This window comes from Aythya ferina (genome assembly GCF_964211825.1).
Source record: "Aythya ferina genome assembly, chromosome: 3".
Classification (NCBI taxonomy): domain Eukaryota; kingdom Metazoa; phylum Chordata; class Aves; order Anseriformes; family Anatidae; genus Aythya; species Aythya ferina.
The window spans coordinates 63817098-64105455 of NC_140298.1; the positions used below are offsets into that span (position 1 = coordinate 63817098).

The 288358-nt window shown below is 35.8% G+C and overlaps 1 protein-coding gene across 9 annotated transcripts; it reads right to left on the reverse strand.

Moving 5' to 3' along the window:
• Nucleotides 1-6122: 6122 nt before the first annotated feature.
• Nucleotides 6123-194995, reverse strand: EPHA7 (EPH receptor A7). Of its 9 annotated transcripts, none has more exons than XM_084513160.1 (17): nt 194651-194995; nt 190486-190550; nt 185575-186244; nt 139392-139547; nt 138174-138509; nt 75491-75615; nt 71673-71841; nt 65705-65813; nt 64952-65007; nt 60818-60931; nt 56449-56634; nt 55819-55880; nt 54624-54833; nt 53434-53583; nt 48664-48857; nt 47374-47529; nt 30217-33992 (listed from the first exon to the last, which is right to left on the reverse strand). In XM_084513160.1, the coding sequence occupies exons 1-17, from the start codon at nt 194745-194747 to the stop codon at nt 33779-33781; spliced, it is 3069 nt and encodes a 1022-aa protein (XP_084369286.1). In that variant the 5' UTR covers nt 194748-194995; the 3' UTR covers nt 30217-33778. The 9 variants fall into 9 exon arrangements, with proteins under 9 accessions (XP_084369291.1, XP_084369286.1, XP_084369285.1 ...); XM_084513159.1 differs by having other exon boundaries at nt 60818-60943; XM_084513162.1 differs by lacking the exon at nt 30217-33992 and adding an exon at nt 41970-46211.
• Nucleotides 194996-288358: the final 93363 nt, after the last annotated feature.

A 288358-nucleotide genomic window follows, 5' to 3' on the forward strand; every position in this document is an offset into this window, starting at 1 on the left:
ACTGGCTTCATTGGGCATTGTATTTATAAATACAATAATTTACTGATGAAAATAATGATTTATTCTGTAAAGATCTATTTAGGCTGTGAAGGAAACAAAGACTTCTTGAAAGTGTTATGGCTTGTGAACTGATAAATATTTGTGATAACCTGCTTGGCTTTTTAACTATATTTGTAAGACATTGACTTAGATTAGGAAGAAATATAATGTACTGATAAGAACCCAAATATGTATGTATATAAGTAAAGTTCACAGCTTTCTTTTGCAAAAATATTTCTCTGTATGTTCCTAATCAGATAATGAAAAATAGATCAAATTCACATGAGTATTGCTCTCACTTACAGGTTCACTTTACTGCTTTTGTAAAAATTGTAACTTTTTTTTTTTTTTAATTAGCTACAAAGTAGCTAATATTACTTAATAACAAGTATCTAATAGTACTTAATTCTTTTTTCTTCAAACTGATCATCAAATTAGGACTTACTAGGTCTAGACCTCAGGAAATAAAAGTAGTCACACAACTGATCTTTTTGTCATTGAAATATTGGTAAATGTGCTAACATTGCTTGCCTGTGTCTGTTATTTCTTTTATTTCCTACTTCTGTTAACATGTTATTAATAAAAAAATATTAACTCTGATGATGATCGGACTGCATTGAAAATTCTAGTTTCTGACCTCCCAGCTTGCTATCCCTAGAAATGCATCACATATTGATGTACACATCCATATGCTAGTTATAATGCATATTGTGGTTGTTCAAAAATAGGGCATAAAGACAGTTATAAAATATTCTTATTTATTTATTTATTTATTTATTTATTCTTTATTTCTTCCTTTCTTTCTTTCTTTTCTTTCTTTCTTTCTTTCTTTCTTTCTTTCTTTCTTTCTTTCTTTCTTTCTTTCTTTCTTTCTCTCTCTCTCTCTCTCTTTCTCTCTTTCTTTCTCTCTTTCTTTCTTTCTTTCTTTTAGAATAGTAGGAATACTTGAAAACTATCTGATTTTATATTAAACTCGTCTTGCAAAGGTTGTCATCTTGCAAAACAGCTTCAGGTTATCATTTTTGTATAACATTCGCAGACTTTCACCTGTAAAAACATTGTTAGAATTTGTGCATTTCAATTGTGTTTGATAGATGGGCAATACTTGACAATACGTATCAATGTCTTTTATTCTTCTGGTGGCAAAAATGTATGTGGCATGAAAATTATCTTACATTGTCAAAACAGAATTTCCTCTGAAAGAGCTTTGCCCTTCAGTCTTTTCAATTGCACAGCAGATCCCATCCAAAACTTCAGTAGGTTTTAACTGGTTCCTAATGTTCCCAGTTTTCTGGTTTTGAATCTTATTTAAAAATAATAATAATAATAATAAATATTGCATATTAGAAATATTTCAACCCAAATAAATAAATAATTATTGGCAAATGCAAATTTATTAATCTGGAAATTTAGTTAAACTATACCTTATTCTTCATTCATCAGCATTGCCAACCCAGAATAAGCACATGACTTCTACTACCTACATACCTTCTTTTCAGCAATGATTGAAGAGTTGTGTATATACAATTTCTGCTATGTTCTTTGAAATATGACATTAATGTTTTTAGGTTTATGAGAAAATTATAACCTTCCTCACTTTGTAGAGCAAGGAATATTATGCAATTCTTCATGAAATGTCCAAAAATACGGATGTTTGTATGATGATAGAAAAATAAGGTTTGCATTTAGCCATGTATGCATTTTTATTGGGTCTGGTTAACATAATTGGCCTTTTATGAACAAGATGAAGATCAGAATAACAAAGTGTGAATTAAAAAGTTTGAATGACATCTTGCTGGAAGATTTTGGGAGTAGAGATTGAGTGAATGAAGATTTGAGGAAAGAGGCAGCGGGGAATCTAGTTGGAACGGTATTTCCGATTACTGTTATTAGTGCAGTTGTGTAATGAATTGTTTCTATCCATTTCAACAGGTTGCCTGGAGACAACTTAACCCATCCTAAAGACCTATATATTATCTATGTCCAAACAAAAAAGCCTCAAGCTCATTTTGAACTCTCCAGGAATACTGGCAGATAGTACTTATTTGTTAATCAAGCCATATGCAGGTAAAAAGTTGCCAAGTGTCAAGACCAAACCAGAAATATCTCTCAGTCTCAGTCTCTCAGTATGCTTGCATACCACTCATTTTTAGAAGCCATACTTTAATAAACAAATAGTTTTGCCATTTGCCCTCATCGACTTAGAGCTTGCATTGTTAAGACTGAAATGTTTTTCCTAAAACTTTTCTCTTTGGATGTCTCCAAGCCTCTGACAAGTAATAGCAACTCATTATTCATTCTTGTTTCATTGGCAAGTACATCTGCTGACAGCAGCCAGGGAAAACTGGAGCTTCCTGTACTCATAAACTTTCCAAGTGCTTGCTAGAGAGACAGCATACTCTCCCATATCTAGATATTACCAATCATCTCCAAGAATATAAAACAAAAAATAGTGAGTGTAACAACAAATAGGAGAGAATTTTGTATCCTATAAGACCTTATTTAAAAAGTTATTCTGACTTTTTGAAGTGGTTACAAAAGGTCATGTAATTATATAGGCTTGAGAATATTTTGCCACTTCATAGTGGGGGAAAATCTGACATACTAGGTTAGGTGTATCCCTTTGCATTTAACTAGACACAAAATTGTTCTGATCAAAAAAAAAAACAAAAACACCTACCCTTTGGCCAGTAAGATACATAGTGTGAACACAAAATTAGTGCACTTGAAACCTGAAAAGCTTGAAAACTTTATCGGCTATCTATATAGATACAACCAGTGCTTCTAGGAATTGTCACCAGGACACTGTTTATATGTATTTTTATCTAGCTTTTATCTGCTATTTATAATGTCTTTATCTTTGTATATACATGCACGTGTGTGGTATGTGTGTAGAGAGGAAGAGAGAAAGAACATGCCCTAAGTTTGCACAGTGACAGTAAAGTGTCATAATCTTTTGTTAATATCTCTTCATATACATTTTTCCTAAATGTAGATTTAAAACAAACAAACAAACAAACAAACAAAAAAAAACAAACTCTGTCTTCCATAAAAACGAAATAATAATTCAGTAGAAAATACATCCCTGTTCACACTTAACATTTCCAGGGAAATATTTACTGTATAGTCTCTGTTAAACAGAGACAAAATCTTCATTTGTATATTCATTTGCTGTGTCATAAGAGTCAGGTGTAGCCTACTATAGAAAGGAAATATTTTCTAGCCATTTATTTAGATTGTACTATACCTCCTTTGCATGCCATCCATGTATTCTACAGTTAAGGTATTGCCAATGAAATACAAGAATAAATTTTGTAACCTCTAATGAAGATAGCAATCTTTTAGATGCAGATATTCAGATATTCTTCTAAGAATGGGGCTGGATCAGGGCCAAGATGATACTGCTTCTGAACTTCATCACCACATACTCATGGGTGCAGTGTGTGTAGTTATTGACAGGTTAAACCAGATTTTTCTTCATTATTCTTTCCATTTTTTCTTATGTAGGATGAAAGCGTTTTACAGGTTTGTAGAGGTTTACATTTTTAAATATGAGGAAGACTGCAGATTTTCACTGCTATCTCAGTATAAATTTATCTTCTTTCATTAATTGTTCATCTGATTAGAGAAGTATTTAATTGCTTTAGGAACAGAACAGAAAGGAAGTATTTCCCTAATTATATATTATTTTTCATTGCTGTCTGAAGCAAAATAAAATAATAATAATAATAAAGACATTTAAAGGTGTCTAAAAAATATTATGTAGTGCGATAAAAACATTAAAAAATGTATGTATGTATCATACATGTTGATAATTAGACTACCTAATTCCATCTAACCTGATATTCAGATAGAATTTTAGGCATTTATGTTTAAGACTGGTCTGGTCTGTTACATCTGTACACCTTCGTTTGGAAGATATAGTTCATTATATGCTTAAACCTACATTCTAACATATGTTTGAAAGTGGCACCTGGTTCCCACCTAACCTCCTTTGTGATTCACAGATGGGCTGAGAAGAAGCTACTCATTTAAAATTCCCAATCTGTAAGATATAATCTTAGGAAGACAATAAACTCAGACAGTCTAGAGTTTTAATTAAAAGCTACAGACAGATGAAGAATCTCATTGCAATTAGTTCTGATAATTCATATTCTTATGTGGAAAGATATGGATGTGGATTCTAGAGCTTTGGTACCACTAGAGACATCAGATCTACAATGCCGACAACCAGGAGAGTGACTTATGCCTCAAAGTGAGGGAGGAACAACCTTGTCTGCATTCCCCTGTTGGACCTGAGATACTCCAGTGTATAGACTGTAAGAATTAATGATTCAGAGAGCGAGATAAAGATTGTGGTCTGCAGTCTAATCCTTAAGGCTTCAGGTTAGGGATACCTGGAATCCAATACATTTACAAAGAAGCATTATATACTTTAAAGAATGGCTATGTAATATAAGAAGCTAACGATTTCCTAAATAGAAGCTAAAGTACCTGCTTTCAGTTTGTATCTTGCCTAGGTGGACTCTCTAACATTTTGCCAGTCATGTCCAGGTCTAGGGACCTCAGCACAAAAAGGATGTTGGTCTGATATAATGGGTCCAGAGGAGGGCCATGAAGATCATCAGAGGGCTAGAACATCCCTCATATGAAGAAAGGCTGAGAAAAATGGAGCTGTTCAGCCTAATGAAGAAAAGGTTCCAGAGTGACCTCATTGCAGCTTTTCAGTACTTAAAGGGTTAAAGTACTTAAAGGGCTTATAAAAAAGATGGAGAACAACTTTTTAAATAAATAGTGATAGTGTAAGGGAGAATGTTTTTAAACTAAAAGAGGGGAGATTTAAGTTAGATAAGGGGAGATTTAAGTTAGGGGGAAATTCTTCACTCAGAGGGTAGTGAGGCATTGGAACAGGTTGCCCCAGGAAGCTGTGAATGCCCCATCCCTGGAATTGTTCAAGGTCAGGTTGGACAGGGCCCTTGACAACATTATCTAGCAGGTGGCATCCCTGCCCATGGCCAGGGTGTTGGAACTAGTTGACCTTTAAGGTCTCTTCCAACCTGAGCCATTCTATGATTCTATGATGTTCAGATGTATGTCCTGGCTACTCTGCAGAAGGCTACTGTAATAAGGTTGCCCCACAGGTTTTCACCTTTCACAGCTAGGTTTTAAAAGAAAATGACAGCAACTTCTGCATTCTCTGAAGTATACAGTTCTGTTGATCAGTCTTGAATGAGGTATCAGTGATTTCTCAATATAGCCGTACAGTGGATTCAAGCAGGGAAAGAAAATATTTTTTATTTTTTGATCAGGTTTAAAATATAAAGCTATTCAAGCACACAAATATAACCTACACTGGGAATGAAGAGACACTTAAGGAATGTTTAAGTGCTAATGTGCTAACATGTCTGTATTCTTTGACATTCTGACAGTTAGATATCAGCTAGATGGCAATTTTCAGGATCATAAATTTGGACCTAGATACACTATTTCCACTTTACAGCCTTTTGGATATCTTACTTATGAAACTGTTGCCAACAGCTGGAAAAACAAACAAGCAAACAGACAAAAACATGCATTCTCTATCGTCTCTATCACTGTATTATTTGGAATGTTGATTGAAGTGATTCTCTATTTTGAATTTTGAACTCTTTAATTAATTAAACACATTTACCCTTTTTGATTCAAATCACATAATATTTCTATCTTAGATAATTATCAAGTCACTTTATACACACGTTTACAGAAAGATATTGCTGACCATCTCTAGCTTTGTTTGGAAGTAGTCATTGAAGACAAATATGACAATAGTCAAATTATTTGAAACAAACCCTCTGATTTAATGTTTAATAAACTGCCATGCAACTTCTTTGATGAAAAGTGCTTTGCTTTCTCAGAAAGAGAAATTCATAATGCCAGATGCAGTCACTGAAAATTACTGCAACTCTACTTAATATGCGTACATTCAAAGCTGAAAAAAAAAAATAAAATATGGAGAGATTCCTTTGGTGAGGTTGTATTCTAAGTTAAAAGACTTATTCCAACTCAGAAAAATAAAAAATAAAAAATCTTTCCCTCAGAAAGAAAGGAAGATCTGAGAAAAAGCCTAACATATCATGCTGTAATGCCCCAGTCTTAATACCAGCATAATAGCAGCAGAATCTACTCGAGGATTCTCTGCTGGGCTGCAAAGGCTTGTTCACCAATCACTAGACATTCAAATGGAAGAAAGCAATCTCCTGTAAGATCAGCTAAAAGGCTGTGAATTATTCCATCTGATAAACCTTTCTTGGATATAGAATGCAGAAATGGATCTGAAAAATAACAGACAACTGTACCTTTATCCTTGAAGGCATTACATATATATATTGAAGTCAGGTGTTGTCCCTCTACCTGTTTCACCCTAGCTATTGAACTAGATTTTGGTGAACTCCAGTATTGCAATATGTTTTCTTGAAGGTCACAAAGTTTCCTTTTTGGAACAAAGCTTGATCTTCACAGTCAGCCTAGTGGTGTGGTGTCAAAGCCTATGTTTCAAGCAAATCAGTCATCGGTATATAATAACTGGTCCATAGTTTCTTCATCTTGCCTCCCTTTCCCTAAAAAAAAAAAAAAAAAAAAAAAAAAAAAAAAAAAAAAAAAGAGAGAGAGAGAGAGAGAAAGCAAAAACACTTAAAAGTGAGTGTCTTGCTTGTATGTCTTCATAGTGAGTCAGATCATCCAGCCTATCTACATAGTCAGTAAGGGAACACTGTTGTGGAGTACAGCTCTGAGCATCCACAATGCTTTCATTACACAAAGTTTTCATTATGTCTTAACCATCTGTCTTGAAAAGGAGCAAAGTTGAGGGAGCGCGCCTTGAGAAGGCAGGGCAGTGTCTCTCTCAACCTTCTTCCCCATTTCACCATGTCAGCAAACTATGCTGGCTGACTGTGCCTGTGCCCAAAATAAGTGGGTAATGGGTAGGGGCAAAAAAATATCATTGACACTGGAACTACCCTAGACTCATTTATCAAAAATTCCCTGATATGAAACACACATGCCAGGGAAAAGGGTTGCATAGGACTGCTGAACCAGTCCAAAGAAGCACGGACTAACCTTTAAAAACCCTGACACTAGAGCGTCTGGGTGTGCATCCACCACTCAAGAGCCTGAAGAGGACAAAACGACACATGATTCACAGGTGGTGATATATCTATCTTTATCTCCATTTATCTCTCCCTTTATTTTATTTTATTTTATTTTATTTTATTTTATTTTATTTTATTTTATTTTATTTTATTTTATTTTATTTTATTTTATTTTATTTTATTTTATTTTATTATTTTGAATAAATGTGCTTTTGCTAAGCCTCTAATAATTCCTCAGTAAATTATCAGTCAAAGTTTATCCTTGTTAAAATCCTGAAAGACTTATTTTGTCTTGCCCTCCAATTGAGAGATTCAAACCTATCTCCTGCCTGGCTAAGCAGGACAAGACAGCAGACCAATGTCATAGGAATTTTGTGAATGTCTACTGGAACTATTCTGAATCATGCTAAACTTCTATTGATCAAATAAGCAACAAGCAAGCCTAGGTTCCCCATATAAGCATAATGAAATCTTTAAGATAGGTAGCTAATGCAAATACCCCTGATTTAGAGTTTAATTCCAATGCATAACTACAAATGATTAGTAATATAGGAGACGTACCTGCTCCCAAGTGCAACTCCAGTAGAACATTGGGCACTCATAACTGTATGTTATATCTGCCAGTCCTCAGCTGAGCTACACTCTATCCATAGAGCATACCTCAAATAGTCTCAAATGGCCTTAGAAACCTATGTTTCTAAGATATGTTTCTAGTTTTTATAGTTGAGTCCTTGATGTCTATTTTGTCTCTTTACATGGCTGTAGAATTACATTTCCCCACAGGCTGCTGTTAGTTTTTCTGTCCTTCCCAGTGTTGGCTCATCCATGCATCAGCCATCAACCTATGTGTAATTATTCTGCTCTTGGTTTTGCTAGCTTTTTCACTACAGACTGTCAGTAAGACAAGTTCTAGATGCAGCTTCTGCTTTCCAGCTTGGGAAACAGTCAATCATAGGAACGCCTGTGGAGAAAAGGACTCTAATCTCATATTTCACTGCAAGTCATGACACAGCTACGCACTTTGGACTTTAAATGATCATCAATGCAAGTCTCTCATCAATGCAAGCATGCCTTCATAGCTCACTGGAGAAGTTAAAAGCTGATTGATACTTGTATATGCACTTCTTTCATTATTTGTACCATTTGTCTTAATCCCATTCCCTGCTGTTAACTTTATATTCCCTTCTTGAATGTTGGGAAGATGATTTCAGATAATGTGTTCTGTTGGCATACTTACCCTTGTAGTTCAGTTTAATTTTGAGCTTAAGAATTCTGGACCATATACGAAGTTAGGAGTGTGATAAGGAGATAAAAAGAGCACAGAACAGAGGAATACTCATTCCCACAATGCTACCTACTCATTTTGGTGTTATGAATTTGCATTTTTCATATTTTTTGCCAAATACTTCTGTGGTGAAATTATAATAGAATAATAATCGTAAACATTTCTGGAGCTTGAAATAGATGTTTTGGTTTCTTTTTGTGTGTGTGTTTTAAATGAAAAGTAACCAGTATAAAAGTCTATGTTTTTCTTTTCTTTTCTTTTCTTTTCTTTTCTTTTCTTTTCTTTTCTTTTCTTTTCTTTTCTTTTCTTTTCTTTTCTTTTCTTTTCTTTTCTTTTCTTTTCTTTCCTTTCCTTTCCTTTCCTTTCCTTTCCTTTCCTTTCCTTTCCTTTCCTTTCCTTTCCTTTCCTTTCCTTTCCTTTCCTTTCCTTTCCTTTCCTTTCCTTTCCTTTCCTTTCCTTTCCTTTCCTTTCCTTTCCTTTCCTTTCCTTTCCTTTCCTTTCCTTTCCTTTCATTCTATCTTTCTTTATTTATTTATTTTCAGTCACAGGTTTATCAGTAAGACTTAAGAACTGTGACACAGAAAGCTTTCTTTTTTTGTTTTTGTTTTTCATTTTTTAATTTCTTTTTTTTTAATGAGAAAGAGAAGAAAATGAATTGAATGAATTACCTTTGCTAACATATCTCTGATTACAGTTGATGCTTTGGGAATGCTACTAGCATTACAACCAATAAACAATTCACTAATATTAAGCCTAGTTCTAACTCTCCAGCTGCTAATTTTACATAGAAAATTTGTTTTCATTCTTAATGTGTTGTTTTTTTTTTTCTTTCACTTATGTGTTTTTGATATCCTTTGCTGAGTAAAAAGGTAAAAATGTTTCCAGCCAAGCCTAAGTAGATAATTGTACTGTATTTTTTCTATCTTTGCTCAGTACTTATTGCCTAATTTTCACTTTAATTATCTTTTTTTTTTTTTTTTTTTCATATAAATGAATTCCAATATTAACATTAGACTTATCTTATGCGATCCTAAAGGAAAATGTGGTTTTTAGATCTCACATTTTTTAACACTGTGTTTCTTTGGAGCTAGGTTTGGTGTTTTTTTTGTTTGTTTGTTTGTTTTTGTTGGTCGTTTTGTTTTGTTGTTTTTATTTATTTATTTATTTATTTCATCCCAGTTGGCTAGATTTGTAGTGTGGGGAAAAAATACTAAAAGAAACACACGAACAACTGTCTTCAAATTTGAATTCTTCAAATTTTCAGTGCCTCTAATGAGATCTAAATTATTTTTCAGACATGCTGAGCTTCAAATAAATTAATGACTGGTAATTTGTGAATGCACACATACACACAAACAACAACAACAACAAAAATTTCCCTCCCTAACCCTGAATAAATTTTGAATGATGTGTTCCCACTAACAAAGAAACTAGTTTTATATCTCTGTGTTTTAAAAACTTCTGTCTTCACCTTTAAAGTAGGAATAAAGAAATAAAACATACAATTGAAAATTAAATATTTACTTGCACTAACTAGAAGATGCTGCTTGTGTTTAGAATAAAAAACTCTTTAAAAACTGTTTAGCTCTTGTACCTAAGCTGTAGACTTTTTAATTATATCTGAACAGGGGTGTCAGGATCATAGTTAGCTGATGTTTGTAAATTTCTCTACAAGTGTTAAATATTATCTAATTATTTCTATATGCATAAAGCCTGACAAAAGGCTTTAAAATAATGTGTAAAAATATATTAATGAGAAAGTTAGAAGAGAGACTGGATGGCAGACCTGGAGGAGAATGGTTTTCTGATATATTTTTAATGGACTGGAAAGGACTGCATAACTCTAAAACTGAATGCATAGCCTAGGAAGACATTGTGGTGAAAACACAAAAGAATATAATCATAGAGCAGTTCCTGAGAATAAAGATGTGCATAGACATTGCTATCCCTTCACTTCACTCCTGACATTGGTGGTGGCAATGACACTGTTTGGCAAAACAAGCAAGTGCAATGAAAGCTGACTGGAAGGGCATGGAGCAGTTGCCAGCACAAAAGCATTCAGAACAATTTGAGAAGACATTCTCTTGCTCCTGCCCAGCCTCCAGCTGCTACTGCAGGAGAGCATGTGTTATGGATCCTGTGTTAGATCTGCTAGTGCATGTAACTGTCTCAGCTATAAAAGAATAATGTACTATGTGTACTATTTGTACAGGCTAGCAGATGTGACACAAGATGTGACACATTGTCTTCCTCCTTGACCAGTTAGATGCTAGTTTTTCCAGTGCTACTAAAGTGCTTCCAGACACCTGTGTTTCTGCAACACCTAGGAATCTAATCTAAAGTTGTCTAAATAATTCAGCTTCACTAAGTGTATTGACAAGATTTCCATTACATGCAGTAGGATCTCATGGTCTACAGTTGATGCAGAGATCTTAATGTAGACACCTACATTTAGGTGTCTTAGTCTGAAAATGAATACTACCTAAAGAATTTCTTCATTGTCTCCATCAAGGCACTGGATATAGAGTACACAGATACTCACACAGGTATATATTGTTCTCTTTTTGCTGTTGAATCATGTTAAAAGTGTGTTATTAATAGAAATCTCCTACGCAGCTTTTTCCTGCTGATTGCTGGCAGAATTGTACCGCACAGCATTTTCTGTTTAGCTGACCACCTGAGGTTTTTTGTGTAATCTCCAAATCTGTTGGGTAATATTGTTCTTGGCTATCCCTATGTAAATATCTTCCTGGTTGAACACCAGGACACTCATGAAGTCAAAGAATCACACAAGAGGTTCCTGGGCACCAGCCATGCCTCAGTATCTGCTCAGTATTTTATTTATTTTATTTTGTTTTGTTTTGTTGGGGGAGGGGAGAGAATCCTTTGTGGGAAAATATCAGCTGTAGTAACCTTCAGTAAGAACGAAATTGCTCACTAAAATTTTATCATATTCTTGAAACATTCTTATAGGTATTAAAAATATTTCCAGAGGTTTTGTTTTCTACTTTTTGTCCACTGTTATTTCATCTTCTTCTGACCTTTGGCTTGCCTCTTGGGACTGTTTCCAACATGCCTTTATGCTTTATCTCTTCAGACAATGTTTTATAGAAACCTAGCTTCTAAACGATTTTTTTTTTTTTTTTCTCAAGACATGCCTGAACATGATGGCAATATTTGGCTAATTATAAGGCTATATATCTACAACTATTTAGGAGGATGTTACTGCCAGAATGGGTAAGTCCAGTAAAATGCACTCATCTCTTTTATTATAAAGGACTCTCCTGGCTGTCATCCAACATTTGACAAAATATCACCTGGACATAAAACTTGCTGCGTAAAAGAACACTGAAAGTTAAATAGGCTAAAACAGACATAAAGTGCAAAAGAAGGAAGAGATTGGAGATAAGACACTATACTTAAGATTATATTTACACATACTTTAAGATTATATTTTCACATACTTCAAAATACACAATGGCCTCCTAAGATGACCAGTATATAAACTCTTAAATAAAAAAAAAAGTTGTCACAGCAAGTCAGCCACTAACTAAAGGAGATCAATACATCTGTAATCATCCTATTAGTCTTCATACAAGGTTTTTCATTTGTTATTAAGTGTATGTGTGAACAAGAAAGAAGTAAAAACTATTTTTGAAAACAGACTGTGAGTAATCATCTTTTGCTTGCTGTAGAAGATGGGGAAGATGTACTGGTGAGGGAGAGAAAGCTTACAGTAGTAGAGCTTTTTACAGCTAAAGAATGATGTGCAGAGAAGTAATATAAAAATGTTGAGAAAATGAAAGTATGGAGGAAAATAGATTTTCTTCTTTTTAGCTAAGTGAGGAAAAAAAAAAAAAACACAAACAATCAAACAAACAAACAAACAAAAACAGCAATAAAACTCTAGTTAATTAGAAGAGGGGCACAATAGCTAATAGCCCAAAACTCCCAAGTTCCAAACCTCCATCTGAAAGTGCCTGTGCTGTAGCAGAGGGTTCACTTAACCTCTCCATGTTTTCCCATCTGTAATTTGGAGATAAGTATTTATTTGCCTCATAAGAATTGTGTGATGAAAATTAATAAATATATATGTGTAGCTTGATGTTGAGAAGTATTTTGATTTTTTTTTTTTTTTTAAACAGGATTTGTTTATCCTATCTTACATGTCTTCAGTAATTTTACTGCAGTTGTTGAAACAGAGTTGTGGTGTCAGACATTTTGATCCAAAGTCCTCCCACAGGAACTTTTAAATGCAATTTAAATTAACCAAAGGGGATCAAACATTGTTCTTTAAATGTAATAATCTCTGCCTTTTAGAATTTCGGAAAAGTAATTAAAATCTGAATATAAGGATTCCAAGTCATGTTTCCCAGTTCATTCTTGCATGTAACTTTTCATGTAAATCAGATTATGCTGTTTAACTTAAAAATCACTGGGCCAGATTCTCAGCTGAACTGAAACCAGTGAAGTGAAGCTGATTTACCCAAGTTGTGGGTCCGGTCCATGATATTTATTTAACTTATTCAGAAAAGAAAAAAAGAAAAAAGAAAAAAAAAAGAAAAAAAAAATGAAAGAAAAAAGAAGAAAAAAAAGAAGGAAGGAAGGAAGGAAGGAAGGAAGGAAGGAAGGAAGGAAGGAAGGAAGGAAGGAAGGAAGGAAGGAAGGAAGGAAGGAAGGAAGGAAGGAAGGAAGGAAGGAAGGAAGGAAGGAAGGAAGGAAGGAAGGAAGGAAGGAAGGAAGGGACAGAGGGAGGAATGTAATGGTATTTTCTTCAGCTTCATCATACTCTCATCATATATCACTACTTGAGAACCAGGCCTGGGAAAGATGTATAAAAAACAGTTGGAAAAGAGAATTTTATCCAGACCTTTCTTCAGCTTTGTTTTTTCCTGTAATTTCCAGGTTCTAATGAAGAGTGATTGTCATAGAGATTTCTGAGTGAAATAGCAAATCAGAGTCAGGTTCCCTAGATGACTGCCCCCTGTCCCCCGTCTCTGTCGCCATCCCACCCCCACCTCCACTTACTCCCCCCACCCTTCTCTCCATTAATCTATGTTTTGACAACTAACAGCTAGAGACAAATTCAACAGCTGGTTTGAGCAAATTTTATTCTATGGAACATGTGCAAGTGTTGCCCTTGTGTTGCTTCTGCATAAAAGTTGCAAGACAATATCTCCTTTATTTTTTCCCATGCATTTTCATTCATAAATGGTAAAGAAAAGCAAAAGGGACCCCCAAATCTATTAACTAAAGAACTGAATGTATGAGAATTATTCAGAATCTCCTTAGTGGTGTTTGGAACAATTAAAAAAGCATGCCTGCAGAAGCAGATACTGCTATATAGGAACAGTGAAATCTAATGAAACAAGCATCAGACGCAGAGACAGGAGTTCCTAAATTTTATTCCACATTTTCTTGAGACAAATTGAAAATTGGAAAGGTATCTGGATTCATTTGAAAAATATATTTTTGAAGATTCTGGATCTCCTTGTGTGTTCCACCTACTCTGCTTTATTTGGATTAAGAAAATGAAATATCTGTTGATCCAAATTAGTCAATATGTCCACATGATTCTCCCCAAAATCTTAGAATTTCTTTATTTTATAATTGTGAGAAATCTTTGATGAAAAGTAGTTCTTATTAGCTTTATCCTAAAAAGGGAGATTGCACTGGGCAAGGAAATCAGTGATATGGGTATGAACCTTCACAAAAATCTGTTTGAAAACAATTTTAATGTTTTTGTTTTCACATGGAGAGCTATGGAGTTCAAACAACTAAATTGAATACTTCTGGAATATACTTGTTAAAAAAAAAAAAAAAAAAGATAAATTTCTTACAAATTGTATGTCAAGTAATGGTTTGAATGTAATTATACTGTGTGCTATCTAGCATGTTTCATGTCCCTGAAATACTTTTGCAAGAAAGAACTCTGTATATATAAGGCTTTAGTATATTCTAAGTCCTTGTGGAGACAGCCAGCCTGATCTATCAGGAAAGTTTCCATGATTGTTCCTGTAATTTGGAGGTGAATGAAAATCCCAAATCCTTTGGAATGGAACAAAGAATATTTAAATCTGATTGCTGCCTACAATATATTTCTTCCTGTGTAAGGACTTTTTGACTTTTGTTTAAACTTATTTCTTAATAATCTTGGTATGGCATGGCATTTTAGCTGGCATACTGATAGATGCCTAGTTCCTGAAATTTGATCTTCCAGACAATTCACTGGTATACAGGGAATTAACTGTACAAATGTTTTCTTACTTACTGTAAAATAATAATTTTATTCAATACAGGTGCAATGCAAATTATACATTCACAGCAAATGATTTGCATTTAACTAAAAATATTTTAAAATATGTAAATGGAACTGCCATCTCTCTTTGTAATTTTGATATTAAAGTCTTGTCTTTAGGAGAATTGCATAAATCTTTTGTGCCTGTTTTTGTAGAGTACAGAATATTGTTTGCTACTAAAAAAGAAAAGCTGGGTTGCTGATCCAGCTGTTAAATCATGTCTACAATGTATCGTAAACATCCAAAAGATATAAAGCAAGAAACTAATTGACCAGTATTTGGATAGTGTGTGACATTGTGTAGCTGGCTTTGTAACATCACAGAAATCTATACTTCATACTTCATGAGTCACAATCAATAAACCTGCCATTACAGGCTCCAAAATCAATCTTGCCTATGTGCTCCCACCTAACACACACACTTTAATTCATCCCCTTTTCCTTCTACTTCCCAGCAGAACAAAATTAACTGCAGTGAGAATTTGTAATCTTTTGAGGAAGTAAGACAAATGAATTAGGAAAGTCAGTCTTATGGGCAGAATCACTTACCACCCTCTTCAGGCCTGAGTGTTGAAATGAACACTTCAGAGTTAGCACCTACACCCATACTGGTATTTCACTGTAGCCATATGGCCTCATTCTTTTTCTTTTTTTTTTTTTTTCATTTTTTTTTTTTCTTTTTTTTTTTCTTTTTCTTCTTCCTCTTTTTCTTTTTCTTTTTCATTTTCATTTTCATTTTCGTTTTCGTTTTCGTTTTCGTTTGTTTGTTTTAAGGTTGCTATATCTTAACACTTATTACCAATGTTAGGCAAATGAAGATTTCGAGTAAAATTTAGAAGTCCAGTTCAGTTTAGTGACTGAAATTCCTCTGTTCCAGTTTCTGAGAACCCATTTTACAATTCTTATCTCCAGTATTGAGGTATTGAGATCTATATGTTTGCCATCCTACTTTTTACCACACCAGCTCAGGACTCCAACCTTGTAGGTGCTACATGTCACCTACATGTCACCTACTTAACTCTTTAACAATATAAACATCATTGATATCCCCAGTAATTTCATAAGATCAGTAATTGAAAAAGCAATATATGGCACCGCTGTCATTCAAAAATGTTACTACAGCAGTTATGTCATAAGAATAACTTGTATAATGTCTCTGACCTTGTAACACATTCTAGATAATTTGAAATCCTTACCCTTTCAGGAAGGAAGAATAAGCTTCTTCAGATATCCTATAGAAAAAGAGCACATTAATAAGAGCATCTCTGAATCTTTGGAAATCCAAGCAATCACTTACCTCCATATTCTTAAGGGTGTCCTAGCTACCAGAGAAAAGGGGAAAGAAAAAATGTGAATATTCTCAACTTTTGAATGACCGAAATGGCTGTTAAGACTGCTCCTACTTAAGGGATTTTGTTGTTCACTCAGTGCAAATGTAATTATTTTGTTGACAATGGCTTGGTTTACTATCAAAGTGTCTGAAGTGATTTCATGAATACATGAAAATAGTTTTAATTGGTAGAAGTGTAGTAAAAAGAATTACCTGTTTTAATAGGATAGGGCAAAATTTCAAAAGCAGACATGAATAGTAATATGATCTTTGATTGGTTTATTGATAAAATATTCCAGTATTATTCACCAAGGCAATTCTGCTGATAGATCTAAGAAGTTATCTTGAAAAATTAATATACAAATAGTATCTTTTGTACATCATATAACTCCTGGGACTTACTGAACTTCAGCAATCTGAATACTAATCTCTTTTGAACACAGATTTCCTATATTTTCCTCATTATTTATTTATATTTCCAAATAGCCGAGATACTGCTTAGGATATAGTTTAATAATCTTGGCTCATACTGTCAAGCTATTATTGCTCTTGTAGATAGTGTTTTTTGGCATTTATTTTGCTGTGTCAGCCCACTGGAGCACTTAACAGAGGTTGGTAAATTAGAAGTATGAGATGGGAAGGAGAACAGTTAGCAGGTGTCATGCATTTGCAAAGCTGCACTTGCTACACTTATGTCTAAACATGCAATCCAAGAATGATATCTGCCTGAAAATGGCATAGAGGAATGAAAAGACAATGTATGGCAAAATTATTCTTTCTTGACATTTTTTCACAGGTTCCGACATCATTTTTGCCTGTTCATAGAACAGGCAGAACTGTTCCTCCACAGAAGATTCCATGTCATCCTTAATTGGCTTCTCTGATCTTTCTGAAAAGGAGATGTCAGTATTCCAGTCAAATTAAATAGGTAATCTCTAATTGATTGCAACAAAACTTGGAAGACAGCTTGTACCAAACAGCCCTCAGGAGACCAAAAGCAGGTTTACATTTAGTTTATGTAGCAGCTCTCCAGATTATAGAGTATTTTTAGTACAAATAGCATTTGCTCTATTTTCTGTTGTACTATCAAATACTGCTAATCCAAGCATAGAAAAGAAGAAGCAATGTAAGAGTATACATTTTGACAAGAATGTATGCAACAATATTTACTTTAAAAAACTGTCCTGAAGGTATATTCTCTTGTATATGATACTACAGTCTCTATACAGACAAGTGTAAGTATAAGCAGATAAAGTTACCTCCAGTCAGTGCAAGTGAAACAGTGTACAGGTATAATCATAGAATCATTAATATTGGAAAAGACCTCCAAGATCATCTGGTTCAACCATCCCCCTACCACCAATATCACCCACTAAATGTTCCTTATCAGTTATTTTTGGACAGGAAACAGTGTAAACAGTGACCCAGATGAACATGCTATGTCACTAAAAGTGACTTATCTGCCTGTAGGAAACAAGTATTATTCTGCAGAGTTGAAGAACAGTCTAGCCAGCATTCTGAAACTTATTACAAATTAAATAATAGTATTAAGCTAGAGATGTCTGTCAAATGTGAAAATGGTAAACCCACTGATGACACCAATAAGAAAAGAGACAATAACTAAATAGCTAATAACTATTTTTCCCCCAGTAACACACAGTGAAGCTTTTCAGTAAAGATTGATCTTTATCTCCTTTTAATAACATGAAGATTTTTTATTTTTTATGCCAGTGTTTCTGATACCTTGTACCAAGGTTTGATAAAGGCTTAACTACTCCATGCATTGTTTTTTTGACCCTTGCTTTTAGCTTACAACCACAGTTTTCAGAGCAGTGTATCTGTTTTCTTGTGTTTGGGGAGAATCTTGATGAGAGAAAAGTTTCATCACTTCTCCCTGATGATCTGTCTTTTTTCAAAATGTAAGTTATAATGCTTCACACATTGTCCCTGGCAGGACATTTTCTGAGCAAAATGTCAAGATTTGCAATATGAAAACAGTTTCCCACCTATTGAAATTGCAGTGGTGAAGACATGAAAAATATTTCACTTGTCACAGAAATCATATGAGAGATACTCTCTGACAGTGGTGGGTTTGGATTTGTAAGCATGTGAATAAGTGTTTCTGACCATGGATACCTTACTCAGGGACTTAAAGGTCAACATGGGTTTATGAGCTACATGGAGTAGATGATTCCTACCAACTTAACTATAATGACTTACTTCTTAGTGACTTATTTCTTAGTGTATACTTACAATTTGAATTCTTCATTTATATTCTTAATTTTTTTCACAGCTTTATCACTGCCCATCTTTATGGAAATGGAAGCAGTGTGTCTCTCTGATTCTCATTTAGGAGTAATTAATAATTTTGTTCTTCCCCATGTCATTTTGTCAAATGAGCCATTTAAAACAACGTGCAGAATCTTGAAGTTAGAAGTGCTCTAAATTATGTATTTTCAGTGATACTGCTCTGCACAGCTGTGTGAGATTTCACTTCCCAATCTCATATTTCCGCCCATTTAAACAGAAAAACCCATGAATAGTAACTAGCAATTAATAATCCTCTCTAACTTGTTGTTGCCATCAATCCCTGTGAAAGAGATTGCTCCCCTCATCAACACAATAGAAATTTTAAAGAACTAACAATACAGTTGTAGACAGTATTATCTTTTCTATGGTATTCCTTAATAGCAAGTTATTACTTGAAGTCTAAGAAACATTTCTGACCATTACACAAGGTAATGTGTCCTTGTTGACACCTCCCACCCCCACCCATTGTTAGAACCATTGAGTCTGATGAGTCTGATCACTATTATAATGCTACTTTTTTATTAATATTATTTTTTATTTTCCCAAGAAAATAGATTTTCTGGGCCATTTATAAGAATATAATGAGATGTAGCTCTGTCTCATTGATTAGTCCATTTTTAAGTTCTTATTTTCTTAAGTATTAGATATCAGTCCTCAGCATCAGTGGCAGTTGTCAACTAGGTCATCATGGGAGAAGTATTATTCCAGAATATAAAGTAGACTCAAAATAGAGTCAACTTCTCTCCCTCTGGAATAATAAGATCAAACCTGCAAATACGTCACTGTCTTCCCTATTTTTCTGATGACCACCAAATCCAAAAGAAAGTTTGCATCTGCATTGCTACTTCACTATGAAATTGATTGTGAAATTGAATGATTTCAATGAATTCTTCATAAATAGATGTAAATACATTTGAATATTGTAAGGCTGTTATATTTTTAAAGAAAAAATAAAACCTGTTTTGCATAACTAGAGTGCTGTATGTTGCTTTTATATATATAAATATGTATTCATGTATATACAAACCATAGCATGCAGGTTTGTATTATCATCAGACTCGCTCTTATTACATTGCCTGCTCCAAAACTGATTTTTCAATAGATATCTCTGATGAACATTTTGAGCCATTTACTAGTAGGATTCTGCACTTGTACAGAAAGCTCCCAATGCACAGTGAATGTACTTGTAAGTTTTTCAAGTTTCACAATTTAATAAAAGCATCATGAAACTGCAGAAAATATTTCATTCATGAAAAAGATTCATTTTCAAGAACTGTATCATGCCCACAATATCTTACCTTTTTGTGCAAATGGTGATTTGAATATGAAAATGCATTGTGCTATATTATTTTGAAAAATTCTGATTCTGAAGTGTGTGAGTTGATATATAATCCTAATTTTAGCAATAATATATAGTCTTGGTGCAAAAACTGGCTAAAAAAAAAAAAAAAAAAAAAAAGTCCCTCTAAGAATATTTATCACTTCTTCTGTCTTGTTTTTCATTACAAAGTCTGAAAATGCTTTGTAAACATTGATTAAAATGTAAACTGAAGATTAGAGGGTTTCTCTATAATAAAATAGTATTTCTGTGGAAGATCTGAAAGTAGAATTCAGGATGAGAAAACAATATGCAAAATTTTCATAATGAAATAAAAAATGTCTTAAAAACATGGAGATTGTTATAGATTCATAAGTAGATCCACACTAGTGATAAGAACATTTATATATTAGTGAGAACAAAATTTATTCTTCTGATGGAAGTATTCAAATAACAATTAGGACTCTTTTCCAGTAATAATACCTACTTGTGGGTGAACATAGAACTTTGAAATTTGTTTACACGTATAAGGACAAGTGAAAATTTATGATTTTATGTACCTGTGTATGTGTATACAAGCATTTATATTTATATATGTATACAACCAATAAAGTCATGTTATTAAAGTTAAATGTTGAAAGTGGGACTGAAAGACAATGACAGCTTTCAAACGAAACTACACAAAATCAAAACAGCTAATTTAATTCAGTCCTGAACAGTGACAGAAAAGACTAAGGTGCAGTATTTAATCTGAAAATTTATTTCAGTTTTCAGATATGTGAGCAGTTGTAATATCTATAATTTCTTTTTAGAAACAGCATTTGATCATCAAGTAATGGACAAAATTAAAACAATGAGATATATTTAGAATATTTATTGATTTTGTTAGTTTTTTTTTTTCTTCTTAATATATGTATATATACTGAAAGCAACTATTACATTGAAAACTCTCATAAACTTAAAACTAAAGTAGAAACAGCATTTCACAAGCTTCATGACTTTTATTTATTTTTTTTTTCCTGAAGATTTATTTGGCTGTATTATATCTGGCACCAGCTGGTGAACGACTAACAGCATAGCACAGTGGTGACCACATTATGCTGTCTCTGTTCTCACTGTGTGCAGGACAAAGATTCCTATTTTAGGTACCCCTAAAAATTTGTTTTAGTGGTAGAAAAAATCTACTAAACTTGTCACACTGATGAGAACAAAAATAATGTACATTGAGAAATGTTTCTGTTATGTTAGTTTTGGAAAATTATCTGTGAAGTAAAATGTGCAAAGCAGACGTCTCGGTGATTGTATGAGCTTATCTCATCAAGGCCTCCCAGAGTCAGCTCAACACCCAAGTGTCAATGGCCTTGGCTGCAGATATTAGACAAGGATTTCAGTGTGTTACATTGCAAGTTCCCTTACACCTTGTCATTTCTATCTTTCACACATTTTGCTTATTTCATATCTGAGTAAAATTTCAGCTTCCCAGGCAACTGCATGCTGCCGCTGGTAGCTTAACTCTGATCCCACCAAGGTCAATGAAAGTATTCCCATGAAATCCAGATCCAGATCTCATCAGGATCTGGATGAAAGTTTTTGTGTGGAACAAAGCTCATTCTGTAATGATTCCAGTATTTATGATTTATCTGGCATACTTTTGGCTATGAAACGAGCTCAAAATCAAATTCCTACTTGCCAGACCCAAACAGCTCAACATAAGCCATTTCTGACCTAAATGTAGAATTCAGAAAAAGCCAGTAACAGTACTTGAATGAGAGAATTAACAGATTTTTTTTTTTTTTCTTCTTTGCTGCTGTCTGCAAGTCTTTGTCTATTTAATCATCCACTTATTGAGGTTATTTGATAATATCCAGAAGGCATGACTGGTTTCAAGGGTCTCAGGTGAGTTTTGCTCTACAAATGTCAGGAAAAATATGCATATATATACACATATATATTTATACACATATATAAATATCTTTTGTGACAGCCCTTCCAATTTCCAAGAACAAGGAAGTAACTTAATAAGAAGTTATTGCTCATTCTATAATTCACAATTTCTTGCATTTGTGTGTGGAATTAATCTCATCTAAGTTTTAGCCAACTTAACCATGTCACCTGGTGTTTCTCCATAGCCATAAGAATAGTTTTAAATGGTTTTAAAATAGGTAGGTGGAATGAATTACCTTCTAATGGCCCTCGTCCTTCTACATTATTTATACTGTCTAAATAATTAATTTAGACTAGACATATAGATTCTCTGTACCACCATTTTTTTTCTTAAAACCAGAAGACCTAAACTAAAGACAAACTTCAATAAGTCTGTGATTGCATAAAGTTGTGTCAATGACTAAAAGCAAACTTATACATATAATATATAATGCTTAAATGCACATGGATAGGCACATATGCATAAATACATATAGACATAGTTTTGAACACATATACATGTATAAACACATACTACACCAATGCCTCCTGTGTCTGAATATGTGTTTGATCATGTTTTTCTGAAGAGTTTTCTATAGCCAGTAATTCTGTTTCTCTAAATCTCAGCAACTATTCTATACACCTCTTTGTGGCCTCCTAAGAATCCCAGAAACTTACAAGAATAATTAAGAAATTAACGTGGTCAATCTGAACATGTTTTCTTTTCTAGTTTGTTTTCCTCTTAAAAGGAAACAAAAACAACGAAAAAAAAAAAAAAAAAGAAAAAAAAAAGAAAAAAGAAAAAAAAAGATTTAACTCGCTTCATCCAGTTGTTTATTTGAGTAAAAGGAATTGGAAAATTTTCCTTTCAAAATTATAATATTCTGTACATTTAACAAATATAATTTACTTCTTTTTCCAGTTATGTTAACAGAAAAAAAAAAAAAAAAAAAAATGACAGTATATTAACTTTGATGACACCCGTGTTCTTATACAGCCATAATAAGATCTTAAAGTTCATCTCTTGTTAAGGAAATTTTCATGACAGTGGAAGAAACAGCTCATTAGTAAGATGATAAAGAGGGACACTAAGTGCTCTGTAAAATAGCAGTCATGCTTACTTTCAAATTGGTGTTAATTTTGTACCAGAGAAAATGAGTCTATTAAAAGTGATTTTATGCAGTGGTTTTTCATTTTCAGTTTTATATTTGAGTTAGATTGGAATCTGAGTTGCCAAAGGGTTGCTGAGACACTACAGCTTAAAATTTCCTGTAAATGTATTTAAACTCAAAAAACATTGAAACTTTATTTTTATTTATTATTATTATTATTATTATTATTATTATTGGCTTTCATTTTTCCTCCAGATAAATAGAAACCTTAAACAAGATTGTTATCATTACCAGTAATTGTTAACAATAACACTGTTAATACTAATTAGAAAAATGCTTCTACACCAAGGAAAAAATAGGCATAGCTAAAAATACAGGCGAGGTACTTGTTAGGAACCTGATCAAACAAGCTTAATTATGACCCCCAGATAAAGGGACTGCCATTAAGCCATTAAATTATCACAGATAAGAGAGACTCTCAGTCACTGTCTGATAATAAATCACAGCTAACAACAGCAAGGAAATCAGAGCTTGAACTGCTAATCCTTTTGAGGTTTGTGATGAGCACCAGTCCCCCTACTGTTTTGCATCTATTTATATTGCACTCAGAACCCCCAAATGGCCTCTGCTTATCAGCAGCTCTCAATAAGGTATGCCTATTGGTGTGTCACCTCACAGCAGAGGCTGTTATCAGGAAAGAGGAGTTTTAGGAAATCTGATCCCTTGAAAAACCTAATCCTCTAGAGATTATTGCACATGAACAAGTTTTCTGCTATGATTTACCTTTGTTTATTGGTAGCAGAGATTAGCACTTCATGATTGCCATTTCAAACAACTATTTAGTTTAGGAGTAAAAGTAATGACTGAACGTGCAGGATTTTCACATTTGAAGCTATCATAAGTCTAGTAGTCAAAAGGCAAGATAGTCATTTTTATTTATATGTTGTCTCTTAAAAAAAGACTGGTGAATATTTCTACTGCCATGACAGGCTGATCTGAAATGCCCATTGCCCATACAGAAAAGAACCTACCCTTCTGTATAGTTTTAGTCATGTGAATGATCCCTGTACCTTTGATGGTATATTCTTGTTCTTATAGGTGGACTTAAGTGGTCTTGCATTGGCCCCTGCATTGACATGCTCTTGGTTTCATTTGACATGGTCTCCCACAGAATTCTCCAGGAGAAGCTGGCAGCCCATGGTTTGTACAGGTACACTCTGCTGGGTTAAAAAATTGCTAAGAGAGTAGAGGTGAATGGAATGAAATCCAGCTGGCGATGGGTCATGAGTGGTGTTCCCCAGGGGTTGGTGTTGGGGTCCATCCTCTTTAATATCTTCATGGATGATTTGGATGAGGGAATTGGGTGCACCCTCCATAAGTTTGCAGATGACACCAAGCTGGGGGGAAGTGTTGGTCTGCCGGAGAATAGTAAGGCCCTGCAGAGGGACCTGGACAGCGTGGGTAGATGGGCAGAGGCCCTTGGGATGAAGTTGTACATGACTAAGTGCTGGGTCCTGCACTTTGGCCACAACAATCCTATGCAGTGCTACAAGCCTGGGGGAGAGGGTCTGGAAAGCTGTGCAAAGGAAAATGATCTGGGGGTGTTGGTCAATGCTTGCCTGAACATGAACTGTCAGTTTGCCTAGGTGGCAAAAGAAGGCCAACAAAATCCTGTTTTTTATCAGGAATAATGTAGCCAGCAGGACAAAGGAAGTGATTGTTCCCCTGTACTTGGCCCTGGTGAGGCCGCACCTCGAGTACTGTGTTCTGCTTTGGGCCCGTCGCTACAAGGACGAGGCCATGGAGCATGTCCAGAGAAGGGCTACAAAGGTTGAAGCTGGTGAAGGATCTGCAACACAGGTCTTATGAGGAGCAGCTGAGGGAACTGGGGTTGTTTAATCTGCATAAGAGGAGGCTCAGGGGAGACCTTATTGCTCTCTACAACTACTTAAAAAGAAGTAGGGCAAAGCTGGGCTTTGGCCTCTTCTCACTGATAACTGTTGATAGGACCAAAGGGGATGACCTCAATTTGCAGCAGGGGTTGTTTAAGTTGGAAATTTTGAGAAATTTTTTCTCAGAGAGAGTGGTTAGGCATTGGAACAGGTTGCCCAGGGAGGTGGTGGAGGCACTGTCCCTGGGGATGTTTAAGGAAAGGTTGGACACGGTGCTTAGGGACATGTTTCAGTGGGTGATATTGGTGATAATCTTGAACGTCTTAATGAACCTTAATGATTCTATGATTCAGCCATGATGGGTACTTTCTATGTTGAACCGGTTACTGCTAAGAAGGGATGTGTGCTCTGGAATTTTATTAACAAAGTTCTTTCCTAACTTAATGCCATTGAACTGCTAAGAAATCTTATCTTTTAGAATTTGTTAGGATTATTTTTTTGGTAGTTAAAGGTCTTGCTTCTTAGTGCTACCATATATTCCTAAATGAATAACTACTAAAACCATCAAATTCAGTTATACCTATTAGTGTAGCATAATAATAAGCATAATAATCTTGAACTGTAGGAACATAATGCTGCTGAAAATAGGTGGACTAAACAAAATTGCTAAGAGTTTCAAATTTCCTTTTTCTTGTTGTACTCAGGTTCAATAGTCAGGCTGGATGAGATGACATTAAGTGACATGACTGATTACTAATTAGCCAAGATTTCTGGTGGTAGCTGTTGGTGGCAGCTATTGAGATGCAGTACTGTGAGTCAGAGAGATAAGAAGAGGTAAAAAATTAAGCTGACCTCTAGATTTCATTACATTTGATGTCACCTAATAAAATTTGATATGTTTAATCCTGCCTACATTCTTCTTCCCAAATCTTTTCCCACTGACAATCATGATAAAAATAAAATAAAATAAAATAATAATAACAAAATTTAAAAAATATGAGTTTCAGAACTTTTTTTCTCCCTTGGGAATGCTACAGTATAAAAATGTGCAGGAGGACAGCTTTAGTGCGGAAGGACGTAAATGAAGTAGTGTCACCTATTTTCAAAAGTAAGAGAGGGATGATTTTATTACATTAAAGCATGTGTTAATATATAACTCTCTATATATACTTAAACTATAAGTTTTCAGTAGAAATTAGAAAACACTACATGATGATTTTTTTTTTTTTTTTTTTTGCAGAAAGAAATATGCCTCATACATTTTTTACAGATTAGTTGGATTATTCTTGGCAATGTAAATAATTTACAGTAAGAAAATTATTGCTATTAAACTGTCTAAAGAAACTTCTGCTGGATCTGTTTACTAGGATACAATTTTGAAACACTTATTTTTCTGGAAAAAGGTATATAAACAGTGGACTACAGCAGTGTTTGCCAACACTGCATCATCTTTTAAAGATTCACACAACATGTAACCAACTTTTGTATTCATTAGAAAAACTGCCTCGGACTAGTCCATCTCAATTTCACAGAATCACAGAATCACAGAATTGTCTAGGTTGGAAGAGACCTCAAGATCATCGAGTCCAACCTCTGACCTAACACTAACAGTCCTCCACTATAGCGTATCTCTAAACTCTACATCTAAACGTCTTTTAAAGACCTCCAGGGATGGTGACTCCACCACTTCCCTGGGCAGCCCGTTCCAATGTCTAACAACCCTTTCAGTAAAGAAGTTCTTCATAACATCCAACCTAAAACTCCCCTGGCACAACTTAAGCCCATTCCCCCTCGTCCTGTTACCAGGAATGTGGGAGAACAAACCAACCCCCACCTCACTACAGCCTCCTTTAAGGTACCTGTAGAGAGCAATAAGGTCGCCCCTGAGCCTCCTTTTCTCCAGGCTGAACAAGCCCAGCTCCCTCAGCTGCTCCTCGTAGGACTTGTTCTCCAGGCCCCTCACCAGCTTCGTCGCCCTTCTCTGCACCCGCTCAAGCACCTCCATGTCCTTCTTGTAGCGAGGGGCACAAAACTGAACACAGTACTCGAGGTGCAGCCTCGAGTACAGAGGGACTATCACTTCCCTAGACCTGCTGGCCACACTGTTTCTGATACAAGCCAGGATGCCGTTGGCCTTCTTGGCCACCTGAGCACACTGCTGGCTCATATTCAGCTGACTATCCACCATCACTCCTGGGTCCTTCTCTGCCTGGCAGCTCTCCAACCACTCATCTCCCTGCCTGTAGCACTGTTTGGGGTTGTTGTGCCCCAAGTGCAGCACTTGGCCTTGTTGAACTTCATGCAGTTGACCTCAGCCCATTGGTGCAGCCTATCCAGATCCTCCTGCAGAGCCTTCCTATCCTCGAACAGATTGACACACTCACCTAACTTGGTGTCTTCTGCGAACTTACTGAGGGTGCACTCAATGCCCTCATCGAGATCATCAATGAAGATATTAAAGAGGACAGGCCCCAGTACCGAGCCCTGGAGAACGCCACTAGTGACTGGCCTCCAACTGGACTTGACTCCATTTACCACGACTCTTTGGGCCCGGCTATCCAGCCAGTTTCTAACCCAACGAAGCATGCGCCAGTCCAAGCCAAGAGCAGCCAGTTTCTTGAGGAGAATGCTGTGGGAAACAGTGTCAATAGCCTTACTGAAGTCAAGGTAGACCACATCCACAGCTTTTCCCTCATCCACCCAGCGCATCACTTTGTCATAGAAGATGATCAGGTTTGTCAAGCAGGACCTGCCTTTCATAAACCCATGCTGACTGGGCCTGATCGCCTGCTTGCCCTGTAAGTGCTGCGTGATGACTCTCAAGAGAACCTGCTCCATGAGCTTCCCTGGCACTGAGGTCAAACTGACAGGCCTGTAGTTTCCCGGGTCTGCCCTCCGGCCCTTCTTGTAGATGGGCGTCACGTTTGCTAGCCACAAGTCAACTGGGACCTCCCCCCATAGCCAGAACTGTTGATAAATGATGGTAAGCGGCTTGGCCAGCTCCTCTGCCAGTTCTCTCAGTACCCTTGGGTGGATCCCATCTGGCCCCATCGGCTTGTGCACATTCAAGTGCCGTACCAGGTCACCAACCATTTCTTCATGGATAGTGAGGGCCACATCCTGCTCCCCATCCCCTTCCTTGTCATTTGTTTTCCTTGATATTCCATCTTTGAAGAGAATTTCTGTCCACTGGTTAAAAGTTCATTTCCATTTATTTATTTAATTATTATTTTTCTTTAAAGAATCAATAAATTCTTACTTCCTGTACTGTAGGGTACTGTAGGATTAGAACAAAAGATTGAACAAAGACCATCTTTCAATAATGTAAGTATTGTTTATATTTAAATTGAAAGTAAATCGATACAAAAATCTTAAATAAACCAAGGAAGAAATGCAAGAACAAGTCCAAGTGAAGGCAAAAGAAGGGTTAGAATCTTTAGCAAAAAAGACTTTGGATGACCAGTATTTGAAACCAGACTACAGGAAAAGGAAAGAGCTGGAATGGGCAGGTGAGATGTTCTGGGAATGAGAAATAAACTTTCCTAAATGGCAGGGTGCAAACACACAATGACAAAAATGGTAAAAAGTAAATAATAATAATAATAAACAATAATAATTTTTATTATTTTGATTTTTTTTGTCCAAGTTTAAAATAGCAGCTAGTCTATGAGTTCCTTCCTTTGTGTCACTGAACATATCTTCTAGGAATATCTATTGTATCGTTGTTTGGCATCAGTGCATAACAATTCACTTTCCTTGATATTTTGGCATTTTATGTAACAAAGGCTATACCTGTCCAGTACATACCAGGAAAGATTAGTTGACCTGGGATTTGTTATGAATTTTCCTTTAATCCCAGATTTCTACTCCTTTATTTTATTACTTCCTGCCATTGTTACTCAATTAATATCTGTCAATTAAACAGCAGAATCCTCTAAATTTAACATCAGCTATGCAGCAAACAATGCTGAAGCAGTGGAGACTGGTCCAACATATATGACTAATAAATTCAAACAGTAAGGACTTAATTACATGTGTAGGAACTGGCCTGTGTCAGTATAGATACGTAGATACAGATATAGAAGTCATTCAGCTATTGTTCATTTTTAAAATGCTATATGTCAGTTTGATTTGCTAGTTTTTGGAGTCTCTTAATTTTTGGCTTATTAGTTCCCAAAGTTCTACTCCTTCAGACAGAGGAAGATTTATAAGCATCTACACTATAACAGACATAAATTTATAACACGTTCCCTCAGAACATCAAATAAATCCTCTGGCAGCTTGTTCTCTTTTGTCACCATCCTCTCAAATATATCTATAGCATTTGAAATAATTACTTTTGTAACTACAAAAAATTAAACCCAGTACTACATATTTCTGGATTATTTAAGGTAGAAAAAAAGGAGAGGTCTCTAAAAACAAACAAATAAATAAAATATTCATTTATTCTCTCAAACATACAAGATATAACTCAGCTTGAGAAATGCTAAATGTCAGTCACCACCCTCTTATTTCCCCCACTTCATAAGATTTCTAATATGGTATGAATACTAATACCATAACTACTAGTAACTCATGCAGTCTATTCACCTGCCTAGAGCTACATACTTTCAGTATTCATATAAGATTAAACATAATTGTGATGTAGACACAGAATTGGTTTTGGAGAATTATGATGACATTTCAGTGAAGTTAGGATGTGGGACAAAAAAGTGACAAACAGGTTTAACCTGTTTACTAAGTTAGGGTTCAAATAATTCTCACTGTTTCACTGGTGTTGTAACACAGACCCCAGTTTCTGCAATGAAACAGAAGTGGCTAAATGCAGTTTTGGGTCCTTACCCTGACAGGGTAGTTCACCAAAGTCTACTCAGTTGTTGCCTAATCCTCAAAGTTCAATATTTACTGGGATAGAGAGGAAGAGAGGGACTGATGTCTCAGTGCAGTAAATTGGATATATGCATCAGATGCTAGAATTCACTGCAGGGAATAATGCCAAAAACAAGAGGAACAGCTGCAGTGGGAGAGATGCTGAGTCTCACCTTGCAAAATCATATAGTCTCAGAAGTAAGGCAATGCTGTAAAATATATTAGGGAATCATCCACTTGTTTTGTTTCCCCTTTCTGGCTGTTTCTCTATTTCGCTTAGACTGTTTCCTGCTTAGTATGCTATGGTTGGAGGATGTTTTTTGCTAAACATCCAGCTGTCCTCTTTAAATGTAGAGGGAGAGATGCCCAACATGGGTTTAGAGCTTCTGAGAAGAGGCAGGATATCTAAAAGACTAAAGACTGTTCTTAAATGTATTTCATGTATCTAGCCCTTAGTAATTTTTCTCTGAATGTTGTATAACCACTCTGTCATAACCAGTGTGCAACGAGAAGGTTTAAATTCTACTTTTAAGGTTTCCAATTAATAAAACATAAAGGAAAATAGCTTGAAGGTCTCTTTCCCCCTTCCTGAAAAATACAATCATAAATTATAGCATTTAAATGTATGCAAAGCTTCTTGGATTCTGAAGCATGAATTAAAACAAAGAATTTAAACAAAAGTACTTTTATTAGTAGTAAAGGGAAATACGATATCTAAGAACTGTCAGATGAGAAAGTTTGATACAAAATGATTTTAAAAAGTTAAACCAAAAGCTGCCTGTAAAGAACTGCAAAGCGATTTAACAAATTTAAATGCTATTGGCAATAAAGTGGTGATTAGATTTGATAAAGCACAAAGAAATACACAAGGGAAAAAGTAAGTCTACCTATACATTCACAGACAGGGACTCCAAATTCACTATTGCTTAAGAAGAAAAAAATACATGAACTGATATTAGCTCTCTGAAAACACCAAGCCAAGCACTCAGCATCAAGTAAAATTGTGAAACAGGATATCTGGATGATTAAGAAAGAAGTAAACAAAATAGAAACATATATATATATATATATATCACTGTATAAATACACTGTATCACTATATCATTGTATAAATACATCATACACACTTATGTTGAATAATTCATGCAGCCCTGGTCATTCTATTTCAGAAGAAAGAAGGGCAAAACAGAGAGGGAAAGAGAGACAGAAGGAGAAAGTAAATTCACCAGATCTAGGACAAATTCAGACTATTAAACATAGGGCACCTCCTGATTTAGGAAGCATTTGAACTATACATACTGGATAAAAGAGCCCTGAAGGTGCTTTGAAGTTGACTGTTGATGGTGTCCCTAATCTTTAGGGGACAGTAGAGGTCTTTCGACAACAGGTCTGGACCTCTACACCTGCCAGGCACACTGGGCTATAAGGACTTTGGGGTTGAGTTAGTGCAGCTATTCTTACTTTATGCATAACCAAGTATCTTGGAAGAGCTGATAGATAACAATAGGAAAGGATTTGCAGGAAAAAAACTTAGGCTAAGTTAAGGAAAAAAAAAAAAAAAGGAAAAAAAAAGAAAAATAGTGATGTTTTCCTTTACTTTCAGTATACATTATAATGGTTTTTGTTTGTTTGTTTGTTCGTTTGTTTGTTTCAGCCTTTTTCCTGTAAGATCATGTAGCTACTGAAATAGCTGGTACTAAATCCCTTCCCAAGCTTTGTGTCCAGATCAGTGTCTGAATTCAGAAGGCATGTCAAACTGCAGTTTTCCAGAGGTTATGTCACCTTTCCCAATTGAAATAATAGGGAATGAAAGGGTAGTGATTTTTTGTTTATTATTATTATTATTATTTTTTTTTTTTTTGTAGCAGAAGGAGGGAAGATGTCAAACAGCGGAATCTTCTCTCAGTGCCAGTGCACAGGTACATATAACTTCTACCTGATCTGCTACCATGCCAGAATCAGGGGGAAAACTAAGCAAAATCCAGAGCTTGGATGAATATTATTAATAGAAATAATAACTACGTTCTGATATTGCTTTATGCTGAATGTATTATTGCAAAAGTTATATGTAACTGGTATGAAAATATGTAAAAATGGTATGTAAAAAATAAGTTATTACTTTATTACAGAGAGATACTATGACTTATGACACTTGCTTTTTTTGTTTTTGTTTGTTTGTTTGTTTTTATTCATACAAGGAATTATAAACCTTAGAGCTACTTTTGATTGAAGGAGAGAGGAACTTATGTTGGGTAGATTTTGTAAGCTTACCCAATGGATTTAAATCCAATATTACTTCAATAATGGAGGAGAGACATAACTGATGCGGGCCTGATTCTTCAAGCACTGCTATGCATTAACTCTCTGTACCTGTTGTATTCTTTAATAGCTGAAATCCCTACATTAACAGAATAGGTCCTGTTAAACTCAGTGTTAAAATGATACCCTAAGGTGACAATAGTTTAATTAACTTAAGCAAAGTTCAAATTGCAGGCAATTAAAAAAAAAAAAAAAAAAAAAAAAAAAAGTGCTTGGCAATTGCTGCTATCTAAGAATTCAGTAAGTTACCAGTTACCAAAATCTTCAAGCAAATGATGGGCAAACCCAACCAGTTAAGGATTACTACTAACATTTCAGGTATGATTTTCAGCAGTTGTCTCCTGCTCACCTAGATGAATTATTTTAATTCTATCTAGAGTTGCCAAGATGGACTTAAACGAGGCCACTGTCTCCAATAAATAATGTTAGTATCATTCCATTGCTAGAAGAGACTAAATCCATGTATCATGTTGATAAGGTGTTGCAATAACCAAAATATCCATTACTGTCTTCTAAAACTTATAAGAAAAAATACAAATTGCAAGTATTTATAGTACCCTAAACATCAAAGTTTTGAAGTCAGAAGTACAAAGCAAAGTGTCTATATATGCCAAAGTAGTAGAGTATTCCATTACAAGGAGTAATCTCTCAGCTATCATCCCAGTATATCTACTACACTATAACTATGACTAAAAACAGTTTCATTGGTTACAGAAACATCTGAGGCTTTCCAGCATGCTTTCTGACAAACTTTCCCAGGCAAAATGGAAAAGCTGTGATGAGGATTTAAATGGAGACATACTCTATAACAAAAAAAAAAAAAAAAAGGTATTTCCCATAAGCAGATCTAATTAATAATTTAATAATTCTTCAAGAAGTTGGCAATATGCCTTTTTTCAGGGAGACATAGAAACTGGTTTTGCTCTTTGCAGCCTGATCAGTAGAAATGCCTGATATCGCAGCAGCAGAGGAGAAGGAGGTGAGGAAGAGATTAGACTGGCCATTTTGCAGCTTTCTTATTCCTAAATAACTGTTAACTTGGAAATCAGGGTAGTTTAAAACATCAGACATTCTGAAAATGCCAATTTTCCAGTTTACTTTGAAAAAGTGTTAATACTTTTTTGGAGACAAAAAGAGCCAATTCAGCATAATTAAAATTATTTCCAATGTTATATTTTTTCAATGAAAGTTATAATTTATTTATTTTTATTATTTTCAATGAGCATTTCCCTTCCTTTCTTTCTTTCTTTTTTTTTTTTTTTTATACTGAAACAATTATTTTCAACTCTAAGAAAAATGTCTCTGATATTTTTCTTCTATGTTCCTATTTCACTGTAAATGTTATGATTTCTGCTTCTTTGTGATCTAGAATGAAGGACATTTCAAAATGTCCTGGACTGGTTAAATTATTAAAATCTGCTTCTTAGCAAGACCTATTTGTAAGTAGTGGCAAAGATTCACATTGATTTATGTTAATGAAAAAGACTAACTCTGCCACTTGCATCATCAGTAAATCTATACCATCCTGATTTAAACTTCTTCCTCAGCAGTACTTTTGCAAATGTTTGATTTAGCTGCTTCTCCTTCTCCTTTGCTCTTCTATATGGCTATTTGGTGTATAAGAGGGGAGCTAAAAAGATGGGGAAGCAGGGTTATATTAGTGTGAGGAGCTTCCAGGGCAGGCTTCCAGGGCAGCTTTGCCGGCTCTTCTCTCCCTGGCAGCATCGCCTTGTCCTGCTTCGCCATCCTGAAATCATCATGCTCTTCAGATGTAGTCTTTCATTCTTGGCATTAGTCATAATCATCAGTTTGTCAGGTGTGTGTTCTGGCCTCTCCCATACACCTCTGTTTACTCTTCCTCCTGTTGCCAGTCTGTTCCTCCCTTCTTCTCCATTCCTTTCCATGCTTCTTTTCTACATTTCCATCCTCTAATCCCAACTATAGTCCTTATGTGCTTTAAAAAAATGCCTCATAGCGTTCACTGTGCCTCCAAACCAATCTCATGATTTTATGGTTATAACTCTTGTTTTTGTTATAACTCTTGTTTTGCTTCCCCTTTCTGCTTCCTTTGTCTCCTGCCATTATGTCATTTCTATTCAGGCTGTCATCTCTTCTGGAAAGGGATTTTTCTTGTTCTCTGTTTTGCAAAGCACCTGGCATGTTTTTGATTCTGTCAAACAAACAATAACAACAGATATAAAATTGGCAGTGCAGCAGAATCCTGATATCAGGAAGTAATAGAGGCAAATTATACTATCATTGTCATCTCCATGTATACACCATTACTTGACAAAAAATATTGTTGATTCACTAGGTAAACATCAATAAACCCAAAGACTCCCAAGCAAACAACTCTACCATGAAGGAAATGTAGTTGTGTTTCACATTTTTCTTAATGAGCCAGGTTATAATTGACAATTGTATTTAAAATAAAGGAGGTAAATTAATGAGGTGCCGTGTTTTTTGTTTGTTTGTTTGTTTGTTTGGATGGGTGTTTGGGTATTAGGGACAGGGAGAAGATGTTGATAATTCTTTAATACAGAGAAGCAAGAAAAGGGTGGAATGGCTGTGTTAATTCAGTTTAAACTATACTTAATTAAAAAAAAAAAAAAGATACATATGAACTATAAACTAATATAAACATATAAACTAATCAGGTAGAATCTTCTTTAGCCTGATATTATCAGTATTATTGAAGAATCTTACAAAATACTTTGACTTTTCTTAGTCATTACATGATATTAGGCACCCCAAGGCAATGTTAAGCAAAAGCCTAAAAAAAATAATAAAAAAAAAAAATAAGTTTTTAAAAAAACTTTTAATGGCAGATTGGCCATATGGAATCTCTAAAGAAATATAGTTTTAGAACTACTAGATTTAGGCCAGGATTTTAAAAATATATGTATATATTATAAATATGGTTAGCAACCTCTTGGCTAAATTATTTGAAAATTCCTGAGAGAAAAGCAATCTATTACAGACTTTGAGACAAGTCAATGTAGTACTAATACTAAAGAAAAATAAACCAGCAGAGGAATGTCCCCCTACCATACCAACCAGTATTCTTACAGTTGATTCCAAAGCAGTGTATGTTATTCTGGCACACAGATTAGATTATTTAACAGTGTGAATCAAAGGGGAGATACTTATTCAGAAAAAGAACACTATTAATACTTTATAGCATGCCATACATCTCTGTCACCAGACTGGACAAAATGGCAGCAGATGTTTTATGATAAGCTGAGAAGAGGATCTGACAATATTAATAGCCATAATACTTGAGTTTTAGGGAAAAAAAATGGGTAGAGGAAGCAATCTGATGGAGTGACATAACGTTTCTTCATCTCTAGTGTAGTGTAATTTTGCATGAGGGAAGGAATCAACTAAGCTACGCCTCACTTCTATTAGTTTTTATTTGCACCTGCCCTTTGAAACCTTAGTAATTCATGGAATGCATGAGAAAAGAAAGCAGCAAGAGAGAACTCTGAGAATAAATTCCTTCCAAAAAGAATACTTTTTTTTTGACTCATTTTTTTTTATTATTTAGAAGGCAAGTATGTCTTTGAATTAGTAAAAATGATTGACATGTGAATTTATGCAAAGCTAAAGGCAACTGTTAGTCAGAGATACCTCTTAGATATATAGGTATTTAAAACCTCAGGGTATATTTTATTTGCAATGCCTCTACTGACTTTTTTTGGTCAGCACCAAGATGAAGGCCTTTTGATCAAGAGATTCATGGTATAGTGTGTGTATACCCTGGACACTGGCATGGCTTTACTTTGGGCTGCATGTATCTTGTTGTCACTGCCAATTACTGCCTTTTATAGAGCAGAGACCAAGTGCAAGCTAACAGGTATGAAACATCAACAAATGGGACAAGAGTGTCCCTGTGTGACACATGATAAATCAATTTGATTATTTCTTTGCATCTGTATGACCTAGCTATTCATTATCAATGCTTCATGTCAGGCTGCCCTGATGCTCAATGTCATTCCAGGCCTATATCTTTGGGAAGAAATAGAAACCTGAAATGGACATTCAAGAAACTGAAGGACAAAGAGAGTGGCTAAGCTGTCTATACAAGATATGCTGAAATGAGGACAGGGCTTCACTTCCTGTTTCGGTCAGCTGTGTGGTCAAAAGTAATACTCATTTATCCAGGTTCTGCATACCAAGGCCATACATGTATTCAATAATGGAACAAAAAGAGCACATGCATAAGCTACCAGCCACACCCTAACTCCACAGAAAGGAAAGTCAGTGTGAACTAGTACTCAGCACACTTAAGGGGGTCCTGGGTATGCCAGCATGCATCCCAGCAGTAAATCTGTTTGTGCTCTGATGAACATTTTTCAGGGATTCATAACCTCAAACCTTCTCTAAAAGTAGATGTCTAAATTCATCCTTTCAACAGAAAACACATTACAAAATATCAAAGAGATAATAAATATTTTATCTAATAATTGAGAAATGGCAGAATGATGTGGGAAAGCCCAGATTCACTGCAGTACCTACAAACCAAGATATTAGCTCTTCTGGAGCATGGCAGGCCACTCAACCTCTTGCATGAAAAAAGTCGAATTTACTTAAAACATAAGGCTCCTTGTTCCCAGAGAAGTGGCCTAAACACCAATTTCAGAATAAGAGGGAAGGTATTTATGTGGTTAATGAAGGGAAGAAAGTGCAGGAAAGAACTGTGGAGATAAAGCCTGCCTGTGGAGCATCTTGCTAAGCCTGATAAACCTTTTTCCAGGCAGCAGATGCAGCTCAAAGTGCTTGGCTGTATGTGCATATCTACAGACACTCACCCTTCCCACATGTTGCCTTTCTCTTATCTTCCCAAAGCCCAATGCTATAGGGTCAGTCTTAGACTTACTTTGCCTTTCTGTGTAAAACAACTGTGTAAAATTTCTCTGTGTCCTCAGAAAAGGAGTAGGCCGTTTCTCAAATCACAAAAAATAATGAGTCTTCCTGAAAACAGAGGTAAAAGGATGCCAGATAAGAGTTACATTTATATCGGCTATGTATCCTGAACTGTGTGTAGTTACAATTCATCTGTTAATAAGCATGAAGGGAGTCAGTCTGTCCTGTTGGTTTGGCTGTTGTGGTAAACAAGGATAGAAAGTGAATTTAATAAACGCCAGACATCACCTCTCTGAGATATCTCCATACTTTTAAGAAATGGCTTTTACCAATTTACATCATATTCACGTGCTCACCAGTACTCACTGACCTTAGCTAACAAGGACTTCAATCACCTAATGTCATTAAATAGGAAAACAACAACAATACAATAAACTTGTGGTCTAATCTCTACCAAACACAATATTCTGCTCTGCAAATGTATGCCATAAGAGCTCTGTGACAAACATGCAGATGTTTGCTAAGATACATGCTTTCTGTTTTGATATCTAAAGTGAAGCACCATCAATCAAGCACATCAAGTCTGTCTTCATAAGCTTTTTTTTTTTTTTTCCCCAAAAAAATATTAAGCAAATTTCCCATGCTGAAAATGGGTAGTATTTCTAGGAAATACTTCCAAGTTAGAAACGTAATTATAGTGTAAACCGTATTTTTTCTTTAGCAAATAATTCAAAAGCAGGTAACACAGGTAAAATATTAATTTCCATTTGACTTTCTGTATGAGTTTCATTAATTCATAAAGAAGTCCTCATCTCTCCTCCCCCCTACTCTGAAACAGTCCCCTTGCTAGGTGGTCTGATTTGTCTCATTCAGCTCCCTCCACACTTAGACTGTTCTATCAATGTGAAGATTTGGATATTATTTTACTCCATTAGCTTATATCGTTGGTGTTCCTGGGCAGTTCACTCATAAGCCTGGCTGATTCACCTCTTCTGTATACCTCCCAACCCCCTGCCACTTTTTTAGTTTTGTTTTGACCAACAGTATTGACTTCTGCATTTAGAATGTGGCATTGATCTCCCCAACCCATAGATTTTTGGTCACAGAAAGAGATGTAGGGAGCCTAGCAGCAGTACCAAACATGCCCACAGCTTGTAGTTGCTTTAAAGAGGGATAGCATGACAGGAAAGAGTACAGAAAACCTGCACACTCAATTCTGGAAAATTATCTAACAGCATTTATCTTCACTGGGGTACTAAATGTCCATTCCTCACTGCCCACTTCCACTCATCCCCCAGTGAAGCGTGGGTGCTGCTAGGTGTTAATGACTCAGACGGGAAGAGTTGGAAGTAGAGCATACTTCAAAATTAGTTTCCCTCTTCATGGCTGGGAAAATAATCCTCAAAATTCAGAGACATCTCTGCACAAGGCAACAAGTATGGAGACTTGGAAAGGGGTTTCAGTACTGTGATACAAGAAGATATCATCCTGAGGACTGGAATGCATACCACTATGCTAAGCAAGGAATGTGATGAGATAGGAAAAATATAGACTGAGGTTTGCAACAGACAGCACACAGTCTGTCTGGGATAGTTTTGCCAAACATCAAAAAGGATTTGTATTTGCACAAGTTTAGGGAACTTAGGCATTGAAACAATTATTTCAATTATTTCTCTTAAAAAGAGCACTACAAATAAATACCTGAAAGATTTTAAAATTTATTTATTTATTTATTTATTTATTTACTTATTTATTCCTCCAAACTCCTACCTTTGGCAGTGGATGAGCTGAAGTATGCAGGGAAATTATATAATAAGGTGTATCCTTTATCTCCAGAATAGCATTGAATTAGTTGTCCAATTATAATACTGAGGCCCAGCAATATAAAGAAGAATCTTCATTAAGAATCCCCTTCCATGCCTTGTTGACCCAGTTTCTTCCCGTAGGTAGGCAAATGAATTGCATTTAAACCTAACACAGTCTTTGCATCTTCTCCAGCATCCTGTGGTGGTACAAACACTGTCAACTAGGGAAGAAGATACTTTTATTTTGTGTAGGGTAATATAAGGGAGAACTTAAGGGGTACTCGATTAAAAGAGACAGTAGAGGGTCGTGGGATGAGGCAGGCTAAGGACAAGGGGTCTACATGGCAAAGATCCTGGAAGAGAAATATAAAGACTGCCCAAAGTCACCCACAGGTCCATCACCTTTTTTCAGCCCCTCTTTTTCCACACAAGGAGCCCCATCACCCCAACCAATCTTCTAATGCCTTGACCATCTTATTCTTTCACTGACCTGATGTGGAAGCATTGCTGTTGCCAAGGTCAAACTCAATAAATGAAAGAGAAATCTTGGTCTAATTCTGTTACAGAATTAGTTTATTATTTTTTTTTCTTTTCTTAAGGACTTGTACATTCTGCATTTGTGGTCTAGTTTCAATGACAGTGACAGAGGACATCTACCCAGAATACTCCATAATTTGGTAGCTTGACTATTTTATGGGGGAAAGCCACACACACAGACTACCCAGTAGTATTATGAAGATAGACCCAGCTCTTTCTGAACACAACCCTAGCCACTATCTAAAGACCATCATTTCCGGTCTTCAGGAGGTATCTGGATGCATTTTCTAAGTTTATTCAATGAAAATCAGATTTCTCATGATTTTTACTATGTGCAACCTCAATGGGAGAACACATTTATTTTTTTGTAACTATGACTGAAAAGAACGCTCTGGAGAGAATCTGAGATTGCTGAACCTTCTATTCTCAAACTACACATACATTCTTGTTATAAGATGGTTGGTCCCTGAGGAAAGAAAATTGAAATATTTTCCAGCAAACATCTTAAAAAATAGACATGTAACCCTTCAGGAAGCCAGTGGAAACTGGCATAGTAAGACAGGTTGAATGATAGTGAAGAAATTGCCTGAACAATGTCTCTACAGACATGAAATGTGAGAGATCAAGGTATATAAAGTCTTCAGTCTGGCCTCTTTTCAAGCAAATTTTTGATGCCCTATTAAAACAAATGGATGATTTTTCCTCTCAGTGAGACTGCATCTTTGGAGCAAGATGTTTGTTTCTTAATACATGAGATAAACTCATGCATTTCATGATAATTCTAAGGAAATAATTAGAAAATAATTGATATTGCACTTGATCAACCTTACTGACTCCTCAGTATTTTATTTATTTATTTATTTTTATTATTTTTTCCTTTGGCAGAAAATAGGAAAGATTTAGTTAAGGACTTGGGGCTTTATGTTCTCTGGTTTATAACTGGTTTTAAATAGCTCAGAGTCCAGAAACTCTAATATCACCAGCATACATAAATCTTTGGATTTAAGCATTTAGTGTGTTTTTCAGTGCTGGCCATATTACAATTCATCAGATGAACTCTAAGTTGTAGTTTTTCATTATTGGTATTAATTATTATTAGCAGCACAGTTCTACAATTCATTATTTGGTTCAATTAAATACAGAAGCTTTGATCCGTGGATGAATAGTTTTCCTGTTCCTGATTTAGCTATTCTGGCACTAGGAATTATGTCTTGTTTTGTCCAAGATTCATTTGGCTGGCTATACAAGTTTCGCTTGGTTGTATCTCATCTTTTTTCATAGGCTATCAAGACATCAACTATTTTTTGACTTGTGGTTCTTTTTTTGGGCACTAATCAGACAATAATTTCACCCAATTTTATAGTATCAGTGCTAAAATCTGCTGTCATTACCCTAGATTTAAAGAAAACTATTCTAAAACATACTGAGAGTAAATATCATCATTTTATGTTTTATTTACAGGCTTTTAATGTAAATTTCTCCTTTCATGTCTCTTTCAAGTCTGCTTGAATGAGCTACATATTACCAGTTGCTTTCCCATCTGTCTCAATTTAGTCTCTATGACAAATTCCAATCTGGCCTGAGGAAAAATCAGAATACTGAAACCACTCCACCCTAGATTATTAGGTATATTTTATTAACAGCATCTCTTTACTTAAACAAAAATCTCAGCACTCCTCAACTCCGTTTCCATCATGTCTTACAGAACCCTACAGTTTAGACATGCTGAATGGCTTCACAGCTTTCTCTTCCCATTCACTCCAGTCTTCTGACTTTTCACCAAGAACAAAAGTGAACATAGCATTTTCCTCTTAAGCCTTTAACCTTTCATAATCTCATTGGAAATAATATACAGCATATAAACTCCAAATTATTCCTGTCATCTTTCATAATCTTGCTGGACATAACCTACATGGTGTCTACAGCATATAAACACCAAATGGTTCCTTTCACTCCCAAACTGCTTGAACCTTTCCCATCCTCAATGTGTGTTCAGAATTCTATGGATATTGTAGACACACTAATTTTGTCCCTTGGGTTGTCTCAATAGGCTTTACTGTAAATGTGTGTTGATTATCTTAACTTAAAAATCTTGCAAAACCTAACCCAGAAAAGTTTTTAAAATAAATAAATAAAATATTTGTATTCTTCCCCCTCCACCCTTCCCCACCTCATCCTTTTTGCAGGAAATTTAACTAATTACAGGACCGCCTATTGACAAGTAAACAGAAGGCTGCACTATGAAAATAATAAAGATCACTTTTTAAAAACAATTGTTGGATAGGTTGAACTTTTGAGCATTTTTTTTTGAATCTCAAATTAATCATCTTGAATTCCATTCAAAGTTGGTCGGGAAAAAATAATAGTCATTTCTACATATTAGTAAATTCATATTTTACAATCCTAACAGGTCCTGCATAAATCCCATTTTGATCCCCTCAGCTATCTAAAAATCACTGTTCCAACTGTCTGAATAGTCCTGCAGCACCAGCTGTCATAATTACTGTTAGGCAAGAATTTTTATTTTACTTTTCTTAACCATTCTATCTGGGAACTTCCAGAAACAGCACAAATGATAGTTGTCCAAAATCAACAAAACAAAACAAAACAAAACCCCACCACCAAACAAATGTTGAACAAGTCATTATATAACTGTATGCAGGGATATAATGAATTATGGATGTAAATGTTAGCTCCAATATTATACATATATATATATATATGAAGGTGGAATGACCCTTTTTGACTGAGTTGACCTTCATGCTTCCCACACAACCAGTGGACTGCTTCATGTCAATACTCGGCAACAGAGTGCCAGCTGAACCTGTAACTGTGTCTCAGTATCACTTGGCATTATGGCTGTAGTGACACAATCACTATCTTGGTAGTAACCCAAAAGTGACAGAATTTAAATCATTCTTAAAATTGCTACATACGAATTATTTAGAAAGTTAAGGACAAATTATTATTTTTATTTCAACTACTAACCCATAAATGTAAAAAAATACCACCAACAAAACAAAAATAGACCGCTTCATCCCCCACATTAAAGCAATAGTTTTTGAAACATTCAAAACAGTGGAAACTATTTACCGTATATTACTATCAGTGGAGAAAAGCAAATTTAATTTAAAATAATTTTTCAGACTCCCTCAGTGGATGCCAGATGACTCCAGTTTAAACAAATATTAAAAACTCATTTTAAATGGAGAATAATACAGACAGAGCTCAATTATTGAGATATTAAGGGCAACATTCAATTTTAGACACATTTAAGCATCTTTGCCTCCTGGAGATTTTTACATGACAAGGCTTTAGATAAACATGGTTTTGCAAACAGCAACCATCATATCTGATCACATAACCTCTGGACTGAAGCAGTATGTCAGCAAATATTTCTGATTATTTAAAATATTCAATAACTGTAATTTACTAGGCAGGTCTTCCTCAGAACAATCACAAAATGTATCAAGAATTAATACCCATATACAAAAAGCATTTAGATGATCTGTTACAAAACCGTGAAGAAAAAAAAAAAAAAAAAAAGCCAGACACACACACACACACACACGCACACACACACAATAATAACAACAAAACCTCTCTTTGTGATAAAGCCCAGTTTAAATACATTCTGGGATGTACCAGTAGTGGAAGAGCTGTCTTTCTATGACACTCAGCTTGGGGGGAACTGTAGCAGCCAAGAACATATAGAATAGGAATCATCTGGTTTTAAATATCTAGACATCAGATGCCTAAACTAAGCTAATCATCTGGGTTCCCTCTACAGGTAATGGAGATAAGTATTCCCAGAGGGAGATTCATTCTGCTTGTTTTAGGCATCTCTCTTTTAGGTGCTTTAGATACTTGCTGTAGATGGATAAAGTCAAGAAAGATTAACCTCACTGACAGCCTGATATTGTTTTCTTTTTAGTGTTGCATAATTCCTAAGTTCAATGGAATTAAGCTCATTTCTTTCCAAAATGGAGCTCATTTCTTTGTTACATCATTTAGCTTTTAATTCCTTCTCCCAACTCTTTCTTCAGTTCCTCTCATGAACACCAACTTTCTCTGGCACTTTTTTTTTGTTACATTGGATTATGTTTTTCTGGAATCTGGAGAACTAAAACCAACATCAATGTTACTGCTCTACCAAATATAAATCATGCATGTGCTCTAAACTGCAGTAATGTTCTGAATAGATAGATACAATAGGGATATTGGTATTGATTGTGCTTTCTTTTCTACTCTACCACTTTCAAATGTGTAAGAAACTGTGGCAACATTAAGGCAATCAAGGTATATAGATGAATGATAAAATATATTTACTATTCAAAGAAGATGGCTTAAATCAAACAAGGAAAAATAAGGAAGAAATATCATTAGGGCTCTCACTTTTACATGTGTGAGCCTAGGTCACCACACATGCTTTGAGGCCTCTGTGCTTCAGAACATTGAGCAGGTCCTCAAGGTGAAGCCTGGCCTCAACTCTGTTGCATTTAGGGCCTGTGGGTTCTCAGCAATACCAGCATTGCTGTATTGTACCTGGAATTGCCAAGCCCTTAGGAACAATAGCCAAAGTTTGTAAGGAAGCAGATGTCTGAACATAGACTCCTAAATTCATAGTTAGGTGCCTAAAGCAGCAGCAAAACTGACAAGCACCCTGTGGAGTTGCTCACAGATGCTCACCCCAGTAGTGAGGCACTTAGCATTAGTTATAACACAAAATGGATGCTTATTAATTACTAGTGTTCCAATGGCTACTGGAAGTATGTTAGCTGAGTGCTTGCATGCACTAATTTCAATGTTGGGTGTGCAGTCTACTCTGCATCTTATTTCTATAGCATTTTTGAAAATTAATTTTAATAGCTAAAAAACATCTTGAGCCACATACAGAAAATAACTCAATTTCTACTGACTGACAATCTAATATGAAATAAGAATAATCACCTTATTTTCTTACTCTGCCCAAATCCAGGCAATAAATTAGGCTTCTCAGCATGACTGTAAAGTGCTGTGAATTGTATAAACAATCATATATGGACACTGAAAAATAACCCTTATGCACATTGCATTATAGTTCCAAAAATATATTTACAGTCTATTACAAAGATTACAAATGGAAGTGTCAATGTAACGGGATTATGCTAATTAAAAGCTTTTTACAGATTTTGTTCAACAAAGGTGGGGGGACAAAAATTGGTGTAACCAAACTGTTTTTTCTAATAAAACAAATAAATAAAAGGACAAATATAACTGTACAGTGATCTAAAAAGCGGTTCAAAAAAGGAGGGGGGAAAATGATGTGTTTAAGTTTTTGATAACTATCTTTGGTCCTAAATGTGGGAAAACACATTATGTATCACTGAATATATATGTTTGTTTGTGATGCTCTGCAAGTAAAATAGAAAAATATAGTGCATTTTCAATGTATTCAGAGCTCACTACACTTAAGTGTGTGTACAAACCAAGACAGTATAAATAAAATTTACAAGTTTTACAAACGAACATTTACAGGGTTTTTCTTTTGTTTTTATTTTTTTTTTGTGTGGATGCCCACATTATCCAACAAGTCCAATTTATGACTGATCCCTGGGATCTTTCTGTATCAAAATCAATAGAAGCAGCCCAATTCTCTTTGGAAGTACAGCATTTCACTGTTGGGGTAGTTCACAATTTTCAAAATTTTTTAAAGCATTTCTCTCTGCTTCATATACATTCCTGCAATATCTGTAAAGACATGCTTTGTTATTGCTTATGGTTAATCTAACAAAATACATATATAAGTAAATGGCATACAAAGATATTCCATTGAGCAAATACTCTTGCATCTGTGTTCCTGATGAATGACTGTTGTGTCTGTGTGAGCACACGCATATTTGTTCAGAGCAGCAAAAGCCTGTAAAAAACATGAAAATTCTGAACTGCCCCTTGCTTCATGCTCTATGGTTCTAATATAAAATCTCTGTCCTTATTCTCACAGTTGGACTGAATTCAACTTAAACTAATATAAAATATATGCCAGCTATTTCTTTCAATTTGCTAATGCAGAGCATTGAAGAAAAATGTGATGTGCTCAGATTACATGGTTTAGGTAACACTGGAGAACTGCATCCATGTTCTGAGACACTCCTACAATCACTTGTCCATTCAATGTAGTGCCTCAGCAGGTTTACAGTTGTACATCTACATCTTAGAATATATTTCACTTTAACTCTAGTCCATTAAAATCATCTTGCAAACAATTTGCTAAAAGTGCCTAGAACTACTTAGGGGTCATTATTGCTTTTCTTTATTTTTATTTTTTTATATATATTTTTTTTGTCTTTTATTTTCTTTTAAAAGATAGTATATGTGTAACCTTAAAAAATTCTGTAAAAAATATCAGAGCTCTTGGCAACTTGCATTTTCCTGACTCCCTGCCAATTAGCTAGCCATGTCAATACGGTGTTGATTTAACAAAAGTAAATGGCACAAAAGGATACCAAAGTTTGGACAGATATACATTGCTTGGTCATGCTTCTTAAATATCTATGAATTCAAATAATCCTTCAGAGGTACCCAGTGTAGTAATGTGTCATAGAATTAGCACTAAAAAGGTCCAAAGATATAAACATCATACTAAAAGAAAGTCTTTATGAAGAATAAACACAAATGATTAAAAAAAGATTCAGAAATCACAGATTTAAGGAAAATATTTTGTTGAATTCAACAATATCGTGATTTTATCTGACAAATATATTCTTTTTTAAATTTTTATATACATTTAAAAAGTCTATTAGATAAAAAGGAGGTTAGAGAGCTCAAGGTGTTTGTATGTTTATTCAGGTAGTACTTTGTTTATTGTCACTGCTGTTTTCCTTGCCACCACTGGTGGATCCTAATTCCCTTTTCATAAATTCTGGTGGCACTTAGGAGTTCAAGTCTGTAGGTGCTTCTTGTAGCTCTTCTATTCACTGCAGGAAGGACCCAGGAAATCAAGTGTCTTCTAGTAGCACTTCATATATACTGAAGGCCAGTGCTGTTCTCTCAGTCTGTCACCTCCCTCATAAGGGAGAAATGTCTATCACACTTGGATGCCAGTGCCGTGTAAATGTAGCATTTGTGCTCTCATAGTCTGAATGCTGCTCATGATTTTCTTTTGATGACCAACCAACGTGATCCCTAAACTCATCACATCCCTGGGAAAGATAAATGCGTACATTGTTAATTTTTCAACTTAGATTCCTACTGTATGGTAATCAACTGTGAGTTAAAGCTACATAGTGGTCAGGGCTATACAGGAATCTCAGCTCAGTACTGTGAAGTCCATACAGACCCTCAGTGAGGACTGTAATTACATGGCATGTGTCATGTAATTACACTGCATTGTGTCTCCACATCTGAGAAGGAGTACACTGTATTATACTATGATAATCTTTTATTGTGGCTTTTAAGGATGCCCAGAGGAAGAGACGCTTCTCTTATAAAATACTTAGGGAGGCTTTCAAGATTAAGTTAGGTATAAATAAAATATTTGGGGGATTACATTCTGCTTCCTAAAGAGATGCCTAAAGAAAGTCTTTGCATATTGACCCATATCCATCATGCAAATGAAAGAGAACCATCTGTTTTGATTCCACCACTACTAGAGCTACTACCTGCCAGAAGTTTTTGGGCTCTGTTAACAGTTCCCAAGCTATTGGCTGAGACCCCCAGTGATACTAAGCAGATAAGAGTGGGGCTGCAAGCCTGAGAATATTGTTTCAAAGGGTTTTTTTTTTTTCTTTATATATAAAAAAACCACTGCTCTGTAACAGGAATTACAAGTGTTTGGCAACTACCAGGATAAGAACTTTGTTTTCAGGGTGCCAAGAAGACCTTCTTAAGATAGCAGTGCCAATACTGGCCATGATTGCCTTCAGAAAATTCTTTTGCTTCTATACACTTTCATCCCAATGCAAAGTCACTTCTTGCAGGGCACAGACAGACCCCAGCCAATTAGAAGAAAGCTCTACATCTTCCTAGCACACATATAGAAAAAGGTACCAATTAGGTAGTGGAAACAAAGAGGTTATTTTCCTATACATACTTACTCCGAAATGGGCTACATTCTCCCTCAAATTCTAGCCCCTTGTTATTATTGGTCTCAAAATCAGGGAAAAATGTGTTGCCACACATAGGTAGTAGGGTAGGTTGCCTTTTCAAGGATGCTGTAATATAACATCATGAATTGCTAAACCTGCTGGCTTAACCCCAAGTACCATGTTTGTACTTAGGGTAAAGTTTTGGAGTTGAACATTGTGTATTAGTTCACCTAGAAGTTCCCTAAACACAAGTTAAACATGCCCAGTACTAACTTACTCAATAGTCATCCTGGCAACTGATTCAAGAGAGTTGTAGCCTGCTGCTGTGAAATTATCCTTATATCTTTCCATCTTAATAGCTTGTAACCATTCGCCTACGGAGCAGAAAGTGGTAAAATCGGGAGTGTTCTGGTCCAGAAGAGGGCTAATTGGTCTACAGAGAAGGAAAAAGGAAAGTAAGTTGTTTCCAAAGAGAGTAAAACATCAGGGAATATTTAGCAAGGTAAGAGTTAAATAAGTTTGGGGTATTAAAAACTTCAAGAGTAGAAAGTTTTAGGCCTTTTTTTTTTTTTTTTTAATACAGTTTAGATTACTCTGTGAATAGTTTTGACTACTCTGTAGCTCACAATACGTGTTTCCTAAGATTATTCACGTAAAAGATGATAGGTCAGAGTGAGCAATATCAGCCTAATGGACTATTTTTACCAACAGAAAATCAACCTTATTATCTAGTGTGACAGCAGCTGCAACTGAAGTTGCTGAATAAAATAAAGACACTACTCTTTAATATTCTTTAATGTAATATTCTTAGAAAATATAGCAGTAGCTATTCCCATTATTGAATTGGATGAGACAAAACAAAGACATGGAAAGAGAAGAGACACAAAGTAAGTTGCTTAAGGTCACACAGCAAATCAGTCAGTAGAAGAACTGGAAGCAGAACACAGGCCAGCTGATTCCCTAGTGCATTGACCTAGCTTGTGATTCAAAAGATTACCGTGATTACATAAATCACCTGAATTTAATAAAGAAATCATAAAAAACTACACAATGAAATACAACAAGATGCAATCATTGAAAGGAAATAAAGCCAAAATACAAATCTAAAAATCCCAAGTTTAGCAATGTCAAAGTATTTTGGCTTAACATGAGTATTATTGTTAATTATTGTTTTTACTGTATCAGTTCCTAGTAGGCAAGGGAAGCATCATATAAAAATACAATAGATGATGATCTTGCCATCAAGACAATTTTAAGAGACAAAGAAAACAAAGACTGCTGGTGGTGAGTGTGGAAAGATTGACAACTAGCTAGTAGCTACTGAGAAGTGTATTAGTTCCACAATATTTACTTTATTTATTTTGGTTATTTTTTATGAAAAGTCCCTTTTGGTCTTGTTCCACACAGTACAAAAGAAAGGTGAATGAAGGAAGGGAAGAAGAGGGAACAGGAAGAAGGAAGAACTGAGAGACACATGTAGTAAGAGTGAACTGGAACCAGCCACCAACCACAACATCCAGAATCCAACACGCACCATCACACAAGAACTCTCTAAAGCTTTTCTTACCTGCTACACGTTCCCAGAGGGGTTTTCAAGCTGTTTGGGTTCCTAATCATTTTGTCCAGAATACCAACTATCTGCTCAAACTTTGGCCTTTCACCACGTTCTTTCTGCCAACAGTCTAGCATCAGCTGGTGTAGTCCTGCTGGGCAATCCATGGGTGCTGGCAAACGATAGCCTTCTTCAATTGCTTTTATAACCTAGTAGTCAACATAGTTAGTCATTTTTCATCAACAGCTTTTTAAGTAATATATTTTGCTATCCAGTGCAAGAAAAGCAAAATAGTAATAAACAAAATAAAATCAACTAAAATTTGCCATCAGCATTGTAAAAATATGAGTCTGTTGTTTTTATACTAGCCTTCATGTCTTCAAATAGTTCCCTGATTTTATCTTTGGGCTTACTAGGCATATTATTCTATATGTGCAGAACATAGCTCTATTACATGTACCTAGTCGAGTGAGCAGTGGGGAGCAACAATTAAATTTACCAAGGGAGCAACAGATAGATTGATAAATGGAGTTATTTCATAAAGCATTATTACTTGCCCCAAGGTCTTTATGAGAAAGTGTGGTAGAAGCAACTGACTTGTAAATGGATAGGGATATATGCATGCATGTATAAAATGCAAAAACCCTGAAGATATTATAAAAGGATCCAAGAAAAATATTTAGCAGACAGAAATTTTTATGGGGGAAAAAAAAAAAAAAGTTGTATTCTATGTCTAGCCATGTTACATTAATGATACAGAAGCAAAAATGAGAGTGAAGGAGAGCTGGTTGAATGGTATTTTAATATTTCACCTAAACAGAAAGTTAGATTTAATAAGAGATGCTGCTACATGATTATATGATTAAAAAAGATCACAAATATCTGAACCAAGAATTATATCCACTTGTTGATATCCTTAGCCAAGTCCATTTGGATTTAAGTGAGAAAGAAAAATGGTTAAAGTAAAATCACAGAAAACTGCCGCAAACCTTGGGGGCAGGATAAGAAATCACATCAGGAAGCAATGCAGATAAGAAAAGCTTTTGAAAAGGGGCTAAACCACTGGTCATGGGGGATTTCATGTATACTGACATTGACTGACACAGCATATTAGAATTGCTAAGGAAGGGTGCTTGTTTCTGAAGGGTAGTGCATAGGACTGTGTTCTCCCTCGGTTTTTACAGAATGCAGAAACAGCTTTTCCAGAAGCTGTTCTGGACTTAGTCCTAGGAAACAGAACTGGTATGATACATGAAACTGAATATCCAGGTGAATATCCTTGGTTTAGTGAAAATAATAACCTTAGATGTAAAATATTTCATAGGTTATGTGAGAAAACACAAAAGCAGTGGACTGCAAAGTAGACAGAACAGCAAAGGATACAAAGGATACAAAATGACCTTCAAAAATCTAGCTGAATTCCATGATTGTATCAAAACTTTTTTGAAGAAATGAAATTTGTGAAAAGAAGAGCCATAACCCAGAGGCACAGCACTTTCTGCACATTTGTGTCACAGGATGTCCTTCTGACCTCAGGGAGGTTGCCTCATCTCCCTGTGCCTCAGCTTTCTATCCATAGATTTAGAATAACAATACTGTCCTGCAGCTTAAAAATGGCTGAGAAATATTCAGTTCCTGCAGTAACATCCACACCTTGAAGAATGAGTGTGGTGAGCTTTTAGAGACAGTGAAGTTATCTGTCAGACAGAGTGGGAAAAGAGGATTTCAGCAGAAGGAGAACAGGAAAATTGCAAAAAAAAGTACTATATATGAAAGAAGACATTAAAAGCAAAATGTAAGATATTTTGGATCAGTATTAAAAAGAAAAACAAAATAACAGCACTGCACAATCAAAAGAGGCAGTAAAGTGGAGTAAAACAAAAATAAGCTACAGTGTGCATAGAAAAACTGTTGTGCTTTGAAAAGTCAATCAGAAATTTCTAAGAAAAGTTTTTATACAGGATAAAAGGTTTTAAATACATTGTGCATAGCAACTACTATTTGTTAAAAGTGAAGCAGTTGTTTAAGAAGTCAGAATTCAAAAACAGGAATGAAAAACTAAATAAAACCATGAGCAAATAAAAACCAAATTATTTAAGAAACTTGGAAATAACAGATGATCTAGGTAAGATTTTATTCTAGTGGTGAAAATATGAATGAAATCAGGAACACAACTTTTCCATGCTCACTAAGATTTGGAAAGAAATCTGAGAAAGGTAGGAAACAAGGTGACAATACTTTTAGAAGGCTTTGGAGATATCATGGAATCAGCTTCTTTGATACATGTTCTGAGAAAAGTGAACATGAAGGATGAAACCTGGAAATATATATGAATGAGTTATCTAGAGATGGATGGATGGATGGAATGGCTGTGAATATCCAAAAACTGTAAAAACATTCCAAAATATTGATTAGTACAGTTGTGTGTGAGGAGGGGTTGTTTTTAATTTTTTACAGAACTCAGATAATTTTAAGAATAATAATATGAGTGTCTACTCCACTAAGAAAGGTGGTATTGGTGTTCAAAAATCATCATTCAGAAACATATATATATATATATATATATATATATATATGTTTTTGGAATAAGCAAAGCTACAAAGAGAACTCAGCTGGAGTTCTTACTAATAGAATTTATTTATACTATTTACAATTGCCAATATTTGTTTCAAATTCAAATGTAGCTTTTGCCACAAAATAAAAAAATTAAAAAAATAAAAATAAAAAAAAAAAAGAGAGAGAAAAAAAAAAAGTACTGTTGAGAATCTGGTATGCTTCTCTCATAATCTGGCTATCTAAGAATGCAAAGTAGATTAGAAGAGCAGGTCTGTAAACTGTATATAGTGGTTGCTAACAAAGATCAGAGAAAACTTTAGAGAATCAGGACATTGTAATGTTTGCTTTGTGGTTATCACACTTCTGCATATATAATAATAATAATAACAATAATAAGGTATAAATTTTAATAATAATAAAGCCAAGAGTCCAGAAATGAAATAACAAACAAACAAACACCACCAACAAAAGCAACAAAAACATGGAAACCTAAAATCTTACTCTATTCTGGAGACCTAATCTTACTATTTTCTGGAGAACTGATCTACATGAACACTAGTAAACTAGTTTACTAGAACTAGTAAACTTTGGAAAATAGTAAAGCACAGAGGTTTGAAGGCACACAGATTAATCTTAAAGAGACACTGCAACATAAATCTGTATCCTTTATGAATCTAAAACAATAATTTATAGGAAGAGGTGTGGGATTAAAGAAGTGCCATCCAAAGCTGAAAATTTACAGATGCTTCAGATCTGATCTGGTCCATGACTACACCAACATCCACGTTTAGGCAAAATGATGGATTTAAGATTAAAAAAACTGCCTGGGTGTGTATAGAAAATTAGAAGAGACACATTTAGCATTTTCACTTCCAGTTAAATACTCACACTGATAACCACGGAGGGGAATAAATAAATAACCATATGATTTTTGCATCATGGATTTGTCTGTGCAATTGATAGTATGTGCACAGGTTTTGGGGGGAATATTTTAGGACACAGTAAAAGATCACAGCATGCAAAAATATTTGAATTTATTTTACTCAGCAATTGATGCATCTTTAATCTATGTGTTATTGAAGATATTATATTATGTAAAATGTTAAAAAGATATTAAAGTGCAAGAGATTGTAACAAGCTATTTTATGAGAAAGGTTAATTCATGTGCTTTACTTGCAGCTTTCTATTAAGAGAATACTTTTCAAAATCCATCAAGATGCATGAAGATATTGGAATTTCCCCTTTATTTAAAAGTTTTTCCTTGTTGTTCCCTGAAAGATAGGTAAAGTTTGCCTCTTATATTCCTGTCAGATTTCTTCTATATTTGAATCTAGTACAGAAAGAAGGTGTCAAAAGAAATGAAAATCTACTGGGTGCCTAGGGAATGTAAATATTTCTCTTTCTCTGCCCCAAGGACTTGTTTGTCCATATTTTGACAGTCCATGAAATCTTTGACACTGAAACCTGTCAAATATTAACAACTTTGCACTGTGTCAAACTGACTCATCATTTACACTTCTATAATTTTTTTAAACTCTGATGTCGATCATTCAATCAAAAAATAAAATAATGATGATAATAAAAAAGAATCCCAAGCCTTCGACCTGAAGAACTTTAAATGTGTATCTTTCTGACATCTTTCTCACCTGCATGGCTTTTCCCTGTATACTTTCTATGTTAATAGACACTCTTGTCAGAAACCAAAATTAACACCCATATGTTCTATTACTGCTGACCTGTTGCTCTAAGTCATATTTTATGCAAACAAGGATATTGTTAAATCAGCATAATTAACTTTAAAGTGCCAAAGTAGGTCATTAACTGCCACTCAGATTTTTAACAACTTTTTTCAACTGATTAATCATTGCTCTGAGGTCAGAAACCTCACAATTAATTTTTCATTTGAAAAAATTAGTTCCTTCTAATAATATATATTCTAATAGTATAATAAAGTGAAGAGCTTATATTACTATTTTGGAAATTCCAATTTTACTTTATACTTGGGACAGAAACCTACAACAACCACGTGGAAGAATAAGGATTTAGAGATGTAGGTAAAAAGTGCAAGCTTTGTAACTTTTCCTATTTTTGAGAACCTTACCATGTTTTGGAATATCTTATTCCTAAAACAAAATTACATTCATATGTAGTGAAATATGTGTATACATTTAAAGTATGTAATATTTGTTTTTCTAATACATGTGTGCTCACAGACAAAGGATAACCTACATCTTGATTTGACATGTCCCAGTAAGGCCGTTCTCCGTAAGACATTACTTCCCACATAACTATTCCATAACTCCATACATCACTGGCTGATGTAAATTTGCGGTACTGGATTGCCTCCGGAGCTGTCCATCTCACTGGAATTTTTCCACCCTATGGAAGAAAAAGATATATCTTTTTTCTACCTCAGAATTTCCTCATCATTTTCCTTAGAGTGCATTTATAATTATTTCTATAAAAATCAAAATTTACATCAGCTATTGTAGTTTACCAATTTCAGATTTTTCAAAAGTAAGCTTAAACTTAAGCTCTTAAGCACCAGGACTGTAGAAAGTAAGGCAACTGAGCTAAGTTGGATGCATTTCTCTGCAGGTGTTTCTATCTTCATTGATTTTAAGGGGCTGCTTAGCTGTCTGATTTAGGCTTGACATTTAAGGCGTGTCAAGCTAGGTAAGAGAAATCTCATCCTGTGCATATAAATTCCATTGAATTGTCATATGACTCCTCGGAAATCTCCGTCTAGCACTTTAAAATTGGAATCCCACTTAGATCCAAGTGGCAGGAGTGACACCCATGAATGTGGAATGCCTGTGTGCTTTCCAGATCCCTGTGCCTGTTGGAGCAGATTCCAGGGGCCCCTCCTTCCCTCAGCATGAGAAAATAGGTACAGTGAGGCCCCACGGGTGGGAAAAGAGAGCTGGCTTAACAAAAGAATAAAGAGCATAGTGTGCCCGATGAATGGTTATTTAAGAAAAGCATCCCACCCAAAAGCAAGGGAAAACACAGGAGTTGAGCTTTGTCACAGTCTAGCCTCAAGCTAGTCAACTTTTTGGTGAGATAAAATCTAGTCTGAAAAATAATAATACCCTACAAATATTTTAATTGGCTCATACTAGGTGACATGACTAACCTTTCTATGATTAAAACTTCTGTATTTGTTCAAAAAGAGAATCGTGAGGAAGGGAATAAAGATACTGTGCAAAATATCTAGAACTTTACCAGTTAAAAATGCATGCTGTTACAAAAATATCATACTCTACTTAGAGCCAGATTTCTGCAGAAACTGTCTCCCTTTTCACTGGTTACCATTTCTCAAGCAATTAATGTATTTCTTTTTTCTCTGCTTGCCAGAAGATATGCTTCTTCTTAATAACCACGTTTCAAAATGACTAAAAAATATCAATTTCTCTTACACTAGTAGTGTAGACAGCCTCTGGATCATCTTCTACAACTCTGGAAAGACCAAAGTCTGACACTTTACAAACAAGGTTGCTGTTGACAAGAATATTGCGTGCTGCAAGATCCCTGTGTACATATCCCATATCAGCCAAATATCTCATTCCAGCAGCAATTCCTCTCAGCATTCCCACCAGTTGAATGACTGTAAATTGCCCATCATGTTTCTAAAGGGGAGAAAGGAGCAGCAATTCTTGTTAGTATAGATGAGAAAAGAAATAAGAATTAGTTTTACAACTTCAGGTTTCTACTTATTTACAATTTGTGTGGCAATTCATCCTAGGGCAAAGAAACACACTTCAAGAGCAAGTTTTATTTGTTTCAGAGACAAAGCAGTACATCCAATTAAGAAATGCATGTTACTTCTAATGTACTAGAAGTAACAAAGCTTGCTAATCCCCATAAAATTCTGACTAACTCATGGGAAGTCTTTTTCAAGAGAGCTTTCCTGATGAACCAACTCTTTATTGTTTGCCTCTATGCTCTTCCTCTCTCAGAATAACTGTATTTGTCAAGAAAATAAGAACTGTCTCCTTTTTCAACCCAAGCTACCAGGAACTTTATTCATAGCTTGCAATTTCTCTCTCTCTCTTTCCCATCTATAGAGTGTTATACATCATTTCATACTGTACACCAGGCAAAGCAAAAGAACTGTCCAGTTCAGAGTACACACACAACAAACACTAAATACTTATGAACTTATTTTTATTTTTGCTTTGTTCTTCTCTTAAACGTTACAATAGTTCATTTAGGGATTCTTGTGTTTTGACTTCTACCATGCTCAAAAAATAAATGCTGCTCCAGAGAGGCAGAAGACTGGGCTTCAGTATCAGCCACCTCCATGCAGCTGGTGGCAGTAATATGAGCCACCTTAAATGCCACTTAAAATTGCCACTTACATTCCTAGAATGTTTCCATATGATCCTGTCTGATCTTCTGATTTCTGAGCTGATTTTGCTGAGAACTGCTAGTATTTGACAAGTTCCATTTCAGCCTGAAAAGGACTTTTATTTTAATATCATCTGTCTGCATATAAATATATATAAATGCACATATAAAACAATGTATTTTTAAACATTATATATAAAACTATACATAGATGCGTAACTTAAAATATGCTTATGTATGTTATGTTTTCATTTTGGTACTCACCCTAAGAAATGCATCTAAGGCCCCATTTTCCATGTATTCTATTACAATCATGACTGGTTTCCCTAAAAGACATGAAGGCACATTTGTTTGAGAAACTGTAAAACAATGGAGTGCCTTTTTTTGATAAAACACATGTTATTCCTTTGAAGGTCTGAATTGTTGAGACATGAGAATTTCTGAAGCCTCCAGCACTGTTACTGAGCTCTAATAAGTTCTTAAATGTCTTCATGGAAGACATTTGATGGTCATGATCCACAAAATTAAACCGTACAAATCAAAATGTCAGTGTGTTCTCCTGACTCCTGCTGTGTGAACAGGACTCTGGAATAATGACACTTCAGATAATATGAAAGGACATAAGAAACCTTATCTCTCTGCATGGTCTTTGAGGCTAAATGAAACTAGAAAAATAATATATTTCAAAGTACTTCATCTTTTAATTATGCATGCATCTTAATTTTTTCCTCAGGTTGTAGCTTAAAGTAGATATTGTTTCAGTTAGTTACGCATCAGTATAAAATCCATTAGGAGTGTACAGTCTGTTTATAATTTGAATCTTTGACCATGAATAAACAAAAGTAATTTCTGATATTAGGTTGTTATCTGACTTGTTATCAAGCCACTGCTTACCTCTGGTAACGACCCCTTCTAAATGAACAACATTGGGGTGGTCAAATTGTCCCATGATGCTTGCTTCACACAGGAAATCTCTCCTCTGCTTTTCAGTGTAGCCAACCTTCAGAGTTTTTATGGCTACTGCAACATCTCTCTTGCCAGGAAGCTTTAGACGCCCACTGCACACTTCACCAAACTCTCCTAAAATGAAATAGATCAACACTGAATTACTCTGGCTGTAATATCAATGCTCTTTTTTGAACTAGCTGCCTTGATTGAACTAGCTGCCTATGTATGTATTTAAATTGAATACATGAATATACATATTTGAAATGGATTACTTAAGAACACGAAGACAGGCATGTGCTCTACATGAATTTCTGAATGAGTACCCTATGGAGCAAACACATGAAGTTAAACTAATCTACACGACTATTATCTGAATCTTTGTAAAAGACTTGTTAGTAATTTGCTGCTTTTTTTTTTTTTTCAAAAACAGGAAATAAAAATGGTTTTCATAAGAAAATACTGTTACTGAAATACTAATACTATTTCTAAGTGGAAATGTCATTCTGTTTCAAATGGTTTCCTTGCTATCTTTATATCCAATGTATTTCTTTTTCTTTGTTTCTTTCAAAAGGCACCTCTTTCAAAGCTGCTTTTAATTTAACAATGTTGTAGTGTTAAAAAGCACTTCATTATTACATTCAAGAAGGATAATTTACTTTGCAGATTAGGAAAGGGAAGGTGTGATTTATAATGATTTTGTTCCATTAAACAAACACAAGCAAATGTTGGAATTCTGTAAAAAGTTTCTAAATTATTAGATAATTGGAACATGAAGAATCATGTGAATAAAATGGCCAAACAGCCAGTAAGAATACCAATAAATAAAAAAATAAATAAGGCCTCCTACAATTTGGGATAGAAGTAATTGGACTGCATTGGACAAGAAAGAGCATTGAAATATATGAGATGTGGAGCTGAATGGCAATACATTTATCACACTATTTTTGAGGTTGTGGAAGACTGAAGGGACTGTCCCTTGTGTCACAGTAGTTTCAGCAAGGAGAAAAAGAGAATCCCCATTCTGTAGCCAGAAAAAAAGGATTCTTGGGACATGTAGGAGACGTAGGTGGTAACATATTTTATGCTGAATAGAGGGGAACATCTCTTTAAAAAAAATAGACTTTTCAGAATATTTAGTAGTCTGGTACATTGCAAATTTACCTGGAATATGGTAGAGAGAGAGCCAAGTCCAAATCCAATCAAGTCTAAAATTTATCTCCTGCATACCCACAGAATGTCTTTAAATTATTGAGTACACACAAGTATGCGGACACACCTACATCTAAGACATGTTTTAGGATGAATGCTGAAAAAAAATATGATTGAATTAGGAAACAGCAGTGTAGACTGTTTGATTATAGAATCCCTTTGAGATGTAGGCTGAGGTCTTAAGAAAGCTGGTAGGATTAGGATTTAAGTGCAGATACACACTGGTAAGGCAGCAGAGAGGGGTGCCTTGGAATTACCTAAGGAGGTAGGTGGATTTTGAGTTGTCATAATTTATGAATTTTGAGAAATCTTGTTTAAAACACTGTCCCTCCAGCCCAGAAGGGGAGAACTTTGGGTGGACCACAGTATTTCCTAAACTTTGGGCACATCTCCACTCAGCACTGCCAGTTTTACAAATCTCACAGGAGATTACTCTCTATGTAATTGAATTCCTCTCACTCTGTTCGACAGAATTTAAATTCAGGTTAGCTTCAATCAACTCCACATACCTCTGTTAACAGTATTGTACTAATCAGACAGACAGAGGGCATTATTCCTGTCTGAACATTACCCCCAGCTATCCTTGGGCACTGAAATTATGGTATGAAAATCTACGTCATAGTCATGAATATCATGAGAGACATAGGTAATGATCAGCTGTTGGACTGCTCATGTCTTTAGCTTGGTGCCTTCCTGCACTTCATGAGCAATAAGGATGACTACTAATGAATGCACCACTCACCTTAATCACAGCCCCTAGCCACAACAACAGCTGACTAAAGTATAACAATTAGTATAACAATTTTCTCTTGCTATACCTTCCAGAACTGGTTTTTTTTTTTGTTTGTTTTGTTTTGTTTTGTTTTTTCCCCCACACACTGAGAACAAGATGTGAGTATATGTATGTATTTGTATGTAATATTTCAGAGCCAGGTAATTAGGGTACTTGGCACAGAAGACACTAAGCCTTAACTCCTTTCCAGCTCTCTGGGATATGATTTTGATTGATATCCAAAAGCAGATCACTCATACTCAGGCAAACCAGAAACTTGAATGTGTATATCATTCATTTCAGGCCAGCATAATAGCCAAAGAACTACTTTTATTCCCAACAAAGTATATTTAGCTGAAATGGTGCCCAAAAAGGAACCAGAAAAGATGACAACAAGAGTGGGAACATCGCACAGCCAACAGCCATGAGCTCAGCATGTCAACAATGAAGAGACTAAAACAAAGGATCTGTGGTATGAACAAGGACTCAACATAGTGGATACAATAATCTGTATCTGACAGGTGGCCACAGCAGGGTGGTAATGAAAATCTTGGCAAGGAAAGCACATATCCCTCATGCAAATTGAGCTCAAGCATACTTGCACCCTATTTGTCTGCGAGAGACATGGCACTACAGAATAGCTGATGTGGCCAGCATTACTAGTGCACATTGAGACTGCTAAGTGGCTTTTCTGGTGCTGTCACCAGCAGAAATTCTGTATTCTTCTTTGATGTATGAGTTTCAGTTGCTTCTTTTAGTCTTTAACATTCTGTTGAACTTGGACTGTATTTCATTTCACTCTTGCCTCTGTCTACATCAACAAGTTAAAAAGACAACTAAAATATTCTTTATCATAGTACTTCTAAGTAACTTTTTTAAGGAATGACTACTGACACAAGTTAGATTTTTGCTATCAGTTATACTCATTAAAATCAAGAATAAATTAATCTATAGCCAACCAAATTATTATTATTTCCTCTGCCATAACACTGAAAATACTTATGCCTTAAATTGCATCCTCTTTGCAACCAAGGCATTTTCAGCATTTTGCCCAGAAGGCATCAGCAAAGTCCAACTGAATACATCTTCATGCTCTGAACTGTTGCTATGCTGATAGTTTTTTAACTCAAAACAAAAGATAAAACTCAATAATTTTTCTACGCTAATCTAGATTTTAAATCTTGTATATTTATTAGAAGAGGTGCTGCCGTTCTAGCATTACAAAATTACTAGTTAGCAGGGGCTAGATTCTTATGCTCTTACTCATCTGAAACAATAATTTTCTCAAGCAATGTTGTTAATTACAATGGTGCTACTCCTTGATTAAGACATGATTCAACATGAGTGAGGTTACTTTTAAAAGTCATTGTGAATTCTAAGTGTAAAGATTTTTTAAAGTTAAAACAGCTTATTTTAGAGATCTTTCTTCTTCTCTTTCAAAATAATACAATGTAATTTACAGTGCATGCCAAACTACAGGGTGATTTAAAAGTATTTTAGTAATACTTTTATAAAACAATGGGAAAGCAAAAGAACATTTCCTCCAGGAATCCAAAGTATTTGATATTTTTCTTACCCACAGAAACTTAATTTCACTACATGGAGTAGTGCAATAAAAATGTCACATATCTTATTAATGCAAACAAATGAAACTGCCTTTTTAGAGCATGAACACCACAGCTTAAGTAGGTGGTAGACAGTTCAAGAGGAAGAAAAGCAATGTTATGCTGGTGCAATTACAATCAGTCATGAGGAGTTAAACAATAACTTTTTGTATTCATAAAATATCAAAAAGGAAAATGGCAGAAGAAAAAACAGCTTTAGGGAAAATTTTGTTATACAGAAACAAGACCTTCCCAGTCTATATGTAAGATTTTGAGCTAGACACTTTTCCTTATTCACATGAAAAAAAAATCAGAGAACAAAAAACCTTCTTGCAAAAGGAAAGTGAGCAGAATTTGCACTTGTGCCTAACCCTTTTACTCTAACAGTAAAGAATAGGAAGCAAAATTACTTCCCCACAAGAAAAAATAATAATAATAAAAAAAAATTAACAGTAGATATATAAATTAGAAACCTGCAACTTTTCAATGACAAACAAAATTCTTCATTTACTTCTTGTAAGTATGTGTGTGTCTGAGTCTGTGTGTGTGTGTTTTTCTTGTTTATTTTTACATTTTAGAAGTGAGTGCAGTTTCATTTCTCTTAACCACTCTGGTGAATGCAAAAAGTTCTTCTATAGTCGAGGTATAATTATTTGCCTGTCATTATGATGTATGAGATTCGATCCTGGCTAAATGGAACAGTTGAATAAGGAAGCCACGGCCGCCTTACCTGCACCAATCACACGCTCAATTTTAATACAAGAGGCATCTAGCTCCTTGGCGAATTGATGGACAGCTCTATTTGGGTCCTCGTAGGTTTCAGGGTCAATGTAGGTTTTGGTGCCTGGAAATTTAACTGTAATGATGTAAGAAAGCATGACTGTGATGAAGCAAAGGCACTTATTGTGCAGTCAGTCCAGGAATTTCATTATGCAGAGCGCTCCTTGGAAGAGTGAACCTGCTTCCAACACCACCTGAGTCAGAGCCGCTCTGAGAGGCAACTTTAGTTTTATGTGTCATCTGCAAGCATGCTGACACAAGTACACAATCCCGTCTCTAAAAATGACTAACATTAACATTTGCACCTATTCCTTTAAGTTAAAGAAGTAATATATATTAAATAATGTTTAATGGAATAAAATGCAAGGGCCGGGTGGGAGAAAAAGTAAAGTGAGATGGGGGGAAGACTATAAAGGAGGTAAAACTTTCTTTTCTGTGTAAGAACAGCTTATTCTCCTTTCCCAGGCTGAGTAAAAAGCATTTCTTTACATTTTCCCTGTCTTCTAGAGGGATTTAAAAGGATCTGCTACCTACTTTAATTTGTTTAAACTATTGAATATATTTCTAGACTGTGGCAATAGCCAAGCTAAAGTTTTCACGGTGTTTAGAATTTATATTTTTAGGTATATGTCTTGCACTACAATACAAACATGAAAAACACTTGTAGTCAGCAAGGCACAGGAAAAAAAAAAAAAAAAAAGATGCCGTGGAACAATTATTTCCTTTCTCAAGCACCTAAGTGAATAAAATGCAGCACCTTGGGTTTTGTTCGCTCATTTTCCAGTATAGCTCTTTGTGTAACTCAGGCAGGAAAGCATTCTGGCCAGCATGTATTTTTTTTTCCCCTTAGTTTGCTGCTGATTCAGGAAAATTATTTTCTCTTCTTTCAAAAGCAGAAATTTATGATGGAAGTAGAGGAACCCTGAAAATCTATTAACCAAACAATTTTTATGAAATTAATTTAGCTCTCAAGGATTACAGACCTGAGTTTTAATTAAGTCAGTCAATTAAAACCCAGTATCAAAAAGCAATAATGTTTCTGTGCTATTTGATACACTGATATACATGAATTGGATCAGAAGTCAATACAAAACACAGTTTATGGTTGCTTTGTAATCTCTTAATTAAACTTTTAAACTTGAAAATGTATTAAAAAATGGCTTAGTAGTCATTTGTTTTTACGTTTCAGATTGCACTACTGACAAAAAACAAACAAACAAACAAAAAACTTATAAGAAGGAAAAGGTTAGAGAAATTGTTAGAAAAATCTAATGAATTTACACATAAAAATTATTCAAGACTTTGCCCAAATGTTAATGCTTCTTCCAATTGTATTGATATATTTTGCAAATTATAAATGTTTATTTATTAAGTTTTTGTTAAATGAACAGTTAAATATTTATTAATTAAACATTTATATAAATGTTTATTCATTTGTTCAAAAATGACCAAAGGGGAAGAAACCAGTAGGCTACCCTCCTATAATAGTGCTTTCAGGCAGTAAGGTGGAGAATGAGCCATCCTTGTTGTGTTTGTGATAAGAGGCCTGGATTGGAGGTAACTTTGCAAATCTCAATCGGCCTCTGATGGTTTTTTATTCAAGCTGTCATAAAACGTTTTGACAGGCCATGGCTATCTCGGCATACCAATGTGAAATAGTGCTGGCATAGATTTGAAGACATTGTTAGAAGAAAATGGTAGGAGGATTTAAAATGTAAATCTGAATTGCTTAGGTAAACCCCTCCATTGTTTTTGTATCTTTAAATATAGCACTTGGGGTCACAGAGAGCTGAGAGGTATAAAAATGAAAGAGATGATATTATACTAAATGCAGTGCTTTAAAAGCTGCTTTAAAAATAGTTACTTGTAAATTTTGGTGCTAAGTGTTTGTGGTAAGTTAAGTTTTTGAAAATCCAATCTAGTATCTCTACAGGTAAGAAGGTTGCTTAGAGGTCCTGGAGCAGAAAGACACCACGCTGTTTTTCATGTCTCTGTGACCAAGCTGGTGACGACAGCCCTGTATTCCATCTTATTCTGTCTATGGTTATCAAACAAAATTAAATACTAAGCCTTCAATCAACAGATGATGAAAAACTAGCCTGGGAGAAAGTGATTTACACTTTTAAAAGTGCTACAATTTTAAAAAGACTGTGTATGCTAACTGTCCTGATTGACTTTCTGGATAACCAAATTTCTTGAAAGTAAAATGAGAGAAACCATTGAGTGAACCATTTTTCATTATTTCTGGATCAACTATTAAATGTTAAATAGCAGCTTTCATATTAATTTGTTTACACTTTCACAAAAAAAAAAAAAAAAAAATCACAGATAATGGAGATGAGGAAAGACATTATTTAGCTAGCATATTCCCTTTGTTTATCTACTCAAATACAAGAATATATAGTCGATATTTTCCTTCAAGGACATAATGGAGACTTAGAAAGTGAAAGCAGTAGCTCTTCTGAGGATGTGAAAAGCTTATAATGTATCTGTGAGAGGCAAATTTCTAAACCATCACTCCCAGAATAGCAACATTTAAGTTACATCAGATTTTCAATGACTTCTTTAAAATTAGCTGCACTGCAAAGTGCATGATGAGTAATTCTCGTCCCATTATTATTTTCCACCCTTCTCGTACAGATTATAAACTGATTGACAAAAGCTGCAATGATGTCACTACTTGGTTTAATAATCACTGCATTTAAATTAAAAAATTTAGGTAGCATCAAATCCAAATTAATGGAGCATGAACAAATTCCAGCTGATCTGATTTTGCTAGGGCAGAAAGGTGAAACAGAAACCTTGATCTGATTTCTACTGGACTTTTGGGCTAGAGCTACTTCTTTAAAGAGTCACACACTGAGAAGATGCTATAAATTTGTGACTAGTGGCTACTTAATTCTCCATATGATTCTTCATTCTCCATATTCTGATAATAGCTCCTGATTTTAACAAATCAAAAATAAGATAAACTATATTGATTTCATAAAAAGAAAAAATATCTAATGGATTTAAACTACCACTGCAATTATTGGTGAACAACAAAGGCTGCATACAGCATAGCATGACTACATGGCACCTTTTACCAATATGTGAGTTGCCAGATATGGGAGAAAACTGGAAATCCAGGCTTCTTATTTTTTATTTTATTTTATTTTTTTTTTATTATCAGAAGTTGTAGTAAGTTTAGTTCTATTACGTGATTTTTCAGTTGTGGATGAACAGAATCATTTTGCAACTTAGTTTCATCAAATTTCCTGAGTTAATGACTGATTTAGACCAATTTCAAACATTGTTAATCTCTCATGTCGAAATGATAATACAACTAAAATAAGAAAGGGCTAAAAAAAAAAGTTTTTAAAATAACTTTCAGATACAACTGAAACAATTCTTTCTCTTTTATTGCATAAGTTGTCCTCTCTTCTTAAATTTTCTCTTGTTACTAAGCAAAGAAAGACATATTTTATTGAATTTTTCCAGGGTTCTAAAAATTCAAGTGGTACCTAGGATTTTACAAAGAGAGTTTTTGGGTGCTATTTTTCACTAGGCAAGTGATTCTAGAACAGAGAAAACCTGTGAAATAGCTGATCTTTCTTTTCATATTAAATATTTTAAGGATTTATTTATTTATTTATAATATTGATGCTATTGTACAGAAAACAGCTTTTGAGCAGACCAACTTCATTGCTAGGGTGATACAGTGACTGTTGCTTTCTTAATCTGAACTTCGCCTGGGATAACGATCATACAGCCACTTAGCCAAAGACCTCTCAAATAATTCATCTCAGAGGAATCATTAGGATGGTGTGAAACATGTATTCAAAGGAAACAAAACAAAAAAAAAAGTGGAATGAAAACAATGGTATATCGTATACATGTATAGAAATAAAATTGTGACAATGTTGACTTTAATCTGCATTCTTTTTGTGTAGGTCACATTTTTACAATGTTTAACTTCCCACTTGCTACTTACACAGAATTTTTAAATTTCATTCAACTTTGTATTTCATGGTGTGTTATTTATTATTGTCTACAGTACTGCAGTTCGGGATTTTTGAAAAGGGGAAAAAAGCAAAACACTTACAATGAAAGTAAAGCTCTTCATCCCCTTCTTGATCAGCTTTGCTATAGCCGCAATGCCTAAAAAGAAATACGTCAGTTTTACTGGTAAATAATGATTTACTTCCTCACATATAAAGTCCCGACAACATTGGTCTTTCAGGCTGGGATTTTCAGCCTATGAGCACCTAGCTCCTGTAGGCCCTTTGAAAGTTTGAGCTATAATTCTCTTGACAGCAGAGGTTTAAATAAATCATGAGCAGTTGTAATCAAAAGGCTTTTGTATCAAATACGAGTTGGGACAGGTCCTAAAGATCCTTGTTCCTGTGAAAAGCTTCTATGGATAAGGCAGGGGATTAAAGAACTTGAAAGTAGAACACTATTTTACATGACGGTATTCTTAAACATACTGCTGTGTCTCTTTTTCTTGAATGTAAAGTCATTTAAAGGCTGATCAGATAAAGTGTCATGCTTCTCCACGTGAGAGAAACTAAACAGAAAGAGGAACTTTGAGGAGTACAGGTGAAGAGCTTGCTAAGGGTTCCTTTTACAGCACATTTACATACGACTGAAAGAACATCTTGATTTAAGTGTGTCTTGCTAAAGTAAGCAGAAAAACTGTATAGTTGATAATTGGATTTGAATTTGGAATGAAAATTGTCCTTAAAAAACATGAGTTCCTTATAAGTTTTGCAAATTTCCATTCCAGATTACAATATGCCTTAAGAACCCACAAAAGTGGGGTCAGATGTGCTTATGCCTATGTAAGGCACAATACCTTCGTCCAATGATGAATCCAAACACCATGAAGACCAGAATGATGGTTCCTGCTACAGCAACCACAGCTATGATAATAACAGGATTCTGTTCACTGGAAACAGCCGTGGCTGTAAATAGAGAAAAAAGCAGAGATTAGCTTAATATTATTCCCAACAAAGGAGTTGCAAAAAAAATTAAATCAACCTTCATGAATTGCAGACTGTTAGTTTATTTTTTTAGTTGCCTACAATTATTAATTTGATGAATTTAATCTAAAGGAATGCCCCTATCAGAAATTCACTCAAATGCCGGATGAGTTAATGATCACATACAGGGAATAAAAAAGGCCAAAATTAACTTGGTCAAAGTCATACAACCATGTGCTGAAAGCCAGCACCAGCCAATTTAACTGCCTTCTGGTGTAGTGTCTTCTGCTTTGTTCAGTGGTTGACCCCTTCCTAAAAGGGAGGAGGACTTCTCTTTAAAGGGGTACAGTAGGAGAATGTTCCTGCTCCTAGCCACACTGCTAAAAATAGTTGATATGACTTTAATGGTAGTATGAAATAGTATCTTAAGTGTAAGATGAATTTTTAAGATGAAACATTAACTATCTATTAACACAGACTTCTTAGCATATTTATCTCTCTTACTGCTATTAATCATTGTAAATTGATATTATCACTTAAAATTTGTTTCTGTTAGCACTGAAAAGGTGCTTCCACATACACAAAATGGAATTCTCTATGCTTCAGAGCATTTACATGCCAAAATATCTACACGCTATCATTCTTTTTATTCATTTATGCCAATTTTATTAATATATGCAAATGTCTGCATGTCACATTAATTTAAACTGAGGATGTAAATACTTAGCCTGAGAACCCTCAAAGTTTGTTAAATACATTGCTTGCCACTCAGCTAATGAAGGTGGTCATATGCTCAGCTGTATTAAATGAGCACAACTCTACCGAACTCTGCAGAGGTATAGTGATTTGTAACAAGAATCTGGCCCAAGAGACTGAGAATAAAGGAAGAAACATCAGGCAGTGATGCTGAGAAAGGGACTGTGGAAGTGTGAGTCCCAAAAAAAAAAAAAAAAAAAAAAAAAAAAAGAAGATACTGACATCTGATTAACTAAACTGTAGATGATACGTTAATATGGTTAACTGGTTAAGTCCCGGCAGTGCTACCTAAAGATGAAGATTTTATGAATTCCACAGAATCTTCTGGGTGCAGATTTCATAGGTTCCCATAGAAACAAACCATCCAATCTTTTCTTTGCTGTGTCTTGGCAGAAGTAAACCAATCAACATGATTTATTTTGTCACTGAACTGTATTACTTACCACCCCCCCCAAATAAAAACCCCTTTGTTGTGCTTCACAGCATAAGACAGCACCTCTGTATTGAGGTGAAATTCCTGCAGCCCCCATCCCCCAATTTTATTTCCTAAAGAAACTATAATTCCTCACCTAATGCAGGTGAGGAAGGTCTCATTATTCTTATTGGGCTTTAACTGAAAAGAACAAAGGTGTTTTTTTGACTAACTACAACTTTCTGAGATACCCAGTCAATGGGGTATTGCTATAGGCCTGCACATATCCCATTTGTGCAACCTTTAGGAAATTAGTGGTCACTATCTTGTGACATAAGGGCATAAGTAATGGGGTATAAGTGGAAGGGGTATAAGTAATACAACTCAGGTTCCTGAAAAACTACCTGCCCATCAAACTAGACAGCCTCAAACATGAGAATGTTGAAGTTATGTAAAATTTCCTAAAATATTTCTATTCCTTAGAACTTGAGTGCAAACCTCACCTGGGAGTCAAGACAAGGTGGCATTTTGTCCCAATGGCCAGTGTACAAAGCTTTATCCATCTAACAGAGTTTGGAAAAACACTTTTCCAAGCTTGCCACCTAATCTAGCAGCCACGTTGAGTGCATAGAGGTTGACATGTGTGAGTGGGTTGCTCTGCATGACTGCCTCACAGATTTCCAGTTATTTCCAGTTAAACCATGCTCAGGCTCTGAAGGCAGTACAGGGACCAGCTACAGGTGACACCTAATCTGACATTATGATATCTTCTTATCTAAAGGAATGAGAGAGTGTTTAGTTTATAGGACACAAGGTTACCTTCTATGTACAGGGCTGGAGGGATGGGGAATACCCAAAAACCCTGGAGCATTTAAAAGAGGAGATTAGCTATAAAAGCTGTGCAGCTCCTCCAGCAACAATTTTTCATGCAGGCAATCTCAGCTACAGAGAAGAATTCCTGATGAAGTGTACATGAAAGCTTCAACAATATATTGGAATCATGCGGGCCAAATGTCACATTTTTAAATATTATTCTTATAATATTTATTCTTATTATATTATTCTTATTATGTCTTCTATTAAATTTTGCAGCAGTTGTTTATTTCACAGAATCACAGAATTTCTAGGTTGGAAGAGACCTCAAGATCATTGAGTCCAACCTCACAGCTAACAGTCCACACTAAACCATATCCCTAAGCTCTACATCTAAACGCCTTTTAAAGATTTCCAGGGATGGTGACTCCACCACTTCCCTGGGCAGCCTGTTCCAATGTCTAACAACCCTTTTGGTAAAGAAGTTCAGACATCATAAATATATTTTACATCTGTATGCTACTTCAACATTGCTCGATTTAAAACTATTCATGGCAAAAGCAAAAGGCAAAATTTTATTCCTGCCAGGTTGCACTGAGTCCTTCTACTTTGCCAGTAAGACATGTAACAAGTGGCAAACTCCTCATCAGAGATTTTAGGCAGTACAAAGGTGAAGGGGATGTTGCAGTATTGTAAATAAGATGGCCTATTTTGAAAGATAACACAATCAACTTGTCTTGCTGTGACTGAGAACATCCAGGAGGGCTTTCTGGCTTTCAGGAAAACAGATGAGAGCACCGCTGAAATCTGTGTGTCCCCTGAGAGGTTGTATTAGGGAAGTTTTAACTCTGGTTTGTATACCTCTAGTCCTCATTGAAAAACAAAAAGTTTTCACAAACAATTGCACAATTTTCTAATAATTCTTATTAGAAAATGCCACCAACATTTTTAAACTGAATGTTTTCATTTATTCTTCTGGTTTGTTCTGCTTGATATCTAGAATACTTCTCCCATACTTTTGGAATTACAGAAAACACAGCAGCCTCTTTAGATTCACTGGCTACAAATAATTCAAGGTATCTTTTAGATAATTCAGTGGATCAAAAAAGGTAAAATTACCACTTAAATGATACTCTTTGAATTTATATTTTCTTCCAGGAGGATTTCTGTCTCTGATAAATGATGTTTCCAACAACAAAATTCAGTTACTTTGATCTGTGACAAACACAGCATGGAATATAAATATCCTACCTTCATAAAGCATTTTTGCTTTGTAATTTTACTATTTTTATGTAAATGTATGTATTTATTAAATATGGTATTAAATATGTATATTTTACATATCAGATTACATAATGGACATATACATAATTTGAGTTCCTCAAATATGGGAAAGTGGCCCTGCAGTTTTGATCACAATACAGAAACTGGAACATAATATAAAAATCTACTAAATCAACAGCACCAGTTGAAATTCCAGGTGAATTTCAGATAGGCAAAAGGACTATCTAACTGCTGGTTGAGCATTACAACTATATCTAATTTTAAAATACTTTGATAGTTTTGAAAGTCACATTCAGAAACCCACTGGAATAATGCCAATGACTCTTAACTGTAGCAGGTTTTCTGCTCACCTGTATATTCATCTGAGGTATATTTCCTAAAAATGATCTACTAAAGTTCTTACGAAATGCTAACGCAAATACAATTTTATTGACCTGAATGATTTGATAGTACTACAAATAAAATATGAGACACAAATATTCTTTTTTTTTTTTTTTTTGGTAAGAGAATTTTAAAATAATTTAATTAAATTTACTATCTTTTAACCAACATTTTAATTATTTCTGAAAACTATATGTGGAAAATTGGGGTTGTTTATCATTGATAGGAATTACATCCTACAATTTCCTCTCAATAAAATTGAAAATATGTTGCTTTTGAAATTTTATTTTGTGAATGCACTGCACATGGAATGTTAGAACACAAAGCTAGCCTGTGACAAAATATCTGCTGTGCATACTGGATCAGAATGTCGCTGGTTTTTATGTAGATTTTCATCACCGAGTCAGAAAAAGGGTACACGGTGCAAAAGGGCCAGTGATTCATTTATTCTAAGATTTCCTAACTTTCCACAAATTAATCAAACTCCAGTCAAGACTGTTTACCTCAGAAATGGTCTTTGCTCATCTTAGTGGCTTAGTATGCTTACATGCAGTATATAAAAAAATATTAGTGTAATGAATGAAATGTTTGGAAAACATCCTGGTCTAACAATTTTAGATTACTATGGACAATAAGTTAGATAATTAGCAGGAACATGTTACAGATTGTTAAAGCCTTTTCATTTGTTTTCCAGAAATTCATCCAAATACAAAATTACTTCTGTCTGTAACTCAGGATGCTGATGTATCTCAGGGATTCTGTTGAATTTTACTGCCTTTGTAAAGCAGTCTTTACAAAGTAAGAAATAAAAAAAGAGTAACTCTACAGATGAAAAGCATGCTATCAAACACACAGCTAGTAATAATGGTAATAATATTTTATTGTTGCTATTATGACAATTACTATTTTAATTATGTCTATCAGCTGTGTGCTGTTATTTGTTATTGAAAGCTTTTATATTCTGTGTGGAAACAAAATTAAGATCTAACTACTGTGTTGTTTTTTTTTAAGAATGCCCACAAATTCTTCAGGCGACACCTGGCTGCAGTTAAATAAGATGCAATTGTGTGTGCCTGTGTCTCAGATGTGCTGCATAAAGCACAGAGAGCAGAGCTGGTACCCATGGCTTCTGAAACTGTACATTTTGAATTCTCAGCTCCAAACTTGGCTGACTTGTCAGGCTGACCTGAAGCAAATGACCCAAACCCAAATGACCAAATTTTGCTGCCAGGGATACAGAGAGTTTCCATGAGCTGACTCATGACTAACAGTTCTCACTGGTTCAAGAGTTTATTTCCAAAGACCCCAAATCTGGAAGATTTTCTCCAAGTATGCATGAACATTATCAGTAGTGAAAAACGTATCTGTAATTTTTAGGCAAATAAGGGTGTGTGATTGGTTTCAGCATCAAAGAAAAAACAAACTCTCCCAAAATGTTATCCCCCTGCTGAAATGTCACAGCCAGATTCTCTAGTGAACTGTACTGAGTAAGTTCATGCTTCAGCTTCATACTTTCCATTACAAGGGTTACAGAAGGCTGGTTTTAGTTTACAAAGCTTGCAACTTTGAGCCCTGAAGAAACCTGGTGTCTTTGAGACTTCCCTAAACAAAATTGACTGGCCTAGGAAACCAGAAGATAGCAGGAATGGACGTACATCTGAAACAAGACACACACTTAGGTAAACAAAGCTATATAAATTTGTTTGTTTGTTTGTTTTTAGTAGGAAATCACACAGAAAAAAACAATAATAAATAAATAAATAAATAAAAGACCTAAAGAAGCCACCAATGGCTGAAATCTGCTCTTCCTTCCTCTCCTCAGTTACTGAAGAACCTAGTAGGGTTATTCAGCTCAACCTCTTCTAACCTCTAACTAACTAACCTCTTCTTTTGTGAAAAGAAAGTATGTGTTCAAGTGAAAAAAAAAAAGTTTTTTTCTTTGTGTTAGAAGAGGACATCAGAGAAGAACACGACACGCTACATTTTTCCCCGCTATTTATAAGAGTACAATTCATAGTCCTATGGTAAAACAACTAATTGAAGTTCATCCCTCAAAATATAATGACAAAAATTCACCTTCACTAAGAATTTCTTTTTTTTTTTCCTATTTTTAATAACATTGCCTCTAATGACTAATTTTTTGCTTTCTTTATTACTTCTGAAAATGCAAATTTCCCATAAATCTAAATGTTTACCTGTGGCTTCTTCTAGTGTGGCAACATCCAGTCTAGGGCTATAATTTCCATAACCAGCAGCAGTAAAAGCACGAATCTGGAAAACATACACTGTTCCTGGCTTTAGGTTATTAATAGAAGCTGAAGTGGACTTTGTTTTTACTGTTGAATAGGTTCTCTCCCTTTGATCCTGGAAACAATAAGACAAAAGATTTAAATGACATTTATAGGTCATATTTGATCATGGTTGCACATCAGCAACTGACAGCTTGCCTGGGTAGTTTATTTCAATCTGTTGAATGTTTTTTTTTTTTTTTTTTTTTTTTTTTTTTCCCAACATAAAAAATAAAGCATACTCTGTGGAGTATTTATTACAAAACACTGTCATTGAAATGAGGAGGTCTTAAGTGTAACATAAAATTCAAATGGGATGCTCATGTTGTTACTCACAAAATATCTAGACATAAAATGATTGTTTCTTTGGATCTGATTAGATTTGGAGTAATTTTGATGAAAAAATAGTTCAAACAAAACTTTCCAGGAGGATATGTAGGGATTAAACAGTTTAGGGGCAGGGAAATCTGTTATTTCATGGTCAGAACCTTTCTCTTCTTACATTCCAACACTTTAAAAAATTATAACAGTGCCAATGACTGGATCTTGCACAAATTCTGAGGTCTCTGTCTAAAACTTTTTAGTCTTTTCTCTGGCTTTTCTTGGGTTTTGACTCTATGGCATCAAGAAGAAGCCAGGGAGAAAAGCTCAGTATGACACCCCCCAAATCTGAAGCTGTACGATTACAGATGCTGAGTAATTGCTCACTTTCAAATGCTATAAAAGCCCATAGGTCCTTACGATATTCAACAAGCTCTACTTGTTCATCACATTTATTGATCCAGATTGTTTCAGCATAGATATATGCAGCCCTGTTGATTTTTGGTGCCAGATGCAACCCTGATTTGAAGGGCAGAAGAGATGAATTAAATAACCATCTGAATGCACCACATGATCAGAGAATCATGAGCCATACGAGACAGTGTTAATGAGATGGATACAGAGGGAAAGAATAAATCTGTAACTCATTTCAATTTACCAGCTAAAAATGATGGAGAACCTTTCCCTTTGCAGTCAACAAAGCAACAAAGGCTTTTGCTGAAACACAGGGTTCAAAACAACATATATGATTTCTTTTTCAAGAGATTCAGTAATGGCTTCTCCTGGGCCTTGCCCACTCTGTCATTTGAGCAAGCCCATCAGCTCAGCTAGCAACAATTTTTCATATCTTATACAAGAAAATGTAAATCATCTGTAAGTGAGGACCACGGTAGAATGTACATTGGTATGTGAGAAAAAACAGGAACGCTTGAGAGAGGAGAAACATAAATAATGAAACACTGTAAATAGTCATATATGTTCACAACTGTAAGCCACAATAGAATTTCAGTTTGGGTTTTGATGCATAAATGAGGCTTATTTGAATTGCCAGTTCTTGAATTTAGATATATGTATATATATTTAATAATAACAACAAAGAGGTAAAGATAACCTTATCTAGAAATATCAGAGTACAGGCTTACTTGGGAGATTTGGGGCATTTTCCATTCCAGCCCTAGCCAGAAATGAGGTGGAAGAAAAAAAAAAAAAAAAAAAAGCCACTTCTGAGAATATTTGATTTAATAGTTTGATTTAATTTGACTCTAAAAGGAGCTGAAACTCCAGGAGTATGAGAGGGGATAAATAACAAAACAGGTACAAAACTTAACTGCTTCTCTTGTTCCGAGCAAGAAGCTTATGAAGTACTTTTCAAGCTGATCTGCACTACCTTGGAAGGAAAGTAAGTATTTAAGTATTTGTTTTAAAATAGTCTCACTGAATTTAAGGCTTAAATTAATTATTTCATTATATCTGTGCCTGTTTGTGAGATAAGGTTTTTCTTCTCTTTTGTTAATTTTACCGTAATAAATAGAATACCAATGGCTTTCCTTCATTTAGAAAAATAACTTGACATCAGCTCTTGCCTTGGCAAACACAGGAAACTGGCCATGAAATTCCACTGCTTATTTAAAGTAACATTAATATGTAGATAAAATAATAAAAGTTATAATTTAACATTTATTATATATGAAAAGTCTAGTACCTTGGGCATTTTTCTGTTATCTTCCTCATGGTATTTACTTTTTTTTTTTTAATAGAACAGAAACTATCGTGGATATAAAAGCAAGCAAAATGGCATATATACATATATATATTTTTTATCTGTGTGTGCAAAGAACAGTTTTGCTTTTGGTAAATATGCATTTTTTGTAGTGTATGGACTTCATTTGTATGATTGTGTGAGGGAGAAAAATTGCTTGCCAAAATTAGTAAAATTATTTTTGGAAAAGAAAGGTTTAGCTATCTGTACATATCTGTTAAGTTTTGTCATAAGAGTTATTAAAGTGAACAACTTAAAGTGGGACTTAGAAACAACAAACAAACATTTTATTCCCTTCCCAATCTATATAAATATCTATTGATAAGCATATTTGTGTAATTCAACACTGCAAATTAGATGCAACACATTATATTATGTCCAATCTGGTCTGAATTTATCTAATTGTATGTTAGCTAGTAAGCTAATATGGTCTTTTTGATATAGAGGCACTATTGCCCTGTTTGCACAGATGAGATGTTCTCACAAGTGATCACAAAAGAGGTCCTTTGTTCATTTCTTTGTATTTTAGTCCTCCCTCCCTCCCTCCCTCCCTCCCTCCCTCCCTCCCTCCCTCCCTCCCTCCTCTCTCTCTTTCTTTCTTTCTTTCTTTCTTTCTTTCTTTCTTTCTTTCTTTCTTTCTTTCTTTCTTTCTTTCTTTCTTTCTTTCTTTCTTTCTTTCTTTCTTTCTTTCTTTCTTTCATTTTCCTCCCACTATGCTTTATAAAAAATATCAATATGCTATATGCTGCATTAAATTTCCTAGGGAATCTGGAGGAGACACACTTAGTCTGGGTCCCATGACAAGCTTATAGATGCATAACCTTTCACCCCGTTTTCATCCAGCTTATGGTTGCTTTTCAGGTTTTTGTTTTGTTTTGTTTTGTTGTGTTGTTTTTTTTTTTTTCTTCTGGAGTACTTCAAAGTTATCACGAATGAAGCCTTAGACACACGGAAAGGAATGGCAAAACTCTAACTGACATCAATAACAGTGCAATTTCACTCGAACAGAAACAGAGATCACCTCATCTACTATTGGAAAGCAGCCCTCAATTCATTACTGTATTGAGAAAAGGAGTGACAAATAAATCTCATGTTCCTGGGACTTTTTTTAAAAAGGACAAATAAGGAATACTTATCAGCTAAAACTGTAGGAAGTTTTCTGGAAGTTTTCAGACATCAAGTCTGAGCTGCTCAACTCACAAAATAATACCAAATGAAGTCAAGAGTTGTATTTGATGTCTCATCTCAAGACTGGAATCACAGTGACACAGAAGGAAATGAAACAAGCCTTAAAGACAATGTAGGAGCAACTTTAAAATGACAAATCTCACGGTAAAATCTCCACAGCCTAACTTAATAACAGGAATACCATGGGAAAAAATAATTAAAAAAAATAAAAATAAAAAAGGCTGATTTTGAGTGGATAATTCACTTCTAGGATACCTAAATACAATATATGGGACATATGATAATAATAATAATTGCAGGGAATCACCAATTATTAAAAGAGAGTGAAATCACTGTGACAGAAAAAAATGGGATAGTTGATAGTATGGCTATGGTTTTAACATTGTTCCACAATTTGGTGAGCCAACACAAGGCAAACAGCACATTGTTGTACATTACAGATAATCTAAGCACTTACTTTCTCATAATACTTGATTTCATATTCAGTAATGACTCCATTGGGATGTTCTGGTTCCTGCCAGGAAAGCTCCACACTTCTCTGCAGCACTCTCTCTTTCATTACTCCACTAACTTGTGAGGGAGCTGTTTGGACAAGATGTATCAATAAATAATAAGAAAATTTGTTGGATGCCTAAAATCAAATGTCATTACTGATCCACCCCATGCTGAGCCACTTTCATTAAGGTAAAAGAAAGCACCTTTTCATAGCTCACAATTCAAAGCTAATGAATATTCAAACAGGACCCTATTACTGTTCATAAACTTAGAATGGAAATCAAATTAAAGTGCAAACAGCAAAAAAGTGGAATTGTTCAAGTTAGTCCAAAACCCAGATTGATGGGAATAACAATTAGGTAAGTGAATTCTGATTAAGATAACAAAATATATTTTTAGATTGATCTGTGGTAAATTAAGAGTCTAAGTATTTATTGCATATGTTTCAGAAATGATTATGAAAAGAAAAATAATGTGTTAGAAACAAAATTGAATTTTAGGCTGATTTCATGTAGTTACCAGTTCTGTTTAAAAAATAACCTGTTGCATTATCTGATTACATCATCACTCAGTGGTGAAAACAACTTTGTTGAGAGACTAAAACCCCTCTTTTGCATTTGCTCAAACCTTTCCAGGACATTCTGTCTTTAGTATTGAAGTTTCCGTCTTTGGTCTTGGTGTTTTGTGGAAGTCTGAGACAAAAGCAGGTCTTATGAAAAAAAGGGGTCACTCTCTTCCTCCACCTCACTGCACATAGTTATGCATACACACACACATATACATAATTTCCTAATAAACAACACGCAAATCCAAACACCATTTGAAATTTGTAAAAAGCAGTGTATAAGCATTATAGAGACATTGTCTCTCACTTAAAAATGGTTAAGAATTAACATAATAAAATGAGTAACTGAAAAAGTAATTTTCCTGATCAGGTTACTTCGTGTTTAGCAAAAAAGAAAGACAGTGGATTTACAGCTGGTAGGTAGTTCCAAAGGAAACCTAATATTACACCTTTCCTCCACATGCTGCATACATGAACATAGCACAGAAATAGTCCTATGAAATTATAGCTCTTTAAAACAAACAAACAAACAAACAAACAAACAGCTATATCAGCTCTATCTATGCAGAGCTTGGTCTTGTTCCTTTTCAGTTTATTTGAAATAATTAAATTATTTTCAAGAGTGTTAACACTGCTCACATAAAAGACAGAAGAGAGGACCCAATTGCACATTCTCTCCCCTCTCCCCCCACACCCCCCTCGAGCCGTGGCATTTAGGCATCTAGGCAAAAGTAAAATGATTATGACATTTATGTGTATAAGAAATAGATGTATTTCACTGTATTTTGAGAGCAGATTCATAGACAGGAAAGTAAAGAAAAATTAGAGATAAATTTATTTATAACTACTATTTTGAAAAAACATACTGAAAATTTAATATTTTTTTACAGAAAAAAAAAAGATCAGCTTTCTTTCAGACCTGCAGACAAAGCTTTCATTAAGTAAAATTATTCCCATTGATTTCATACCAATAAAATTATTTTACAGAACAAGGATATTTCGATGCAACAAGTAGGTGAATTTCACCTTCATTTTCACCATTCATCTCAAAGTCTAATTACATTAATTCCCATTCTAATATTCTTTAGCACACCCACTTTCCTTAATTTAAAGAATACAGAAATAAAACAATGAGAATACGTATCTCTGTTAGCAAAGATAAAACTATAATGATAAAGTAAAAATCTTTAAAGCACAACCAACATGATAATCTTCTAGTAAACTTAAAATTTGATTGTTAACTTCATATTTTAATCATGTTTCTAGCCTTTTGTATTATAACGTATATAGTTATATAGGTTTTAAAATCAAATTTATTTACATTTCATTAAAGACTGCAGGAATCCATGAAAATTAAGGATAGAAGCCATGCATAATTTTCATTATAAACTATTATATCTATTATTCAATATAATCAAAGTTGAGGACCCCTTAATGTAGGCTGCCAAACTGATAAAATCATGAAATTATGCAAACACCATGGGTGATAAAGCATTTCAGAGCCAGGATCTATCTCTTCTTATATTCTCTTTCTAAAAGCTTGGAGTATTCTTACTCTCTAATTAGCTTCTTTTCTCTTTCTTTTTCTTTTTCTTTTTCTTTTTCTTTTTCTTTTTCTTTTTCTTTTTCTTTTTCTTTTTCTTTTTCTTTTCTTTTTCTCTTTTTTTTTTTTTCTTTTTTTTTTCTTTTTCTTTTTCTCTTTTTTTTTTTTTCTTTTTCTTTTTCTTTTTCTTTTTTCTTTCTCTTTCTCTTTTTTTTTTTTTTCTTTTGTAGCTAAGAGTGTGGAATGCAGCAAACTAATTTACTCTGTCTAATTTTCTGTACCATGATTAACTAGTTGTCTTCTTTGTCTAAATGAGCAGCACAGTATTGTGGCTGAATTTCAGAGAGGTCATTATGTTTCATGTATAATGTTATATCTCATCCAGATTAATGTTTTAAAACTGTTAGTTTTACATTTTTAGATATCCAAAAATTTTAATGTTCATACTTCTAATGAAACAATTTTATAGGTCATTGGAAATTGCTCTCAATATTCACTGCCTTTTGTTTTACCTTATTATTATTTTTTCATTCTGTTGGTCATAGCATTCACTTTTTTAAGCATTCAAGCAAAATAAACTCACTTCCTCTGGCATTAGTGAAGTCTGCAGATGTGGGGAAGGAACAGCAATGTGGGGAAGGAGGAACAGAGAAGGGGGAAGATGAAACAGAATAGAGGAAGTGAAATATACTGTACAAGATTCCCACATAACATCCCCACATAGTATACACAAACAGGCATATTCCTTTCTGAAGGGATTTCCATTAAAAAGAAAATCTGAATGATTTATCAGCATTGCAAGCTAATATGCAAAAAGTCATAAATAAATGAGCTTTATTTCCTGGTAATTAATATTCTTTTCCTTCAAGAATGATGAGATTAAGAGGTTTTTGTTCGTTTGTTTGTTTGTTTGTTTGTTTTCCTAGCTGAAAGCATTCTACCATATTTCAATGGTAGAAGAACCCACATAAGGTGGAAGAAAAAGCCCAGCACTGCAGACTCACTGCAGGTCAAAAATGTTGGTAATTTTGACCTAGATATGTCTTTGACCTAGGTATGTCTTTGATGCTCTGAAAATGATAAGGTTGTATATAATTCCCATAATGGATGATATTCCTAAAATGCATTAAATTATCTAATCTTATTTTGTGTCCTACTTAGAGCCCTGACATTTGTTCAGGGAAGAAGGGAATAGTCGAATGGGTTGAAGCCAGAGTGTCAAAGTACACCTGGCAAAGTACACCATCCTATTGCCACTGGAAGAAAATCTCTGTAAACTAGAGCAACTGCATAAGCCAATTTATTGATGTTAAATGTACATGTTAAATGTGTTAAGTGTACATGCTATCTTTATCCTGCCTTTTTGGTTGCATTTCTGTGCTTAATGAAAGCATACAGGTCAGAAGCATTTTATTCTTTTTTTCTATTAAAATCATTTCCTCTGTATACTCTCTGTACCTTTCTTACAGACTGTTTTGCATTTGTATTTTATTTGTTCTTGCTTCCTGATACCTCATTTTAAGCCTTTAGCCCACGTCTCATTGCCTACCCATGTTAATTAATTAATAATTTATGGTTTTAAAGCAACTATCAGCAAGCTTAAAAATGAGTTAAAGTTTGCAATTCAACCCTAAATACAAACTAAAATTTGCTATTAAATCAGATTAAAAGATAAATCTATAAAAACAGAATTAAAAATACCATTTTTTGTTCCCTTTGCTAGCTAAAATAGTAAGTTAAACACAATTTATTTTTTTTTTCTTTTAGTAATTAATTTTTGCTACTGCAACTATAACAAAGTTGTTCATGGTGAAGACACTTACAGAATTTGTAGACAACTAAGTATCCAGTCCAGAGTGATTTGAGCATGCATAATCCCTACTGAATCTTTTCAGGTAACAAAGAAGCATCACTTGTCAGGATCATTATTTCCATAATATATTACACCAGGGGATACAGGCTGTTCAAAACACCATTTGCTACCAACTTTCTTTCTGATATACCTCATCTCCTCCTTTACTCCTTCCTGCTGACACAATATCCAATGCATCAAACATACGCAGCCTCTCAGGGCTAACAGGCAGATGTACCTACACATGCTGCATAAGAAAGTACTTCTAGAATGACAGGTTCTCAGCACACTCATTCACCTTTTTAAAATGCTTCAAATATACCATTCAGCAAAAGGAAAAATTGATTTTTCACCAGGTTTCAACATCACAGCCACAGAGAAATATAACTCTGCTGGGCTTTACTGATAAAGCCTTCAAGTTATATAGATTTCAAGCTGGTCATCATTTTATCAAGTTATAGAAGAAGTTAAAACTGAGGTGTCAAAAAGAGCAGGATATTCCAAGGAAATATCCCGTTCCAGGGAGAATATTGTGTCTGGTAGACTGATGTGCTACATTCATACTGCTAAGCCAAGCATATAGTATATTATTATATACCAAATATACATGCATAGAAAATTGCAGTGTTGTTTAGAAGGCATTTTTTTTAGTCCAGAGTTCTGTGAAAATATTTTAACATGATGTTACTCATGCCTTAGCTCTGTCATTAACTATTCTCTGGCTCTCATGCCTAACATTTCTCTTCATTTGAAGTGTACTTTCCAAAAGACAAAGACAGATGCAAAATTATTTTATTTTGCAATTTGTAACTGAAAAAAAAAAAAAAAAAAAAAGTACAAAATGCTAAAACAAAGACATATAAACTGAAAAATGAAAACATGAAACTGGACTTACACAGACTTACACATACAGGAGAAGCTAGGTATTATGTGCTGATTTCTAGCACAAAATCAACTCTAACACTGTTTTCATTAAGTAAAAAAAAAAAAAAAAAAAAAAGTTGTCAACAAAAGAAATCTACTTAGCTTTTTCTAGGGATATGGTTTAGTGGGGACTGTTAGTGTTAGGTCAGAGGTTGGACTCGATGATCTTGAGGTCTCTTCCAACCTAGAAATTCTGTGATTCTGTGATTCTTTTCGGAGATTTATTCAACCTCTGCATAATGAATGTGTCTAAGTTTCATCTGGCAGCATGGAGACTTTTCATCTGATACTTTTAAAAAAGTCTCTCTAGAAACAGCATTTCTGAGTTGTTAGTAATTCATGTCTATAAAACAAATTATTAAAAACCCTCAGGAATGAGGGTTTTCAATTCTGCAGAAAGTTTCCCAAATGGAGGTGAGTAAATGCTCCCAGTGCAGAACCAGAGCCCATGTTAATAAATGCAATCAAATCTTCGTTTACATCTCTGGTTTCATGATTTATTATAGAAAGGCTAAAAAGAAAGTGGGCTATCAACCTTCCTTAACTATTTTTTCATATATATATATATATATATTATTTTATAATAGCAGTTGTGTGCTTATGGCAATCTAAACTTTGTCTTGCTACTGGCTAAAATCAACAGTAACACTCGCTCTCATTTCACGGGACCCCTGTAGTACTTCCTGAAGGTCAAAAATTCTAGCCTTTGACCTCTTTCCTTTTCATATCCCAAAGACATGTAGCAAGTATTCAAAAGCACTAGCTTTTCACACAGCAGCAATGATATCATTTTTTATATCCCTGTAAAACTGTATCAACATACATTTTACATTACATGAAGCATTAACAACAGTTTCCTGCAATGGAAGGTAGCAGGTAGGGTTGCTTTGAGTATGTGGTCTGAAGGGGACATTGCTAACAGCAGTAAATAATGGCAATACAGAGATATACGCATCTCAATAGTTATAATATAATCAATTATTTCTTTGTAAAATGTCATCACTGTCTCCTTTCTGGGCAGAAATCTTTAAGCAAAAGGGTTGCTTTGCCTGTCCAGCTCTTTTAACTGTGATTGGCACCTGGCTTCTTACAGACAATAAACACAAAATTAACACATGTATATGTATATATGTGTGTGTATAATGAAAACAGTAGCAAAGAATTATACTGTTGTTGGCTCTTCAATGGTTGTTCAGGAAGAGAATACAAAACTCCCTGTACTGTGTTACCATTCCTATACCACTGTTACCCAAATGGCACCCTTCCACACTGCTTTGCTTACTAATTTGCTCCCAAGAGAAGGAGTGTAAATTAAGGCAGAACTTGGCCTCCCACTGAGCTCTGGTTTGTTTTGAGGGGAAATGTATGCATCAGGATTGCCAAAACTACTAGATAAGATCTTAAGATCTGTAAGTGAAGAGATTATACACCTTGAGGAATTACAGCAGTTGTTGTCAAAGGCCTGGGGTTAGCATAGGGCACCACTCTGGGTATTATGCTGGTATGAAGCAATGTGCCTCTGGACATGCCCTGTTATGCTCACTTTTGAGGAGCAATATAGATATCACCTAAAGCAAAACCTTTACAATGGTTTGCAGGTACTGGGCAAATTTTAAGACCTTACTAATTTCTCTTATTCATTTATTCAATTTCCCATAAATATACAAAAAAATTATGTGAAAGAAAAAATAATATATACATTTCATAGCATTGCACCATGTCAGTGCTATTCAAGCCATGACTAGCCACAGCTGGTCCTTTGAATGCTTGATAAAATTTTCCTACGTGTAATCCCCATGTTTACACTAAGATGTAAAATAATTTTCATATTATTTTTCATGATACACATTCATACATCAGAAAAGAGAATGGTAGCTCTTAAGCTGAACATTATTAAATGGATAAATGGAAATTTATAAGACTTTCTTTTTTGTTAAAGTATATTTCTCTGCCCTCAGTTAAGTCTCTACGTGACAAAGAAGCCCATGATAAAAGGTTATTGAGTACCACTGTATTATGCCATTAGTACCCATTGCTTTGGATCAATGACAGCAAAATTCCCCACTGTGTTTATAAGCTACAGTGTTCAAAAAATGACCCAAATAAATCAGATATTTTACACTAACAATATCCTACAGAGAAGCCATTTTAACTTCCTTTCTGACACGCTTTACTTTCCGGCTCATAAATATAACACAGAGTGCTTACAATTTTCTGTAAGCCATGAACCGAGGCACATGTGGCCCTCTAAGCACCTGGGGATGTCAGGAATATATGGTAGCAGGCAACATACTCAAGTAATACTTGACTGCATTACTCCATTGATTTTTTTCCCATTGCGTTTGTAGTTGAGAAACTCCTAAATTACCTGCTGATTTAAGGAGAGCAACAGAAATACTAAATATCTGAATACTTTTGCAAATCAATTAATAAATAGAAGTCAAAAATGAGAAAAAAGAATAGATTCTGATTTTCCCTAATATTACTAGAAAAGTTCTAAGAAAACTTAAGCTTAAAATATCCAATATGCAGTCATTTAGTAAGTTAATTTACCAATTCATTTTAAATAGTTAGTTTTTGGTAATTCCTTCATCACCCTCAATCCTGCCAGCTGGATCAGTTTTATATACTATCTACTATGGCAAAATCTGGAGGAAAGCAAAAAAAAAAAAAAAAAAAAAAAAAAAAGAAAAGAAAAGAAACTAAATACATATATAAATACATTAGAAAGATCGGGGCTGACAGTCTGTCTGTCACATTTTTTTTTTGTTGTTGTTTTTGTGTTGTTGTTGTTGCTTTTTCTGGTCAAAGTCTATGTCTAGACCCATTCTATGAACTCCCCTGTTTCTTTTGCCTGACATTTGGTACAAATATTATTGTCATGTCTGTATCCCATTTCTTCCCAAACTGGCAACTTGGGCATCAATCAGTGCTGAATGGATGCTGAGTTGCGTAACAAGTGACAACATCGTCTCCCAAGGTATCCACAACTCTTGCTTTGTGAATACGTTTTGACATGTCAGGCACAAACGTGATTCTTACAAATGTGTTAGACTAGCTAGCAAACCAGCCTTACAAATAACAGAAAGAGGCTTTTGTTCTCATGCAGCATTTGTTTTCCTTTGCAGAAGAAATATTTCTATGTTAATTAGATTTTTCTTTTGTTCTGCCTTTTTGTGTGTGTGTGTGTGTGTGTATGATTCATCTTTCATAACTTTTTTTTTTTTTTTTTTTTTTAGCTGAAACATCTGCCACTAGCCTTTCAGTAAATCCTTGACACATAGGTATTACTCTTCATTAAGGAAAACAAAACACTACAAAACTCCAAAAGATAAGGATACTCTTTTCCCTGGTGGACTACTCAGACACATTATGTTTTCCTTCTGTCTCCAGTCATCTCTGCTGGCAAGTGTCAATTACAGACACAGGTTTTAGGGAATGGAAGGATAAAGCACAATTTACAAATCCTTTCCCCTGGAAGCAGACAGGTGTAATGACTGAGACTGTTTGCTGTAATTGAATTTCATGCTGTCATCTATTCAGTCACAAAAATGTCAGCTTCAAGGATGTTGTTCATGAAAAGAAAAAAAAAATTACCTTAATAAATTCTTCTTGCTACAGTATAGCTAATATTGTTATCCCAGTTGATTTGTCTAAAAGTAAAAGTTGCATTTGCAGACATAAAATATTATATGAGGTAGTGACTTTGGAGGCCTATGGACCAGTACAATTACGTTTATTTAGCATAGGATGTCCAAGAGACAGTTGAATAAATTCCAGCCCCATAACAAAGAATTTCAAATATTAATGGAAAAGCATATAAATATTCCACAAAGATGTCATCACAAAACAATAATTATCACTGTGCCACAGGTTTGATCAAACTGGTGCTTTCAAAGATATAACTGTTCAGTGGTGAAAAAACATTGCTCTAGTAACATTCCTAAAGTGTGTGCACAACTTCTGTTTCAGCCTTCCAAATTCACGTGAAATGCATTATAATGGCACTGCTAAGGATGGATGCATTTCTGAGAGCAGCTTGAGTGAGATTCCTCAAAAAAATGGCTTGCAATTTTGTATAGTTATAAACCTGTATTTTTTTTTCCAAACAGTGCTACATCTCTCATATTTTTATATATCCATCTGGGAATCTCTACTTCAGTGATAAACAGTAGAAGTAACAAGCCTGAAGTTAGTGAGTATGCATGGGAGTGAAACTCATGTCTGTGAGAGGAAGGTTAGACACAGCAAACAGTTCATGACTCCCTTGGTCAGGGCTTGTCAAAGACGCAGTCTCACTGATGAAAGCGGGGTCACTACTGTGGAGAACTACCACTGACGTAAACACAATATTCAACATTTCTCTAAAAGTATAAAAAATTTCAACATTTCAACAACTGAGGAAACAATGAACATTTAAAACAATGTTGAAATTAGCATCATGCAAAAGCAGAAGGAAAATCCATTATCTCATAGGAAAAATATTTTGTAAAGTGAAGCTAACTGAAGCTCGCTAGATCTTTATATACAACATAAATTAACACCTACCTATTAAACAGTAGAATTACTATAGAGATAATGCACACATTTAAATGCACACACATTAAAAATAAAATGCACAAAACTTTGGTTCCTTTAGATTCTTGTCTTTTTTTTTTTTTTGCCCAAGAAATAATATTAAAAAATGTAACAGGAACAAAGCACTTGTAGGACTTGTGTAACTGTATTTATATGATAAATTGTCACAATTCTAAAACAATTGTATCCCTACTATCTACTGCACAAAAAGCACATTCAAAATATTATTTCCAGAAGACCTTTGGGTAGATGTTGGTTCCTAATTCCCCTTCTTTTTTTTTTTTTTTTTTTTAAAACAAAATAAACAAACAAAAACAAAACAAAACAAAAAATCACAGAATCTCAGCATTGAAGGGATCACATATCCTTCATTGGATGGGACCCATGAGGATCACCGGGTCCTACTCCTGGCTTCACACAGGACAAACACCAGAAACACTTTTGATTTTGTTGTTGTTGTTGTTTAATTTTGTTATTTGAGAACATATTATGGTTCAACATGTCTCTGGCTTCTGCTCACTTGAAAACCTTGCACAGAGACAAAGACTTGTCTGATGTAGGAATAAATTAAATTGGATTACATCAATCATTTAAATTAAAGAATTTACTATGTGGTTTTAAAAGCTGTACAGAATCATAATCTTTCTACAGACTTTCTAGTGGCTTCATTTCTCTGAATGTTAGGAGACTCTAAGGGGAACCCAAGTTCTTTATCCAAAGGTTAACTTCTTGGAAAGTTAGATTAAAAAAATGTCAATTGCGCAAATTATAAGCCCATTTAGTTTTCTGATTAGTTCTACTTTTAGACCAGCACTTAGGGCTTGATTCTGACCCCTCATCAATTATATTTTAGTTCAGCTACATTGATCTTAGCTAAGTTATCCTTGCTTTATACCAATGGAAATAAGATCAGAATCAGGTCCTAAGGGTAAAGTAATTAAAAATTTAATTATCACAACTGATCATCTAGCATTGCTACACAATTAATTGGTTTTATTTTATTTTTTTAACAAAAAGATTTTGGATTTCTTTGCCAATTTCACAGATAGGATTTTTACTTTTTTATTTCAGAAATAGTTCTGGATGGGATCCAGACAATTTAACTTAGACAACTTGGTGCACCTACCCTTTAGGCAGCTACAGCTCTCGTAGATTAAGTGCTTAAATTCTCTAAATAGTTTCACTCCCTGTGACAGAGTGGTAAGTGTGTTAGAGAGATCCAGAATAGATCCTGACTGTTTAAACTGAGACCCATAAATTTGACATCTTCATTTTAAGACCTGGGAAGAACTTATTCCATTGTATACACAGCGAACATAGGCACTGATTTTAGGAGAAACTGATTATCTGGCACACCAAGTAAACATGACGCCTAACACATAAATATTTTTTTATGAGAGGTGGACTCTTTCTTTTTCACACACCATCTTTTTACTCTTATTTACTCTTTTTTACTCAACATTTACTCTTATTCCTTGCAAACTTAAAGAGGATTCCTTTATCCTTAAATCTTCTGAAGGAAATTAGTCCAGGGTCTACTCTGACTGACCTCTCATGCAAATCTAGCAAGATCCATCTTTCTGCATGCAACAGTGTAAGTTTAACTCTCAGTGAGCTTTAGGTAGTTCAGCAAGCTGCTGGTTAAATACCATAGCTACTCATTTAACTGAAACTTCAGAACTGTAGGCAATGAATTTAAAGCTGAAAAGATTAAAGCATGAAGCAACATTGGAAGGAGGAGATATGGGGATACGCAAACTAGCTAACTCAGGGTTTGATTCTCTTTCAGTTTTTAATGGTGTGATTGCTGTGAATTACCAGAATTTTAATCAATATCCAGGGTGAAAAAGTTGAAAAAGGAGATTTTTGTAGTAACAGAAGGCCATGTACAATTTTAGACGTGTTAAAGTTAAAAAAAAAAAAAAAAAAAAAAAAAGAGAGAGAGAGAGAGAGAGAGAGAAAGTTCATTCTATTAAATTACAGAATTACTCAGTACATTGGCCAAATAAGCAAAAGTGTATAAATAATCCTTGAACAGTTTATTGCAGTTTTATTTATCCCAAATAACAGAACTGACTCAGAAATGACATGCCATTCCATCACTCGCAGTGAAGATATAAAAAGAGAACAAGGTTGGTCTGTCTCTCACACTTTATATAGTATGTGCTGTCCTGTTAAATAAAAGTATGGAAAAATAGTGTTTACATATCTTACGAGTCTTTCAAGGTCGTAAAGGATACAAAAAAAAAAAAAAAATGTAAGACTGGAATGACACAAGAGAAATGAAACTTGAGTCATACCCACAGCACTATAATGTGTTTAAAACAAACAAACAAAAAAAAAAAAAACTATTTTCCTACACAGAGTGCGTAGATCATTTTTCAATTACTGTTTTTCTATGAAAGAGGCTCCAACTCTGCAGTAGAAAATTATTGCTACCTACTGGTAACTATAGTGAAAAAATTGCATTCACCACCAACATCAAAAGACTAAAATTTAGTGATTCTAAGGCATATCACCAGTAGAGCTATTTACATGAATGAGAATATCATAAAATATAGTTTATATTTAAACTAGCTAGAGACCACTGTGTTAATACCAGAACATGCAAAACAGAATCTAAAGGTTACATGGTATCTAGACAGCATCAGAAATAGGCCTATATTCTCTTAATATTAGTCTATTGCCTTATTCACTTGAACATGTTCCAGTGTAATTATTTATTCTCATGAGTGTATTATAATACATGCATTAAAATAGATATACATCAGTATCAGGAACATCTATAGCTTGTTTCTTTAATGTATATGGTCTCAGCATTGTTTACAGTATGAAATGAAAAAAAAATATATCAGTATGGGAATTTTGCATGATAATAAATACATAATATATATAAATACATGCATATATATAATATATATACTGAATGTTCATTACTTTCTCTTAACTGTGTATATAAAAACCCTGCCTTAGAAAATAGCTATGCTAAAATTCTTAGAAACTGCTCTCTTGATCAATCTATTACCCAGGTTACTTACTAATCAAAGGTGTATTGCACAGACACTTGGGTATAATAATAAATATTAATAAAAAGTATATATATGTATGTTCTGATTGACCAACAGTAATTGAATTAGTCATAATATAAGGCTGACAATTATAAGGGCATGTCTTATTTTAAATTGGAACTTGATGAGTTTTTCTTTCTTCAATCTTGGAATTTCTGTAATCCAAACTACGTTAAAGGTTTATGAGATACACATGGCCCCTTTTTAACAACATTTGTATCCTACAAGAACCAGTCAGAAATTCATCCATGCACTGCATGTACAGATTAAATAGGATAGAAATGTTTTCTTGCACAGCTAGAAACAGTTTTTCACATGTTTTCTTGCACAGCTAGTCTAGCCAGATGACATATTCTAGTGTCACACTTCTCTTTTTTTTTTTTTTTTTTTTAGCCCTGTTGTAAGCTGCTGGCAAAAGAATTTAAAGAAAATAAAAATAAAAGAGATCATCCATGTGGTATTTTAAAATACTTAGAATATGTTAATATACATATTTAGTAGCAAAGGAAAGAAGAAAGGGAGGAAGGGAGGAAGGAAGAAAAGAGAAACAAAAACCAAGTCTGTGGAATATTGCACAATATGGATTCAATTAGTGTGAAATTCTCATATTTGCTCCTTTACGTTAGTTTTCATGAAACAAGAAGGATGACAGAAAAGGAAAGGGAAGGAAATAAAAGGGAGGGAGGGAGGAATGTATGTTTTTGCAACCAGTGCTTCTGAGAATTCAGATGCTGGAATCTGCCTCGTTGGCTTTAACATGAAGAACACATAGTCTAGAAAATAATCCTTCCCAGTTCCTGACTGCACATGCAGTGCCATGACTGGTCTTGAGTAGAGGCTTTGTACTACAAGAATTTAGGAATGTAAGCAGTTGTCTAGAGTTTTAAGGAGCTTAACTGTTGGGAGAAAAAACAACAACTACAAACCATTTTAATGATTTCTCAATTGCAGAGCTGGTTAAGCTGTCTGCATAGATACAAACAATGACAATAAGTATGCTAGACTGAAGAAATTCTCCTTACTGATGGAATATCAATGTTTATCAGAGGAACTTTATCTTGTTCTTAGCAAGTTGAATCATGCAAAAACAAGATCAATAAGGAAGGATGTCTTTAAAGCTCAGTTGTTGCATAACGGAAATTACTTTGAAGAGCTGGCTGTATGTTCATGGGGAGTTAGCAAACTGTCCCTGCGGGCGCTGGTGACATTAGGCAGTTCAAAATACAGTATTTCACTTGAAGCATATTTGACTCATTCTATTGACATAAACATCACATGTTTAGCATTAACTGCTTTTACAACCTGCTTTATAAATATATTTTGCTTCCTTTTGCATTGTCTGTCTTCTCCTTTCTTTTGTTGCAAATATTTTTGGTTATCATTTTTGCTTCTGACAGTTTGATGGTTATTATTAAGAGATAGCAGGTGTTCTTTAGTTCTTTTCAGCGAATCATTTAGGTACCTAAAGCATTCAACACATTAATGGGTGACTAATTTTTAACTGTACACTTAAAAGAAAAAAAGCCCATAGACAGAAAATATATATAAAAAAAAAAAAAAAAAAAAAAAAAAACAGCTACAAAGACAGTGCATTTCTTTTTTTTTGTTTGTTTTTTTTTTTTTTTTGTTTTTTTTTTTTTTTTTTTTTTTTTTTGTTTTTTGTTTGTTTGTTTGTTTGTTTTGTTGTATTTGTAGTATTGTTTTCAAGCAGGAATGAATAGTCTAATCACTGGCACTTTATAACATGGAACAGCAACACTCATGTCAAAATAAATGGAACACACTATGCTCTTAATTAGGCTATTAATCAGCAGAGTGAAAGGTAGATCAACCACCCAGCATTTGCTCCAAATACAGATTGTCAGATTGTCACTGGTTATCCAGGTAACAGCAGGTTTGCAGGAATGATTATTTTTGCTTAATCAGCACAATTTGCACTAGTCATTACAGGCCTGAAAGTAAATTTCGATTCTTTCGTCTCCACGGCAAGATCCCTTTTCCAGAAACTATGAATTTGGAAGAGAATCATTTCACTTGAGAACCAAATTTATAAGTTTGTGGTTCAAAAATATCCACTGGTCTGTACCAGCTTTTCTTGAACAGAGTCACTCAATGGAGGTTGGAGGTTGAGAAGAAACTTTTTCATGGTGAGGGTGACAGAACACTGGAACAGGCTGCCCAGAGAGGTTGTATAATCTTCTCTGGAGACATTCAAAACCTACCTGGACACGTTCTTGTGTGACCTGATCTATGCTCTGGCAGGGGGATTGGACTTGATGATCTTTCAAGGTCCCTTCTAATCTCTAACATTCTGTGATCCTGTGATATGCACAATCACCTCTTCCTCTTTGCAAGATAAAACAGACAGGAGGAAGAAAGGTCAGCCTTCATCCTATATGCCTGTTATCTTATTATTTCTTCGCTGTGAATTCAATGCTTGATAAGTCTGATCTGATTTTCTTATCTATAGACTTTCTGTCTTCATTCCTCCTTCCCTTGTTTTGTCTGTATTAAAAGTAAAAAGTGTTTCTAGCATTGACTCAACTATCATTCATGTTATATTTCATGCATCTAGATCATAATGAACTCAAAGATATTATTTTTTTTTTAAGTTTTGGACATTGAATAACAAAAAGGTAGAGTTTAATGAAACATCAAATTCCACAGATTTTGAAATATTAAAAATGGAGAAATATTTTGTGTCTCTACTAGAGAAGAACCAAAAAGAAAGAAAAAGATAAACATAATACAGCAAAATTAGTGGTATTACAAGGAAGGCTATATACATGTAAAGCCACTTGAAGAATGAGTACGAGAGGTGACCCAAAGTTAAATATGGTTTAGAGTGGCCTTAGGAAATTACACTTCCAGGTCTCCTCTGCTATTACTACAGAAAACTTTTACTTAACTGTAATTTAAGTGAACTTGAACAATTTAAACTTTTACTCCATTAAGAAGACTTTTCTATGTGATCTTTGCCCATAGCAGCTGAAAAAGAGGATGAAAAGGAATATAAGTAAAACAGGGATATACTGGTGCTGAATATTTTGATAAAGAGATTGCTACAATTGAACAGAAATTGAGCCCTTTTTGTTATCCCATGGTTTGCTTTCATACCTTTAACATTAAATGGTAAATTAATTTTGAAATAATAAACAAAACACAGTACAGTTTCAGCACCATGACCTAAATCCTGCCAGTAATGTGATCTACACTACTGCTTGTATCCCCAAAAAGGAATGGAAGGGAGGTGGTGTGTACCACTGGACTGGAGCCCCAGAGCAGAATGCTGCCAAGGGCTGGGAAACCAAATTAAGTCTTTTAAAGACTGGAATCATCCACCTTCAGGTTAAATCACAGACCTGAAAATAAAATAAAATAAAATAGGTATATAGATATATTAACTTCTGTCCATATTGAATACCTGATTCTTTTGACGTAGTATTTAAATGCAGTTTCCTTCTAAATAATACATAAATGACTTTTTTTTTTCCACTTTTTTTTTTTTTCCCCTAAATCCTAAAAGATTTGTTTTTCAAGTTAGTTCTTTTGAAATTGCCATCTCCAACAATGGTTTATTTAATGTACCCTGTAAAATTATTTCTCTCTTAAGGCTTATTTGTTTATTTACTGGCCTATTTCCACCTTTCTTTTTATTTTTCTAGGTTTATTTTTCTTTTTGCATTATTTCAAAACACTGAGGTAAACAAAATCTCATGTATGTACCCATCAGGACATGTTTTTTTAACTAAAACTCTCTGCACAATGGAAGTTAGGCTGTGGGCTTTAATTCAAGATACATCACCTCACAATGTTTTTATTTGGTTGGTTTATTTATTCTGTGGCCTGATTCACTGGAACGTTAGCCATGAATAGAAGCTAATACACCTGCTTTCTTTTAATGGCTCACCAGAGCAAAAAAAATCAGTAATAAAAATGACTTGTGCATTAATGACAAAAAACAAACAAACAAACAAAAGTGTTAAATTGATGACCCTGCAATTATCACATCTTTATTGAGGCAAAAACAGCATATTTATAAATGCTGCTGGATGTTTATTTTGCCAGGATATTTATTTTTGGCAATTAAAGAATCTTTGTGCCTTGAGAGGATACTATTCTGTCTTGAGCTAGATACAGATCTCTGATTTCCCAAGAACATTCAAATGCTCTTGGGAAAACACCATAGCTTTCAATTTCTGCGTTCTTCTATTTATGGAAAAAAATTGAACTAACTTTGCTGGAATAATTATCATTCCCAAAGCCAACAAAAATCAAAATCACTAAACCAACAAGCATACAAAATCTAACAAAGTGGTGTTGATAATAAAATAAATCACTATATTATGGTTCTGTAGCAAAAAAAAAAAAAAAAAAAAAAAAAAAAAGTAATATGCTCACCTGACCGCAAGCCCACCAAGCTTTGCAGTACAGTTTTTACATTAACCAGGGTCTACCATAGCAAGTGTTTTATGTATGTATTGATGTATTGCATATGTAAGCATGCATATGTAAGCATGTATTTTAAACATTTTTTTTATTTAGTTATTTTTTCATTTTAATGTTTTTTCATTAAACTTTTTTCATTAAATTTTCATTTTCATTAATGTTTTTTCATTTTTTCATTTCAATGTTTTTGCATTTAAAGATTTACATTTGCTCAGTCAAAATTCCATTTAAATTATGCATTGTTTATTGACATTTATCACTGTGTTCTGTGAAACACTACTTTTGAAGCATGTTGGTTAAAAACGTGCAAGTAGCAAGAAAACTCAGTACTAACAGAAATACAGTTTTGTTAGATGATGAATATTTCTATCTAAAATGGAGATGAGAAACTGAAGTACCATAATCATCAGCAGCTGCAGGCTGCCAGAGTTCCTCATTTTCTAGCAGTAACTCCAGATCAGAAAATATAGAATCATAGAATCATTAAGGTTGGAAAAGACCTTCATGATCATCTGGTCCAACCATCCCCTTACCACCAATATCAGCCACTAAACCATGTCCCTAAGCGTCAGGTCCAAACTTTCCTTAAACATCCCCAGGGATGGTGACTCCATCACCACCCTGGGCAACCCATTCCAATGCCTAACCACTCTTTCTGAGAAAAAAAATATCCTAATTTCCAACCTAAACCTCCCCTGATGTAACTTGAGGCCATTCCCTCTTGTCCTACTGCTAGTAACCTGTGAGAGGAACAATCCCAGTTCTCTCAGTTTTAATCCTTTTCCATTTTCCTTTTGCTGGGTCTGGCTGGGATGGCTAACTTTCCCTGCAGCAGCCCATACAGTGCTGTGCTCTGCACTTGTACCTAGAACAGCTATATACATAGCACACCAGTGTTGTGTCTGTTGCTGCACAATACTGGCATCACATCAGGACTCTCTCCAAGCCCCCAGCAGGCAGGGGGTGGGCAAGTGATGGGAAGGGGACATCACCAGGGCAGCTGACCTAAACCGACCGAAAAGATATTCCATGCCATATGATGCACTCATATGGCATAGTCACACTCAGCAATAAAATGTGGGAAAGAGTAAGGAGAAGGGGGGCTCGCTTTGTGTCTGTCCTCCTGAACAACCGCTACAGGTATTGAGGCCTTGCTTCCCAGGATGTGGCTGAACATTGCTCATTGATGGGAAGTAGAGAGTAACTGCTTTTCTCTCTCTGTGCTTCTGTGTGGCCTTTGTTTTTGTTTGTTTGTTTGTTTGTTTTTCCTTCTCCCTTTTCCCTTTAATTAAATCATCCTTATCTCAAACCTTGAGCTTTTTCTGTGATATTTTCTCCCCCTTTCTCTTTGAGGAGGGGGAGTGAGAGAGAGGCCATGGTGGAACTCGGCTGCCCACCCAACTAAAACCACCACAGGCCTTATTTAGAAAGTGTATGTAACCCAGCTTACCCAGATGTATTATATTTAATATAACATAGAATACATAAAACACTACAGATAGTGCATAATATAACTGTAAAATACAGGAATGAATAACCAAGCAACAACTGCATTGACAAAAATCTCTATTCATGATTTATGTGCTAAATGTTTTGGTTTTAGCCTCCTGCAAAAAGCAAAAGCAGGAAGACCATTCAATTAAAATCAACAAATATTTGTTTTCAGCAAAGTTCTCACTGTCATAAGAATATTTCCCTGGCAATTATTTATATTATTTTAATATTAAATTGGTTTCTAATGTTAGAAATGTTTCTTAAAAAAAAAAAAAAGACTAGTAAAATCAAAAACGTCATCGAAAATAACTAGTATAATGACTTGTTTAGAAAGCACAAATATATTTCTCTGTTTTTTACTGTAAGGTTTTAACCTCAAGTCTGGGTAAATGTATACATCATCAGTCTTCAGCTAAATTATATCTTAATTACTTTAGATCACGAAAATATACTGGATTAGACTTTTCCAAGTCCCCAAAATTTCACTTAGTACACATAACAAATTTACCTCAAATAAACTTGCAGTTACCCAAACAACTTTTGACTGCTTTTCTCAATCTAAATATAAAAAGCTGTGTAATGCTTTTCCTGCCATGCCTAACAAGAAAATAAATAAATAAATAAGTCTATGTAAGAGTTTTAGGAAAGAAGACATGAGAAATGTGTGTTGAACCAGCAGATGAAGATTTTAATCTAAAATGGTGGAAAGAAATTTGAAGAATCTATATTGTTTCCCAGACAGAACTGCTGTAAATTGTCATAATAAATGAGCACGTCCTAATTACTCAGGAAGTTCCAGACATTAGAATCATAAAGCTGTCCTTCAGACTAACGGCATTCTTCTGCTTCACCAGGCAGTAGGTTAGAATAAGTGGTAAACACAGCATTAGCATTTCACCTTGTCCTTGACAAAGTATGCCATTGTCATTTAGGGTAAAAGCTTTTTGGGTTAGAGGATGCATTTTTGTATGTGTATCTAATGACTACTATAGTCAGACAGCAGTCTGATGGAAGCCTTTCAACACTACTCTGAAAAAAAAAAAAAAAGATAAAAAATCAATAGGTAAAATACTGATAATGACACCATCTTTCAGATAGTTTCATAGTGATGTTTTATATATCCCTGCAGATGAGAGATTAATTTAAGCATTCCAAAAATAAGGTGAAAAATCCACCATGCGTAACATGGATTTAATAATAGCAAAAAATAAGGGAATAATACTTTCCCTTGCTTTATTCTTCACTCCTTGCCATTCTCTTCCTTTACCAGAAATTGCTGTGTGAGACAAGATAGGCTGTCTCTATTTCCATCTTGGTTAGCAAGACTCATTCTTGAAGAAAAGTCATAAAGCTGATTACTGAAATCATGACTAATATTCAGTATAACAGGTCTTATCACAGATTTTGAGGCAAAAATTCCTCGAAAAATAAGCCAGGAGAAGGTGGCTCACAGGCAGGAAAGGCATAGAAATATCTGGAAAAATACGAAAATCAAGCAGCAAGTGGGATAAATGATTATATCAAGTGAGTTCCAATAAATGTATTCTTTCTAAAACTGTGTACAAGTATACCACTAGAATTTGTAGTTAATTTCTTTGAACTTTTATAATATACTAACAGAATTCTCTTTCTTATTTACCATTCATAATCAATGTCAGTGGTATATCCAGACAGTGATATTTATTACCAGTAATGCATGATGTTGTGAATGTCCCATCCCATCCCTGGAAGTGTTCAAGGCCAAGTTGGATGGGGGCTTGGCCAACCTGATCTAATGGGTGGCATTCCACCTTATGGCAGTGGAGTTGGAACCTGGTGACCTTTAAGGTCCTTTTCAGCCCAAGCCATTCTATGTTTCTGTGATAACGCCAATACCAATGGAATGAGTAATTTGATATTACAATAATGATTGTTCCTGAAATGGGTTTAAATAGTATAAACAATATAAAGGACGTGGTAACATACATGCAATATTTAAAAGTTATTGTTATTTTGGTTGCCATAATTCATCAACACTTATTTTCATAAACATCTACATGATGATGAATAACATACCTTCATAAAACGTGCATGAATGATCTGTACTGTCCAAAGATATGTGATTATGCCAGATCAAAACTGAATTTCATCAGAATATTAAAAAGAAAAAAAAAACAACAACTAATAATCAGTAATAATTTCCTTGCTAAAATATCAATTGCTGTAAGCGTGCTGCAAGTATGGTTCAAACAAGTATGTATATGTAAGTCATTAAAAAAAATCTACCCTTTCACTATTCGCATAATACTAATGATTTTATTTTGAAAGTCCAACTTTCTTCTTTCACAAACTACTATGCAAAAAGACAGATATCCCATCAGTCTGAAAAATTTTAGCCAAAAATGTAAGAGCTGGAATGTAAATGCTTAAGAAACTGTAAGTACTCCTATTGACCTAACTTTATCTTGGATATCTGTACACACATCTAGGGTAGATTTATCATGAAATTAAATGTTTAAGGCAGCTCTAGCTTCATAAAATCAGATTTTCTGGGAGATACTTGGCATTGATCTGGCAGCAACAAGTGATTTAAACCTTTGTCATGTGAAGATATGCATCTCTATGGTCTAATTAATTGTAAATACATCTATTGGGCACAGAAATAAATAATAAATAATAATAATAATAACAACAACAACTTTTTTCTTAGTACATAAAGCGTAGAAAAAGAAGTCTTACCACAGTTTTGAGAGAACTATTCAAAATAAATTCAAATTGTCATTAACTGGATCTAGTCATACTTGATGATAAGTCAAGTGTATGTAAAACGACAAAACACGATGTAAATCAAAAATAGAAATGATAGTGGTTGTTAGCTAATGAGCTTTACTTGCTAATCTGTAGGGCTGGTGAAAGGAGAGGTGTTTTAGATCAAACAAAAGTCCACCATATGGTACAAGGCAAGATGCATAATGATTAACCCTTAACAAGGGAAGCACTGCACGCTATCAGCTTCTGAATTCTCTTTACATTAGCTAAATTTCAAATGCTGGCATAGTTTTAAACAAAGAAAAATCTTCAAGTGTTCCAGCAGTATACCTAAGAAGTACTGTGGCTCTGTCACCTCTCTGTGGATCAGTATCTCCCTCTCTCCTTCTAGGCTTTGAGGCTAGGGTAAAAGATTTTAGGTATGCACTTAGACTAGAAAGCAGTTGTTTCACAGGAACCTAGAGGAGTTAAAATGCTTTCTTGTACTCTCTAGATGTTGTCCAGAGGTATATACCATTGGGAAAACAAAAACAAATATATATATAAATATATATATATATTTTATATATAATGCATACATATACAAACACATTATTATCTCCTCACTTTATTTAGACACTTCAAATATGATAAATGTTCAGCATTTCTCTGAGCTTCCATACTAGCAAGACAGTAAGAGAAGGAAATCTGTGTTAGGATATCAAAATTAATATAACTGAAGTAACATTAAATGTGTAAATTATGTTTTACATACCATGTCTACTGCCAGACTACTAGTGCAAATGAAATGACATGGTAGTCAACTCAAACAAACACTGTACACTCTACTGCTATAAAAAGATAATATAGCTTTCTGGTATCTCACTAATTTTTTGTTATCTACAATCAGTGATATGCATTCTGGAAAGCAAATTTATGCAAATTTTGATATATGGGAAGGAGAACATTTTTTTCGAAGAGGCTGAAGATCCTTTGTATTCATATGGGAATGCTGAAAGCCTTTTCTTAGCTCTTAAATTTTAGCATTTTTCCTTATAAAAATGGAAGACGATTTTTTATTGTGGGTGGGGGGTAGGATCTCATTTCAGACAGTATAAATAGGTAATGAAAATAAGGGAGAGAGAAGCTCTCTAAAGATATTGTTTTAAAGGAGAGATGAGAAAACAAGATTGAAGGAACAAAGAAAGTTGAAGGGGTGCAAGTATACAATATATTCTTTATACTCCATGAAGTGATCACTGTTTTGAAGCTTTTGAGGCTTAATCACTAATGAGTGATGTGCCATATGATAACTCAAAGCTTCATCTCAGGATCTAGCCACTCCAAACCTTTACTGCTCCTGAAAACTAAAGAACTACAACTTATTTGTCAGAGGAGCTCACATACACTCCATCACCTGCTCTGGCAAGTGTGAGAGCTTTGAATAAAACCAAAGAAAGACTTATGCAAGCACTGCCCTTTATTAGCAGAAAGCTTTAGAAAGAAAAATATGATTTCTATTACATCTCCAAACTAAATCAAAACGATTCCACTTTTTTGAAGCTGAAGGAAAAAAAAACGGGGGGGAGGGAGGGGGCAGAAAGAGGAAGGGTGGATTGGAGAATGGAGTTAAGAGAAGAGGAAGCAGCAAAGCTTATAGCTGGGAATGCAGGTCAGCAGATTAATATAGCCCAAATTGCAATACATACAGGATGTGATCTGCTCCAACCTCAACAATGAAATCAGTTTGCATGCTACTTTTTAAATCATTCAGTCATTCTTTAACAAGATGAACGTCTGGCAAGATTCTTTACCTCCCTGCCTCCTGGAAGAGGAAAAAAGCTCTAATTTCCGAGAGTCTTCAATATGCTAAAATGTGGGCTGCTCCAAAAAGCAGCTTTAGCTCCATATTTCAACAAACGAAGTGAGAGTGAATACACAAAGAGAAAGATGATTTACACTCACTGTCTCTCGCAGATTATTGTGGGCAAAGAATAAATGAGCAAATAAAAAATAAATGAATTCCAAACCACCTTTTTATCTTATTACTTTGCTGAAATGTTAATTTTAATAAAAAATATCAGAGATTGTTGTTTAAATCACTGCTTTGCTACTCATGCTTCCAGGAATGAATGATTCTCTGTAGCTAAATTCACCCTGATACAACTCCAGGTTATACTAGATTTGATTCTGTGCTACTGTGAATCAATCATTTACCTGAAATGAGTCACAAAGCCAGATAAAGGGTTTTCTGCTTTTTTCATGCCCCCATGCCTCCCCCCTACCCCCTTTTTTTTTCCCTGTTTCCATTTTCTTCACAAAAGATATCACTGGTAGGAAATAAATAATATATTTATCCAATTCTAAACAAATAGTTTTTTCTGGTTGTGAAATTGTTTAATCCGATGCAAAAAAATAGGTAGGAGAGGTAAACTGATTTTTAACTAGCTCATCTGTCAATGAATACTTTGACAAGCTTCAGTTCTGTATATACTGAAAGCATGTGCTTACCTTTAAACAAACAGCCAACTAAAGTCAATGAGATTTAAGAATATGCTGACTTTAGCCTACCTATCTTGTTAAATGGAGTATTTTGTGGGACCAAGTCCAAACTAAATAAACCAAACGTAGCCAACTGCTTATTTTAAATGTGTTCCACTATAATCCCATACTCTCACTAAACATTTAAAAAGAATGAACACAAACAAAACAAATATATTGTCCTTTTTAACGCAAAGCTTTGGGAAGGGAAAAAAAAAAAAAAAAAGATTAAAACATATTTTTACTTTAACTGTGTACAATAAATGTTAGATGATAGTGCTTAGCCGAATTCTCACTGAAGTTATTTTTGAAGTTGACACAGCACTTGGTGGAAACCTTCAGGGGTCTTCCTGGCATTTCTGAACTCTGGTGCATTTTTCCTTTCAGAGTCTATTTCTGGTAGCTTGCTTTGTGTCTAATTAGTTTCATACATGCTGCAAAGGGAACTGTACAGTGGGAACCCATCTAGAAACAAATACACCTGTTGCCACATTAACGTCAAGGTGAATTTTCATGAAGTTGGTCCTTCCTTAGCAATCTCTTTCAAGCCTTGAAAGTAAGAAGAATGGAGTTTTAAATTCATTTTTACATACAAGTTCTTGGAAGGAATATTTAGGTCAAACCAGAAATCCTACAATTAGATTAATATTAGCTTTTCATAAAGTAGTTTTGAATTTATGTATCCTGCCTAAGAAATGACATTCTGTGTAATTTCCTATATAGCTTGGCAGACCACTCCTATGGATCCTCCAAGATCTATATGTATTTCGTAGACAGATGCAGACAATTCTGAAAAATCATATATAGTATCAAGATTTCACAGATTCATTAATTTATATTTATTGTTGAGAACATCTATACTCATATTTATATTCATTTTATATATCTATATGTATCCATTTTATTATCTTAGTTTCCGTCTCTATGAGGTCCAAGAGGTTTCTAACTAGATCTATCAAATTAGTGGACTGTTCCTACTTTCAGTCAGCTTCTTAATTATTTTGAAAACTTCATCTATACATGTTTCCATGTCTCAATTAGATGACTCAATACACTAAGAAAAAAAAAAAAAAAAAAAAAGCAAACGTGGTCTCATAAAGCGTTGTCTTGGTCAAAATCAGACTCTTTTTGATACAGTTCAGCTGAAGTTATACTAAATTTCTTTTACAATAGCAAAAGTAACTACAGAGGAATGTGTACAGATAGATAAATGCTCACCTACATGATTATTAATTACAGAAACAGATCTTTGCTGTGAAAATCTTTTGGGTTAGTCTTCTACCTTATGCAGACTATTGGGATTTCTGGGTTCTAAGTCCACAAAGGTGTGATCAAATTTATCTCTTTTCCATTTCCTTTTTCTTGACTATGCAGATTTTTAGATGTGAAATAGCATTAAACAGAATACTTCAAATATGGTTTGAAAATAGACTTTATGAAGAGGTGGAATGCATTGTCCAAGTTCCCGTGACAAACTCCCAGAGAATGACTAGTAATTTTGAGGGTTTTAACATTAAAGATGTTCCTCACATTGAGACAAGAAAAAGATCAGTTTCCGCATTCACCATTCCAGAGACATAATTATCCAGTGTGAAAACTGTTTGTTGGTTTTTAGTGCACCACTCAGATCCTGTCCTGTCCTGAATACCATACTCAGAAATAGTTTGTGTGTATATTTGTTTATAATATAACTCCTAACTGCTATATATATATAACATATATATATTATATAATATTATATATATTTCATACTCAGGCCCCAAGTCAAATTAACCCCACAGGAGCTGACCTCTGTGCCATGGTATAGACAATTTATTCCAGCATCATAACACACTGTCCCCAGCAAGATATGCAACAAAGTCCAGATATCATAATAAGGCCCCACACCTGTAACTGTCAGTAATGTTTCTAGTTTAATTCAACAGATAAATTATTGTACTTGGTTAGTTTTAAGTATATCAACATCTACAAAAAAAAATAACATGAAATTACTTGTCCACAATTGTGCTCTTCTGGGCTTTTATTCTGAGTGACCTTTACATACTAGAAGTCATAACTGACATTCAGACTCATAGGGGAATAAGGACAGACACAAGAACATTCCTGAAGTAGCAGACTGTAGTTTCATTAATTCAGTATACATGGCATGTAAGAAGACCCTGCCTAGAGATAACAGGGCTCCCACCCCTGAGAACTGCTTGACCGAGATGATATAAAGATTCAGAAAAATCTTTAAATTCTCTCATCCTTTTTCTTGAGTGGAACAGAAGATATTCAAGAAGGAGTTCAATTGTCAAAATCCTTTTTTCTGTGCTTCTCACAGGAAAAAGCTTAACTGCTAAAATGCCAGATCTCCTCTTGCAAGATGAGTCTTCAGTTGTTTGCACACAGCAGACATGAGTCACTGGCTGAACTAACTAAACACAGAGATCTGGTTATCCACTGCTAATTAGGAGTCCTTTACCCCTCCTCCTCAATGTTCCCAGAATGTTTTCAGGAATGAAATAAGAGCTTACCAAACTTGAATCTGACTATCGTTGAAAAATTCACCTCAGGAAACAGGGACTACTCATAGCTACACCATCATACATTTATTCATTACAAGTAATGTGAATGGGACAAATAAAGAGCCTTAGGGATATTTAAAACAGGCAAAGTTCAGCTTACTGAAGAGAAGTAGCCCTCATGTATTAGTTCTCTGTAGCACCCCATGAACTGCAGAAATTGTCTGTAGTACATACCATGTATTCCATGCCATTACTCCACCACGCTTTTCTACAGACAGAAGACTACTCCACCTCATAATGTAATTTCAAGTACCAAAACTGTCCAAATTTCTGCACTATTCGTTCAAAAAGCTATAGATAATGCAAACATTTGAAGAAGCAGTCATGTTGTTCCCATCCTTAAATTGTTACATTTCCTCAGAACGAATGGTTCTATATCAGAAAAAAAATATATATGTCATTATGTCTGGAGTCCTATGATACTTGAGAATAACAGGCTCAAGATATTGTTAGATTGCTAGGAATAAAGTTATTTTCCTTTGATTGCCAATAAAAACTACTTATGGAGTAAACAGTGTTTAAATGAGGAAAAGAAGTAGAGAGCACAGAAAAAAAAAATTACTACTTTGATGCTAGGAAAGGAAAAAAAGACAGCATTTAAGATCCTCCTTTATATTAAGATACTGAGTTTATTTTAATTTGTGGCTATAGGAAATATAATTCTTTAAAAGATGTATTCCTTAAACTTGTATTTTATATTTTGTAATAACACATGTAAATTTATGGTGTTATCCTGAAATTCAAATCTATGTGAAAGTGATCCTTGGGGCATATGTACTTTATTCTCTCTGCAAATCTATTTCCTCTGGTAAACCCTGCTTTCCTATACCAGCTAAAGACCTTCCATTCTGCTCTGCTTCCATTCTTTATTCTGTTGCAAACTATCTGGTAAAAAGATTTTTCTGACTCCCATTCTAGGGCTTTGCTTATTGATTGTTATTATTGCTGACTTATTTTGGTTTTCTGTATTCTTTCTTTTCTCAAACTGTCAGAAACTCTCCCTCTGTTGTAAAACTACATAAGATAAGGAATATAGGATAAGAAGTGTAGGGTGAGGAATACCCTTATGATATGAGGATAAAGAAAGAATATCCTATACGAATAAAGGAAGAAAAAAAAAAAAAAAAAAAAAGAAATTCATTTCATATACTGCTTTTTCCGTCTCTGGAATGGAACTTACCTGCTTGTTTTGAAAGACTATTTTAGCTGGAGACCCAGAACAGTGGCAATGCTTGTGGACTGAGCTGAAAACTAACACAGATGGAGGAAGATAGCTGCAATTATGGTTACTTATGGAACAAAACTTATAGAAGTATGAGGGCTGAAACAATGCATCAAAAAGCACATGAAATGTTGCACAGCCAAGTTAAATTTATTCTAGAGGCTGGAACTCCTGAGAAGCTAAAATTCCTGCTCAAAATGATGTTGAATGAGATAACCTTCTGCTTCAAAATGACCAAACCTACATTATCTCCTGCTTGCTGCTGATACAAGACTTTAACACAACCATGATTTTGAGTTTCTCCACCATCTTTTTTGTTTCTTGAGAAAGCATCCTTCAGATCAGCGGGTTGTTCAAAAAGAAGCCTCAGAAGCTTCTATTGTGACCATATAATCTGTGGTGTGAGCTTTTCTGTCATGTTCACATTGACTCACTAACATGCTTAGCAATCTTTGGTTAGTCCTTCATCCCAAATTATTTCATATGAAATATCAAACATCTGAACTATACATAGATTTTACTCCCTTTTTATTTTTTTTATTTTTATTTTGTAATGTCCTCTAAAATCCAGTCAATGTTGACATTTCTGATTATAATCTATAAATATTTTAAGAAATGCCACTTCCATTGAGAGTCACGGCTTGACTTAGATTCTTATTTATTAAGTTGTCCATGGAACAAGCTAAGATGATCTGAAGATGTGTCTGTTTTCCTGACGTAGATCTAGTTCCTAGATCTTTTCTGTCCCTCCTCTCTTTGGTAATATGCTCAGTTTTAGGAATTTATAGTAGTTAATAAATATATCTTATCTGACAAATCATTGCAGTTCTGTGATTTGAAAGAGTCTCTGGGTCACCAAGCTTAATACTCTGCTAACTACATTGCAATAACATGCGATCAGCATAACAAGATCCAAAAAAAATCAAGGGGCTTGCTGCTTTTCTGTTGGGAAGATTGTTCTAGAATGACACACATGCATTGCTGCCTTATGCGCATTTTCTATTTGCCTTTCTGTTGCTAAACAAGCTAAGTATTTCCATTTCTCCTTATAAGGTGAGACAAAATATACATATCCAAAATCCCTACAATGTTCAGGGAGGAGTCACTAAACAATCACTTAGGTAGAAGAGACATTTAAGTGGGAGAGGACTATTGCCTAGGAAGCCTGACACTGAAAATGCTGTGGTGAAAGGGAAGCAGATAGAAGTGAAAGGAAGGGAAGGAAGCAGTATCATTCAAAATCTGAACTCTATCTTCTTTACCAGATCCAAATCCCTGCAGTATGAAATATAGGCTCAAAACAGGTATTCTTATAAGGCTGCTTTCTGGAGAACCCATTGATAGACATATTTCTGCTGCAGGCAGATTTAAAGTAACACATCCTAAAGAAGTGAATGCAGTTTCACTCCGTTTGTCTTCTTACTGACCTTGGTTACTGCAACATGGGCTTTTCCAATCGTGCAGAGACCGGGAACATACCCAGGTGAAAGAGGTTCCCTCTTTCTGCACAGTGGGCCACTTGCAGCACTGAAGTGGCAAGTCTACTCCTGAAGATTGTTCAAACCCTGAAAGTTTACCTTGGAGAATATGCCCTATGAGTAGAACAAATATTTGCTGACATCAGTGATGGGGCAACAATGCTGCTTTGGTTGTGCACATAACTTTTTCCTTCCTGATCTTGACCTTTGTCTTGGCTGACAGGTGGCTCTTGATTCACTATTTGAAGCATCACATAGATTAATAATTTAGAACAGGTGAGACAGAAGATAGAGAATAGAATTAAGGAAAATGAGAATAGTGATGAAGGGATTTTTGCTGAAAGAAAATGTATGGCATTTCCAGGTATTTCTAGTCAAAATATGAACCATTTATCAGTCACACTGCCTTCCCCTTAACTAACAGCTTAGATGAATGCATTTTTTTCTGTGTACTTCAATGACAATGTCAAAAGAAAAGGTATAAACATTATAAATTATAATGTTTATAAATTATAATGTTTATAAAGGTATAAACATTATAAATTAGCCACAAAGATCACAATAGTTAATTGGTATGATCCAAAGATTAAGGAATAAAAGTTGGAGTTGAGATGTTTGGATTCCTGCACTCTGCCAATGATTTCATTTAAAATCTTAAGTAACACTTAACATCTCTTCATCAGAAATTTCTACTCTAACATTAGATAGCAATTCTTGTCCGTATTTATGATGCATATTAAGATTAGAAAATAATCACTAGATCTTATCTTCCCAGAAATTTTCCTGTACTTATGACATGAACCCCACAAGGCATATTTCTGTGAAAACATAGTGCAATTATTGCATTAAACAAAAAGGTCATTCACTGACCCAGCTCTGGCTGTTTAATAAGAACTTTTCTGCAAAGATAAGACTACTATTTTTTTATATATTACTGCTATTTGTATTTAGCAACAGTGTGCGAGGCTGTGAGATTATCCTTGCCTCTTTACACTGACCAACAATTTTTCTTCTCCCAGAGGTGACAACCATGAAAAAGACTTGCCTTGTAATACAAGACATCCTTATGATTTATTTATTATTATTATTTAGCTTTTGAAAAAATACTATATTAGCCATAGGTTATATCATGACTAGCAGATAATAAATACATAAATCTGAAAGCATGAGATTTATTAAATTCATTATGTTTTAACTGATTGATTTTCTAATTGCAGCAAGAGTAGATAGGAGCAGCTGGTTCCAGAATCTGCAAATGAATGAATCCATCATGACACAATTGTTAGGTTCTGAAGAGGCTGCTTACTAATATAAAAATCTTTGTTTATTGGAAAAGAGCAAACTACGTTAAGAAGAATGCAGAATAGGCTTCCTTTAATTTTGTCCCAACTTAATCAACCAATCATTAACCTTTCATTTTATGTAGCTGAATATACTTTATCTTACAACTGATAAAACAACAAGAGATACTTTGTTTGAAATTCAGTCCAATAAAAATGTTACAAGAAACAAAATGTTCATTAGGCTAAACTGACAGGACCAAAAATGAAGAAATTTGACATAGGAATACCAGTCTAAAATATCCTTAAAATGACTTATGCTTTTTGTACAACAAAAATAAACACAACAAAGGTTTTCCATTTTTATGTTTATCAATATCTATTTTTTATTCCCAATATCCCCAAAGCAGATAAAGAAGTAGTTTTGATTTGGCAGATGGAGAGATGTGATAATGAATAAACAAAAACTATAACAAAAAAAGAAAACGATCACACAAAACATTAAATTTCCTAAAACTGTCTATGACTTTGGCTTCCCAAAACACAAGCACACCCCTAGTCAACCACAGTCTTGCATTTTTAAGTCCAAGAACATGCGAATACAGTAGTACACAATTCTGATCTACACTTGACTATCTCCTGCATTCGTAAGAAGTATGCTCAAACTCTGGCTGCTTTGAAGAAAGCAATGGCTCTGGAGACAACTGTCTCAATGTTCAAGCAACAGGAGAAAATGTGCAGGTTTTGTTTTATTAGCAACAAGTTCAGGTATTTATTATTATATTTAAATTCGTAGACTGGTCTATTTTATCAACTGACTTGTATTTTCTTGTATAGCCCATTGTTGATTCCCTGATGTCCCCATAGCAGTATATCAAGTATATCAGCATATATCTGTAAAAGTAATAGAAATTGTTATGTCCTCAGCAGAACTACAATATCTTTGCAATTATATTTTTTATGTAAAACATTTTCTTCTTCAGAACACATTTTAATTATTTCATCATGCATTGATATATTAAATTTTAATCTTCAGCTCATAATCATGTCAAACAGATTATGCAAGGATATTTATTGTTTCTCGGTTTATAACAGCTAAACATTCCACCCTACTAATCAATTTTTCTCACTAGCAGTCCACCTATTTATAGAACCTAAGTGAAATATAACAATTTTCTTAAATTGGATAATTCTTATTGTCTCTGTCATGCACAATTTTGGAATACACTTTTGATTTTGATAACTTATTGAAAAGACTAAATCCTGCTGACATACATAAAACTGCATGGTATAGATGAATTTGCATGAAGAAAGATATGACCTTAAAACTCATATATATATATATTCCTGTATATTTCTACTTTAATATTTACCACCAGTTGTTAGTGAAAACTACATATGGATTTAGCTCAAAGTCCATCTGCTAAATTTTGGTTTGATGTAAACTATGATCTGCCATGAAAATGAAATAAAGAGATGCAGCTGAGACTGGAAAAAGCCTTTCTTTCACACCTGCCCTTAAAAAATACTGGGTTATTAAATACTGTGTTTCGTTAGAAAAGAAGATCAAGTATGCTTTTAATATACTGAAATTTTAGTAAAAGTATATAGTGATTTCAGTGAAAACGTAGAGTTCCAAAAGATGGGCTTTGTAGTTCTATACCATGCCCTGAGGGTGAAGACCAGTTTTATTAGATTTTTTTTTTCTTTTTTTTTTTTTACATTAGAAACTTTAGTATAGAAAGGATCATTTTTGTCAAATTTCATTACACAAGAAGAGAACACATCCTTTAAATTTTCATTATATTTAGATGCCACATAACGATTTTAATAATTAAGTGCTATGATATATATTTTTTCTTGAAAGATTAACATAAAGCACAAATTGAAAAATAATAAAAAGCGGGACTGCCTTTCCAGTTATCTGATTTATCTATAGTATACTAAACTGCATAAATGGCAGCATAAAAATATTTTTAACAAAAGTTTGCATACTTGTAGTAATGCTCTGGAGCCAGTATTGTCCAACACAATAAGTAAAGCCCTGAAACAGCATTAAAAAGCCAAAAGGCAAGATAACAATAGGCTTACTGATTCATATGTCCCCAAAAGAACTTGGTCATAACTAGGACCTAATCCCACTCCTAAGGGGTTCCACATGTCTCCACACACTGTATCAGGGAAACTGTATTTCCCATCCTGTGGCATTAGAAAGAATCAAACGTGTGACAAACCCAGTGCCTAATAAAACATCACAGCTGTTTATCTCATAAAGCATTATTGTCTCACCGTCATTAAACTTGCATAATTATAACTTCATTTTATGTTCTTGCCCTGCCATTGGAGTGCATGAGTGCATATGAGCTTTAACATAAGCAGATATGTGCTTTGAAAAGATACCTCACCTATTGTTAAGGTGCCTTTCTGGCACATTTTAATTTTTCCAAGAGTGGACTATGATGGAAATTGGAAAGAGCCCCAGGAGATGATAGCTGAGGGAGGCTTTCTGTATTAAAGTCTCCAAGGATGCCCAAAGGTAAGAAAAATTACTTAGAGTTTGCACAATACTTCATGCTGTTATTTTGTTATTAAAGGCACTGTTACATTTTAGTACACTGTGCATTCACAACCCACCAACAAAGAGGCAGGAGGCATCACTGGCCATCCAGTAAAGCAGTTTTGTTCTCTTCAGATGGTAATTTATAATACAATCATTTTATATGCCCAGAGAGATACTTTTCTTTGCTACCTGTGAAATGACAACAAATGAAGGAGTCTGCTTTGGAACATCACATGACAAAAATGACACAAAAATTTGTTGCTGCTTAATGAATATAAACAAATGAATCTTCACTTCCTATACATTACCCCAACACTACTGGAAGGCTCCTGGTACAGATCACTGTCGTGTCAGCACTATCCAATGTTGTATACTATGAGCATGAAGAGAAACACACTCAATTTTTCTTCATGGTCCAATATGAATTGGACCTTAAATATTTGGGAGGAAGTTGCATGAAAAGAACAATAATATTGGGAAGAATAATCCCTCTGTGAGGGAAAAAAAAAATAAATCTGAAACTGTTAATCTTCTAAAAATATCTAATTCCAGAAATATTGTTGAAATCAGGGGTCCATATTCAGCCCAGATATAAATGTATGAGATGTTATTAACCTAAATAGAGTAACATCCCATGTTGTCATAAGATTGCTATATGGTCTGGGCCACAGAAACAGTACATTTCAGTACACTTCTGTCACTTGTATATATTAGGATGGCCCTGAGGTGTTTTTTGTTTGTTTGTTTTTGTTTTGTTTTTAAATAAAATAAATAAAAAATAATTAAAAAATCAAGCTTTAAGTTGAAATCCTTGTTTGAAATGAAATTTCAGTATCTGAATATGTCTTCTTCCTTTGGACTTCCTAGCACAAGGACTCTTTCCCCCACTGTTTGTGCAGTGCTTAGTGCCATGGGATAGCAAACCTCATTGTGTGAATTAGGCACAACTGTAAAATCACTATAAGCTACACAAAACCATTCCTTTGGTTCCTCACTGTTATTGATTTGCACTCTCCTCTATCAAACTTCCAGATGAATGTTCTCTGTGAAATAAGAGACTACATCAGTAAATATGAACTATGCAGATTCTGAAATCTGCCAGTAAAGCATACAAGATAATTAAACATCAGCAGATGTGTGTTATTTGCTAACTAGTTCTTAAACATCAGTATATTCTGGGTTATATTCTGCACTCCTCAGACTATTTATTAAAACATAGTAATATGTTTACCTATTTTGAAATTCTTTTAAAATTATTATAGTTTTAAATGTTTTACTTACCCCTGGATTAAAATGATCCCTATGAGGCCAAAGTATTAAAAATTAAAGAAATTTGCTCTTAACTGATCTAATGAAGTATCATCTCGGCTTCCAGTCATTGCTGCTTTTTAGCATCTTTGAGCCTGACATCAGTTTTGGATGCAGCTAAATGCCAACTATCCCGATAAACATGTACACTACCAGCTGTGGCTCCATCTGCTCAACTAAACATTTTCACACCAAATCTGCAGGGGAAAAAAAATATTGTTTTTGGAGTTGGTTTGTAACAACTGAAATATTAAAATTTTAACTCCAGGTGGCCCTTCACTTTTCTATTTCTCTGATGAATATATTTAGAAGAAAACAAAGGAAAAAAACAAAACCAGCTATTTATAGCCTGCCTCAAAACCACAAAATCCAACTGAAGGAATTTGGTGCAAAAAGAACAAATTAGCAAAAAAGAAATCCAGAGCTGGTAAACATTTACTCTGTGTCTCGTAGAGCTCCTCCCATATGCCTTCATGACTGTGTGACCTGACCACTGTGCAGCAGTGGCTATACATAGTTCCCACCCCTCTGCCCAGGGTAGACAAGGCTGGTGGTGCGTCCATCTGCCTGCTCTCAAAGTGCTGCAGTTTCAAACCCAGTGCTGAAATCATCAGTTTAGTATGTGATAGCTGTGGTGTTTCAGAGACGTTTCTAAGAGAGCACCCTCAACGATGAATCACATAGAGGTCTAATTAACTAGTGTCCCATTATTAATTAGTGTCCCATAATTAATTAGTGTCCCATTTTTGAATATTCAAATCTTCTTGAGAAAAGCAATGGGAGTTCTCAAGAAAATGTAAACAACACAACACTGTGAGTTCGGTTCTTGCTTGAATGTTCAAAATCATGTTATAAAGTTTGGCATGGTAATAAGAGGGTACTGGGAATAGTACCTGCTCCTGAGTTAGGAAAATAACTCAGATCTATCAAGACTAAACAAGGACCAAGGTTTAAACTGCACTAAGCCAATGCTTTCCACTTTCTACTCCCCTGCTGGGAATCCAGCAAAAGGTGTTGGGTTGCTCTGACTCTGGCAGTGTCAGTGTGCAAGCCTGAGCATCTGTTGTGAAGCTCAGGTAGCACAGTGGCTAAGCAGAAGAAGACTAATCTTAGCCACGTGACGCCTGAGAAGCCCAAGTTTTCTTTCTTTTTTTTCCTTCTTTTCTCTCTCTCCTTCTCTCTGTATCTATCTACATATATATATATATTTATATATATATATTTTTTTAATTTTATTTTATTTTACTTTTTTGCTATACCTGCCAGGGTCTGTAAACTGCTCCTCCTGGGAATCCTTGACTACACATTCCAGACTACACAATCTGGAGGCTAACCTTACATTTTCATGAATAGTTTAAAAATAATGGATATAAGTCTACTTATCTTGAACCACCAGTTGATGCAGACTGGCATTTATTTTATACGGTGTCATCTTAAAAGCAAAAGCTGAGCAATTCCCCACTCCAGTTAGGGCTTTTAAACACCTTCAGTAACATAAGAATTAAGAAAGCAACAAAACAGTAGATAAGTAGATGGCTTAAAATTCAAAGGCATCCTAGTGAAATCTCAAGTGGGATGAAAAGATGTGGTGCTTCTCTAACTTACGTTAATGAAAGCTAAGAGTAATTTTATTGAAGTGAATGTTTTAAAGTGAGTTTTGCCAAAATTTTCATACTAAAGAGACATCAGACACATTTAGCTCTGAAGTACTCCTTGAAAACTGAATACACTTCTGCTTTAAAAAGTTTGATTGTATTTTTCCACATTCTTCTATACTATTATGAATGTTACTTATGAAAATGAAAGAAAAAAAAATTCGCTGCATCTAATATTTCCTTCTAATTAAAAAAATGTCAGTCAGGTCGCTTCAGGATTGCTTCAAGTTGACATGACAAGCAATCAACAGTTTAGACTCTACATTAGAAAATTCTGAGCCTTTTTGATTCAGCATTCATATGAGCATTCATAAATCTTTATGAGTTTGTTCTCACTACAAAACTCTGGTAGACAGGAAATCCATAAAGTTCTTCCAAATGCTGGAATTAAATAATACAAATGAAAACAGTCACAAGAAGGGTGTCCAAATTCTGCATAAAGATTTACATCTGAATCCTTCCGGTTCGATCAACAATATCTTGTCTATCTGCACTAATACAAATATATCAGTAGAAAAAGAGTTTCAGCTTGTAAATGTTATTATATTACACTGAATAATTTTATCACCTGACAGCTCTTACTATGGAACACATCACAATCTAATACTCAGTGCTGTGGCATATAACAAGTTAATACAACTTATATTATTACAAGTATTCAATTGTATTCAAATTTTTGAGTGAAGAAACATTATAAAGAATCTCAATAATAACCCAAGTTGTGAGAGACAAGAGTCTCAAAAATAAGCTGACTACTATGTAGGTGTGTATGGAGACATAATGTGTACAAAACCCACTTTACTATGTTTTATATTTTGAGGCTCTCCAAAAGAAGTAAAGGGAAACAGTATAGTCAAAGAATATGGAAGAATGGAGCATGTTCTTTTTTTCCTTTAATATCATTAATAATATTAATTATCAATTCATTATTATCATTATAGTATTTATACATTATTAATAACTTACTATTTATATATTATTCTAAATTAATTACATTAATTTAATATTATTATGTAATAATTATTAATTGTAATTATAATTATTAATATTTTATTAATAATAGAGAAGAAAATACATTAAAAAAAAAAAAAAGAAGAAAAAAAGATGAATATCCAGAATTGGATATAAATAAATTTGGTTTACTATTGTGCAATATCTAACATATCTGGCCTCTGGCTAACAGGAAACAATATTCTAAAAATAATCATATTTTGTAGTATTTATTTTAGTATTTTGTTATTTAGCTTCAGTATAGATATTGCATTGTTGTCTACATCTGTTATTTACAACAGAATAAAAAGCTCTGTGGAGGAACTCTCTGTCTGAGGAAAAGCTTATGAGCCATAAAATCCAGCAAGATCTTGTAATAATGACTTCCCATCCATATATTCATATATTAGAATGTGGCATATTTTAACTTTAGTCCTTTGAGTTGGACTAGTTTATAAAGCTGGGGATTTTTACAAACACAGAAGCATTCCAATAAAAATATAATACATGTTTATCATCTCTTCTTAAGGACTGGAGGAAAAAGTAATATACCATCCAAGTTGGAAATTGCCTTTTTTGTTTTAACTATACATGTAACTGTATCAAGACAGAGGCAAGTTCAAGAAATTTGCATCACACAGAGAAATAAAGCAATATTTTGATAGTCATCAGATCCTCCAGGAATTAATTTCAGAGACTTTGATGCAAACTCTAATGCTGTATGCCCTCTCCTACAGATAAGCCTTATGTTTACTGTGAAGAAATCTACTGGAGAACTTCCAGCAGTGAAGCTATAAAGCACTAGGGTTTGAGATAGCCTTTTAGATATCTGGACCCAGACCAGAGAGTCTTGAAGATAAGAGCAGAGACTGAAGTTAAGAATAATTCTCTAAAAAGCCAATGTCTGATGTGCTCATGGTAGTCTGAGTTGTTACAATCTTCTGTATTAGATAACTTTCCCTACCCTATGAAAACACATTCAGTTACACTGTGTAGCTCTTATCCAATGGAGAAGCAGTAAATGCATGAAGCCTGTTCAACATCCATTGGGATGAGGTGGACTCTCCTATCCAAACAGGAAAGATGGACAGCTTTATTTACCAGATGTTACTGGTGGAAGCTTTAGTGTCAACACTGAATACAAAAGTACTCCTAAATTATGGACTGCAGTAATCAAAAGAGGATATGTACCTTTCACTAAGAGCTACTGTACTGGGCCTGGAAACTCACTGACATGTTTTCTTCTTACTAGTACCATCTTGATCTCATCTGGGTTTACTTTCAACTAACTGTTCTTCATCTCTGAGCTGTTTTCTTTCAATCAGTTGCCACCATAGTAAAACAGGAATGGTCACAGGTCACAAAGTATAAAAGGAAGTGCATATGATCTGCATATTTTTCAAACATACTATCCAAGATGTTCACACAGTAGCTCAGTACAGATACCAGAAAGAGCTAACAATAAAACTGATTCTTGAAGAACACCAGAAAGAAGAACAGAAAGGCAGTCTGCCCTGTCTACTTGTTGGATGTGTTTATCTGGGAAGAATGCCAATCATTTTAGTGAATTACTTTGGATCCTGCTACTTCTCTCAAGCAAGAAAGTATTGTCTTGTGATCAACCATGTTAATTGACTCAGATATGTCTAAAGGGATGAGAATAAATGTCTGTCCTCTCTGCACTGGCAGGAGTAGATTGCCTATTACACATGACACTATAGCCATTTTTTGCCCTAGTTTAAATTCAGATTTTGCTGGATCTAGGATTTTATCTTAATTTAGGTAATGCAGCTGGCCTTTGGCTAGCTTCTCTATGAGCCTGCAAAGAGTTTGACAATTATTCTGTGTCTGTATATCAGGACAGACAAAAAGAGATGATTACAGTTAGCTGTAGGGTGAAATGTGGAAACTGTTATAAAGCACATGGAAATGCTATACAAAGGTTTCAGACAGGAAATGAATAGCTAATCCAACTGAAGCTACAGGGAGAATGAGAGGGATGTGAGACATAATTATTCAAACTGGAATTTGTTCAGAACACTGAGGTTAACACCTCTCCTCTTGCAAATTGTGTCAAGGCTACAGCTGACAGGACTTCAGGTTCTTATTTCATTTGAAAAGGAACAAATCCAACCACAAAATTCTTTTTCCCGCAAGGGACAATGGGTTCAGTATAATGCAGTGAGAAAGAACTATCTTCTGAATCATCCTTAGCACTTCTTTCAACATCTGGATCTCACTGCAGGTATCCCATTTAAGTAGTTACTCAGCATAACCTTATCCTGTTTGATAAGTGGAAAGAAACAGCTTAAAATTCTATAACTACAATGAGCATGAGTCAAATATCCATGTAATTTAATCCTGACAGCTAACTAGCTAAGTAAATAAAAAGACATAGTGAGTTGAACATTGGAGAATACACCCCAGAAAAATTCTAGGTTGTTTCTTTAAGCTTAAATAGGAACAATAAGTAGACTAATGCAGATTATTAAAACTCATATAAATATACACAGTCACACATATAAATAATCAATTTTATACTGTATGAAACCTACTATATTTCTGTGGGATTTTGCTGATCTTTCAAGAATGACAGATCAATCTGTTAAAGGAAGAAAAATGGATAGAAAACCCACAATATTTTAAAAGGTAATTCCTTTCAAGCTTGACCTTTTTGACACATTAAGTATGTGCAGCAATGGGGAACTCCATTTTCTTTTCTATTTAAGCTTTAAGAACGATATGTAATTTAATGTACATAAGCAACTTGTGTTAATATCCACATTTTTCAGAAGTAGCCTCTACTTTTCAATTCCGTATTTTCTGGGTCTAAAATCATGATTGTCAGAGATGCTAATTGTCTACATGTCCAATGGCACTTCAGCTTTATGGTAACTACCCTTGCCAAGAAGTCTGGCTGGTGTCTGCTCTGTTGCATCCCTGACTGATTCAACTCAGTGCAAGGTGAACTTGTGTCGTATTGCCAGTTTCCTGCCCAAACTTATAATTTCCTGCCCAATTATACGTGTAAGAATGAGTTACTAATAAGGACAATATATTTTTCTGATGGTTTTAGGGCTACAAAGATGGTGAAGAGGGGAAGACATATGAGGACTGGCTGAAATCATTTGGTTTGTTCAGGCCAGAGAAGAGTAGATTGAGGGGAGGCCTCCTGGTTGCCTGCAGCTTCCTCACGAGGGGAGCAGAGGGGCAGGCGCTAAGCTCTGCTCTCTGGGGACAGCAACAGGACCCAAGGGAACATGATTCTAAATCATTAATGGTTTAATATAAACATTAAATAAATAAATACATAAATAAAATTAAATCTTCTAACTTTAGTACCACTCTAAAGTAGTATTTTGGAGTACTCCTTTTACTGACTAAAACATAATCAAATGATTTGTCCTCCTACGCATTATTAAAAAAAAATAAGTGTTTTGGTTAAAAATGGTGAAGTCAGAATACAGCCAGTATTTTTAGTATCACTGATGCAGAATTTACAGATTCTTAAAAGTTAACAAATAAAGCATTCATGTAAAGCAAACAAACCAGTGATAAGCCCTTTCTCTCCTAAATATGTTATCCAATAAAACAACACAGACTCTATGCTTTATCACTTCTGACATCAATATCAACAGCTACAAAAAACTGCCATCGTTGCTTATACATCCTTTCCATCTGATTCAATGAGAACAGTGTCCCCCTTGTTTCTTGCCCTACACGTAGCTATTTCATCATCTCCAGTTCACATACCATTTTCTAAACTCCTGCAATCTGAACAAGAAGATTTTGCTTTTCTATGCCTAACCTCTCTTAAGCAATAAAAATTTCCCCCATCAAATTACAGATGAAACATTACTGAGAAACCAGAGAACATAACAAAATAGAAAGTATTTTCCTAATTAAAAATGTAGAAGTGGAAGGGTACTTTGGGATCACTGTGTCAGTTTACCTGCCATCTCAGTTAACCACCTGGTACAATTCCTTCCAAAAGAATGACTAAGGTCCATCTTAAAATCAAATTATATCTCCCACTACTCCCATCAAAAGACTGCTCCAGTATCTCCCTGCTCTGATGGTTAGAAAAATTAAAATTTCCAGACTAAATATCTCATGTTACTAAATCAACCCCTTGCTTTTACTAGTCATTTAATTAAGCTGGCATTTCATTTGTGATTTTTCCCCACGTTCCCTCTCAGTAGATTTGATGGGGTCTGAATGGGGTGTGAATAGTAATCTGTGGCAGCAAGGAGTTTCCCTTTGCTGTTCCTGTTGAATCTGTCACTTCGAAGAAAGGTAAGAACAGGGGAGGAATAAAATTAGGCACCGCACATAAACATGATTCTGTGGCCTAAAAATTAGGATATTCCTATAGAAAGGATGAATGAAACACAGTTAAACCCGTCAATTAAAGATGGGAACCAAACCTGACTCCCATATCACGGGCTACAAAATAAGATGGGGAGCATTTGTGACCCATAACACCTCATTAACAAAAAGCTGGGCCTGATCTTTTCTCTAAAAGAGCATGGATACTGGCACACTCACCTCTGAACAGTTTTTTTTTTTTTTGGCTCTCAGTATATGCCAATAACAAATTCAAGGCAGAAGGAAATGATTTATGTTAGTTTTCAGCAAATTAACTCCAACAGCTTTTCTTCTAGCATGTTTCTTCTGAACACTACTCCTGAGACACCTGACTTTCTACAAGCACCACAAACAGGGAGCTGAGGGTGAAAATTAATATTATTTGTATTCCCTCCTAAATATGGGCTACTGATAAAGCTATTTTCCCCTGTGCTCACAACAACACTATCCCATTGTTTCCTTTACATGAGATCTAGGAACTGTACAACCACACTTCAGAGTAGCAGAAAACTATTCCCTTGCCTTCTGAACACTGGTGCCTGCATTTTGAGCGCAGGACTCAGCACTCAGATTGTTTCAAGCACTCTGTGTCTTTTCTTTTTCACCTATATAAGGGAGCTAATTAGCACTTTTATGTAGAATTAAACTACCTCTTCGAGGTTTCTCCAGGCTGTCACAGACTCACGCTGCTGGAGAAGCGCAGTAAAGATCATCTTTGGTGGAGTCCACATTGTACCCACACTGAAGACTAATTTTTATTTTCCATGTGGCTAACCTTGGACTTTTCATAACCAAAGAATTCTGTTAAACTTTAAATATAAATGACTTCATATTTCTTAAGTAAAATCTAAGCAAATTATTTTGTGAAATTCAATCTAAAGTATAAATATCCGTTAAAAACAACAAACAAACAAACAAACAAAAAACAACCAACCAACCAAACCTCAACTAATCTGTAGTCAATTGCCATTAATCAACCCATTACCAATCCTCTGGTTTCAAGTTTCTCTTTATTTTTCAAAAAGCAATGGAAGACAGTAAAGCAAGAACAAAAATACAGCAGCTAATGCCACAAAAGTGAAGAAGGTACTTTCAACTCTTGAGTCTGAACCTCATATATTTGACTTTTTCACAGGTAATCTGCACAGATACTACACTATATTAAGTCTGCACCACCAACATGTTTATCTTGAGATTTTCTATGTATGCTCATGACAAGAAAAAAAAAAAAGACAAAAGAAAAAAAAACAAAATTTCCCAAGATGCTTCATATGTACATGAGTAGTTTTTAATTCACAACCTCATGCCAAAGTCTAACCACTTGCATATTTTGCTGTAAGAGATTTGTCTGGTAGTACTTCATATTTATAACCTCTAAAAATAAATAAATAAATAAATAAATAATACTAATACTAATGCTAATAACAATAAATATTAAATAATAAATAATAAATAATAATAATAAATGCTTTTATCCAGTGTAAAAGCTGTAATTACCTTACATTTCTTTTTTTTTTTTCCTCTACCCTCTCCCTCCCCCCCCCCCCAATGGATTTAATAACATAATTAGTGTTGGTCACCTAACATGATCATTTCCCAAAAGGTCAAAATATACTTTATAATGGTAATTTTAGGTGTTCTTATTGTGAAATTGCATTTGAAATAATTCAGTGCAATAATCTATAAATGAGCATAACAGATTTATGGCAGGTTTTCCTACACTAGCCTGCATTTCAGTGCAATATGTGGGCAGAAGATGTAAGCAGTTTTGTGTCCAGAATTTCTAGAGTAAAATATAACAATTATTATTCTGACTGGAAATGGATACAAATTATGGGGAAAAACAAAAACAAAAACAAACAAACAAACAAAAAACCTCAGAATTTCCATTAAAAAAAAAAAAAAAAGAAAAAAAGAAAAAAAAGATTCTCTGAGATTTTTAGTAGCTTGCATACATGCAAATAACAACTACTGATTTCTATGAAGTCATGAATAATATTGTCAAACAGAAAATAATATTTGTAGTTGAACAGTTAAGTCAGAAGTGGTATCACCTACTCACTTCAAGGTTAAAAGAGTAATGCAAATCCATATAGGCCCCTGATGATCGAGGTAGGATTAACATATTTTCACCTTCCCTAATAGAACTGCTTTGGTACAAAATACATTGTTCTGCACTGTCATGATGTATGGCTCATATTTAGAAATCTGACAGTTCAGGAGTGCATTATGGAATTACATTAAACTGAATACATTTTTGTGCTGCACAGGAAAAGATAAAGAGGCTCCATTTTTTTTTTTTTAATAATGTTTTTTTTTTTTAATAATGGTTTTGCTCTATTTTCTTACTACAGTGTTGTAAAAAACAAACAAACAAACAAACAAAAACAACTACAGTATTTACTGGACTAGTAAATTGTATTCTCTCTGTTTCAAAAAACATGTGGAAGATGTAACTCTATTCCATACAAATCCTAATTGCTTTATAAGAATATGAACTATATTAATTAATAAAACCCTTATTTATAACTAAACCCTAAGCTAAACCCCTTAATTATAAGATCAATTTTGAAAACCTTTGGGATTTGACATGTAAGTGAATTGCAATGTTTTAACTTCTATACAATATTGATGAGTTAAGTAATTGTAAAATGCCAAGAAGAGGGAGAAGAAAAGGAGCAAGGAGAGGGGCTGGAGAGGGGAAAGGAAAGAAGATTAGAAAAAAAAATAAAAAATTGAAACTTAAGGTTAGTCCATATAAGGGTAAGGATTCCTTAGTCCTATGGCGACAGGATAGTGCAAAGTTGGCCATGTGTCTGGAATGTGTAGACAAGGAATTTGTTTAATAACTTTATCCATTCTTGATAGTTCTGCCTTTGCTCATAATCACCTGGGATTGTGAGAAACTGTGTTCAGTGTTTGTCTCTAAAATTTACTTTGTGGTAGCCACTTTTATCAAAGGTTTGAATTTGCTGAATGTCTACAGTTTTATTTCTGGCCTACAACTGACTTTAGCTGTATTCCAAATGAAAAATAAAAATAACAAAATTGGTCCCCAGAATGTAGTATTGTCTGTTGTTTGCACATATTTTTGTTTGATCTTAGAAGACCATCAGATTTAAAATTGTTTACCCCGGAGCAATTATAACAAAAGCTAAAAATTGTATGCCCATATTTTTGAACAACCTTTTCAACCTCTTGAGCTTTAATGGTGTTGTGATGTGGCAGAAAGGAGACACCTCAGTTTTGGAACACTGGCAGTAAAAAAAAATCCTAAGGTTTTTCTACACGAAGATATAGAGCAATGGTGCTGGTTTCCATAAAATTATTTCTCTTCTTTGGAGTTGTGGGGTGAGATAAAATATAAGCCATGAAAGAGAACTTTAATGTGACCAGTCTTGTTATTTTCAAGTACTATGTGAGCAGCTTATTAACTGCAACAAGAACACATCTTCCCAGGTGCAATTAGGGAATGGAGGAATGCATCAATATTACAGTTTAAAACCTGCTATATTAAAGACCTGCTTTTGTCCCATGGGATACTTATCTAGAACATTGCATAAGTAATCATAAGGATTAGGTTGCCAATAAAATGTCATAATGATTAGTGATTAAAAGCAAAGTTCTAGCAAGAACAAACTATTTCAGAAAGGTCACTATCTCAGGATTTTTAAATAAACATGTATATTGTTAAAATATTCTTAAGGGCTAATCCTGCTACCTGCTCACTGAATCCTCCAGCCAAACTCCACAAGATCCGGGTTTCTTAAAAAGCTGTTGATATACTGTACTCATCCTGTTTACAATCCCTCTTTCATTACAGTTCCCAGGGAAAACATAGAGGGACAAAAAAGTCTGTCAAGGGAAGTTTATACCGGTCAAGGAGAATTTGGCTATTTCTGAACAAAGAGGACCAACACCTCTAGATTAACATGAAAAGAAGGGTTTAATTTCATTATACATTATAACAAGAAAAAAAAGAAAAAAAGAAAAAACAAAAAGCAGGAAGATTGATAACTTCAACCTATCTTAGCACTTCTATAGCCACTAGCAAAATAGTATCTATACACAAATGGATTTTTCTTCACAATGCTCCTTTGATGCAAGGAAGTCCCATTATCCTCATTCTTCTTATGAAGAACAGCAGCATGAAGAGATTAAGTCATTTATCCAAAGTAACACAAGATGCCTATGGGACTGACTGTGTAATTTATCATGGATCTCCAGAGCCCCAGTCCAGTGCTTTAACCAGTAGACCATTCTTCGTCTCAACTGACAAACCTGCTGTATGTTACCTTAAATGACCTTTCAAAATGGCTATTTTGTACATGCTTTTTGCTCTATCAGCATTCTAAAAGTTGTTAAAACCACAGTCTTGAAGAAAGGCTAATTAAGCACCCTATACCTTGTCTCAACATCAGCTGTGACACTCGAGAACAAAAATAATTTTCAGACCAAATATTGTATTTCTCTTCAAAGTTAGAAGCAAAGCTAAAGCTTGGCAGCTGGCAAAGATCCCTCATGCTCTGCAAATGACCATACTTTAATAAAGTCCTTTTGAGTTTTCTTTTTTAAGGCTTTTATATTCCTGTGACTGAAAACAGTTACTATAATAGCATTATGGAAATCTAAATATATATGGCAAGAACCATTACTTGAGTACTAAAATACATTCTTTCCTGGCAAACTGCAAGCAAAACTAAAGAGATCAGTTTATCATTTGCTAAAGCTGCAAAAAAAAAAAAAAAAAAAAGCTGAAAAAATAAACACACAAGGAAGTTGATTCTTTTCTTTTTATATGCATGAGACCGGCAATCGTTCTAGGACAATGGGTCAGTAACTGCCTCTAAGGATACAAATTAATTAAAATATGGTATTTAAGGAATAAACTACTGAAGTAGTTTATTCTTTCTTTACCCAGAGAATATGTACAATTACAAATTATCTCTGGTGGTACATCAGCAATGTAAAATTCTCCAGCTACTACATTCACCTGAAGGGATCATAACCAGGAGTGAAATGTTTACTAGGTCACACTCCTTTAATCTTACCTTCTCTTTTGGGTGACTTCCAAAAGCACTGTTTATGATGATGTTATGAAAAAGAAAATGAACTGAGATCATCATTTAAATTCCACACAGTTCACAAACAGCTGTCATATGGTAACAATTTTTGGTCACTGCTTGGGTTGACTGCATTTGAATTAGTGACCTAAAGGTGAAAGTTTCTGGGTTCCAGGATCAATCTCCATACTGTTCATTGTTTTCATTTTCTGAAGTTCAAAGTGGTAGAAGTGAGACTTATATGGCCTCTGCTTTTCATCCAGTTAAATATTTTCAGATTTTTTTCTCTTAAAATATTTCTAAGCATAAGACACAAATACACTAAGTTTTCTCATGTGTGGAAAACTTACTATCAAAATAATAACAATTATATTATTATTATTATTATTATTATTATTATTATTATTATTATTATCAATATTATCAATAATATCAATAATATCAAATATTATCAATAATATCAAATATAATAATAACAACAACAACAACAACAACAATTAAATGTGAAAGCAAATTATCTGGTAGATAATCAAATTTTGATATTAAAGAAGTCCTGCAAACAGTAAAGAAGAAGCAGTGCTACAATGTCAATACTGCCTTTGTAAAACTGCTTATTTTAAGGGGTTTTAGTAAGGATGTTAAGGATATCAAGTAGCTTGTTTTGGCTAACTTAAAATGATGACAAGATGGAAAAATCTTGCTATCTTAAGATTTAATAATTTCCTTTACAAATTACTTTCTTAATTTTCTTAATTTTCTAAATTTACAAATTACTTTCTTACATACTTTCTTAATTCTATTGGAAAACATTTTTCTAATTCAACAAATCTGTTCTGTACTCAATAAATGAACCTTAAATAAAGCACACATTCTTATCAGCTTCTGCTGTAGAGTACATTTATTTCCATAGTCTAGGAAATGGACCTGTGAAAATTCACATGGAATTCTCAAGTGTATTTGAGGTAAGATGTTTCTGTCAAAACCTTTGTAAAATTTAACCTGCAAAAAATGTTCTTTGCTGGGTGGGAAGAGAACTGAAAGGAAACAGAGGAGATAAGACACTTTCAGAAAAATTGCAAAGCAAGTTCAAAAATAGACATAGTATATCAAGTATAGGCAACTGAATGAAACATTCTCACTACAGTATTATTTATTTTTTCTCATGGAGATAGTTTTTGTTCAGCTTTCCATATACCTCAACTCTTTACCATTTTTAATGAGACAGGCACGAGAAAAAAATAACTTCTTCTACAAATTGATTACCATGATATTTAAACTGCTTATTCAAAAGTACATTTTTAAAGGTCTGTCTTTCACCCACAGAGCAATGAAACACAAACCTGAATGCAATTGCAAATTCCTGTTCTAATATTGGAAGGAATGCATCAGCTCTACAAGGAAACTTTGGCATACCGAGTTCATACTGTAAAAGCTATACATTATTCAAGAGAGAAAAATTATTTCCGTTACCTAGTTTCACAACATGATAACTATTTCTTCAGAGACTGATTGACTTTTATGATCTTTGCTATTTTATTAGCCACCATTTTCTAGCAGTGCCTGTTCCTGCTCTACATTGTGCAAATCTCAGCTGTGTCAACCAAAGCAATCAGACCACAACATTAAAGAGACCCAAGATTTGTTTCATGGCCTATTCAGTTTAAAAACAGACCCAATGCCCATTCAAGCACATATAATTCAGAAGGCCTGCCTGCCAGCAATAAAGACTGAAATTGGATACTTTGTGAGATTAATTACCTAGATAGGGCATGATAATGCTAGTCAAATGGGAAGGTAATTAAAGTGCACCTTCCATGAAAATTATTCATTGCTGATGGATCAGGTGACAGATAAATCAAAAGGCACTTAAAGAAAGCTACAGGTTAACTTGTGAAAGGCCTTTCCTCCCTGCCAGTTGCTACAAATATGGCCGCTGAGTGCAGCTCCACGATGTTGTTCCCATCCTAGGAGAAAAGGCAGGACTGTAATGCAGCCTCTGAGAAAGAGGAACCTTTAGAGAAGTTATCAGCATTGTGCCTGCAGACAAAGGGTCAGCTAGAGTGGAACCAGTCAGCTGGCACTTTTCGGATTACTAGACCTCTCTGCTTGTATCCCATAAAGGAGTATTGCAACCATAAAAGGCAGCAAGTGATGAATTAATAAGTTGACTAGTCCCCCGGGTGCAATCCTTATAGATGGAGGACATGCTGTGGTAATCAAACGGGGTTATAAATTGTGTACGTTGAATGGCACAAAATACATCTCACTTCATCACCGTTAAGTCAAGACTTCCTGAATTTGTCATTAACTCTTTAACTTCAATATATTTATTTAAACAGTAAAAGTAAGAGAAAGAGCTTACAATAACAAAAGGGCAACTGATACTACCCAGTGGGATACACAGTCTAATGGAGATCAGTGACTCTTACTTTTTAAAGCAACGGGTCAAACTGCACTCCTTTTACACCAAACGTGCCCTTGAGATGTACTGATTAAGTTGAAAACATTCAATTAAATGCATTTCTGAACACCTAAAAAATACAGGATCAAATCAGATTTTATTGCTTGTTTGTGCAAATTTCTAAGTATTCATTCCCTAATTGAAAAAAAAAAAATAATAAGAAGAAATATTTACATGAGTAATTATTTCTCGGATTTTAGAGAAAATGTCAAAACTATCTTTCTCTGGATGTAACATTTGATAATTAAAATGTGTGAAAATGGATAACTGAATAATTACCTTCTTATCTCAATGGATTCTTGAGATCACAACTCTCTAGGCTGTGATCTAACTTTTCAGTGGAAGTTAAATGAAAAGAAAATTTATTCTATCCTTTTCTTTATTTTAAAAGCAGTAAATAGCCATTTTGAAGGCCTTAGAAACCTACCAGGTTTAAAGAAAACCTAAAACTGCCTTTGAGTCAGAGCACAAATAAGCAAGAAGACCTTTGCAATCCTCTACTTAATTTCTTCTCTTCAAAATATAATTAAGGTTTTCCCAGATTTTGAAACAACAATTCTGCATGTTTCATAAATAACTTCTAAACTATTTGTTGTGTCCTCTGATTTTCCCTTCCCTAGGCTTCATAGTGAGTTGTTGAAATGAAAATTTAAATGAATACTGAAAACTAATGTAAACTTTAAAAATATGAAGTGCAAACCAAAACCCTTTTTGTATGGCCAATGTTAAACCATAAACAAATTTCTAAACAGAATCTGTGGCACTGAGCATTACTATTCCCAATCTGTGTAAGTATTCCGTATTCACAGGAGTCTATAAGAAAAGAGGCTTGGTAACCATGCGCTATCTTCACCATACTTGTCAGATGTAGTATTTCCCCCAGGAAAGGAGTTTTTGCTGATTTTGTGCAGTTTTGTCACTTTAAGATTAGCCTATTACAGTACTTCCCAAGAAGTTAAATTTTATAGACCTCTTAATCTATAAATACAGCTCAGTAAAATTAGTGAGCTTAAACTATTAAACTAAACTGTGGTAGAGTTGAGTTGCTCATGCTGTTAGTTCATTAGCATGGTTAGCCTGTTGGGCACAGCTTAGCTGCCTCCCTGCTAGGCAATGTTCAGACATGAGTCTACAGTTAGAACGGGCCAAGATTCTTCCCTGGTGGGCAACCTCAATGTGGACACAGTTTGGGAAGATAAACAGGTATAACTTTGCAAGCATCAGCCCTGACCATGGACCCTGGCCTTATCTGTGTGGGCATAGCTTTTGTAAACAGGGAATGCACTCTTCTTTAGGGTTTCACTGCCTGTCTGCTAGTATCCAAGGAGCATTTGAGCTCTTGGTTTTGATCTATAAATTGCTAAGCAGGATGAGACTTTTCTGACTGAGAGATCACCTCCATCCTTTACTTCTGCTGTAGTCAGCAAAGGTGTGAAAGGTTTTTTGGCATCTAGAAATTACTCTCCAAAGCATCACGACTGTGATAATATTCTGGGAGCCTGAGGTATCTTCCAGGGCAAAGGTTGAAAAACTGCTCCCAGGAGGATGGTGAAGGAGTTCACTTTAATTTATTGCTCATGGAAGGTTATCTCTTTGTAATTATTCTGTGCCACTGCATGGCTGAGCTAATTTATTGCCTACACAAATGTATATAATACTGATGGGTGGTCATCACTGCATTATTGTAGGTAAGATAAACTGTAAGGCACCTGCATCCCACCTAATGGGGGCTCTTAACTGCTGTTAAAGTAGAAAGCAAACATAGAATAAATAATTTATATTTTTGAAACATTTTAGCATTAGTGCTGTAAACTGTAATCAAATGAAATAACCCTAAAGACACAACTGTACGTGCATATCCTCACTAAATATCTCAGCTAATTCTGCCAATGGTAAAAAATCTTCAAACAGTCGTAGTAACATGAATTACTATTAGAACTAGCAAACTATTTTTTAAGGAGTCTTAAAATCCTGAAGACAAGAACTTATATTTTAATGTACTTGTTAAGTATTTTATTGAAAATAAAAAGATTCGTGTAAATATTTACTGTTAACAATGTGGCAGAAATTAAAATTTGCATATATGGGGGTGGGAGGAAGGGGGCATTCAAGGCATTTTACTTTTGGCAGTTAATTTAGGTGACTAAATAGGGAAGGTAATCTAAAGCTTCCTCTGTAATTAAGGATGAGTCAATGCACAATTCCTAAATTTGGCTTCTGTTCCAAATCACTCCCTAAAGAAACCTATCATTCTCCACTGACTACAACAATGTAAATATCCACCAAAGATTTAATTGCTAATGTTTAATGCCAACATCAAAGAGCAGAATGTTTAGCCCTAAAATATTTTATGAGATTAAATCTACACAATATAAAGCACAATGACAGGTTTCCCTTTTCATTGCTAGTTAAGCTGCAATACGAATACTTAGAACTAAGGGTGAAATTCTGATTTCAGCTACACAGGGGAATATTTGGAATAATTCCACAGGAGGTCCACAGAGACAGATCATTAGAGCATTGGCTCTGAAATATTACCATTGAATTCCTCATTTCACAGGCTTGATGAGAGGCTCTATGAACTTAAATAGACTCTTTAGCGAAGTAAATGGCATTTCTCCGTATAAGCATCTGAGTTTACTGGCTCTGAATCTGGCCTGCTGACTCAGCTGCTACTATGAAAAGAGCTTGGGTCCTGTGAAGAAAAATGAGCACTCTGTGACACAGTAGGAAATGTGGTACTCAAAAAGGAGAAACACTTAGATGACAGAGACTGTCAGAAGGAGAGATGCTAGACACATCCATCAGCAAGTCTGAGAAAGAAGATACACGAACTTGAGGATCTGCTTCTGTAAATGCAAACATGAGTGGAAACCCTGGATTTAGTGGACAATCCTGTACAACTATAAACTGTTGAAGCATAGGTAAAAGTTTAGGAGAGCCATTCTTAAAAAGAAAAGCTATGAATAACAATGGCAGGACTTGCTGTTACAGCTCAGTTCAGAGGAAGTGAGATCTGGCTTAAAAAGTCTGGAAAATACAGTAGAAGAAAGAGAAAAAAAATAAAATTAAGCTGCAAATATACATGTATGCATGTATGTGCATCTCCCCCTCTTCTCCTGTCTTCTTGTGCCTGTACAAAGCTGAAAGAAGATGGAAGAAAGATAAGAAACATCCCATTTTGCACTTTGCAGATTTCTTTCATTAACATTAGAAAAACTCCAGCAGTTTCGTGAATAATTTTCTTACAGTTTTCTGTGTTTCAAGTGGATTCACTTACACCTGATACAGGATTTACCTCATTCAGGTACAGGTCTTCACTGGACTGCTAACTTCAAGTAGGATTTTAAGATTTCTACTGTTCTGTCAAATGTAGTTAAAAATGATCAAAAATTATTGAAAGATGAAAGAAAATTGTCCAAAGAGATACACAGATAGCACACTCACACAGCCTCTTTAGGAAACGGAACTAAAAATAGCCTTTTCTATATTAGCATGAATAGTTAAATTGCCTAAGTCATATGAATTATCCTGCTTGCTGTGTAGATTATCCTGAAAAATTAAGAGTACAGATGAAAAAAAAGCAAGTTTGGGGGTTTAAACTACAGCTGTTATTTAAGCCTGCTTTATTTTGTAGGTTGCTATCACAGTCTTAACAAACTACCTTCTGGAAACATAAAATGCAGTTTGTTATAAGCTTGAATTTAGGACAGTTATATTGGTTGAACAATAAGAAGATTTCTGTATCATTTTCATGAGCATGATTTAGTTGACTTATGTTCACAGGCAGACATAGTTATGTAACACATAGCTCAGACAAATGGCTCTGTTCTTTATCTTCTCTATTCTACTGTAGTTAATGACCAAATATTGTTAAAAATTGGGACACTAATTATCTGATGTCGACATGTTATGGATAATTAAGAATTGCTCACTCTGAAGCCACGCTAATTGTTTTTCACAGGTCTCCTTCTCTTGTCCTTGTGTCCTCAACAAGGCAAGCAGCTACAGGTTTGTGCATACATCTCTGTCACGTACTTTGTCACAGAACATACATCATCCTTTCTGGCTCATCCCCGATTAATTTTGCTGGCTTGCAGCAATTATCTCTCCCTTTGTGACTGACCTCCTGGTAAATGGAGTGCAAGATAGCTGGGCAATTTTTTCCTGTGTAGTTTACCACTTAATTGATCCTTGTTGGCTGCCCACAGTAGCATATACTAAACTTAAGTCATAAAATGGTTGAAATTGAGAGAAAGTGGTTACCATGTTTTAACAATTGTAGTTGACAGCTGTAAAAATCAGATCTTGATAACATTCTTTCATTTACCCTATTACTTGGATCAGTTGGTTAAAGCTGTTAATGATCTGCTTGGATCAATGTCTTTTGCTTGTAGCTATAATTTACTGCATTGGTGGATTAGTACAGGTGTTTTCATAGATAGCTCTGCATCATTCCACCAGACTGCTGTCTGCATCAAATTTGCTTCCATTCACCACTAACGAAGCAAAGAAAAAATCATCATCTCCTATCTTAACGTTAACTATTGAACTGAGGACAACACTTTTATTGTAGTCAATTTGCAGGCTTCAACCATGGTTTACTCAGTAAATTGCCCTACGAATTTCCTCTAGAAATAGACACAATATATTTTGACTATACTAGGAAAGAACTACAAAAATGCCAAACTGCACAAAACAATTCATAAACTAAAGAATATTAGATATAACTGTTCAATTAGGAACATACCCATGGAGCCAGGGCTGTTTGTATCACAAGCAAAGCCAAAGAAACTACACAGGGCAGCAAAATGTCAGAGATGGCAAAAATTGTCTAGTCATACTAATTTCTGGGACTATTCCAGAACCTAGAGAATCTGCTGCTGCCTGTGGAGATGTCATGGCTTACACAGAGATGTAAGTCACCAATGGCTATCGCTATTATGTCTTCTCTTCTTACTACCCCACTAGCATTAGGAGGATCAAGCCCAGCTCTTCATGGACCTTCAGTTTGCTCTAGCTTTCCAGACAAGCTTGGCTATCTTCACCCTTGCCTGCCAGAAGTGAACCACCCATTCTTGGGCTATCAATACTTCCCAAAACAGCTGGAAGGCCGTGGACCAGAAATGAAAGATTTGTATTTTTTCACCTAATAGACTGTTTAGCTAAGACTGTGTTTTTCTTATATAAAAAAAAAAAAAAAAAAAAAAAAGGCTTTCTGGTACATGCAACAAATAAAAAGTAAGTAGCTGAATAAAATATGATCTGTCCTGAAAGAGCAGCAGCAGAATCTCTATATTTCTAATTAGAATATATACATAAAGCAGACTGGAAATATATTGTCTTAAAATGCTGGACAAATCTACTTGGCATCTCTTGATAGACAGTTAATTTTCAGATTGAACCTCAACACTAAGTGGTGGACTGAACCTTGATTTAAGCTCTTGATTTGAGACATTCACTGCCACTTCACGCAGCAAATTTTTGGCATACTAACTACACTAGCTGTCATAGATTCACCACAAAGATCTTTCAGCTATTAAATGGCACCAATGTGAGCAATCTCTCCCATCTAGATAGAAGCTGCACACTTAGCTATTCTATAATTTAAGCTTAATGGAGAAACTTCTTTAGCTCTCCCTGTTGTTAAGCTGTATTCTCTCTTTTACAGATTTCCACAGGAATCATTACAGTGGGCTGGCTCATTGCCATGCTGTCATCAAATGTTTCACTCTACAGAGATGTTACAGTTGAAGAATTTTTTAATTTAGTACATACAAGCTCAATTAGCGTTTCAGTTATGATGGCACTTATGCATTTGCAATAGCACCTTTCAATAGTGTTCATTTCTCATTGAAAAGCATCTGTGCACTTAGAGGATTTTGTTTGTTCTAGTGACAATGGGACTGGAATTCTTCAACAGGTCTGAAAGAAACCATCAAATATTACGAAATGCAGGGTCAAAATATCTAATGTCTATGATCTACAACAACTATGATCTTTGAATCCTTTGAATTCTGTCTAGGCAACATAACAAAAAGATGAAACATCTTAATAATAAATTACTGAAATACGTTCTTAGAACTCATCATTACAGCAGTTTTGTTTACATTAATTTAAGCTGTTTATATTGTTCTGATGTACTGATATAATGATTTAAGTTTTGTTAATTGAAGGAGTTCAGATCTATTTTGTAAATACTGAAAAGCAAATCCTCCCCATGCTTTTATGAGGCAAGCTATTAGTATCACAGGCAAGCATCACTATTAGGTACAAATGAGAAAAAAGAACCTCCACCAAACAAACCAAAGACATTTTTGAAAACATTTATGACAGGATCAGAACAGGCTTTCCCTTTTGCCAGTTTCTCCACTGTACTTCTCCTCTATTCTTATGCCTAAATCATCCCACTATTTTGCCTAACAGAAATTACTAAGGAAATTCTAAAGTTTCAGAACTTTACCTACTTTTCATAGTCATCAACATGAAATTATTTTGGAAAAGGAACAACATATTTGGCCAATGTACCAAATAAATAGCATTGCATTCATGAAATCGTACTGGTGGTGTTCAGCACTTGATACTTCATCCAGATATCATACTACTGTTAAGAGGAAGTGGAAAAAGGAAGATCTGGAGATGCAGTTTTGCTGCCAAAATCAGGTATGTTAAACCTTTCTTTGCACATGAGATAACTAGTTACACTGTGTATCAGCATATATAAATGTATCAAGCAATTTATTGTTTTTGAACTGTATCTTGAAAGTCTTTGAGTTAGTCCAGGTCTTTACAGAACTAACCGTATAATAAATTACATTATACAAATTGTATAATAAAGCACAAGTACTGTTTAGCTCCCATTCACTCTAAAAGGATCTACCACCATGAGATGCAATCTAACTATGGATGAAGGAAAGAAAGAGCAGAGGGCTAAAAACTGACCTAGCAGGAGTCAGAAGTAGAGCTCTTATTTCACACACCTTTCTGGAAACATTCATAGAAAATGTGATGCTACCACACACATTTTTCTTTTCAGGATTAGGTTTAGATTTTCATCACTATTTTTAAAAAGACAATTGGAGTAACTGACAAGATGTCCATCTGAGGAAATGTTCAGTCTATATTTGTAACGTTAGAACAAAAAGTGTCTCCAAGTCTCTTATTTCACCCTGGCAAACAAATCTCTCATTTCTTTGGATAGATTGTACTATCGTTTTCTTCCTCAAGTACACAGTTACTTGTTTTGTAACTGGTGGAAGTCTGCTTTAGTAGCACATGTTTGACTGTGATGACATAACCTGCTACTTCAATAGTTCAGTGCATGGGAAAGTAACAGCCCTGTGGTTGTTATGTTCCTCCCAGCAGGTTGTTACAACACATTTAATATACCTAGCAACTTGATCTGTCTATACCTAAATCAGAGCTTGGGCTGTGTGAAGCTGAAGCTTTACTTTGTTTTCGTATAGCTGAAAGCTCTACTGTAGCTTCCTACTATGTTTATTTCTAAATATCGTAAAATTCACAGTCTCTACTAGAACTCTTAGTATCTTGGCAAAAAAAAAAAAAATGATATCTGTTTCTAAAAACTTTTATTTTAGATCTGGACAGGGGAGTTTTGATACCCATTTGAAAAACAAATTAAATCACATTTCTAGTACACTTGAATAAAAAATCAAATGTCATTCAGCTACAAACTGATGTGTAAAAACCTGCTACAGTCAGAGTCAAAATGTGATATGAAGTTTCATTTCAGGATGACAAAGTGCCCATTGCTTTGGTTCCTGTGTTCTGATAGAGCATAAGGTTCAAATCCTGCTCCTATTGAAGTCAATGACAAAACTTCCATTGACTTCAGTGGTGCAGGATCAGACCCTAAGCAACACAGCTAACATTTGTTTTCTTGCTTTCTCTCCTATCTTTCAGTGAAAAATATTAGAACAAATTAGAACTAAATGTATTAAAAAACAGCACATACTATCAATGGACTATTATGTGGTAAACTTTTTTTTTTATAAAAAGACATATTGCTTATTATTTAAAGTTTATATATCTATATATATACATATTACATATATGCATAAAATTGTCAAAACTAGGTATCAGATATGCCATAGTTTACTATAGTATATGTAACAGTTTCCTTCTTTGTGAAAATCCTAAAAAACAAATAAATAATAATAATAATAATAAAAAGAACTAATCTTACAATAACGCCAAACCTAGCAATTCTACAGTATTTCTATAACCTTGTGGATTTCACTGCATTAAATATGACCTGATATAATCAGTGAATGAACAAACTATTTTCACCAATCTGATGGTATTTGCTATACAGAGACTGGAACTTTTACTAAGTTTTTATCCATCAGCTTAATTCAGGCAAAAATTCAGTTACTACCTCCTGTCAAAATATCTGCATTATTAGCCTAGGGTAATGTGATTTGAAACCAACAGACAGTCTTAGTACACAGAAATAAACCAATCCATTTTTGAAATGTAATGAAAGGACATATAAAAACTAGAGGAATAATAACTACCACATGTTCATTTTTACTTTGATTTTACCCTTTTAAATAGGTGGCCATGGAGTGCAGAGTACATGGAGTACAGTAGAACTATGTTGTCTGTTCAGAAAAAAGCCAAAACAGATTAGAAAGTATCTTAAATATTATTAATAAAAGGCACTGATATCTTTGTAGCTCCCATTAAATAAAACAAGCAAAACGGAAACTCAAAGAACAGTCACTGTAACATATGTGTTTCTAAGAACCTCAATTTAATGCAGGTGGTTAGGAAAAATTAGTTTTAAAATGTGTCTTTCTATAGGAAATGTTTTTCCCAGGAAAACGTTTAGTTAGAAAAAAAAAGAAAAACATGATTTTTATAATTGGAGCTATTTTTAAATGAAGCAATGGTTTGAAGTATATATGGAGATAATTTAATCCTATCAATATGGGAAAGCTGATCTGCGATTGAAAGCTGGAAGATGAAGCATAGCTCAAAAAGTAGTCACTAGCGGGAAATCAAATGAAACCTGAAGCCAAAGGAAGTCCATTGAAATGGGAAAACATACCAACAGTGTTCAGTTGAACACTGAAGCTATTTACAATAAGCCATCATGTACCACCAGACATGAACATTGGATGGAAGGCATAGATGAAAATAGATTAAAACAACATGGAGGCAGAATGGGAAGACACTACAATGGTCTGGGGAAAGGAGAAAAGTGAGACTAGCACTGAACAGTGAGGTCAAAGTGACTGGAAAAACCACAGGCATAAATCTTCTTGATTGCTGCCTCTGCTTTAGCACATGGCTGAAGTGAGTCAAGCTTAAGTGAGACTGACAGGGAACAGCAAGGAAACAGATGGTCAACAGTGTGGAGACTGTGACATAGGAGACTTTCAAAAATGAGTAGAGATAATTGAGAGCTGAGGAAAATGAATACAGAAGCAAAGAAGAGAAAAATGATGAGCAGCAGTGAGCAAAGGATAATTTGAGTATGAGGAAATTCAAAGCATCTCTCCTGTTCAGAAAGACTTTTGAAGTACCTAAGAAGAGCAGAATCCATCCCATGCTTTCATTCATTTCTTCTTGCCATATATTTATACTGGTACTCTTGCTAATAGGTGTGATTTCATAGCATGTCATGTTTTTCTCTTTAAGTTGTTGGGATAATGCAACTTTGAAAGATTCAGGTGTCTTGTTTGGTTTCTTTTTTTTTTTTTTTCTTTTTTTTTTTGTACCTGTGTGAGATTTGGGATCTGCTTCATGTAGGGAAAGGCCAGAACATATGAACTCTAAGCGGTCAAAAAAAGGGAAAGGAAATCAGCATATACAAAATAAGTTGTTACTAAAAACAATGATCTTAAGACTAAAGACTGTGTTTCAATTATGGAATTAATCCATTTTTTTTTTAACCATTTCAAGTTATCAGTATTAACTGCATCTGAAAGGGCAGCATGAGCTAACAGTGCTGTGGGGGACTTCTCTCTTGCTGTGAAGAAGCAAGCAAGTGAAGAACCAAGTGTCTCCTTGGAAATGGTTGGATATGCTTTTTTCTTTCTAGTAAAGACAATTATTTCAAATAAAGACAATTCAAACTGGCTCAGTATGTTTTTTTAAATTTTCTCAGACCCTGCTGAATGACAAGGTTCATCCAACCCATCTCAATCTTTTACAGAATCAGGGTAGGATGCATGAATATCACCCCTTACCAGAGACCAGTCCATTGTCCATTTACTTTTCAGAGGAAAGGATGTCGAAAGACAGTTTTAAAAATGCATTATTTTTGCAAAAGTGTCAAGAGAAAAAATACACAATTATTACTGAATCATTTTTTCAGGATTTACGAGTGTGTAAGTGCCAAGATCTGACAAATATTAATTTGCCATGAAACCTACACAATTCCATTAGACTTTTGAGTGTTTTATGGAAAAACTGTAAAATTTGGAAATAAATTTGATAGATCAAAGGAACTTCCAGTACCACCTGAAGATGAATATCCTAGTAGGGAAGTGGCAAATTTTATCTTCAGTAAACAACCATTCAATAAGCTTGCAAAGCTTGTGTTTGTCAGCTGTTCACCACCTGCAGCTCTTCAGTACATCCCCCTGTTGTAACTATGGCTTGGTCACATTTAAATCTGAATTCTGTGAGGATGCAGGGGTTCACATAGACCAGCTTGCATTACTGGGACGACATCCTGTATTCTTTATATGATGCTGGATGAGCAAGATACGAAACAGGATGATTTACTCCTTGGGGACTTAGGGCACTCAAACTTTAACCCTGATTCTCGGTCATTTTTTTCATGCTTTTGTTAATAAAAAAAAAAAAAAAGTGAAAGCCTCACAGTTCTTGGCTGCGGCATAAAAATATGGCATATGACAACTGATAACCTAGTCACAAAGACTTTAACACAGGGAAATGAATAGTGGTAGGTCATATGTATGTATGTGTGTGAGCAGTGTGAAATGCTACCTTCCTACTTGTAGTCGTTATGTTATTTTTACAAATACAAATAGTTGTTTGTTGTGTTTTTTTTTTAATCAACCACCTGGTTCTTTTCTGTGACATGTTCCCTTTCTCACATCAGAAGCTTGTTATATGTGGGTGAAAAAATACTGAATATATCCCATAACCCCATTCTTTTATTTCCTATTATCCTATTTATTTCCTATTATTTAATTTCCTATTATCATTACAAAATTATTTTAACGTTTTGAATATGACCAGGAAGCATCAATTCAATTAAAACAAAACTACAAAGGGAAAATCTCACTGCAAGTCTCTGTGCAACTGGTGAACCTAGTAATTATATATAGCCACCTATTGTGCTAGGATAATAACATGTGAAGGTTTAGTTAGACACATTTACACACATAAAAAGCAATATGGGCAAAGAAAAAGTCATTTTTGCCAAAACTATTGAACAGTCACATAGTAACAAATGAGAGCTGCATGAACTCTAGTTTACTTGGCTATAAATAAATCCAACATTTTCCTTCTCTCTGTGGTAAAATAAAATAGAAGCACAGAAGCATAACAGTCTCCTTTGAGCAACCAGTCTCTTTCTGTTCAATTATAGTCATCAATCTGTTCCACCTAAAATATTTTCCTCCTTGAGAAACCAGAGAAATCAGTATTAGGATCCACAACAAGCTGTTACAAAAAATAATGTAAAAGAGGTCTTTCCTTTTTGTGAATGCATTTGTTCTGAAAGACCGTATTTTCTTTAACATTAATTTTGTAATTCAGGTGAAATAGGCTGCATTTATACTGCACTTTTAATCAGAAAATCTCAAAGTACTTAATGAAGAAAGATAAGGGTTATCTTCATTATAGAAATAGAGAAAAGTAACAAAGAAAACTTAAAGCCAATTTTTGTTCAAAACATTTTTCTTATGTATGTTTCTTTTATATGCCCAACTGGAAGCATTTAAATTCTGATATTCAGAAGTGCTAAATAGACAAAGCTTCAGCTGTACGAGGACCCTTTTTCTCAAGAGTGACAGTGTTCAGACTCTGCAGCATTGGGAAATGCTTGCCTGTGCATAATCCCACAGCAAATTGGAGAGAACAGGGTGAACAGGGTCAGGTGTCCTGCTGCATTTTCTTATACAGCTTGTCTAGGTGGCTGAATGTCTTTCCATTACTTGAAATCACTATGTCCAATTTAGATGTCTTATGAAAGTTATAGTTTCAGTAACATCTCTGGACTTGACGTAAGAATCATTTTGTAAAATCATATAGCTCATGTATAACATAACACAGGACAATATCATGTCTCCTGCCTATAAAAACCCTATGCATCTATGACTACGAGACCTCAGGGGAATTAACTATTATGAATTTTCTTGGGGGGTAACATGCCAAAGTTCTGAATAAGACTTCTTCATCTTCCCAAGATGTGATACCAGTCACTGAATTATACTGTCTCTTCCTTTATGCTGTGTGCCACTGACTCATCCAAGAACATGAAGTAAAGCCTATTTGATTTAGCTAAATAGGAAAAAAGTCCAAATCCTCTTTATGTAGCAGTGCTGTAGAGAGCAGAACACTGTCCACCTGTGCACATTTGAAGAATTACAGGGAATTATTTTAAAGATGAAGAGTCAGGATGCTAAAGTACTATAATATTTGGAATAAGAATAGTTTAAGGGTAAGTTCTCTGTACTCAAAAACTCATCAGAAACCTCAAGAACTGAACGAACACAGAGAGCAATCCTTTCAGTCACAGAGATGGTTCCAAAATCATATGAAATGTGGATTTTGTATGCAGGTAAGCACTATGGGGAAGTTAAAAAACACATAAATATTCCAGAATAACTTTAACAAATACATAAAATATCCTGCTTTTGTGGGTGAGAAGTGGGGAATGTGAATTGAAGTAAATTTCTTGTCCTTTTAATTATTTTTTCTAAGTGACCATCTTTAAAGTAGCTAAATAACTACAGCTTTCCCTGTTTGTTCATTGTCCGTGTATGGTAAGCTTGTCCTCAGTGCCAAGCATTACTGTAAGGGAACAATTCTACCAGAAATTATATATGGTTAAAAAAAGAATAGCTTGATCACAATAAAAAATTTGTCCCAGATGTAACTATGAAATATCCTTTTAAACATTGGTTAGCTGTTCTTATAGCAAACAGCAGTTATTCAGCTCATGTTTTCTTTTAAGGCATTTCTTTGGAAGCAAGATCTTGCAATTAATGTTTGGTTTAAGATAAAAAAGATACAAAAGTTTAGTTTTAATATCCTCTCTTAGAACCTACAGTGAACTACAGCAGATCCAGAGGCCTATGATTTTTAAAAAGAAGCAACCTATCATTTCAGAAACCCAAATCAGAGAACTCAGCGTGCAGACAAATAAAGCCCTTTTCCCCCTGGGGTGATACGCTAGTTTGATTTTATTTTCCCTGACATTTCACCTGTCAGATTATGATAAGTAGAAGAAACAAAGAATAATCATCACATTCTCGTTGAATCTCATAATCAAATATCTGGAAATATAAGATAAATTAGAAATGTAATCCTGAGGGAAAACATGAACACCAAAAAAACTATCAGTTATCCAAAACATCTTCCAGTGACCCAGGACTCCCATATAGGTTTAAAAGATTCAGAAATGAAGCCTGCATAAGATCGTTGCATCTACTTTTTCTTCAAGTACTAGGAAATGACCTACAATAATATAAGAAAAAAAATGTTGCGTAATAATAATAAAGCTATATGTTTTCTTTGAGTCTTTCATGCTGCTTTCTGAAGTAATTCCTGAGGCCAATAAACAGAACAGATTATCATGAAATACTATAAACTCAAATTAACTAGTTGGCAAGGTGAAAAGACTAATGAGCCAGAACACACCAAACATGTTCCTGATTTACTGCATCTGCAGTTTATGTGTTCCCAATTTCTCTTAGTGTTGAGATTCGTAAGTGATGAAAACTTACCTGCTTGACCAGTGGTAATACTGACAGCTGCAAAAAGCCTCTGGGAACGACTTAAGTCAGAAACCCCGTTCACAGCTTCAACTTCAAATGTGTAGTTAGCATGAGCTAGCAGGTCCATGACAGTGACATAATTATCTACTAATCCAGTTTGCTGGGGCATATATCCAATGTTACTTCCACAGGGAACACATTCGCCCTGCTCCCAGCTGCACCTCTTGCACAAAATGCGGTAGGTCACATCATTTCTTCCCCCATTGTCAGCAGGAGGACTCCACTCCAAACTCACAGTAGTCTGGTTGATATTGAAAATGAGGTTCTGTGGTGCAGATGGAGGTCCTGTGTAACACAAAAAAAAAAAAAAGTCCAGCATCATGCGCAGAACCACCATGGGACATGCAGCTAGCATTCTAATTACTGAGACAGAAAATAGTTGAAGCATTTTTCTTCACATAAACATTTCATTATTTTTTACTGCAAGCTGTATAAAAGCTTCCTTGAACTCACTTGGCAAGAGCTTATTTATTTTCCATTAAGGCATCAGGCTAACAATTGTCTGTGTATTTACTGCAACTGACTTGAGATGTTTCTCTTCTGTGCAATTAAAAAGATTGGTTAATGTACCTTAAAGGTTGCTTTTTATAGTTTTCCAAGTGTAGGATTTTTTCCTTTCTTCTAAAAAAACAGAATCAACTTCATCTATTTCTTTGTTATGAGCTCTGATATGATTTATAGATATTTGGCGCTGCTTTGGATTTAGGAGACTTCCACTATTTGAACCACCAATCTGTGCGGGCTAGTCTATTTCCAGTTGGAAGGTTAAGCCAGATCCAATTACAGTTCAATCAAAGCTCAAATCCGCACAGGTTACTTTTCATGTTACTCTTTTTTGGTATTATATCACATAAAGCGTATTGTCTACAACAATTTTAAAGCCATGGGAAAACTATGTCTGTATGCTATTACAATGAGTTACACGTTTAGCCAACATGTAATGTTTTCCAATGTTATATCAAGCAAATGTGAAAAGTACATTTATACTGATTCCATACTCACTGTCAACTTTTTTTTTCTTTTTTTTCCCTCTGCCTTTCAATTTCATTTACTGTAGTAAATGTACCTTTCAAATATAGGAAAAGTCAACCAAAACTACCAGCTACAAATGGCTGCACCTGGTTGGTTAAGCAACGTCCTTCACTATTAAATTCATGACTGACTCACTTGTGCATGCGACATATGGTGGATCAGAAGGTGCTCTGTAATAGCTATCTTCACAGTCGCATCTTGAAGATCCTTCCTTGTCAGAAAAGCTGTGAGTAGGGCAGCGGGAGCACTGCAGATCTTGTGAAGATGATTTGTAGAACCCACGGCCACAAGCTAAGGTGGAACAAAACAAATCAAGATTTAGATTTGCACAGACCACTATTCTGATTTTTTTTCTGTCCCTGTCATATGCAGTACATGCTGCTGAGAACACCTAAACTACCCACTCTATTACAGTGGCAAAGTCAAGAATTCAGAATTTCTTTTTCTTCAGTTGGTGCTATTAATGATTTTGTGGCATTTTTATGAATGCAAGCATATGCTAACCTCAGCAGTTAGCAGCACAGTGTTTTAACACAGAAGGCCACAGAAATATAACAGGCATAATTTTTCACCAAAGAAGAGTACAATAATGTACTCAACATTATTGAAATTATTGAAACACATTATTGAAACACAAGGGAAAAATGTCTGAAGAAGCTCTTATTTAAGGCTACTAAAATATTTCTGGTATCTGAACCAGCTAATTTGGAATTAATGGAGCAAAGGTTACTCTACCCTGATCTGAGAAACCCAAAGAAGCTGTAAACCACTAGCAAACCCTGATCCCCAGGAAAGAATGAGGTGTGAACACTTGTTGGACAGGCAACGCTGGTATAGAACAAGCAGAAAGAGTGGGAGGGCAGACATCATAAACTGCACAATCACATTATTTTTTTTGCCAGTTTCACAGATAGTTCCAGATTTAACAAAACCTCCAAGGAAAAATTAGAAGGTGGATAACTGGAAATATGCATGCCAGATCATTTCATATTTTGTGTTGTGGGCTGTGAACCCATGAAAGTAAAAATGTGATGTGTTCCAAAACTTATATTTAGAAACATTTTTTTATCAGCTATTGTCACACTTCCCAAAGCAGAAACATGCCTATAACAACACTCTCAAGCAGAGGAATGCAACTTAGAAAGCCAGCTTCAGAAGTGCTTAACTACGTGGGCATTAGGGGAGAACAAAGAAGGAAATGGACATCACACAATGTTCAAACTGGGAACAGATTAAGACTTCATTTCAGCATTGAGATTATGGGCACACTTACAAACACTGCTGACATGAAAAACTGATCACAAAAGTCCTCCAGAACTTTCTAATAAAACAGAAACTTTTTCAACCATATTATTTTATTGAAGTTCTTTTTTTTTTTTTTTTTTCCATCCCTCATAGGCAGTCTAACCTTCTTCTAAGCCTCCACCTATATGTAAAGAAAATGGACTGTGGGTAACACTTAGCATTGCATATCAAAATATTAAAGCTAGTTAAATACTCATTCTGTATTCAGAGAGAGAGAATTTACTTTGGTTATATTCATATTTGCTTGAATGTTTTCTCAGAACAGAAATGCAAAGTATCTGAAGACACTGATATTTAGAGCAGTTATTTCAGTTTTTGGGTACTGCAGTGACAGAAAGAGCAAGAAAACAATGAGCTTTATCTAAATCTCACTGAATTCGATGAAGAGTGTCTTTTACTTTAGTAGTATTTGGACTAGACTCACAGCACAGTTGTGGCCACATGATTCTAGTTAATCTGTTGAATCTTATGAAACTGAGAGAAAAACTTGGAGGTAAGATAATAGATAAAATTGATGAATTAGTTTAAACAACACTGGATCACACCATTCTAAGATAAAAGGAAATTCTGACTCTGTACTACTCTCTATAAATATATTGCCTTTCTAAAGAAAAAACATGTCTAAAGGACAGAAATTGCCATATCATTTACTTTGTCATGCTGAAAAAAAACAACAGTAAATGGAAGCTAAATTACCTGGCAGAGAAAATTAGCATGCAAAGCATGTATCCCTTGACTTTGACAAAGGGGCATGGGTTTGCATTAGAAAAAATCAGGCTCTGCTTGTAAAGCATGCTATGGTTTGATTCTACCAGAGTAGCTGTTACATATAACGTTAAGAAAAGGAGACAAAGAATCTTAGAGAAGCACTTCAGATAAACATAACCAGTGAAATTATAATTGTGGCAAACTTAACTCAGAATTAGCCTTTTGCTCCTTCATTCAAGATAGTTTCAAAATTTCCCAGTCAGAGACAAAAAGCACTAAAGCTGAACTGATTTGTATTCATGTACCTGAAGACATATATTTAAACTTCCGTCTGCTCTTTCAGTACTTGCAATTGAAATGTAGCTAAAATTACCAAATAATAGTTTCCTGCCTTTCTTAAATAGTCAGGCTCCTCTCATGCCAAGCAAAACACTGGACAAATACACTGGGTCTTACAGCACACAGCCCTCTGCAAAAGCAAAGAGCAACTTAAAAGGCAAAGATCCCTACTGTGTTTCCAGTCTGTCCTTCTCAGCAGGGAACATTGCAAAGCAAAGACACAGAGTAAAATAGAGATTTCAGACAGAAATAACAAAACGTAGATAGAACCCCCCACCTTTTTTTTTTTTTTTTTTTTTTTTTTTTGATGGCTTGATCAAGACATTTATATGCTTAGTCACTTACTATTTAAAGTAAGTGTGCATCTCTTATTAGAGTTCAAAGGATTTGAATGCCTGCAACTAGTTTGCATGACCGAAAGCCATTTATTCTCCCACAAAGCACACCAGAGGCGGCAGGTTTAGGCAGTCGAACCATGCTATGATTCCATTATCCTCCAGTACTCCAGCACTGAAATTGTTAACAGTAGAAAGAGTGCTTTTAAAAAGCATTTAAGAAACTTTATAGCTCTTTAGAAAGGAGTGTATGCAAGAGTATACATCATAATTAAAAGCACTCATTAGAGGAATAAAACTAAATTATTTTCCCATTTTGCTTCACAAGTTGAAATTTATCACAAACAAATATTCAGCCTAGTAGTAGACTACTTCTATTGCTCATAAATGAGGGTGGGATGAATCTTCACCTGTTTTTAATGTATATCATATCAACATATATTATTGTCCTTGCCTTTACAACTGAAAACTTTACCAAGACAGTCTGTTGCATGGACCACTGACCAAGGTGTGATGACTTGCCGGGGATCTATTATAGATCAAAGGTTGGAAAGAACTCCTCTAAAATCTTTTTTGTAACTTTATTTTTTTTTTCCTTTTGTCCTATTTTGCCAAATTCTCATGGTGATTTTTTTGATATTATAAATAATTTTAATATATTGGTTTGCTCTAATCTATTCTAAATCCACTTAATTTGACCCAATTTAATTCTTTACATAATATTTTTAAGATTATAAGGATAGGTGGTATAATATCCACCACTACCTCCATGAGCAACATTAAACAAATGTTAATTGTAAAAAGAATAATAATAATTAGGCAAACATTACTTGGAATTTTGTACATACAAATTAAAGAAAATCAATCTAAAAATAAAAGGTGTGTACTGTTTCAGAAAAGTATCTAATGGAAAAACTTGAGGTAACTCAAGTTGTATATGACTTCATACGATTCATTTTAACATTTCAATTCAGTGGTGCAGGAGAGCGCTCAGCAGCAGCACTTCTTCCCTATAAAGAGTCTATCTTGTAAATCAAGCAATGATGGGAGATATGCTGTCGTGTACCTGGTGAGGCAGAACTGTGGAGGTGTAGCCACAATCCTTCTCACCCAAGCAAGGTAAGATCCAGGAGTGGTTTTGTTACTGAAGGGCTTCTGGGGTACTGGAAAAGGTGTGTGAGGGAAAAGGGAACGAATGCCAGCACAAAATTTTCTTCCATTCAGCATGATGTGTCATTTTCAGCTGGTAATTTACAGCTTTCCCCAGCTGAAGCTCCTATTTTGTTCAAACACCTGCTGCAAAGTCTTACCCATTCCAGGAAATGGTTTCAAACCATAAGCAGTCACACTTTACTGACAGCACAGAGGCAGAATAAAACCTACTGGTCTAATGTAAAACAGTCTTCAAAATGTAGCTGCTAATTATTTCCCCATGTATTACAAAACTAACAATACATCGAAGAGGGAGTTGTACCTCAGACAAGTCACAATTTTTTCTTACTATCTTAGCCCCACAGCTGCTAGGGACTGATCACCCATGACCTCTCAGGACTACGCAGCATCTTAGACTTCTTTATTTGCCTGTGACAGCCATGGATGCTCCTCAGAGCAAATCTTCCCACCTTCTCTACAAAGCAAAGAGATTTCTTCTGTTCAGAAGCTGGCAGAGTTCCACCATGAAATACAAAGATTACATGAAATGCCCCCAGATGGAGAAGGAGACTCCTTCACCGCAGAGTTGAAGTTTGAAACTGAACAGAGCATTGTCATTTCATATTTAAACTTTCTTGTGTAAAAGCGTTAGATAAAGACCTACACTATTATGTCTGCATATGATGAAAGATCCTAGTGAAGATGATACTAACAACATTTCTTGGCTTCTACCGAAGTGCTTTCTTCTACATCAAGTTGCACTCAGCTGTAACAGTGGTGTATTGTGACAGCAGGATCTGTCTAGGCAAGGTTGCAGTGCCAGTGCAGGATACCCGTTCAAAGATGCATTTAGCATATGCCATTGCAGTCAGTGTAATCACAAACATTTTGAGATAAAGTGTTTTGGAGTCATTTAAGGACTTATATAAATACTGTAAATAATGGAATAGTGCAAAACCACAAGTAAATACTGAGATGTAAACACACACTACTGAGAACTATGATGCCACCTCTGTGGCATACCAAGGCATTAGCCATTGTAACTAGAGGTGCTGACTGCAGCTTATGTAGAAAAATAGCAACTTCTCTGCTGTGAGCTCATCACATGCCTTAGTGGCCTGGCAGAGATTAAATATGTATATTTTTCTTTTCATGTTTATAAAATAAAATTTTAAAAAATCCAACAAATTCCCAAGAAGAGAGAATAAAGGCAGCTGTGGAGAGCAGCAAGCAGCATTCTGGAGTCCCACTTGTGGGACAGGAAAAAGGAAAAAAAAAAAAGACATGTTAAATATTGCTCATTTTTAATGTAACCTATTCACTATAAACACTATGGAGATTCATTTTGCTTCTAGGAGAGCTAGGGGACTTAAATTGGGAGGGATGATGGAAATACGGTAAGGGTTAAGAATGACATGTAACAACTGGTGTTTCTATAAACAAAGGAGAAATAGTAAACAGTTGTAATGTCACATTAATCAAGAAACTTATTTGCTACAACAATACTACAAACAAATAAAGAAATCTCAATTTGTAAGAGAAGTGCAAGGCTTGCAGTTTGCATATCAACATAAGACTTTAAGGGCATAAAATCGTTTCAGCATTTTAGACATTTGATTGTACATGGCTTTTGACTATAATTTTTTAGTTTACATGAAAATAAGGAAACATAATGAGTTGCAAGGAGGTGACTGCACTAATTACTGTTTGATACCATTACAAAAAGTAGACTGGCACAACAGGAGAAAAATAAAGATGACGCTGATGATGAGATTGATAGCTTGTCTGTTTATTCTGGTTTGCTCACCACTCACTGCGTTTGCTGTCATAAGTAAATTCTAGTGGCCTATATGCCATAGTTTTATGCACACAGAAGAAGGCAAAACTAAAGTTTTAAACCTGATAAAATTTTCAAAGTCAACATCAAAGGATGGCAAAGATGTAATCACAGAGTTTCAACAACTTACGAAGTTGGGGTTCTCCCCTTGTCCTACCCAGAACCATGGCAAAATGACTGCACACTTCAGGAGAGCTCAGGCATTCCTCCTGTTCAACTGAATAAGTTGACTATATGTATAAGTGGTCCTACACACTGCATTTTTTCTTATAGGCTAGAGTCTGTTTTATAACTGTGTGGTTATAAACTTCCATTCTTGTGATTTGTTTTGTGTTATCTTAATCAACTCCCTACAGTTATACCCTTTCCATGCCTGTGAACATTAAAGACAATTCAGCTAACCCCCCTTTTCACAGAAAATATGTATACACAAGGAGTTTGTGCAGATGTTTCCTGGATGAAGTTATGCAGCTGCAAAGACTTTATTATTTATAAAATGCAAAATTGTTCTGTAATTGAAACTCTCTGGGGCTCTGATACATTTGAAAATTAATATACATACATGTATAGTCAGGACATAGATGGATGCTGTTAGATTATTTATTACAGATGGATATTTTAGCTAATGCAGAAGAAAGGCTGGTCTTTCTCCACTGGAGCTTTCAAATATTTGCTTCATATTAATGTCTATGGTTCCATAACTCAGGACTGAAAGCACAGCTTGCAGAAACAGTACTCCCACTGCTAGTGTTGCTGACCTCATCTACGATGGACAGGTCCGGAATCTTCATTTTAATCCTATTGACAATGCCTCAGTGGGAGTAATTATAACAGTCAGCCACAAATCCAGACCTCCTGTCACTGATATATTAGGGTTTTTCACAATGAAAATGAGCAGCAGACAAGGAGGATGAAAACAACATGGGGTAGTGATTATAGCAAGATTTGTATTAACCTGCTACAAACATATGACAATTTGGCATGGGAGACACCAGAAATGCAAAATGCTTAATATTCCACAGTATTAAAAAAAATTTCGAAAGAGAAACGTTTGGTGGGTATTACTCTCTTATGACATACTCGGCTGATAGATCACAATATCAGCCACAGGTCCTTTAAGCCAACATATCTGAAAAGTTTAGATAAACTGAAAGCAGACCATTATAAAATAATTCCCAAATGTGGATTTCAATGTGAAATAGTAGACATAAGAAATCCAGTTACAAAAGCAGACTTTATAACCTCTGATCCCCTTTTCCAATAATTTGTGTACATTCAAGTCATGACTATGTTTGAAACTGTAAATTACTTTTATAGTCAGAGATGGCATCTGTTATGCCTTCTCTGGCACCTAATATATATTGTTTTATAAGGATCTCAGACTGTAGTATTTTATTTGTCTAACTACTATGCAATGATAAATGTCTAGCTGAAAAAGATGTTTATTTTAGCTTGATTTTTAAACTGCAATAGCATCTAAAGATTATTCATGTTTGAACCAAGGAGTTATGTTGTATGGTTTAGCCAGAGTAAACTCAAGACTCTTAATGGTGCCTCAGCTATAGTGTGAATGACATATCTAAATAGGGCTGTCCTGTGGCTGCATACCATCATCCACTGAATGTTTGCTGTTGCCTGTCAGGAATCTCACAGACCTTGTATTCATTCCCCAAGCCTAACATGCCCTTGTTGTCTAAAGTCCTGCTAATGTCTTCTGAGAGATGTTCCCATACTTCTATTCACACAGTAAAGATCCCAAAATAGGATGCTTGCTATGTAATAGTAACTTACCCACACTTTTTTCACCAGATGAAATGAATCCTCTACCTCCCTACAAATCTGCTTCAAAAAATTACTGAGTATGTCATCACGTACGCCTATTTAACCTACCTAGTTGCAAAGAAATTTTATAGGCACAAAGAACTACTCTATGGCAGTTTGTTGGCTAATTTACACACAAGGACAAAGCAATCAGGCTGAAGTACATAGTCCACAAATCAAAGAATACCCAATCTCACTATACTGTAACAGCAAAATTAGAGATTCTAAGTATATAAAAGACTACATTTGGCAACTAAAGAAACTGTAATGCAGTTTTGATCAGAATTAATAAGTGGGTAGCTATATTGAACATTGTGTACTGAGGCTGTGACACAATGTTTCTCTACATTTTCAGAGTTTGCAAGGATTTGAGTATTTGCCTCTCATTAACTTTCCTGGAAAACAAAAATACAAAGCCACTCCACATTTTGGGAAAATTAACTTGAGAGATACAAACATACAAAACCACAGACAGATTGGAACTCCATTATGGAACACAGAATTCAAATGTAAAAGGTGGGTTAGAGAAATGAAAGGATGATACCTTGGCTTTCCTTTTCATTCTTTTCTCTCTTTTTTTTTTTTCCCCTCTTTTTCTTCCTCCATGCCCACCCCTAAGATTAGTCTTGCAAGGTGCTTAAGTAGCTTTTGCACTGAGTTAAGTGACAGCTCAACCAGTTCTGCGGATTGGGAGACTAAAGACTCCACACGTTGCAGGACATTTCATCATAAAAATGAATGCATATGTGCAGTTTGGTCAGCAATAGAAATTTTAATCATCTTCATCAGAAGGTTCTCAACCAATTGGAGAATTAATGGAAAAATGACCTTGTTTTATTAATAACTTCTTCATCTTTCTTTTTTGTTGTCTTTTTTTGTTTATTTGGGGGATTTTTTTTTTATCTTTGACTTGGTAATATATAGTTATGAACTTTTGAATTAATATTTTCATTAAAAATAACATGGTTAAAATTACTACTCTAAGTAAAGATTTTTAATTTTAAAAATTACTACTCTAAGCAAATCTAAGAATAGCAATTATTATTGAAACATGCTATGGAAGTAAGGGTATTCTCATAGGAAAGTTATATGATTAACTTAGGGGAATAGCACATCACTTACATGCATCACCAGAAAACTTCAATAAAAAGAAATCAGCTATGCAAACTTCACTGAAATTACTACTTTCATTTCTAAACAGATGTATGAAACAATCATGTGAAAAATGTAACAAACCTCTGTTAATGTCTTTTAGCTTGTATAAAATTAAATTCTAACAGTCATAAGAAAGGGAAAAAAATACTGGTGAGAAAATGAGCTTTTTCTTTAACTTTTTAGCTTACCAATTGTTTGGGTGTAGCCCAAACAATGAAACACCAAACAATTCCTAATAGTCTACAAGCTAGCTTGCTTTATACACCATTCTCTTCTTGCAGTGCAATGTTACCCCCCAACTCCTCTGCCGTCAGACAGGATCTATATAACCATACCTTGTCAGAACATACACAATTTAATTATTTGAGTTTCTTAATTTACATTCAGGCTTTTTGACTGCAAAGACGTCCTGGGGAAGGTTCCCTGTTGTTTCCTACAGAGAACAAAACACATCATAAAGAGCTCCAAGCAGTAATGAAAATAATGAAATTCTGAGTTTTTGTTTCAGTCTTGCTTGTTTTCAGAACAAAAATTCAGTAAGGCACAATAATTGATAAATCACTTGGAAAATGAAAATAATTTGCAAAAAATTCTTTAATTTAAAGCCAACAGGATTCCCAGTCACCTCATCTAAACTTCCAATGAAGTAAAGAGGATTTCATGGAAAGAAAAAAAAATAAAAAATTAAAAATTAAAGGTATGTACAACAGAATATGAGGTAGTACTTACTAGGCAGGATCTGCATTTTTTTTTCCCTTTTTCCTGATTTTTTTTAAACAACTCCATTGTTTAAGAATCTTCTGGCGTCACTGTCTTCACTCAAAGGAAAAAAATAAAGACTGTCCCACTCTAAAGAGCTACATCACTACACAGCACTGCTGGAACTATGAGACAATAACCTTTCTTAAGAAGCAGTGGAGTTGTCCCCTGACACGGCGTTCTTTAATGCCTATTAAGCCTCCAAGTTATAGTCTTGACAGTTTAGCTGCTGGACTCTTCTGATCAAGAAGTCACAGTATTTTTCACCAGTTCCCACAAAAGCCATTCCACAATATTTGCTAAGACCCTAGTTGCATTTTTTCTACCTTTCTGGGAGCAACGCTTTGAAAATTCCATGAGAAAAAACATTAGCTGGTGTAGCTGGTGAAGGGAAGACTTGTGACAATTATTATTATTATTATTATTATTATTATTTTATTTTATTTTATTTTTTTTTGGTAGAGGTGCTTCTAAATTATCAGAAGACTGGAAACAGGACTAAGATTTCGTCCATCATATCTACAAGGTCTGATCAAAGAGACATGGATGAAACTTCCAACTTGCCTCTCATCCTTTAGAGCCGTTACCTGATGTACAAATCCCACAGCCCAAGGATGCATGTAGCAAGACTACCTTCAGGCTGCCCCTCCACAACTTTCCAGGACATGCAAACCTGCCTGTCTGCCTGATCCCAACCATGGGCAATTGTGGGTGGAACAGTAGTGGCTCTGTTCAGCAGATGGTTTTCAGGCCAAATTTTCCTTTGCAGGAGTCGATGAAGTTCACTTAGCACTTGACTCCTAAAAGTGTATACATTCAGACACTCTGAGTTGCTCAAAGGCTGGATGTCCAAAGTACAATGTAGATGCAACTACACTGGCAAAGAGTTCCTCAATAGCAATATAGTTATGCAAAACATAAAAAATACTTTACTGTATAGGCACGATAGTTCATATGTCACTACAGCCTTTTTTACAAACCCTTCTGACATACAATAAAAATAACTTCATGTTGTTATATTGGCTCCTCATTCTAGTTTAGTCTATAGCCACTAAATGTCTGTGAAGGCATAGCACAGGAGCAAGGGGCTGAGAAATGATAGAGCCCCTTATTTCAGCAGCAATGCTTTACTGAGGTATTAATAAAATGTAAAGTTAGCAAAAATACAACCTGAGTAGTTTCTTGTACTTACAGGGAGAAAACAGTGCTATGTTTGCTCATTCTGTCTGCCTTTATGCCATCAATCCCCTCCTCACACAGAGGACTCCCTCCTGATGCCCCAAAATCCCGTCTTACAACAACTATCCAGTTACAAATGTAATGGGATAATTTCCTATAAAGGCCTAAGAATAATCTGAAATCATTTCATAGAACCTTTTTGTCCCATATGAAATAACTGAGGTTTTTGGGCGGAACATAAAGGTTAAGGATAAAGTTATCTGTAAAGGAAGTGGGGGAAATAGATTTGTTGCTGTACATCTTTTGAAGCTTTGACACAACCAACTTGATTGAGATGTTTAATTTAATTTAACTCTAATGGTGCTTAATAATTGGCTGGCAAGAAATAAATCTAGAGGGCTTATTCATAAAATAGAACAGAAGGAGACATCTCTATAAGCTTTCCAATTCAAATTAAATTAAAATAACTTAATAACACATTTTTGTTTCCTTTGGACAGTGACCTACCATTACCATTGCAGGCCTGAATCCAGCAGAAATTTTTCACAGGTTTCTGTAACACATTCCTCGAGGCTATCATTATAGAGCAGACAAATCCATCCAAACAAAAGACCAGTTTCTAAGAAACCTCAAGAGCAAAAAACTCCACTTCTGCACAACCATGCTACTGAATCTAAAAATAACTTTAGTTGCATATGCTGGTCTCAGATATTCTAACATTTAATGTTGACTGTCTTACTCAGAAAAAATTATCATGCCTATATGCATGCATATGCACTGTGACGCCTATGGAGGAACATTTATACAAACAAAGTAACTGTTATCCCCAGTTACATTTGGCTTGGAGGAGGAAGAAATATAAATATTTCTAAAAAGGAAGCAAAATACACTCTAATTTCTTTAAGAATGGATTCCCTTCCAGGTTCATAGAAGCCAGCAATATTTTTATCAGTGCACATTAAACTCTCCCTGTAAGTATTTAGCTATAATCTTTCAAAATAAAAATTGATTTAACCTCTTCATCTAAAATAAGAGTATCAGTGTATTAAGAGATTACAAACACACAGCTCCCCTTTAATGAAGAATTTAAAAAAAAAAAAAAAAAAAAAAAAGGCATAAAAAGGAATAAAATGTGGAGAAACTTTTTTCTTTATTTGCTTCAGTATGTCGGTGTTAAGGAAAAACGCAGCTAATTCTCTGACAGTTATCTGGTACAAGTTTTTATGAGAAATTTCCCAGATTCACACAATGCTTTAATTCCAAATAGTACAACATGAGTTGTGATATAGTGGAATGAAGTTGTCTTTACTAATTGCATGCTTGGAGCAGAACTGTGTCTTACAGCAGAGTGTATCAAATCTGCCTGGCAGATCCTTATGATTTGGAAATGTCACTTTCTACTAAGCACAGAAAAAATGGGGAGGGGCAATAAAGCAGCTCACAGATAGCAGCCATCCAAAAAGATAAAGAACATGCTGAGGAAAAGCAGACAACAGATTGTGGAGACAGAACAATCACAGATGGAGGACAGGTGGGTGGGTCAAACAATTTTTTTTTTTGAAAAAAGTTTATTTTCATATTTAAACAGTACCCCATTGTGTAAATGTTCAGCAAAGGACTGATAAGAAAATGGATTTGTAAGTGCGTTTGAACAAACAACATGTCTTATAGTCAAGAGGGGCTTAGTCGTATATAATTAAGGGATAATGTGCATGGTTGAAGAGTGTGTGATACAACAAGCATTTTCTGCAAGTGATTAAACACCACTGCAAAACAAAAGAGCTAAGATACCCGAAGAAGCTTTATGGAGCCAGCATGGAGTAATATTAAAATATAAACTTTCTTTTTGCAATACAAGACAAGAGGATATTCATCTAACCATATAAAATACTTTTTTTCACTGCAAATAGTATGAATTTCTGTGCTGCTTCTGCCACTTAATCAAGCTCTTTAACTGAGATTATCACACTTCCCATTTCAGTGTACAGTACTATTACATTTAATCCTTTAACCTAAGAGAGCAGCTCTGTGCACACACAATGCCCAGGTTCACTGGAATTGTGTGCAGCCATAGTTCTCTACACATTTCTGGGAACTGAGTAGCATTACTTATGTGTAGGGTAGACGCAGAGGGGACCTGTGTCCAAGTGCAGGCACTAGCAACCCTGATCCATCTAGCAATCCATCTCCAGCTCTTTGCCTGGTTTTCCCTGACAAACTTTTTGTGAATTTGCCAAAATATTTTCTCAAACTACCAAAGTTCATTCAGGTGACTATTTACCTGGATGTTAAAGCATGTTTTATTCCTTAGTAAAAAAGTATATTTAGTGCATGTTTCCACACACAATGCCTCACATAGCTGCAGCTTGCATAGATATAGCCACACCAACACTGAATCTGGGTAATAATGACAGAAATGCAGCAGCAGTAGAGAACTCTGCATGGCTTTCAAAAACACAAGATGAATAGTTAATTTACCAAGGCCTTTGGGACTATTTTGCGCTACAGATTCACATGTATTGTTTCATGCTTATTACTAGATGATCTTCATTACTACTGATCTTCATTACCATAATGAAGAGAAAAAATAATTATTTATTTGGAGAATCTTTAATTGTTGATTTTGAATAAGTATATGAATTATCTTATACCTGGAATTGACTCAGGGTCCTAACTGTGAACAATTTGTATCTCAGAATTATTTTTTTCCTGTGCAAACAACAACTCAAACAGTTCTGTGTAACTTGTTAGAAAGAAAAAATTATACATATTAGTTTCTCAGTGCTCAAGAAACTGCACAGTTCTTTGATAAAAGAGCAAAATCAAGATACCAAAAGAGAAATGATGATAGAAGCAAGTTGTTATAGTCACAATCAGAAAGAAAGAAAGGAAGAAAGAAATAAAGAAAGGAAGAAAGACAGAGAAAGGAAAATGCTGGGTTTTGTCAGCATTTATGCCTCATCCCAAAGGAGGGGCAAAAATTTATATCAAGTCCAGTTACAGGTAATGGAGCCCAGTTTGTTCAGTTTGTTTTCACATACTACGTGCAGATCCCAGAAGAAACACTCTCACTCTGGGGAACTGTCCTCACAGCCCATGGCAGAACTCATTTTTCCACTTAGGATGGAATTTGAAGATTTCAATTAGGCAGCTCTATTCAAAAATCATTTTTTTATTCTCAAAAGGATGGACTGCCAAGGAAGAAATAAAACATATCTCAGGGGACAGCAGGTATTGTCACTGATCGAAAGCATTCCTTGATATCTCTCTGGACTCTAATACAGTTCTGTCTTCAGTTCTGCTACATTACCCAAAAGCAGGCTGGTCCTCTAGTACCACTGTCCTTCTCCATAATTGCAATTTTCTGGGTTAAATATTAATGTTTTTGTTTTGTTTTGTTTTAATGTTAAACATTTGAATACAAATAAACCTTAATTCAAATTAATTTAATAAAAAAAAAAAAAGTTGGAAAAAATTCAGAGTAGAGTGGCTTTGGAGGTCCGCTAGGAGTAGAGAAATTGGGCTGAGCAGTATGAAACAAAACAGGCATGCAGTCTTCACTCAAGGCTCAGCTCCTCCCCTTCTCTTCACAACTTTTTCTAATTGCTCAGCCAGATGAATTTCCATTACACATTATCATTTCCACTTCATAGCATTGCTCCTTATCAGCAGCCAACACATTAGTCCAACAGACCTACTGATCTCACATGGGTCTCCTCTTAGACTGCAACCGGAAAGCTACACAAAGGAAAAAGCTTGGCCAGATCTGACACTGGATTTAAATTCAAAGTCAGACTGGGACCTGGGCATCCTGAGTCTGCCTTGTGGACTTGGGGAGGAAAGAAAGGCTGTTGGGAAAGAAATATTAACAGAAATTGTGGTAATGTGATATAGAAACGGGATATTTTAGAGCTGAATTTGCCCAAAATAATCCCTTAATGTCCACAGGCTAGCTGACAACCAGCCACAGACTAAGTATACAGGATGTGATTTCTTCATTGTTAAGATTTAACACCTAAATTTCAGTGTATATGTTAGTGTTTACACATGCAATGAGCTCTTGCTATGGAGACCCAAGGCTTGATTCTGAGCTGCCTAAACACATTTGTGTAGTCCAGTCTGAGAAGGGCTATCCTGCCAGGTACTGAGATGAAGGCCCAAAAGAGTATAGGTCTTCTGTGATGCCACATATACTATACACCACCTGAAACAAAACTAGACAATGTTTAGGAAAATAACATCAGCCTCTTGCAAATGGTCAGTGGAATGGCTCTCCAGGGGGAAATCTTCAAAACAAATCCAACTTTCAGTTACTTTTCCTAGCATGACAACACAGAAAGCACCCAATCACATGAATTACCATTAATCCTCAGAGGGTACCCATCTGCACAGCTTTACAAAGTATCTCCTGCTTTCACAAGCAATTTATGTGGCATCCTATGATAGTTGGGTAGTGATGAGAAATAGGAACAGTAGATTATCCACAACTCTATATCAGAACTGCCTCTGTCAAGCACCAGATAGATCCATACACATAGTGTTGAACAGCTTTTTATAGCTTGTCACACAAAGTCTCACTGACTGAACTGAAATGAGTAATGTATGACTACAGGGGATGAGATATCAAGCTGAGGCTGGCATATTTGAGCCTTAGAGTAGAGAACTGGTGTACTGTAACTAGTTATCAAAATTCAAGATAAAATAGTGAAGTTAAGTTGTTTATGATTATGCTAGGCTATTATGACATTTATATGGAAGATGATGAAAATTAGTTTGGCATGAATGCAAACATTAACTGGCAATCTACTGCATTACAGCACTAGTATAGATAGAACACATTTGAAGAATCTTAATTCTACACGAATGACGTGTGCATCTGTGTTTATGTGCATGTATGTACACATGTGCATGCCTTAAGAACATATTTGAATGATATAACCTTCTCTGCTGTCCTATTACTTGTTCAAACATGAATGGTAGAAGTAGCAAATACTTTTTTCAGGTGTGAAGCTAAGAATAAGTGAACATTCTTGGTCATTACTGACACCAGAACACTTATTAAAGACTTTATCTAGTACCAATAGCTACTTAAAATAATTAAAAAAAAAAAAGGGGGGGGGGGAGGAATAATAAATAAATAAATAAATCTACTTTTCTTTTTATATTCACCTTTCTTCAGACTTTGGAATGAGCTTACATATGACATTGCAAAAATAGCAGATGCAAAAGCCTTATATTGGGCTTTCTGCCAGTATATGCATGAAGCTACAATAAGCATTAATTATGGATACTTCTGGGAGATTTGGGAATCCCTAATTAGCGTTCTATTACTTGCACTGCAAAGGGTGCCAGCTATTAAATCTTCTGTTAAGACCTTAAGAGACTTGTGTGCACTGTTATGCCCTTTCGGTTCCTTTGTTGCAAAAAGTTCATATGTGGTCCAAACTCTCCTCTGCAGTTAACCTGCAGCTTTTTAATATATCTGATAGTTACTGATAACTTTGCCAAAATAAAACAAAATGCCTTCCAGAGAAAGGGGGTTTAAGATGTAAAAGGAATACAAATCTCCCTGAAACCTTCCTCAAACCTCTCGGTTTTGACTAAGTGTACCCATACATTTGATGTCAGCATCACACAGGGTGAATACAGAGTCACGCAGGGTGACTTCAGTGTACATATCTGCAAGCCTGAGCCCAAGCATTACTGCATAATGCATAAAAAATCATAATACATAATGATTTTCCCTCAGTAAGGTTTCCAACAAGAAGCTTTGGATGGACTTAAACCAACATACTATCTTCCCTGTCCTCTGAATGTAGACCTTCCAAGTATCTGAGGTTTCAAGGAAACAATACTTAGCACTGGATTTTCACACATCCTACTTCAGCCCCGAACATAGCCCATATTGTGGATTAGCAATTAAAAAAATATAAATAAATAAATAAAAATCTGTTTCATCAAAGTCTGAAAACGGGAGCTAGTAGAAAAAGAAATGGAATTTAATGTGAAAATAGGTAATGCTGGAGTAGCTCTACTGATTATTATTATTTTATTTTTTTTTTAATACCGAATTCACTTACATCCTCTGTTTTTTATTTGTAGTGAAGCTGATATAAAATTTTCCGTCAGCCATAGCTTGTTTACAGAATTAAGGGCTCCTGCTGTACAATTTAGAAATACAGATTCTTGACCTTTTCCATGATGATGTTTCTACAACATCCTTTGGCAGCAAAGCCCACAGTCTCATCGATCTTTTAGTAATTGTCCTAAAACTTAGTATAAATTGTTTCTGACAGTGCTTAAGCACATAGCATTTTTATTTATGTCCACTGACATATGAAAATAAATTATTCCTTTTCTCTTTGTAACATTCTCTAACTGGTTGGTAGACTGAAAGATTTTGCGTAGAAATATAGAGTTCATGTGTTCTGCTTAAAATGACAACAACAATAACAAAACTTAAGAATGAAGACAACAAATGCCAAGTCATCCTGGTAGATGGGAAGCTCCCTCCAGTATAAAAAATAAAAATGAAGCATCTCTTTCAAATGAGAAAATGAACATGGGTCAAAGAAAAAAAACTCAGACAGACTCACAATATAAGAAGATTATGTAGGGCTTATGTGGTCTTACTAGTGAATGAAATCCAGTAACAAAAAACTTGACAAAAGGGTTGACTTTTAGTGTTATATCTGTCTATATCGTTCAGCTAAAGATTTGACAGTTTTATAATCCATTTACATGCAGCTCTTTGCATATGCAGAAAAATTTATGCCTCCTGCTCAAGTTTTATACCAGTTCTGTTCAACTCAGAAGATTGATTGAACTGCTGTTCTCATGAAGGTCAAACAGGTGATGGAAACTTCTATTGCTTTTTCTTCCTAAAATTTCTGGTGAAGTACCTTAATTCTGTGGGTATTTTTAGGTTAACTTTATTAGGGATGTAACTGTGCTCAAATATTTCACTGGAATGCAAAAAAGCAATTTTTCAGTATAAAAGAATAACATAATATTTGCTACCTCATACATCTGCATTATCTCCTTGACTTTCATTTGGCATCAAAACCAGGTTAAACCTTCTCATTATAAGTCTTCTTATTTATTCTCTGCATCTCTAAAGAAAATTATTTCATATTTTCAATAAATTTGGGTAAATTCTCCCTTTAGGTACCTATTCACTGAAAGAAGATGACCACAGTAACTCATTATCATGATAATTCATCCTATCTCTTCTAGTTTCTCATTTTTAAGTCAAAGAACATTTATTGTTCTTCACAGAGTAGAGAGATAAGCTTTTCCAGACTCTCCAGCATCTTGCTGCCTCATCTTCTTCAGCCTAACTTCATAGCACTCAGTCCACTGAACCTATCTGTCAATTTTAATTGACTACTCCTTCTCTAGGTGACACAACATACTTTTTCACTGCATCTGTCTTCATCACAGGCCCTTACTCTGAAGTGGCGGAGTAGACAATAGCACCAGATGTATAACATCCGTCGATCACATCACAAAAATTACCTAAAAAGAGAAGTTTAGTCATGCTTTCATCCTTTGTTCCAGCTGGTTGCACATGTTTAAATGTGAGCAAAATTCCGAATACTGATGGTTCTTTAAATTAATTTATTCAAGTATTGATTTTTGTATCCTTTTGGTAATAATATACATCAAACTATAAAAGCAGATCTCACAGAAGGAGCTGCAAAAATATGGACATACTACTTTGTTTCAGCTTAGGTTAGTGACAATGAGGTACGGGATAGCCTGAATGAATTGGCGTTTTTTTTTGTTGTTGTTTGTTTGTTTGTTTTTTGTTTGTTTGTTGTTGTTGTTGTTGTTTTGTTTTTTTGTTTTTTAACCTCTGTTCCAATCAATGCAGAACGATAAAGCAGAAGTGGACAAAATCCATGCTTTATTTTATTTTGAGATTTCATGTTGCTACTGTTCTAACTACAGTAAGCATTTGGCCCGTTTTGCAACCTAAGTAGTATGCTTAGTAGAATAGAATTATTTAGAAGTAGCATTGTTCAGTAACAAGAATACTAAGTCAAAACTTGTATTTGGGATCCATTCACTGCATAGTCACTTAACAGCTTTATCGCAACAGACAACTCACTTCCTTTCTCTTGTTTTCTCAGGCTTCTCTGGAAAAATAATGAACAACAGGAGCAAATGAGCATACATTCCCATTGAGCATATAGACAGTAGCACCTCAGAATCAGTTGATACTTCTCTTTGAGTCTGGTTGAATTCTGTGGGCATTAAAGTACTAAACAGCAACAATTGTCTTTGGTAAAAACTGTGCAGCTGCAGAGGAACTTAAGCTACTCAAAGGAAAATATCTCTACATTAGAGAATACTATCTAATCAACCAATAGAATGAAATGGAAGAGACAACTCCTGTACACCTCCACAAAAACACATGAAATGATAAAGTGAAAAAGAGTCTTGTCAACTGTGGGATATACATAACATATAGGCATGTCAAAGATAAACATTTGCATCTGTTTTTTAGTGGATTTCAGGAAAGGGTTGTTAAAGTAAGAGAGTAGATAGGGAAGGGGCTTTTATGGATTTTATGTGCTATTTCTGCTCTTGCTACTTATTAAAAGCTGCAGAAATTGCCTGTAGACAACTTTTTCCATGTTTTTTCTGGCTGTAATACTGTCACTCCTGCCTTTGTTCATGTCCTGGAGGAGTTCCACCAAGAACCACTGCTGCAACAGCAGCAGACAGACAAGTCATATCAATGAAGACAGTAAGATATGTATAAATACTTTGCAGTATTCTGGATTCTCCTATTAATTTATGCTGCAGTTACTTTCAGAGCTGAAAATCGCAATACTTCTAGTTAAGACCTTCCAAAACTATATGATGGCAAGAGAAAACCCATAGGATAGACTGTAAATGTTTGCCTTGTTTTCCTACGGGTCTTTTTTTCAACCAGAGTAAAATTCACTGCAACTTTCCTGTAAGACTTCGCAATGATGTCAACAACAGTGGCAGTAGAGACAGCAGCTTTCCCAGCAGCTGTCATGTCAGTACTAGGGCCATCAACATAAACAGATTGTGCAAGAGACAGTTGTCCCATGTGAAACAGTAAGACTCAGCCAATTCCCTTCATTTGGCACTGATCACTGATGAAAAAGATTTTCTTTGAATTGAAAGGTAAATGTAAGAAGTTCCTTATGTACACACACACACACACACAAATAAAATGTTTTATGCCCTACTTTGCCTGAACTTCTCATGATAAATTTCCCTGAGGAGAATCATGCATTCTGGCTGTCCAGCGACACAGAAGAAAAATCAACCTATGGATGACTAAATATTGATGAATATGGTGTGAATTCTGAGGCAGGTTCTCGCCCCTTCTTTCTTGCACTTTCTAATTTACAGACTCTGCAGTATTTAGAGTTACAATGTCAACCAAAGTCAGAAGAAATAGAATTCCAGAAAGCATTACAACCATCATTAGCACACTCTATCCCAACTACTTATCAGACACATATAAATCTTGATGCCTATGTGACTCACTATGATGAAATTAAATGAGAGCAAACAGACGAAATGCATGTCTATTGCTTTTATCTCTAACCTAGTCAGACAGTCATCAATATATTTTAGCAACAGCAATGTACTCTGTAATATTTCAAAATACTGTTATCATTTTATTAAACCAAGTATTTACTCCTTCTATATGTCCATTGTTTCCTAGCAGATAGCCCCTCTCCAGTACTGCCCGAATGATCCAACATTTCATGCAATGGCCTCACATTCTCCCTTTCCTAAAAATAGTATTTTCAAATATATGCATGCACTTTATGCATGATATGTTTCAAGGGGAACTAAAATCAGCATGCACAAAGTTAAGCAAGCAGTTGGAGGCAATAAGAATGTCAAAGCATGTGGTATCCCTGTTCATAACTGCATGTATTGTAAAAGCACAGAAGGGTACGTTCACACCAAGTCAGTCCTCCATCTACCCTCAGACGTGTTAATCTGTTTCCTTAAAAGGACAGGTGCTGATAAAGATTTGAAACAGAGACTGAATTAAGAAAATGACAGGAAAAAAGAATCCCTGCTGCTACAGAACAGCACTCTCACTGGGATTGCATTTCTTGAATATTCTCCTTCAAGGAGAGCAGCATATCATTTTTTATATTTAGCCATGGGAGGTGATAGACTGAAATAAGGGCTGCTAAAACCAAGGCAGGTAACATGAAATCTAAGGAAGTACAGAATGGAAAACTTAAAAAGGGGTAAGGGGTTAAAATTCTTTTTCATCTTCAGAAAATCAGCACATTATTCCAACTGAGCTAACAGGCTCAACTGTACTGCAGGATTACAAGGAAGCTGAAGACAAAGGTTTCATTCACAAGTCTACCCTTTTACAAGAGATAACCTCCTGCGCAGATGTAAAGTCAAGTCATGTCTGATTAAGTTCACTTCTTCTGTGACAGTGGACAATGCATTTGGGATCAAAACAGAAAAAGAAACCATGATCCTGTAGCAATCAGTGTTCTGTACATTGATCAAAATTTAGTATAGCAAAGCGGCACATGTAAAATTCATTATAATTATGCTAAAAATGATGAAGAAATCAATAATGTTTATTCTAGTTTTGGTCCTTACCCAATAAAAATACTGACTCCTTTTAATAGCAAGTTGTGAAAAACTTCTGAGCATCACTGATTTTTTTACCATTCATTTTCTTCCATTACAGGATATATTTAAAATAAATTATTATCTATGGTGCTTAGAAATCTCTCTCATCTTGGTATCTTACCTGAAATCATTCTGCTTTGTAACATCACAATTAGCTGTCATAGAAATTAATATGAGATAATAAGCAGAATACTTTTTGTCAATTCATGGTCCAATTAAACTGAGATTCAGGCCATTCACATCATCAAGGACAAGATTTCACCTTTTAACTTCAGCCTACAAAAGCCCAGTGGGAATAGCTGAACCCATGTCTATTTTTAATGCAAGATTTGATACATAAATTCAGTGGGAGGTTTGGCATTTGTTTTCATGGAAACATGGATGAACCTATCTAATGTGAATAATCTTTGTGGCGGAAAACCATGCATACATTTGAATATTTTGTAGAAAGTGATGTAGAAAGCACATAAAGCTTATGATTTTAGGAAGCTGTTAGTTGCTCCAGGAGCCAAATTAATAGAGCTAGTCTACAAATAGGCAGAAAATAACTTTTGTTTGTCCCTGAATTACAAATCATTTTGTTTTGTTCTGAATTTCTGCCACTGTGCTGTAAGAGTTATAATAACATAAATTAATGCCGTGTGTGTACTGAGGCAGCAAGGAGTATAAGACTCCTAGAGGGTTATCTTTTACTACATAACTTTTGTAAGTTTGTCAAAATTATGCTTATTCATTATTTCAAATTGAAAATAATAACATAAAATTACTATACCTATATTATGCACTACTTAGCACCTAGCTCAGAATTCTAGCAAGAGGAAAAAAATAACTGAAACGTAAGACAGAATCATAGAATCATAGAATCATAGAATATCCTGAGTTGGAAGGGACCCTGACACTATACATATTTTTAATCTGTTTCTGCCCTGATATGTTAATATTGCTCACTTATCACAGAAAACAAGTATGTGTGCTGTCCTAGCAATGCAACTTTTGTAAATGCACAATAGCCAGATACGAATGCCTTTGAACACTATTGGTTATTGTGGTGAGAATAAATATATTAATAAGTTTTTTATGACTTTAATTGGAATGTGTCTGTGCAGCAACAAGGATAGGCACAGGCACAAACATAATACATTGTGTTTTATTAATAAAAGAACAACCATTTTTTCCTCTGTCCAGATGATCCCCTTCAGGTCTGAAGTGCACTGAAGGTGATAACTTTGTGACAAAAATAGAAAGACAATCTCAGTCCTAAAAAAGTACTCCCTAGAATGGATTGCTTTCTTCCTCTCCAGAGCAAGCAGATTACTTTGGACGCTTACACAGCTCCAAACAAATAGTTCACATCTGAAAAACTCATTTCAAAAAAAAAAAAAAAAAAAAAAAGAACAAAACAAACAAACAAAAACAAAACACACTCATTATGAATGATGGGCAGACAGAAAAGTTAATAACAGGTCTATATTTACTTGCAGTGGGGACTTTAAAATATGACCATTTCCATTTTCCTTTTTTTGATCGTCCCTTATCACTTATTATCTTCTTTTAGTATCCTTAGCAATTACCAAACATCAGAAATGTGCACAGCCTACCTTTTGAAAAAATCAAGAAAAGAAAACTGAAACGTATTTCTGCAGGAGTTGGTATTGTACAGCAGCAAATAGACATTGAGCTTATGATAAGACTAAAAGATATAATTGCATGATGTGGCAAATTCAGACTAATTTTATAGTCCAGCATAGATTTACTGAATTCCTGCACTTCATTTTTAATACAGAATTAAAATTTACCCTATTTCTCCCCAGAATCACAAAGGAATTAAGTGACTGATGGGATATCAAAATAATCTAATGTTTTGGTTAACACAGCAGGACAGGCAACGCTAAGTCCATGAAGGTTAGGTGCCATGATATAGCAGAGCAAGGTTGTAAGCTTCTAGGGCTGTAGAGCACTGTGTGTTACTTAAGTGGAAGTAACAAATGGCATGCAAAGTAGAAAATGCAGTGGCACACAGTCCTGAAATAATGACATTGGTATTACATATCTAACTATTTGTTTCTATTTAGCAGTGGTAAAGAGACCAGACATGGCAGCTCATAGCAAAACATCTGATTTGCAAGCTGAGGATTGCTGCAGTCTTCACATGCAGTTGTTCCTGATTAAATGTTAACATTCCATGTTAACAGAGTAAGACCTGTTCCTGTTTAGTTTAAGTCACTTTTAAAACTAGATTCCTGTTTTATCCTGCACTCTTGAACATGTAGGAACAGGTGTGCCCTGACTAGGAACCTGCTGATGCTCAATGTGGAAGGATATTTCCTTGCTCTTAACTTAAATTTTGCCCATAGGGAGACTCCAGTTACACATTGGAATGCAAGTCCTGTGCTCCCTGTAATGCATAGAAGGAGGTGTGAAAGGGCCAGACTCATGCACAGTGTCCTCTGCAGCCTGGCCATCGCGGGTGTTTTAAACACAGAGGCTGCAGCAAGATTTCACTTCAAAAGGGCCTCTACAAATGGTCATATGGGAAAAAGACAGCATGCTTATGGTCTGCTGGGTGAATTCTGCAGCAAATTCTCCAGCTTACAAGAAAAAGGATGTCTTTGCTATTCACCAGCCATATAACCTCAATCACTACTTACAGACTTTCAAAGCCCCACAGGCTTCTTCCTTCTCTTCCTCATCAATGTCAGCAGTGATTCCACAATTTTAGCTATATCCTCTATCACACCTATGAAACATACTTACATTTCTCCAAATCTTTGTGACCTTGATGGTTTTATACAGGTATAATCTAATAGAAGTTGTTACAATTATTCTAGCAGAACTTCATAATCAGTCTTGTCACTGGTATATGAGATGAACTAGGATTCTTGTCTTACTCTTTTGAGTTACATCACTTGATCAGGGCTAAAAGCATGTTTTTTTTGTTGTTGTTTGTTTGTTTGTTTTCTAAAAAGCCAATGAATCCCAAAAAAGCAAACAAACTCTGCAGCTGCTGAACTGTGGGTTTTAACATGTGAGCTTCAGATTCAAAGTCAGCTTGAACATATAAAGTACCAATTTCTTTTCCTTTTTTTTTTTAATTAATTTTTAAGTTAATTGATAATCTGTTTTAAATTTTAGTTCTAAAAATCACATTTTTGTTGTTAACTGTTGTTTCTGAATGAGCATCTAAACTCTAGCTTAAGGAAAATGATGTTTTCAGTACTCGTAGTTTGCAAAGATGACACAATTATATTTCAGAGACTGAACAGATACATACACAAAGATTAAAGAATAATGAAATCAAACAATCCTGATTTTGTGGGGACAGAATACATTTCAGCAAGCTATGCAAACCTGTCTAAAGATTAAGAAATTAAAAAAGGAGGGAAAAAAAAGTGCAAGTTCTCATATTCAGAACCCTTCTTCTTCAACTGAACTCATCTTTTAATTTCTATGTTTGCAGGTGCTTTGGGATGGTGGAGAGAGAAAAGAGGCATTCTGGTCTACTTAATGCCTCCTAGCATAGATTAAACATAGGGCTCAATCGCCTCAGGCCCAGATCATAAATTCAAATTATTATTTTTTTTCCTAAAATGATATTACACAGTTTCTGTCTCTCTTGCTGTGTGGAAAAAAAAAAAAAAAAAAAAAAACACAGTGAAGACTTCTGTATTGATTGCACAAAGCCCAACCTTTGTCACACCCTCTGCCATTTGAGAAGAGAGGAGCAGCATGCAGCAGGGAAGAAGAATGCGCTTTATTTTCCTCCTCTAAATAACAATATGGCTGCACTTAGAAATGAGTCCTTCCTCTTTTTATTTATGCAACGTATTTCCTCAACTTTTGCCACTGAAATTTAATCACTTAAAAACAACAAATTGTTAGTTTTGCGCATGTGAAAAGTATTTTGAAAACTACTATGAAAAGAAAATAAAACAGGAAGTAGGTCTTAGCTGTTAGGAAAGACAATCTCCCAAGCACTTCAGGGGACCAAGGTCTGGCCTCACCTTTATTCTCATGCATTTGCATTATTGACTTTATGAAACAAAGGCAAAGCCCTATGTAAAGAACACATTGTGCAAATGAAGAATACATGCACAATCCTGTGTTGTCGCTAGCAATGGCAGCTCCCAGCAGAGACACTGGCAGAGACGCTGGCTATTTGCGCAGCATTCAGACACCACTTTGCTATGGTATGCAAGCCGTTGAATGATACACCTACCACAGAGGTGAAATGTCTTTCTTTAAAGTTGCATTCACCCCTTTACACATCCACCATAAATCTGTGGGGCAGTAGTGTTGCAACACCCATTTTCCTCACAATACAGCAGAGCTTTTACTCTGAAGAACCAAAGCCCAACTCTTCAAACAAGTGGTTGCCAAGGTGTTGCTTGCTAAGGTGCTCCCCACACCCCAGAAGAAGCTGCCTCTGCTCTTGGCTCACCTCACTCCTGCTAAAAGCAGAGTCAAGCAGAAGCCCCAGGCCTGGGAAGCAGAAAAGGTGAACAGGGAGCAACCAAGAAAGCAAAGGGAAGGAACAGAGGAAGGCAGGGAAGACACTGATATGTCTAGAAGTCCCCTGCACAGCAGCAGGGCATCCTGGTGCTCCAAAGCATGAAGTAGAAGCTGGGAAACATCTCCAATCCCTAAGCCCAAAATCATGCCCTCAGATTGCATCCCCATGCCTGTCCACACTCCTTCCCCATCCTTCCCTCTCCTCAAGGCTTCAGTTTGATAGTAGGTCCTTCAATGCTTTGCGTATGTGGAGTAAATTTTATTACCAATTTTAAAAATATAGAAATAAAAGCCACTTAGACAGTCTGTTAATGTACAAAAGAGTAAAGCAGTACATTTAACTGAGACTTTTTTTCCCCATATGGCGAATTTCATTTGTTGTAAAATCACATACTTCATTACTGGCAGGTTATTTAGAGTATTCTGATCCGTCCAGCAAAATGGTACATAATTTAACTGTTCTCTTTGAGGTGATTCTTTCTTAGTCATATAATTCATTTTTTCTACTGATTAGGGAAGATGACTCAGTACTGAATATTCTGTCTCCTCAGTCAATTGATTTTTTGTGCTTTTTTTCCTCCAGTGTTATTTTCTCCAACACCATTTCACTGGTTATTCTTTATTAGTATAAATCATCTGCAGATGTGCTAGAGATTTCACAGTACAGCTTCAAAGATCTTTTCTAGAAGCTCCAGAGAACAAAGCAATTTTTCATACCTAATCCCATTCTTCTCTTCCCCACTGATATAACTGTCAAAGAAAATCACAGCTATGCTGACAACGCAATACGAAATGAACTCAGATCCATGAAGACTATTTTTGCAGAAGCCCAAAGTCCAGGGGTAAAAATTGTCTATTATTGTACACAGAACCAACCTCAAAAATCTGTTGTTGAAGCCCTAACCCCTTACAGATGAGATTAATCAAAAGTAACATCAAACTAGCTCCAAGCATGAACATCAGATTCCTATCACGGGCCAGGCTTCCTCTAGAACAGGTAGGCACTGCAACAGTATCACCAACAATCCAGCTGTTGATACTGACGGGCTTATTGCTGCCTTCAGACAGCAATTGAGCCAGAAGCTCCTATCTCCCCACACCCCTGCAGTTCACAGCCAGTGGTGTCACTGTCACCCTAATGAATCTTCTGCTGACATTTAGTCCAAAAGAATGTTTTGGTTTGTTCTGTTTTGTTTAAGACAAACACGCAAACAAACAGGAAACTACATTAAACCAAGCACTTTCAATTTACATTATTTTTGGATCACTTCTTCAGCAGCCTCCCCATGGAAAGCTAGCATCTTGTAAGCTTTCAACTAAAACACAATGTTCAATACCAACAGGATGAAATGAATCAATATGACCATGGCTTAATTCACAAAGGCAAATTTCTCTTTCACAGTCCCGTCCCTGAAACAGGAAATAAACTTCTGTACTTCAGTATCCATTTCTGATGGAGGAGAGAGCAGAACTGGGTCAGTTTTAGTTTTTGTTTGTTTGTATGTTTTTTCATTCTACGCTTTTCATAATATAAAGCCTGGCAAAGGGACAGGCTATCAAAACTCAGCCAGAAATCAATGGATTTACAGCTGTGTAGCAAAACCAAAAAGTGACTCGAAATTTGGTTAATAGTCAATATAATTTACAGAAGAAATGGGTCTTTGTTAAGTCTTAAACAAATTAAGTTGCTTGCTTAGAAGTCTTAGGGCTTGTTAGAATCCCAGTAAGGTACCCCATTGCTCTCAATGCTCTCTGGCTCATTGCTCTCCCTGCACTGTTCAGTGGCTGTCTGTATTTCTGTACTTCAGGAATTTTCTTCTAACTTCAGGTAATTTCAGAATGGTTGTAGAAAGGACTTAATATAGGACTGATAAAAATAAAAAATAAAGATAAAAATCTGCTTAATCTATTTGGACTAATTAGTCCTATCAGACACCCCATTAAAATTGGTCCAAACTGAAAGTAGCCTTTTAGTCATTTGAGCTACAATACTGAGCCTTCATACGTCACAGCCAGCACACAAATAACCAGAAGTTGATGAAATATGGTGCTGTACTTCAAAAAAAAAAAAAAAAAAAAAATCATTGGTTTCTTAAAATTTCATCCAGAAATGGTGATTTTCACTTTTTTTTTTTTTTTTTTTTTTTTAATTTCATTTGATGTGAGTTAATATCAAGCAAAGGCATACACAGAGAAATCTTGAGCTGATGAGCCACTGCGCAAGTAAATCTGTTACTCCAGGAAACTTGTTCACGTCTTTAACATGTACAAATAAATGCGACTGACGGGGGGAATACAATCAATAAAACAGTTTCCAAAAATCCTAGGACTGTTTATCTTAAGATCAGATCTGAGAGATTTCAGTTAGATGCAGATCTGTTCTGGTACTTCTCATCTTTGCCAGCTTGTCAGATAATTGCCTCCCCAGCAACACCGTTGATCAAGCACTCTCAGTTCAACCATTAACTCATTCTTTAACGACAACAACAAAGCAAGAACAAGAAACCATGACACTGAGCTCTTTTTTCAAAAGGACAGGTATGGATTGCGACTGGAAATGTGCTAAGTACACTACAATCATCATTCAAAGGTTTTTATAACCAGAACCAGTTTATAAACCAGCACTGCAGTATAACAGTTTTCTGCTGTCTGCTGTCGTGTTCTGCTCACAATGGGAAAAACATGAACCTGAGAAGTTCATTGCCAGATACAGCTGAAAATTTTGATTAACAATGACTACTTATCCTGCATCTGCACTTTATTCCCATAATACATTATGCTCATCTTTTATAAGGTAAGCACACGTGCGAGAGAGTTTGAGCTAATTGAAAAGAAGAAAAACAAACCGAAGCAGTTTTCACCTTCCATGTGTGGTATGTACTCATGTGCTTCCTTGAATCAGAACCACAGTCTGCTGCGAAACACCACTGCACATTAGAAAGAGCCCTAGTGTGTCTCCCTGGAGTTACAACAGATGTTGGACACTGGCTTTGACACAAGAAGAGTGTGGATGTATTGTGTTAGCAAAAGTCTGAGGGAAGTCTGGGGATCTATCTAGACAAAATGCACTGTATAAATATGCAGTTATCACCAGTGCACTTCTGTCTTAGATAAACTTCTGGCAAAGTAGAATCTATGAAAACTGTTTAACTTTCTGTAATTAAAACAATATTAGAATAACAATGTTTCACCATTACAAAATATTACTGGAAACAAAGGAAGACTTTAACCATTGCTTGTAATAGGCCTTTCAAATAAAAACCATACCCAGGAAAGCAAAAATGTTTTTTTTACTTCTTGTGATATATTTTCCTTTCAAGAAAGTATGTTGCAAATAAACACTATTCTTCACTGTGCTCTAAAAATGTCTTTTTTGAACTATTTGAACTATTTTAATTACTCACTGTTTTATCAGCATAAATAAAATTTGTTCATTGACCCATATATTTCTCATCTAAGTAACCAAGCTACTTCTCCCAGATCACTTAGTGCAGGTCAGTATGGCTTTGTGAGCAGCATATAATGAGATACAAACTAAAACTATAACTATGTCAATTTAAGGTCAAAAAGGCCTATTTGTGGTTATTATGGAAATCAGTTTAAATGTGAGGTAGCTAAACAATGCGTCTTTGCATACCGGCTCAGCAAAAAACCCTAAACAACCTGCCAACATCTGCTTTTTGAAGTGTCAGATAACATTATTTCCAGGATGACATCAAGGGCCTTCATTGGCTATGCATAAGGTCAGTGAATATTAACTTCATTTACACTTGGCTGAGAATTGGCTGGTGCCAACAATAGAGGTTTAGCTCCTCTGCTGAGCAGGGTTAAAAACTGACAGAAAGCTGCCATTGAGGAAGATGGATGATGGTACTAGCTGACCCTATTCCTCCCCAAGTGTCACAGCTTTGGCCTCTTTTCTATCTCCGCAACAAAAGACCCTCCCTGAGCTTCCCAGTGGCCTTCAGCTTTATTGGTGCTAACAGGCCCAGACATTTTCATCGATTGGATTCTCTACCTCTTAAACACAAGAGCTTGCCCTCACTGGCTAGCCAAACCTTGGCACAGATGTCTTTTTTTGTAATTGCTTCTCTGCTGTCTGTTGGGAAGGATGCGATCGGACAGGCGAACATCATGTCAACACAGAAAATGCTTCACCATTTATCTCAGTTTCCCAAAGGCATTTTAAGGAAAGCGATATGCTGTTTGCCTGGAGGGTTTAACCCTTTGATAGTTCAAAGTGTTTATAAATGCAGAAAAAGAAGTTGCTGTCATAAAACTCCAGTGCATTTGTCATATATACGGTTAACAAACTATGAATTAATTTCTCCAATCATAAACCTTTTAAAATGCACATTTCTAAATGCACAGAAATCAATTTTGTCTGTCTATAATTCTATGCCAGATCCTAAAGGGGATTTCCAGTCAAGTTCAAAATCTTCATTTTATAAATCACAGGGCTTTAATTGTTAATAATATAAACATCAGTAGAATTTTCAAACTTTAAATTTGAGGCCACAAACTTAACAAAACACAAAAATGAATTATGGGTTTAAAATGTATGAGAACATATCTATTACATGAAAGGGAAACAATCAAAACAGTCAGATATTTTTAACATTTTAACGAAAATGACTGGAGAAAGAATATAAAAGAAACATAACAGAGCTGTATAGAATACTTTGGGGTTGTAGAAAAACAATACTGATGTTCTTTTATCTTAAAAACAAAACAAAACAAACAAACAAAAACAAACAAACTAAAAGAAACCTCTGTTATTGGGCATTGCTGGCAAAAGAGCAATGGATTTGACAAGCCATTTGTTTGATCCAGTACAGCAATTCCTGTCTTCCTGCATATACCATGGAAACATCCAGTCTCCTATCATAAATTTTATATATTCCCAGATTCTGGGCCGCACTGCATGTGCTCTGAGCCAAAATGATTGTGTATTGCCACCCTTAAAGGCAGTATAGCTAGCCAGGGAGCTGGCCTCCCACTGAGATGCAATCCACAGAATTATAACAACACTTGCTATGGTAAGCATACATTTATAACCAGAAGTGAAAGAGCACAGACTTAATGCCCCTATTAAAACCTATGGCTCAAATGCTTTCTTTGGCATAACTCTAAGACTTAAGGAAGATCTAAAAATGATGCATGTAAAAGCTGATGATAAAAGTAGGTGGGGGCACCAAAACTGATTTTTTACAGAATGACAGTCTTTGTAATAAGTATTGTAGAGTGATTCCCTAAAATACTGATATAGGAATGACAAACACATGGGACGTCACAAAGGTGGGAACAAAAATGCAATCCAGCATGGCAGTCCAGCCTAAGAAGTAAATGGAAGTATCAGCCACCAAATCTAACCTTCTGCTATGAAATAGCATGTAAGTATGGATCAAATTATTTCCGTTTTCTAATAACACCTGTAGTTATTATTTGGCAGGGCAGAGAGCAGTAGAACTAAGTAAAAAGGCAAACATTCCCTGCTGAGGGAGAAGGGAAAAGCTGCACCTTTTTCACACTAGCCATGTTCAAAAAGGAGGTCTACCTCAATTATAAAAAGCAGTAGAAAAGAAAACCCAGTCACAATTCAGTCATAAAGCCAAAAGAGATACTACAAAATATATACATGAAAGTAGCTAAAGCAAATTTTTAAAAATCTGCAATATTTCTTGAAATTAGATATTTATTGCAGCCTACCACAACATAAAATAATGTAATTGTATGATCATACAGCAGTGCTCATGATGACTTTTTTTTCTTTTTAATTCCTTCCTTTTTTTTTTTTTTTAACACTACTGGTGGGGATATTGCAACAATAATGAGGAAAACACACATTTTTCATATCTGTAGTAACTCCTATTAAACAAACTGCCTTTAGCAAGGGCCACAAGGCTGAGCCCTTACTCTTTGTGTTAGTAACAGATGGTTATGACATGGGGCTGATTCGTGTTTTTGTTACTCTCACAAGTAGTCCCATAAGGCTATTTATTTATTTATTATGAATAAAGCAAGATTTTTCCCAAGGGAAAATAAGATATTTTGCAACAAAAATGTTTCAAGTCCCCTTCTCCACCGGGTAAAAGCAAGGAGTTTTGCCTCTTTGGTGTGTTATATCAGCCCTGCAGGAAACATTAACTCCAGTTGAAGGTACTTGGAAAGAGCAAAGAGAGAGAACTGGCATGTAAGCATGAAATGATAGCAGTGCTCAACAGACTTTCCCAATATGTTTCAGAATCATAGAACCATTTAGGTTGGAAAGGGCCTCCAATAACATCTAGTCCAACCTTAAGCCTAGCACTTAGTATCCTTAGTTAAGTCCAACATTAAACCATATCACTAAGCCCTACATCTACATGTTTTCCGAGGACTTCCAGGAATGATGGCTTAAACCACTTCCCTGGGCAGCTTGTTCCAATACTGAACAACCCTTTCAGTATTTTTTTTTCCTAATATCCAACCTAAACCTCCCCTGGTACAACTTAAGGACATTTTCTCTTGTCCTATTACTTGGTGACGGGGACAAGAGACTGATCCCCGTGTCACTATAGCCTCCATTAAGAACAAAAGGAAAACTTCACAATGTGCACAGTTTTATTGACACTAGGTAGAAAAAGATCATGTCCTCCCAAATGATACCTAGAAGGAAATGGGCATTGTTTTAGCTGTTAGCAAATCCCAAAGCTCCATATTGTCACACAATTCCTTCACCTATGGAAGTCTCATCCAGATTTAATCTGCAGCCTGCAGCTGGTAAAAGTGAAAGTATCAGGTCCTTAAAATCGTAAGCAGGGTTAAAAATTGTGTAATTGTACTGCATGAAAAGGTCTTCTTTGAGCCTCCTTTTCTTGAGGCTGAACAACCCGAGCTCCCTCAGCCACTCTTCATAAGTGGCTCTCCAGACCCTTCATCAGCTTTGTTGCCCATCTTTGGATGTGCTCCAGCACCTCGATGCCCTTGTAGCAAGGGGCCCAAAAATATCCCTGATATAAACCGCTATCAGGGATAGAGATTGGCAAGGGATCTCTGGCAGCACAGTAGTACTTCCATCTGGGTTGGGTGGAACCACAATGTTTTTCAAAGCAGACAGCTATGGAAGTTTTAAAAAGGACAAGAGATATCTATTTGTTAACCTACAGAGATGCATACTGCATTACAGAAGAAGAGTTTTTACCTGCTTTGGGTAATCATAAGAGAGTTCCAATCATATGATATTCCCCTTTTCCATGACCTTAACGCTGGCCTTTCACTGTCTCCTCCCTTCTCAAGGCTGTACAAGTCACTGAGAGTGAGAGCGTACAGTCTGTGAGAGTGCCATTGAGAGTGAGTACCGTTTGTGAGAGTGCCACAAGCTGGGGCTTCGCTTCACTGAATATAAATACACTGTTGACAGGGAAATCTGGTTAGGCCTCAGCTGGAGTACTGTGTCCAGTTCTGAGCTCCTTGGGACAAAAAACAAAACAAAACAAAACAAAACAAAACAAAACAAAACAAAAAAAAAAAAAAAAAAAAAAAAAAACAGAGATCTCCTGGTAAGGAGATTTATGAATTTATGACAGAAAATCTTTAAGATACAAAGCTCAGAAGTAGGTATGCCATTGTATCCTACTCTCTCACACTCATCCAGGAAAAGGGATGTTTTAAAAAGGTGTTATTTCTTTCCCTCATTTACTGCCATTATTCACTAGCAATTCGACTGACTAGATTTTTTTTTTTTAATAGGCCAAATTGAGTCTTATTTCAATTGACAAACTAAAGCAGACAGACGAGAATACACATGATAAAGCCAGAGAATTGCCTCCTTTTAATCAGAAAATTAAATGATATGCAAATAATGATAAGCGAAAGTGAACAGAACAGAAAGTCTCAGATCACAGACTGAATACTCTATTCATAAGTGAGCACTGTGGGACATTTTTCAACCCTGCTTATGGTTTTAAGGACCTGATACTTCCACTTTTACCAGCTGCAGGCTGCAGATTAAATCTGGATGAGACTTCCATAGGTGAAGGAATTGTGTGACAATATGGAGCTTTGGGATTTGCTAACAGCTAAAACAATGCCAATTTCCTTCTAGGTATCACTTGGGGGAGGACATGATCTGCACTTCTTTTTCTACCTAGTGTCAATAAAACTGCACACATAGTAAAAGTTTTCCATTTGTCTATATAAACATACTATCCTTACATAATAAACACAAAGCAATACCAAAATTATAACATACTCAAGAAATAAAATAATCAGTAATAATTTTTACTGAAGAGCTACTGGTAGAGAACAAGTTTTCATTACATAATTTTGGACAAAAATGAAAATGTTGGGTTATCTATACTATTTACTGTGCAAATAAATCAATCAAGAAAAAAAGAAAAAAAAAAAAAGCCAGCATTTTGAAATACAAGACCTAAAACATGCAAGATTAAATGTTTGGTTTTAGCTAGGAGACCGTATCATGTGTCTTATGCAACACAACAAAATCAAACAAGAATACCCTGTCTTCAGGCGGATTCCAGTTGTACTCAAAAATTACCTCCAGTCAGCAATTCAAAAAGAAATACCAAAGATGATCTAAATATATATATAATATATAATTTTAATATATTTAATATATTTAAAAGATATAATACAATTATATATATATAATTCTATATATTACTATATATGTATGTGTACACATATGTACACATGTGTATGTGTACACACACACATACATACACAATTCAGAACCAAAGTAGAGCTTAGGGATATGGTTTAGTGGGAATTGTTAGCGTTAGGTCAGAGGTTGGACTCGATGATTTTGAGGTCTCTTCCAACCTAGAAATTCTGTGATTCTGTGAATCCATACCTCCACATAAATGATTTTAACTGCTACACTATGGAAGCAGAATAGTTTCGTTAGCAGGGGTTATTAAAACCTTCAAGTGCTGACTACGTGTTGGTTAATTGACATGCCCTATTTAAAGCAACAGATCTGAGTTCAAATTCTCCTCTGCATGAAAAAAATAATTGACCTAAGTCTGGAAAACTTGAGTTGAATGAGGTCATGTAAATATGGTCAGTGATCACAGACACATGTTGCCCGCTAAAACCATGTTCCACAGACAAGCTGGAGAACATCTATTTTTTGAACATGTAAAAACTAAGCACCAACAGAGCTGAGCTGTTTGGCACACAGACTGCCATACTTTTAGAAATACAATAAACTTTACTTCTACATCTCAATTGTCAGCATTCTTCAAGCTCTTTCATGGTAGCTAAGCAAGGGTTTCAAGAGTTTGAATTAGTGATTTAATGAGGTTCTCAAGGCCAACTGTGTGTCTCTGTGGACACAAATGGTTCAATTCAAATTGGCACCAGATAGACATCCATAAGATACATTACTTATGTATCTTATATTGTAAACCCATACAATGGTTTAGTGTTGAAAAAGATGGCACATTCAGGAAGTTAAAAGAATATTGCAATTAGAGATCATACATAAATGAAGCGTGCTAAGGTGAGAAACAGAGAGAGATTTGGAGAGTTGGATGCCACAGAGAGTACTAACTTTTCAGGTGGAGTAGATTGGGTCAATAATAATATTACATATAACAATATGTAATAATATTAATATAACATATTAATATTATATATATATATATATTAATATTATAAAATTATTAATATAAAAATAATAATAAACAGCCAACCATTAGTTTTTTCTTGAGCAGAAGTGGACAAGGAACTCATAACACCTGCACGTCTTACTCGGGCGTTAGACCTCTATGGAGAAATAAATGCATGTAGAAAACAGTACATGTATGAACTGTCACTGGACACTTGGCAATTCAGTCATGAGGACATATCTAGTAAAGTGAAAGGAATATGGAGCTGGTCATGTGCATATTAGCTGAGGTCACCATATCAGCCACCTGACAGGAGAAGTTCCGGGAACATGACTCAACAGCTAGCATAGCTCAGCCTACTGTGCGCTCAATCTACTGGAAAATCAGCACCAGTCATCTAGGCTGGGTGATATTTCACATTCAATAAATGTAAGGAAATAATTTAACAATTTATATCAATTAATCATGCTAGATTTCATATATCTCTTGTACCATCCATACACTTTTTGAGTCCCATGTATATTTGCTTCTCTGAACACATTTCTACCAACACAACGCCTACAACTTAGAAAAACACTCCTAATCAAAAATTAATTTAAATACATTCCATCAACATAAAGCTTTAGGTTTATGCATATGTTACTTAAAACTTCAGCACTTTCCTCCACAGGGAAGTATTAACGTACCGTGTTACACTGATGGAGCTCATAGGATTCTTGCCATTTAGCTCTAGGGATTAAGCCTGAGCCCACAGTCACACAGATAGTTTTCTGTGTGAGGCACTGCTTACTTAAATTAGTCATAAACTGATCTCTTGAAAAGTAGTAACCCAGTTTCAGGGATATACTTTCTAAAGCATGCTTATTTATGGTAAGAGATACTATCAGAAATACTTTTGCTCATAAATCAGTAGTTAACCAGAAAGCTAGTGCTCTAGATTTGCACTAGCTTCTCAAAATCGTATCCTTGACTTATTTCACAATTACAGTAAAAAAAAAAAAAAAAAAAAAAAAAAATCTCTGATCTGTTCTACATTTATATATATTGAATATATTGAATATATTGTGAAATAATAGCAGTAATTATATTTCTTGATGAAGTACTTCCTTTTTATAAATCAGTCACACATTTGAGATCTGTCAGGTGTCATATATACTAATAATTGCAGTTAATTAGACTTCTATTAGAAAAAATGCTAGATATTACTGTAATAGAGCTGTATCTTGCTAAGAATCATATGTAACTAATTTAAACCATAAAATTTAGGAAGGTAAAGTATCAATTTACCCACTGTTAACAAAAAAAAACAAAAAACAAACAACAAACAAACAAACAAAAAAAACCTGATGTTTCTTACAGATGTGAGCAACTTTATTCTCATTAGGATACGCAGCAGGGCCACGCAGCTAAATAAGGCTATATAAGTACATACATTGACACGACCAGGACTCTAGAACTATAGTAATTGAGCCTAATTCTTATCTCACCCAATTTTTATACGTGGTGGCCTTTATTACTCTGAGCTACAAATTAGGTTAACATTAAAATAAATTATCTAAAGTGCATATAGCTTCTAAAAATATTTTTCCTAAAAGGAAAATCTCTTCTTAAAGGAGAAAAAGAGAAGTAAAGAAAAGTATTGAATACTGAACAGCTGTTTTGCAGTATGTTGACTTATTGTGTTTATTTACTAGACTTGGTGAAGTCAGAAACTGTCATCAGTGGATAAGTGCACAAGAATATCCCTTCACCTGAGACACTCAAAAAATACTGAACTATTACCAATATGTCTGAGAAAAAGACATTTTATGATTTTTATTAGGAAATTAAATATGATTTCTATGATTCCCATAGAAAATAAATAATTTCTGCTGTGAACTACTAGTTAGGATACTATTCACTTTCACACATACCATACATTTGTCATTAATCTGAGAAACAACTCATGGATACAGATATGTGCAAAGGAAAGAATAAAAAGTGTTCAGGGGTAAAAGGTTTTGTAAGTAAACAAGGGAAGTTTCATAAAATGTAAATGTTCATAATGTTATATATATATATATGTTATTGCTGCTGTTTTCTCATTAAGGCAGGGTAATAGAAAGAATTAGATATTTCATCACACTATAAAGAGAGGTCACTTTTCATGAAATTAAACAGTGAACCTGCCTTTTTTCTGCTTTATGCCACAATATCCTGTGAATGCCTACAGTATAAAATATATTTTTACTGCCTCATGAACCATATTTCATTTTTAATGAACTCCATTAAAATATTTTTTTAATTATTTTAAGAAAGCCCATTACAAACTGTTCTATTCTGAAGTTGGTTAGAGCTTTAAGTTTTTATTAACAAAGTAAAATTTACAGTATTTCTAAAAGGAAAAAAAAAAAAAAGCAAAACATAAACAAAGTATGTGTAATTTATAGAATTGAGTCCACTTAGAGAGAACCATATTGCCTTTGTTTTTGTTAATTGAAGACTTTTTACTTGTTTTAAATTAAAAAGTCTTAATCCACCAACTTTGGACAGCTTACTCTTTTTAATAAGTCAATTAGTATTGCAGACAGAGCTTGCACAGGGCAGGGAAAACATTGAGATTTAATGCTGAGAAATCAAGAACCAACAATTAATTTTTACATTGTAGTTCAAGCGGTAATAAGGATGATAGCAGCTGAAAAGCCACATAAAGGGAACAAAAAATACTGTCTTCAACTGTTTCCTAAGTAAAACCAGACAGACAGTCTTAAAGATTTAATAGTGCTTATTATATATGAACTATTAGGAGGAGACAAACATTTTCATGAGAAAGGATGAAGTTTGGGGGCCAGCAAAATTCAAAATCCAATCTTGTTAAGCAAACATTTTGTTCACATAAATTTCATTTCTTTCAACTTCAGTACTAAACATGGATCTCTCTGTACGTTTGTCCCACTTTTCTAATAAGAACCTCAGCTTCATTCATTTAAACAAGGCTCTTTGTTTTCAGAGAACAATTTCTACTTTGAACTGCACAGTTTGCTTGAACAACTTTGTCAACATTATACCACCTGTATATCGATGTCAGATACTGTTAAAGCAGATTATGTTAAACATATATTTACATGCTCCCACTTTTCTCTGATCATCTCTTCTGTTAAATTTTCTCTGCTTTCAGCTTCCCCATATTCTGCTGATCCTCATTTTTTCTCCTGGCACCTAATTGGTTATTGTTTATTTTTTAAGCAAATAAAAAATAAACAGTCCAATTTGATGGAATGGACGTACACTTGAGATACAACCTAACAAGGTTTATATGCCACTCTTCTGCCATTTAGACTTGGAAATAAAAGAATATTTAAATTTATTTTTGTGCCTTCATTGTCAGAGATCATCAGAAACCCTGGACAAAAAGAATTAAACAAAACAAAACAATAACAAAAAACAAAAAAAAAGAACTTCCAAGTAAGACATTTGCTTTTTTTTTTTTTTTTTTTTTTGGTCTAAGTACAGAAGTTTCCAAGATGAGACAATGATAACGAAAACTATTGCATGTTTATTGCAATTTCTCACAAAAGTTTGCTTCAGCAGCAAGACGTATGGTTCTGGGCAACAGACTTGACACCAAGAGATTCCAATTCTAAACACCAGCTAAAGCTTTATTTAGAAGAAACAGATTTTTTGGCTGACGAGTTAATAGCCCAGCTGTTGAGCAACCACAGCTAATTCAGGAGTGGTATTTCAGACCTGTAAAAAGACAACTCCTCTGTAACTGAAGGAGAAATTATTAAGGTTCTGTTTGACTTCATTGCTGTTTTTTTTTTGTTTGTTTGTTTGTTTGTTGTTTTGTTTTCAAAATTTATGATCAGCAGTGAATCTGATGGGGAAAAAATATACAACAAACTGAGTCTAAGAAATTGATACTCAAAGCTCTAGCAAAATGCAAAAATAAAATTAATTCCTGGAGACAACAGAATTTGTGAAAAGGAATAGGGAGAAGGAAAGAAGAGAGGTTGGAGAAGGGAAAGAGCTCAACATTCAACTATGTCAACTAATGGTTTATTTATGTTTCTGAGATCTGGGCTCCTGATTGCTCACCTGTATGTACTATTTCAACCACTGTCAGCCCTTCTGACATTAGCTTTCCAGTTAATTCATTTTAGGGAGCATTGATGGCATCATGGATGAGAGCTATCCAGTTGCAATTACCTCCACCATGTGGTTCTTGATCACTTCAACTTAACATCACCTAGCATTTCATATATCTTCATGTCAGACTTGAGAAAGGCTTACGTTACCAAGACTATGATTGTCTGTAGTTACAGTAATCAAGTTGATTCAGATGCTTCATATAAAGGAACACTACAAAACAAAACAAAACAAAACAAACAAACAAACAAAAAAGTATTTTATGGTTGAAAGGAACCACAACACAGAGACCTGGAACAAATGCTATGAAGAATGGGGGTTCTGTTTGACATCAAGTTGCATATGAGACAACTGTGTGCCCTGGCAGCCTGCTGAGAGAAGTGATTGTCCTGGTATATACACTGGTGTGGCCTCACCTTGACTACTGTGCTCAGTTTTGGGCATTACAGTGTAAAAAGGACATAAAACTGTTAGAGAGCTTCCAAAGGAGAAGTTGCTGAATGGGGGGGGTGCGGGGGGAGGGATGGGTGAAGAGCAGCTGAAGCCACTCAGTTCAGCCTGGAGAAGAGGAGATTGAGAGGATACCCCATGGTATTTTCTGTTATTTAATTTCTGTTATTTATTATTATTCTGCCATTTCCTGTTATTTAACTTAAGATACATATCATGGTAGAGATAGTTTTTCTCATCTCTGTGCTGATACAATCATAAGGTTGAATGACACGAACAAAGAAACGAGAATGACCTAAGGAGACTGACAAATTTGTGGAAACCTCCTTTATGAAGACTAGACTGTTCTAAAAGAAAGATATAGCAAATAAAACTAATAATAAAAATAATTTCTACCACATCCCTCTGACAAGAAGGGTAGTCAGAAGACTCCAGGGTGAAAGAAAACAAGACACTTAACTGTCTAGAAACTCCATAGGAGGATCAAAGTAAAGATTACAATTCTGCATTCATAGTAGAAACATCTTCAATACTCTTGACCATCTAGCTCAAAGTTTTCACCTGTAAGTATGTGTAGTGGGTTTACATGGCAAGGTTTTGGTAGCAGGGGGCCATAGGCACGGTTTCTGTGAGAAGGATCTAGAAGCAGCTCCATGTTTGGTAAGGGCCCCACTGCTGACCAGAGCCAAGCCAATAAGCGGTGTTGTTTTGCACCTCTGTGAGAGCATATTTAAGACAGGGAAAAAAACGCTGTGCCACACAGCAGCTGGGAGAGTGAGAGGAGTGAGGAACAGCCTTGCAGGCCACAATTTGCTTTCATTTGGAGGGGCATTCAGTATACTTGGAATCGACTGCCCCAGGGGTGGAAACACAGCCCCTAACATTTGCCATGGACTTATCCAGACAACACTGGAACAGGGGAATGCTCCTGAACACCTGCAGTACATCGATGATATCGTCATATGGGGTAACACAGCAGAAGAAGTTTTTGAGAAAGGGAAGAAAATAATTCAAATTCTCCTGAAAGCTGGCTTTGCCATTAAACAGAATAATGTCAAGGGACCTGCACAGGAAATCCAGTTCTTGGGGGTAAAATGGCAGGATGGACGTTGCCACATTCCAACGGATGTGATCAACAAAATAACAGTTATGTCTCTGCCAACTAGCAAAAAAGAAACACAAGCTTTCCTAGGCCTTGTGGGATTTTGGAGCATGCATGTGCCAGGCTATAGTCAGCTTGTGAGTCCTCTATATCGAGTGACTCCTGGAAGAGGAACTCTTTCGAGTGGGGCCCCGAGCAACAACAGGCCTTGGAACAACTCAAACAAGAAATAGCTCATGCAGTAGCCCTTGGGCCTGTCCGTACCAGACCAGCTGTGCAAAACATACTTTACACTGCAGCTGGGGAGCATGGGCTCACCTGGAGCCTCTGGCAGAAGACCCCAGGAGAGACTCGAGGCCAACCTCTGGGGTTCTGGAGCCGGGGCTATTGAGGACTAGAAGCCAATTACACTCCAACTGAAAAGGAAATATTAACAGCATATGAGGGGATTCAAGCTGCTTCAGAAGTTGTTGGTGGAGAAGCACAACTTCTCTTGGCCCCACGGCTACCTGTGTTACAATAATTACTGCGTGATTTTCTCGTCCTTATCTCAACCTTTGAGCCCTTTTCATCATATTTTCTACCCATTCCTCTTTGAGGAGGGGGAGTGAGAGAGTGGCTGTGGTGGAGCTCGGCTGCCCACTCGAGCAGAACCATGATAGTATGTTATATTTTTCTGAATTTTGTGGAAAGATACTTACGCAACGTATTTAAAAATCTAGTAGTTCCTATGTGGTTGTGTCTGGGACCTAATGCCTGATCACAATTACATTTGTTTAAAAAGGACAAAAAAACTACTGAATATCTTATGTGGAGGTGGGAAGGAGGTAGGGACTCTCCTTTTGAGCTTTCACTGGCTTTATAGAAAATAGCAAAATTGTCAGAAATGTCCTTATTCTTGGCACTGGTTCAAGTTGCTGAAAATAATTACATTCTCTTCACAAGAGCAATTTTGGAAGTAAATGGAGGAAAGGTAAATTCTCTTAAAAAAAAAAAAAAAAGAAGTCTTGATAATATACATGCTACTGATGAAGTTGTCTAAAATTTTGCTCCTTCTCCACACACTAAACTATTTTCAAATTGAAAATGCAGGAATGTCAAAATTGGCTATTCAATTAGCAGGTTACCCACACGCTTTGAAACATACCACCTGGGCCAAATTCTATACGAAATCATGCATCCTGTGTTTTTGAGAAGTAACTTTGGTAACTTTTATTTTAATGACATCTTATTCACATTCCTCTCTCAATTCATTGCCCTTTGCTAGCAAACATGTTGCATGTTCCTCAGTATTAAAAAAAACAATACAAACAAACAAAAAAAACAGACACACACAAAAAGAAAAACACACCACTTTACCACAAATATGACAAACATAAGGCAAATTCTGTTTTGGCATCTGTTATCAAGTAATATTTCACAAAGCCAAGATACAAAAGTTTATCATTCTCCCACTCCCCCCCCAAAAAAAAAGAAAAAAAAAAAAAAAAAAAAGAAGGAACAGATGTAACTTGTAGTCTGTCACAAAGTATATCACATAACAAAGTTTGGAAAGAAAAGCCTCTAGCTCCCTTTTTACCTCACCAAGACAAAATGTACAAATAGCTCTAAAACCCTCCCCATTTTGGGGGCCAATAAGACAACTGCTACAACTGTTAATGCATATGGTGTTATAAAATGTTTAACAGTAAAAAGTACCCGTTTGGCTTTGCCTTGAATTCCGGTTGTTTGGACTTAGCGCCAAATCATCTATGTAATTTTTCAGCTCAGTCATATTAAGAGATGCTTCCTACCTTCTGAAACTACCTTCTCTACTGCTCCAATTGAGTAAATATAATTCTCTCATCCCACCCCCAACTAACATGAAACAGATGGAAAATACATTAAATTAGTTCTCAAAGAATCATTTTCTCATTCAAATACCAGTCACTGACCCCAGTGTGGTCTTTACATGTGCAACATATCGACTGGACTCCACTGTGAGAAAGAAATCAGTTACATCTCTTGGGAGTCTACTACAGATAGTGAGAATTTCATCGGGTTTGGCAGTGGTGGTTTTTTTTTTTTTTTTTTTTTTTTTCCTGGAACAGATACACAGTACATGATACACAGCTTTGCTAAGTACCGTTCAGGTACCTTTGCTAGGTACTTTTCAGTACTTTAAGAGGTAAAATTTCCCTGCCTCAACTCAGTGCCACACACCAGCAGACATACGATCAATACTGAGGAGAGTGTCCTTTGTAATGTCCCTCCCTCCTCCCCCAAAAAACAAACAAACAAACAAACAAACAAAAACCCTCTGCAATCCAAATTCCACATGCTTATCTAGTTTTCTCATGCTTGTTTCACCAAACTTTAAGATTTTGCCTTACATGAAGACTGTGAGCTCTCTGGAGTTAGGCTCTCTTATTCATTATCCCACTAGACCACTGAGAAGTAATCAGTGTTCATCTGAAAAAGAGATGAATTCGACTTAGAAGATTGACCACTGCAGAATAAACACAAGGGAGATCAATGTCCAGGTTATGTGTTTCACTACTCATGACTGCTCCCTTCCTTATCCTTCCCAACACTGCTAGTTACTTACATTCATGCAACAACAACACATCTGGCAGCACATCCAGTGCAGAATTCAAATAAATCAAAATTCAATTGTTTTAGTATCTGAACTCAATAAATTTCGCATACAGGAGAGAAGCTATACGCAAAAGGATCACATTCTTCAATCACAGTCAGCCAATCAAGCCAGCTTAATACAAATGAAAAACCCCACTGTGTTACAGTTTGAAGAGCTATTTGGAACTACAATGTGGCCATCTATTCCTACCTTTAATACAATGCAGACAGATAAGGCATTATTCTGTATCTTTAAAAGGCCTTCCTATTGTGTTAATTAATTCAGCTGAGCTATAGTATGTGTGAGACAGGAATCAGACTTTTGCCCATCCTGACAGAGCACAATGCTTTCTACCACGAGTAGTCCCAAAGAAGTCACACAGCATGCCAGGTACAAAGTACTTGCAGAAGTGAGCCCTCAGACAGGGCTATAAAAGCTCTGGGTTAAGGAAGCACATATCGACTTGCTTCTGCTTGATCTGTTACACAGCTTGACAGTAACAGATAGCCAGTTGCATTAGTGTCAATGCTCAGATAAGTTTCTCTCAATATCTGTCACAAAAAAACAGATGCTGTATCAGTGTGCCAGCTGTATTATCGGTCACTACATAGTTGATCATACTTAATAACATCCTCAAGCACAGATATGGCTAACAAGCGTCACAGGCTGCAATTACTATTGTGAGCCACAGTCACTCAGATCACCCTGACTTTGTGCTGCCAGCAGCGCACATTCAGCAAGCAGCTGCCTCCCACCTTTCCTCTCTCAAATACATTAATGTGCCTCAATATGGAGCCAGAGTTTGTTTTCAAACTCTTAACAGGATCACTGAAAGAAAAGAAAAAAAAAAAAAAAAAAAAAAGATACCATAAATGATCCTCTGGACTGTTTCCAGAGTAGTGTATTCTCTTAGCAATTGCTTTGGAAGCAAGCCAAAAGTGAGAAGTGTTCTTGCAAATGAGCATACTGTTATACTCAAGTACAAGTTATCATTTAATTCTTTTGTCAACATCAGTGTGGTTAGAAATTAAGAAGCCTGACTTCCAGTTACCAAACACGGATTTCTCCTCTATCTATCCACACCCCCAAGGCCCCTCTCCCCGACTCACTTCCCAACATGTACTGTTGTCTTTTTTGGATACTTTCTCTTCTCAATTGAAAGACAAATAAAATTAGTATACTCATTGTATCAGCCATGACTAGGTCCCTAATCAAGGAAAAAAGAAAAAAGACAGTCACTCCAAAGAAACATTTGAAAACATCAAAACAGGTTTCAGAATAGGACATACTGCTTAATATTTTTAACAGAGCCTTAATACAGTCTGCTGAGCAGTTTCATGTGGGCAGTTTTTCACATCATGATTATTCCTAATGAGATCACCCTCTGTACTGTATAAGCCTTCATCCCTTCCCAACAAAACAATGAAAGATTTGTGCGAGGCTACAAAGGCCTCAGATCAATTCTACTCACTTCACCTTATATAGAATTTACTAGTAAAAAAAAAAAAAATCATCAGGAACACAATCATGTTTTTCCCTGAGGACAACTTATTAATAATGAGCACATTTACTTTCTTTCCTTTAGGGTGACCCTAATCCTCTGTAGATTTTGAAATCCTTACATAAACATCTCAGACTCACTGACCACAGCCATCTTTGGTTTTGAGATTCTGTAGGTTATTCCTCTTCACAGATTTGTGGGCGGTGGGGGCTAGAGGTGTTACATGCAACACCCGTGCAACTTACATGCAACATTTCTCACTAACATATGTCTATCATGTGATAAAGATGTGACCATAAATAATTAGTTGTGTTATCTTATGATAAGAATGATATATAACTTGTTTTAAATGTATATGAAAATATGTCTTGATTTTACTGTAAGCAGAGACAGTAATATATCTTTTTTTTTTACACAAAGCAGAAACTTCTTACGCATATAGCCCAGCAATGCTAAGTGTAAGTATTTTTCTAAAAATGTGTAACTGAATCAGCCCAAATTAGAAAGTACAATGCAATAGTCTCTGACTTGCTAGTATTATAAACTAATCACCATGATCCCCCGGCAAACCAAAATTTAAAGTTAGTTTTATGCATAAGATATTGTAGAAAAGAAAACATACTTCACCCTGGGAACTTGATATTCTGTTTGAAAGACCTAAAACAGTATTCTCAATTTTTATGCACTCATGACACAAATCTGTAATGCAGTTTTTGTGTGCTATTACTAACCACATGTCATTCTAAGTTTATTTCCTCAGTTTTAGTTTCCTTGTAATCGTCACAGACCATATAAAAGAACAAGTTCTTTAACCACTCAGGGGTATTAATACAATGTTCTGTACTAAGAAGTATAAGGACTGTCACCTTAAATTGCTCAGAGTTTTAGCCCTGAATCAGTATTTATACTTCGCACAAGTTTTTAAATGTAAACTAGAATAGAATTAAATGCAGTACACAACTGCCAATGTCCATGCCTAGAAAAATTGACTGCTTTAGACTGGCCAGTGTAAAGTTTACAGACTGAGGACGTGAAAACTTTAGATGCAGACTGATCATGCATTTCTGTTGCAGAGAAATAATAAGATGGTATAATATAAACCCATATTTGCACATATTACAACAAGCTGTATGTTTACTTACGTTCACACGTGTCTCCTTTCTGCTGGTATCCTGCTTTGCAGATACACTTTCCAATAGGCACTAACCATTCTCCCTCTGCACTACAGTGCATCTTCGGAGAGTTCTCAGCCTCCTCCTCTGCACTGCTGACGCAAGTTCCTCGTACTTCAACTAAAGAGGAAAACTCTGAGCCAGTCACTGTGTCAGGAAAAATAGCTAAGTTCTCAATGATGGACCAGCACTTCTTGTAGTAGACTTTGACAGAGACCAAAGCAATGCAGGCCCCTACATCCTGAAATGCAAGATAGAATCCTTTTTTGGACAAAGGTCCAATTTCTCTCACCTCTGTGTTAAGTTTCATTTTCCTTTCCCCCAGATCACCCTGGGTAAAACTTTCATCTGCTGCAATAGTGTCTATTTTTACATATTGGTTTTCTCGGATATTCCTGCCAGTGTCGTAGTCTGTTTCATAATAATACAAGTTAAAAGTTTCTTTACAAGTTCCCAGAACTCCAGGAAGACTGTTACAATCCCTCAGAGTGAATTTCAGTTCTACAAAAATCCTTTGTGCATTGCTTTTTGCAATCCAGTTAGTCCGAAGCCAGTTGTTTTGGTTTGATTCCATGACCTGGCATACCTGGTATGTTCGTATAGGAGTGTAGTTTTCATCCAGTCCACTAATTTCTTCCCACTAAAATAATAACAAGCAGTTAGTAATATAAAACAAATATGACATTGTAACTATTGTGTATTTGAAAAAAAGCTTCGCACAACTTAAGTCTCACTCCTTTTTAACAGTTAGGCTTCATAAAAAGTATGTTATTAAAATATTCTTAAACATCCAAATAAAGAAAATAGATATTAACCCAACTGGAAGATCTGCCCCCATCTATATCTCTCCCATATATATAAAAAAAAAAATAAATAAACTTTAAAAATCATTTTCACATCATGGATACAATTCTAAAGGGGAAACTTCAGAAAAGGCTATTCAACATACCAAGCTCTAATTCCACACTGGGTTCTCCCACATTTCATTAAGGTCATAATAGCTTTGGGTAAGCAAAGACCAAAAGGCAGCTTCATTTCCAGAAGAAACCTAAAATCAGTGAAGTCTTAGAAACTGAAATTGCCTAGTGTGCAATTTCAGCCTTTGTGCATAAAACGTTTGGTGGAGCTTTCAGTTGCATGGAAAGCAGAAGGCTCCTGAAACTTATGAGGTGTACGATTTTCACTTCTGTGTGATGAAAGTGGCATGGAGAGACAACGAGAAACAAAGGACAATTAAAAGTCTGAAAGTGAGAAAACAGTTTGGTAGTTTTCTTTTTGTTCACTCCATGTTCCGTTCTACTCACAAACCAACACATATAAGCGGATGCTTTTCAACTCACCTTTTGTTCAGTGGCTGCACCCATGTTAAAAGAAACTAATTTCAGTTGGCTGGGAGTTCAAATATTAGATTAAATATTCAGTTAAGAACAACCCACATGATTGAAAGTTCTCTGGTTCAAAGCCTGGGTATTGTTGTTATTCCCTCCTTAGGATAACAACTGTGTAACAAACCCAGAAGTGTATAACAGACCTGCAGTCTTTCACAGAGTTTGGTGTCTTTGAAAAGTGCACCTCCGGCAACGGCAAACCTGAAATCAGCCAGGCAAATCTGTGCAGGTACATTCAAAACAGTGTACATCTCACACTTCTTTTCGTATTTCTTATAACATTAAACATACTGCAGAAACTGCAGCTGTCATAAATTAAGGGTTTGTTTTTTTTGAGCTATCCTCACCCGATGATATAGGCAACCGTGACTTCTTATGGCACTTAGCCCTCTGGCCGTGTGTCAATAATGCACTTAAGCTCACGCTTAAGATCAATGACAGTACTTAGGAGCTTAATGGTAAGCATGTGCTTAAGTGCTTTGCGGAACTAGGATATTCTGCACCTCTGCAGGACAGAGCACTCACTGACATTCCTCATACTGGTAACCAAGCATGGAAGGCATTGGTTTTCCAGACTAGGGACCATGCAGTATACAATACTTTGCAAACCTATTTGACAGCAGATGAGATCATTTTAATATTGGCCTACTGCTCCAAGAAAAAGCAGATGTAGCTGGATTGATGCTGGAAGTTATCACCACAAAATATATCATGACTGCAGATGCTGAAATGCACAGAAGTTGTAAATATCAAAGTATATTTCAAAGACCTACAGTTAATATAGATGTGGCATCTATGGTATTATACATATATGTACATGGGATTAAATTATTGAAATATTAAATGCTCATGGAATCAACTGAATGCATATGGAGTCAACTGAACTGAATGCATATGGACCTGTATTCATGTCAGACTATTTTGATAATAAATTTATTAGATCTGAATGAGTAAGATTCTCCCCAGCTCCCCTTGAGAACTAGCACTACTAACAAGAACAGGGAAAAATAAAAAAGGGACCAGGGTTTCTGGCACCGTCACACTGACGAATGAACGAATAAATAAATAAATAAAGCACCAATCCAAATGTGACAAAAAAGGCATGAAGCCTAAAATTTTACTGATTTTTATAATTTCAGTTTCACATCATGTGGAACATTTTCATCTTGTGTAAGCACTTCTCCCTGAACACACCAAGACAGATTCTGGAATAAGACAGTCCAGTTAAGGAAAGTATCATATCCATGAAGCACGAGCAGCTTTAGTGCAACATAGAACAGAATTTGACTCATCAGAGTCTGGGCATCAATGGGATTCTGTCACATCAAAATAGATTCATGTCCCCATCCGGGTCAAAAAAAAAAAAAAAAAAAAAAGCAAAATATATTTAACAAAAATCAAACTGTTTTCCTTTGACATAAAAGAGCCGTCATGCAGGCAAGAGCTCACTGTATGGGGCTACAAAACAATAAATTCAGATAAGAAGCCTTATTTTATGTTATCTTCAGCTGAGGGCTTAAATCTAGCTTTCCACATTTTCCTGAATCCATGGAATATGCATGTCTTTATTACTTCTAATAGTCCATTGCATACCTGCTTCTCTGTGGAACTAAAAAAAAAAACAACAACATCAGTACTTCAGGATAGGTCTTCACGTATACCACCTGAGATCATACCTCATTAGTATTTTTAAAGTGATAAATTCCATGTTGGCTTTTATAGGAAGGAAATTCATTTTTTCTTTAACTTGCTGCTACATATGGTGATATTCGTGCCATCCTATTTGAATGTATCCTTTCTATTGATTCCAATATATAGTATTTAAACTTGTTAGTTTTTTTCAACAATATTGGAGATCAGTATTAGATTTAACATCTGCAGTTGAATAAGGTATTTAACAAGTGCCTGGGTGGTATAATCCATACTACGGTGAAGTGGTAGTTTCACTCAAGAGATATGTTTTCTGTGTTTATTCTCATGAAATCTTTATTGTGTAGTAGACAATAAGTGAAAGTACTTTTTTTTTTTTTCAAAATTACACTATTAAAATGGTATTTCTATGTTGATACACAGACTGATCAGATACTTCTGATCATTTTCACACAAACATCCAGTCACTAGTTTTCATTCATTTTTAGTTTCATTGAAATTGCCTTCTACCTCTTGAAGTTCCCTTTTACCATTTATTGAATTTGACTCTACTTTCATCTTTAAGTATGCTGACATGTGTAATGTGTTGACATGTCTTTCATTATCTACAGGTTAACATAATGTAATTGCCACCAACCTAATCTTTCAAACACCTCTGGTAAAGGCTTCAATCAATGTAAAACACTAATGCCGACATTATTAGACACCATAAGTGTTGAGCTCACATTACATTCTTTCTGAAGTTGTTACATTTGTTTCCAGTTTATGCTTGTATTGATTTTACAATCTTGCTTTTAAAGAAAGACACTTTCAGATTTTCATTCTTCTTATTTAAAGGATTTGTCACACTTTTATATCCCCACTCACACTTCACGCTCTTCTAGCTCCAGATTTCTCAATGCGCTGAAGATTAAGGGCCTGATCCCCCACGTCCTTGTTCATGCAAGGAGTCACAGTGGATGCTGCAAGACTGCTTCCATGAGTAAGAACGAGACACATAATTTATTATTTCTCAGACTGAGCTAACGTTGGACAATATACCCACTGTATCATTCTGAAAATATTCTTTCTTCCTTAAGACTTGAGGAAGAAGAGGTTTTATACCACTTTTAATTCAGGATAAAAGCAGCATTTCTCAACTTCATGTATATAATACATAAGACAATAGTACAGATGTTTCTAAATCTCTCATTTTTTTATAATGATGTACTACCATACAATGGTACATTTAACGGAATACCATGAGATTAATCTGTAAGCAAGCTGGAGGTGGCCTTAACCACATAATTGGTTCCTGGTTCCAGATATCAAGATCCTCAAGACTTGGGGATGTTTCAAGTTTGGAACGTCATTTCAAACACATCTGCAGTATAAATGTTTTTACTTTAGAGCACTTCAATCTGTGCTATTCAATTACAAAGAAAACATCATAAACAAATTTATGATTGCCCATTATACAGAAAATGAAAAACATATTTTTAGAAAGTTTCCACACAGAAGTATATCTGCTGTTCCTAAAGGATAAATAAAAAAGTGATTTAAAATACTCTGTTGTAAATATAGAGAGTTTTCTAGTACACCACAAAGGATTACAGTAAAAAGGAAAAGCTACTGAGGATGTTTAAGTGAGCTTCCACAGAGGAGACTCCTTTTAATTAGCTTATGTTTGTACACTATAACCCAAGGTACACTTCTTTCCATTCTAAAAATGAAAGAGCCATAAACACTTGGTACAATTAATGAGAGAAATATGAGAGAGAGCTAGTTTAAAGCAAGTGTTGCAAATGCTTTGCTAAAATAACTACTCATCTTCATGAAGTTAATTTTTGCATGGAGTACTTACCCCGTTGGGAGGAGAGGAAATCCATTCCAACTCTGTCTGTTGTGCTTTAGAGTCCAGCAATATTACTAAAAAAGAAAGAAGACGAAGAAAAAAAAAAAAAAAAAGAATTTCCACCATTTGTTAAATATAATATGCAGCAATATAAAATCAAAGAACAAAGTCTAAATTTTAAAAATAATAAACATATTTTTGTACAAATTAATTTTTGTTCATATTATTGAAAAAAAATGCAAGTACAACTATGTACAACTTGTACATAGATGATTAAATGCCATCCATATATAAACAGATATATACTAATCTTAACAATTTCATTGCTTAAGTCTAAGCAGAATGCATTTCCTAGTGCCCTAAAATTATTAATAATCAGTCATTAAGATACATGTTCCCTTTGCCATCTCCTTTGTCATAAGGAGGACACTTCTCATATGCTGGGAAATTTACAATGAGCTTAAAAACAAACAAACAAACAACAGCATTTCAATACTTATCCAAACTGATTTAGACAGGTCTAGTCTATATCTTACCATGAGTTTCACTGTAGAAGCAATGGTCTTTTTGAGTAAGAAAGAAAAAATCATGCCCTTTAAGTAGTAATTCCATAAATAAATGACAAACAGGAATACAGAAAATAAGAGACTCTGCAATTACCTCATACACTGCATATACAAAATACTACTTACACAAAGTCAGACTAACTCATTTTATAGCAATGGCTTACTAAAATCTTCATGTCATTATACCCCAGTGACACTTCTGCAAAAAGACATCAATTTTTATAGCAGTGCAATTATTTGCAGCTAAATGTGACCCTGCTTCAGAAAGTGGTTAATCACAGCCTAATAAACCAGCTCTTAACTATTTTACAGGACATATTGGAGGATATTACTGATGTTCTATTACCTCCAAATATACATTTATATGCAAGCTTTATATTTCAATCATAGTTATATGCCTCTTTCTAAACATATCATTATAACTTTCTGAAAGACTTTGAAGTGACACATATATTAATCTGTGATGTCCAAAAAAAATACATGAAATCATTTGTTGTAATACTTCTTTTGAAACAGTCAAAGCTATACTGTGATCAGCCATGTATCTGGGCTTGGCACTTTGAAGATTCCTTCTTCAAAACTCCATACTTAACTTCATACTTTTATTTGGTAAATAAAATGTCACATCTCTAATTTAAATATATTTAATATGGTTATAGCTTTGAAGCTATTTATAACTTTATGCACAGCATTTAAATAGTTAAATTCAATACATAATTTGTATTAAATTCAATACATAACTTGAAGCAACTTTTATCAGGTCTTTTGAATTGGTTTCAAGTCTGCTTTCAGCCCTTTATCCAGGTAGAATTTAATACAAAACTTCAATGGATTACTAGAAAGATGGCACGACTTTTTTAAAAAAAAAAAAAAAAAGAAAAGTATTTAAAGGTTCATCCAGTAATATCTGAAATATTAGTTGAACTCCAAATGGTAGCATCCAGGCCTGTATTTCAGTAATAAAGTCGAACTACTCATTAAAGAAGTTTGATAGTCTCTTTCTAGAAAGATTATCTGCTTATTTCGTTAAGCTTGGATCCAAGGGGCTTTACTTTGTAACAATTTCTATAGAAAAGCAGGTGGTGTATGTGGTGGTTTGTTAAACAAGAACATTTCTAACGATCCTGGAAGAAAAGGTACCGTGAAAAATTTAACCTTTTCAGCACCAGCACAAAATCCCACGGCTGCAATTCATTACACTTTATTTGGCAGCAGTTCTCCAGCACTTAGCAATGGGCAGGCACATCCCAGAAAGGCGACACAAAACAAACAAACAAAAAAAAGCAAACAAACAAACAAAAAAAAAGCAGCTTGCTCTGCAAATACCCTGAAAGACGCTGCCTTTCTCGTCGCCCCGAAAGTTACTGGGAACAACCATCCCTGGCGGGCGGCTGGGGCACGACTCCTAGCCCGGGAGGAGCGGCGCCGCCGGGGGCTCCGTGTGCGAAGCGGCGGCGGGGAGGGGGCGGCGCCGCGCCCCGTGCACCCCCGGCAGCCGCGGGAGATGCGCATCGGGCACCCTCTGCCCAGGAGCGCGCAGCTCCCCGTGGACCAGCCCTCCGCGGAGGCGCAGCTCTCAGCCATCCCCCCTCACTCCCTCTCTCCGCTTCTGCAGGACAAAAAGCGGCAAGAGTCGTAAATCCCGCGGCTTCGAGGAAGGGGCTCCGCGGGATACCGCGCACTCGGGAAGCGGCGGCCTCTCGTCTCCGCATGGAACCGCGGCGGCGTACCCGCTCCGGGCAGCAGCTAACGTGGTCCCCTCCCAGCAGCCGGTTTGGGGAGGGGGCGTCCGCAGGGGCAGCCCCGGGACCAGCCGTGGGCAGGTAACACCGACACCCTCAGTGTCGGAGAGCCCCGCTCCTTTTATCTTTTATCGAGCTGCAGCAAGGAGAGTCGGAAAAACTTTCCAACCTCGCCCCCCGCATCCCCTGTCGTCCCCAGAGGGAAGCAAAGGGAACCACGAGGGGCTGCAGCCGCGACCAGCGCTTAATGGAGGCCGGGGTGAAGCCGCAAAGTTATTTCCCCCCTACCCCCATCCCATCTCTTTCTGCCGAGGGAGTTTTCGGAGCTTGCGGCAGGTACAGCCGCTATCAATCCCTGTCTGCCGCTCGCCCCCTCCTGACCCTCCTGTGGCTAGGCTGATTTTCCCCAAACGCCCGCACGTTGCACACACACACCCCGTGTACAAATGTATACATAAACGCCTCGGCACACGCAGCCACGAGGCAGGCTGCCGCCCGGAGGCACAGCCTCCGGGGCAGAGCGGGGCAGGCTGCCTGCATCCCTCCTCTCGCCACTCGGCCACGCGTGACTGCTCCCCGAGTGGGGGGCTCTGTGCATCCCAGCCCCTCCAAATAAACTTTCAAGACACAGCCAAGGGAAAGCTCGCTCATCTTTCCCTCTCTAGCCTCGCCATCTCCTTCTTCTGTTGAAGGCAGAGGACATTTTAATTGAAGGATTTTTTTGTTGTTGTTGTTCTTTTTAGGCTTGAAGTGGTATTTTACTGCATGCCAACTGTTTGGTGAAAATACTGACGTATCCGACTGGGGTGGGAGGGGTAGGACTCCAAATGCCTTCATACGCACAGACACCGACAAAGTCCCTGCCTCACCTCTCCCAATTCCCCCCTCTCCCCTCCGAAGATGGAGACGGACCTTCGCCTTCGGCTGTCAAACGTGACCAGGGCGCCTTTTAAATAATCTCGGATTTTCCTAGTGTGAGAAAAGAGATCCCCGAATGGACTTGGATTTTATACACCTCCATCAGTCTCCGATAGAAAACTGCCTGTTTTGTCTGTGTGCGGGGGGGGGGGAGAGGGAAGGAAAGGGGGGGGCAGAATGGAGACAAATGTCCAGCGCTCGCCTTACAAATCCCAGCGTTGGTTTAATGGAAATTAGGAAGCCCCGTAGTGATATGCAGATGGTGTAAAACATCCATCCCGAAACCTCTTCCTCTCTCCAGCGATGCCGGGGAACAACACACGCGTTGCGGGCACACGACACCGGGCTGTACCCTCCAAATGCATGCCCAGCTGGGGTGCCCCAGAGATGCAGACCCCAATTCTGCACCCCGATGCTCCCTTCCTACGCTCCGTGCGCGGCCCCGGGGGGGCGGAGGACTGAAGGCCCCCGGCGGGCAGCGGCACGGGGCTGCCCCGCAGCCTCCCCCGGATCGTCCCGAGCCCTGAAGCCCCCAGCCCCTGCCCGGGAACCAGCGGGGTGAGCCGCTCCCCCCGCACCTCGCCCGGAGGATTAAGGCTGCCGGAGTGGAGCGGGGCTGCCCTGCGCGGATCCCCGAGCCCGGAGGCTGTCTCCCCAGCCCCACGCTTTTCTATCACGTGCAGATACCTCCCAAACCTCAATCCCCAGGGCAAAAGCAGTTGTCCTGTTCTCTCTCACATGTACATATACATAGTAAACGTCTTGCTCTTTCCTTCCCCCCCTCCCCCCACCCCCCCCCCCAGCAGCAATTAAAATAAAAAGAAATTAACGGGGGGGGTGACAAGCAGCTCGCGGCGGCAGGCAGGTCCTCCGCTAAGCCACCGCACAGACTTGGCGTGCGAAAAGCAATAAATAAGCCCAAACTTTTTGTTTCCCGCATCACCTTACCTTCTTTCGCAGCCTGTGCCTCCCCCGTGTGTGCAAAGCGGAACAGCCAGACGGAGCACAAAATAATCCAAGAAGGGAGCCTACTTCGCAGAACCATGGTGCAGGAGCGGGGCGGTTTTGATATTTCTACCTATCTATTGCTAGCCGCTGCCGCTGCCGCCGCTTGCTGGGTACTAGAGGACGGTGGAGAATTCGTTCTGCTCGTCCTCTGCTCGGCGCTCCCTCCCTCCCGGCTGCCTTTCTCGTTCTCCTCCTCCTCCTCCTCCTGCCTCTGCTGCTGCTGCTGCTGCTGCTGCCGCCGCCGCTCCCGCCTCCTCCTCCGCGGCGCTGCCCAGTCCCGCACCGGGCCGCCCGCCCGCGAGCCCCGACTGCAGCCGAGCCGCCCGCGCCGCGCTCCGATAATATCAATTAGGGCGAGGGGGCGGGACCGCGGCGGAGGGGCGGCCCGTCCCTCAACCTGATTGACAGACAGCGGTGTCCAACCAGCGGCGAGGCTCGGAGCCCGGCGGGCGGAGCCCGGCGCTCGAGTGGCTGCGGGCGGAGGGGCGGGGCCGGAGGGGTCGACCAATGAGCGGGCGGCGGGGTCGGGTTGCTGCTGGTGCTGGGGAGCCGAGGGATGAGCGCGGGGCAACGGGGCCGGGACTGGGTGAAGGTGCTTCGGGGGTCCCCATGTGCTCGCCCCCTGTCCCGGCCCCGCAGCCGTCGGGGCATGGAGCAATGGGGTCCCGTCCCGTCCCGTCCCGTCCCGTCCCGGAGCCGGTCGCGCCCACGGGTGCTGCCGCTGCCCCGAGGAAACTTGGTTGGGGCGGCGCGGTGGCACCAGGACATTTCTGTGCCCGAAGTCAATTCAGCACCGCGAGGGCTGCCTGCCCTGCCCTGCCCTGCCCCGCCCCGCCCTGCCCTGCCGTGTCGTTTCCTTTCTTTTCCTCGTGGTTTTCCCCCAAATATTAACAGCTGCTGAACGGTCGTAACTGCTAGGTGGGGCGGACGGGGAAGGGCCTGGTGTTTCTTTTTTTTTTCTTTTTTTTTTTTTTCCTCCCGTCGGGTGTAACCTGAAGCAAGGGTAATCCGCTAACAATGAGACGCTTTAAATAGGAGGAAGGAGGAAAAAAAAAAAAAAAAAAAGAAGGGGAGAGAAACTTGAAATGCGTTTTGTCAGCGCTCACCCTATGCGCCCGGAGCTGCTTTACCCGAGGATCCGCCGCGCCCCCGTCCCTCAAACCGATTTCCCCTTTCCCCCAGCCCAACCTCGCCCCTTCGGAGAGGGAACGGAGAAAGCGCCCCGAAAACTTCCCGCAGCCCCGGTCGAGCTGCGGAGCGGGGGGCGCTGCGGCCGCCCCGTCCCCTCGGCGGGGCTTGGCCCGAACGCTGCCTTCCCAAAGTGCGCCCCGCGCGCCTCCGCTCCCCTCCTGCTGCCCCCCTGCCCTGCCCGGCCTCCGCCTTTACCTGGGAGTAAGGCACGGCACGGCGCGGGACCGGGTCGGCAAGGTTCCGTTGGAAGCGCAGAGCTGTGTCCCTTCAGAGGATGGAAATGCTGGGTAGACCCGAGAACTGGGGCTCGTCTTGGAGGCAGGCGAAGATACCGAAGCGCTGGGGGTGCAGTCGCGGTGCGGTGGCCAGCTGGTGCGAGAATCGAAAACAGTCCTCGCCTAAATGGGGATGGTGGTACAGAAAAGAAAGCATGGGTGGAAATTTAAATTGTGAGGTGTTCTTTATGGGATCTTTCGGTAGACAAAGAAAAAAATTGATTTTTTTTTTAAATTATTATTATTATTTTATTTATTTATTTTTTTAAATATATGCTCAGCATTGTCAGGCAAGCAGCCACCACACTCTCCGGGCTTTAAGCACTTTCCTTGTGGTCTGCTCATTACTTCTGAGAATGGTGTAGAGGTAGCCTTAAAAATGTACTGTATTCTTTTCATTTGCCGAATTATTAGTGCTCACTACATAGAGTGTGACACTTCTGTGCGTTTCAATCGGAATGCTCTTTTGATACACTGGATGCCACAATGAGTATAGGCACTCTTGATTCCCTCATCCTCGCTCATCTCTCATTCCCACCCTCATAATATACCCGGAAAAGGGAGCTGTACAGAACAGTGAATTTGCATGTATTCTTTTAAAAGACTGTTTTGTTTTAAATATTTCCATACAGGGATTTTGTATTTTCTTTGGAAGTTTTCATAGATAAAACTTATTTTCATGTGATACACACTGTAACAGTGATTACAGCAAATCTAGGAAGTCCTTAACCTAGTTAGTCCTCTACAATTTTGTAGCATAAAGTGGAGGCATTTCAATACTAGACAACTATGCCAAAAAGACAATTTTCAGCCTACAGAGAGTAATCTTTTTTTCTAAAAATGGTTCATATTGAGACTTTTTTCATAAAAACACAGGAAGTCACTAAGTGAACAAGATGACAGGAGAAAAGCATGAGTGGCAATGACATACTCATGCTCTGCATGTAATTTAGGCCAGCCATTTATTTTCAACTTCATCTGCATTTATATAGAAATACTGCAATATTGTATAATCTAATATATGTAGAGGGTGTGTACTTAAGTAAGGATATTTAAAATTACATAAACATATTAACCATACAAAGAATGTATGAGTCTATAAAAAATAGATTAAAAAAAAAAAAAAAAGTGTGTATTTCTCTTTCTGATCTACTCATTTGAAATGCTCTGTCTTCCTGATAATCATAACTTGAGCTAAAAATGGCATGCTATACATACTTCTTCCTAAAAATGGCTGTGGATATATTCACACTTACACAAGAACAATTCAGATGCATTGAGCAGTCGTATTACAGATTTTTTTTTTTTTTTAATTTTGCTTCCTACATGTGAAATTTTTGTGGAGTTGACTCAGAACTTGAGCTTCTTTTTAGTGAATCTATTTTTTTTTCCTTTCCTCTGCATCTAGCTTATGTTTTCTAATACTTCATTGTATTCTTTAGGATGGTGCAGCCTCTGTTGTATCTCATCCAGCTGAGTGTTGGATCTTTTGTGAACAAAAACAGAAAATAAAAATATTACAACTAAACCAAAATACTCAAGCTAAATGGACCATAGCCTTCAGTTTTGGCACCTATATCTCTGAGACGAGAAAAAAAAATAATCTTCTGGAATTTTTATTCAACTCAATGTGTTACAATTCCAACACCATCAAAGTAAGTGCTTAACTGGAACAATAAAACCAATGATAGTAATGTGGCCTTTTTGCTTTGTTCTGTTATTTATTTATTTATTTTATATTTTTTCCCTTGCTGAAAATCTGTAGGCCAGGTTCTGCATTTTTATTTAAATGTGTGTACTTAGAATGTCTTTTCTAACAGTAGGTTGATACTAGTTTTCCTACATTGATACCAGCCTAACTTCCATGTAGTAATCTAGTAGTAACTCTATCTCCAACACATAACTCAGTCCAAAATTGTGATACAAGAAATATGAGCTAAATTCTAAGTCTGCACAAGTGGATGCTAGGAATGGATTGTGGCTTGAATGAAGCTATGAATTCTGTTTCACAAATCCCTTTTCTGCAGGATTAAAACTTTCTTTCTTGGCTACTTTGTAGAAAGCTGAAACAAATTCTGAATAGCTTCACAAAGGTGTTGGAGGTTTGCCTTATACATAGGTTGTGAAAGTGATATTGAATCTTCAGTCTGTCTACACAATAATGATTTAAAGCCAGTTCTAAGCAAAAACATTTGAACTGTTTCACAGTGGTGAAAGTGAAAATCAAGCTTATGTAAATTAGAAAAAAAAAAAAAATTTAAACGTCAAGTTTTGTTATAGTCATAATCTAAGCAATCCTTTATCTGTGCACAAGATTTTCTATTCAGTATACATTTTTGTACAGTTTTTGTAGATGTTTTTGTAGGATTTTTACTACAAAAATGCAGTGGGCCTGTGACATTTGACTTTTAAGTAATATGTGCAGAAATTATTATATGAAATGTTGTATTTAGTCTTTCATATGTAATGGCACTTACATTCCAAATCTGGTCCAGAGGTGGATTTTCCTTATGGTGGCAATTTCAGATCTTCTCATGGGTTTATGAGTCAGAACAGCTCTATTATAGTAATGAAGTCAATGCATTAAATAAATGCTACTAGTTCATAAGGAAATTGTAATGAATTGGAACAGTCTGATTTGAAAGGCATGCTCATATAAAAAGTTCTTTCTTTAGCTGAAATTTCAGTAAATTTATAGTTTTAACTCTTTTAGTTAACAAAAATCAAAACTAGTGCTTCACACTTTGAAGTCTTCAAATATGCCAGAATGGTAGTAGCAGTTCACTGACAAATTTTCTCTTGGGGATTTAAGGTTATACAGTCTGCTAAATAGATATTTAGGTTCTGTTTTTCAAATCTATATATTTTCAGTACACTTGAAAATCCCTGTCTAGAAATGGAGGTAAGATGGCCTGTCATCTTGTCATTTAATGGAAATAAAATACATTCTACAGGACAATAAAAATTAAATCCATGTTAAATGCATATGTGAACATGAAATACCCCTGCCTTTCCCAAGGCACAGTAGCAGAGTTGTACAGGGTCCAAGAATATCCTGCATCTGGATCCTGTAGGACTCTTTCTCTCGATAAATCTGAATTTGCAAACTGACTTACTGAGGAACAAGGCACATACTGTCCCTTTGTTGATCACACTTCAGAGTCTGTTTGATATCTCATTGTGCTGTGGACCTTCCCCTGGGAAGCCAGAGCAGGGCAAGCTGGAGCAATAGCATCTGGAGTTATCTTAAAAAAAAAAAAAAAAAAAGATAATTTCTATTGCTTGCCTATGAATTAAAGGAATGCCTTTGTGTCCAGGTGCTACATTAAATAACCATATACATAAGCACATTTTTGGTTTCAATATTCTATAAGATTCAAAAGTTTCAGTTTTCTAGATGTGTCATATTAAAAATTGCATAGAGAAAAACCTACTCATAAGAGTAGCTAGTTCTAATTGTAGTTAATGAACTGTGAGTAGTAGGTAAACTCTAGCAGTATATGCTCCAGTGGAGCCAGTCTTCTGTTCTTCCTCAGTGCAAGTGACATCGTGATCACTTCCATCTGTGACAGTCCTAGTCTTTTCTCTCAGCCCAGCTGAGGTGAAAAATCAGACCTGGTAGATTTCCTATTTCCAGATATTACCTTCTCTTGCTGTAAGTTTCAATCTCCTTATGGTTCTGAGAAACAGCACAAATAAGGAAAAAAAAAAAAAAAAGGAAAAAAAAAAAAAAGGAAAAAAAAAAAACTCTCAATCTCTTTCTGTGTTATGAGTTAGGAGAGGGAGGAGGGTAAAAGAACAGATGTAATAACCCTTATTTAGTTCTGAAATATAAACTACAGATTGCAATGGCAGGAGTTCCCATACTTTCACCTCTAGATCTGGGAGGTGCAGTGATGTGGAGTTTCACTACTGACAGGAAAACTGCCAATGTGCATAGAGAAATAATTTCAGGATTGCATCCTTCAGTAGTACAGCCCTCTTCAGATCAATTTCTGCAATCATTCATGTCTCATATGCCGTCAAGTTTCTATGCCCATATATTGCCATTTCTATCCTGGTCTGCATATTTATCCTCACTCCAAATCCATCTCTCATTACCCAATGCAGGTAAGCCAGATTTGTGACAGTTAATATACATACTGATTTGTCGTAGTTTGTTTTAGCTAAAGGTAGTTATGTTTAGAGGATATGACAAATTCCAAGACCTTAAATGCTTTATCTCCTGCAAATGTGGAAGTTCATGTGATAGTGAGTTTCACAGGTAAGTAATGCTTTATTCAGAACACATTTAATTTTGGCCTGAATTTGCTAACTGTAATTTCAGGATGTGATTTCTTTAATATTTGCTATACTGTAACAAAGGTTAATAGAAGCACCTAACCAACTATCTTTAGGCAGTCAACTCTGGTTTATCTAGGGTAGTAATCATGTAATACAAATGCAGGGTTGCTGCAAATCCTGTGTAAAATTAAGCTACATAACTGCATAATGGAGAAAAAAAAAAAAAAAAAAAAAAAAAAAAAAGCAAACAAACAAACAAACAAACAAAAAAACCCCTGCCTGCATCAGGAAATGCAGACTGAGAAATAAATCACAGTATTGTAAAACTGCCTCTGGAACACTTCTGTCCCTCATGCGACCAGATTAGCTATCTATGTCCCCATGGTAATGTTCATCACAGAGAATTTGACCCCAAACAGTCACTACTAACTGTTTTGTTTGTTTTTATTATTTTACATACACTTACAGTCATCTCTTCTTTGTCTCCTGTCTAAAGCCCCCATCTAGATAATGTGTTCCTCCTGAAAGTGGTTGCATTGATCTAGGTGAGAGTTAGGTGCTACTCAAGCTGAATGAGAGTGACATTCTTAGGTAAGCACTAAGCATCTTTAAAGTTTCTCCACAGAGAAAACATTTCATTTCTTTATTTATCATTTTGTACATCTTTTTTTTGAGGAGGTGATTTGAATGGTAAGCAGAAAGCAGTGTTAACTGATGGGATGGGGGGTGGTTTTTTATACTTTTTTTTTTTTCTTAAGATAATAACTTCGATTTTGCTTGTTTGTATAGTTTTGGGGTTTTCTTTATTACTTTGTTTGGTTGTGGGTTTTTTGTTCCTCTCCCCCAAGTGAGGGCACAATTACTGGTTGTCATTGAGCTGTAGTGTTGCCAGTGATATCTAGGTCTTTCTCTTAAGTGGTTGCAATAAATTTAAAGTCCATCAGTAAGACTGAGTATTATTTGAAACCTTTTTTTGTTTCTTAAAAACAAACAAACAAAAAAACCTCCTCTTCTTTCTTGTGAAAACATGGCAGCTGTCTACAGTAATTCATCTGTAATTACATTGCCCAGTTTCTTAGAGTTAGGGTTTCTGATCTGCTGCATAACCTTTCCTAATCCTGACTAACCTGAATAATCCTTTGCCACATCACTGTCTACCACTTCTACAGCAGGTAATAAATATATCAAACTTCACTAATTCTAGTACATATCTTGGAACATCCTATAATTTTCTTTCTTTTCTGTTGAAATCAACCCCTTACTTGTTAACGCACTTGGTTTTCCATCTCATAGCCAGAATATAATTATTGACACATGTCTACCTCATACTCTTTAATTATTTAGGTCTTAACAGTCATCTTTGGAGAAACTCAACAAATTATCTTACATCATTTTATTTCAAATTTTATTTTTACCCTTTTAAATAATGATCCAAAACTTTAAAATAAAACCAAACTCTAATATATGAATTAACAGCATCTTCTATTTTGGTGAGAGGCCTGGAGAACAAGTCCTACAAGGAGCAGCTGAGGGAGCTGGGCTTGTTCAGCCTGGAGAAGAGGAGGCTCAGGGGCATTCTTATTGCTCTCTACAGATACCTTAAAGGAGGCTGTAGTGAGGTGGGGGTTGGCCTGTTCTCCCACGTGCCTGGTGACAGGACAAGGGGGAATGGGCTAAAGTTGCGCCAGGGGAGTTTTAGGTTGGATGTTAGGAAGAACTTCTTTACCGAAAGGGTTGTTAGGCATTGGAACGGGCTGCCCAGGGAAGTGGTGGAGTCACCATCCCTGGAAGTCTTTAAAAGACGTTTAGATGTAGAACTTAGGGATATGGTTTAGTGGGGACTGTTAGTGTTAGGTCAGAGGTTGGACTCGATGATCTTGAGGTCTCTTCCAACCTAGAAATTCTGTGATTCTGTGATTCTATTTCCCTTTTCTTTTTAATTTGTTCTTTATCCCATTTACTAATATAACCAAATATTCAAACAACATTACACAGAAGCAAATGAAATTAATTAGTATAGCTGGCAGACTGAAACTTAAAAACATAACATTCAGGTTTATGTTGTCTATGAGTTAATAGTTTTTTATTTTGTTTTCCACATACATTATTAGTACACAAATTACCAGGGAAAATTCTGTAACTACTGTGTTACCATAGTAGGAGGCCCCACAGTAACAAATCAACTTACCTAATTGAACTTGCCATGTTAAAAGAGAAAAAAAAATAGTTTTAAGTAGTCTTCCAGATTAGCTCATCTGCCAACTACATATCAGCAGAATTGAAGCTCCCTGAATTCTAGGAGAAAAAAATGAACAAACACACAAAAAACCCTACATTTTCCTTCTTCCGTGTTAACATATATATCTTCCTAATCATCCCATACAGATAGTGGGAGTTTTGTTTTTCCCAAAAAGGGCAACGTTGTCAATGAATGTTGCTGCATAAAACACCCTCTTACAGAGCCCTCTTAGTGAGCCTCTTACAATTTACAGTGAAGCCTGAGAAAGCATTAAGTCACCTTCCTGTCTTTCTGATTTCGTGAGTTGAAAATGCCCTCAGTGTATTCAAAAGTGCTCTGGGGGCCTGGATAAGTGATGGCATACTCCTAAGACTGCCTGGTGGGCTGTAGCACCAATTTCAATCTTTGCCTTCTCCAGCCCTATCTCAACCTACTCCTTCCCCCAGCTTTATCCCTTGCTACAGTTTTCTTTGAAGGTTGTCTTTTAATACATCTATGCATGGAATTTCTTCTCTCAGACAGAAACGGTGATTTTAGGGCCTTATGACCATTCCAGTCCCTTTGTCCTGCCATATAATGTGCCTTGCATATAACCAACTGTATCATAATTAAGCTGGATTTTAGGTACTTAATCAGGCTCAGCAAAATAGCATAGTTTGTCACATTCCTTCCAGCTGAAATCAGTACATAGCTTTAAGTCTGCACTGCCTCTACTGTACCTGTGAGTAACTGCTGTCAGCTGGCAAGAGCTTCATCTGAATTTGGATTCACTAGAAGATTATTTTAAGATCCTTTGATTTCAAAACAAGTACTGCAACTGTATCTGTTCAGACTGAGATTTTTCAGTACATTTATTTGTAAAATATGCATATGTGTCTACATATATAATTTGCTCACAAATTCAATAGTTTTAGATAAATGGAATGTAGAGATAATATAGTTTCATGCACTCAATACTGCGTACAGAGAGCTACTTTCTTATCTCCTGTGAATTGACATAATTGCAACAGTGTTATGCTAGTTGGGGCTTTTTGGCCAGAATCCACACCAGTTACATAATTCATTACAGCATATTCTAACCTACTGAAATCTAAGCATATTTTTAGACATAGCTTGTACAGTCCCAGTAATTTCTGCTTGCAGATTCCCTTTAGACAAGACCTCAGATTCCCCCGGATATGCTTCTGTCACTGTGTCACATTGAGAGTCACTCTCGCAATTCCTCCATATATGTAATTCTCACAGAAAGTCAGTGCAGAATTTAAATGTAGTTATGCAATAGGTCTGGATGTTGGTCAAAGCACTGTAGATTCTGAGCTCTTCTAATATTAATCTGCAGATGCTTCGCATTACTAAGCAGTGTGAGCTCAGCCTTACCTGACGTGAACACCCTATGCACCTGTTAAAATTTCTACCTCATGACGAATGATACCATTTCAAACTTTTATATTATGGGTATTAAAAATAACAATAACAATAATAATATATATATATATAATACCAAGTATCTTGTTTATACTTTTTTTTTTTTTTTTTTTTTTAAACAAGATTTCTGTAGGATCTTGTGGGCATGGAGGGCCCTCTCTCTACCTCTTCTCTCATCAGCTTTTCACTTTCTCACCACTCTGTTTTTGTGAGAAGACTGGGACTTGTTCTCAAGGATGTCTGCCATGCAGCTGAGATGGTAGCATAGAGTGGGACTAGGGTTATCAGAACCTATCTTCTGCCCATCTTTGTTGAGATGCAGTGCTGCCTGTCCCCATAAAGCACCCTCTCTTACCCAAGGCCAAAGCAGGTCTGCATGACTCCACATGTTCACGGCTCTGTTTGAAGACTGTGATGAAGAAATGGGAGGTGTGATAGAAGAGGAGGAGTACAGCTTGTCTTTCCCCTGACCTCCCATCTGCTGAACTGAGGAAGCCAGCTCAAGGAAGCGGAGTAGCAGGGGTAAGCCACAAAAGGAGTAGGCTGCTGTGCTGTGCAGAGAGATGTATAAGGTTATCTCTGTGGATACTGTGATAGTCACCTAATGGTTTTGTTACTGTCTGACATAATTTATGATGTTGCCATTGGGTATGTTGTGTTATCTGTGTTATCCATGTCTTGCCTTATTTTCTCACCTTCAGTTTTGCCATTCTTAGGGAATTAGCCATTTTTCAGAAAAGAGCTTTTTATCATTACTTTTCAAATTCAACTTTGATTTCTAAAGGTGTCTATCTGCATCCAAATGATGGAGAACCAGAAGGGTTCATAAGGAGGCTAAAATAACAAGATTATTTAAAAGTGACATTTGCTTATGGCTTTAGCTTTTATGTCTCCCTAGCATGCAGCTTGATAGCCCCACTTAACTGACAGTTAGGTCACTTTAATCAGGCTACATCTCTAACTGTTTTTTTCTACCTGCAATTTCATATTGTTTTCAAAAGGAATTCCACACTGTTAAGGACAGTTTAGAAACAGGGTTAATTCTGCACTGCCCTGCTCACCTATATTAAGCTGTTTTGCTATATGGAAATAATTTAATTAGTTCATATAAAACTTACACCACCTTCAATGACAGGCAAAATCAGTGTGTAGAAGTATGAGCTGAATCAATGTATACAAATACAAAACTCTAAAAACCCAACTTTCAATGAACTGCTTAATGCCGCTCAGAAAAGCAAATTCCAGCACAGTATGGCACACAAAGTGAAATAAATGAATGAAAACTGCATGATTAAATGCTTTCATCTGGAAATTTTGTTGCAATATTCAGAAACACCACAAATTCTTCTAATTCATCATACTCTTTGTTTATTACTAATAAATTAACGTGCTGATGGAAGGAATTCATTACCCTTTCTACACACTTCACTAGTTGTAGGTCATTTATTAATCTGTGTTATCTGGTAAGACTAAAACCAGCTGTAATTACATTGTTAAACATTGATTAATAAGCAGCCTACATCACTAATATACGCAACAAGCAAGATAAAAAGTCTTTTTAAAGATTTAAAGTAAAATTTAAACATTCCTTTGGGAATAAGGAAATGTATATCTTCATCAATATTCATTTTTGAAAGATTCTATTTGCTTGTACAGCTGTATCTCTAAACACCTTTTGGAAACAGATTAACAAGCAAATTCAATTATACTAGAGTAAATGAACTACATTCACAAAATTGTATTAATGCACTCACTGAAACATTTAGAATGAATTTTTTATTTATTTTTTTAATAGTCTTCAGCTAGTGATTTTTTTTTTTTTGGCTTTGTATTCTTGTTTTAATCATGTAATTAGGAACACCTATTTTAAATCTAGTTGTATTCTATAGATTTAAAAATAATATAGCAATTGGAAACGCATTATTAAGAACACTGCAGGTTCCTTAAACCTGCTTTTGTGCTTTTCAGTACAAATATTTTGATTGAAGTAAAACACAGGAAATTATTACATGTCAGAATCATGTCAGGATTATCATTAAGGGTAAATATGCAGAATATTTCTGGCACTTGGCAAAATTGGGGGGACTTATTTTTATGATATAGCTTTATGGAAAATAAAGCACATGGAAAGACAATGTCTTTAAAAAAGATGTTTTAAGAGTGTCCTCAATTAATCATAAATGGCAAATATTATTATAGCAGCACTATTGCTATAATATAAGGGTATGTCAGTATTTCCATTACAAACATATATTTCAAAGTTTTATAAATAGGCTATAAAAAATAAGCCTGAGTTCATATGTGTTCATCCTGGGATCAGTTTTTCCTCACAAAACTGTAAGAGAATCCATGCTGCCTTTTTGAGCTGGAAGGCTACAAAGGAACCAGAATTGAGAAGTTCAGGATGGCTTTTTTGTTTTGCCGTATAGCTTTAAAAAGGGATCATGAGAATGAAGATTCAACATCATAAAGAAGGCCTCACACGTTGTTTTTTCTTCCATTCCTGAAAGGATCATGTATTTTAGTGTTAGTTAATCTTGTAGCAGGCTTGCTGAAATTCTCTGCTTACCCTTCTAATTCCTACGGGTCATTTCTTCCAATTTCATTACTAATCAGGGTTTTGACACCTGTTTTCCACCTCACCTAAATTTATGCCAGCCCAGAACATGTTCTGCTACAGGGATTGCATAAGGGTTCAGAGCCTCTACTATTTCTGCAGAACTTATTATCTGAACTAAAGTTAGTAGTTCTCACTAGTTTGATTAAATTAACTTTTTTTTTTTTTTTAAGTATTATTGTTATTATTTTTAATCTTTATCCCCTTTGAAAATTGAAGCTCTCATGTGTGGTGCAAAATAAGTGTTTCTAGAAAGTCCAAGAAGCATAAAGCTCAGAATGTTGTGGATCTTCAGTGTTATGTCTCAGGAAGCTAGATGTTCTTATAGGCTTTTGAACTTAAGTACATTTTGAGGAAGTACACTCCTTAAGTACATTCCTTAAGTACATTTTAAGGAAGATCAGAACTGTGTTTTGGGATTCATGACTACATGACTACCCGAGGATGTTAGATGTTATCCTGTAGTTCTCTGCTACTGATTTGAACCTGAATTTCCCTACTCATGAAGTTGGACTACATAAAACACTGTAAGGAGATTCCAGCTCTATCATAGTTTTCTTTGCCACTGTCCAAGTGTGTTTTAGTAAGTTGTGTTTGTGACTGTTGTCTGGTACTAATTATCCGGTAGAGAAGATTCTGTATCCAACTCCTCAGCTGTCTGAATCATCAAATTAGGCAGCCACATCCAGGCTGTCCATGGGGAATTGCATCTCGTCATGCCCACAAGTTGTTCAGGAAAGTACTAGCTGGTCTTGGCCTTATTCTGCTCTAGAAGTATTACATAATCAGTGTTTTACAAAATTCTCCAGCGCTGTTTTATTTACTAATACAGACATAAACTTTGGGGCCCCACAAACTCAGAAGAAGGGTAGAGGCTGGTTTTGACTGAACTGAAATGTGAAATCAAGGCGAAGTTTGCTAGTATCAAATGGGAGAATCCAGTTTCCTAGTTCTAGTACTTCATGTGAGTAAAGGTCATATTACAAGCATAGCTTGTAGCCTTGCATGACCAGTGCATAGACATCACTGAAATAAACACGATATACCTGTTCTAATTCATGGTTTTATTAGAAATCAAAGGCACTATTTGAGGAGAGCTACAATATTCCTCTGTCTGTGCTGGGTGTCCATAAGAGAAGTATAAAACAATTTTTCAGCCACTGCTGCTGAGAGATTGTATTCTTTTCATAGTAGTCTTTGACAGACTTAGACAAACATTAAAGATCTCAGAATCATAGAATATCCCAAGTTGGAAGGGACCCATAAGGATCATCGAGTCCAACTGCTTGCACCACACAGGTCTACCCAAAATTTTAGACCATGTGACTAAGTGCACAGTCCAATCGCCTTTTAAATTCAGACAGGCTTGGTGCAGTGACTACGTCCCTGGAGAGCCTGTTCCAGTGTGCAACTACCCTCTTGGTGAAGAACCTCTTCCTGATGTCCAGCCTAAACTTCCCCTGCCTCAGCTTAACACCATTCCCTCGGGTCCTGTCACTGGTGTTTACAGAGAATAGGTCACCTGCCTCTACACTCCCCTTCGCAAGGAAGTTGTAGACTGCAATGAGGTCCCCCTTCAGCCTCCTCCAGGCTGAACAGGCCCAGTGCCCTCAGCCACTCCTTGTATGTCTTCCCCTCTAGGACCTTCGCCATCTTTGTCGCCCTCCTCTGGACACTCTCCAACAGTTTAACGTCCTTCTTGTACTGTGAAGATCACTGCCTACCACCTAGTATACCAAAAGAACCTATAAATGAACCTACCAAACACTGCAAATGAACCAGACAGTCCTTTCAGCGACTGAATAAAAAACTGGCCTTTTTATCTTCCCTGTGTGACTTATGAGTACAACAATATGGCACGTGCTTCCACTAAACATACCCCTTGCTTCCTGTTGTTTGGAAAGCTTCACTGGCTGATGATAGATAAGATCCTGAGAACCAAAATTCAAATTATAATACCAAGAAACTATATTTGAATAGGTTGGGAAAAGAGACAGAGGGAGAGAGAGACTCACACAGAGAGAGAGAGAGAGAGAGAATGTTCTTGCAAGAAAGATATTAAAAATAAAATTTGCAAAAGGAGGGAGAAGAAAATGTAAACTAGAAAGCAGAGATTCAGACCAAACTCTGGGTTATCTAAAATAAAAATCAATTTCTGCTTACTAAGAAACTTGTCAGATTGCTAGAATGTGCCCTCTAAAGAAACAACTTCTGTTGTGAACAACTTCCAGGTATTAAAAATTGAAGATGAGATGTATTCAATGGAATTATTATTGATGATATAATTACTGTTCTACTTAAAGTTACAAACCTCTTGTTTTGAAGAAGACAGGAGATGTGAATAACAAAATGATTGTTCTTGTGTTTTGCCTTATTTAGGAGACAGTATTTGTTAGAGCTAAAGTCTCAGCTGGTAACTTGATTTAGTTGGACAGCTGATGCTTAAGGTATTGTGGAGAAAAATAAATTAAAACTTTCTATTTCACTCAGGAATAAGTTACTTAATATTTCTTTAGCCTTTTCTCCAGTAGGAGAGTAATTATGTTGTTATTTTTTTTTTTTCTCATTTGTTATTTAATTGTCTATATACAACATTGGCCATGCTGAGGACAGTAGAAATTAAAATATGATGAATCTGAGAATACAAAAACTGAAGTGAAAACAGATGAAAACAACTGGAATGGTAATAAGGTGAAGTGAGTCAAGTGAAAAAAAAAACAATAAATATTTGATATTTATTTATTTTCTAGAAATTATCTTCTTCTTCTCATGACATTCAAACAATGATAGTTTTTTGAGTAAGTAAACTTACCAGACATCTGTAAAAGCTAGAATCAGAGTACAGACCTAACTGCAGCATCCAGTGGGTCTACTCTGTGTCTGGTAGGTAATCAGAAGAACAGTGGCCAAATAATAAATTTCCCTTGTTTCATACACATTGACAGGTAAATATGTGCAGATGATTTCTGAGACTGGAAGATCTGATAAGTGAAAAATTCAAAGATTAGTTGTGCAGATCCTTACTGGTTTCAAAGGTTCTTTACAGGTTCAATACATGTAAGTGTTCCCAAAGACAGAATTGTTTCCCTTTATTCTCTTATTTCTACTGTTTCTGCTATGAAGTAGAATCAATTCGGTGGGACTTAGGTGACTAACAAGTTACTGACAATATTGACTAATAGAAATAACATCATAACTTGGCTGAGGTTCACACACGTCACTTCTGGCCTAAAAATTATTGATCCACCCAAACTCTAACAAAAGAAATCAGTGATTCATTAATCAAAACATATCTAAAAGTTTGCAGACTATTGTTAACCAATAACTTAAATGACAGAAATTAAGAAGTATTACTGAAAAATGTTCCTTCTCAGCATTGCAGCTGCTTGATGCCTTGCCATCAAAAAGGTTATCAAAAAGATCATTTAATTCATTTTTTTTTTTCACTGCTGAGCTCATTTAAATGTGCTGCATTTGATTTTTTTATTTTTTTTTATTTATTTATTTCATTTTTTGGATGAGCTTAACTTGATCCAAGCTGTATATTATTAAGCAGTAGTTGCATATGAGTTGTCAGGACTGGCTGAGTACTTGGTGTGTGTGATAGTAAGTCTTTGGGGATGGAAACATAAGTGTGCCTATAGAATTGGAGATATTACTTCTTTCTTATAGACATTCAGAGAAAATTAGGAGACAGTGGAGATTTAGCAGACAACCACAATTGACTGTGTTGTCCCTAGCCTGACTGTATAAGTTGCTGCTGAGTTGTGTTGGTTTGAATTTGTGCCTGTATCGTTTCTCAAGCGTGCTGCCTCAAACTAAAAACATCAATGAACATCTGTTAAAGAATTTCCTGCATATGAATAGGACTAAAGTTAGGAGCAAAACTGTAATGAGGACAGCCCTATAGGGTAGCTTGGGATGGTAGGAAAGTATGATATCAGCTTGTGAGAATGTCTGATTTCAGCTGGTTTTGATGCATAACTAGCAGGCTGCTCTTGATTTACCACTCTTCTCTCATATACACACTTGTATGTATCAGTATGCCATTCTGTACAGTGCAGGCTAAAGGTAGCACAAAGAGTAAAAGAAAGAAGGAAAAGCTCTGATGTGCCTTTGAAGAAAATACTGAAGATTCTCTGACTATGCCTTCTGTGCATGTTTTGAACAAAAAACATTCAAACTGCCACTGCTTTTCCACGTTTCACCAGCCATGTAATGTAACTGAAATTGTTATGATATAAACTTTGCTGGCTTGATTACCTCACTTTGTCTCATTTTCTGCTAATATCATAGCAGGTCCTCTGTACCAGACCATGGGACCTGAACACCAATGCAGCTTTTAAATATTATGATGATGTATTCATAGAGAAGCTGGTACTCGGCACAACTTTCTGTCTCCCAAGGCACCCTTCTGGTAGTTGTGCAAGAAGATCAAGCTTTAGTTTGTGCTGATCAGAAAATTAATTTTATTAAAATATATTTGTATATTTCAAAACAAACAAACAAACAAACAAACTTCCACATTCCCAGTTTTCTCATATTTTCTGTAAAAAAAATATATATATATATATATAATAATAATATATATAATAATATAATAATAATAATATATATAATATAATAATAATATATATAATAATATATATAAAATATATATATATTATTTTTTTTTTTGATGGTGGTTGGATTTTATTTTTTTTTTAATTTGTCAGAGATATGAGCTTCTTTTTTTTTTTTTGTTTGTTTGTTTGCTTTAAGAGAAACATTTTAAGTAGAAATTTTTGTTGCTTGTTTATTAATTGTTATAAAGAATTTTTGTTTCAAAAAAAATCCTAACACAAATTATATATTAAAGCATTATTAAAGTGAAAGTGCTACAGAAATAATTATTAGATGGGCATAAAGGTGATTTAAAACAGTAGGCAAGATCACCAATTATGTATGTAGCTTTCAGGTATGGCAAAAATTCAAAAATTTACATGTGTACTAATAAATTAAATGGTCTGTGGCCTGTTCTTTACTCCTGAAATCATGGCAAAAAAAATAGCTTGTCTCTTTTATCTTCTGAAACAGGGTGCCCTCATCAGCTTCTGCTGACTTCTTCATCCCTTCATAGCCTGAGTAAATTCTGACCCTGACCAATACCATCCCAGAGCTCCTGCTAGCACTTAAGCGTGTATGATACAGATCACAGATGATCATGGCTCCCTGCTTGAAACCATGACCTGGTCCTGATTAGTTTCTGAGCAAAGATGTAGCAAAACAAATAGATTGCTTCTAAAATTTTGGTACCGATTTAACTTAGCTACTAGTTTTGATCCACAGTGATTACAGAGCTTTCTTCATGTTGAGGAGCATCACTACGGCAGAGATGCTATAGCAGAGAACAGGAAATAGCTTTTGGCCTGAAATACGAGTGGTCTGTTCTGAATGATCATTTTTAATAGACTGTGAATCACCACAAGTCATCAAGAATACAGCAAAAATGCATGAGAAAATTCTGTCAATAGAATGCTATTTCCATGGACTATTTTGTATCATTACAAATTGCATTTGCTGTAATAAGTTACAAATGTAATTTATTATGAGTTAACATCAGGACTGAGACAAATGATTAAAAATGTATAATATACACAAATTTGTTTCCCCTGATAAATGTAAAGTTTGCTAGGCTCGACTGCCCTCATTAGTATGTGACAGTGCCAGGAGACATTTTGCTCCAAAAGGCTAGATTTACATGCTGTATTTTATAAATGCATTTTAGTTTTAATAACAATCCAAGAGGTTCAGCATATTGCTTAATAAAAGATCAATGCAGTAATATGATTAACCACCCTGTGTTGCTTTCTTTCTGCTTGTGAGAAAGGATAGTTCAGGAGCTGCAAGGCAGTGAATAGCAAACTGACTAATTGACAAGCAAAACGAAGGTTTCCCTAAGGGCTTGTCCCCCCTCCCCTCCTTCAGGACTTCCTTTGTTGGTAGAATGTTGTTAACTCTTTTGTTTAGGGTCTCTTACCTTTAAGCAGGCTTGTGGAAGAGCTTTTCATATTTTTTAGCAGTAGATTTACTTGCTGAGTAAATATAGCTGATGAAAGAAAAGCTGGTGATCCATAAAAGACCAGGCTGCAGGGATCCTCATTAATCTTCCAATAGTTTTTGCTGTCATTCCTCTTTAAAGTTCCTTGCCTTGTAAAGTATTTGTGGAAAAAGTAGGAACACTTTTGCCTTCCTTTAAGCTATGACTTACAGCTAGATCCCAACAAAAGCTTGCACTCCCTTTCAACTAGTTTTAACTTCAGCCGTGTCATTGCGCAGCATTCTTAGCTATGAAAGGGAAAACATTGTTCAACTGAGTCTTACAGAAGAAGACAAAGAAGAAACGAAAGCAAAAAAATAGTCTTCCTGTTATCTGCTGATGGCAATGTGACTATTCCATTAAGTGGATAAGCTAAGTGGGATGCAATGACAAAATGAAAAGATTTAGTACATTCAACCTTAAATAAGAGACTGCCCTTTGGAAATCTTGACTTCTCTTCTAGAAATAGTGAAGCATATGGCATGAAATTGAGAAAGTTAGTATAATTAGCTGTGATGGATTATGGCAGGATTATGACTGAGGCCTAGAGTTTAGGAGGTATTCCAAATTTGGGATCGCTGAACTAATGGTCATTGAGCAGGGATCAGAGCACAGTCTACTTCTCCTGAGGATGATCAAACGGATTGCAGTTCATATTGTGCTTTCTATTAGCACTATCGAGCATTTTAGTCCATCTGTCCGATATGCTACCAGAATGTTTTTTACCTAAGGAAGAAAGCGTATGGAATAATTCAAACTCCTTCACAGACAATAAAAGAAACAAGGGAATCAAATGAGTTTAAAAGCTCCTGTGGTTCAAAAGGTAGGAAAGAGTACTAACAACCAAGATGATAACTGTTTGTGTAAAACTAAGGGTAATTTTTTATTTTATTTTTTTTTTTCTGAAGGGAGGGGAAGACAGATACAATCTTAGATTTAATCTCTACACTTTCACATGGAGAGTGGAATGTCTGCAAGATAGAACATATTTTGGTCCTCTTTCAGCTATATTTGGCAGACTTATTTTCAGAGCGAGGTGAAAGTATTTTAGTGGATCATTTTTTGAACCAAAAAGTAAAACCTTAGAGCATTGAAAAATATTTGAACTTGGAATAAGTTTAACAAATAGTTTTTGCTGGAGGAAAAAAAGAAAAAAAAAAAAAAAAAAAAAAAAAAGAGAGAGAGAGAGACTAGAATGGAGTTAGAATTAGCATTTCTGCCAGGACAGAAAAGCAGCTTTAAGACCCATCTGAGCATACGTTGATCTGTGAATCTCTCTCTGCTGATGGTAACGGAAGTTTAGATGATTGTCTAAAACAAGTCTTTTTGCAAGTAGGCCAAGGTTAACTGAAGTGAATCCCAACTAGGGTGTCTCCTCGTCTAGCAGCTCCTTTTCTCTCTGTGGGCCAGTGAATAGCTAATTTTATATCTAGTGGGCAACAAATCCAGAAGAGGCATAAAAAATAAAGCTCCATGACTGAAGAAGAGGAATTTTTCTAGGACACTTAAAAGAGTTAAGGTAAATTTCTACCAAATGCCCTAAAGGAAGTATTTGTTCTAGAACAAATTAAGTGTTAATTTATCTCTGAAATTTGATTGTGTTATCATTCAGTTAACTATAGAAACCATCTAACATTATGCCCAACACTATACAACAAGGTTATACAAGAAACATAACAACATAATAATACATTCAAGGAATGATTAATAGATTTATACACCTTTGACAATATATAAAATTATGATGGTCTTTTCTATTTTGAGGCTTCAGTGTGGTCTGGAAACATAAGTTTTGTCTTTATTCTGGACAAAGAGTAATGATGAATCAGATGCATTGGTATATTTTGGGTTATATAAGCAATCCCTCAATGGCTACAGGCATGAGTGTGTGGCAGACTGGCTTATTCAGTGTATAGGTCAGATGTAGACAGATGTCTAGTCCCTGAGAAAGCCTTCAACACTGAGTTACAGGACTGCCTGGGGGCAAGCTCTCTTCATGGAAATGAGCTCACCTCTTCCTCCATTCCCAAATTCCTAATCCTGGAAACACCTGTTCCTTAACCCGAGGCTGCTTCACTCAAGAGAGTTATTTCAGCTTGTTCTTTTGTAGCTTTGGCTTTGCATATGTGTCTGTACCTGCTGTGGGGAGATGGAGGGATCTTTCAGCGAAGAAGGTATTGGCTCTCTGTGGTGAGGTTTGGAGCTGTTTGTAAAGAACAAAACACAGAGGGTCTGATTGCAATAGGAAGCTGTTCCCATGATGACAATAACAATAATAATCCTGTAGAGAAATAAATAAGCCCAGATGCTAGTATTAGCTGCTATTTGTAACAATTATTGTTATCATGGAGCAGGACCTCCCTGGTTAGGCACTGCACAATCACAAGTGAAAATCTGTGCCTCAAAGACTACAGGCTATAGTCTAGAACCATGGAATGGCAAATAATACCCACTGGAATCATTGGTTTCATTTTAAAGGAATGAATGGCTCAGGGAATCAAGTGTGTTAACATAATCCAATTACTAACAAGCACTTAATGTTTAGGAAAGGCCTAACACACTCTTGATTTGTATTAAAAAATCACCAGTGCAAGAACGTGCTTTGAACTGAAAGATAAACACCAGAAAGAAAAGAAAAGAAAACAAAACAAAACAAAAAAAAAAAAAAAAAACACAACAAAACAAAAAAAAACCAACAACAACCCCCCAAACCACACATATGTACACACAAAAAGAAAATAACGGCCTTTTCACTGTTTGTTTTGAGGTAGGCCAAATAAGACCCATGGGAAATTCAGGCTGTTATGCTCTGTGAACAAGACCGGCCTACTCTAGAGGAAGCTAGCTTTGAGCCATGTGGACATAAGGCACTCTGTATGACTTTGCTTTCAGGCCATGGATTGCTCTCTGGGGTGAGTACCTTCAGCAAATGGGATGTAGCCTCATTCTCTCATAGAGGAAAACACCTCCACTGGTGAATGCTGGTGAATTTTTAATTAATTAATGTAATAATTCCTATTTTCCTTTTTTTTTTTTTTTTTTTTTTTTTTTTTTTTTTTTAAAAAAAAGATATAAATGGAAATAGGAATGGGACAATAAAAGGTAGATGTAATAGATATTTTAGAGATCTGTCTTCACAAGACTTTTTCAAGATGGTCAGTCAGTTCTAACATCATAGCTTCTGCTCCAGATGTTTGTTAACTACTCAGGCATGTTTTGTGATATGGACCTGAGGGACATGTAACATGTCAATCATTGCTCTTGCCAGGGCTAGGCTGAAGTGTCTGGGCTCTACCTCTTCTGCTGCCATTACAATAGCTTTCAGGATTGAAAAGCAAAAGGAAGAGACTATGTAAAGAAAGCGGGGCAATAAGAATATGAGGAAAATACAGAAATACATTGAGTGGATGCAAGAGGATGAATATCTATTTTGTTGTTTTGTCTGGTAACAGTCTCTGTAACCATATCAGTTACTGGTCATGTGTCCTTAGACATCTTGATCAAAAGTTCTTAATGGAAAAGACTTGATAACAACGATGATAAAAATAACAAAAGACAATAAAAGTTGTTTATTATTATTATTATTTATTTGTTTGTTTGTTTGTTTTCTTCAGATTCACTATTAAATCCATTCAAAAGGAAGAGATTTTCATTTCAAAGTTCTGGTAAGTGAGGTTACAGATTGGACCATTATCCCAGACCATTTTATTCAATATTCAGGCCCCTTTTTTAAACTATTAGTTTAGGTTCATTGATTTTTAATTTCATAGAAATTTAAAATGGTTTGAGATGGAAGAGAACTTAAATATCATCTAATTCCAACCACCCTTCAAGGACATCTTCCACTAGACCAGGTTGCTCAAAGCTGCATCTAACCTGGCCTTAAACGCTTCCAGTGATGAGGCATCCCTGGAATCAGAGATTCCACTTCTTTCCCAGAGAACAACTTATCTGGGAAAACTCTCATTATTACAATCTTTTTATTTAATAAACATGATCTTCATATAGGTGATAAGCTTTATTAAAATCTCTGTTATTGGAAAAAAAAAAAAAAAAATCCCATGTTTATACCACTTCCACCTAACAGTGACTATATCATTTTGTGAAATTTTAACCTCTTTTAACAACTGAATTCACCATTAGAGAAATTATTTAAACTCTGATTTTTTTTTTTTTTCAATAGGAAAATAAGGAAACAATAAGGTATATTGGTCGGTATTGGCTCAGCACTAGCAGCCAGACAGTTGGGAAGTGTTTTGAAAGCACTGGGGAATAGGGGAATTTTAACATTTAAAGGAAAGTATTGAATTAGGTTTGCAGATGTTCAGAAGGATATCATTCCAAGTGTGGGTCAAAAAAAAAAAAAAATAAAAAAAATAAATAAAGGAACTAACTAAAAAATTAAGTAGCTGCACTTAACAGAATGAAAATACCTAGAATAAACCATGAAGACCCTTCCTTGAATGTGTAAGCAGGTAGTTAGAGTTCAGTGCAAGAAAGACAGGAAACCCAAGGGGAAGACACAAAGTGAGGTAGTTAACACTATCAAAGTGATCTTTACAAAACCATTTTGAGTGAACTTAAAGAGAAAGAATACCTATCTTAGGGCCTGGGAGAAGGATGTGATATTAACTGGAATGCCACATGAGAAGAACTGAAATTGATAGAAAGGTTAGAAAAGACTGCAACTTAGACATAGTTCAAAATATTTAGAGACAATCTGGAAATAATGATTTAAAGTAAAGTCGAAATTGCTCTGAAAATATCTATTAATCTTAATTAACTATTAATTAATGACTGCTCAGCCTTAATTGTTGATACCAGTTTCTATGACAGCTGAGTGATAGATCTGATTGTCAGACAAGAATCTGATTGCGTTCTTCAACAGAAAAGAAATAATGGAGGAAATCTTTAAGGAGAAGGGCAAGATCCTATTTCATCCTTATGGAGTCTGAGCTGATGACTTCAAGATATACTCAAGACTTCTTGATATCTTCAAGAAGGTATCAGAGAGTTGAAACAATATTTTGATTTGTACAGAAGACAGTTCTGGGCGAAGTAGGACTGTGACTTGCCATAGCAGAGACAGAATAAAATCAGTATGTATGATCAGTGTGATTAGATTGTATGGAGATAGAAAAGAAGAGAAAAATAAGGTCATTGAGAACACAGTGTGTGTATCCACCATCCTGTGACCGCAGGATGATGAAGGTTCTCCTTTGGAAAACTTACTGAAAGGACATTTAGAAGCAGAGAGAAAAGAGTCTCTTTTGGTTTCTGTGAACCTTTTCTGGATTCAAGAAGCCAAATGAGATAAAATTTAAGGTAAGGTCAGTTCTATCAAATGGAGATGACAGGTTAAGATAGACCAGGGCACCAGAAAATAAATAAATAAATAAATAAAAATTGTTTTATAGTCCATAGACAAGAAGATGGAAAATAGAGAGTTTAAATTAGAGAAAAACTTAGGACAGATTTTATTAAGAAAGTGGTCATTTAACTTAAAACCAGAGGAAAGAAAGATTGATCTCTCTCTCTTTATTATTATTGTTTTTTAATTTAAATTAAATTTATTGTTTTATTTTTAATTTTAACTTTTATTGAGTGGGGAGATTAAATCATGTTTGTGTCATTAGGTGAAAAAAATATGAATATGAGATCTTGCAGATAACAGAAAGGAACAAATAAGAATGACAGGTTTATGGGACTGGAGGGTACTTATGATTCAAACAGTGAACAGAAGAAAAGGGCTTCTTCCGTGAAAGGATAATAGATAGAAGGGTAGGTAGGATATCACATAGCATTTTATCAGACTTTTCTTAGAAGAAATTAATGATAGTCAAATCTATATATAAAATTCAAATTTATGTATGTATATATTTTCTTCAAACATATGTTATTTTAAAGTATTCTCTTGGGTTGTAAAAATTTTCTTGTATGGTGCCATGAAGTTTTTTGGGGAAATTCTACAAAAAAAAAGAGAAACTAAAAATCTACCCCCTAATTTACATGTATATGCAAGGCACAGCCAGCTAATTCATAAAAAATGATTTATTCACAGCAATGTTCTGAAATGTTTCTCAGAGTGCTATGGCTACACTGAGAATGCATGCTTCTGACACAGAAGTAGCTAAAACATTGAAGTATGTAACTTTCCTTGAGTTTGTCTCTTTACTTATCATCCCTAACTTTAGTGAGCTTAGATTTATGCATTAGAAAATAGTAAGGTACAGCAATGGTTAAGGGTATTCTGCAGAAACCAGTCTTTCCCCATGAGAAGCAATCTGCACACCTATGTTTCTGGCCTGCATTCTCAATCACTTTTGAAGCAAAGAAAGTGCAGCAAAGTGCTCCTCAGGACTGGGAATGAATCCCGCCTCACCATCTGTTACTAATTTTGGAGCTGAAGACCCCATGCATTATTAAATCACTAAGTTAAAAAAGTTGTGTTAAGCTGGTGTTAACTTAACCCACTACAGTCAGGAATGTTAAAGTTCAAACTAGATTTGGTATGGGATGTCAATGGTGAATAGATTCCTAGCTTTATAAGTAACGTGACTTACATTTCTTTAGACTAAAGATGTCATAGTTAATAAAGAATTGTCTCACACTGTTCTGACTGAGTACTAAAGTGGTCTTGAATAGTAGTATACTGTATTCAGTCTTTGCCACAGTGGCTTAGTACAGTGAAGCAGCAGAACAGTGAAGTACCAGTTAAGGGTATGCCTTCAACCATGCCTGATATACAGTTCTATTCAGGCTGTGCCCTTGCGATATGATGGTTTAAAAAGGCTATCCACTGCTTTACACAGGTCAACTTTTCTTTTTTTTTTTTGGCTTTGCACTATGCTTACATCTTTTCTTAAGTACCTCTGTAGGACTGCAGAGGCAGCACTGCAAGAGATGACAATTTGAACTTTATTTGGTGAAAAGCTCTATAGTATGGCAATAGTCCAGAGCAAGGCCTGGGACTGACGCCTTCATTCTGAAGTTCTCTAACTTAAATAGAGGTATTCTTTCAGCCTAAGTAGTTTATAGGCTTATCTTCTTTGTCTGCAGGATTTCCCAGGAGGAATATATCTATATGTTTCCAGGAAGCAATGGTCTTGCTGCGCCTGAGCTATACAGATTGCCTGAATGTGCACAGAAAATCAGATGCATTGACCTGCCCATATGTAGCCAATATGTATCTGCTGCTCCTCCAACAGAGCTGCCAGGCAATCTGGAATTCTCAAATAAATAAATAAATAAATAAAATAAAAGTCCAAAATACTGAAATTCCACCTGGACACTATTTTTAGGATGAAAAGGAAGGTGTCAGGAAAAAAAAAAAAAAAAACTGAACATGTGGCAGCCCTAGTATAATCAGAATAACAAACTATGAAAACAGCCCATTAAAATAATTTATGTATTTTTTATTCTCTATCTTTGTGTATGTGGCATACATGTTAACCTGATTTGGGGGTAATTTTTAATTGTTTATTTTTTCTCTTTTTTCATGAAAATACAACAACAACAAAAAGATACAGGGATGTTCTGCTAAAATGCATTGGGTTTACAGGCATCTCAATGTTGATATTTTCTATAATACAGAGCTATAATTTTCATGCTGTTCCCAAGGGTCATTATCAGATGTATGAATGTGAATGCGTAACAATTCAAAATAGCTACAGGAGTTCTGCAATACTTACTGCAGTTACAGAACAAGCTTACTAATTCCATCTGTATTGTTTATGTTATATGTATATGGAAAACAATCACTACTTTTTGTTGCTTTGCAGCATTAAGGTAATGACCCCTTTGAACATGGACAGACTGTGTTGCAATAATAGTACAGATTGCATATTACGAAACTGCAGTACTCAGTGTAAACTAAACATCCCAATGGCAAGTGGTTTCTGAAGATGTGCAGTAGTTGCTTTAAAACCACAACATCTTGTCCAATTTAAATTACTTAAGCTGATTATTTTACATTCCAGGCTAATTGCCTGCAAAATTTCATTATAAAAATCACAGCTGTTTTCTGGTGCATGCAATTTTGTTGTTTGTTTGTTTGTTTTTATCCATTAGAGAAAAGGAAATATGTGTCTGAAACATTTTTTTTTTTTTTTTGTTCAGTTTTCAGAGTCACAGTTATTATAAAATATTTAGAATAGGCCTAGTTTAAGCCTACTAAGACTAATAGCCTAACCTTTCATCCGCACTACGTTTGTGCAGAACCTTGCAAACATATTGCTATGGAATATATGCCTGTAAATCAATGCCTGAAGACACATATGGCTTCAAAGCATACCAACTCAATCTGGGCATAATTTATATAAAAAATGGACAGAATCAATTCTCATTTGCATATAAAGAACCACAGATATCTTCAGATATGAATCAGAAAATCCATTTGACATCAATAGAAGTGCATGCAATGAAACTAGCATATGGTCCACAGTTTGTGGAAAACAAGTGTTCTGCCCACACTTTTTTTTTCTTAAGAGACACACACATGGACACACACATAGGGCCTATGCTTTGTACTTCTGTTAGCTGCAAGATGTAATCAATTTGATTAGAAAATGTCTTTTATTTATTTTCACCTGGACCTCTATAATGTTCCAGAAAGATTTAGCTTTCTTATTATTTATTTATTTATTTTTATATATATATATATACATATTTACTGAGCTTTCAGGCATTTTTATATAATAATTTACAATATAATAATTGACATTTTGCATAGAAAATAACTGCTATCAAAGAACTAAATCTACTAGAGCAAAGGGCTATGTAACTGGTGCTTTAAAAGTCCAGTTCTGTTTTCTGTGTAGACAAGGGTATAAGCTACTGCTTACATGAATGCCACTAGAAGCAATAGTGGCAACCATGGTATGCAAGCAAGATAAGTTTGGGAGTTGTGCCTTATATAGTAATTGAATCCAATCAATGAATCACTTAGTTCTGTGCCATCTCTTTAACTGCAGGCAGTTTCAGCTCCCTCCATAAAAGGCTAAGAGTATTCACACTGTAGCTGCAGTTACTACTAACTCAGTGACTGGGAGAGGGGTCTGATAGACACTATTTAGTGACTTTTCAAAAACACCTGCGTGACTCAGAAGTTTGAAAGTGGCTTAAACACTTAGGAAAGTCAATAGAAATTATGCACCTTGGGGCCAGATTTTTAAAGGCTACTATCTTCCATTGATTACAGGAATTAGGAACCTAAATACCTTTACAAATCTGGCACAAGAGTCCAAATCACATTTGAAAGTCGATAGGAATTAGACTCCTAAGTGCCTAAATCAAATGAAAAAAATACGTGTTTTAGGAGTGGGAATCTTTATAATTGTATTCCCGCTAGTGTAACTGCAAATTATGGGTTCAATTATTCCACTTAGGCACAGCTCAGAGGAAGAAAGTGGTATGAAGTTGCAATGCCCCCGAGGAATGCAGCCATTCCTAAACTCTTTCAGGAGATGCAGTATTGCTTCATGAATTTTTGACTTGTGAGAAGAAATCATGGTTTCATTTTATGTTTCTTTCCTTACACCATTACAACACAAACTAATGATACTAGTAGTCTTTAGTTGTATTGATAACATTGTTCAGTATTATTTTTGTTTGTTTGTTTTAAATACACTATTTATTATTTCTTACAGTTCTGAAAGCTGATATAATAACAAAAACAGAGTAAGATATTTTCTTTGAGTTCAAGAACTTACAACACAGGGAGATCAAATCCCGTTTTGAACGCTGACAAGAGTGCTCCAATGAATTATATTACTAGGACTGAGCAGTAACATTTTACCCAATATGAAAACTCACTATGAGCAAATCTGGCAAAATATGGGCATGAGTAAACTGAGACAAATCAGGTATGGAATAAGAATCTAAAGAAGTGAAAGGAAGAAGACATACCAAAAGGAAACTAAAGAAAAAATTTGGTAAGAATATCTTGAAAGGTAAATTAGAATAGGTCACTGGTACTGAATTATTTTGTTTATAATGTTTGTAATTATTTTGTTTATAATTTTGCCATAATTATATAGGAGGGTTAGCCCACCACTACCAATAGACTGTGATTATATGAAAGGTCATCTCTCTTCACGTTAATCAAGCAACTAATAGTGATTGAGATGATTTGGGAAAAGGCTAGAATGAGAAAGAGATAATTATTCATAAATGGTAAGAAAATAAACAGGACACTTCAAGTGTTGCAAAAAATAAATAGTGAGACCCCAAAATGAATACCATATTAATTTCTACTCTATCCCACTTGGGAGGTGGGGTGGAGGGAGAGGGGATAAACCTGAGCTATCACTACAATATGCAATAAACTAAATAGTTTTAAACTTCTCATTTAGAAGACAAATTACAGGAATTGGGGATGTTATATAAATAAATATATTTAAAGGAGGCCTTAAAATCATGCATACTATAGCAGAATTAAATAAGAAACCATTATTCTCCAAGTCTTACAATGTAGCAGTTCGGGACAATTCAATGAAATTTTCAGATAACAAACAAAGCGAAGCAAGATGGTTTATTTTCCCCACAACATATTGTTACGTTGCATTACTTTTTGTTATATCCAATTGTAGAGTTGAAAGTGTAAGGTTGATCAAAAATGGGTTGAGAAAAATTAATGAAGACATCAGTTGAGAGTTTTAAACCTGCTAGCACAGATGTCAAGTCTGAAAATCCCTTAACTTGATGACTGCCAGAATCCAGCTGATAGAAGAGGCAACTTAGGGACAAGAGAGGAAATAAGAAAGACCACCAGAAGAAAGTTCATACGTCCCTTAGCATAAGGGATGCATACTTCCCTTAGCATACTTCCCTTAGCATAAATTAACAGTTGAAGAACCATTTCTATTCATTCTTCTTATGAATAAGCTCATGCCTGACCAAAAGAAAATCTTCCACCAAGCCCACATTCTGTTTTCTGTTCCCAAACATAAGAAAAAATAAGCCTCTGGAGCTGGTAGAATGAGTGAGGAAAATGAGAAAAGTACAGAGTGCGACAAAAAAACAACATAAACATAAGACGGAGAAACACCAGAAGACACTGAGTCCTCCAACAACACTCATTAGTCTTTGAAAGAGTCATCAAAGAAGTGGATGAATATTGCCTGTGAATATGATTTGTGAAGATATGACAGGACAAGGTGACAGAAGTAGAATCTCCAGTTGTCCTCCTTTCCTTATGCAGCATCTTTTTCCTGGTATGAGGAACAGCCAAGGCCAACAGGAAAGTGATGAGGAGGTTCTACAAATTGGTCAATTTTTTGTTCACTGTTCATGACCTGAAATGGGAGCATGCTCCCAACAGCCATATTTTACCATCTTTGGAGAGAATATCACTTAGTATCTATATGGGGCACAAAAGTGAGGAAACGGAGAAAAAACTGTGTGTTGAAGAAGTGTTTTCCTAGTCCAGTTTAGGGACAGAGCAGTTACATTCAGAGGGTCATTTATTTTATTTTGGAACAGATATCGGAGAGAGAAATATTTAACCCTCCTCTTCAGAAGTGTCTTCTTTGTCTCTGATGTTAACATGGATGAGCCCCTATGAGAAGACTGTGTAAGAAAGAAGCAGTTCCTGCTTATAGGAAACATTAAGGAAAAAAGTTTTAATTGCCTGACTTGGTTCTGATGTGCTGTAAGGGTAGCTTTAATAACAGAGGATCTAGCTGTCAGACTGTAGTCATAAAATAAGCTTTTATTTTTTTTGTTTCTTTTTTTTTTTTTCCACATTTTACATATATATATACATATTCCACTTTATATATATGTGTGTGTGTGTATATATATATATATGCATAACATTTAGCACACTTTCATGCTCCTCTTTTTCAAGTTATGGGGCAATAGACAATTTAAACTGTATTTGTATTGCTCTATCAATACAATAAAGCCACCCTCTGAGAATTTCCAGTACTGCAATACTTCCAGAGTAAGTACTGCATTTCCTATACAAAATAAATCAGAAGTCATGTAATGCAGCAACAGAGTCTTGTCAAGACGAGTTAAGAATATGAGAGGATTTATGAGGTGTCGGCCTTCTGATTCCACAACACAAGGTAAACCACATAACCCTGTGGTATGATTTAAAAGCAGTGACCCCTGAAGTTTGCTGCTTAAATATTATAAAAACTTGCTGCTAATTATCAGGGCCATTACTGTCAACAAATCATGGCTTAGAAAACTGAACCTAACAGTGTCTAGTATCCTATTCATACATAGAAGATTTATAGTTGCAATTCACATCCTGGCAAATCCTTTCATCTGTAAAATGTCAGATGTGATTTACCCATGTCACTTATATATTAAGCTTAGTGAAATTCCAAACGTTGAATTACTTTATATTTCTTTTAACAAGAGAAAGACATTTCAAATATTTTTTCCAGTGTAATGACCTATCCACATTAATTGAGAAAATATCCCATATGAATTCCACGTTTGTAAGTGGAAAAGTAGTTAGTATTTGAAAATCATGTGGCTTTTGTCCTTGTAGTTTAAAATACTTAATTGAGTGTTGATCTTGCAAACATTTGTGTATGAGAACTGTGATTAAAGTTAATAATGCATCTACAGCTTGATAAATTGGATCTTTCTGTGATATATTCAAGAATTTCTTTTTGTAGCTTATGGGATACATACAATAAGGTTAGTTTTCAGAATCAGTTGCTTCCAATAGATGCTGGTTAAAAAATCTCAACATATAATCAGTCAAGAAAGGATTTCTTTCTTAAACTTGTAAGAGAAAATTTGTAAGTTTTATTCCTAAACCATGTGAGTAATTCTCTCTATTCAGATTGCTTACAAAAATTGTTAAGCATCTGAATTTATCAGCTATTAAGCATACTTATATTTTTGATTAATCTTCAGTTTCTAACTTAAAAAAACAGCCAAACAAACAATAAAAAGAAAAATATAAGGACTCTTTTTCCCTTGTGAATTTTAACATTTTTCTCCAAATAAGTAGTCACATAGCACTGAAGAACTAAATTGCTACATCAATTCATCACATAAGGTACCTAGATTATTTTCTTCTTATTATTTTCTTCTTATTATTATTTTTTAATGTATAGAAAACAAGTTATCAAATGATACAGTATAATCAAGTAATCCTTTCTGTTAATCTGTGACATGCAAGGTTACCCTTGTATTCTGAATACACCAATGTTTTTGTCAACTTGCTTTTGCTTTCTTCTACAATATTATGACCTCTAAATACTGTAAGCAATGAACTACATTTCTGATTGCAATAAATTAGAATAATAAAAATTCTAAGAGATCATAAGGATTTTTCAATACATATTTATTCACTTAGTAAATCAGATATCAGATTTTTCCACTTTTTTTTTTTTTTTTTTTAAATGTAAAGAAAACATCACTCATTTGATAATAAATGCACAAGTATAACTTGTTCTTCAGTGAAGCCAAGTCCCTTTCTTCCTCACAGAATCATTACTTTATTACAGCTTATTGTGTTGGGGAATGTACGTAAAAGTTTTTAAAGGAAAACACCCCCCTCCTCCTTTTTTTTTTTTTCTTGAAATAGTTCATTTGTTTTATTGGAGGAGACGTTCAGTAACCTACCAGCTTTACATTAAACAGAGTTCCAAATGCAAATCCCTTTAGTATTAATTAAAACATATAATTATGTGTGCAAGACATGTGCCGCCTAGTGAGCTGTCTATGATAGAAAGTTTCCAGTCTAGAGAGTATGCTATTAGGAAAAACAACAACAACAAACAAACAATGAATGGGTTCTTCTGGTAAAAGAAGACAGAGGTCATGTATTCGGGAAATGTTTAAAGAAAAAATCAGGAACTTATACTCAGTCTGTGGTTTCTTAAGACAGAGGTATCATTAGTTTCTGTTGAGTAGCTATCAGTAGACTCCTGACAGCTTTCAACTGACAGGTGAAAGGCTCCAATGTAGACATTTTTCTTCACTTCTCACTCAGCAACTGTACCCAGCTACGATGTTCATCAGATCCCTCTGGAGTCAATTCAACACACAGTTAACAGAAAACTCTCCCAGACAAGAAACACAGAAAGACAGATAAAAGTAATAAAGAAGGAAGAAATGAAAGAGAGAAAGAGAAAAAAAAAAAAAAAAAAAAAGAGAGAGAGAGAGAAAATGAGAAAGAGAAGGTCCTCTGAGAGTGTTTTTTGGTTGACCGGAGTGGGATCCAAACAACTGACTAAGAATAGATAACTAATTGGTAGACAACAAAAAAAGATCTGAGATAAATTTCAGTCAGAAGAATAACGTTCAAAACAGATGCAAGGGAAAATATGGTGAGTTTACTTACATAGTTTCACATTGCAGCACACTGATTATTTGTTCCAGAGCTCTCTGTTCTATATAGCAAGGTAAAAATATTGATAATTGTAGTGGGCTACATAACCCTGTAGAAAGATTACACATTATCTGAATCCTTTCTCATTAATCCTGTACCTGTTAATGCACTTCCTCCAGGGACACTTTCAATAGTGATGAGATTTGCGGGTAATACCAATTCTAGTCCTTCTGCTGGGAATATCTGTGGCTTCTTCCAAAGACACACGTATCTGGCTTATAGTCTCCAGATTCCCAAGTCCTATAGTAAAGGAATGATTGTCCCATTAACCCCACATAATGTGCCTATTTTCTGACACTGATTGGTGTTTTCATTGACTATACTGGTGGTTGTTTCTATTGTGACTTTGAAAGTCAAAGATTTACAAAATATTTCTGGGCAGATTTCTGTCTTAATCCTTAAATTTATCCTGTAATGTTATTTTTAATTCTGGTTAATATGCAAAAGTAGTTGAGCCATGTAGTATTTACAGAATCAATTTTCTTTAACTTAACATTTATTAAATCTGCATATTTTACTGATTTTCAAACTCCATCATTTGAGATTTTATTCCAAACTTGATTAAATTGTTGCTTAGGAAAACTGCTCTAATCTCTCTCCTCCCTCCCCCCCCCCCCCTTTTTTTTCCTTTATTTTATTTTTTTATTTTTTTATTTTTCCTGCACTTTTTTGTGAAATAACTGGAACTGAAAATAGTACTTCAAAGTGCACTGATGTACTGCTAAGCAATGCAGCATAATTGCCTAGAGTGTTTAACATGACACTCCTAATAATATAACCCAGATAGCGTTTACTATATTTGAAATATGTCATGGTTTTGACTCATTTAATTCATCATCTGCTAAAATACCTAGAATCTTGTCTTTAACAGTGAAATTACTGATTCTCATATTCTGTATGTATGCATTAGTTGTTTATTTCTATCAGGAATACTTCATGTAATCTTATTGGATTCTGTATTAATTTTCAGAAATTATACCCCATTTATCATCATTATAGATTTTTTTTTTATTATTATTATTGGTAGGACAGTCATACCCAGAATCCCTGGTCATGGTTATTAGCCTTTTGCCATACCTTATACTGATGAGATAGACACAGGCTCTGCCATTTACATCCGTGTTGTGTCATCAGGATAGTTTGATTACTTTCAGCACTGTATTTATACATAAATGCAATTAGCATATTCTCAACTTTAGCCTCCAAGTCATTAATGAAAATATTGAATGATATTGAAGCCAGAATAAATTCCTAAGAGACCTAGTTTAATATCTTCTGCCAAGCTGATGTTGAGTCATTAATAACCAGAGTGGAAGAATAATTTGTACTGACTAATTTACTGGATGAGCCTTATTTTTTCATGTTTACTGATTGCTAGTGAAAAGATCATTTTTAAATGAATATTCAAGTTTTCATTAAAAAACTACTGTGAGAAATCCTTGATTACTACTTTTCTCCTGAAATACAAGAAATTGCATTGGAATGTATGGTTTAAATTGTGTACACTGGCATCACAGTTTATGACCTGTATGTACAGAAAAGTCAGAGACCAAGAATCAGGCATAATAATAGCATCTGCCTTTCGTTGATTCCCACTAAGGATATGCACAACGATTTCTGTCTGGCACCAACTACTCACTCTTCAAGGTTGTGTAGCTCCTTATACACACAACATTATTTGTAGTGCACACTTGTCATGGTTTAACCTGGCCGGCAGCTAAACACCACACAGCCATTCGCTCACCCTCCCCCCTCCCTCTCTGGGATGGGGGAGAGAAATGGAAAGTGAAGCCCATGAGTTGAGATAAAGACAGTTTAATAAGACAGGAAAATAATAATAACATTAATAATAATAACAATAATAACAACAACAACAACAATAATAATAATAATGATGATGATGATGATGATGATGATGATGATGATGATGATGATGATGATGATGATGATAGTACTACTACTACTAATGTGTACAAACAAGTGATGCACAATGCAATTGCTCACCACCCGCTGACCAATGCCCAGCCTAACCCTGAGCAGTCCGGCCCCCTCCCCGGGCTAGCCACCCCTATATATTCTTTAGCATGACATCAGATGGTATGGAATACCCCTTTGCCTAGTTTGGCTAGACCTGTCCTGGGTCTGTCCCCTCCCAGCTCTTGCTGCACCCCCAGCCTGGCCATTGGCAGGACAGAGCAAGAAGCTGAGACATCCTTGGCTTAGTATAAGCACTGCTCTGCAACAATTAAAACATTGAGGTGTTATCAGCACTCTTCTCATCCTAAGCCAAAACATAGCATTCTACCAGCTACTAGGAAGAAAATTAACTCTGTTCTAACTGAAACCAGGACTGCTGTGTCTATACCGGTGAATTAAGTGTGCATGAGAATATTTTTAGGCACAGAGGCCAACTGGCGTTATGCTGCCCACATCTCTGCTAGAGAACATTCTTACCGCCAGAGCAGGGTGTTTCATATAAACTGTTTATTGGAAATGAGCTAGCCTGTACAAGCTCATGAACCATCTCTGAGAAAGGTCTGGATTGTGGTAGTTGGCATGAATCAAAATAGTGCCAAGGAACATTTAAGCATTTACTCATACAGACAATTGTGTTCCAGCATCTGGAAACAATCCCAGGCATGACTGAATTTAATACTGTAGATACAGTCTAAAGGTTTGCACAGAATGGTTTTGTGGCACACTGATGTGTTTTAAATTCATATCCTACTATGCTGTTAATTACTACACTTAGCTTCTCTAACTGTGTCTACGTACATCTTTCTAGTACATCTTCCAGTATTAGTTTTGCCTTAAACCATAGTTGTTGTGGAAAATCAGGTCATTTGGTGACTGATAACTCAATTCCCACTCTTCGGTCAATTTCACTGCCTTCTTTGTTGAGGTCTTTTACTGGCACTGGAGATGAAGGAGATCAGCTATTCCTAAAAGCATATGAAACCTAATAAATGCTCAATATTATCTGGAAAAATATAGAAAGTTATTTGGTACCTATGCCAGTGAAGAGAAGGGGATTACTATTATGACTGCAAAGAGCGATTTGTGGAAGTGTCTCAAACTTGCTTGGTTGCTGAAACACTAAAAAAGCTTCTCTGTTCTTAATCTTCATGAGAAAAATATTCTGCATTTGAATTTGGTTAACCTTCCATTTTAATCAAACAAATCATGATAAATTCAACAAACTTCAAATCCTGCTTCAGTATATCCACAAACTACATTCTGAACCTCATTCTGGTTTGCAGTGCTAATACTGTGCTATTTCATATGTTAAAATCTTCCCTCAATTTGTAGCAAGATTCAGGGGTAGGAAGGAAGGAAGGAAGGAAGGAAGGAAGGAAGGAAGGAAGGAAGGAAGGAAGGAAGGAGGGAAGGAAGGAGGGAAGGAAGGAAGGAAGGAAGGAAGGAAGGAAGGAAGGAAGGAAGGAAGGAAGGAAGGAAGGAAGGAAGGAAGGAAGGAAGGAAGGAAGGAAGGAAGAGAAGGAGGAAGGAAGGAAGAGAGGGAGGAAGGAAGGAAGAGAGGGAGGAAGGAAGGAAGGAAGGAAGGAAGGAAGGAAGGAAGGAAGGAAGGAAGGAAGGAAGGAAGGAAGGAAGGAAGGAAGGAAGGAAGGAAGGAAGGAAGGAAGGAAGGAAGAGAGGGAGGAAGGAAGGAAGAGAGGGAGGAAGAGAGGGAGGAAGGAAGGAAGGAAGGAAGGAAGGAAGGAAGGAAGGAAGGAAGGAAGGAAGGAAGGAAGGAAGGAAGGAAGGAAGGAAGGAAGGAAGGAAGGAAGGAAGGAAGGAAGGAGAGACTCTGAAGTACATTTTATTTCACAGTGGCTGTTTACTAGCATGTAAATGTAAACTCCTCTTCCTTATTAAAAAAGGGAGAGGAGCTGATGTGCTTTAACAACAACAGCAACAAAAGTTTTAGATTTTGAAGGGAAAAGTTATTCAACAGATAGTGGAAGCAGCAAAGCCTTCTTTCCTGTGAATTTTATCCTGTGAATTTTTCCTTTCTTCTTGTCACAAACAATATTTGCCTCTTCCTTCCCTTCAGTTAAGTGTTTTTTATTACTTGTTTTGATGTTATTTTTGTGATGATGCTTGCAAGTATACAGATACCAAATGGCCTAATGTCTGATTCCTCTCAAGGGAGGAAAAGGGATAAATAGTGTTTGCTTTTGCTCAAAGAGAGATAGTAATCTGAGGTACTTTCCTCTATCCAGATTGCAGTTATCATATGAACTTTGAAAAATTAAATTCTTTATAAGATTGGCTGAAATTTGTAAGTGACTTTAAAAGTTATTTTTAGGACAGACAGTATGGTAGCGTAAGCCTCTCCACACCAAGAAAACAGACTAAAATGATACATCTGGAATAGATATTAGAACTTTTGCTTATATATTAATGTTAGAATTTGTATAGATTTCAGCAACATTCAGTTCATATAGTACAATAATTTCCAACTAACCAACCTTAAATTTCTCTGTTTTATGTGATCTGACATACAAATCTTGTTATATGATTCTTTTAGTGTTATTCAGGATGTTTTACATTATTAGATCTTGACCAAGAAATATTTATGTAGAATGGCTCTATGCCAATAATATGCCTTTTGTTTAATAAAAATGCACTGTGAACAGTTTAAGAGGTGTCTGTGTTTAATGGTGAATAAAACACTGACTGTTCCTTTCTATGGCCAAGTTGCTGTCTAGCTTGAGGTGCTAAATAACGTAGAGTAAATTTTGTGGTCTCTGCTAAGGCTGAAATTGGAAACAGAGAAATTACATGTGCAAGGGGTTTCAGAGCAGGGCACAGAAAATGGCTCAGTGCATAAATGAAGTAATAAGAGCAACAAGTCTAAAAGATACTCAGAGTGATCAAGGATGTTGTCTCATAAATACAGGATGATTAAACTTAGGTGGCTGAAGTGGTTTGGAGCACTCTGCCTTACTCTTTTATCTGAGTGTGCTGTCCTCATGGTTAGGACAGCTGTGTCTGCATGAGGTGAGTCCTGAGTGACATCATTTTACAGATGGCCTTTTGCTATATTGGTGGCAAGCTGTTCTGGTCAAGAAACAGCGTGACCAACCTTCCCAGCTGTGAGACTTGCCACCTTTTCAAGAGGCAAGGTGAATAATAGCAGGAAACAGCTGCTTCAGCCAGACAAGTTTAATCTACTTGTGTTCACATCAATACCAAGATGGAGTGAAGTAAGATTGAAGGTAAAGCTTAAGGTGAGATGTTGAGCAGCTTTCACTCTAACTTTAACCTTGCTTGAATTTGGGAAGTGCAAAGCACTTATCATCCACAGAAAAATCAGTTTTGAATCTTCCCTGCCTACTTTTTCCTGTTAAAAACCAACAAAGTGTTAACTCCTGCTACCCTTAGGGAGCAGTCCCTTCACACCTCAGGGCACTGCTATAACAGAAGTCATTTTTGAAGCCAGTGGAACTTTTTCAGCAAGTAATGTTTACTTGCACAGTCCTTTCTGAGATATGGTGTTTATATATATATACATGTCTAGCAGCATTAGTTCAATCAAAGGAGTGATCTGCTACAACAGCCTGAAGTGAACCAAGAAAATACAATATTCCTGCTCTTGTAGCATGATCTAAACACCACAAAAACTGCTGTCAGGCTCTGAAATGATAATGACAGGCCTTGAATTGGATTCTTATGGAAGAGCTTCATAAGTTTGTGCCCCTCTTTCCAACCAGAAATCCTAGTTAAATATTTCAACTTAGCATTAATTATATTCTTATAGCTGTAAGATAATAATCAAAATGGGGTGAAAGTTCAGCCTTGTATATACATATCCATGTATATTTTCTGTGCATGCATCACATATTTTTTCTGTGTTGTACAGATCTTTTTTCTTACCATTAGGCATTCAAAATATTTTTCCCCACCCATTACTATGAGATTAATATTAAATTAATCACTTTTCTAATTGATTATTTTCATAATTCACTGGAAATAAATAATTAAAAAAAATGGTCTTATGGATAAACTGAGATCAAAAGCAAATTGTATTTTTTCCATTTGTTTGTATATAACAGGATAAGTTTTGAATGCTGGTTCCAATCAGATCCACAGTTTAAGGCTACAAAAAGAAGAACTCTACAGGTTTGTGTTAAATATAAATAAAATAAAATAAAATAAAATAAATAAAATAAAATAAAATAAAATAAAATAAAATAAAATAAAATAAAAAAATATAAAACAACTGGCTTGTGTTTTCTCAGCTGGGAACTGTTTAAGGGGTGTGGGACAGATGATCAGCCAGCAGGAGAAGACAGGGGGTAAGAAGAATGAAACACACCATTTCTTCAAACATGCTTTCTCCCCAGAGCCTGCTTCAGCTGGGAGGCAGAGAAAAAAAGCTTGGTGATAAAGGGGGAGTGGGAGGTGAGGGGGGTGGAGAGAATCCCTTCATACCTACTGTTAGGGGAGAGGGGAAAGAAAGGTATTTTGGAGTGAATGAAATGAAATGAGAGACATGCCATGTCTCACGTGTAGGCAGGATGGGAGACTATTTTCAGAGCAGGAAATGCAGATAAATTTGGAGGGAGAAATATGATAGGACAGAAAGAGGAAACTAAAGAGTATCTGTGCTTTAACCAAAGGTGTTACTGACAGGAGCACTTCCAGCACAGTATCAAGGTCCTCACTGCCTACCCTGTTCTGTTGGGACATTTTCACAACAGCTTCCAAATCTCCTTGGAGTTTTCCTTTCTTACCAGATTTCTTTGTAACTAACTGACTTAGTGTCAGCACACTAAGGTGTCCTGACAAGAGACTGTTGTTTCTCTGGGGCTGGTGGCTTGGCCAACTGTCCCCTATTTTGTGCCAGAAGAGAATTCATCCCCTCAGGTCCTCCCAGACTCCATTTCCAAAGCCATAGTTGCAATGCCTGAAGAGGAGCTAGACTGAGATTTAGTGCCCCCAGATATATTTTCAGGTGGTATGTGACCCTGAAAGACATTTTCTATCAAAAACTGCAATAAAGCATATCCCACAATCTACATGCCTACCAAACCCTCTAGTGTTATCTTTCTGAACACTTATTTATCTCAGCAACTGTAGCAACATCTAGTTCAATGCAAAATTTTATAGCACTTGAAAGGACACTTAATCAGTGACTCATTTGTAATTTAATTTTATTATACTTTAAGATACTATAAATACAAATTTAGGGACTTAGCCTGAAAGTCTTTATTCATGCAAATAGCCCTATTGCACTCAGAAAGACTATTTCTGTGATTACAGAAGGAGCTCTTAGGTTATTGGGAAGCTACACAGCTGTTAATCAGACAATATCATTTTCATAGTAGTTGTTCAGAAAAGGGATCTATAAGTGTTTCAAGAGAAGTGGAAAAAAAATTCAAAAGGTAGGTGTGTGTGAGAAAAAAAAAAATATATATATATTTAATATTATTATTACATTATGTAAATAATGATAACTGCTGGTGTATCTCAATTACCGATTGCATACAAATATATCTTAGTACTTATTTTTCAAGTAAGAATCCTTATGTAGAATCAAATAGCTTACTTCTGTTTAGTAACTTTCTAAATTTTGTCCTGCATATAGGACATTAAGTTTAATGTTGTTTGTCAGTAAAGCCAAATCTACACAAAAGAGTAGATTTAGGTACCAGTACCAACAGTACCTATCTTGGTAACTGGCAAGATTACATTGAAAAAGGCTCTTCTGGTGTAAACAACATCCAGATATATAACTTTTAGACAAATGCTTTGTAAGTGATATCTTTAGTGTGATTAGCGTGGAAAATAGCTTCCTGACGCAGCTGGTTAGTGAGCCTACCAGGGGTGCTGCCCCGCTAGACCTTCTCTTCACAAACAGAGAAGGACTGGTGGAGGATGTGATTGTCGGGAGCTGTGTTGGGCAGAATGACCACGAAATGGTGGAGTTCACTATTCTTGGTGAGACCAGGAAGGGGACCAGTAAAACCACTGTATTGGACTTTCGGAGGGCTGATTTTGTGCTGCTAAGGACACTAGTTGGTAGAGTCCCTTGGGAAGTGGTTCTGAAGGACAGAGGGGTCCAGGAAGTCTGGGTGCTCTTCAAGAGAGAAATCTTAATGGCGCAGGAACGGTCTGTCCCCACGTGCCCAAAGACGAGCTGGCGGGGAAGAAGACCAGCCTGGCTCAACAGAGAATTGTGGCTTGAGCTTAGGAGAAAAAAGAGGGTTTATAATCTTTGGAAAAGTGGGCAGGCCACTAGGGAGGACTATAAGGATGTAGCGAGGCTGTGCAGGGACAAAATTAGGAAGGCCAAAGCTCATCTGGAGCTCAATCTGGCTATTGCCGTTAAAGATAACAAAAAACGTTTCTATAAATACATCAACACATAAAGGAGGACTAAGGAGAATCTCCATCCTTTACTGGATGCGGGGGGAAACTTAGTTACAAGAGATGAGGAAAAGGCAGAAGTGCTTAATGCCTTCTTCGCCTCAGTCTTTAGCGGCAATACCGGTTGTTCTCTGGACACCCAGTACCCTGAACTGGTGGAAGGGGATGGGGAGCAGGATGTGGCCCTCACTATCCACAAAGAACTGTTTGGTGACTTGGTACGGCACTTGGATGTTCACAAGTCGATGGGGCCGGATGGGATCCACCCAAGGGTACTGAGAGAACTGGCAGAGGAGCTGGCCAAGCCGCCTTCCATCATTTATCAGCAGTCCTGGCTATCGGGGGAGATCCCAGTTGACTGGCGGCTAGCAAATGTGACGCCCATCTACAAGAAGGGCCGGAGGGCAGACCTGGGAAACTACAGGCCTGTCAGTTTGACCTCAGTACCAGGAAAGCTCATGGAGCAGATTATCTTGAGAGTCGACTCAGCCTATCCAGATCCTCCTGCAGAGCCTTCCTACCCTCAAGCAGATTGACACACACGCATAGCTTGGTGTCATCTGCAAACTTACTGAGGGTGCACTCGATGCCCTCGTCCAGATCATCGATGAAGATATTAAAGAGGACTGGCCCCAGCACTGAGCCCTGGGGAACGCCACTAGTGACTGGCCTCCAACTGGACTTGACTCCATTTACCACGACTCTTTGGGTGCGGCTATCCAGCCAGTTTCTAACCCAACGAAGTGTGCGCCAGTCCAAGCCAAGAGCAGCCAGTTTCTTGAGGAGAATGGAGTTAAATCCAGATGGCTACCAGTCATGAGTGGTGTAGAGGATTTACATGGCAAGGTTTTGGTAGTGGGGGGCCATTTGGGTGGATCCATTGGGAAGAATCCATGTTATATAAGGGCCCAACCACTGGCATTGGAACAGATTGCCCAGGGGTGTGGTGGAGTCACCGTCCCTGGGAGTGTTGAAGGAAAGGTTGGATGTGGTACTTAGGGAGATGGTTTAGCAGGTAATATTGGTGGTTGGGGGATAGTTGGACCAAATTATTTTGGAGGTCTTTTCCATCCTTAATGATTCTATGATTCTATGATTTAGGTTGGAAAAGACCTCTAATATCATCAAGTTCAACTGTTAACCTAGCCCTGCCAAGTCTATCACATGTCCCTAAGCACCACACATCTTTTAAATGCCTCCAGTGATGGTATATCAAACAATTCCCTATGCAGTCTGTTCCAATGCTTCACAGCCCTTTCAGTGAAGAATATATTTTTTTATAATATCCAACCTAAACTTCTCCTAGTGCAACTTGAGGCCTTTTCCTCTTGTCCCGTCACTTGTTGACTGGTAGAAGAGACTGATCCCCACCTCACTGTAACCTCCTTTGAGGTATTTGTAACATATAATTTCAATTTCGTATCATTATCTGTGTTAAAAATGGATTGCTGTGTAGTTGAAAAAGGTGAAAATTCTCTCTCTCTCTCTCTCTCTCTTTTTTTTTTTTTTCTTTTCTGATGGAATCTTGAATGTGTGTCTTAGTATTAAAAGCCCAAAATATCAGACACAAGAGGCACTGAAACTGACACATTACATTTCACATGCACTACATGCACTACATCATTTCTGCCATAAGCATGTATGGAACCACATCACAAGCCCTGATGAACAGAGTATGTGACTATGTTATTTGTACACACTCTCTAGGACTATTCCCTTCTGTACTTCTATTTAATATGTCAGTCTTAAAGGACAGACTCTTCAAATCACCTGACAGTAGTGAGTGACTGGTAAGCAAGCCTATAGCTTGTAATTCATGCAAAAGTGTTTTTATGGTGACAGCAAATCTTTACATGTCCTTTCTGAAGGAGCATTGTTGACATGGAACCATCAAGATTTGTGGATGACTCTGTATGCAGTGATTGACAAAGTGCTTGTGCTGCTATTGGTGCATATAGCTCCTCAATGGTTGCATAGGTATTATCAGAAATACTTTAGTATTGTGACATAATGCTGTCCACTCTAAAAGCTATGTTGTGTCTGACAATTGCAAGATAGCAACTAAGTTGTTTCCTCTCTAAGTAGTATAAAGAATTGTTTCATGAATATCGCTCAACCATAGGCTATGGGTAGTAATGGGACATTTTATACTATGTGAAAGGTGGTCATAAAAGCTTGAATTTATCTTAGAACTAGCACACATTGGATAGGAGGGAAAAGATATTTAATGCTTGTTATGCATGTATTTAAATGAGCAATAGAGCCTCCACCCATTGTGAAGGCTATGAGCCTACGGTGCAGGCTAAGAAACCAGAGAGCAACTTCTTCTACAATGTCCTTTCCTCAGACAGTTTGTAAGAGTCACAGTCTGTATCTTTATAGTAACTAGAAAGAATCTGGAGTCTGCTAAAAATGTTTTATAGTAAGAGAAATTAATGAGATAAATGTTACAGTCCTACACAAACTACCCACGTACTTAGCAAAAATGAAGATGGTACATGTTCATCTAGAACACCTGAATTAATTCCTTTGAGATATATGAACATGCTCACAGCTGATTGCTACATTTAACATAATTACAATTCACTAGGGCTTTTTGCCTGTGGCTGGAAGTTTAAACTGCATGCAGTTACTCTAGAAACAAGACAGTTTTCTTAACAGTGATGGTAATAGAATCAATGAAATAACTGATTAGTGGACTAATTTGATTTTATGGTAGATGTCACCGAACTCTGAATTCTTTAAGACTTTAAAAAACAACAACAACAACCAACCAACCAACCAAAAAACTGTGGTCCAGAAGTTACCAAGTTACCAGTCTTTTCTAGTGAAGTGTAATATTTATTGTATATTGCAGTACACAATTTTTTATTTGTTAGTTTGTTTGTTTGTTTGTTTGACACATTATATATATTCTGAGAATCATATTTAATGTACTGATTTACAGTAACACTTCTCAGACTGTGGCTACTAGCCACTGTCATAGTTTAAAAAACTATTAATGGAAGACTCCTAATTTAAAGCCAGTCTGGATAATCTCAGTGGTTCTTTATCAATATGTCAATATCAGTGTTGGAGAAAGGCCAAGATAAACTTCAAGGGATCATTCTGGGTATGGTAATCAAGTAGCCTTCTTTCTAAGAAAACTCTTTCCCTTGGGACATTGAGGGAATTAATGATACCTTTGTGTAAATGTTGCCAAAATTTCCCATCCCTGCTAAGGGATTCAAGCCACTTGTAAAATAGGTGAACAACTATGGAAAGGACATCTGAACATGTAGAGCATGAAAGCTTTCCTAAAGACTCTGAAAATGGATCAGTTGGACAGCAAATGAATTCAGACAAGTAAATAAAGGATCCTGATATTTACCATGCACTGAAAGGTAGATGGACACGTCACAGTAGAACAGCTACTTTAATTCTTGAAGAGAACCTATGCAGAATCAATGTAAAGCAAGAACCATGCTGTAAACAGCAATAATAATAATAATAATAATAATAATAATAATAATAATAATAAATAATAACCAGTTTTATTTCCTTCTGCAGATCAATATAAAACTTACTCATTTTACTTCCAGAGGAATATTTTAAATATAATCTCTTTTTCTTTTTCTCAGAAATATTGGTTTTCTTAAGAAAGTTATTTAAGAAATAATTTCATTTAAACATTCCTGGAAAAAATACAGAAGCCAATATATCCTAAAGAGAAATAAGGAAATAATAATTAAAAAAAAAATGTTCCAAGTTTCATATTATTCTTGGCTTTAGGTCAGGGCCATAAGCAAAGGTGCGAATTACATTGTTGACAAGTGAGAACCTAAAAGACAAATGTGGGTAGTTAAAAGACCAAGCTCATGCTGGTAAAAATAGTTTCATGACTAGTATCTTGAGTGCCTGTACAATAGTGGGTGGACAGGCACATACCATTTCAGATACATGATTGCAGCGTGCAGATCAGCTAACTCTATTTTCCATTTGTTTGGGTTTTATATCTATTTTCTTTCATTTTTTTTCTTTCTATTTTAAATTTTATTTTCTGAAATATGAAGCCTCCTTCTAAAAATCTGTAAATACGTTTATCAGCTTCAAGCTGTAGGGTCTAAATTCTGCCATCATTTGATGTTCTGAACACCCACTAGGTTTTATATTTTTCAAAGTTTATTATATTTGATCTATTTTTTTATATGTTTTGTGTTTGGATTATAAAACAATATTACTATACATAAAATTTAAAACAAAAAATCATTGAGATAATAACAGTTAGTGAAAAAATATATTAATCTCTGTTTAAAATATAGTATCTCAAATATTGCAAAAATTAATTGAGCCTTGTAGAACACATCAGAAACATGAATTTTTTATTATCTTATTTTATAGAGATAGAAAGTTTTTACTCATGAGTTCTAGTGCACTTAGCTATGGTAGTTCAGGACACTCACCAATGTTTTTTGCTAATACACAAATGAATACATACAGGGAATGTCAGTGCCTATTGGATGTCTACTTTCTGATATCTGCATGGGTGAAATGACAGCAGTGGAAACCATGGTACATGGCCAAGGGGGGAAGCTAGAGTAAGTTCCAAAAGGTCTCCTTGCACAATAATAATAATAATAAATTAAAATAAAAAATAGAACTCTACTGTACACTGTGAAAGACACCAACACTTTGTTGACAATATGAAGCATTTTGCCTGAGGGTGAAATTCAAGAGATTATGTCAAGATTTCCCTTTTCCTTAATCTCACCATCTTCCCGAAGAGAATACAAATTGCAGTGGTTTTGCTCTGTATTTGGACTATACTGACTTTCCATTCATAATGAGCATTCTTTTCTAAAACATTCTACAGCCAAAGTTGCGCTCTTAACAATATCAGATGCTTAACCTTCCTTGCCACCTGCTCCACTGGGACTCAGCTGGATGAGAAAAGATTTGAACATGCTGAGTACATAACCAGAGGCCTCTTCTGTGAAGTGTTTTATATACGTTCTTGTATAGAAAGTAGAACTTATTTGATGGATATGTATTTCTACTGTAAATATCCAATTCCTAAAAGTGAGCCCTACAAAAGCATCTTTAATCAGCAGAACAGATAAAAGTGTCATATTTTAATAAAAATGTAGGTAAGACAGCTACCAACAATTAGGTTCTCATATAGGGAGTCTCATAATGCTCAGCAGCAAATACATTGTCCTAAGCTGGAAAGCATTGTTTTGCAGTATGCAACACATTATATTTTACCTATTTACGGAATAGTGTCACAAGAGTCTTTAATACTAAGTATTCAGAAATAGTTCTTTATATATATGATATAAATAAGTTATATATATAGTTTTATATATATACATATTTAATGGTTTTATATATATATATATAGTTCTAAATATAATTCTCTCTCTAGTTAGTATTTATAGTTAATATTTATATATTTATAGTTACGTATATGTTATACATATATAATATAACAAAATCATATGTATAATGTTCAGACATAAAATCTTTTGCTTTTCTCTTTCTTTGTTTCTGAAAATCAAAAGGTGATGTCTGAGGCATAAGAGTTCCATAATAATCATCCAGATATGGCAAAAATTGATGGTGGTGGTATAGAACACATCTCCCATATGTGCATGAACTAAGAAGGCAGGTTCACCAAAACAGTTAATTTCTAACTGCCTTATTAGTGACATGGTATGAATAACTACAAATAATTACAGGCATTAGATTTTTTTTTTTTTTAAGACACTAAGTGCTTATACAGTGTTAAAACTGCATAGTTTAAAAAGCAGCAGAAAAAAAAATCCTCAAAATGATTTTGCATTAGAAATGACAGATTACATTTTTCAGAATAGAGAAGTTAAAGTTTGAATGATAATTACATTTTATTTTAGGCCTTCTTAATTTTATTTCAGGTCATTTTCTGAATATCTCATAATTCTCTATTCTGTCCATATATTAAGTTAAGTGTAAAATATTTCTTATCTTGTAATGCTGAGTAGCATTGTTTTATGATGGAGAACAGATGGGTTCTTTAGTCTTTATTTCCTTTTTTCACAAAGATATTGTGACCTAAATTAATTAATATTTGTATGGCATTTTAAGATAATTTCATGAAAGTTTCACTGCTAGCACAGAAATAAAACATTGGATCTGTATCCCTCACATTTGCTGAAGTTCAGCACCATGTCGTAGGTGTGATGAGCACAGTTTGTAACTAGCAACAGTGATGAGCACTTCCAAAGGACAATTTATCCTTCCTATATTGGACACCAAATTTAGGATGAGATGTGTCATGAATTTATCTACTCATCATTTTATTCTACTTTTTTTTTTTTTTTTTCACTCATATAAAAAAATGGAAATTCACTTGGAAATTGGAAGTTACAATTTGAAAGAAATTTAAAGAAAGGTAACAAAGCTTAGAGTCAGTATGTTAGCATTGAGAAGAATTAGTCAATTATTCAGCAAGCAGGAAATCTAATAAGAAAAAAAAATTGAGAACATAAGAAGTGTCATTGTCTTTTGTACTTATTTTTTTTTTTTTTAATCTTACAATGTTTAACTTTAGCATAAGAAGGACAACTGGCACCAATTGTATAAAGGTGAAAATTCAAGTTATAATAGAAAAAAAAATACATAATAGAGAAAAAAAAAAAAGTCTTATATAAGATAGCGTTCAAGCTGACTTTTCCTTTAGGAAATTGGCTGAAATAAATTCAGACTAGTTAATGGTCATCTTTGGGAAATGAAGAAGGACAAATGAAACACTGGAAAACTGGGGAAGAAAAAAAAAAATAAAAAAAAATTGTGTACCATAACTTCATGTGGTAAGACAAAAGATGTATACTGAATTTCAGGCTTTTGAATAATAATTGTTCTATTTGTAGGCACTTAGAAGATAATAAGGCAGTAACCAACAGACAACATAGATTTGTTAAGAACAATCATGTTAAATCAAGACAATTTCCGACTTTTCTTTGAGGAAAAGAGTAAAGTGAATTTTTATTTATTTATTTATTTACTTTTAGGTTTTGTTTTGTTCTAAGTATGGTTTTACCTACATTGTAACCAAAGTAGGTAAATATGGTATAAATAAAACTATTCTAAACTAGGTGGATAAAGCACCAGAAAATAAACTATAGATTTATGTTGTTTGCTATCAAAGATTTTATGAATCTGATTTGTGCAGATGTCTGTTCTGGGTCTGATACCATTTCTTTCTTAACAATAATTGGGAGTACATTTATTTAATGATAACAAGCTGGAAAAGTTACAAGTACTTTGCAGAGCAGGGATACAATTCAAAACAATCTCAACAAGCTGGAGAAATACTTGAAAAATAGGAAACTAATTAGAAAGGAAAAGTGCAAGGTACCACATATAGTAAGAATAGTCTGTACCTACAACACCTACAAGTTGTGACATAATTGTCTAGATAGTTCTGCAGAATGTAATCTTAGAGATACTTTTATTCTTAAACTCATTATCAGTCAACAATATCACATGGCTGTGAAAGAGAAGAGAAGAGGAGAGGAGAGGAGAGGAGAGGAGAGGAGAGGAGAGGAGAGGAGAGGAGAGGAGAGGAAACAGGAAGAAGGCCTGAATAGAGTGACCTGTTAAATCTTGATATAGGAGGAGAAATGACAACAGACAAATACATTGTAAAATTACTTAGAGAAATAGCCTGTTCTCTGGGTCTGCAGGGATTAAAAAATGAAATAATTGACTTGAACACTACCAATGAGAATTTAGCTTACATGTCCCCAAGGTTGGAGAATCTGAATGTTTGACCTTCACAATAAAATATGTATTTCTTTTCTTTTAACTGTATTTCAGTTTTTGCACATGGCCTTTCACTAGACATTTCAGTCCTTTCACTGGATATTTAAGTTTATATCTTGGTCCATACTTTATAATGAGTATGGAGGAAATGCAACATCTAGCTTCCATGACATTGCAAGAAAACAACCAAAGAATGGAGACTGACAGAATCTTATAACTTAATAATAACATATCTATCTGAAATCCTGTTCCATAAAGTAAATTGAAAAGTATTATGTGATATTTTAGTTCAATTTTTCTATATAAAGTCAGTGAGAGCCCAGTACTTAATACAGTTTTCATTGTTTAGCAAATTCATACTTTAATGTTCCTTTGATTTGTGTATATGAAAACTTCATAATATCTAAAACCTAAAGTTTAATAAAGTTATATTCTGTTGTACCTGGTGAAATAACCTTTATCTTATTGCCACATAAGATATGAAGGTATAAAGACTCTTGAAATGTGCATTATCTTCCCTTTAATGGTAAAGATTGTATTTTCTAATTAAGTAATACTTAATCAAAAAGTCAAATGGGAAGAAAAAGCTACTTTTTAGAATATATGATTTTAAATTAGTCAAAAATATCGTACATTTTCAGTTTTACAATGTAGTGGGTTTACGTGGCAAGGTTTTGGTAGCAGGGAGCCATAGGGGTGGTTTCTGTGAGAAAGATCTAGAAGCTGCCCCATGTTTGGGAAGGGCCCCATTGTTTTCCAGATCCGAGCCAATAAGCGATGTTGTTTTGTGCCTCTGTGAGAGCATATTTAAGACAGGGAAGAAACACTGCGCCACACAGCAGCCGGGAGAGTCAAGGGAGTGAGAGAACAGCCTTGCACATGCCAAGGTCAGTGTAGAGGGAGGGGGAGAGGTGCTCCAGGCGCTGGAGCCGAAGTCCCCTGCGGCCTGTGGTGAGGACCATGGTGAAGCAGGATGTCCTCCTGCAGCCCATGGAGTACCACGGTGGAGCAGGGTTCCACGCTGCAGCCCGTAGAGGAGACCACGGTGGAGCAGGTGGCCCTGCACCGACGGAGGCTGCCGCCTGTGGAAGACCCCTGCCGGAGCAGATTCCGGGCCGGACCTGTAGCCCGTGGAGAGGAGCCCACGCAGGAGCAGGTGACCCGGCAGGAGCTGCTGCCCGTAGGGGAACCAGGTTGGAGCAGTTTTCTCCTGAGGGATGGACCCCGTGGTACGGACCCATATCTGGAGCAGTTCTGAAAGAGCTGCTGCCTGTGGGAAGCCCACGCCGGATCAGTTCATCAAGGACTGCATCCCGTGGGTGGGACCCCACAGCACAGGGGACGAGAGTGACCGAGAAGGAGCGGCAGAGAAGAAGTGCTGTAGACTGACCATAACCCCCATTCCCCGTTCCCCTGCGCCGCTCGGGGGGAGGAGGTGGAAGAGGGTGGATGGGGGGAAGGTGCTTTTGTTTTTTTTTTCCTTTGTTTTCTCACTTCTCTCGCTTGTTAGTTGTAGGCAATAAATCTTACTATCTCCTTATGCCGAGTCTGTTTTGCCCGTTACAATAATTATTGCGTGATTTTCTCGTCCTTATCTCAATCCTTGAGCCCTTTTCACATATTTTCTCCCCATTCCTCTTTGAGGAGGGGGAGTGAGAGAGCGGCTGTGGTGGAGCTCGGCTGCCCACTCGAGTGGAACCACGACATACACTTTTTAAGCTTTGCTTCATTTTTAAGGAACAATGAAAATGTAAATAGGAATTTACATTTTACATCAAATTTGTGTATATGGTCACATTTTCCTTCAGTCAAAAAGCAATATTTTTGAATATTTGGAATATTGGAACTTGTTTGTAATTAATTAACCTTCTTTAGAATTTATAGAGCTTGTAATACCTGCCTCAACATTTTTTAAATATCGAAATGTTTGTGATGTAGTTTTTATATGGGGGAAGCAGCAGTAAAAAAAAATTCCATTTAATATATTCTCATTAACAAAGACTATCAGATTTTAACCAATCTGAAAAAAGAGAATATTAAATATTTACATTTATAAGATGTTCTCAATGTAAGAGAAAATTTAACGTAGCTATCTTCTTACTTGATTATCTTCCTTGTAAACAGAAAACAATTCAGAGGTGCTTTTTTATGTCTCTCTTATTAGCAGTTCCCCAACACAACACTCTAGATGTCCCTCTTTTCATTAACATCTGTATTATTCCCTGTTTCTTTTCAAACAACCTGTTTCATAAGAAAATGTTTTTAATTCTTAGAATGAATGTGGCAATAAATTTCTTGTTAGGTTGCTTACAGTTCGCTTTTATGATTAAACCTTCTTGAACAAACTGCAAATATACTCATACATACTTTGATGCTTCAGAATGTAAACCACTTCCATTTCCATGGTCGTTATACTTGCCTTGTAGGTATATCTCCTTCAGAAAAACAAACAATCAAATAAATAAATAAATCTTTTTTTTTTTTTTTTTTTTGTCTTTTTTTTTTTCTTTGTCTTTTTACAATAATTAGGCTGAATGATGATCTCCCTCCTAGTCAGAACTAGTTGCAACACCTTGCCCATTTGAACTCAGCTTACTTCGGTTGATGAAGAGGAGGGCAATTAGGAGGTATTTGGTGCCTCAGCACTTTGCTGGATCTAGTCCCATATTAATAATAATTATTAATAAAATAATATAGTATTCTGCATATAGAAGGCCTGCAAAAATCTTGAAGCTGTCAAAGATTTTGGTATTTTATCCACTGCTTTTTTATTGGAATCCTTTGCTTGCCTAACTTGCGTAAATAGCCCTGCACTTTCCAATGTGATGTTTAGGGTGTGAGCCATGGATTCACTTTTATTTTTCATGTATGGAGACTGTGAGGTTCTCAAAAAAAGGTGTAAGAATGAATTTATAGAACACATACCTGAAATTAGATCTGTTCATCTAATGCATCTTTGAATAATTTATTTCACACACACACACACACAAAAGTCAAATTCATCAGATAATCTGATCTACAATGAATACCTTGACATGACATAGTATTATATGCAGTTCCAGTTGCTACAAGGCTACAGAAAGAAAAATGCATAATTATCCACTTGCCAGTTCTGCAGGAAAGGAATGGATTTTGAAGATTTTGAAGTTTGCCTTCAGGAAAGGTGGTTACATGTCTGGAAAAATTGCTCTATGCATCAAAGTAAAAAAGTTTTCAGATTACTTCATCCCATTTAACTTCTGCATGCTACTGTGGTAAAGAAGACTTCTCTGATGAGAAACCTGACACCTTCTATCACTAGTGGGTGTCAAACTCAGTAGCAGAAACAGATGGAGCCAGGAAAATTGCAGCATCTGTCACATAGGCGGCTATGAAATGCATAAACATTTCTGTGAAGGTGAAAATTGGCAGATTAGTCTTCTGGTTGTAAGAACCATGAGATCTGGGCTATAAAACTAGCTCCTGGATGAATCATTCTCACAGGTAAGAGTCACCAGTTTCCCTGCCTACACGCACATTCATCCTGTTCTAGATCAAGAGCACATACAAGACAATCAAATAGCTGTGGCTAGAATAGATGGTGGTTGGGGAGGTGGGTGGATAATGCTGATAAGTCTAAAGAACAGCTGAGTGAGTGCAGTGATCTGCTGTGATGGAAGACGGAGACTGCCCACAAGGCGATTTTTTGGATATTGTCAACACAGGTCTTCTGATTGCTCTACTGTTAATCTGCAGGATTTTACAGATGTGAGAGTTCTTGGGTAGGGAACAGAGATTATAGATGTCATATCACAGTCTGGGGAAATAATGCCTATATCTTACTTGAGGTGCATTCACTTTCTGTCAAAACCTGTGAATGTCAAATAAGATATAGGAATTTGTAAGATTCTGTTACTAAAGTTGAGTATTTCAGGAGCTGATTCAGGTCATAATTTTTCAGTGATTTGAAACACTGCTTTTTAGTGGACATGAACAGGTAACTGTGGAAAAAGCAATTTAAAGACAGAATCAATGTCCATCAAGTAAGACATATTTGAACAAATTCTGAGATGGAAAAAAAAATAAAAAAAAAATGAAACAACTTAAAACAAAACACAACACAACAACAACAAAAGAAAATGAAATTTCTTAAAAGGATGTTTGACATCAGAACCACTTGGGGGCCTTGTCTGCAAATAAGCAAAGGGAGGAAAGAGACACTTAATTTGGCTGAGGTGGATGAATTATCTGCCAGGAGTCAACACTAGTAAGCCATATATATATATATGTATACGAAAGAGAGAGAGAGACAGAGAATGATTAGAATGATTCAGCTGATAATAAGTTGTTTTGCTTAGCCAATGGGTAGCACTTTGGGTAGCTTTAGAAACCACATCAAATTGGGAACGTGATTATTAACAAAATGTTAATTGACAAATACATGCAATTTAAAATGTAAAAAATGCTTTACAAGTTTAGATATTAGAATGTCATTCACTGTCACTGAAAAGTATTGCCCTTCTCATAAAAAGATAGCATATTGAAACCAGTATGTTTTTTTGTCACTGGCAGAACACATAATGTCCATTTCTACAGCCAACTGTCATGTTGTGAGGTGATCAGTGTGGCATAATCAAAACAAAACAAAACAAATAAACAAACAAAAAAAACACAAAACAAAACAACAACAACAACAAAAAAAAAACAACACAGAATTATTTAATTGTCCTTCATCACTCTATTTCAGAATTACAAAATGGCTTTAAGCTGTCTGTATAGCAGGATATAGTCTGGGCTCAGTCAGTCTTCTAGGTATTTGGTACACTGCAATGACATATGAAAACAAGGTATTTCAAAGGAAAAAATAATGAAAATCTTGGTGAGTTTCTGTCCTCTCCTCTAAGCTTTTACAATTATTTGATCTGTAATGTTTTACTAAAATTCATTATAATAACGTAAGGAAATCAGATCTCTGACAGATATCTACTACAAAACACTCCAGTTATTCTTCATGAAATTATCTGAGCCATTAATTCCATGTAATAAGTGAAATTTGAAGTATTAGAATGGTCCTAAGAATTATGTAACATCAAATCCATGGAATAATTGAGATTACACTTAACAGCTTGTTGACATCTGATCTTACACTATCAGTTGCTATTAGGTCTTTAACCTTAATTAATATTTCTTATTTTATTATTTCTGTAAATTGACACTGAGTGTAGGAATACAACAGTGAAGTAACCAAAAATAGGGAATTTCAAGGCAAAAATCTGGAGATAAATGCCTCAGGAATGCAGTGTGCAAATGAAGAATTATTGTAGGAAGAGATTACTTTGCCTCAGGATTAGATTGGACTGAAAAGTAAAGTTTCTTGGTTTAAGGAAGATTTACCTCAGTTCAATTGTCTGCAATATGTAGCTAGAACTTTTTCTTTAAATGCTCCATGCTATCCTATTTATATACATATACCCTTATTTTTCTAATTATATTTCTCATGTTCCAAATATATCCTGTTATTTAATTAGTAACTCTGTATCCGCTTCTAAAACGTCAGTCTGAAGTTAAATAAAAGTGAATTCCCTCTACTTAACATTTATCTGTTTCTTAAAATATATTATCAATATTCATTGTGAATGTTATTTCTACATTAATGAATATCATTAATGATAATGAATATCATGTATTTTTGCTTTTAGTAAATTAACATATTTTTTTCCAAAATATGTATTTACTGCTCATTCATTCTTCTATGTCAAATGTAATGGGATACAAAGGTGAAGTTTACAAAATATGAAATCAAGACTATACTTTTTTTGGGTAACCTTTCATAAATTAATTTCATTAAATTTAACCAGTGCTTTTTGTCCTTTATGGAACTTTGATAATTAACAGTTGACTAAAAATTGATGCAAAATCTGAACCTTCTGAAATTTTGACTGCTGAAAGACCAAGAAAACAACTTTTTTGGAACACGGATCCTCTGCTTGTAAGTCTGCTGGAACCTGAAATTACTAAGTAGGAATTTAGTGCCATCACTAAAAGACGAGCTGTAATTGAATAAAGATCAATTAGTAAGTAGATGCTGACAATATCGATAGAACTTTACATTTAAATTGACAATTATTTCCCTGATGTCTTGTAAGTATGAAATCTCTGTAAAACTGCTAATATCTCTTGATATATTTAAGAACAGTTTCTGAGCATTGTGAAAATCTTTCAGCAGCCCTGATGCAATGGAGTGTTTTTTTGTTGTTGTTGTTGTTATTGTTTGTTTGTTTTGTTTAAATTATGAAAATCTGTTAGTGTACCTTGCAATGCATTAGGTAGGACATGAATGGTTAAATACACCAGAGGGGTACTTCAGTGTGGGCTGTTTCTATTACTGAACTTTTTTTCTGAATCACCATGTCTTTTCTTACCTCCTGATTTGACCCCTGAGAGCTGGAGTTCTCATGAAGAACTGACATAATTTTAAAGACTCTGATGCTTCCATCAGAGATCTATTTGTCTATTTTTATTTACTTATTTATTTATTTTAACAGCGGTGCATACTAAAGAATATAACAGAACATGGAAATGATGATCTCCAAGCTACAAAAGTAAATGAGCTGTAGCCAGATGTCTGAAGTAGACTTCGGCTCTAAGAATTATTGGACACATCAAAAAAGAACTTAAAATTCTAAGACACTGAAGTTCATAATTGTTAAAGTCTCTTCTTCCTGTCTTGGGCTGAGGAATACGTTTCCCATCTAACTCAGTTAGCTGCCTAAACTCATGGTGTGTTTCCATTTGATCTGAAATTTGTATGATATCTATTTTTTTTTTTGAATAGACTGTATGCTTCATCTCTCTATATATGTACTTCTGATTGCCTATAGCTCACTTGGATCAAAAGTTTATAAAGGGCGGTGAAGATATGCTATCAGAAAATATTATTTTATAAGACCAGTCTCTTGCATGTTTTTTATGCAAGCGATCAACATGTTTTCTATAATAGGCTAGAAACACAACCAGACAATTTGAGATATATGTTCTTTTGTTCACTGCCATATTAATTACTGTAGTTAAAATATTTAAATTGGAAGAAACAAAATAGAAATTAGGAATCTTGTAATGTTCACATTTGCCTGGGAAGACTTTATATTTATGTTAGAAATATCACTTCTCCCTATTTTCTTGTTCTATTCCAATTTGAGATTTTCTCAAAGTTGAAGGCCCTAGCTAAACTGCATACATTTTCCCAGTTGAATGACAGGAAGCAGAGCACAGTGAATAATGCTCTTCCATTTCCATTTCATTGTCGGTATGTCTGTTTGTGTCAGAATGATTTGCAAATGAAATAGAATTTCAAAAGATGAAAATTTCCATCTTTATCGAGAGGAACCAAATGTAAAACTTCTCTAATGAGTTCTTTCTATGTTCAGAAAACATGCTCCTTTAAAAAGAAAACAAAAAAAAGTAATTTCTTGTTATTGTTTTTAATTTAGACATCTAGTTTTGTAACTGAACAAACAAAAGAGTCTACAACTGTGGCTAGATGAAGGCTAAAATGCTGTACCAGGAAATGGCCACTCTCAGGTTGGCTAATTTTCATACTCTTTTTCCCAGAACACCGATTACTGGACATTACTTGAGACAGCATTTTGAGTTATATACCCTTTTCATCTGACTAGCATAATCATAATGAATAAATTTCACTTAAGATTCTTGACATTTCTTGTATTCCTATGTATTTTCTCTGGAGAATATGACATTTTGCACATACTCAGAATGCAATGTAGCCTTCAGACTATTTGCTGGAGGAAATTATATTTATTATAAATATATTTAAGCCAATGTTAAAAGTGTTTTAAGCTGGTTATACTTTAGACATATAACTCTTGCTAACAGATCAGAGAGAAGTTAATGGAGAGAAGTTGAGGCCGTTTGTAAACCCTACCCTCATACAAGTAACTCACATGAACGATTACTGAGTTTTGAGTCTCGCTACATCATAGAATTACTTAAAATTCATTATTTTGTAATCAGAAGATAAGGACACAAGATAAACATATTATAAGTATACCCTCAATGTGAGATTTGTCATATGCCAATATATGGAAATACTCTACATATATAGTCTCACTACTGTTCAGATTTATTTCCATATGGCATTTAACCACAATGAACACTGTTTGTTTGATGTAGTTGAGGTAATAAGGATCACATTTTAATTCCAGTTGAGTATTTCTGTGAATCTCTAAACATATGGCTTTGTGGTTGTTTTGGATATTTTCAAGAAATGTGGAGGTGTGTGTTTGAAGTTGGAAACTGACCCATAGCAGTCTATAGTATAGTAAAAATTTCTTTACATAATGGATGAACAGAGTTTTATCTTTTTGTGCTGTTTAACTGATTACAAAATGTATTTCAGAATAATGATCTCAGCCAGATATGTTAACCTCGTCTTTTACATACTTTTTTATTGTTTGTTGCAAAGTTATTTTTGAAACAAGAAGTGACGCACATATTTTAGTTTTCGGGGGGGGGGATGGATGGACGGACGGACTGGGGAGTAGGGCAGGTTAGGCAGAACACTAAACAAAACCTTCAGCCCACTACAACAACTGTAGTTTTTCTCTTCTAAATAGTCCTCAGATAGTTTGATCTTTAACTACTTTGAAAAAGACATTTTGTGTTGGGATAGGGGTCAAAAGAAGAATGGAGGTGAACAGAAGGAAATAAAGTGAGGATATTTATGGCTAAGCCTAGGGAGCAGTGCCTACAAAGCATAAAAGATCTATGGGAAATCAAGTTCTGATTGTAAGGTATCTATGCAAAGATTAGTTCCCATTGTTCCTTTACTCCTGGCAGCACAAACTCAAGAGTTTTGATGCTAATGGCTTCTCCAGCATTTAACTTAAGTGACTTTCCCTAGGCTCACTCCTTCTTCAAGCTGACATCCTCTCAACCTGCTTAATACCAGCCATGTTGCGTTCACAAGGAGACACTCTTGGGGCCTTGTAGGCTGCTGTGTAAACTCTGTTCCTACTCCTGCTGTTCTTAGGGCTGCAGTGCTTCCCTCTGTTTCTACATTTCCCTCCAAGCAATGCAGCAGAAAAAGCTTTTGACTAATTCCATATAGTTATTTCATATAGTTGGCAATATAGTTGGCTATCACCAGTCAGGTGATTAAATTTAGCAGTTAGTCCGGTCTCAGAGAAGATCTTGTTACTCCTACAGTAACAAAACAGTTGCTCTCTGCTTTGTCCGAAATACAGCTAAGTCCTCCTTATGTTGCTGCACTATGCCAGCTCTTCATTTGTCCCAGTATTGTTAAAAAGGGACTTTTTAACTTCATGAATCTTTAACTTTCCAGAGTAATAATTCATGTAAATAAGTTCATATTCTTTTGTGCTCCTACTATTAAAAAAAAAAAAAGTGTATTTGATTTTTTTTTGAGACCTCTTGTCATAGAATCATAGAATGGTTGGGGTTGGAAGGGACCTTAAAGATCATCTAGTTCCAACCCCCCTGCCACAGGCAGGGACACCTTCTGCTCTCACCAGGTTGCTCACAGCCCCATCCAACTTGGCCTTGAACACTTCCAGGGATCAACAATCTCTCTGGGCATCTTTACATGAATTATTATTCTGTAAAGTATATAAAGAAGAATGTGTCATTCACTGAACTGATTGTTCCTTCTCACATTATCCACCAATTTTTATGCTAAGGTGATCTTGTAATAGCCTTTCTTTGATGCCCAGTTCTAGTGCTTCAACAGCCTCAGAGTAAATATATATATACATTTAATTTCTAATGGAAATTACCCACTTTAATCTAAATCCCTCTCTTATATCCCTAAAATTCTCTTTAAATCTAGAACTACCCCCTTCAGTTCTGCTCTTGCAGAGTTCACTGCTCATTTGGACCTTCTTGCTGTTTTTTGACCTTTAACATGTAAATAGCTTTCCCCTAAGCTATTTCCTTTTAGGTTTATCCCTGCACCTTAGGAATGCCATGACTTTCAGTTCTAAACTCACTTAATACACTGATTATAGCTGTTGTCTCAAATTTCTTTTTGCCAAGTTGATCTGGACTACTTCCAAAACCAGTTCCTTTCTTTTTCATGCATGGATGTCACTGTCTGATATGCCTCTAACACTGTCTTTCAACCCATGCTTCCTCTTTCCCCTTGTTCTCCCTGCTGATTTTCAAAATTCTTGCTCAATCTTTCTGTAAGCTGGATGACCCTCAGATATTTTAAACTCATTTATCTTTTGGCTCTTGAATGTCCCTAAATTTTTCTTTATTACTCATTTCTATGGGCTACTGTCTTCGTTAAGCACTATATTCCCTACACATCCTACACATTGCCAGCTTGTTTATCTTTTTTTTTTTTTTTTTTTTTTGGGGGGGGGTGCGAGGAGGAGGAGGAGTTAGGGAGAGGAGCGGGCCAAAGGGGGGCAGGAAGACCTCAGATAATAATGATGTTAAGAAAAGACATTCCATTTTCATCCCAGTGATTTGCAGTTCAGATTTTAGGTTTCTTGTGTCTCATCCATTGTTCAAGATTGCATGGATTTAATCCAATGAATTTAATTTTTAAAACTGTGGTCCTCTTTTGAACAGTTTCCTGTTCTTATTTACATCAACACTGTCACTGTACAACAGAAAGACCTTTTGGGCTACCATCTCTTAAACATGATCCATGCTCATAACTTTTGCAAGCTGAACTGTCTTAATTGAAAAATGTGGAAAACTCTGTACACTTCACAAAACTACATAGTCTAGACCTTCATAAAATAAGACAAACAAAATAGCCCAAAATCATTTTACCAGAGTATTACATTTTATTCAGGAAGTTACTACGACTTCTTTTTGAGAAAAGTTATGTTTTGTCTGGGACTGCTTGCCAGAATAGTTCTAGTGTTATGCAATTACTAACAAATTCAATACTGTCATGCATGTTGTGAAAGCATTTCTGAATCTGTTATTTTTCTTTATTTTGACCCAATAATAATAATAAAAGTCTTATTCATGTTATCATCTCCCATGTAGACATCTCCCATTGAACCTTGAAAAATTATAATTTTCATTGTTGGTCCTTTTGTATATTTTTTTTTGTTGTTGAATTTTGCCTCTGTTAAACCAAATTCAATAACACCATAAAAAAGTATTTATTTTATGGACCTGTGTCATGGACCCGTGTCATGGACAGCTGAGATGGTGCATCCCTAAGAGCAGGAAATCAGGGAAGGGGGGCAGGAAACCTGTGTGGATGAGCAAGGAGCTCATCGATAAGATCAAAAGGAAGAGGAAGGTTTATGAAATGTGGAAAAAAGGCCTGTCCTCTTGGTAGGAGTATAGAAGTGTTGTCAGGGCCTGCAGGGACGTGACAAGGAAGGCTAAAGCCCACCTAGAGACGAGGCTTGCAAAAGAGATAAAAGATAATAAGAAGGTTTTTTTTAAGTATGTAAAAAGTAAAAGGAAGAGTAGGGATAATGCAAGTCCCTTGCTGAACAAGGGGGGTGTCCTGGTAACAGGAGATGCTGAGAAGGTGGAGATACTGAATGCTTTCTTTGTTTCAGTCTTTGCTTCAAGGACTCCCCCCCAGGACTCCTCGACCGAGGGAGGAGAAAGAATCTGAGAAGTGGAAATCTCCCCCCTAGTTGACAAGGGAGTGTTTCAGGAGTGTCTGAGTGGGCTCAACACACACAAATCCATGGGTCCTGATGGGATGCATCCATGTGTGCTAAAGGAGTTGGCAGAGGTGATCACCGAACTGTTCTCTATCATCTTTGAAAGGTCCTGGAGAACAGGAGAGGTGCCTGAAGATTGGAGGATAGCCAATGTCACTCCAGTCTTCAAGAAGGGCAAGAAGGAGGATCTGGGAAACTACAGGCCAGTCAGTCTCACCTCTGTCCCTGGAAAGGTGTTGGAAAGTTTTTTTCTGGATGCCATCTCCAAGCAATTGGAAGAGAAGAAGGTTATGAGGAGTAATCAGCATGGATTCACCAAGGGGAAGTCATGCTCAACCAACCTTGTTGCCTTCTATGATGGCATCACCAGCTGGGTAGATGGGGGAGAGCAGTGGATGTCATCTACCTTGACTTTAGCAAAGTTTTCGATACTGCCTCCCATGACTAGCAAAGCTGAGAAAGTGTGGGATAGAGTGCACAGTAAGGTGGGTTGAGAACTGTCTGACTGGCTGAGCTCAGAGGGCGGTGATCGGTGGTGCAGAGTCTGGCTGGAGATCTGTGACTAGTGGTGTTCCCCAGGGGTCAGTGCTGGGTCTGGTCTTGTTCAACATCTTCATCAATTACCTTGATGAGGCAATAGTACGCAGCAAGTATGCCAATGACACAAAGCTGTGAGGAGTGGCTGACACGCCAGTAGACTGTGCATTCAGCAAGACTTGGACAGGCTAGAGAGATGGGTAGGAAGAAACCAAATGAGGTTTAATAAGAGCAAGTGTAGAGTCCTGCACCTGGGAAGGAACAACCCGAAGTATCAGTACAGGCTGGGGGACGACCTGCTGGAAACGAGCTCTGAGGAGAAGGACCTGTGGGTCCTGGTGGACGACAGGTTGACCATGAGCCAGCAGTGTGCCCTCATGGCCAAGAGGGCCAATGGTATCCTGGCTTGCATTAATAGGAGTGTGGTCAAGGGAGGTGATCCTCCCCCTCTACTCTGCCCTGGTCAGGCCTCACCTGGAGTACTGTGTCCAGTTCTGGGCTCCCCGGTACAAGAAAGACAGGGATCTCCTGGAAAGAGTCCAGCGGAGGGCCACAAAGATGCACAAAGATGCATGGGGCCTGGAGTATCTTCCTTATGAGGAAAGGCTGAGAAACCTGGATCTGTTCAGCCTTGAGAAAAGAATGAGAGGGGATCTCATCAATGTGTATAAATACCTGAGGTGTGGGAGACAGAGGGATTTGGCCAACCTCTTTCTGGTGGTTTGCAGGACAAACCACAGGACAAAGGGTAATGGTCACAAGATAGAGCACAGGAAGTTCCGCACCAACATGTGAAAGAACTTCTTCACAGTGAGGGTGACGGAGCACTGGAACAGGCTGCCCAGGGAGGTTGTGGACTCTCCTTCTCTGGAGATATTTAATGCCCATCTGGACAGCTACCTGGGCAGCCTGCTTTAAAGAATCTGCTTTGGCAGGGGGGTTGGACCTGATGATCTTTCGAGGTCCCTAACAACCCCTTTAATTCTGTGATTCTGTGATTGTATGATTCTGTGATTCTGTGAGACTGATAACATAGTCAGTTAAACTCCAACTGGCAACCTGACACAACATTGCTTCTCCTCCATTTCCCCATACTTTGTGTGATCTCTGTATCTCTTTTGTTTTCTTTGTCCACTGCCATGTATAATGTTAGTCTGAGATACAATACAAACAACCTCACACCAAGACAAAATGAAAGCACATGCCAACACAAAAGACTTGTAAAAATAATGTTACTTGGACAAACACTGTGGAGATCACACTGGCTTTACAGGCCCACTGACAAACCTCAAGTTCAAATGTCACTGAATCTGTGGTCATATTCCTAGGGTAATGGGCATCAAAAGAATGCTATTACAAGATCACCTTAGTGTAAATATTGGTGGGTAACGTAAGGAGGAATAATCTGTTCAGTAAGTGACACATTCTTCCTTCAGAGAGAAGTCTGCTTGAACAGTTAGTCTTAAAAGATGCTGGAAGATATACTTCACAATCTGATCTTTGAGTTTTCTTTCTTCTAAATTTATTTGAACTAATAATAAACTGAAATAAAGATCAAGTTTGAAATTATTTACTACATGTTCAAAACCAAAGCTCATATAAAGCTGCTCTTGTTGGTTTTTATTATTACTTTTATTTATTTTAACAGGAATAATTCAATAAAAACATTTTCACTGAAAAACAAACAAAAAGATTGAAAAAACACACCATTGTTACTGTTTTTGATTGTGAAAATGTGTGCATCTAATCAGTGAAAAACTTACAGTAAAAATATAATTTCCATCTATATTCTGCTGCCTTATTTACAACATAAAAGCCAGGATCAGAGAACCTTTTTCAAACTTGGGAAATATCAAACTCCAGATAATACTTTTTTTATGCCTGTAAATTCTAGGTACAGAGCAAAGAGGACTACTCCACAAGAGCTCTGCTCTGTGAACTATTTATTTATATTACATTATAGGATTATTTTTGAGGTAAGGTAACCCAACCCATAATGCTTTGCACTAGGAACCAAAGAATATGACTATACCAATGAATTAACAGGCACTGCCTTGTGATTACTAATTCTATTTAATATCATGCCATGCTCAGTTTCTGCTACAAGTCAACTTATAATGTTTGAACACTGCCTGTTCATGATCTATGGATATTTTCCAAGAGGTCATATAGACTGACTGATAAAACAGCTTAGCTTCTAAGTCATACTCTGTTCTGTGACATTCACATTTAGGGACAGGTAATAGACGCTGGATATTTTATTAAGTTATACAGTCACAACCAAAGTTCTGGCTTTCATATTCTAATTTAATCTCTTAAGTGACTTTGCACAGATCAGCTCACTTGCCTGATTATTTTCATGATTCCTTAAAACTGGTCAGTAATATTAGTATTGTTGAGATCTACTGATTTTAAACACAGGGGAAATAAGGAGAGAATGGAGTCATTTTAACTCATGATTTACAAGAGTAGTAAATTTTTACTACATAACACCAAAAGAAAATTTGTCTTCCCTACTTCTTTTCACTCTAAAATTGTATTAAGAAACTTCCTCCTGAATTTCTATTGTTTATATTTTAATGTGAGGTTTTGTTTTGAAATTGGAAAATAGAGTATTTGATAAATAATGGTGAAAGAGGAGATCAACTTCTGGTTTAATGTATCCATTTTTTTTTTTATTTATTTTTTTTACTTTGAGAGTTTTCCATGGTTAAAAGAAAACACTAATAACAGGAAAAAAAAAAAAAAAAAAAAAAAAAAAGGGAAAATGCTTCCACTATAAGTTACATACTAAAAAGTTTTACAACTTTAATTGCCGATGCTATTAGTGGGAAGGACCATTCTTCCAAATAAATGGCAAAATGTTTTGCTTTTGGACTCAGATCATCTCCTTAAGATATGCACAGAAACTGGGAATTCAAAGGAGTCACAGATGTAGCACTTAGGTGATGTAAAAGTTCTCTTTAGAGAAACAACAGATACATGCACATAATGACCTTCTAGTTTCTCCGTTCTGGAGAAAACATACACAAGAAAACGCCTAATCTCTACTAACTCATGTGAATCCATCCATGGAAAAAATGCAAACCCATGCTAAGCCTCATCGGATGACTGAGACACCAGACTACAGAGGGAAGACTAATATCTTCTTAATCAGTGCAAGGAATTGCATGAAAAACAATGTGGTATGTACACATATCCTTCACTGAAAAGGTTCATTAAATTTGATATACACAAAAGCTGATGTATTCTATACTCATCCTTTAAATAAACATAAATAATTGCAATCAAACTTCATGATTGCCTGAATTTCATGCTGTTTAACTATTTATGTCACCAGAATAATGTAGGTGGGACACGAGAATGTCTTAAATTGAACATTTGAGAGCTCAGATATATTTTTAATTTTTCATTTTATTTTATTTTCCCAATGAAAGGAGGCTTTAGGAACATGTTCTATTGTGCAAGTATTTGTGTCTCTTTCCAGCAACTTTTTACTGAAAAGTCTAACTGTCAATTGTTTGTTGTAATATCAATTGTAATGTCAACTGAATTTGACAGAGTAGAGATGTCAGGAACATTGTTTACAGATAAAAGTAAGATGTAAAATGGAGAAAAGTTGTGTTGGAGTGTGGCATGAGGGGGCAAGAACTCAGGTTTTGAGGAAAAAGAAGAATCAATGTTTGGTTTTATTTAGACTATTGGAGAGGCAGATGGCAACCAGAATTCTACAACTTTCTAATTTTGGGTATCTGAGTTTTAAAGCTACATAAATGTATCTGTAGAAATGTAGTATCTTTGTTTTTACTTCTTCTTTTTTTTTAATGTATATATTTTATTAATAAATTTTTTAGTTTACTAAATTATATCATTTACACTAATGCATATTTTAGAAGTCAAAGCTTAGCTTTTAGTTTCAAAGTTTCAATAAACTTTTTTTTTTTTTTTTTTTTTAACAGAGATCTTATTTCTGAACTTTATTCATTTTTCTATTCCAAGTCTTTTTACAGGTACATTTTTTTAAGCACTGGGAAAAATAATGAATGAAACCTGGAGATGCACTACATAGAATTATATGAACTGCAGAATTTTGAGACACCCCTGTCCCTTCCTTCTTAGGCTGTTTTTTGGAGTATTGATTCGATTCATGATCTGGAGAAATCTTGTGGTTTAACCCAGCTGGCAGCTAAGCACCACAGCAGGACAGAAAAGAAAAGGAAATGATAATAATAATAATGATAATAGTACTAATAATAGTGTGTATTCAAAACAAGTAATGTACAATGCAATTGCTCACCACCTGCTGACCGATGCCCAGCCTATCCAAGGAGCCCTATCCCCAAGGATATCGCCAAGCACCCCTATCCCCAAGGAAACCCTACCCTGCCTAGCCACCCCTATAAATTGTTTAGCATGACGTCAGACTGTCCCTCTGGCCAGTTTGGGTCAGCTGTCCTGGGTCTGTCCCCTCACAGCTCCTGCTGCACCCCCAGCCTGATGACTGGCAAGACACTGTGAGAAGCTGAAAAGCCCTTGGCTTTAGTTGTGCTCTGCAACACCTAAAACATCAGCATGGTATCAACAGTATTCTCATCCCAAATCCCAAACACAGCACCTTACGAGCTACTAGGAGGAAAATTAACTCTATTCTAGCTGAAACCAGGACAATCCCCTATTCTTTTATTTATTTATTTATTTGTTTGATTGATTGATTGCTTTTAAAGGTTGAAGACTATTTGTGTAGTGATTTTATGAATTTATAGTACAAGGGAAATTGCAGCCTCTATATTCTCTGATGTCTTGGAATTAAAAACAGATATCTTTTTGAAAACCAAACATAAGCTACTGGTTTCACTTGGAGCAAATAGATAATATTAATGTCCTTTTAAAATGCAGGTGAATATAAAACATGAAAATCATGAATCCTAAAGGACAATTAATATATATCTAAGCAGACCATGAAAAAAATAACTAAGAAAAATAACTTTATTGCCTAGAGGTTTACATTTATTATGCAAAAGTATCAAGAATCTAGAAACTTAAGCAAAAAGCCAAGGATACATTTCATGTCATATCAGCAAATAAAATGCAGATGGAGTTATACTTTGGGTGTGTTAGGATATTCAGGGAGACCTATGCTTTAAAGCCCATTCAAATCAACAGAAAGAATAATACTAACTGAAATGGGTTTTACATTGGACCAATAATAAGTATGTACGATGAGGACAGAAAGAGATCTAAAAATATAACAATTTTATGTTTCTCTTTGACTAGAATTTTAAGTTTCAGAGGAAGTGACTGTACCCTGTGTGGTCTATAAAAGACTTTTTCAGTCCCTTAAGACACAATTTCTCTGCTTAATTCTATTTTACTTAGTTACTAATTTTCAAGTTTTTCATAACATAGACAAAACTGTTCTGCTGTGGTTTCAAGTAATACTTTTAAAAGTGCTACTCTTTGACATATTGTTGATTTTTAATACCTGTAAAAGCGGAAGTGATTGAAAGAGTTAAAAATTAAATATAAGTTGTATCAGTGTCCAAGTTTGTAAGTGAATATTTTCCTGTTATTAAAGTCCACAACAATTAAAAAAAAATAAAATAAAATCGTTGAATGAGGTTATAGTGTATCTGATATTATAACCTTTTTCTAAACATACTTTGTAGACAAATTTTAAATTGTTTTGCTTCTATTTAAGTGGGAAAAAAAATTTGGAAGCCTTGACAGTCAAAGTCAATTCTTGAAAATGCTCAGCTGTATTTGCTATCTAAAATCTTTCTATTAAAGTGTAATGACCTAGCAGCCAAGGATAAAATTTGAGAAAAATCACCATCTTTTTTTTTTTTTTTTTTTTTTTTTTGTCTTCTAAATGTCTGCAGGATATTGTCTTGACTGAGGTAGTAAATATTTTAATGATTCCAACATCCATACTGAGGGGATCCATTCAGAACATTCTCCATTTCTTCTTGCTTCAGAATGAAATTCTAAAGGTACAGGTACAGATTGTCAGCATTCAACCTATACAAGGAAATTAAAGGACTTGTGCAAATATCCTAAGAACAACATCTGATATGTTGCAGATACTTTGTTACTCAGAAAGCTAGCTATAGAACAATCTGTACCCTAAGGTGGGCCAAAAATATTTTGGTCATGGCAAAAGAGATTCACTGTTTGTTTTCCTAAAAAACAAAACATTTCTTGTATTCCTAATCAGCACTTTATCACAGAATCACAGAATCACAGTATTTCTAGGTTGGAAGAGACCTCAAGATCATCGAGTCCAACCTCTACCTAACGCTAACAATCCCCACTAAACCATACCCCTAAGCTCTACGTCTAAGCGTCTTTTAAAGACTTCCAGGGATGGTGACTCCACCACTTCCCTGGGCAGCCTGTTCCAGTGTCTAACAACCCTTTCGGTAAAGAAGTTCCTCCTAACATTTAACCTAAAACTCCCCTGGCACAACTTTAGCCCATTCTCCTTCGTCCTGTCACCAGGCACATGGGAGAACAGGCCAACCCCCACCTCGCTAAGGTATCTGTAGAGAGCAATAAGGTCGCCCCTGAGCCTCCTTTTTTCCAGGCTGAACAAGCCCAGCTCCCTCAGCCGCTCCTCGTAGGACTTGTTCTCCAGGCCCCTCACCAGCTTCGTCGCCCTTCTCTGCACCCGCTCAAGCACCTCCATGTCCTTCTTGTAGCGAGGGGCCCAAAACTGAACACAGTACTCGAGGTGCGGCCTCACCAGAGTTGAGTACAGGGGGACAATCACCTCCCTAGCCCTGCTGGTCACACTGTTCCTGATACAAGCCAGGATGCCGTTGGCCTTCTTGGCCACCTGAGCACACTGCTGGTTCATATTCAGCCGACTATCCACCATCACTCCCAGGTCCTTCTCTGCCTGGCAGCTCTCCAACCACTCATCTCCCAGCCTGTAGCTCTGCTTGGGGTTATTGCACCCCAGGTGCAGGACCCGGCACTTGGCCTTGTGAAACTTCACGCAGTTGACCTCAGCCCATCGGTGCAGCCTATCCAGATCCTCCTGCAGAGCTTTTCTACCCTCGAGCAGATTGACACACGTGCATAGCTTGGTGTCATCTGCAAACTTACTGAGGGTGCACTCAATGCCCTCGTCCAGATCATCGATGAAGATATTAAAGAGGACCCCCAAATTTAATACTGCCTTTCACCAAGGGCTTAATTGTTACTGTACCTTTGCCCTCTTCTGTCTTCAAGCTCTTTTTTTTTTTTTTTTTTTTTTTTTTTTTTTTTTCAGGCTTAATGTATACATGAACATAAACACACACTAATACAACTGAAGGTTAGCTTGTTCCTGATAATTGTGTGTTTATATTGCTCTCCCAAGACACTCAAATTGATAAAATGCCATACCAGCTATCTAAACTGCTAGTCCCAATTCATCATTTAAGCTACCAATAGACAAAGGGGCATAAATTTTTCCTTACCTAGCCAGAATGGAAAGAAACTAATTTGTTCTTCATTCTCAAACACTCACACTAAAGCTATTACAATAATGCAGTAAGTCAATTTCAAGTTTACTGTATTTAAGCACGTGCCTAAAATTAAACATATTTGCTTTCAAGAAGATTAAAGATTATATTGAGTTGTCATGGTTTGTTTACTGGATTATTATTTTTTTCTTATAATTATTAATGATAGTGCTTGGTGACAGTAAAGAGTTAGTTTATCCATGGTCTGATCAGATCACATGCTGTTTCCACTTGGACCAAAAATATCAAACCTAATTATAAGGCAGCAACTTTAAAAATATTCCATTGCAAATTAGAAAATTTTACTGTCATTGCAGCTGCTAAAGCTTCCTCATTTTGGAGTCATTGACCCGTAGGAATTTCAGCTTCAGCTAAGACATGTTCTGGTCTTGTATTGGGTTTAAAAGAATCTGGAAGCCGCCCCATGGTAGATAAGGGCCAGTTTCAGCTGGCTCCAAAGGGACTCACCACTGGCCAGAGCTGACCCAATAACCAATGTTCCTTGCACCTCTGTGAGAGCAGATTTAAGAAACGTAAAACAAAAACAAACAAACAAGCAAAAACTGCTGTGTGATAACATGACAACATCTGGGAGAGAGGAGTGTGAAATAGCCCTGCAGACCCCTAGGTCAGTGCAGCAGTTCCCCTGCAGCCTGTGGATAGGCCCCTGGTGGAGCAGGCTGTCCCCCTGCAGCCCATGGGTCCCACATGGAGCAGATTTCCACACTGCAGCCTGTGGAGGAGCCCCCAGTGGAGCAGGGGCATGTGGCGTGGAGGAGGCTGCGGCCCATGGAGAACACCCACAGGAGCAGGCCCCAGGCTGGAGCTGCAGCCTGTGGAGAGCAGCCCACACAGGAGCAGGGGGTCTGGGGGGAGCTGCCACCTACCCGTGGGGGACCCGTGCTGGAGCAGTTTGCTCCTGGGGGATGGATGGACCCCATGGTCTGGAGCGATGTGGGAGCAGTTCTTGAAGAGCTGCTGCCTGTGGGCAACCCATGCAGTCTCAGTTCGGGAAGGATGGCATCCTGTGGGAGGGACCCCACAAGAGGATGGATCAGTTGAAAGTATGTTTACTGTTTTTGTTGTTGTTGTTGTTTGTTTGTTTGTTTCTCACTTCGCTTGCTTTTTATTAATGGGTAATAAATTACACGAATCTTGCTATGCTGAGTCTGTTTTGCCATTGATGATAACTGTTGAGTGATGTCCCTGTCCCTATCTCAACCCTTGAAACCTTTCCATTATGTTTTCTCCCCCTTTCCCTTTGAGGATTGGGTGTGAGAGAGCAGTTGTGATGCAATTTAGCTGCCCACTTGAGTAAAACCACCACAGGTCCTCATAGCTGCAAAGAACAGCAGGAGATCAAAACTCAGATTGACTCCACAGGCTCTGAAAGCAAGAAGTAAAGAGAATGGAAATTTGATTTTAAATTTCCTAACTTAAAAGTCAGTTTAATGTGTTCAGTTACCTAACTGCCTCCTGAGTTTCACATTTATTGGATCTGGCAATATCAAAATATGATTAATTGTAGCAGGAGGTATAAATTCAGGACTATATACTCTCTGTATTGCAGAGACCACAACATCCACTGACAGTAGCAGAAAGTTGGCACAGAAACCACAGAGAGGATTTTATTTAATTATCTGAATATTTTCTTGTCACATTTGTCACTGAAAAATTCTGCTCCTCCACTGCCCACTGCTCTTTTTATTATAAGCTTTCTTTTTTTATTTTTTCTTTCCCACCCTCTTCTCATAACTTCCTTTGCTTTTTTTTTTTTTTTTTTTTTTTTTTTTTTTTTTTTTTAACCACAGTTTGAATCCTTCATTTCCAAGCCAAAGTGGTTTGAATTCCATCATTTGCTCACATTCCATGACCAGTGTCTGAACAGTAAATAGCAGCAACTGAGCTTCAAAGCTGATATTCCAACCAGCTAAACAGAATCAGGGGAGTTCACTACCCTGATTAGTTGCTTCAGGATGCATGCACGCTCAGGCAAATATTAATGCATTCATTGCTATTTAAAATCCTCAAATTCTTGAGAATATGATTAAGGCTTTCAAATAGATGAACGTGTTAGTTATATAATTTGTCACATGCATGTTTTGAAAATGCTTCAGTCTTTTCCTAAACCAGAGAAAGAACATTTTCAGGCTTGCCACATACAGTTCACTACTGTTTCATGACTTTGTGCAATCCTTTCCCCAAGCCACTCCATATCTTGATGGTGATCAAGGTGTGATGCTCAAAAGGCTGAGGTACTTAATGAGAAGTGGTCAACAATAAACTGGCAGTGAGAACAGTTAGGATGAGTAGCTTAGAGGTAGGATCACAGCCAAGGATAAAGGAAGTTGAGATTAGAGACTGCTGGGACAAATGAGACAATCTGTAAGTATGAGGGACCATCATCAGCACAGAACACCGGAAACAATTACTATATTTTCTAGTCACTGAGACATTCCATCAGTCATTGGTTAGAAACTATCAAAATGAGAATAAAGTTAGAAATAATGATGAGATTTGGATAGAAAAAGGCAAACGTTTTTATTAGACTTAGAATCCGAATTTGACTACCCATGATATCAGAGTTCAAGATCATTCTATAATACATATATAAGGAACATTATATATATATAATATAATTATATAATACATAATATAGATATATATATATATAAAGCGCATGCAAGAAATCATTGGGCTTTTCAAAATTCTTTTTTCTAAAATCAAAAGGTGGAATGCTGATATTTTGCACGCATACACACAAATACAATCATACACATACAAACATACGCACTCTGCCAGTTACTTCACTGGCATATTTATTATATAAAAAGTTTTATGCTACTTTTGTAATAAGTACTGATCAAAAACAAGGAAACAAAGAAAAGATCTGTTTTGACTCCAAGAAAAAACAACTTTTAAAAATGACTTCTTTTGCCCCCCCCGCCCCTATTTTTTTTTTTTTTCTCTTCACAGCACTGAAGCTAGATTAGGTACTTCAGAAACGTGCATGCAGTACACCTTTTCACAGAATCCTGGAAACTTTGTAAGATTTACAAAGTCCTTTGTAATTCCCCCTCACTTCCAGTACTTCCTGTAAAGTACTCATCACTTTGTCCACACTTGCAGTCTGACACTCATGCTCATGGAATTAAGACCCCTGCACACAAGCAATTTAAACTGTAGGATTTTTTTGTTCCAGCAGCATATGTGAGATTGGAAAACTTCTAGAAATGATCCAGTGACCAGTTTGTTTGCCTGACTTTGGTCATATTATATTGCAAGAAGGAAATGAGATTTTTTCAATGTATACAATTGTATTGTTCTATCTCTACTTCTAGAGCTAAGGGATAACTTTGCACTTAACGGTTGTGTAGTTGAGCGTAAGTCCAAAAAACATGTACATGACACACAAAAAGAAGTAGGTTGGGATGATTTGAGGTGGTGACCAACAGGCCAGCAATCCAAGTTTACATACAAGATTCTACTAAACGTAATCTGAAATCTTTATCTAAAAGTCACCTTAATATCCTGAAAAGCATAGTAGTCCTATTTCATGAGTGTTTAGACATGATCTCTACAAAAGATGCTAAAAAAATCTGTTAAATCCCTGCAGAACATTTCACTAATACAAGTTTGCTAATGAACAGGTCCCAGCATTTCATATCTAATCCTTTGTATTAGGTCTGCTCAAGATGATTTAGGGAACCTCATTCCAAGCTGCTTGAACAATCAGTTTTAAAGAAGAAAAAAATTTTTGAAATACAGGCAATAGAACATTTTCAAAATATGACATCAGTTCTTCTTCCATATCCTGTATCTCAAAATTTTGGATCAATTGCTTGAAACTGAACAAAAATCTCACTGCTGCCTGAAAAGGTATCATAAAGCCTTTCAAATGGAAATTATTATTCCTGGAAGGACAGTTTAGGTTAAAAGGCACAAAACTGGGCAATAAATAACAGAAAACAGAAATCTGGAGAAGGGTGGAATACTGGGATTCTTATGTGAAGTCAGTAGAAATTGGGGATAAAAGCCTATCACATGAAAATGTCAGCCCTTTACGGACACTTTACATTTTCTCTGCTCTGGTGTAAATAACTGATTTAGTACAAGGCAACGAGTTGAACCTATAGTATATAACCACCCTGAAAATAATTCTGAAAATTGGTTTTACCTGATTCACCATTTCCTTTTTATTTATTTTACTTATTCATTTATATTTGTGTAAACAGTTAACAAGTTTTCTAGAGAAGGAATTGAATCTCAGTAATTTGGAAACATTTCAGGAAAGACAATGTACACTTTAATATTTCTGGAGATTTCTGGAACTTTTTTGACCTTCATTTAGAGAAAACTTTTTTTTTTTTTTTTTTTTCCATCTTGTATAATAATCAGTAACAGAGATTTAAAAATCAAATAAAATAGAGCAATTTTCTTATAACTTTATTTTACACTATAAAATTTGTCCCCATCAGACACTGTACAAGCAAGCAAACATGCACACATGCACACAGAGTTAGATGTACTATCTCTTTGATTCATGATTCTTAGACTTGAAAAGGACTGTGTATGGTGTATTGCTGATAAGTGCAATTATATGGGAGAGGAGGAGAGCAGACAGGAAGGAAGGGAAGGGAAGGGAAGGGAAGGGAAGGGAAGGGAAGGGAAGGGAAGGGAAGGGAAGGGAAGGGAAGGGAAGGGAAGGGAAGGGAAGGGAAGGGAAGGGAAGGGAAGGGAAGGGAAGGGAAGGGAAGGGAAGGGAAGGGAAGGGAAGGGAAGGGAAGGGAAGGGAAGGGAAGGGAAGGGAAGGGAAGGGAAGGATTTCACCAAATCCCAGAAAACTTCCCTTGAAGAATGTCTGGAAAATTGCACAGAGTATTCAGTGAAACTTTTGTGGCTTGCTGCTTGCACATCACTGGGCTTGTGCAATTAGATAGTAATTCACCCGTATTAAAATCATTGTACAAAACCCACTTGGTAAAGGATTGCATTTACTGTTTAAAAAGTTGAGACTGTGGTCAGAACATATTTGCTTTCCACTTATTCTTCTATTTCATTATCAACTATATAATTTAATCTGTAAGAACAAGAAGACAATCTTAAGAACAGAAATAGAGCAAATTACCCATAAAGAGAACTCCTGCAACTCTTTTCTAAATTATTTTCATTCATGTTTTATTTTATACCCCCTCAAGGATATATTTGTCTAAATGAAGAAAAATGCTATAGTATGAGAAAAGAATTGTGTTTGCAAGTTTGGGGAATCTACATAGCATTCATAAGCTTCTTTTTTTTTTTTGGGGGGGGGGGTGGTATTCATGTCACAAAGTCATCTGTGCATGTGGAAGGTGCTGCAGCTGTCAATATTGTGGCTCCAATTTTGCAGATCAAGGCTGATAAGGAGCAGTTAATCATAGACATCCTCCAACTGACTTAGCAATATTTGCACTAGGAATGATGACCATTTTGAACAAATTTGTTGGCAGAAGAGAAATTTTGTTGGGGAAGGATTGGCATAGGAGAACACAGTGAGGTGAAAATCACAGAGCACAATGGCAAGTTTTTATCACGAGTGAAGATGATAGGGCCATACTGTAATATCTGGAGACACAGTCTGACTGCAACTTGAGCCAAGATAATACACATCCATAAAATTGCATAACAGCTTAGCTTTAATGACACATAATGGTGTGAATAGAAGAACCAGCATCTGGAGAAGGAGAAATTATATATACTTGACAATTATATACCTGACAACTTAGACTAAAATGAGCAGTCCAGAACTATGTGTAAAGAAGAATTGTAAAAAATCATGTAGAAATTAGTGTACATTATATTTTGTGTTAGGTAAAAATACATTGGTTTGGAAACTGGTGTGATACGTCATGTGGTCTTGTGTATTAAAATTGAATACTTATGAAAGTGTAGTTCCGGAAAGGTTTGACTAACTTATATGAGGGCTTGGGGGAAAAGAGAATCCACCATACTTGGCAGCAAGATCACAGTTCCATTTCTACTGCAAACTTTTTTTTTTTCTTTTTTTTTTTTTTTCTTCTTTTTTTTTCCCCACAGAATGGGTATTGTAGCGGAGAGGAGAAGAACCTGTGCAGACCAAGGGAAATACAGGAGCACATGAGACACAGTAAACATGATAAACATGATACATATAACCTGGATATCTGGAAGCAGCATAATAGTCTCAATGGACCTGTGTCCTACATAACATATTTTATGTTACAACGTTCCCAGCTTCATCAGTCACGATTTCATAAACTAGTTGACAAGTCAGGACAACAAAAATATCCCAATGCAATATTTAAGGAATAATTCTTCATAGCACTCTCTGTGTAACTGGAAATGATGTCATCCATTCCTAAGTAAGGGAGATCATTGTGTCATCCATTCCTCACGGGGAGATCATTGTGACTTCGTAGGATTCCCTATTAGGTGAACTGGATCTGGCTGCCTATGGGAGCAGATCTTCAGTCTCCAAACCCATCACAGAACGAGAGTCTCCAACAGTGTGGGCTCAGATTTTCCTAGGAAAAGAAGGATGGAGGAGACCACTTGAATCAATGGCTGTATCTGCATATTTGCTACTGAAACTCCAATTTATTTGTTTGAGCCAGGAAGTCATCTGCACCTCTCTACTTTTGTTCGATAGCAAGAATTGTTCCCAGCACCCTTTTTGCCCCTGGCATGTATCACTCTTTCCAACAGCTTCTGTGTACAGTATGGGAGTTCAGACAGCCCACTAACTACTCCCAGTAGGCAGTTTGGATACAGCTACAGTATTTTGGAGAATGGGAGAGTATAACACTGTAGACACAGGGAATTTAATATCAGCTGACATGAGTGCTGTAGAATGTTCTTGGCCTAACTTACACACATAAACACACTAACCAAGGACCTTTTTTTCCTGTTACTGGGAGACCCCATGTTATATAATTTAATCTATAAATGAACTCAGTAAATTTCCGCTATCTAGAAGTCAACTGATTTTTGACATTGGCCTCAGGAGGCTGTGTCCAGGTGGGTTCCAACAATCAGGGGTCTTCTCTCACTCCCAGTTTACTTTGTACCTTACTCAGTTTACTTTATACCAGTATATTTTTGCCAAATGTTACGTTCTCTGTAGTTGGCACTTTTTCCCCTATTGTCTTTATCTCTTAATATATCTGACATACATACTCAGCAACAATACCTGCACTATGACTATGGATGTACATAAATGCTTCTGATATTGGCACATAATATCAGTGGCAGTTCTCAATGACTGAAAAAAAAAATCCAATATTTTAATTATTTGTAAAAATAAATGAACTTGTTCTCATGGAATTGGACCATATTCTCACTCTATGCTTATACATACTATTTTTAATAGTATCTTGATTTCTGTATTATTTTGAAACTTCTCAGACTTACTGACTGCTATCCATCTGTTGTACGCAGGAGAATGAAACTCGCTGAACATAATTATTAATATCTATTTTATGTATATATTTCAAAGAAAATAAATCGGTCATGCACAATAGCTTTGCCTTTGTTAAAATAAATAGATAAATCAAATCACACTTTTAGCTCACTGATAAATTGTGAAAAAAGAAAAAAAAAAAACAAAAAAATAGTTCTACAATGTATTTTTTTTTAATTAAGTGCCATTTAAAAGATACCAAAGACCAACATACTAGTGTTCAAAGACATTATTTTGAAAATCATGCACTTTTTAAATTTTTTTAATTAAATTTATTAAAAAATTTATTAAATTTATTATTTTTTATTAAATTAAATCCTTTATTTGGATACTTTAACATATTATATAGAATTTTTCAATAATATGTGTATACTTGGCCCATATAGCTTTTTAGAATTTAACAGAAATGCATTTCTGATATGGAATTCTATTAAATGGTTATAGTACAGAAAGTTTTACAGGAACTGATTGTGTGAATAAGGCATATGTATAAGTGAATTAAAACTATTTATGAGTAGAAGATTTAGCTATAACATGTTTCTTGGTTTGATAACAGTACAACTGAAAACTGAATTTATCCCATTAATAATCAGAAATGGATAAAAGTATAACACCATTTTATATTAAAATCTGAGTTCAGCGTAATTCTCCTATCTTGTAAGATTAGAAATACTATGTTCTCTGCAAGAGATTTGCATATTGAGTTGAAGATAATTACCCCATTTTAAACCCTCTCTAAATTAACTTTTTACAAATTATTAAAATAATAAAAGCCCCCAATAATACACTGTCAACCAAGGGAAAAAAAATGATTGGTTGTTGTAGGATTTTTCAAATTAGCATAGTTTAGCAAGTCCTGCTTCAGCTGTCTTTTCACATCTCTCCCAAGGGGGAAAGAAAATAAGACTGGTCCTTGCCACACTTGTAAAATTGCTATTCTGCAGGGAAGGATGACAAGAACAGAGTTTATCAAAACAGCCCTCCTGGTTTCTCTCAAAATGTAACTACAGTGATGCTTATTTAAGAAATGGGCTTTTCATCCATTCCTTCTTACAAAATTCAGGTTAGCTGAGCGTTTATAATGAAATGTGTTTTCCATTAGATACACCACCTAAATAACTGGAGTGGAGAGAGATCTCAGTACTTCCAGTATTAATTAACCTGTGGGATTCCTCTTGTTGTATGACTCCAGTTTATTAAATCTTCTATTTCTTACTGCGTAGTGGTACAAGTTCAATGGGTGGCATGGAAAGTGCCTTTCTCTTCCAGAAATTGTATTGTAGCAGCTAAAAGTTTGAAAGTTTGCGGTAGGTGAACCCAGTAGACATGAATTCCACCCAGCTGAAGCAATAACTGAATTGTTGATTCTCTAAGCCTTAAATGAAAACTGATTGTGTGACAACCACCTCTTCCAGTGATCTTTTTAGAAGAATGTACATTCTTAGAAACCTTTAACTTGCTAATATTTGTGAAGGTGACTTTCAAAGACATATCCCTCATTTCTGGATTCCAGTGGGATGGAGGCAGAAGAGAGAGACAGTATTTTACATACTCACAGTGTGGAATTTTAGCGACTTAACTACTTTAATGCTAAATGTGGATAGGACAAATGTTGATTCTGTAGATGTAGTTACAGGGATACTTAAGAAGAATGGAGGAAAACCAAAAAAATATTTATGATACATATTTGAAGTTAGATAACCTAAATTCTTCTTATGTCCTTTTATTTATGCCAGTAGATTCATGTCAGAGCACAGGAAAATACAGTGAAAACATGATTGTGTTAAATTACTGGTATACTCTCCACCACAATCTCACTCTGCTCCAACTAGCATGTGAGAAAATAATTGTCATGCATGCTTGGGAAATTAGCAGAGTGGGGATCATTCCCAATAGGCAGTTTGAATGTTAGCTTGTTTTTTGATGGCAAGAGAGCTTAACAGTAGCAATGTGCCATTTAGCTTCAGTGTCAAAGAATGCCCTAGGCTCTATTTAGTTTGCTAGTAGTAGATAGAGTCCTATTGTTTCTAACATCTAAATGTAACCTAAATCTTACTGTATTCAGCAGAGGTGGAGGTTGTTTTGAGAGGCTGTCCCTTTTGATTTGGAATTGCTCTTGAAACTTTATTCATGTACATTATCATAGCCAAAAGTTATACTGATGTTAACAAGCTGCCTATAAAGTAAAGAAAAACATTTGCAAGTAAGGTTTTGCAGAATCATCACATGGTGGGTGTGGTGGTTTTACTCAGGTGGGCAGCTGAGCCCACAACCTCTCTCACCCCCTTCTATGTTCTCCCCATGAGTGGCACAGGGATGGGGAATGGGGGCTGTGGTCAGTCCCTGACGGTTCAACTCCACTGCTCCTTCACGGTCACTCTCTGCCCCTGCTCCGTCCCACGGGATGCTGTCCTTCCTGAACTGGGCCTGCAGGGGCTGCCCACAGGCAGCAGCTCTTCAAGAACTGCTCCCACATTGCTCCAGACCATGGGGTCCATCCATCCCCCAGGAGCAAACTGCTCCAGCGCGGGTCCCCCATGGGTGGGTGGCAGCTCCCCCCAGACCCCCTGCTCCTGTGTGGGCTGCTCTCCACAGACTGCAGCTCTGGCCTGGGGCCTGCTCCTGCAGGGGCTCTCCATGGGCCGCAGCCTCCTCCACGCCACATGCCCCTGCTCCACTGGGGGCTCCTCCACGGGCTGCAGCAGGGAGATCTGTTCCACGTGGGACCCATGGGCTGCAGGGGGACAGCCTGCTCCACCAGGGGCCTCTCCACAGGCCACAGTGATTCATGGAATGCTTCCTGCCCTCCTTCTTCATTGACCTTGGTGTCTGCAGGGTTGTTTCTCACTCTTCTCTCTCCCAGCTGTTGCTGTTTAGCAGTTTTTTTTTTCTCTTTCTTAAAGCTGCTTACACTGAAGTACAACCAGTGTTACTCATGGCTTATCAGTTGGCCAGATGTAGGCCCCTTTAGTAGCTGGCTGGAGCTGGCGCTTATCTACCATGGGACAGATTCTGGACTCTTCTCACAGAAGCCACCTCTGCAGTCCACTACCAAAACCTTGCCACCAAAACCCAGTACAATGGGACTGGTGCAAAACAGTTGGAATCTGATATCTGTGCAGTAGTGCATCATGCTTCCAGGCAGACTGAAATCCTAAACACCAAAGCAATCTCACTTTTGGATTGTTTGTCTACATCTATACACCAGTTGATTCTGCAGCCTTTCCTCAAGTCAGTAGTACTTAATTTTATTCTTATCCCCTTATGAGGACTGAGAAAAACTAGTTTCCCTAAAAGTGCTGACTTTGTAAGAACATATAGAAAAACAATATGCTACTATGCTAAAATATACTACTGTTCAGTAGTTATATGATCTGTACGACTTAATCTTTTCATCCTTTCATCCTCTGTAGGTTTCTTATACTGTTTTGTATTTCCCTGTCAAGGAATTTCTTCCTTGAAGGAAAATTAAAAAAAAAAAAAAAAAAAAAAAAAAAAAAAAAAAAGTAATGTATTACCTGTAGTTGCCTTAAATTCAAAACTAAGAAGCAAAATCTTATTAATTACTTAGAAAATAAAATTACTGACTGTCATTATACTAAATTCCAGTTATGCTTATTGTAGTAATGTCAAAAAGCCTCAGTGAAGAAATGGAGGATCATGTTCATCACGTAACTTGAGCAGCAAAAATATAAGGCAAAAAGATAGACCCTGAACTTCAGTTCAGAAAGTAACAAGCAATGAATATATGAGAAACAAAGGGCCAAAAAATAGAATCAATTGGACTTTTCTCTTTCTTCTGCAAGACTGTCGTGGTTTAACCCGGCTGGCAGCTAAACACCACGCAGCCGTTCGCTCACCCTCCCCCCTCCCTCTCTGGGACGGGGGAGAGAAATGGAAAGTGAAGCTCGTGAGTTGAGATGAAGACAGTTTAATAAGACAGGAAAATAATAATAATAATAATAATAATAATAATAATAATAATAATAATAATAATAATAATAATAATAATAATACAATGATGATAATAGTACTACTACTAATAATATGTACAAACAAGTGATGCACAATGCAATTGCTCACCACCCGCTGACCGATGCCCAGCTTAACCCCGAGCAGTCCGGCCCCCTCCCCCCCGGCTAGCCACCCCTATATATTGTTTAGCATGACGTCAGATGGTATGGAATACCCCTTTGGCTAGTTTGGGTCACCTGTCCTGGGTCTGTCCCCTCCCAGCTCTTACTGCACCCCCCCAGCCTGCCCGTTGGCAGGACAGAGCAAAGGCTGAGATGTCCTTGGCTTAGTATAAGCACTGCTCTGCAACAATTAAAGCATCGGGGTGTTATCAGCACTCTTCTCATTCTAAGCCAAAACACAGCATTCCACCAGCTACTAGGAAGAAAATTAATTCTGTGCTAACTGAAACCAGGACACACCCATATGCTGTGACATCTATCACAAATCATGCATCCCATGCTTTCCACACTCTCCTACTTCTCTTCCTATTCTATTACAATATGACCTGTTTTACACCTTTCTCCTATTGACCTTCTTTTGTTTTTCTGGTACAATCCTTCTAAGAAAGATTGCAGCCATCTTCATACTGCATTTTCTAAAACCAACTCTCACAGAGTCCTGACAGTGCCTCTGCCATCCATCTCTTGCATTCTCTGCTGAGAAAAACTAATGCACAGGGGATTCTCTTTTCTCCAATTGTGGAAACATCGAATCATAGAAATCTTGGCTGGAAGGAGTCTCTGGAGGTTGTCCAGACTTCCCACTTGAATCAGGACTAAGCCTGCACTGGGTCAGGTCAATGCTGTTTTGCCAAGTCCTGGAAAATTCCAAGGACAGAAAGTTCACCCTTATACCTCACTGGGTAATTTGTCTGAGTGCTGCACTGCCTTGCAGAAGAAGTTTTACTTCTGTCCAGACTGAACATCCCCAAACACGGTTTGTGGCCTTGTTATGTGTTCTGCCACTATCATGAAGTGCTGTCATCTTTGCAGCAGCCTTTCAAGCTGTTGTAATCTGCTATTAAATTGCTACTAGTCTGTCTTTTCACCAACTGTTGAAGCATAGCTCCTTCAACCTACCCTTAGAGGTGATCTGTGAAAATCTTGTCAGTCTCTGCCAGGCCCTTAAATTGTTCACGGACTGAGAGGCTCCAAACTGGATGCGCTCATGATCACAGAATCATAGATCATAGAATGGTTTGGGTTGAAAAACACCTTTAAAGATTGTCTAGTTCTAACTCCCTCACTGTAGGCACAGATATATATCTTCCACTAGATTAGGTTGCTCAAAGCCCCATTCTGCATAACCTTGAAAACTTGCAGGGATGGGGCATCCACAATTTCTCTGAGCAATTTGCTTTCAATTCTTTCATCCTCTCCTTTTGCTCTCTCTTTTTTTTTTTTTTTTTTCTTTTTTTTTTTAACTTTTTTACTCACTTCTGGAGTTGACTTCATGAGTTCTCTCTCTCCCTCTCCCTCTCCCTCTTTCATAGAATCATAGAATATCCCAAGTTGGAAGGGACCCATAAGGATCATCGAGTCCAATTGCTCGCACCACACAGGTCTACCCAAAATTTTAGACCATGTGACTAAGTGCACAGTCCAAATGCTTCTTAAATTCAGACTGGCTTAGTGCAATGACTATGTCCCTGGGGAGCCTCTTCTGGTGTGTGACCACCCTCTCACTGAAGAACCTCTTCCTGCTGTCTAGCCTAAACTCCTGCCTCAGGTTGACACCATTCCTGTGGGTTCTATCACTAGTGATTAAGGAGAATAGGTCAGCACGTGCCCCTCCACTCCCCCTCGCGAGGAATCTGTAGACTGTGATGAGGTCTCCCTTCAGCCTCCTCTTTTCCAGGCTGAACAGGCCAAGTGGCCTCTGCTACTCCTCGTACAACTTCCCTTCTAGTCCCTTCACCATCTTCGTTGCCCTCCTCTGGACACTCTCCAACAGTTTCACATCCTTTTTGTACTATGGTTCCCAGAGCTGCACAGTCCTCAAAGTGAGGCCACACCAGCACAGAGTAGAGTGGGACAATCACTTCCCTCGGTTGACTGGCGATGCCATGCTTGTTGCACTCCAGGGTACAGTTGGCCCTCCTAGCTGCCAGGGCACACTGCTGGCTCTTTCTTGGTATGTGTCCTTTTACACATAATTTCTAATGCTATGTCCTTTGCTCTCCTCATTAATAATAACAGTTACTATTCTACAGTACAATTCTCTGAGTTGTACTCTACTTGCTAGTTTTGTTTTGCAATTCATGTACAGAGGAGGACATCAGGCTGGTGTTCATCCAGGACATCTGTAATTCCTTGGTTGCTGATATACTCTTGTATGACCATCGTCTGTTTTCCATTGTCAAGATCTATTGCTGTGCTCTGTACATTGATTTTTTTTTTTTTTTTAAGTGACTTTCAGCTCATAAGGAGTGACTTCTTCTTGTCTTTTGTGAGATTTGATGAATTCTTCTCCTCCCAGGCTCTCTTGTCTCAACAAAATTTTTCCATCTGTCACTTTCTTCCCTACCAGCTCTTAGCATTTCTTTACCACTCTTCAGTGTAATGCATGGCATAGCTAGCTATCTGATTTGTTTGTTTGCAAAATTTACATAGAAAATCCAAAATACTGATTTTTCCAAAGAGTTTGTGACTGGGTTTTCCTTGCCTTGGCTACTACTCTCTGGGTCAGATGAAACTCAATCTGAATCCACTGGGGAGGGAGACCTGTGGAGGACTGTGTTCAGTTGACAGTTTCCAGAGTGAGAAAAAGGAAGAACAAGGAAAGGAAAGATAAATAAAAAGTAAAAAAGAAAACAAAGGTACTGGAATCTTACTAGAATCTTAGGAAACAGAAAATGCAACACGGGAAAGGATCAACTGACTTTTAAGATAATAAAAGAAAAAAAATCAACCAAGCTACAGAGGTCGTTGAAATAGTTTTCTTTATAATTTGGACAGTGCAACATACAGGTGGTGTGAGTCAGGAAACTACTGGGGGGATCATGAACAATTTTTACTGAGACAGAGCAAAATGAGACACTTCTTTGAAAAAATATATGTATACATATTTGTTATTTTAACTTGGTTTTCCTTTCAGATCTGAGTTTTCATTTAAAAATTGATCTCTTCTACTTTGTATTCTAATAAAAAATTCCTTCAGATATTCAAAATCCGTAGGAAACTTTTGGTGGAAATTATGCAGCCAAATGGACTAAAATTTCTGAAAGACCCAGTATCCTGCCTAAATGCCTTAAAAAAGTCCTGGCCTTGCAAAACTGTCAGCATCCACTTACTCCAATGATATTCTCAGAATTAAAGCTGTTGGTGCAAATGGAGGCTTACTTCCTTACAAATTTGTTTCATTCTTCAGTCAGTACTAACATTTTTCTTTCTAAAATAATTCTACTTCTCCAAGTTAATTGATTTCCATATCTAAAACTAGCTTCTATTTTCTTCAGCTCATCCTTCACAACCTCCTGCCCCCATTTTTCTTTCCTCAGAGGACCTTGCTCATTCTCTTTTGAGAGAAAAGAGATAAAATATGTATCTTTATCATTCTTTGATTTTTTTTTTTTCCTTCTCTACTGTTGAGGATGAGGAAACTTTTCTGTTTCATTCTATTCTTCTCTGTCTTCACAATATGTTCTCAAAAGTTTTATCCCATCTCCTAGCTCACTTTGGGATCCTTGTGACCACTTTGATATTGTTGTTTTTTGTTGTTGTTTGTTTGTTTTTGTCTCAAATTTCAAACTTATTCTATTTCTTCCTATGCTTGGAAAAAAATGTTCAAATCACCCTTGAACTTCCTTCACTGTCTTTTTTTTTTTTTTTTTTTTTTATTTTGTTTGTTCTTTTTAGTTCTAAGACAATTTAATTTCTCATCAAAAACTTGTTAATGTATGGCTGCTGTGCACTGCACTCTATAAAAGCTATATTACCTTTGCAATATCTGATGGCAAATACCAAAACCAATATTCTAGTATCATTCTCTGTTGTGGCTTCCATCAGCAGTCATCTGTCTTCAACATCTCCATGCTTTTATTTATTCTTGAAACAATGACCTCTTTTGCTATGGTGACCCTGTCCTGCTTTAAGTCTCTGTTGCTGTGTCTTGTAAAGACTTCTCTTTATCCGTTCATTGCTTCTCTGTGGATTTATGATTCATTCTGCTCTTGGTCCTTCTGTCCTCTTCCAAACATTACTTGTAATCTTAACCATACAAGTCCAACCCCAATTCACCAATCTGCCACTTTACTGTAGAGCAATCTCTTTCTGTCCAAAGCAAAAATTCAAATCACTCACAGTTGTTTTTGTTTGTTTGTTTGTTTGTTTGTTTGTTTTCTCTCTCTCTCTCCCTCCCCTAAGCCCCCCAACCCTCGCCCCTTCCCCTCCAAATCCTGTATCCAGGAGGACTAGCTCATGTGGAAATATCCACAGTGCAGATTTCTCAAATTAGTTGAAATCAGTCTTGTTTCCTCTTCCCCTTCTCTCTAACACTGTAATTTCTTTCCTTTTGATCCTACCAAAGGCAGGCTATTCTTATTTAGAGTCCACTTCAGAATAGTAATGCAGGGTCATTTTCCTGAGCTTTAACTTTGACTATATCATCAATATTTATACATCCCTTCAATAGCTACACCTTTCATCTGAAATCAAGTTTATGCAACTTTTCTTGCTCATAGCCTCTTATTTACTGTTCAGACTGAAACCTACATCCAGTTAAACGGTAAACTTTGCTACAACTCCATATTGTCCACTTTAAACATTTTTGAAAAAAAATAAATATAATTTCTCCTGGCCTACATGTTTAAGGGAATATTCCCATAAACATCTACAATGCTGTAGAAATTATCGTTCCACAAAACCGCACAAAAAAACTTCTCCTGTGCAATGCTTACAAGAAGCTTCACAAGTGCTAGGCTTCTGGTACACTGAACTCCCTGACCTAGATATTCAGCACCAATTCTATTTTTCTTTATTTCCTCCATTTGCCTCCCTCTGCCATAAAAAATATTTTTTATGCAAGGACTGCTTTCAATTTCTATTTGCATAGCACCTTGCACAAGGAAATCTTAACTACGATAAGGTTTTCTAAATATTAGGTATATTTATCTGATATCTCACATCAGTGCCTGGTAAAATGATGGAGAAGATTATCCATGAAGTTATTGAAGTGAACCTGGGGAGGAATGCAGTCATTGGTCCCATCCAACATGTGTTCACAAGGGGTAGGTCCTGTTTAACAAATTTGATTTCCTTTTATGATAAGATCACCCATCTAGTTGATCAAGGGAAACCAGCTTATGTAATCCTTTTGGATTTCAGTAAAGCTTTTAACACAGTTTCCCATAGGATCCTACTGGACAAAATGTCCACCATACAGCTGGACAAAAGCATCATATGATGGGTGACAGATAGGGTTCAAAGTGTTACAGTAAATGGGCTGCATCAGTCTGGTGGCTGGTCACCAGCAGGGTCTCCCGAGGCTCCATTTTAGGCCCAGTTCTCTCTGATGTCTTTATAAATGATTTGGATGTAAGACTAGAAGGTGTTTTGAGCAAATTTGCTGATAATACTAAACTGGGAGGAGTTGTTGACTCTGTTGAAGGTGGAAAGGACTTGCAGAGAGGTCTGGACAGATTGGAGAGCTGGGCAATCACCAACCACATGAAGTTTAACAAGAGCAAGTGCTAGGTCCTGCACCTGGGAAGGGGCAAGCCTGATAGATAGTAATGAAATAGAGAGTAATAAAAATGTATATTTATTTATTTATTTTTAATAAAACACTTGTTTCTTTGAGTATCTCCAAAACTCAAATCAACAAAATCTATCTTTTCTCTGGCACTTTGAAAATTCACTAGGAATATAATTTTTATGCTGATTCAATGGGATTAAATAGTGCCTTATTACTCAGTAAGAATAGTCATACATGTTACCCCATTCTTGTAGGTTAAGAAAGATGAACCTGCATTTTAGAGTGAATTATGCAATTGTCTCTACTGGGAATGGTAAGCTATTTACAGTAATTCAGGAACATTCCTACCATATAACTCAGCAGTGACAAGACTGGATTATGTGTCATATTTTAAGTTACAAGGAGACAAAACGACCTAAGAAAAAAATTATTTTCCCCTATCAGCTCTAGTGATTTGACTTCATATACTTAAACTGTTGTATGATTGTTTTGTTTATGTAAGCTTTTAATTTTTATAAAGAAAAATAGTAGTATTATTACGGTGCAGAAGTATATAACCTTTGCATTGATTAATTGAGTATAGCTAATGCTGAATTAAAACTAAAAAACACAGATGAGTGGTACAGAATTGTAACAACAGATTAAGGAAAATATTAAAAAGATATTATTATTATTATTTTAAATCCGTATCATGAAAAAAATCAATTCTTTATAGGTACTAATGAATAGAGTATGCATATGCTGTTATTGCCTTTATCTTCAGTAGAGGATATTTAACTAAAGCCAGTATTTTCCCTTTCACTTTATTTATATAATCTGCAGACATATACATAAGCAAAAAAAAACTTTCTTGTCAAGTTTATATAACATAAGATGCAAAAAGCTGTCACTTAATTTCATTAAGTTCAGATCCACCTCACAGAGCTGAGACATGAATTTACAGTGATTAATTGGAGCAGAAATAACATCACACAGTAGCCTAGAGAGCCAGTGCACTTAAAAATATATATATATATTTATATTTCCATACATGTAAGTGCTGAACAACTGATTTAATTAAAAATTATGGATTTTTACATTTAGGATCTCTATTTGCATATTTTCTGAAAGCTCAAGTGTGAGTTTTTGAAATGCCATTTTAGGCAATTTTTACAGTGACAGATACAGATTTTCATTAGGGTTGCTACACACTTGCTTAAGATTTGAATTTTAGAGGACAAGCCCCACTAGAAAATATTTTAAATTACTATCGGGATTTAATTCCACAAGAAGAAATATGTATATTCAAGGTTATGATACCCTGAAGTTTAGTTCTTTGATAATGATGATGATGATAATGATGGTAATTATAATAATAAGGTAAAGCTTGAAAAAAAAAAAAAAAAGTCAATAAATAAGTAACTTGCATAGAGTATGATAACGAGAAAATATTTCATTTTGCTTTGATTTGACTGCCCGCTTTCAGGGTGGAAAAAATCATCTTAGTAGAATAGAAAAAGTAAAAAAAAAAATCACATGAAATGCTAGAGAGATTATGCTATTCTCTACTTTCTAAGATTGTAAATCCCTATTTTTCACTCAGTGATTTGACTTTTTTTCCTGGCCACATTTATACATTCTCGTTAGTCTTATGATCCAGGTTCATAGTTCTGTCCCAGGGGAGACCTCCACTCAGGTTTTGACTCTGACCTCTGTTTTTAAATGGGGAAATGAACATAATTGATAGTTATGCTTGGCTCCCTTTGAAACTCTTGAATATAGAACACAGTGGGGGAAAGAAAAAAAAGAAAACAGAAAAAAAAAAAAAAAAAAAAAAAAGGAAAAAAAGTGGTTTCTAAGTTTATGAGGGAAAGGAGAAAAGAGACTACAAAAGGACAAAGGAGGAGGAAAGGAAGCTGGAAGATAAAGGGAAAAAAAAAAAAGAAAAAAAAAAAGAAGAAAATCATGAGGGAACAGCAGCTCGAGATGAAATGCAATATAGTATCAGATTGCAAAAACAGACAGACAGGAGAAAAAGGAGAAAATTCCAAAATGCACTTCCTCCAGAGATCTTGTGTCACAGATGTTACCACTGTTGAAGAAGAATAGAATTTAAACATCCATCAGAAACCTGCTGTTGTCCTGGTGGGAAAATGAATAGTTCAACATATTGCTCATCTAAACCAGAGTTACCCAGTAAAGGCTTCGAAGGCTGGGAAACTTGGGACTTTCCTCTGTTTTCTTGCTCAACCATTTGTCTGCCCTTCTCCTTCTTTTTCTTTCTCTTTGTCTTTTTCTCTATAAATATATGCAATATGTATATTTATCTACAATGTATACATATACTCTAGATTGGTATGTGTGCATGTATATGTGTATAAGACAAATCTTATTTAGAAGCTGGCTGAGGTCCCAAGTGACACTGCATACAATAATTTCATGCCTGTGTGCATTCATGCACACATTGTTTTTTATACCAAATACAAGTGCTAATGGTCAATGCTAATTTATTGGAGATGTCTATCAGAATTTCAAACATTTCCAGAAAGAAAAAAATAAGTAACCTTTAAAGGTTTGGGATTGAATTTGGATTCATACCCAGTATAATTAAACAAATATAGCTATTGAGTATTGTTTTTAAAATGGACTTGTATGTGGAATCATTTTTGCGCTTTTTCTGGTGGGAAACAAATGGATTAGACAGACTTTAGACAAAATTGCTAGAAAACTCAATGGACCTTTCATCTTCATCCGAAGAAATCTCTAGCCTGGAAAGGACCGAGAAGTGTAAGGCTCTTCCTCCGTGTAAAATAGTCCTTGTAAATCAATCTTCTGAACAGTATGAAAAAAAAAAAAAAAAAAAGTCAAAGCCCTGTTCTCAGTTTAACTTCCCTGCTATTGGATTCTGTTGAAATACATTAAGATCATCAGATTTAAAGCCAAGCCTTAGCGTCTATGTTGCCTGTCACTTGAAAGAACTGCTTATAAACTGGAGATAGCTCATGCAGAAAATACTCTCTATTAGTGTAAAGTTGTACAATTAAATTAATGGATTTTCTTAACTTAGTTTCTGGATTTGTAGATCTGGTAAAACAACAAATATTCATCTCATTCTTCTTCTTCTCTCTCTCTTTATTTATTTATATATATTTTTTAATAATATCATAAAACTATTATATGGGTTGCTAATGAGGTTCTAGGCTTTTGAACTTAGATACTTGGCTGAGGACAAATTTGTCAGAGTGGAGCTGTGTGGTACAGCCAGTTGGAGTCTGTTAAGGTGCAGGAATCGATAGGCAGTATGTTTAAGTAAAAGCAATAAAAAGTACTGCTGTTCTTAAAACATGCTAAAAATTGTCTATGCTGGCTGGACAAAGGTTGATCATTTGTGTAGTTGCTATCATTTCTCCAGTGTATTGCAAAGAAGGTTCTGTAACATAACATAGAAAGGCACAGAAGAGAGCCTGTTTCCCTTTTTATAATTTTCTTTCATTCTTCCCTCAAAACCTCTGAGCATTACTTTGCCCAGATCCATAGTTTTCCAGAGACCCATAAACTAAATGCTATTTTATGAGAAGTTCTGACAAGAACCTCATGAAGTTCAGCAAAGTCCTGGCTTTAGGGAGTAATAACCCCATATGGCACTACATGGGATTTTTACAAAGTTGCAAAGCAACAGCATATTGAGCTGCAAGAAAATGAACATTGCCAGTAGGTCAAGAGAAGTGATCTTTCCCCACTAATCAGTGTGGCATGACAACCTGTGGCATGACAGTGCCATTACTGCAAATATTGAACCTTTGTCTTGGTTCCAGCTGTGGACAGGGCACTCCAGTGAATAGTGTGGTTACCAGTGATTTCCAGAAGCTGATTAAATGCATAACAGCATAACAAGAGGGTCAGTATCTCATCAAAATATTTCATTTATTTCATTTATACCTTAAGTAAAATATTTCATTTATACCTATACCTTCATTTTTACTTTATACATTTATACCCTTTATATCAGAAGCCAGCTGGCTGGGGTGAGGGCAAGCAGCCATGCTCAGAATACAATCGTTATGAAGTTAGAGGTAATCCCCCCGAGCAGGCAGGTCTTGTGAGCCATGTTGCTCCTGAGACTATGCAGCCCGTATTGTTTTCTACATTGATGGGTGAAAAGACATGTAGACATGGAGATGTACAGGTCTACTCCTCTACAGATATACAAAACTGAATAATACTGTGCATGATGATTTATATAGTTATAATCTTAAACCACTGTCTATCTTTGATTAAGTCAGAGTAATTTTAAGAGAGTGTAACAACAATTTAAGATGAGGTGTCTTCTAACATCCATCTAATATACTTCTGTAAAGAAACTACCCAAAACTTTGGAACTGGGATACCTAAAAGTGACTTTTCTCCTGTCCTTACTTAGGTAGCTGGAAGGAGATTACAGTATATAGTGTAAATTTAATGTCACCCTGGCAGGAGGTGGCAGGTTAGGAATCCTGTCAGTCACTGATTTACTGCTTAACAGTAGGGAAAGGCTTCAGAACAGACCCCGCAGGAGCATTATAAGTACTTCTTTATTGTCAAGATGTCAGAACACAACAGAGGGTGGCAACTAAGCTTAAAAGTGATTTATGAAAAAAAAAAAGACCACCAGGAGATTATCTTATTTTTATCATTATAAAAGGACATAAAAAGATCATTTTTGTCATATCTTTTTCCTGGTCAGTACACAAATTCACAGAGGAGCAATTTACTCATAAAAAGGCCATTGATGTTATGAAATTGTTCTAATTTCTAATGTTGCATGTCATTAATTGCTGTTACGTAGAATGACCTGCAGTACATTTTACTCTGTTACTCTCCTTTTTCTCACCAAATTTTAAATTTACACATTCAAACAGCTGAATTTTCCCCAGACTGCAGGAAATACTCAGAATCTGTAAAATATTTTAGTGTCAAGAGAAATAGAGACCTGAAAGGGAGAGTGTTGTTAAAGACTGGCATTTTGTACTAATTTTCCATCATTAGTTATGGTTCCAGAAAACTATAATTTAAGACATTCTAAAATCCTAATACCAATCATATGAAATAATAGCACTTGCTATAAAGAGCCAACAATAAAAATAACTTTTGTAAAGAATAAAAGCTAGTAGTAGAAGTTATAAATTGAAAAATTCAGTGTGACTGGATTAATAAAAAAATTCCTCAGAATCCCAACAAGCTATGTTTAATGTCAAGGTCAGGACTCAAGCATAAAAGCAACATAAAACAAAGCAGTGTATTATTTTTAGCAATAATAGTACCTAGTCCAAAGTTGCACTTAGAGCTGGTGTAAGGTTTTTCTTTTTTTTTTTTTTTTTTTTTTTTTGTTTTGTTTTGTTTTGTTTTGCTTTATTTTGTTTTGTTTTTCACTGGTATTATTACCTGGAAAATGCAGCTTGGTTTTGTAGCTACACTGTGTACCATTTAGTGCATGGAACTGATTTAGACTAAATGAGAAAATAATCTTCAAATGTGTGCCATGTCTGACAGAAAACTATTTTCAGAATCTAAAATATTGAGGATGAACTAAACACCATTTATGATTTCCAAGGAAAAATGTCCTTGGATTGTATATGAAATAAAACAAGGCCTGGCACAAGCTTCTCAGCACTATAGATAAAACATAATTTTCCAAAGCCAGAGAGGAAGGAGGAGAGAGATAACTTGTAGCCTGTTCACAAATGGAGAGCTGAAATTTCAGGATGGGGGCTGGATCCCAGGATGCTGGGTGTGAAAGATTCTGGAGGACAAGTCTTGCTTTCACTGAGAGGCTAGAAGAGATGGAGATCCAGCTACTGCTTTTTGCTGATGGGGCAGCATTCTTCCTATTCCCAAAAGACAGTCTCAGAAATTGAGTTTTCTAGAGCTAAGGCACAGACAAAATGAGTAATGCTCCTGACAGTCAGCTGCTGCCTACAGAGTAGCAGGAAAAAAAAAATACATATGTACATGTATGTATGTATGTATGTTCTCCGTTAATTGAGGAAATATTCCTATACTTTCGTTTACAAGTGGACAGAATGATTATTGTCATTATTATTATTATTTATTATTACTATTTCTTCTTCTGAGGTTAGATGGAAGGATTGGACTATTTCACCTCAGATGCATGTGACTAGCACCCCTCCAAAATAGCAGAAATCAGGAGATAATTTTTCTTCTGACATTTTCTTCTCAGAAATGAAGATAATCCTGGATATTACAGGAATATGAATAGACTTCTATATCTATACTGAAACAGAAACATGGCTACAGAACTTTTTAGGTTTGTCAGGCCAAATTAGGTATTAGGAAATCTGTGTTATTCTGTGTTGAGTCACTGGAAATGGGAAGGATGGCAGAGGCTGCTGACTGCCCTGTTCCATCCAGGGGATGCTCTAATGGGAAATCATTCAGGCAAAGAGAGTCAAGTTCCTATGCTCCCCGCAGCAAAGCAGCTGCACAAGTAGCTGGACTTCTGTACGGCAATAAAAAGATGTGGGACTGCTTTATACTCACTGCCAAAGAACCTTGTAAGGATCTGTTATATTCTAGTCTTAGCTATTCCTTTTAATGCTGATCTGGCATTAAAAGTGACATGAACTACATACTTTCCTTTGGATTTTATTACTTTTTGTCACTCCATCTTGATTTTTTTTTTTCTTCCTGTAATTAATATGCAGGATCTTAAAAGTTTATGAAATTAAGACTTTGTGAAAATTTTCTAGTGCATGAAGCAATCAGCATAAACCAGTCCAGCTGATCTGCAGCTCTGTTGCTCCTGTAGGATGAGGAAACACTAGGTGGAAAATATCACACTTGTAGTGATTTTCCATTTTGTAAAATTAGTCTATAGATGCAAATGTTTTACAGCAACTCTCAGTTAAGATTTAAGTTGTCCTTGATATTATGTAAAGTTCTGACTTCTTTATTTGTTATCTGATAGTCAAACTATAGATTATTTTTTTTTTTAAAATAACCAGTAAAAACTTAATGTGGCACTTGATTTATTTATTTATTTATTTATTTATTTTTTGAGTGAAAAGTTAACTATTCTGTAAGGAATCTCTTTAGAAATAAATACACAAATAAATCTTGGCAATCATAATAAATTTTCTGCTCTAGCAGGGAGATTGGACTGGATGATCTTCAAAGGTCCTTTTCAGTCCCTAAACATTCTGTGATTTTGTAATGTAGTCCATAGTTTTGTACCACAGAAAAAATTTTAAGGGAAAAAAGAAATATGTTATCTCTTAATTATGACTCTAGAGAAATTTTCATCTAGTTATCTGATGTTTTATAGTGAGTTTATAGTGAGTTAAATGTGAGCTTGTATATTTTTCATTAAAATTTAGGTTTGTTCTCTATAACATTTTGAAATCTAGTCTTTTTCCTCATCCAGAGGATTCATTATGATCAAATTATATCTTTATCTTTCATTTTCCTTATTTATATGTAAGCAAAAGAGATGGAACTCTTTGAGTGTTTTAAAGTAGATTATTTTACAACCTTAATATATTTTTTATTGATTTTACATACTTTTTTTTTTTCTTTTTTCTTTTTTTTTTTTTGAGAAGAAAGTCTCATAGAGGTAAGTTAAATGGTGTGTTGAAGGGTTTAAGCAACTGTTCCATAAACCATAGCTTCTATCTTAGAGACACTAGTCATTATATATAGATTAAATCTAATACATGAATATAGGTTTGACTCCCACACCATGATAACATTTTTATCCTTCTAGAAGACTCAAAAATTTTAATTGCTTCTATTTTCTCTCTTATTTATGGCCAAGAACTAAGAAAGTATTTTCAAGAAGCTGTAATAAAGAAAATACATTTAGACTTTGTGTAAAGAAGTTACACATAAATTCTGTAAATATACTTAATATTTTGTAAGCTATTCATAAAGCATTGATAACGTTACTTATTTTGCTGAATATATCTTCTTCAATGTCGTAATTTTCTTTGTATTATTATTCTGTTATAAGAGCAATTTACTGGCTCTTAAGATATCTGTAAAACAACATAATACATGTGAAATTAAAATTGAATATTAAAGGAATCAGTTATCTTGTTTTTCTCTGATAAAAGGTGGAGTCACCAGCATAACTAAAAACAAATCTGTTCAA

Coding starts and splice junctions, on each gene's coding strand:
- EPHA7 (XM_084513159.1), bottom strand. CDS start 194,747: ATGGTTCTGCGAAGTAGGCTCCCTTCTTGGATTATTTTGTGCTCCGTC. Junction 71,842..75,490: donor AAATCAAGTATTATGAGAAA/GTAAGTGCTTAG, acceptor TATTGTTTCCAG/GATCAAAGGGAGAGAACCTA. Junction 65,814..71,672: donor CACACTAGAAGAAGCCACAG/GTAAACATTTAG, acceptor CTCTATTTACAG/CCACGGCTGTTTCCAGTGAA.